Source organism: Rousettus aegyptiacus, unplaced genomic scaffold (assembly GCF_014176215.1).
Source record: "Rousettus aegyptiacus isolate mRouAeg1 unplaced genomic scaffold, mRouAeg1.p scaffold_m13_p_2, whole genome shotgun sequence".
In the NCBI taxonomy this organism is placed as follows: domain Eukaryota; kingdom Metazoa; phylum Chordata; class Mammalia; order Chiroptera; family Pteropodidae; genus Rousettus; species Rousettus aegyptiacus.
In genome coordinates this window covers 120,857,637-121,145,994 of record NW_023416295.1, presented here as the reverse complement: position 1 = coordinate 121,145,994, position 288,358 = coordinate 120,857,637, and the positions used below count along the sequence as shown (strand labels likewise).

General features: G+C 37.0%; 2 protein-coding genes and 1 pseudogene across 3 annotated transcripts; 2 read left to right on the top strand and 1 right to left on the bottom strand.

Annotated features, from left to right (window-relative positions):
* The first annotated feature begins 17,144 nt into the window (after positions 1-17,144).
* RXYLT1 (ribitol xylosyltransferase 1) lies at positions 17,145-37,697 on the top strand. The gene is made up of 6 exons (XM_016139892.2): positions 17,145-17,474; positions 18,341-18,496; positions 23,208-23,310; positions 30,151-30,465; positions 32,363-32,533; positions 35,425-37,697. The coding sequence occupies exons 1-6, from the start codon at positions 17,306-17,308 to the stop codon at positions 35,834-35,836; spliced, it is 1,326 nt and encodes a 441-aa protein (XP_015995378.2). The 5' UTR covers positions 17,145-17,305; the 3' UTR covers positions 35,837-37,697.
* LOC107508216 lies at positions 29,514-29,718 on the bottom strand (annotated as a pseudogene).
* Positions 37,698-51,444: 13,747 nt separating the features above from the next.
* On the top strand, positions 51,445-279,932 carry SRGAP1 (SLIT-ROBO Rho GTPase activating protein 1). Of its 2 annotated transcripts, none has more exons than XM_016139894.2 (22): positions 51,445-51,993; positions 156,091-156,286; positions 161,128-161,290; positions 180,884-180,946; positions 198,203-198,385; positions 198,882-199,010; positions 213,458-213,679; positions 215,666-215,767; positions 226,694-226,891; positions 227,618-227,702; positions 234,031-234,058; positions 238,395-238,428; positions 241,470-241,530; positions 241,678-241,755; positions 243,726-243,860; positions 254,286-254,391; positions 257,191-257,415; positions 259,647-259,726; positions 266,772-266,952; positions 268,063-268,197; positions 268,343-268,682; positions 274,818-279,932. In XM_016139894.2, exons 1-22 carry the CDS (start codon positions 51,927-51,929, stop codon positions 275,193-275,195), a joined length of 3,189 nt encoding a protein of 1,062 aa, XP_015995380.2. In that variant the 5' UTR covers positions 51,445-51,926; the 3' UTR covers positions 275,196-279,932. The 2 variants fall into 2 exon arrangements, with proteins under 2 accessions (XP_015995380.2, XP_015995379.2); XM_016139893.2 differs by lacking the exon at positions 238,395-238,428 and adding an exon at positions 237,790-237,892.
* The last annotated feature ends 8,426 nt before the right edge of the window (positions 279,933-288,358 follow it).

Sequence of the window (288,358 nt, the reverse complement as noted above, 5' to 3'; positions counted from 1 at the left end):
GGAAAACTACCATTCATGCTCAAAACTTCATTGAGGCAGAACCAACTCCAGGTCTCCTACCTTGATTCTGCCCTCAAGAAGCAAGATACCATGACATTTAAGAATACGATTCATGAGTTCAAACTACTAGCTTTGTGACCTACATCAAGTAATTTAATCAATCTGTGCCTCAGTTTCCTCATGTGTAAATTGAGGATAATAGGGTTATTATTAGCCCTATTGAGAATTCATAGAGCTATTGAAAAAATTATATAAGATACTATATATAAAAGTGGTTTGAACTGTTTCTGAAATATAAGCACTCAATATATGTGAGCTATTTTTCTTTCTAAGATTAAGTTAAATTTCTTAATTTTGTGGTTCCAGCCTTCCCTGACCTACCCAAATGTGTGGAAGTTGTGCATTGGCTCACAACAAGTCTTATCCACTTGTCTTGTAGCTGGAGAAACTGGAATGCTTAAAGTATTACTCTGACTCCCTTGGACTTAAGGCTTTGCATGCAAGTTATGTCTATAAATAAGATATGAAGGGCAGAAATTAGTGGGGGATCACCATCCAGTTAATTCTAGGTAGTCTCAGCTAACAAACCTTGGAAAATTACCTTGGAAATGATGAAGTTTCAGATTCCATAGTATTAAAAAGCAATTTGGTGGATGCAACATCTTGAGCTGGATTCCTAAAGGTAGAAGCTATGAGCAGCTGTGAATAGTCATCCTTTGGTTTCCTGGGTGTCCAGAGGGAAAAGCAGAGTGGCAGTAAGGTGTTGGTGGCAGTCTTAACTTTGGCACATGCTTTATGTGCCCTCAAGAGTGGGACCTCCCTTGTAGGTAAGTTCTTTATTGTTCTGAAGAAATTCCTGGAGGCCCAGCCTGCTTCTCCCCACTTCTCAAAGTTTTATAGGCACCTAATTCTCTATTTTAAATTCCTTACTGCTTCAACTACCCAGAGTGGTTTCTGTTTCCTGCACTGAACTCTAACAATCTAACCTACCTCAGTATTAGTTTTTATTTCTCCCAACATAAACTCCGTAATCCAGTCAGGGTGCTCCCTGCTTCTGAGATGCCCATGCTTTCTTCACCTCCCCACTTTCCTTAGCCATTTCTACCCATTCCCTCCTGCTTGAAATCTCTCCTTTAACCCCCAAATCTCCTATCTGAAATTGCATTTTTAGGAAGCTCCTTAGTTCGTAAACAGTTATAGCTCTAATATAAACAATTTTTATTTAGCCATTTTTGGCAAAAGCAGCCTTCGACAGTAAAATAAAGATTAGGAAAGTTTGCATGCATATGTTCACAATCTAACCAAAAAGATTTCATGAATCATTTCTAGGTTTCCACAGAAGTCATAATACAACTTAGAGATTTTTTTTTTCAGGACTCTAGGGTTTTTCAATATCTATTTAATGCCTCTTACTTCTGGTAAAAGAAATTTCTACAGCTCCAAGTTCAACATATAAATAGCATTAAGCTAAGTTATATTACCCTTGGGATATAAAAGATATTAAATCAAAAGAAGCCAGTTTAAACCAAAATGTGTAAGTACTTCACGATTTAAAATTTTTAAGTAATGGTGAATTTTAACACTTTCTAATGCAAACTAGAGTATGAACTCCAATCTACTTTCATGGCATATATTTTAAGGTCTGGAGATATAGATTTTGATATTGTCTTGTTCCGTAATCTTAGATGAGTAGTGTATTGGAGAAAATTATACAATTAAAGTAAACAGCAACATAAAATATTGTAATTCTAAAATGACTGAGATTGTCATGGATTCAGTAGGAAGTCTAGAAACATGTTCCCCAAACGTGTATTCTATGAAGTGGTTTTTTTATTGCCCAAGCCACTCTGAACATGTGGGCATCAACATGCTTCAGTAGAAATCTTCCTGTGAGGAAAATAATCTTAACTCAATTTTTCTATACTCTGATACATGTGCTATAAAAGAAAAAAAAGTAGCATCTGCTAGATCCAGGGTCTTATGTAAATTTTTGTGAAATAGCTTGTTTTTTTTTTAATCCCTCTTTATTGAAAACTAGAGCTTAAGCATGAGTCCAAGGGGCTGACCTAACAAGCAATTTAAGTAGATACCCAAAGCTTTATGCTCAAAGTAGTCTCAATCTTCTGACACTGACCAACTGACAAAGGAAAATCCCAAGTACCCCCAACTCTCTCTTCTCTTAAGCCAAATTTATTCCCAGGAGGCATCTTAGTAGTAACACCCTCGGTATGTCATCCTTCCTACCCCCACACAAGGCCAGTATATTCATTTTCTATTGCTGCTATAACCAATTCTCACAAATTTGGTGGTTTAAAACAACACCCATTTATTATATCGCAGGTAAGGAGGTCAGAATTCCAGAGGGGTTCAGATGAGTCTTTTGATCAGTCTCATCAAAATACTGGCTGGCCTGGGCCTTCCGAAGACTCTGACGGAGAATCCACAACCAGGCTTGTTCAGGTTGCTGACACAATTGTCCTCATTTCCTTGCTGACTTTCAACTTCTAGAGGGTACCTGCTGTCATTGGCTCATGACCTCTCCTTCAAAGCCAGTGTTTCCCATACTCCTAGTGTTTCAAATCAATCTGACTTCTGTTGCTTCTAACTTCTTCGTCTGCTTTCTTTCTTTCTTTTTTCTTTCTTTTTTCTTTTTTCTTTTTTTTGGTTTATGGGCTCACATTATTACACTATATCTACCTAGAAAATGCAGGAATTTGCCTATTGCAATGTCAAATGATTAGTAACCTTAATTATATCTTTTACTATGTAAGCTAATATATTCATAGTCCCAGGGATCAGGGACTACAGAATCTTCTTAGGCACCATAATTTTGCCCACCACAATCAGACATGTATAAAACTAAGGTTTTCCAGCTGAAGTACCTACTTCTTATAGCATTCAGAAAACCAAGGGGAAAAAATTTTCTTTATTCACAATGTCTACTTCAAATCCCTGAGGATAAAACTTATTTATTAAATCTTATAATCATTGCACAGCAATAAATGCATTTATACTCTCTCATCTAGTGTCTTTTATCAAAAAATGTGGAAACTAGTGTGGTCATATGCAAATTATAATTATAAGGTCAATATTCTGAATAATGCATTATATGTGTTTGATGTATGTGACAATGGGTGATGATTTGACTTATGTGAATATTTATGGCTCTGTGTGTGTATGAAGAATCAATGTAATATACTGTGGAGGGGGGGGAAGGCCAAGAGAATAGCCAAACTACTCAGTTTTTGTACCAGTTTAACTATAAACTATCCATGTGACTTTGAACAAATCATTTAAAAAACTCTAGTCCCAGTTTTTTCTCTTATAAAATTGGGTGTTTTGTTAGGTTAACATCTAGCTGATGATTACTTGATGTATCTCAAGTAATTTATATTTATATAAAGTAAAATGGCACATAAACTATAAATCAACTTATTTAAAATATTTCTTCATAGAATTGTAATTTTATTAAAATTTCTCTTATTATCAAAAAGAATAATAATTATCATTATTATTATCAAAAATAATAAGTGTTAGAGAGAATATGGAGAAAAGGGAACCCTTGTGCATTTGCGGGTATGTAAACTAGTACAGCTCCTATGAAAAACATGAAGTATGAAGTTTCCTCAAAATGTTAAAAATAGAACTATCAGGTGATTCAGCAATTCCACATCTGGATACTCATCCAAAGAAAATGAAATTACTATCTCAAAAATATATATACATCCCCATGTTCTTTGCAGCATTATTTACAAGAGTGAAGACTTGAAAACCTCTGAGTTTCCATCAACAAATGAATTGATAAAGAAAATGTGGTGTACACACACACACACACACACACACACACACACGCAATGGAATATTATTTACCCTTAAAAAAGAAGGCATTTCTGCCACTTGCAACAATACAGATGGGCCTCGAGAGTATTATATGTGGAATGAAAAAACAAATAAACTTAAAGATACAGAGAACAGATTGGTGGTTACCAGAGGCAGAAGCAGGGTGGGCAAAATGGGTGAAGGTGGTCAAAAGGTACAGACTTCCAATTATAAAATAAATAAGTCCTGGAGGTGTAATGCACAGCATGGTGGCTATAGTAAACAATACTGCGTTGTATATTTGAAAGTTGCTAAGAGAGCAGACCTTAAAAGTTCTCATCATAAGAAAAAAATAGATAAGTACATGTGGTGATGGGTGTTACTATTCTTATTCTGGTAATCATTTTGCAATATATACATATATCAAATTATTATGTTGTATACCTAAAACTAATACAATGTTATACGGCCATTATGTTTCTATTTTTTTAATTTTTATGGAATATTTTCATTTCTTCTCAGAAAAATCACCAAACTTTATTCCTTGTTCATCTCACTGCCAACAAAAGGGAAGTTAAGTTTACAAATCTGCTCCTTAAGAAACAAAATTTAGCTGTAAAAATATTCAACATGTCAAGATACATATGTAGCCTAATGTGAAACAGATGGTAATCAAAATTTCTTCCTAAGAAGGCAACATAAGCAGAATAAATCCTGCAAAAGATTTTACCCATCACTTTTTTCTAATGATGAATTCTGATGCTAACCACTCTTCCTCTTACATTCACAGCAAGCTCCCTTTGCTCTAATTCTCAGCATCTATTTTCCAGTGCATAAGCAATTGCATAAACACATTTTCAGTAAAACATATGTAATGTGTATTTTGGGTACAAGAGGTGATATCAACTATTACTTGTGGAACCAAAACCCACATAATGTGAATAATGTTTGTTAAATGTACTTAAAAGTGTCTGTATGAACAGAATTTCAGATAGTGTTGCCCTGACACTGATTCATGATTCAAAAGTTCTTAAAAACAAGATAATCTCGCAGTCACACTTTCTGTCGTTTGCTTTAATTTCAAACTACCTATGCAATTATTTTTCTTTAGTTGAACTATGATAATCAATCTCTTAAAAAATAGTTTGTATTTCCCAGTAACTGCTGCTGATATTCAGAGAGTTTATAATTTCATAGGTGAGACAAAAATACAGTGCCTGGAATTCATATTGCCTGTTCTATTTCTATATGACATATTCATACTATTTCTATTATGGTTATCGAAGGGTATTTCACAAGGAAGAAACCATCTCTACTTTTTATATCACTCTTGACATTATGCTTTCCCAATAAATATTTTTGCATACTTTATTAATAAAACTTATAGAACTCAGTAGAGCATATAACAAAGTAGAGAACCATCTAGATCTACCTAATACTAATCAGTCATTATCTGAAAAATGATATTTGGTTCTTTTCTATTCTGTTCTGGGCCACATTTTTTAAATGAATTTTATTCAGGTATAATTTACGTATAATTATTTACACTCATTTTAAGTGTTAATGAGTTTTGACAAATGCATATACCCAAGCATAACCCATCAGCATAAGCAAAATATATTTGTGTGTGTATACATATGTAGGTATACATATATATTATATGCATGTGTGTGTGTAGATTTATGAGAGTATTTTTGATGTAAAATTCTTTGAGTTTTAAAACCAGTATAAAAAATCAAATAAGTAAAATAAAACCACTATAGACTCATGTTACTATCTCCACAATCAAGATACTGAATAATTCCACTACCCTAAAAAATTCTCTCTTGCTACCCTTTTGTAGTCAAGCTTTTTCCAGATTCTCAGACCCTGGCGACCACTGATCTGTTCTCTGTTCGTATAGTTTTGCCTTTTCCAGAATGTCATTTAAATACAATCATATAGTACGTAACTTTCTGACACTAACTTCTTTCACTCAGCACAATGCCTTTGAAATTCATTTATGTTGCGTGCATCAATAGTTCATTCCTTTTTATTCTCTAGTACTACTCTATTTTATGGATAAACTGCAGTTTATGTATTCACCCATTGAAAGGCACTTGGGTTGTGTTCAGTTCTTGGTGATCATGAAGAAAACTGCTATAAACCTTTGTACACTTTTTTTTTTTTGCACAAACATAAGTTTTTATTTCTCCAAGGTGAATACACAGGAATGGAATTGCTAGGTCACAAAGTGAATGTATGTTTATACTTATAAGAAACTGCCAAACTATTTTCTGCAATGTATAAGAGTCCGAGTTGCTCCACATTCTCACTAGCACTTGGTAGTGTTCAGTGGTTTTTTGTTTTAGTCTTAGTTTTTTGTTTGGTTTGGTTTTATTAATCTTTCTAATCAGTGTATAGTGGCTTTAATATACATTTCTGTAATGGCTAATAATGTCGAGCATCTTTTCGCATGCTTATTTGACATCTGTATGTCCTATTTGGTGAAATATCCGTTCAAACCTTTTGCCTATTTTTTTCACAGGGAGTTTGTTTTCTTATCAAGTTTTGAGAGTTCTTTATATATTCTGGATATATTGTTTTTGCAGATACATGATTTGCAAATTTTTTCTCCGAGTCTGTAGTTTATTTCATCATTCTCTTAATGCTGTCTTTTGCAGAGCAAATATTTTTAACTTTGACAAAACCAATTTATACATATTTTTTTAAATCATGCTTTCAGTGTTATATCTGAAAACTCTGTCAAACCCAAAGTTATGCAGATTTTCTCTACATATTATTCTAAAATCTTTATAATTTTATATCTCTGAACCATTTTAAGTTAACTTTTCTACAATGTATGACAATTTGGATGTTTTTGCATATGGATGTTCAATTATTTCAGTACCATTTGTTGAAAAAATACCCTTTCTTCATTGAATTGCCTTTGCACCTTTGTCAAAAATCAATTCACTACATATTTGTTCATCTACTTTCAGACTCTTTATTCTGTCCCACTTATCTATAATCTATCATTTCATCCTATCATGATTGCTGTGGCTTTATCATAAGTCAAAATCAAGAACCGTGCTTCCTCTAACTTCATTTTTTTTTTTTCAAAATTGTTCTAGCTGTTATAGTTACTTTTTCCTCCATGTAACTTTAGAGTCAGCTTGCCTGTATCTACAAAATACCCTTATTGGATTTGTATTTGAATTTATTTAAATTTATATATCAGTGTTGGGATAATTGATATCTTAATTAGATTTAAATTAAGTCTTTTAATTCATGAGCACAGTTATCTCTCTTCGCTTATTTAGGTCTTTCCTTTTTTTTTCATTCTTGAAAATTTTTTAGTTTTTAGAATATAGATCCTGTACCTGCTTTCAGTTAGAGTTATACCTATTTTTTATGGAGCTATTGTAAATTATATAGGTCTTTTTCAGTTTACAATTGAATTTTGTAATATATAGTCACTGAGTGCCACTTTCTTAATAGAACTTTCCAGAGGAATGTATAAGGTGGTGATTAGACTGAAAACCATTTTATATGAGGAATATTTAAAGGAACTGGAGAAATTTTAGCTCAAATAGAAAGCTGACTTCAAACACTTGAAATAATTATTATATATTTATATACTTAGTAGTTATATATTTATTTTCCATGAAGTCTGAAAGCTGCTTAATATTAATAGGTAATTGATGCAAAAATCAGAATTTTAATTACCTAATATATTTAAAAATTAATGGGGTGTAAACTGGAACTCTCTAAGGAAACACATCTCTGAATATTTTATCACAGTTTTTTTTCTATTAGAAATTAGCCAAACTAAATAGCCTACATGTTTCTAAGCTTTTAGAAACACGTTCTCTGAGCTTCTTGGATCTGTAATTTGGTGTCTGACATTAATTTAAGGAAATTCTCAGTCACTATCATTTCAAATATTTCTTCTGCTTCTTTCTCTCTCTCTTCTCCTGGTATTCTCATTATGCATATGTTACATCTTTTGTAGTAATCCTACAGTTCTCGAATATTCTGTTCTTTCTTTTTTCAGTCTTTATTGTCTTTGCCTTTTGGTTTTTGAAGATTCTATTGATAGGCCTCTACTTCGGAGATTATTTACTTAGCCCTTGGTTTTTCTTTTTTAATCTAAATGATGAGAAGGTTACATCTTTTTTCTTTAAGAGTCAGTAACTGTGACAAGTTTGAGATTTTACCTTACTTGGAAGCTAATAAATTAGCTTGGCACAGTTTCATGGATGCTGGAAGAAGGCACAAGACTCCTGAGTCAGAGACAAAAACACATCAAGTAGCCTGAGGATCACATTTGCTCCAGTTCCCATTGAATCCATGTCACGGAGGCATGGAAGACGGGTCCAAGTGGGTGTTGCACATGCAGAGTGTTTTCGTCAAGCACAGAAGGGAACTCAAATCTTTAATAATGGGCAGTAAGCCTGTTTGAACTCTTAGCCCCAAATTAAATCATCATCTTTATGATTCTTGACAGTAAACAATCCTGCTTTTTGCTCCAGGGAAAGAGACTAGCTCCATATTTCAAGGCTATTTGTTTTACAAACATCCCTGAAAAATTCAGAACAAAGAGAGCCAAAGCATTTGCTCACAGACATGCAGAGATGTTAGAGACCCATGGAGAAAAGAGAGAGGAAGGGAGGGAGGAAAGAAGGAAGGAAGGAAGGAAGGAAGGAAGGAAGGAAGGAAGGAAGGAAGGAAGGAAGGAAGGAAGGAAGGAAAAGGAAAGGAGGGAGGGATAAGAGTTCAACATTGAAAACTTTTTATGTATGTTCCAAAGGAAACAAATTACCTCTAGAGGGAAATGTCATCTAAATTAGACTTGTTCGTGTACATAAATTAGAATTGGTGTGAGCCTAGAGAGCAGTGTAGCACAATTCTATGTATTTACATGAAAAGAAAATTTATAGATGATGGTATATTTGAGGAATAACTGCTGGAAATATTTTTATCCTCACCTTCATGAGCAAGTTCAGACTAGATATTATTATATCAGATATACTCAGCAATAGGGATCTCCCTCCGACTTTTGCAAAGAACAGCAATAAAATTGTCCTAAAATTTTTTTAGATCCATATTTGATTCTAAATTGCCTTTATTCTAGAAATATAAGCAAAACTGAGCATATTGTTCTAGAATATAAGCAAGACTGCGCATATTTTACAGCCCAGTGGAAATAAGACTAAAGAGATCTGGGGTAAAAAAAAAAAAAGAGTATAAAGGAGCTATATATAATTGGCACTGGTGACAGTATTTCATATAGTCAATGGATGCCATACCTTCAGTATTGGCAGTGATAAAAGATCTTTGGCACAGATATTAGTACCACCCATATCAATATGGCAGGGCAGTAGCAGTGTAGATGTGTCCCTACACCAGTAATGATGACACATGCACTGGGCCTTACCTAGGTGCTACACATAGAAGATCTCATCAGCAAACCACAGTGAAAGAGGCAAATAACAAATTTCATAGAATGCCACATGTAAGACGCCTTTAGCAAGAATATCAAGGAGATAAGTGTCCATGCATAGTGTATGGTGACAGAGCCAGAAAATCTTTCTTCTTTTTAATTGTTATTGTTCTATTTTGCCCTCTAGATTGGAGTAACCTGGGAAATAAGATATACTTATAGAAGAGTGACCTCATTTCTGGACACAGATATCTTTAATGACAAATTTAGAATTAACCTAGTGACAGTCTTTTTCACACCCCCCAAGCAAATACGGCCAATTTGCAGATACAGAAGCGTATAATTTTATGTATAATAGGATTTTAATGTGATCATTTATATTAGCATATATCAGAAATCTCTTATATAAAAAGTTGTATTCATAGTTAAAATTCTATCTGCAGCTCCCTCCTCTGTTCACTTTCTTTAAATGCAGTTTTCCTTCTGCCTCTTAGAATAATTCATCTTGATAGTATTGTTTTATTTGAAAAATTTCAGATTTTCTTTGGACAATTCCATTTCTATTAACTGAAATTTTTCTTTTGCTAACTTAAGCAGCTATGATGTCAGAGAAAAGAGCACAAACTGTATTACAAAAATTACAAAACCCTCAACATTTATTTTAATCACAAGATAGATTTCAAGCCTATATTTTTAGTTTAAACTGGAAAATTGGCCTGTATCATTCAAATATTGTTTTTCTTGGCTGCCTATATTACACGTCTTGCACGTAGCTCCATATGTACTTGTGGAATGAATTAAACCACAAACTATTGATAGAAATTTTCTCAGAGTATCTTTTAAGGCATTAAGCAAGGATTGTTCTGTCAGAGACTTCTGGGTTGGCTGTGCTGGTACTACCTCAGTGTCAGGGTAATAGCCTGTCATTTGCCACAAGGAAGGTTCATTTGAGCAGGAATTCTATTTTTCTCACAGCTAGTGTTCTCACTAAAACTAATGATGAGCACAGAGTCATTGACCAATACTTATGTGTTAAAAGAAGAAATGAGTGCTTAAGACCATTCATCAGATTCCTGCTGCCTTCAGGATAAAGACAAAACTCTTTGTTATTGAATACTTGGCTCTGAATGGCCTGTCTCTTAAGGAAACCACTAATTTATGTCCTGTGAAGCAGAACTGCTTTGCCCCAGGAGAGTTCTTGAACATTCCAGAACACATTTACCAACAATTTCTTGCTTGACTACCAATATAGACAAACATTGTAGATAGACTTTACTAGATTAATTTTCTGAGGTAAATTCATCCCCGAGCTCTCGTTGGACACCTCTCCAATCATTGTTATCAGTCAGGGAAAGCTCAGTAATGCTGAGGTAACAAATAATTCTAAAATCTTAGTGGCCTATAAAACCTGAGATCAGTTTTTCTCATTCATAGCATGTGTCCACAGCTGATCAATAGTGAGGCTCTATACATAATAGTCACCCTAAGTCCAGCAGCACTCAAGCTAAAGGAACAGGAAACCATCCAGAACATGCCAGTCACAGTGACAGAGGGAAAAGAGAGAATGGCAGAGAATATGCCAGCCCTAAGCTTCTGCCTCAAAGTACCACTCGACACTTCTGCTCAAAATTTTATTAGCCAAAGTAAGTCATAAGGTCACACCTGAAATCGATCAACAGACCAAGAATGTATAATTCACTTCTGAGGAGAGGATGCAAATATTGGTAAACACCACCACCACATGTACTGAAAAATAGAATATAGAATGACAAATAAGTCATTTAATGGCCTCTGGGTCTATACCGAGGTTATCCTCACAGAGACTAGGGATAAAAAAGATCAAAATATGCCATTTTATTTTACACTTTACTAACTGGAGAAAAAGAAGCTAAAAGTTCTTTTTACTAAAAACAAAACATAAAAACCATTATAAAATTAAAAGTTACAAAATTCCTTCCAAATTCTTAGAGAAGATAAAAGCAAATTAAATTCATATAACAAATAATTTTTAAAAAGAAAGAGCAAAGATACACAAAAGTATAATGCTTAACAAAATATAGGAAAATACTACATATAGCAATTATTACATAGGAGGTTTAAAGTTCCTTAATGAAAGAATAATACTACTTAACAAGTAAACACTACTTAACAACTATGTGCTACCTGAGAGACAAGCCTAAAGTAAAATAAAACAAAAAAGTGAAAAATGAATGGACAATTTAAATTGTAAATGCAAACAAAAAGAAAGCTGATAGTGAAATATCTCTTTGAGTAGAGTTTGAACAAAAAAAAATTAAAGGTAATAAAGAGGATAGTTTAATAGTGATAAAAATAACAATTCACAACAGAGAGTAATTATTAACTAATATATGTCAGATATGCCCCAATAGAACAGAAGATATGTCAGTTCCATGTGAAACAAGGGGACACAACTAAATTCCTTGCATAAAGTCTAGAATTTCAGTCTGTCCCATCTATAAAAAATGTGAAATTCTGCTGCCCATAGTGCTAGGCAGCTGTGAATAAGCTCATTGGCTGTTCATAAACTTCACAGAAAAGCAAAGTCACCCAGAAAAATTAAAATCTAAAGCCTGTTACAGTCACATAGGTGGGATATGAATGTGCAAGACCTGCTTAGAACCAGAACTAAAAGCTAAGATAATATTAAAATCAGTCCAGGTAAATAAATTACAATATCTGCTCATATTTAAATACTATACAGCAATGAGAATGATCAACAACGCCACACACAAATATGGATGAACTTCACAAATATAATATCAAATAAAAGAAGTCATCCAGAAAACTATCCTAATCCTAACCCTACATATAACGCTAATTCCAAACCTAAACCTTAACCACAAACCCTAACATTAATTTTAACCCTAACCCTACTGCCATTCTAACCCTAAAAAAAGGCGGGGTATGGAGGGTGATTACTCTTATGTAGGATGTGGGTGGTATTGAATGGAAGGGGGCCCAAGGCTGGGTTCTGAGATACTGGTAATGTTTCTTGATCTCAGTGTGAGTTATAGAAAGGGGTTCACTTTGTGAAAACATATCAAACTGTATGATATTGCCCTCTTCTATAGAAATATTACATTTTATTCTTTAATAAATATCTCCATTATATGTTATACTTCAATAAAATAGAAGTAAAATGGGTCCCGATCTATTGCAACCCAAGTGAAAACAAAACCCACTCTCTAGAGACACTTTCACAACCCAGAGCAATTTTCATTTGCCCTTTACCCAGGACAAAAGAAACTTCCTCAGAAAAAAAATTAACACCTTTACCTGATGAAGTCACAAGGAAAAAATGACAAACATTCAAATATGACAAATACCAGCAGTGATATTAACAGTATTTTATTATAAACATGCGTTTTGAGTTTCCAAAAAGAATACCAGAAGAACCTGTTGATCAATGGACAGTATTGATCAGCAAAAATTATTAGAGTTACTGCAGTAAGAAAAGACACGACCTTGGTAGAGTCTGAAGAATGTCTTAGAAAAGGAAAATCAGGAAAAGATATGTATAGGGTTTTAGGGCCTAGGCTAAGTGATTTTAAAGTAAGTCTTGGAGAGCAGGAAACTGGTTGGGATTGGGTAAAATTTATGATTTATTAGTGAAACTAGGACCTTGAAGCAAGTTCTTGAGAAGTAAGGTATTTTAGTTGATTTACAATTTTAACCTCCAAAAGCAATTATTGCCTGGATCGAAAGTCAAGCTAAATTGGCCTTGTCCCAGTACCAGGTAGTCAAAATTGAGAAAGTATGATTTGTTTAGAAATGATTAGCACAGGGACAAGAAAGTATGTTGTTTTCAGTGATGTATATTTATATTTTCAACTACAAAACATTTATAATCACAATAAGTAAAAATGTAGATTAATAATACATGTTTAAAATATATTGCTATTCAAATATAAATTACTAAGAAATAATATTAATAAAAATAAAGTTTTCAAAAATAATAACAAACATTAAATAAAAATAAAACAAAACAAAAATAAAATTTAAAAAGTTTCAAGGACTGTACCTTTTACTAGATAATGAGCTGTATGCCTTTTGGTTTAACTTTGTCTTCCTTAGTTATATTATAAAGAGATTAAGTTTCCAATTCAGTTACTAGGATCATTTTCAATTCTATCATGTTAATATTCTTGTTCAGAAAGTCTTTGATTAAAGTACAGATTATTTTTGCAATAGAAAGTTTGGTTAATTGTCACTTTTTCCCTCCTCTTCAAGATTATGGAGACAAGAGAAGATTTGCTTCATTCGAATCTTATTTCACTGTAAAATAAATTTCTCTGTCACTTTGACTCTCTGCTACACGTAGCCAAATCTAACTATTAGAGAAATTCTAATAAAATATATGCAAAATTAATTGATAAAATTATAAAGCTATATAGAAAAACATTAATTTAAACCAAAATGGTATCTTACTATCCATTTCTTGTGCTTCATTTTTGTCACTTGATATTATATTTTTTTGTATTTTCACTGACGTGTATATCGGGAGCTATGCCCTGGAGGATATCACACATGGTCACATAGAGACAAACACAAGGGTATTCCTGCAGTATTGCTTGTATAGAATTAAACTGGGCACAATTTGAATGCTCATAAATAGACAAAACATCAATATTATATAAAAAGTCAGTTATCCCAAAATTATTCTATAAGTGAAAGAAAATTTCAGTTATAATTCAAGAGGGTGTTTTAGTGAAATTTGACAAGCTAATTCTAAAATGAATAGGGAAAAGCAAAGGGCCAAGTATAGACAAGACAGCTTTTAAAGAAAAGAACACATTAAGGAGACAGGGCCTTCTAAATATAAAGACTTATTATAAAGCTACGGTAACTGAGACTGTCAGCAAATAGTAACTGAGATAGTTACAGTTATAGTAAGTGATATCAAAAGGCAGAGAAATCAGAACTCGATCCTCACATACAAGGAAGCCTCATGTCAGCAGAGAGGGCACTGTAGACCGGTCATTAAAGGACCATCTATTGATAATTGTTTCTGAGATAAATTGCAATACACATAGAGGGGCAGTCTCAATATTGGGACACGTCAATCCTATCCAAATTATTCTATAAATTCAATGCAATTTTAATTAAGATTTTAGCAGGATTATCAAGGCGAGTTTTTCTTAATGTACAGATATATATATGCGCGCGCGCGCACACACACACACACACACACACACACACACACCAAAGTATAAGGGAAAAGGTGGATGAATGTAGCTATATTAAAACTTAGACCGTCTTTACAATAAAAGATAATAAAATCAAACGTAAAATATAACAAATAGAAAACTATGAAATGTGAACATTTTACAGAAGAGGAAAACAAAAGAAAAAAAACAATACATATAATAAAAGGTATTTATTTAACCTGTTAACCATGAAAATGATAATTAAAATATAAGATAGCATCTCAATTATCACATTGGTAAAATTAAAAAGCCAAATCAAATCTTTACCACTTGGTAGTTAAAATATCATACACACTCACTACAATCACTATATATTAAATATAAAGCCCAAATAGCAAAGAGTAAAAACACTGCACTTACAGAATATAACAGTGCTATAGAGGTAAATTAATAGGTTTCCCTGCTTTCAATATTTGAAATAAATGATAAAAAAATTTTAACTAATCTTCTAATTGAAGAAGTTAGGAAAAAGGTCAAACAGGAAAATAGAAGGAAGAAAATAATTAAAATAATGCACAATCTAGTAACTGCAAAATAGAAAAACAGAACTGATAAGTAAGTTCAAAGATGGTTGGAAGGGGAGGGGAAAACAAATAATAAAATAATCAAATTAAATATAAAATCTGAAAAATAATATAAAAGAAAAACAAAAAATTAAATTAGAAATGAAAGAAGAGATAGATCTGAATATTCTTGAATCCCCACTGTTTGGGCAAACCCAAAAGAAATAAATTGTTCTCTTGGAAAATTAAAATTGCCAAAACAGATTTAAGAACTATTACGAACATGAATAAACCAGCGAAAGGTTACTAAAGATTGCCTCCAAAAATAGTTGTAGGGCCAGAGAATATTACTGGGAAATGCAGTTGAACTGTCAAGGACTAAGTGTTTTCTAGGCTATATAAACTCCTCTAGGCCTAAGAAAAGTCGGAATGCTACCTCAAATCTAGTCCATTTGAGGTAGCTAGCAATAACCCTGGTATAAAACAAACATAGCAGAGTTTACAGAAATAAAAGCAAACCTCAGACTACCAAATGTGCAATATTAATTATAGATTGTTACACGGACAACCCTTTCTAGAAATATCTCAACAAAGGGTTTGAAATAAAGACTTCTGGCCGAGCTGTGAAAAATCCCTCAAAATAGTTAATACATTTCTTGAGTATTACTGAAAACCCAAAAAATTTAGGGGAAAATTTTGGCCAGTTATCACAAGAAATTTGTACTTGTAGACTTCTAAGAATAAACGTGTACTATTTTCAGGCAGCTAACTGCTGGCATTAAGGCATTAAGGGCTTATCAATATCAAATCTTAATGATTAATAGATTTTCCTTTTGCAGACAAAGAAGAAAATTTCACCAAATATGATCTGAGTTCATTATTAGTATCTGATATGGTTAAGCAAAAACAAACAAACAAAAAAAAACAGGATGAGATGAGGTGCAAGGACACAGCTACTATACCGTAAAGAACACTGAACTGAGAGCAGACACAAGGATTCTAGTCCCAGCTCAGCTACTAACAGTACTGATAATTGCAGTAAAATCACCTCAACTATCTAGACCTAAATTTCCTTCAGGTCAAAAAATTCTATTTTTCAAATTATCTATGATGTCACTTTGGAAGACAGAGACCTGACCCCACGAGCATAAAATTCAGAAAAGATAAGTTTTTGCTAATGCAGGGATGGAAACTTAATCCAGAGACATTGAGGACACTGCATTGGCATAGAGTTGAATCAGGGCACATCAACTGAAGGCTCCGAAGGCCTACTCCACCCTCGCGTGCTACAAGCACTCTGGCTGCCAAGACTACCAGACAAGTTGAAGAGCAATACTGGTCACAAATGACAAAAAAAATTGTAGCCCAGTTTCTCAAGGCTTGACAACATTCAATTTTATAGCCTCTATCTGACAAAAGACTGCATGCCTGTGTGCATTCAAGCCACAATTATAGTAACAAAACAATATTACCGTAAAGTATATATATCATAAAGTTCACCATTCTAACTATTTCTAAATACACCATAGAGTGGCCTTTATCACATTCACAATGCTTGCCACTATCACCGCTTAATTTTTTTTCATGGACATTCACAATTCATTCATCTGTCAATGTAGCAGGCCCAAGTTTTGTTAAACAAAACTTGATATGATCAGTGCCTTCGTGCGTCCTTCATGGACCACGGAGGGTGTTTTGTTTCGTGTTTACGGTCAGTAACGCGAAGTCTTTATGTACACAGGAAGGAGGGCAGGGTTGAAATGGGTAGTGGCTACACTGCAGAAGTCAGGAAGCAGCGGGAGGAACCGGCGGATTTCCAACGCCCACTTCCATTATCAGAGGAAAGCAGGATTTCAGCACCCGGGAAGGCGCGGGGCCTGTAGCTAGGCGGGTCGTGGGGGCGGTGAGAGAGGCGTGGGAAACCCTGAGGGCGGGGAATGGGCGGGGCCTGAGCAGGGCTCCGGCGGGGGCGCTCGGGGGCTGAGGGCGGGGCCTGATCAGGGCTCGGGCGGGGTGATTTGGGGCTGAGGGCGGGGCCTGATCAGGGCTCGGGCGGGGTGATTCGGGGCTGAGGGCGGGGCCTGATCAGGGCTCGGGCGGGGTGATTCGGGGCTGAGGGCGGGGCCTGATCAGGGCTCGGGCGGGGCGCTCGGGGGCTGGGGGCGGGGCCTGGGCGAGGCAGAAGACCCGCGTGCGAGGCGGCATCTGGTGACTCCTTTCGCCATGGCCCGGGCCTGCACCGGAGGCCACCGGGGCTGCGGTGCTGAGTGGCGGTGTCTGCTCCAGCCCCGCTCCTAGGCGGCGGTAGCCGGACGGCAAGCCTAAGTGGGATGCGGCTGACGCGGAAACGGCTCTGCTCGTTTCTCATCGCCCTGTACTGTCTTTTCTCCCTCTACGCCGCCTACCACGTCTTTTTCGGGCGCCGCCGCCAGACGTCGGCCGCGTCCTTGCGGGGCCTCAGGAAGGGGGCGGCCCCGGCGCGGGACAGGCGCGGCCGAGGTAGGACACGGCGTGGCGGCCTCAGAGCCCGGCCTCGCGCCCCGACGCGGAGTTGCGGGGATCTGGGGAAGCCGAGCTCGCGGCTGGGGAGCTGGCTCTGGGGTCTGGGGTTGGGCGTGGACCCCGCGGTGCGCTTGTGCCCCGCCTGCTCGCTTTAACCTGCTCTGGCCTGGGGGTCGGATGGCGTACCAATGCCTTTATCCTCTTCCGAATCCACACACTTGCCACCCCCAAAACTGACAGGCTTGCACACTTTTAAAACTTGTCTTAAATATCCAGGACGTCACAAGATGCCACAGATTCTCGGGAATGCCGCTGAGTCTATTTCCATATAGAAACAAAGCCTTCTTTAATCATTCAGTGAATTCCGAAGTTCAGGGCCCTTTACCTCCAAGTCGTGGTCCCTGGTCCTCTTTTTTGACCTATGTCAGGATCGGACTCAGGCTCCCCTTTCTGCAGAATTTTGCAGAATGGTTTCTAAAATTGTTAGACATTACATTATGAAATCAAGTTGTTTTTATATATAGGTTACATGCATACACAGTCTATTAAAAAATTGTGAAAGTTAAACTTGTAAAAGTGATACGTATTATCCAGGTATTTTAGGTTTTTAGTTTGGGAGAGAATTTTGTTTTGTGTTAAGATCTTCAAGATCTTTCAGAGTAAAGGTTTAATAAAAATTAGATTCTAATTTCCCCTTTTTTTAAATGTGTGTTTAACCCATTCAAATTCAACTGCTTTACCTCTTTGAAAAATTGAAGTTAGGATGAAACTAGAACTCCCTGACATCTAATTTAAATGTCTTGAATTTATGTACAACTCCAGCACTACCTTACTGATAAACACTGTTACTCTTTTTAAAACAGTACAGTCTTCTTTGGGAAGTGAAGAATGGAATCCTTGGGAAGGAGATGAAAAATATGAACAACAACACAGATTTAAAACAAGCCTTCAAATGGTAAATAAATCCACAAAAGGGAAAACAGACTTCCAAGTACAAATCTGGGGCAAAGCCGCCATTGGTAAGTTAATGTGTAGAACTAAGACATGTAAAAAGCATCACCAAATGTACTTTATTAATATTAAACTCAATTCATTTTTATACAATTATAGTTTATTTCATCATTTACGGTATCGTGATGCATTTTTTAAATTTTTTAAAATATTTTTTCTCCTTTCTGTTAGTCAACATCTGTGCAAATACACATGCACACACATATTCTATTGTTGGTCTTTACAGGTTTATTTGTAGATAAAAAGAGTAGGTTGTGTAGGCATTATAGTTCAATGCCTATGTCAACTAAAGTTTCATGAATTTATGTTTATTGGATACTAGATAAGATGTGACCACTGCACTTGATGGACAAACTGTCTTTTCTCCCTCTAAGTTTGAGAAACTTTGAACTAAATAAAGTTAAATAAGGTTTTTTACTGATTTCTCAGAGCCTTTAATAGGCCAGTATTCATTGTCAGTGTCCAAGAAGGGGATATAGTATGTAGTTGATTAAATTTGATAGCTCACAAAAGCGTTTTTGCTCGGTATCAAGAAAGCTTAGCATTCCAAGTTATATGTCATACCCAATTAGAGAATGGAACCCTCAATTTTTAAAAGAATCGGAAAGAATTTAGTGAATTAAAAGGGGCTTTATTTAGCCTTTAAACATGAGTTGGATTTATATGTACTATAAGGGATATATATAGGAAGTACAAGATGAGAGGAAAGTAAAGAGAGTATTAAGCCTGCCCAAGTTGTTTAATAAATTCATTTACACTTGGATGTAAATATACATCCTTGAAGGTTACTACTGACCTTACATTCCAAGTACCCAGATCCAGGCCTCCAACTGTCAAGTTCTAACAATTTTTTTCCTTAATTTCTTCTAATATTAATTTCTTTAAAATTACCATTTTCCATTCTAGTTTTTAATCTATATTTTAACAGGTTTTTATAGTTCCAGACTTTTTTTTTTTTAATTCAATAAGCACAGAGTGGCCAGATGAGTTTTATCGAACACTGCTTTCATCAACCTGTTCCCCAGGCACAGTTGTAGGACACCAGTTATAGACATTCCTGTTTAAAAAGGGAGAAAATGGAAGTAAAATTGAGTCACTGGTCCAAGTAAATTTGAAATCCAGCCAGGCCAACTTCATTAGATTTTAAGGCCTGGGAATCTGGCTTGAAGCTTTGCTTCTGGCCTTTCAGCTCTGCCCTGGGGAGTCATTCTTTTTTTTTCATGAAAGGTTTCATGTGTTTTCAGATCATAGTTTTATCAGCCTGTTTCCTGCAGATAGGATTTTGGGAATACAACAACCTCCTTTCATTTCAACCTCTCTCAGTCCCTTTTAGTCCAAACTAGCAATGTTTTGCTGATAACACATTCTCAAGAACCTTGTGGGTCTCCTGTGTATGTCACGAGTATTCTTTCACAGGTCTTTCCTGAATAATCCCATCTCTGTTTCTGGCTTCTGCTCAGATTACTAAAGGAGATCCGTAAATCACACATCTAATATCTTCAAAGAGCCCTCTATATGACAATATTAATATTTTAATCAACAATTGTTATTATCCTTCATATATTTCATAGAAAAGAGAATGTGGCACATGTGGGTCAGGGTAGAATGAAAAAAAAATGCAGGTTTGAACACGTTGCTCGATTTACGATGAGCAGGATCGCTCTGACATCAAGCACAGGAGTTGCACTTCTCCAATGCTCTTTTGCAGACAGCCCTAGAGCACAGCCCACTAGGCAGCAGGAGCAGCAGTTCCTCTTCCAAGAAGTACAGTTACAGTCTTTGCATTTATAGGAGCCAGTCAGTGCAGGTGCATGTTTTACCAGTGGGGCAGGAGCAATTAGTGTCCATTTCGAGCAGAGGTGAGGCAGGAGGTCGAAAGCAAGAGGCAAAGAGGCACTTGTCCTGGTGTAGCATGTGGTCAACATTGTGATCTTTTTATCCTTCTAAGGCCAAAGGCTATCCAGTCACATCCTTAGCCTTCTCTCCACAGCATGCTTTCCTGACAGTGAATCTCCTAAATTTTCACCTTTTTTATATTCGGAATACGCCGAGAATTACCCAAATCATCAAGTTCTGATTCCTTTTTATTTAATAGCTACTTCCTTTATCTCTATCCTTCCTCTCATGTTTTACTGTAATCAGCAAGAAGAAACCAGACCAGAGCCTCAGCACTTTTCTTGGAAATCTCTTGAGCTAAATATCCAAGCTTGTTGTTTGCTAGCTCTGTTTTCCACATAACTGCAGAACACAATTCAGCTAAGCTTTCTGCTGCTATACAGTAGTGCACCACTTAACAGGGATAACGTTCTGCAAAGTGTGTCATTAGGCACTTTCATCCTTCTGCAAACATCATAGAGTGTACTTATGCAAACCCGGATGGCATAACCTACTACTGTAGATGTATGTGCTATGCTTTACATGACTAGCAGCATGGTAGGTTTGTTTATACCAGCATCACCAAAAACATGAGTAATACGTTACGCTCTGACTTTACAACATTGCTAGGCATAGGAATTTTTCAGCCCCATTACAAATATCTTACAGAACCAGTGTTACATATGTGGTCCATTGTTGTGTGATGCATGACTGTATAACAAGGATCCCCTTTTCTTCAGTTTCTAATAATGTTACTCATTTCTTGAGCCCTCACCAGCAATACTTTTAACATTCATATTTCTACCAACAGTCTGCTTATGATTTAGATATTCTCTAAGATGATATAGGTTTTTTACCTATTGTGCTCCCAACTTTCTTCTGAGTTCTCACTAAATGAGTCATTAATATTTATATTTCAACCTACAATTTGTTCAGGGAAACCTAATCTAGGCCTTTTTTTTATCATACTCCTCAGAATTCTTCCATCTTCTTTCCATTAACTAATTCCAAAGCCACTTCCAGAATTTTAAATACTTGTTACATTAGTATCCTATTTTCACATAAAATAATTTATAACTATATAATCTAGTAGTTTCCTATAGCCACCACAACCTATTACCAAAAATTTAGTGGCTTAAAACAACACAAATTTATTACCTTACATTTCTGAAGACATAAGTCTAAAATATGTCCAGAAGGCTGTATTCTTTTTGGAGGCTCTAGAGGAGAATCTGTTTCCTTGCCTTTTACAATTTTTAAAGGCCACCACATTTCTTAACTCATGGCCCCACATTTCTCTGACCTCTGCTTCCACCCTCAGGTCTCCTCCCTCCTCTGACCCTCCTGCCTCCCTCTCCTGAGGACCCTTGTGATTACATAGGGCCCATCCAGATAAGCCAAGATAATCTTCCCACCTAAGCAGCCTTAATTTAATCATGTCAGAAAGTCTCTTTTGCCATGTAATGTAACATATTCACAGGTTCTTGAGATTACATCCTTGGACATTTTGTTGGAGTGGGGGAGCTGGATTACTCAGCCTATCACAATTAGAAAGCTCTGTCTGATTGGCCAAGTCTTTAAACGTGTTTGTTGTTGTTGTTGTTGTCGTTAATGTACATCCTTTAGTTTTAATAAAAACGAAACAAAAATCATTTTTCACTGTAACTAAAATAGGGCTCCCAGGTTACCTCATTGTCTCCAGATTTCCTCATTGTATCACACTGCTCTCCTCTACTCTCAGAGCTTTCATTCAGATGAAATCATGATAAAATATCAGAGGCTGCCCTAAGGAGAAAAGAATCAGTGTTATTTGTCTGCAAAGGGCATCATGCAGTGAAGGATGTATATTCAAGTGAGGAGGACGTAATATCTCCTTGACATGTTGAGAATGTGTGTGTGTGTATACACACATGAGCTTTCCTGGTTGTGTTTGGCACAAAATGGTGAATCCCCCCGGTTATAATATAGAAACAGTTCTATTCATGTACAAAAGGTCCTCCTAATGTGTTCAATGTTGCTTCATTATAATGTTGATGAGATGCCATAGGAACTTAACTCTTTTTTTTCCCTCCTCTTTAATTACCCCCTACACTTCCACCCCTGACCTATGGATGTTGCCATTTCCCCTTATGAACTGGAGCTCTGAAGGAGGAGGCATCTCCTCCCACAGACTCCCAGTGTGCACCTGGTGTGCACACACCCAGGGCCTGGGGTCAGATGACTCCTGGGGCATTGGCACTAACACTTAGGGGTCCTGGCACGCACTTGGGGTATGGTCCATGGCTCCACACCTAGGGTGCAATCCTAGGACCTTCTGCATGTAAAGCAGACGTGCTAACCACTACACTGTGGAGCCACACCCACTTAATTCTTGTTGATATCAATTAGCCCATGGCAAAGTTGGTTTTGTTATACATTGGTTCATTTAAAGTTGCAGAACCTATTAAGGACATTAAGTGAGAACTTTCTATAGTAATTTACATAGTGCTATAACACATTTCTGGATAAAATCGGTAGTAAAGGTCCAGTGGTAATTACACTTATCTCAAATTTAGAGTAAGAGAGGTTATTGTCTTTTGTCACATTTTACACTGACAACCTCTGCCATCAGTATGGCAGCTACTGTAAGAGAAACAGAACTCAGAGGTTCTGTTTCTCTTACAGTAGCTGCCATACTGATGACCTTAAGCTATTACTTGTTAGCACTGCCTGCCAAGGAGTCAACAAGGGGGTAAAAAATCTGATTTCCTAGTCAAATGGTATAAAAGCAGAACTTAAACTCATCCCACATACCAGATTAGACAAAACAGTAAGTGGTTTTGTTTTTCTTTTTTTAATTACCAGGTTTGTATCTCTGGGAGCATATTTTTGAAGGTTTACTTGATCCCACTGATGTGACTGCTCAATGGAGAGAAGGAAATTCAGTTGTGGGAAGAACACATTACAGGTATTAATTGTATAACACTAAGCTTTGATGCGTTGCCACTCAGTGTTTTATGTAAATACTGGGAGAAAAATATGAGAAAAATATATTCATAGAAAATATTTCCACTTTAGTGAAAAATAGAAAAATAAATAAAATGAATATATATTTGTAGTTAAAGCTTACCTTGAACATTTTCTTAAAAAATATGAGTACAATATATTATTTTTTTTAACCATGTGTCTTTCATTTTTATCAAAACATTTCTGATTCTGTGGAAAAATTCATGTTCCACATTTTGTAACATTTAATTATTGATGAGTATTGAACATTTTATACCTTGGAGGAATAATATGTAAATTTAAAAGCATTTTTATTTTTTTTAATATAATAGTTTTGTTCACATAGTTTTATAATAGGTGGTATCGAAGCTTGCTATGAATTTTGGAATATTTATTTATTAGAACATTTTATATATGAGTTCTATCATAATTTAATAGTATAGGTTACCATTTTACTACAGTACTCAGAAATATTTTTTTAGATTTAATAAAACCAATATGTTACTAAGACTTTTTTGAGCCTTTATTTTTATAAAACTTTTATCTATGGCTGCACATTTTCTAAGATTTTTAATAAATAGAATTAAGATGTTATTTAGAAAAATCATGATCATTTTATCATACGAAAGAATACTGTTTTCTATTAGATTTTGCTTTTTGTTGAAATAATTATTTTCAAATGCTTATTTCATGTAACAAATATATTATTAGGGGAAGAATTGTGAACCAAAGATTCTGGTTTGTATTAGGATTCCATTTCTTTCTTATAGAAATCAAGAGGAAAAGTTATAGTTATCTCAATTCTATTTGAATTTTCAATGCTTCTTTAATTCTTTATATGCACTTAGTAAGCAATTTTATTGCATGAATCTTTTCAAAGTAACCTTTCTTGAAAAATAAACAGGTATTTCAAATTATCATTGGTAATGATTATTTTTCTTTTCATCCCTAAACTTCTGTAGATCTAATCCCGTTCAAGAGCTTATATATAGTCCCAAACTTAACAACAGTTGGATTTAGGTATTTGAAAGTAAATGTGTATTATGTATATAAATCTAATAGTTTCATATTTAAAAAGTAAATGTGTTATGGTTATTGGTCTATTACTTCCACCCATGGTATATAGAATTTTCAGAAAAATTCTTAAAAATTCATGGAGAAGTTAGTGTATAGTGTTACTATAATGATCTCAAAGGATTTGAGCAAACAGTGTTAATTCTCAAACAAAAATCTTTCCTTCTGAAATTTTTTACCTGAGATTTTATAAATTATGATCAAATAGCAATGCTTGTTTAGGATTTAAGAAAACTATGTATTCATAGAAGTTCACAATTGTGGCAGGTGTTTTTAAACATTAAGATTTATGCTCTAGAGAAGTAGTATACCTAATTTATTTATCCAAAATCAATAACCTCTTGGGAATTGCAAGTTTTTAGTTAAATTGAGCTACATGAGTACTAACTTCAATGTCTTAACGCTTTCATCCTTATTTAACCAAAAGTGAATCAGAAGTAATAAGGGAAAGAATTTCTAAGTACTATCAGGGTACTTGTAAATAAGTATAAATAAATTTTGTTTAAATAAATCTTTTAGTTTACCAAGAACTTATATCATTTACTTTAGCCTCACAATTCTGAAGCAGAAGTAGAAAGGATATAATTAGTGTTCCAGGGTTGTTCAGGCTCATGAATGCTGATTCTTATCAACGCCTAGACCCAAAGAATGCAATCCAGAACACCAAGTAAATAACTCAGAATGGAACGAGGTCTGTCAATGAGTCCACAGGCTTGTATTGACTTGACTAGGATGTTCTTTGCATATAGGCGGGCTACAGTTGATAGCCAGTTATTTGAGGGTTGTTTGATTAAATATGGAATCAAAGTATAGGATTTAACTATGTGTAGTATTCCCAAACTCTGTGTGTTTTAGAAGGAAATAAATGGTTCATCATTCACCACTGAACCAGTAACGTATACGATCTATATGCTCAGGATATGAATACATGAATACCTGTGGGACACATTGAACTTCTGAGTCAGCCTGGTTAAGCCCTGCCACCTCTGGGGAGTGTAGCAGTGTGACTAAGTTGTTAAGATCACAGACTGCAGCCAAAATATCTCAGTTCGAAGTTCAGCTTTACCTCTTATTAGCTGTCTAGCCTTGGGCAAGTTTCTTATCCTTTCTGTGCTTGGATTTCCTTAAGTTTAAAATAAGACAAACAGTAGTTTCTATTTCACAGGATTGTTTTGAAGATTAAATGCATTAATAGCTGTATAGTGCTTAGTCTCTGGCACATAATAATCACTTTAGAAGTTGTCATTATTAGTTTTATTATTTTTACTATTGCTTAAATAGGTACTGCAACATCTCCCTACCTTTCAGTTTTCTTTTTTCTGTGTTTCCATTGTTGTCTAAAACTCCATCATGTATCTCCCCACACATACCTTGTTGATATATTATTTTATGTTAATAAGTTGAAGTAGGTTACAAGATAGCCTGGGATCCATTCTGTGTTTTGAAGGAACTTAGCCAATCTATACTCACATTCATCATATGTTGATTTATGGTTTGATTTCATAGGGCAACTTTATTTTAAATTTCTTAGGAGGAATCTTACTTCGGGTCATTGTGGCCTTTGCTCATCCCCAAAGACTGACTTCAGAATCCTGTAATTTCCATGTGCAGTCATTATCATAAGATAAACATCTGCTCATTTGATAAGACAAAAACAAGATGCTAACTCATTGTTATCAAAGTTCAATTATGATTTTTCAATGAGTATCTGCCACATATGAAAAAGTTAAACTTCTACAGATATGACTACTATAAAAAGTTAGCTCACTACATATCACAGTGAATGTAAGCTTTCATAGATAATAGTTACTAACACTACATTTAAGTCGAATACTGGATCATAGATCAGTGCAGGTCTCAAAATTTTTGTTACACAATAAAAGCAATATAGTTAATTTTTCGCAATGCCCATTCCCCCACTCCAAGCTAGTGTGAGAATGAGAGTGTTCTATCATCAACACTGAATTAGAAAGGGGTGGAGCCCTAGCAGTATTTCTGGCCACAAAAGCAGGGTGAACTGGAGTAGCTATCTAAATGGAAGGACCACTAGTGAGTTTGGTATACCTATTTTATAAAACCGAATTTTTTGAAACTCTTAACCAAAAATGATACAGAACTCAATGTCTAAGAGCCATATGGACTGTTTAGCCTGGGCACTTATTCTTTATCAAGGCATTTGCCGTACTCTTAACTGGCAAATTAGTAATCAGTAGCTCATTGAATATAATAATGGTACATATAGAGTATTGGTTCAGTAGTACTTGTTGAATTTAGAAAAAAATGAAAGAGTAATTATATTGGAGTCTAAAAATATATTATTTTCACACTCAGCTTAGAACTCAGTATTTGAATAATTTCTCTGGGCTTTCTAAGTATGAAAGTACTTATGGGGAAAAAAACTTTTAACTTAGGCAAAAAGAAAAAGAAGAAGTACTGTAAATTAGAAGTTCTGACTATTAAATATATGCTAAGAAAGCTAGAAGAGTAAATTGCCATTTTAAAATTCAGTATATGCGCTCCTTCAATATGTTTATTCTTCAGTTAATGGAATTTTTTATTGATACTTGACTAATAACCTTAAGAAACTAAAACGTACCTTTCATCATGCATAAATATGCTATAATATCTCATGCATAAGCCCAACTTTAGTAAATGTATAGCTGAAAAGTTATTAAATTTAACTTTTATAACTTGATTTATATTTTATATGCAATAGAACTTACATTGGTAGAGCAGATATCTCCCTTAAAGAGAATTACTGTTTATTCATTCAAGATTTACTAAGTGCCTACTAGTTAGTTTATACTAAGCTCTGAGGATTTCAAAGTGAATAAAATACTTTTCCCTAACCTCAGGGAGTTCACAGACTAGTGGTTGAGAAAAACACTAGTAATAATTTTCATACCCTATATAAAGCATAATGATAAGGATGTGCATACTCTACTATGTTAGTTAGGGAAATACTGATAAAAGGCAACTAGTCCAATCTGAGTAGAGTTGGGAATATGGAGCCTGTGAAGAAAGGCTTCCTAGAGGAGGTGATAGCTGAACTGAACCTTAAAAGATTAGTGGGATTTAACAAAGCAATGAGAAGAGAGATTATATTCCCAGCAGAGGTGACATCAGGGACTGAGAACTGAGAAGCAGTTTGGTTTGTGCAAACCATTCAGAATCCCTAGAGCATGAAGATGGGGGAGGATAAGTGAGATTGAGAGTGCAAGGCAAGGGCCAGATCATGGTGAACCTCATGTGTGGCACATTAAGGCTCTTGGCCTTGACTCTTGGGCAGTGAAAAGCGTTAAATATGATCAAGCAAGATAGTGATATTGTGTAGATTTCTCTAGTAGCCATGTAGAAAAATGGTTTGAAGGAGACTAGTGGATATGGGAAATAAGTATCAAGCAGAGAGATGTGTAACTAAGGGATGAAATAGAGAAGTGGTGAAGAGGTCAGAGCCAGGAACAAATTTAAGAAATGTTTTCAGGCAAAATTATCAGAATTTAGGGATTATTAGATGTGAGCATGAGAGTAAGAAATGAATCTGACAGGTCCTTGGTTTCTAACTTGCATGGCAGGGTAGCTGGTGTACGATCGAGAGAAAATACAGAAATAGGAGCATGTTTGTCCACTTTTTTCTAGCCCACTGCACAACAGCTGCCTGGCCCCTTCTTTCTCAGCAGACAACCCTGCCTATTCCCTCAAGAAAATTATAGCTCCATAATTATCTCCCTTAACTAGCTCCTCTAACATTTACCTACACAATCTCTCTCTCTGTGATTCCTTACCTGACCTCTCATTCTTTAGCTCTCCAACAGTGAATCAATGTCCATGGTTCAAGGTTCACTCCCTCCACCTGTGCATCCCTTCTGCCTCTTCCAAGACCTTGCTCCATTACTTCCTTGCTCTCTTTTATTTTCAATTTCACTCATTGCTTTCTCACCTTCTCATCCGAACTTTCAAAAGAGTTATCTGCACTCACTATCACCACTTTCTTATTTACTCTTCAACCCACTGCAGTTCGACTAACACACCTCCCAACACACACAACTATGTGAATCTTCCAGGACTATTTTTTTATCCCTAAAGTTTCTTTATGTAGATCTGTGCTTTCCAGACTGTGTACTGAGGCACCCTGGGACCTGATAAACTCTCCTGTTAAAAACATTTTTAGGCACATTCACATCTTATCTAGTTAAAAATCAAAATGAAATATTATTAGATAATTGTCAGTGTTATCCATAATAAAATGTTTGTCTTTTAAAAAATAACACAAAGTTTGTATGGTACTCTTTAAAATAGTGTGGGCATATGATCTATATGGGCTTAATGTCAAATAACTAAGTTTGAGTCCCAACTCTGTCATTGTTTATCTAGTGTCTACTAGCTTTATGCAAGTTATATAACCTTTCTCAAGGTTTTCGTTTCTTCATAAAATTGACCTAGAGTAGGGAAAGAGGACTGGAGGAGTTCTCGTGCTCTAGGGATGATAGTTGCTTATAATTCTAAAAGAGAGTATTCATAAGCTACCACTAATAAATATTTTAAATCTGTCATAATGATCATCACCATTTCTAAAGAGTTTTCTAGCCCCTCTGATTCTGTAGGTTCTCTTAAATTACTAAATGAACACTGAATCATTGGCCATCTCCAGTGCTAGGTCCTTTGAGGTTTGAAAACACAATTCGTTCTGATCCCTGTAGGTTATTATCATTATAGAATAATGTCATAGAATTTATATAGTGTATATACACACAAAGTATATATTTCAGTTTGTTTGTTTGTTTTGCAGTATTTCACCATGCCCTTTAATTTCTTGTATAAACCAAAATCAAGGATGAAAGGAAGAAAAGAAGGGAGAGAGGGTGGGGGGAAGGAGCCCAGTATCTCCTATCATTAAAATTTTATAGATGTCTCTGATGGAAAAAAATATATAAGTTTATTTTGAAATTAGTTTAATTTAGAAATAGAAAACATCTAAGAAGAAAATAAATGAGAGAAAAACAAAATAGGCAAACTTTTACTTTATGAGCTTCTCAAATCCTCATTTATTCACCAATTCCCAAGACAAAAAGCCCTCCTCTAACATGGTATTCAGCCACCAACAATGATGTTATTAATAGGGATATGGATTAATTTCACAAAAAGCCAATAAATCCCATTATAGCAAATCCTACTGCTGCTGCCATGGCAATCTTATGGATTCTTTTCTATCAGATTTGGTGCATCTTTTAACCAGCCAAATTGATTCCGTCACAAACTGCCAACTTGACTCAACAAACTGCATTACCTGATCCATGATGCTGCCTGCCGACACCTCAGGTGCCAGGGACACATGCCTTTCTAGGTTTTTTTTTAACTAATACCTATTAACTCTGTTATTTGTTAACCACCTTTCCAGTATGAACTGCACTATTCAGCTGTGTTTGTTTGCTTAACAGCTCAAATTTTAGCCACCAATTATTTTGAATGTGGTTAAAAAAAAAAGCTACCATATGTCTGATTATCATTCAGGTTGATCTATCACCAAAGCTTCCCATTAATCTAGAGCGATGCCCCATCATCCAAACTTCTTCAAAAGAACTTGTATTATAGAAATTGTTTCTAAAAAGAACATGGATTAAACCTTCTTGGAGATTTTATATGAAATGATTAAAAACTCCTAGTACCAAATACCTTTATACTTTTTTTGTCTGTCTCTTGTTTTATTTTGTCATTTTGTTTTTAACAGCTTCATCACTGGTCCGGCTGTAGTCCCAGGGTACTTCTCCGTTGATGTGAATAATGTGGTACTCATTTTAAATGGAAGAGAAAAAGCAAAGGTCTTTTATGCCACCCAGTGGTTACTTTATGCACAAAATTTAGTACAAACTCGAAAGCTCCAGCATCTTGCTGTTGTTTTGCTTGGAAATGAACATTGTAATAATGATTGGATAAACCAATTCCTCAAAAGAAATGGAGGATTTGTGGAGCTGCTTTTCATAATATACGATAGCCCCTGGATTAACAACATGGACGTTTTTCAATGGCCTCTAGGAGTAGCAACGTAAGTACAAAATATTATACACATTTTTAGACTCTAAGACCTAAATTTCAGAATCAGGAAGATTGTGTTTTAAATCTGCAATAAACGTAGTTCTTTTGAGATCATTGAGACTACATATAGTCTTTCCCACGGACAAAAATATGGTTTGGTCTCATGCTTCAGTAATAGTAGTGATGTTTTTAGAGTTTTTAACCTTGTATTAGGAGAGCAGATGAATTACTTTTTTGTCTTTTAAAACCCCAAGGCAGAGGATGAATTTTTAAGTTTATCAGGAGTGCCTTAAAGATACGTTTAGCATAAATGGCAGACAAACAGATCTTCTTAAAACAATTATTATAGAATCTCTATAATTAATAATGTTTTAAAAAAGAAGAAAACCTTTCTTTAAAGGCAGTATTAAATCAGGAACACACATGCTTAGATATGCCACTAGGACTGGTTGAATTTGTACAAATTTCTATTAAAAAAAGGAATTAATAACATTTTCTTGATATGATATATATATATAAAGTCTTTACATAAAATGGAAACCTTATGTTTTATCTTTCTGTTAATAGAGAGTTTTTAATTAAGAGTAAGTTGACTTTAAGATGAGTTGCCACTAATACATAAACTTTCTAATGGCAGGGATTTTTGCCTCTTTTTGTTTACTATTCTATCTGTAGAGCCTAAAACAGCGCCTGCACAGATTAGGCACTCTAAATAATTATTGAATGGATGAATTATGAAAAAGCTCACTAACATGATGTTTGAATCAGATAGTTACTATTCATTATTTTATAACTGGTTATGATGTGTGACCTTAGGCTGCTGCCCAATTGACTACACAGATATCACCAGAGAAGCACATTCATAAGACATATTCCCTGGCCACTATAATATTCTGATTCAGCAGGTTTGGGGTAGGGCCAGACAAAAAGGTTTATATTAGGTATAGCAAGGTTTAAGACCTCTGAAAAATCTATCCCTATGTTTGTAAAATGTTTTGAAACCAAAAAAATTACTTTTTCACAGCAATAATTCATAACCTATTAATACATTATAGGATGGAACCACTGTGTAATTCTGGTATTGTTGGACTAGGCCAATATCTCTGTTATAGATCAGTAGTTTTCAACCAAGGGAAGTTTTGACCCTCAGAAGACATTTTTGGGGGGTTGTTACAAGTGGAGGGAGGAGAGGCGATACATCTTGTAGATAGAGACCAAGGATGCTGCTAAGTATCCTACAATTTAGAGAACAACCTCCCTGAAAAAGAACTATCTGGTCCAAAATAGCAGTAACACCAAGGTTGAGAAAATCTATTATGAAATAACTTTTTTATATAAAGATTTGTTCTTATGTGAAGGTTATATTTCAGACACACAGTTTGATTTGTTATTAACAAATGCCCATAAGAATGGGCTGGTAGCAACAAGCCTCTTCTGTATGGCACACAAGGTTGGTTGATTGATTGGTTCTAATCCACTTGAAAAGCCTTTGGAATTGGAGCTCTTTACTATAGCAGTATGTATTCTGTAACCTTTCCATCACCTGGCTAAAACGTTGATTAAATCACGATCATTATGAATATCGAGGGTTATTTAAACTTTGAAGGTCTTGAATTCAGCCTGCCTTCAACTACAGGTATCTAATAAAAGTTGAAGAATATAAAAAACAAAGCATTTAGGAACATAATCTCTATAGCAATTTTGTAAAAAAAAGAAAAAAGAATTTTTTTTTTTAGCTCAGTAGATTCAGTGACTTTTCCAAAGAAATCATGGGAAATTACAATTTAGGGTTTACAAAGTCACATTTTAAATCTCTTCTTTCTATATCATTATGCTAAGATGGGTTATGGAAAATTTCCCAGTCCCATTGTCATATATTGTTAACTCATATGTACTTGTTTTTATAGATATAGGAATTTTCCTGTGGTGGAGGCAAGTTGGTCAATACTGCATGATGAAAGACCCTACTTATGTAATTTCTTAGGAACCGTTTATGAAAATTCATCTAGACAAGAACTAATGAACATTTTGAAACAAGACGGGATTGATAAGCTTTGTTTGGTTTCAGTGAGAGAACAGTAAGTTCTATATTTACTTGATTCATCCATTTTGTTCTCCAATCAGAGAGCTGATTTATGTAGCAGCACAGGTCTCCAAAGAGACATTGTTAACTCCAGTAATCCCAGTCTTTCCCCAGAAGATAGATTGGTGATTAAAGCTGTGGACAACTTGGGTTGTATACATTTAAAACAGGGAGATGCTCCAAAAGCTATAATCCATCTTGAAGGAAAACTCTTATTAACTGTCATATGCAAATGTCTATTCCCACAGTAATATTTGTTAGTCAGACTTGAAACAGGAGGTTGTGAATATGTCCGTATTGCCTTAGATTCACCTCTGAGATGTTCTACAGATCAGTTCAGTATTTCAAGGCTGGCATGGCGTACCACTCACACCTTTAGGAGCCGGACGTCACCATGAGGGCTCATGTGTTGTTCTTCTTTGAATTCCCAGATCTAACATAGGACCTTACATACAGTAGGCAAGGATAAATGGATAGTGGATAGATGGACAGATGGACGGACGGATGGATGTATGGATTTAAGAAGGTTGACTTTCTTTCATTTTTTTACATGGTAATCATGAAACAAGTGTTCGTGGAATGAGGGAAAATTTTAGAACCACTCATTTTGTTTTTAAATAGTGTTTTGTGTGATTAAGCAGAATCACAGAGAACGAATGCCAAAAAAATGTCCTTCTAGATTTAGAGGTATATTCATTGTAGCAGATACTCTCTTCTAGAAAGCCTAACTCCCAACTCTTATTTCTATAACTATATTATATCTATTTGGTCAACAAATATTTATCAAGTAACTATGCCAAAAAATGTTTTAGCCACGAGGGATATAGCAGTGAACAAAACAGTCATAGTCTGTGCTCTCTTAGAACTGAATTGGCTTATTGGAGTAAACAAATCAATAAAATATATTGTGTCAGAAGATAATAAATGCCATGTGAAAAAAATGAGCAGAGGAGCGAGTTCAGGAGTGGGGCATTTTGCTGTTTTAGAATGGCCAAGAAAAGCACTAGTAAGAAGCTTACATCCCAGTGCAGGCCTGAAGAAGATCCAGGCGTGAGCTCGTGTCTGCCTGGGACAAGAGTAGCCCAGGTGCAGGGAAGGGCAAATGCAAAGCGCCTAAAGCAGAAGCGTGCTTACCATGGCTGAGGAACAACAAGGGGCCGTGTGCTTGGGCAGAATGGGTGAGAGCAGTGTAAAATGACAGTTTATTGTGGGAATAGAATTATTCTTGTAATTCTAACCATACCTTTGTGCCAGGAGGTCGAGTGTTATCCTTGCTTCTCATTGCTGCTTCCAGACCATTCTCCCTCTTCGCTCCATTAGACCTCCAATTTTGAATCTTATACTAGCATACAAAACCATCCATTACTCTTCTTTGAAGTCATATTTCAACCCTTGGGTTTATCTCCTAAACTCTTGAAGAGTTTAATTCCTGGCACACTCTCACACTCTGACATTACTCCAGTCTCATTTTTCATGTTTCCAACTCTACATAGATAGTCCGTCCATCACCTTGGTCTAACAGTTCCTTTACTTCCTCTCCTCCAGTGATCTGATCTTCACTTGACCGTAACTATTCACTATCATGGTTATTTCCTAAACCTTATTAGTACACATACTACTTCTTCTCCATGATCTCAAGTTCCAGCACCTCTCTCTGTAACCACTACTTGCCGTCATTCCCGCTCATTCCCTGTAATCTCACACAATTTAGCTGGGACTTACAACCCATTGTTCCTACTGCTTCTTCATTGTCCTTTGCTTACCTCATATCTTTACTTTCTTCTTTAACCTACTTAAATTTTATAGTCATGACTGGACATACATTCAGCTCCCTATTTTCCTAATCTAGGAAATCCTGACCCTGGTTAAATTCAGCTCTCTTACCTGCATGCAGCCAAACACACTTGGAGAAAGGTGCCACTCAATCTCATTTTAAATATATGACCTTGACTCTCAAGTGCCCAACATTTCCCTTGTCCATGTGTTCTTCTGCTTTCCTAGAAGTCTGTATTATACCTTCTCTCTTTTGAGCTGCTCTTACCTTATGGCTGGATATTGCTTATCTCACTGAGAACATGATAGGAGAGACTATCTAGCTTGCTTCTACCCTTGCCCCTGTAGAATCTGGCCCTTAATACAACAGCCAGATTGATTCTGATAAAACGAAGGTCAGGGCAGTCACCCCTCTGATCCAAACCCTGCATGGCAGGATGCTCTGACCTCATCTTCTACACCTCTCCCTCCCACTCCCCCCGCCCCAGTCATTCTGCTTCAGCCATCCGGGCTCCTTTGCTACTCTTTGTGGTAGGCACATGCTGTCTCATGGCCTTTATGCATTCTCTGCACTCTGTTCTCCGAAAGTGCAGAGAAATTGGCATGGTTCGCTCCCTCACCTCCAGGTCCATGCTCAGATGCCCCTGCAATGAGACATTCCCTGATCACCTATTTAAAATTGCAAGGCAACCCCTCAGAAACTCCCTCCTCACTTGTCTGCTTTATTTTTTCTCACAGCACCTTCTAAATAATTTAATGACTTGATTATTACCTGCCTCTACCACTAGAACTAGAGTATAAGCTCCAGGAGGGCAGGAATTTGAAGGGTGAGGTAGAGAGAGAAGACCTGGCACTCAGAAAATATTGGCTGAATTAACATTCATTCAGAAATTTTATGGTGACGGCTGGGTTTTAAAAAATATATAGCTGTGAAGGTTTCAAATTCTTAAATAGTTTCAATAAATCTATTGGGGCAAGATTTTAGTTATCTTTTCTGCCTGTCATCTCTATAATGGATTTACCATTGCCTGTAACCGACATTAAAAAGTAAAATCTTATCTTTCACAAACGATATGAAAAGTGAAAACTACAGCTGTTTTTCTGATTTTCTAGATGGCAGCCTCAGGAAACAAATGAAAGCCTTAAGAATTATCAGGAAGCTTTGCTTCACAGTGACCTCACATTGTGCCCAGTAGGAGTAAACACGGAATGTTACAGAATATATGAGGCTTGCTCCTATGGCTCCATTCCTGTGGTCGAAGATGTAATGACAGCTGGCAGCTGTGGAAATACATCCATTCACCATAGCGCTCCTCTGCAGTTGCTCAAGTCCATGGACGCTCCCTTTATTTTTATTAAGAACTGGAAGGAACTTCCTGCTGTTTTAGAAAAAGAGAAAACTATAGTTTTACAAGAAAAGATTCAAAGAAGAAAAATGTTACTGTACTGGTATCAACACTTCAAAACAGAGCTGAAAATGAGATTTACTAATATTTTAAAAAGTTCATTTTTTAATGAACAGTAAAGGTTAACTATTATTTTTTGAGCTAAGATTTGGTTTTTTAAATCATTTTTAACACTGGTGTGTGTGTGTGCGTGTGTGTGTGTGTGTGTGTGTGTGTGTGTGTATTTGTGTTATTCTGCATTTATAAATGTTCTTTAAGGTACCCTTGTAGACTCTAACTTATGTATGCCATGTCGACCAAGTGCTCCCTTGCTGGGCCGCTCCTGAATATGACACTAAAATGTTACTCAACTCACTTTTACCAAGTTGAATGATTCAACTTTTATCAACTCTTCTCACCCATTAAACCCACTTTAGGGAGGCAGCATTATATAGTGGAAAGACTGAGCTTTGGAGTCAGACAAAACCTAAACCTTGCCTCTGTACCAACTATCGGGGACCTTGAGGAAGCAAGCCACCTAATTGCTCTGATTATTGGTTTCTTTCTATGTAAAATAGAGATAATGGTACCTCATAGGGTAAGTTATAAATATGAAATGAAATATAAAGTAGACTATATATAGTAAACTCTAAATAAATAATAATTTCTAACTCGTTTTTCATTTTTTACTAGTTAATAGGGTCAAATTTAAATATTTTAACATGCTCTTTTACATAATTTGGGAGTAATTATATGCCACGTTGGGAATATATGTGAACAAATCTTATAGAGTTAGACTTTTAGATGACTCAGGTTTTGTTGGATCATGTCGAGGTGGGTGCTTGATGCAGAATTTGGTTGTAATCTGCACAAAACATGGACTGGGTTCAGTCAGAGACAGAAAATCAGTGCCTAAACTCAATAGAAGTGGTCACTGAAGGACGAAGTAAGGCTAGCCAACTCAAAAGAGCACTTCATGCAAAGGCTGCCTGGTGCCCCTAAAGAGCAGTGTCTTTGATTAGGACCAAGTGGTCTGTCTTCAAGTCCTTGGAGTCCTGAGAGGACGCAGGGGACTTGGGCTCAACCTATGACTTGACTTCTGTGATGCCAGGGGATTAATATTGCTGTTAATGATGCTCGTTTGTCTCCAGGAGCTTTTTGTCTCCTCATTAAATGACTGGCCGTAGATGGTCAACAGGTGTAAATTCCCCCATACTTTCTTGGACCTGAAGCTCGCACAGGGCATCACAACATCAGAAGATCTGGCAGCCTGGATGTAAAGGACCTTACCTTTGCATCGTCTTGAAGAATCATGGTGCCTGCCACAACCCTGTTCAATTCTAAGGAAACTGCTCCTGCTAAAGACCATACTGAGAAAGCCATTTTATCCCACGTGTCTCTCTTTTGTCTCCCACTTCAGTGACAACTATGGACAGTTTATTCAAGAGCACTCTGTTGAAAGGCTTCCTAACAACTTTGAACATTGGTACCAAAAAACAACTGAGGCAAACAGTTAGTTCAAGGCTTTTGTGAACGAGAAAGTACTGAGACCCTGGGAGTTGACTGCATGAGAGGAAACTGAAAGGATGTAATGGAATGGGTTCCATGAGCTAGAGTTGGGGCCATGGGAGAAGTAAAGATGCTAAGGAAAAACATGAGCTGTTGCCATGCTTCCTGATGGGTTTCCAGCACTAATTCCCACGAATGTGGAGATCGCTTTTTTATTTTCCCATTGTGTATCTACAGAATTGTCTTCGTTCTTCAACCTTCATTGCCCCTGGATACTTGAACTAACTTCCAAACCAAAAGAGCCTCCCCAAAACAATGACTATATGCTTCATCCTTCAGAGTGCCCATTTTGTCTTTTCCTTGAATGGGAGTGCTGCCAGGACCAAGGTAGTATCACAGTGATCCTTCGACTGGGTTAAAGAAGTCTGTACTATATTTTACTAATGAGACTGGGCTGCCATAAAAATAAATAAATAAATAACATTGAATGGATGGCTCAAACCTCAGAAATTTATTTCTCTCAGTTCTGAAGGCTGGAGGTCCAAGACCAGGTTGCCAGTACAGTCGGAGTCCAGTGAGAGCCCTCTTCTTGCCTGCTTGTGGCCACCATCTCACATGGCAGAGAGAAAGGTCTCAGTGTCTTTCTCTTTTTATAAGGACACTAATCCCATCATAGGGACAGCACCCTCATGACTTCACCTAAACCTAATTACCTCCCATAGGCCTCACCTCCAGATATCATCGTATTGAAAGTTAGGCCTTCAACATATGAACTTGCATGGACACAAACATTTAGTCTATAGCCAAGGGGCAATTACTGACATACACTGCGATAAGTTGTGACCTAGATTTTAAAGCTTCTGGCAAGAACTGGCATCCTGTCACTTCCCATGTTCCATTGGTCAGAGGAGTCAAAGGGCCAAGCCTGACGTCAAAGAGGGTGAGATGTATATTCTGTCTTCTGAAAGAGAAAAATATTTGAAAGAAGAGCACAGTTTGCCACACTATTTGGCTAAAACCCAAACTCTGGGATATGTGATTTGGACTCCCAGTTCTCTCTTGGGCACGTTAGAGGATTGAACTCACTGCCCGCATTTGAAGGTAGGTAAAGCTATGCGGTTTACTTTGTTCAATAGAGTATAGTAGAAGTGATGTTCACTTCCAGGCAGAAGCTTAGGAGACTATGCACAATTGACCTCATTCCTTCTTCTACCTCATTGGCTCTGAAAGGCTGTGTCAAGATGAATCTGTTAGCTTGTGTCCCTGAGTGAGCAGAAACCCTCTGATGACCACATTGAACATGGAGAACAAAATAGACAAACTTTTATGTTAAGTCACTGATATTTGAGAATTGTTTCTTGTGGCACCATAATTTAGCCCATCCTGACTAGTACATTTGACTTGTAAGGATAGTTCCCCTTCTTGTAGTCTGGCATTTGCATTTCTAGGAAACAAAAAAGATAATCATTCTTCCCTCTTAGGTTAGACTAGTGGTTCTAAAACTAGTGGGTGGAAGTCTAACAAGAAACAGTAGATTTAGGTGGGTGGAGGGGCAGATGAAAAAGGTGAAGGGCATTAAGAGTATAAACCGGGGATGTAATGTACAGCATGTGGAATATAGTCAATAATTGTAATAACTGGTGACAAATGGTTACTAATGGTGATCATAAGGTATATAAATGTCTAATCATAAGTAATTATTTTAAAACAAGTTCTACATAGTCTCAATGTATCTCTTCACAAAATACTTATCAATTACATGCATTTGCAAATAACCAAAAATAATTAAAACCAACATGGCTTGACTTCATGAGTAACGAAAGTAACAGAGAAACCTGAGTATTATGTGTGACTATCATCTCCATATTTGTTTCCCCAATATTCCTTTCATTTGAAGGGGAGCAGAGTTTGCCACACCAAAATATGCCTCTTTGGAGACATTATTTCAGGCTGGTTAATTTTCAGAAAGACATGAAAGAAGCTCTGAAAAGCAAGTAGAAGTTACTTTTTGTTAAGGACTTTGACATCTGTAAGGGAACTCTCCACGGCGAGGTATTTCCCTCTGCACCAGGCCTGCCGTCCTGTCAGTGGAGGAGGCACGGACTTAAATCTTTATAAAAATCTTACCCTTGTTTACTATGCTTTTCCTGGTAACCTCCTATAACTGCCTCCCCACCTCCAACATCTTTCATCTTCAGCTGAAGGTAGTGTTTAAGGTGAGTTTGGGCAAGTTACTTAGATTCCTGGGTCTTTCGCATGTATATAAGAGGTATACATGTTACTAAACTTCAGTTTGTTCTTCTGCTAATCTGTCACATGTTGATTATTTTATTAGTCCAGCCAGAAGACCTTGAAGAGTAGGAGATAATTTTTCCTCCCCAACACATTGTAGTAAAATTGACTTAAGTAGTTACAAAAGATTTTTTTATTTTAAAAAGGGGCGGGGTGGCGGGGGGGAGAAAGGAGGAAAGGTTGGAGGGAGGAATGGAAAGTAAAGGAAAAATATGGGCTGATAATAAAGTTTGTGATTTTTGCTGAGTTCAGTTTTGAGGGGGAGGAAATTCATCGGAGAACAAAATATCAGGATTGTGGACAAAAACAGGGTTCTATGGAAAGTAACCTCACAGAAATATCTGATCGTAAATTCCTAACTGGGCGGGCCGGGTGTGTAGTCATGCCCCAGGCATATAGCTTCTTTCGTAACTGGTTTATCTTTGCCTTAAGCAAGCTCTGTCCATTGTTTCTGTGTGTCTAGGTTAACACACCTTTGAAATGCTTCTTTTCAGGCCCCTGAGAAGCTAAAGCACCTCAAGAGAGCAACATAATCCTGTTACTAGCCTATCATTTAATCTCCACTTTGCTTTCTCCCACCTTCCTGTAATCTTCCATACAGTCCCTCCTTACTTCCAAATACACAAAAGAAGCTGCAAACTGTCATTCTAAGCAGCATTTTTCTCATTCTAGTGAGATCTTTCTTCCAGGTGTATCTTGTTTGGCTCAAATAAATGCTTATAAAAATTTTCTATGAGTTTCTTACATTGATAGGATTAAAAGATAGGGTAGATGGAATATGAGGAAAAGACATCATCAAGGGTAAATTTTCAATTGATAATATTTTAAAATACTTTATCGAGGGCATTTCCATGTTACATAGAAGAGAAGGAAAACAAGCCAAATTGTCATCTACTTACCTATATCGGTCTACTTGTGACAGATAGCATAGTAGATGATAGATAGATGACAGATGATAGATAGATAGATAGATGATAGAATATATCATTTTGAATTTTTACATATTATATATGTTTTATAAATTTAAGTTACAAAGGAGAAATGCAGAAACAAATTTTAATTGTAGTAAGGAAGGCGGATGGCATTCACGGTGCAATTTTAGGCTGTGTCCAGGAGAGGGCGCTGTGAAACTACAAATAGCATCATGGTAGTCTGGGTTTTGGTTTCTGTTATTTCTCAAGTAGGAAGCTGGGAGAGTAGGGAACAGGGGGAAGGAACGCTATTGACATTTAGACAGATTAAGTCTTTGGAGTGAGCAATTGTCTCCCACACTGCAACTTTAAAACTACTGAACTGAACACCCGGCCACCACTGCCCAGGCATGATTCTCTGTCAAGTCCTTTTCAAAGATAAGATCCGTTGTTAGAAGCTTTTCATTCTTAAATGAATTGGTTGGAAGCCAGAATGTGTTCACTTTTAATCAAAGACGGGTCTGTGTTAATGAAGTTTGATTGTACAATCATAAACATGAGAAAGTAGGAAATTTTTCTCAAAGTACTGTTCAAGTTTCTCAGAACTTCAGTAGTTTTTAAATTCTTAATGTGAAAAGACAAATGTGAGTACTTACATCTTATTAAATGTAACACATTCATTAGTTTCTTATGTAAATTTCACTTAAAGTTATTGAAGTTGAATAAGTCCAACTTAAATAACCATCAAGGCCTATGAGGATCCAATTACATGTTCACATGTGCATATCCTGTACATGCGGGGTCTGTCTCCAGCATTGTTTCACATTACCCAGACAATTCAAGGAAGGGGAAAGACAAACAGCTGATAAACACATGTACACACATTCATCCTGGCTAATAATAAGAGAAATGCAAATTAAAATTAGAAGGAGATACCATTTTTGCCATAATTTTGGCAAAAATATTAAAAGTCAAATTTGGGCACCTTCACGTACTGCTGGAGGGGTTGAAATTTGGTACAACCACATTACAGAGCAATTTAGCACATCTAATAAAGTTAATGATGCATGTACCCTGCAATCCGGCAATTTCACTGAAGTTGAAAACCTGGCTGCATGTTACATTCACTTATTCCACTGAGTTATCAACCACTGCCCTACGAGAAACTCTTGCACATGTGCATTAGAAAACAAATTCAAAAATATTCATAGCATCAATGTTTTAGAACAGCAAAAAAAAAAAAAAAAGAAAATGACATAAATGTCTATCAACAGAAATAAAATGTGGTATTCAATAGAAAACTAATAAAACTACAAACTACAGGTACGTGCAGCAACATGACCGAATCTTCCAAATATAATTTTGAGAAGTAACTGGAAAAGAACACATATGATGAATTAAATCTACATATAAATCTTGTATTTATAAATCTATGGCTTCTATTTTAAAAATTACCAAAAACTTATGTATTAAAACAACACGGATTTATTATCGTACATTTCCAGAAATCAGAACTCCAAAATGGAGGGCACGAGGCTAAAATCAAGGTGTCAGGGCTGTATTCCTTTCTGAAGGCTATACAAGAGAAACTGTTTAGTTGTCTTTTCTGGCTTCTAGAGGCCACCAGCCTTCCTTGGCTCATGGCATCCTTCTTCCCTCATCAAAGCCAGCAACGTCATCCTGCGTCTTTTTCATACTTCTCTGTCCCTGTTTCTACCCCTTCTACCTTTCTAATTTATAAGGACCCTTGTGCATTAGGCCCACCCAGATAATCCAGCATAATCATCTCCCTCCTTTAGAGGTCAGTTAATTAGTAACCTCAATTCCATCTGCAACCTTGATTCCCCTTTGCCATGGAAGTAACATATTCAGAGGTTCCAGGGATTAGGATGTGGACATTTGGGGGTGGGGCAACATGGAAGCAGAAGGGATTTTCCTGCCTACCACGAATATCAAAAATATGAATAAAAGCAAATTTAAAGAATGATGTATATTATATGATTCCATCATATAAAATTTTAAAACAATAACTATATATTGCTTTAACACTCTCTGTTGTTTAAAATGCTACCACTACATATTGCTTATGGGTACATATGCATATATTCGAAGTATAAAATCATGCATGCGAATGATAAACACAAATTTCAGGATAAAAAAATGCCTCAGGAGAAGCACAGATTGGCAGAGGAAGGTACAGGGGCTTTAAATACATAGTAATGTTTACTTCTTTTGAAAAAAAAAAAAGAGAAAATGTTATGTAAAGCAAATACGGCAACATTAGATTGATAAAGCTTGATGATGCAAACATGAGTATTTATTTTGTTATTCTCTATGCTTTCTGTGTGCTTGGAATAGTTCGTCTTTTTAAATAGAATGGTTGAATGCAATACTGTCACAGTAGGATGCCAGTGTGAGTTGACCAATCCTGGGGAAATTTTTTATCAGTGAACTTGACTTCCTTACTCCCTAAGGTCTAACAGAAAACACATAGGATTTAGGGTCCCCAGGCCTGTGCTCAAGTTCCAGAGGCTTCTACTAGCTATGTGGCCATATGTAAGTCCCTTCACTTCACTTTTTTGTTGTGTCAACCCTAAGAAAGAAGATACCTATCAAGGACTGGCAGCTAACTTAAAAAAATTTTAAACAGGGCTTAGCAGCCTTTCCAAACAGGGGTATCTTACACAAACCACAAGCCACGATGCTTTACAGAGAAACCTGCACTGAAATGTGGGCACTGTCTTCCTGTCCTCTAAGCCAACCCTTGTAAAGGAGGTCCTGGAATCCTCTTTCAACCAATGTGACTGAGGCTTTCCCTGCCCAATCAAATCTGCGCAGCTATATTCTTCCTTTTAGCATCTTCACCAAACAATCTAAGCAACTCCGTTCTAACCAATAAATACAGTGCTTTTTGAACCAATCAGACTGTGAGGATTTGGAGTGCTCATTTGCATGAGGACGAACAAATCAAGGACAAGGAGTAGGGACTTCTCTCTGTATAAATCAGCTTTCCTCTGGCTCAAGAGTGTATGCTCCCTTCCACTGAAGACTGCATTTCCCCTTCTGGAGCTGAAACACGGAAGTCTCCCCCCAGGCAGAGCAAAGCCGAGCATGTGAATTAAGCCAGAGCAGAGGAGGCACAGGTGGAGCAGACTGGGGCAGGGCAGGGCCCCGTTGCTGCAGGGCTGCCTCACAGTCATGCTGTTCCACAGCCATGTTATATCATAATTGAGCTGTTTACACTGAATGAAGTTTCCTTCTTCACCATACCCCAAATTGGAGATTCCTATTGGTGTTGAATTAGTGCCAGCCACCGTTGGTTGATACAAAGTAGTTTTCATTTTCTGCTTTTTGGCTTTTTGCTTTTCATTGAAGTAACACTGGTTAATAACATTATATAAATTTCAGATGTACAACATTATAATTTGATATCCATATACTATAGCGTACTCGCCACCAAAAGTCTGGTTTCCACTCATCAAGGTATGTTAGATTCATTTCCCTCTCCCCCTCTTGTTACAAGGTAGTTTTAAGAGTCAAAAGAGACAATACATATGTGAAAGCCCTATGAAATTATTAAACTAGCTGCAACATTAGAAAGTGAATTGATAAACGTATCTCCTTGGAGTTGCTAATGCAACCCCTGGCAACAGGGCTTAATGTTTCTTTCACTCTGGGGGACTGTGTCCATTGGCACTTGCTTTATTTCAAACACCAGAAAACCATCTCAAACCTGCTTAAAGAACAACATAGTGCAATCTGGTGGCTCACAAGAACAAAAGTCCCACAACAACAACAAAAAAGTCCAGCAATTTGGGTGAAGTCTGACAAATTAGTCTGGAACCTTAAACCATGGCACCAGGTATGGCTGCATTTCTCATTTCTACACTTGTGTATCTGAGCTTCGTCTTCAGGATGGACCTCCTGGTGATGGCAAACCTTAAAGCCTTGGATCACTAAATCCAGAAGTAAAAGTTCCTCTTCCCCTCTTTTCATTAAAATATAAGCTTCCAGGAACCTCATCTCTCCCCTCTCATCTCTGGATCTCTGGCATTTACAACGATCCTTTGCACATAGAATTTGCTCAATAGATAAATAAAACTCCATAATGCTTAATTTATTCTTCCTTTTTTTAATTTTTAATTTATATTTAAAGAAAAATGTATGTCATATACATGTAAGTATTTATAAGCCATCTATCAATATGCTTCCCTTTCTGATGCCTGTTTCCTCCTTTTGGAAGTAACCGCTACCCTACATTTTATTATTTTGTTGTCTTTTTAAAAATTTGTATGTATGTATGCCTAAACACATAATATTGATCGTACATGTTTTTGAGCTTTCTAAAAGTGATTTCATTTTGTATGTAGTCCTCTATGACTTGTTTCTCTTGCTTTTAATCAACATCGTGATTCTAAGAATCATTTATATTGTTAATTACAGCTACAGTTTTTTTTTTCACTACTGTATTAAATTCCATTCTGTAGATAGATCAAAATTTGTTCATGCTCTCTTATGCTTCCTGCTCCATTTTTTGAACAATTAAAACTATTCAATAAATACATTTAAAAAAAATTTTTTTAAGGTGACATTGGTTCTGATTGATTTGGGAACTACTGCTTTAAAGAAAGACCTAATACATAAAAGTTCAAATTTATACCAAAAAAATTATCACAGATGATAATCATTTTCCGAAGATGTTCTTTGCTTTACAAAAGACTATATCTTGAGATTTTTTAAAATAGCAAACAAATGTCTCCATTAAATTTAAATAGAGTTCTATTTATCAATGTTGGCTTTCCCGGTTCACTCACCAAGAGCATACCTATATGTTAAGTTAAGATGAGGAATAACTGTATACAAACTTGTTTCTCTGAGGGAGAGGTGACAAAATTAGGCAGGCTTAAAATGTCTGCTGCCGACGTATAATGGCAAGAAGAGGAGAGAGTCTATCATTCATTTCCTAAAATATAAGCATTAGAGATACTTCTATTTCTTGGCATAATACAGCTTTTTGTTGGAGTTTGCTCTACATACTAATCCATCTCTGATTCTGACAACTGAACTGCAGCTGCCATTTCTTGCCTAACTTTGGCTGTTTTCCTTTGAGTAATAATGCCATCTTTTTTTCTTTTTAGAAGCGCTAGGATTTAATACTTTCATCAGGATGGGCTCATTGAATATTCATATTCTGCTTATATTGTGCAGCAGGCACATGGGAAGTTGTAGTATGATTTCAAAGCAGAAAATAGTAACTGATGAGAAGACTGTTATGTGTGGGCGTTTGGAAGTTATGAATAAGAAATTAAACACAGCAAATTCTATTTCAATACTGAACTGTGCAAAATAGAACAGGTGATTTTGAGCAATTTGTTAACATTGTAAAGCAGTTTTATTTTTAAAAAATTAAAAATGTTTAAAAGCCTTGATGTATTTTACTTTTAAAGAGTTTTCTTGAAAATCAGGGACAAGTGTTTTTTGGGGGAGGGGAATTATACAATTGAACATTTTAGAAGAATCATTCTTTTTTTATTGTTCTCTTTTGCTTTTTCTCTCCCTGTGACCTTCAGTTTCTCTACCTCCTTTCTGTATTTTCTCTCCTGCTGTCTCTTGTTGCGTTGATGGCTCAGAGAGCCTCATCTAAATTCACCTTTATTGTTTGTTACATCCTACCAGGGAAAATGCATCAGAATAAAATTGGCAAGATCTTTTGACAGCTTGTCTTTACTACTATGATGCCAGAAAAGGGAAAATGGCTATTTATATGGTCTATATCCACAAGCTGCTGTTACATTTTGGGCCAAGTTCCTTTTAAAGCAATGATTAATATTTCTTGATTATCTGGCAAATCGCACTGAACTAATCCAAACCATGAATGAGTGGGATTTCCTTAGATGTGAGCAGGGTTCAACTGAGCCTTTGCTTGGATGTTTGGAAGTGAGTTTTTATTGTTGAATTTTGTTAACACCAGTTGCAGAGTGTGGGGCTCCAGTACGGCTTTGAATTATATGACATTGCAATCTTTTATGTTGCAAATAGTCAAATATCAGCAATGTCATATAGTTCAACTTCAGAGATAACAATTAGCACTGAATAAACTATAGAAATCATTCTATAAAAGATTTAAGGTAAGAAAAACAGATTCAATGTAGTATATAGGAAATGTCGATACACAGTAAACTAATAAATTACAAACAGACCCATTAAAACCAAAGAAATTATCAACTAACATAGGAAGTTAAAACACTGAGGTAAATAAGACACAGATAAACACGCTATAAGGTCCTTCAAGATTGCAAGGGTTTTGCTATAAACTTGGAAGTTAACTTGTTGCCAAGAACAACTAACATTTAGTACTCATTATGTGTGCAACTTAGTGCTAAGTGCTTTATATACACTTTTTATTTAATTTCTACCACAAACCTGTTCAGGTAATTATTATCTGCATTTTACAGATGAAAAAGTTAAAACAAATTTTTTTTTTATCTCAGAAAATAGTCCAGTTTCTTATAGCTACATTACATTGAAAAATATCGTGATAATGTCGACATTACTTAAATAGATAGATGCATCATCAAATCTTTTGTAAAGCTATTCTTTTACTATCCTTTGACCTTGGGCAAGGGTGTTGTAGTGCTTTAAGACCCACAGAGCCAATTGAGATGAATTGTGAGCCTTGATTAGCCGCCCGGAGACTCATTCTCCCCACTAGAGAAACAGCCCCGAGCTCCCAAAAGAGGCAGTTTATAAAGCCTAGAACAAGTAAGCAGATTACAGAAGCAGAAGATGACCGTTAGCAGATCTGGTTAACATCAATGAAGCAGAAGCAGAAGTTGGCCATTAGCATATCTTTGAGCGGATTACCACGCCCTGGTTAACAGAATCAGAAGTAAATCCTTAATGCTGGCTTAATGGAAAATTTTCCACCTTTAACAATGGTTTTCACTCAAAAGAATCACCTGGGGACTTCCTCCTCACCCCAAATTTGGATCCCGTGGATCCTTCCTCCTCAAAGTGTGGTCTTTATGACAGCATTATTGGCTGGCTTAGATTAGTAGACATGCAGAATCTCAGGCCTCACTCCAGAAGTCGTTGGAACTTTATTTTAGCAAGATTCCCAGGCGATCTTTATACACATTAAAGCTGAGAAGCGTGGCTTCAAGTGTCTGAATTCTAAGCACTCTCCCAAGGTGATTCTGATGTAGGTGATTAACGGTAGGCCACACTTGACAAAACACTGCCCCAAGACATACCAAAATGCAATCCTCTGAAAACATTACCGCAAGCAATTTGAGATGCCAAGGGGTCAAGGAATCAAGACCAAGTAAGACATGAACGCATAACAGTTACTGTTCTGATGATCTCTAGCTGGATCCAAGAGTAAAACCTAGGATACTGGCAGGCCTTCATCTACTTTTCCACTCCAAAAGGGTAGAGGAGAATGTATCCTTTATGTGATGGGGAGTAGCAGAATGGCATACCTCATACATGAAATGCACAGATGCTGAAACTATAATTTAAAAAAAAAAAGTGTGAATTTGGCATTGACTCCTTAATGTATTTGTATTTAACTTTTAGAGATGATTTAAATTATTTACCACTGAGCAAAGCAATACTGTAGGAAGGTGCATGGTTTATTTTGTGGCTTCAAGGATCCCTACCTTCGCTAGGGTATGTATATACAGTCAGATGGTATATTAACTTCTACTTCCAGAAATTTGGAGTGGTCCTGAAAGGAAAATACTAGATAACAGGGTAAATTAATCTGTAGAAGGGATCCCACTACTACGTATTCCAAATTTCTCACAACATACACCTAAAGAGTGGGAGTGGATTGGGGTAGGGGTGGAGGGTCAGGACGGCGAAGTATAGGCATTCTAGTTTACAGCTAAGAAAACAGCTACCACAAGGTGGAGCAAAGTCACAGAATTAGAATCACACTTTCCTGTTTCCCCAGCTAGGGGTTATACTGGCTTTCTGGGTTTTAAGTCATAGGCATTCTCCATAGTCAGCTTTGTGAAGCAAAGTGGGCTCTTGAATATGGGAAAGATAGGGAGAACCTAAAAAAGAAAAATATTAAAAAAATAATTGATTTGGACTGGAGGTCTGGATCAGAAGAGCTTCATAAAGGAAAAACCATGAATCAGTCATACATTTCACTCCATGTGCTTCACAAGTTTAAAGAAACCATAAGTTCATAGGAAGTAAAATGGAAAATTAGGAAAACTCACTTTGAGGGAAGCTGAAATGGGCCAAAATTCTGGACCAGCCAGGCCTTTACACATTTACTGAACTTTCCAGATTGTCATCAGTAAAATGAAGACAATGGTGTCCACTTTGTAGGGTTCTTGTGAGAATGCATGTAAAATGCTTTGTTCAGTGGATGGGACCCAATCCTCAATGACAATAAGATGATGGCTTACTAACATTAAGACATTAACATTCAAAATATTGACTATTTCACACCATGATGAAATCAAAGGTAATTAAGATACTGTCTCTGATTTTTAAATAGTTTTCTTAGTCTATAGCGATGCCACTCTAAATGAGCCCAATTGCGTCTGATCCTCGAAGCTAAGCAGGGTTGGGCCTGGTTAGTATTTGGATGGGAGACCACCTAGGAATTCCAGGCTCTATAGGCGTTAAAATTTCGAAGATTAAAACAAATGATAATAACAAAGATAACTAACATTCACTGGATATGTACAATGGCCTGGTGCTACTGTAAGCACTTTTAAAAGATTATCTCAGTAAGTGCTCATTCACCCAGAGGAGCTAGGCATTAACCCATTGCACAGATTAGGAAACTGAGGCCTAGAGAGGTGTAGTAATTATTTTTCAGCTCACTCAGGAAGCACCAAAACTAGTATTCACCCCTGGGCACCCTGTCTTGGACTTATACCTACCACAGTGGTTTGGGTCTAGATTCATTTGTAGGGGCTACATTCTCTGCAGTCAAATTATACTTTCCAAGAGCAAATGTAAAATAAATTCCATTAGTACCATGGATAGGTAATATGAATCACATTTAGATCTAACTACAATAATCACCAAAGCAAGCTGCTTGCCCCTGGTCCATCTTTCTCTCCCATGGCCAACCCACCCTTATACACTACCAACAGTTATCTTTATAAAACATGTATATGATCATGACACTTCTCCACTTAAAGGCTTTCTCTGTCTGCAGAATTGTGTCTAAGAGCTCAGCAAAGGAAGCCTCTCCCAGTTGGCCCAGACCTTCCTTCCCAGCCTCTGCTTTAGATATTCTAGCTCTTCAGTCTACATTCTTACAGTAGTTCCACGTGAAATTATGGCAATTAGGGTTCCATAGTTAACCTCGTGTGTGGCAAAATGGACAAAAACTTAAAAAAAAAAATTTCCCTTGCATTCTATTGTTATTATAAAAAAAAAGCTAAAAAATTAGATTTTAAAAAGCTATACAAATTATACAAATTAAAAACTGTGCACACACGGTTGAAAAATGTATATATATTTAAAATTCTAAAATATTTTTTACTTCCTATCAGGGATTGGTGTTTTAGTGGAAAGCATCTTCTAACTCTATTTGCAACTACCTAAGTATGATACTCCCTTTCCCCCCTGGAATACAACCCTTTACCTCTCTGAGATGGTAAACTACTAAACTATTCATCCTTTAAATCCAGTTCAAATACCACTTCTCCCCAAATCTCTTATTCTGCCCACTTTTCCTTCCTCAGGACTCCCAAAGCCGAGAGTATTTCTCTCTTACAGCATTTTTGTACTGCCTATAATTATTTATTTATACAATAGACCTTGAGATCCTTTAGGGCAAGGTCCTAAACACTAAATACCTCTTAGTTTGGTATTTGGCTCTCATTAAGAATTTGAAAGTTTATCATTGGGTACATGAATGAATGATCATTCTAAGATTTCTGACTCTCTTTAGATTTTGCAGGGAAAACATTTTTATAGTGGACACGCCTTTGGGACACTTTGGTAAGTCAAAGCCCATAATATTTGAGAAGAAATCTGAAAGGAGCCAGGTAAGGTCCTAAGGGGTATAATGTGTCCATCAAAACGTTAGTGATTTCCTGCGTGACTTGTTCCTACGCCCCGCCTTTCCCACCATCCTAGCTCGTCGACCACTTCTAGGATGGAGAGAATACTGTGTTCAAGCCGATTATCTTCTCCGCCTAGATTGATGAGCTTCGCCCTCCTTTGATCGTTAACTGCCAAGTCTTTCACAATCCAGTCTCCAATTTTCCTACTGGAGTCCAACATTTCGGAGTCACATCCCTTTCCGTCACGGAGACATCTAACTCTGGATGTCTCCAATGAAGTCTGAAAAAAGCCCTCTCCAGCACTCCCACTCTCAGTCAAAGTGTCCCTCTGGTCGGGAAGGGGTTTCCCAGCCGCCGGGGCTGCGATCTCCGCTGGCGTCGAGCGGAGCATCGCCGAGGGAGGCGCGGGGGGCGTTGCCCAGGGCTGCGGGGCGGGGCTGCGCTTGGCCACGGGAGGTGTCCATCTTCCGCGACCAGCCCGGCTTTCCCCACCCAGCCGGGACGGAGAAGGGCTCCAGCGACAGCGCGGGCGCCTCCTGCGAGCCCTGCCGCACCTCGCCGCGTCCCGCGCGGCACCCCCGGCCGCCGCGCCCGCACCTCTCCAGCCGGGGCCCGGGATCCGCGGCCGTGGGCGCGCCGGCAACTTTGCGGCCGCTGGGGGCGCGGCTCCTCCCGGCGCGAGTGCAAGTGTGCGCGTCGCCGGCGGCCTCCTGGGGGCAGCAGCGGAAAGGGGGACGAGGGGAAAGGTGTCCTCGGCGCCGGGTGGCCGAGGAGGCGGAGGCTTCTCGCGGCGCCGGCTCCGGAGACCCAAACTCCGGCGGGGCTGCGCCCAGGACGCGTTCGAGCGGCGCGGCGGCGGGACGGGCTTCGGGGCTGCGCGTCCTTCTGCCCGGCCGCGCGGCAGCAGCAGCCTTTGCCCTCGGAAGAGCGGCGGCCGCGGCAGCAGCATCTCCAGCCCGGGCGGGACCCCTGAGCCCAGGAGCGGGCGGCTGCAGCAGGGAGGGAGGGTCGGGGCGTCCGCGGCGGGCGCGTTCCGGGGCGTCCGCCCGCCCTCGCTGGCCCTGCCCCGAGCGCCGGGTGCGGGTTTCTAACAATGGTGCGAAGCGCCGGCGCGAACCCCGCGTCCGCCCAGCGGTGGTAGAGGAAGTAGCCGGGCTCCGGGTGGGGTGGGCAGGGAGACGCCCCCCCGTCCCTCGCTCGTTGGAGTTTGCCTGCGTGCCGGGCCTCTCCGGCCTCGGGCTCCCCTCCGGATCACCGACGGCAGCTCGAGCCGGAGAGTATGGTGCCAGCGCCCGGGTTAATCTAGTCCTCGGCTCGCTCCTCTTTTCCTCCTCTCGCTCCTCCTTTACCTCCTGTCGGTGCCGCCTCTGGGTTCCCGGCGTGTGGGAGTACAACTCGCTGCCTCTCCAAGGAGACTGGTTTGTGACCACCTAACCTAACTTGCCCATTGAAAGCAAACCCAGAACAGCTGGATAATGTCCACTCCGAGCAGATTCAAAAAGGACAAAGAGATCATAGCCGAGTATGAAAGTCAAGTCAAAGGTAAGGATGGGAGCGGCCGCCTTGCTCCTTTTGTGTGCTTGCTTGTCATTGTGCTCGGGGAGTTGCATTTCTAACTTGGGATCCGCGTTGGAGGAAGGTTGCTAGGGACAGTTCGAGCGCCTAGCAGAGCCACCCGGGGCTTCCTACAAGCCAATTCCCGTTCCAGTCCTAGTCCCGTCAACCCCACAGGGAGCTGGAAAGCGGATGGCTTTCCCTGGCTGCCAGCGCGCACCTCCAAAAGGGAGAGAACTGGCTTTAACTTAACCACCTTCAGCTGTGCAACTTACATGGTGGCAACTTACATGGGTGGCAGGCAGCAGTAGTGTTTCCTGCCCAGTTATCATCAGCATCATCAGCATCATCCTTGTTATTCTTTTATAATGATACCATTGTCACAACATAATTTTTAAGGAGTCGTTTTTCTGAAGTCTGGACACGGAGTGGTCTAGAGCTTCGTTGAATGCAGACAGTTTTGACATTTACACTGTTCACTCTTAATTTATTAGGGCCAGGCCCCTTTTTATAAAACAGCTCCCTAGGAGCCTGGTAGTTAAACCAAGCGAAGACTAGTGGAATCTGACTTCTTCTTTATAATGGGCCAGAATTTAGTGCCATCTTTCACACTCACACCGGAATATTGCTTTATCATTTGCTGAAAGCCACTTACCTGTACAAGGAAGATTTGAATGTTTAAGCAGTAATTTCAGTCTATTTACATTGTCAACTAATGAAGGAATCTAAGATTGATTATGCATTTTTACTTAACATACTTTGTGATTTAAAAATATATTTTCTCTTCAGTTCAAATATTTTGTGTTGCTGTTGAGATGTTTCATAAATATGTTTGTTGTTTTTTTCCTCTCGTGAGGGTAGGTTTCTCTGTTGAGACAATGGTTGGAATGTTTAGGTCACTACTGTTATTTGGACCATTCAATGCAAAGTTCATTAAAATTGTTACATAGACACCTGTGCATGTACAGATACACTCTTATGAAAGGCCAGGGAGAAAGGCATTCCTGTACTTGCCTAGGGAAACACAGGAGCAGCCTGGGTGTTCTTTTGTATGGTCAAGTTGTGAAAATGCCTGGAGTCCTGTGAGAGGACCTGATAGGGGAGTTTGAAATCTGGACCAAGATGCTAGGCAAACACATTGCAAGCCCAGAGACTCCTGTTTCCTTTTTGCAGACCCCCCACCCCCTCATGGAGTTAAGCTAAACATGGCTCAGGAAGATGTTTATCTGTGTGTAATTGAGATAATTTATACTTAGAGGAACTGGTTCCATTGACATGAAGTTTTATTAGCAGAGAAGTAATTATTTCCTTAGAGACAGGTAAGCTTTCTAATGAGCATAACCTTTCTTTTCTTAATGAGTACAACACAGTTTAAAACCTTTCATTCTAAGGTAGAACTCCTCTTCATAATCACCAGTTCCCCTGTGCAGTTTTTCCACATGGCTCTTTGTGGCAGGCAGATCTTCACGGGTGGCAGTCTGGTTTTCCTGCTGCCTGGAGCACTGGCTGGCGGAGTGTACTTCCTAATGTTGGTTTAGTTATTTATGCTCTGAGGTCATTTGTCCATGTTCAAGTCCTTACCTGAAAAATATTCTCATGATTAATTTCTCTCAGTATCAATTTTGTAGTTATATGGTTACTTATATGGTTATTTATATGCTTTAGAGTATAGAACTCTCTATGTTGAAAACCAGTCAAATGGGATGTGTTGCAATGTTTAAATGTGTATGTAAAATTCAACCCAAGGAAAAATGGACATGGTGAAGATTATTTTTGGAACAAATTCTGTCCCATAGAAGGGTGATCTATTTCTTTCAATCCTCCTCACTTACGCACACCCTGAAATCCTTAGGCTGCTTTATGACTCTTGACTTCACTTGACCTGCCCTTCTCATCAGAGCCTGTGTCCAGATTTTAATTACCTCTCCTGCAGTACTTCCACATCCTGTGTCTAGCCCAGGTCATTATATCCATACAGAAATATAGGAATAGAGTAATACAGTGGAATTGGATCTTAGACGCATTTAATGGATTCACCTGTACTTGTAGGCAAAATCAAGAAGAGAGTGGGAGAGAAATGACCATCAGGTAGTGCATGAGACCAGCAGTTCCACATTGTGAGAGTAGGTTCCTTAGGTAAGGATAGCCTGAAAGTCAGGACTCCAGTTTTGTTTCTTTTCCTGAGTCCCTCTTTAAGGCTGAGTGTGTTACCCCAGCAGAGTGCTAGTCCAGTGTTTAAAGATGTGTATTTTTGGAACAACCAACTCTTAATTCTAGCCAGCTATTTCATCTGATGGTAAACAAAAGAAATGTGGCCTATTCTATTGCTGAAGGAAACCCTGGCTGTGTTGGCCTCATTAGGAGAAGGTAGTCTGTTCCAATGAATAAAGATACTGGACTCTGATCTTTGCTTTCACTTTTATCATAATGAATTCACAAATACGGTGTATTATTCGAGTTTTCAGGGAATTAAAATGTAATGCAATAGAAGATACATAAAAATAATAAAACCACATTCAGAAAAGTATAGCACAGAATGTAAGACGACTTAGGTGTATGGGTGATTTCAAGAGTCATTTTTGATTATAGTTGTTTGTGTTTTACCTTCTGATTTAGAACTGAATAGAGTATTGTCTTATTCTCTTCCATTTCCCTAAACCAGTTGCATTTATTTCAGAAATTCTGAGGTAATAGATTGATCTAAAGGAATGACTTCAGATGTAGGATTTTGCCCCTGTAGCTGCCTACACATATTTTGGGAACAGACTTCATGGAGTTATTCTCAATTGTGAAAAGAACCATCCTAGGTAGTGATGTATCATTTTATGCATAAGACCATAAATTTATCCAGTTAGATGTGTCATATTGGGCAAGTCACTTAGCGTCTCTCTTGATTTTGGTTTTCTTGCCTATAAGATAAGGAGTTTAGATTCTCCCAGTCCTAAAGATCTTTGAGTCTAATTGAAGATGTCACGTTAGTTCGTATTAATCACCTAGTATAATTTGCAAGTTTTTTTCACATTTTCTCAGCTGTGTTGTTTTGAAAGAATCATCTTCGCTTTCACTTTTATCATAATGAATTCACAAATACGGTGTATTATTTGAGTTTTCAGGGAATTAAAATGTAATGTAATAGAGGATACATAAAAATAATAAAACCACATTCAGAAAAGTATAGCACAGAATGTAGGAGGAGAGAGAACTCAGAGTTATAAAAGCAGTTAAAGATTAGATAGGTTTAAATCAAGGACAAAGGGACCACAAGTAGTAATTTAAAAGGAGTGTCTTTGCTAGGAAGAAAACTACTGACCATTTCATATATGTTGGTCAACTTCCCAAAGATTTAGAATCCGGAGAAATTAATCTCTTGTTTGTGTGGACCCTTAAAAAACAATCTTCTCTGGAAAAACATATGAAATGCAAACCATTTGGCTGTGCAGCTTGCTAGCATCTCTGGCAAAAAGTTTAGCTAGCAGTGGAAAAGACTGTTAACATGTGGCTAACAGAAGATTTGGGGGTTATCTGTGGGTTTTAGTGATCTATGTAATTTTTGAATTCTACAGCAAAAATATTGTAGAGCGCGTGTAAAAAAATACTGGTTCATATATGAGAACCAAAAATATCAAAACACACATTTTGTGAGATGGAATGTGTTGATGGGAGGTTGTGTTTGCTTTTAATAATGTGCGTTCTTCGTTGCTAAGAGTTGACAGCTCTTATTTGCAATATTTTCCTAGGGATAATCTCATACTCATGTATATGCCATATGTACAGGAAGTACCAAGAAAATCTGTTGTTCTTTGACCACTCTGCTGCCTGAACTACAAATAGTGCATTTTGGTGGCAGATAGAACCTGAGGAAATGCTAGCTCAATTAGATATGACCCCGTGTCATACAATAGGTTTTAATAGGGAAATTAAAAGTGCTACTGTCATTAATATGGAACCTGTGCCTGCATCTAATGTTCTGTCATCTAACATGGAATAGAAAACAGCAATTTTAATTATGAATTAAAACTTTATAGCTGGGAGGGACTTTTAAACACTTCCTGTTCAACTCACTCATTTACATGATGCAAGGAGGCATGATAACAGAGTTACACAGTTAACTACCACGAACTAGAACCCAAGTCATCTGTTTTCAGTAGCAGTGGTTTACTTTTAAATTCCTCACAAAGTAGAGTAGAGATAGAACACTTACCTATTTAGACTGTATTCACTGAAGGAATTGTATTTGGACCTAAAAGAGAATAGCAACTCTGGTCTGTTAACAGGAGTTAGGTAAATTGATGAATTGTAACCAAGTTGTTTTTTTCACCAAGATCATTTCAAGAAACCACTGTGCCCAGGCAGCAGCTTCACATGGTGACCCTATGATCAAGAAAAACAAAGGCGAATAGGTGCAGATGCAATTTGCTCGATATTTTGGTCAAGCTAATTGTGGCCATTGCAGTAAGCCTTCTCATGTTGCCCAGAAAGCCTCATCAGTTACATGGAGTTCAAAAAATGTTAAGGAATAGTTTTGGAGAAATTTTTGAGCAAAAGCATGTCCTGACACACACTGAAGTTTGGAGTATGCGAAGGATGGTAAACCTCAGCCCTCACCATCCAGGTGGGTTTGAGTACTCCTGTGCTGGTTCACCCAGTTTTGGAACCACCCATACCCACCTTTGGTTCCGGTTTGAGAGTTTACTTTGTAGGGTGACCAGACCCTTTTTTTCATTCGTGCTATTTTCACTTCAATTCAGACAACTAAGAATTAGAATAAAGGAAAGGGAGTAAGCTGTATGTCTCATCACTCAGTCTATTTTTGTTTTAGTAGTTCGAAGGCGGAATTAGAGACAGTTGCTTGGAGAGATTTCTTAGTTATCTGAAAGTATTTTTATTTGTTGGTCATTTACTGACAATGTCGATATTTCAGGATGAGAAGAAATAGAACATAGTGTTTAAGAGCAGAAACTTTGGTGTTAGCCATCCAGCCCTGCCACTAAATTAGATGTGTGATCTCAAAGAGTCAATTTATTCATTTGTAAAATGTGGGTAATGATAGTACATGCCTCCTTGTCTTTGTGAGGCTTCGTAGAGGTGATTTGTGGAAAGCATTTGCTACAGGCTTGTCACGTAATAAGTAGTCAATAAAAATTAATAATCAATTTGTTTAATTCTGGTTTCCTTTACATCTCTGCTGCTTGTTACCTTCTGACTTAGATAACCTTTTTGAAATTCAAGTACATTATCTCCAATCTGCTACCTGAAACGATCCCAACGTGGGTGAATCTTGAATCATCCTGATAAAATGCCATGTACTTTTGGAATGGAGTGAGTTTCATGGTAGAATTAAAAAGGTAGATGTAATACGCAATCCAGACAGATTCCCAGTTTCTTGTAAGGCAGAATATAGTGTCATTATTTATTTAATTTATTTTAAGACATAGGTTTCTGCTACAATATTGTCATCTTTTATCTAAATGTAATTAACAGAACCTTAAAGTATAGTTCCATGTGTTAGCTTACAACTTTTGTTTTTATATTTTCTATACCTTTGTTCAACGAAGCTATATAGGAAATGAAAACTGAAGGCCAATCGATCTTATTCACCTGTGGTGAAAAGGATTCTTTCAATATCATATAAAGTCACTCACTTGATTTCATAGTCTTGAGAAAAAGATTTTCTTTTAAAATCAGTATATCATTTGCTTTTGTTTCATTAGAAAACACTTTTTTTCCCAGCTCTATTGAGATATAATTGACAAAAAACTGCACTTTGATATTAAAAATTATTATCTGTGTATCTCCCATATCTTCTGGTACAGGACTTCATCGAACAGTACAGAGTAAGTTCTGAATTATTATCCCTTAATAGTGTTAACTAATAAAGATTTGAGGCTATAAAACAAATTAAAAGTTTATTTAGGGTCTTAAAGGATTTGAATTTAAGAGACACAGATTTAAGTAGTGACTCAAATTGCTCTCTGGAGAGAACAAGGAAAGGCAAAAAACACAAAATGTAGTTCTTTCATACAAATGAAGGATTGCTGACTAGGTTAACAGGAATTGGTTAGTTCTAGTATGCAAACTAGGAAGGTGAGAACTGCAAAAAAGGAAGTGAAGTCTATATGTGTGTACATGTAGCAGTTGTCCCAGGATGTTTATGGCTCCAGGATGTTTATGGCTTGGCCTTGAGTTGAGCAACGAGCTTAGCGACTTAATAGCAACTCCAAGAACTGAGTGAGGCACAAGCCGTGCATAGGTCCCACAGCCCTAATAGTCTCCTGACTCTGTTGTAAGTGGCTCTCTTAGCGATGCTTATTCTATTTTATTTTTTTCCATTTTCAGTCATATAAGTTAACATGGTGAGCATTCAAAATTATCTAGGGTGTCCAGTGAAGTATTAGTATAAAATTAAATTGAATTCAAATTGTAACTTCTTTAAAAGAGTCACAAAGCTGGAAACAAATGTCCAGTGGTGGGAAATGATTAACCAACTTGTATACAGAGAATGTTATGAAGTTATTAACAGTGGTTTTCAAAGAACATTTTATGCTATGGAGAAATATTTTATAATAATTGGTGGAGGGGAGAGGGGGAGACCGTAAAAAGCATGGCAATGACAAGCTAAATGGATGGAGAGTGGTGCCATGTACTGTGTGTCTGCTATCCTTAGGGGTGTGATTTCAACATGAGGAAACTTAAATCAGATCTCAGTTTTATATGACACTTGACAAGTAAATGTTTCTTTGACAAGAAAAAGTCAGTCCCCCAAGTTAGATGTTCTATGAATCCAAAAGTTTACAATAATCATAATAGCATCTAACAGTTACTGAGCACTAACGGTGTGCCAGTCACTGTGGAAGCATCTTTGTACGGGTGCACTGAGCTTTATATGTACTTACCAAGCTCCAATGCTTGGCACGAGGAATTTCCGGTTATTTTTCCTGCATAATATAGGTTGTACTTCCTGTATTTTGGACCATGGTATACCCTGCTCCTTGGTAGACTTCCTGGTGTGATGCAGGAATCTCACTTCGAGCTCCACCCTTCTCCAAGATGGGAGTGGGGCAAGGCAAATCTAAGCAAAAATTTGTCTCTGGATTGAACTTCTGATAATCAGATTTGTCCATAGGACAATGTCAGACTTCTCTACGACTGTGGTTTTCCTTGCTTCATGTTCACCAGCAGCAGAGTGTGTGTGTGTGTGTGTGTGTGTGTGTGTTTGCTTTTGACTTTTAATTCATCTGAAATTTGTTTTTCATATTATAGACTAGCGATATATTCTTAGTTCTTTTCATATAAAGGACCAATTTTTTTTAAGTTCCATTTGCTAACTAGTCCCTTCTTTTAAAAAGTGATTTACTAGCTACTTGTGTCTTGATTAAAATTTCATATATGCATGAGTTTAACTCTGGACACTATTGTGTTTTCTTGGTAAGTTTACAGTTTCTTGCACCAGTACTACACTATCTTAATTATTATAGCTTTATATTAAGTCTTTATATATGATAAGCCAAATCCTAATTCCTTATTATTTCTCAGAAGTTTCTTGGTGATCTTGGTTCTTTTTCTTTCAAATATATTTTGAAATCAGTTTTTCCTGTCACAGAAAATCTACTGGCATTTTGATTGAAAATGAATGGAATTATTAATCAGTTAGAAGAGAATTGGCATCTGTCTGATACTAGTTCTTCCTACCCATGAATATAAATATTTTTGCATTTATTTAGTTTTTTAAATATCTTAATGTAAATTTTTATATTTCCTATAGCTTTGGTTATTTTTATTTCGTGATATATACAGTTTTTATTAAGTTCATAAGATCTCTTTTAAAATCGTTTTTTATTTCTGGTACAGAAATGCAGTTTACTTTTGCATATTGATCTTGTATCAATCACTTTGCTTTATTCTTTCTAACTAATTATTTCTAGTAATTTTTCCTTATTTTTGGTAAAACTTGTTTTGCAAATAAATACAACCTTATTTCTTCCTTTCCAAACATTATGGCTTTAATTTATTTTTCTTGTATTTTGCCCTAGGCAGAATTTTGAGTGCAAAGTGGCAGCAGTGTCATTTTTAAAAGGAATGCTTTTAAGCTTCTCCTCCCTTGAAGGATAAGGATTTTCTTTTTTCTTTTTTCTTTCTTTTTTTTTATTATGGATTGCCTTCATCAAGTTAAATAAAATCTTTTCTATATCTTGCATACTTGGAGTCTTCATCATTAATAAGTCGTCGAATGTTATCTTTTTTCTTTTTGCATCAATTAATAGTATTTTTTCTTTCACTCGTTAGTGTGATGAGTAATATTTATATAGCTTTCCTAATATTAAACCATCTTTGCATTCCAGAATTAAACTTATCTTCATCCCTGTAATTTATATATGTAAACAATCAGATTCAGTTTGCCAATATTTAGCTTAAGGTTTGTTTTGTTTTGCTTTGTTTTTGGTCTCTAAATTCTTGAATGAAATAAGCCTAAGGTTTTTCTTTCTGATAATATGTTTGGGTTCATATCTGAGTTACAGTAGTTTCACAGAACTCATTGGAGAGTATTGCTTCTCTTTCTGTTTTGTGGAAGTGTGTGAAATTCAGGAATATTCCTTTCTTGAAACTTTGGTGGAACTGTTAATCTTAGTCTAGTTATTCTCTTTGTGTGAAGAACTTTTTAACTGCTAATCAGCTGTTAGTCATTTTCTTTATTAGTTAACAGATTATTCTTTCTTCTGGCATCAGTTTTGACAAGTTATATTTTTCTAGAAATTTGTTCATTTTGTATATTTTCAAATATATTGACATGTTGATAGCATTCTCTTCTTTTTTTTAAGAAGTGGCTGATCTATATGAAATTTAAGATATTTTAAAACATTATTTCTGCCTCCTTGCTGAATCTTAAATAGAGTTTACCTATTTTTGTTGGTTTTTCTTTTTCTTTTAATTTTTGCTCTTTACTACTATCTTTCTGATTTTCTTCAGGTTTATTCTGTTTATTTTCTTAAGCTGGATGCATAATGTGTTTATTTTTATCCTCATTTACTACTATAAGCATGATTTCTACTTTGACCCATGAGTATGCTTTTACATTTAAAAAATAAAAGCGGGGAAATTTAATTTATCTTCTTAAAAAACATAATTACATTTTGATCTGAGACTAATAGTGTTTGAAATTAGTTGGGGATTGTTTCTTCTTGTACTATTCTCTGGAGGAGTTCATGTAAGATTGGAATTATCTGACTCTTAAATGTTTAGTAGAACTCATCTGTCAAATCATTTAGGTATAGTACTTTCATCAAGGAAAAAAAATTGTCACTGCTTCCAAATTTACAAATTTTCTGAGTTACCGACATAAAATTAATTTAGTATTATCATATGTTTTTACTCTTTGTCATCTACAGTTATACCTCTTTGTTAATAACAATTGTTTGTGTGTATATCTTCTTTTTTTTCCCCTTGATTGACTTTGCCAGAGGTATGTTTACTTTATGGTCTTTTTAAAGAATCTTTTTTTTTCTTTTTTTTTTTTTTGCTTTATTGATTTACTATATTGCATATTTTTTATTTCTTCGGTTTATCCTCTCTAGTCCCTTCCTTTATCTTTTTTTGTGAGCACTATTTTGCTGATTCTTTTTTAAGTTCTTATTTTACAAGTTCTTATTTTTACTTCTTTTCTATTTTAAATAAGTAAGGTAATAAAATTTCCTCCAAGTACTGCTGTACCTACAGTCTACAAATTTATATATGCAGTGTTTTTATCCTTCAGTTCTGTGTATTTTCCAATTTCCATTGTGATATTTTCCCAGGACTCTTGATCTGTTTAAAGTGTGTTTAAAATTTTCTAGGTATAGTTATTTCAGTAATCTTTTTGTTATTGATTTCTGACTTAATTGCATTGTCATCATAGAATATGGTCTGATTAGAAGTTTTTTTCTTGACAGCATTTTCTTTGACCATACTATTTAAAATAATAAGCCTCAACCCCTCCTGGTCCTTCCCATCTCCCTTCCTCTGCTTTATCTCTGCATAGCACTCACTATCATTTGATCTCTTTTATACTGACTTTATATTGTTTTGAGGCTTTAAAATTCCTTATATATGTGAAAGCTGGTGATATAATTAAAATCATATTTTTAAAAACATTTTATCCAGCATTTTAGTTTCAACCAGAAGGGTCATGCAGTAGTACATTTCTGAATTTACTTACTGTACTGTAGGAAATAGAAGCCTAATGTTCAATGGTGGGCTTTTTTTTTTTAGCCCATCAATACATTATAGCTTTTTAATTGAGATATAATTGACATATAACATGTTAGTTTCAGGTGTATAACATAATGATTCAATATATGTAAATATTGTGAAATGATCACCACAATAAGTCTAGTTAATATCAGTCACCACACATAGTTACAAATTTTTTGTCTTGTGATGAGAACTTTTCAGATCTACTCTCTTAGGACCTTTCGTACAATTATTTTTAATTTATCCAATATTAAGTTCTGTTTTAGAAAGAGAATCTTATAGTATATATAGTTGAAGTTACTATGGGAAGAGTAAAGCTGGTTTTTCTCCTAAAGATAATTGCAGGAACCTGGTCCTTGCCATCCAGAATAGTGTTCACAATCTGAGATCCATACACTGAGGATACCTGTACAAGACAGCAAATAATGTTACACTAACACTTTTAAGTTCTTCATATAGTTGTCTGCACATGGAACATTCCAGGATAAATGGCTTTTAGGATGAAAATGTGTAGTGAGGATCAGTGAAAGGCAGAACATGAAGATATCCACAGTTTTCTCAATAATCTGAGGTGCCATTGGGAAATCTGGGGTCTTGCTAATCACCCAGAGTCTGGTCTTTCATTGTTGCAATTTTCAGGTGACAACTTTCCTTTTGAGGAGTTGCTTCTACCATTTTACCCCTTGGAGCTTTACTCCAAAGCCGCCTGCAGAGACCTGTAATGCTGAAGAGGTAGCACCCTCCAGCTTTCTTGGCATCACAGCACAATAGCCGCCTGGCAAGAGCTTTTACAGAAGTCCCAGCAGTTCTCAAAGTGCCTGATGTTCCAGTTTCTGGGCTGTCAGTTCTAACTCCCAGTTCTAACTCCCTTCTCGGTTGGTCTTTGGAAGACCTCTGGACTTTTGCCCTTTGCTTTTATTATTCTGAAGGTGTGGCTTACAAAAACAGCTCTCTCCCTCAGACCTCCAGCAATTAAGATGGAAAACAATAGGTGCTTATCTCAAGTCAGACAATTTTCACTTCTGAGGAAGTTCAAATTTTAATCTGGCTGTGAAATTAGCATGTTAGAAAAATGGAATTAAGCCTCCAAATATTATTCACCAAGGAGAAGTAGGAAGAGAAGTCAGTCTGCTCATCTTGCTTTCTGTTTGTTAATGGCTCTGTGGCATGTTTTGACACAGACGTTCTCCTGTAAGGATCGGTGATGGCTTTTCTCTGTGTTCATATTGATCATCTAACTGAATACAGTTAGGTCAAATTATAATCCGCAAATACCATGAGAAATTCTAAACTCAGAGCCAACTGTGTGATCATTGCTACAGGACTGAGTGGTACCTGCTCCCTGTCCTTAGAGGATGGGGAGGTGAATCGAGGGGAGGTAGAAGGAGCACCTTTTGAGAAGGTGCTGGTCGAACAGCACTAGAAAGTCCAGGACTGTTTTCTGTGGCTGACGCTCTGGTTTGATTAATTTACCTTCATTTTTTTTCACTGTGCCCATTTTCACCTTTCTTTTCATCATTATGGACAGTGGACCCATTTCTTGCTAATAATGTGGCACAGAAAGCCGATACCTTTTGAGAATTGAGCAAAGAGAATTTGTTAGATTTTGTGTTTCTTAGAAAAGAGTTTCCTGGGTACATTACTCCTTTTTCTGCCATTTCACTTTTTGAGGTTTCAATTACTTGTGGTCAACCGTGGTCTGAAAATATTACATAGAAAATTACAGAATAAACAATTCGTAAGTTTTAAATCCTGCGCCATTCCTGAGTAGTGTAATGAAATCTTGCTTTGTCTGCTTTGTCCCGCCTAAGATGTGATTCATCCCTGTGTCCAGCATCTCAAAGCCATATATGCTCTCCACTCTTTGTATATGCTTACCCATCTGTTTAGTCACTTAAATTATCAGTGTTTCTGTTCAAGTAATTTACTTAATGACCCAAGAACAGGGGTAGTGGTGCTGGCTGTTCGGGTTTGCTGAAGAGAGGCCATAAAGGGCTTCCTTTAAGTGAAAAGGGATGCATGTATATATGGATAGGACCAAACAGTATCTATAGAGTTTGATACTATCCATGGTTTCAGGCATCATTTGGGAACAGATTAGAGGATTATGCTTTTGACAGTGGCTGGAATAACTATGATTGTTTCTTTTGTTTGTCAAATGATTTATTTTTGGCAATCCTTAATGAACACCTCGTGCAGGTTAGTGGTAAGCAATCTACATCTATAGCTGCAATCATACAGAGAAAATGGAATTCATTAGCCCTCAAGGTTCTTTAATAATCATGATGCAAGTAATTGTAACAAAGTGCCTCTTTGAGCCTGAATGTAAGGAAGCCAACCAACACAATTCTTTGAAGTTTGGGCCCAGTATAGTTTCTGGTGATTGGTTAGATATCTCCCACTGCTTTTCTAAAGAACCATTGAAATCCATATTTTTAGTGATTGCTTTGTAAGATTTAAGTTTGTTAAGAAATTTTAATCTCTCTGGAGATGAGTGCTTTCCAATTATTTAAGAAAAAAATTGTCACCAATTAAGACAATAGCTTCAGGTAGTAGTAGTAATAATAATAAGTATTATTATTACCGAAGCTCACTTTCATTAAGACCTACTACTTCCCAACAGCATGCTAAACTCTTTACAGGTATAATCTTATTTAATTTTCATACCAATCTTAAAAAATAGATGTAACCATCATACTCATTCTCAAATTAGAAAACTGAGGTTCCAGAGGAACCATAATTTGAATTGGATTTATCTAAAATATTAACCTCTACACCATGTTGCCTTTCTAAAGCAGGCCAAATCACTGAAACTGAAGATTAAAGTGTATAGAGGCGGCCAATGGTGAATGTCACCACTATTCTGTTTGAAGGACAACCTTGTCTCTAAATCACAAAGAACAAGTAATAGTAATAGTTACTAAAGGGATAAAACAGACAGCTATGTAGTTCTATGGAATGGTGCAGACCAGTACTACCCAAATGGTCAATGAACTGTTTGTTGCAGATCCGCGATGAGATAAAGAGCTTGTGCCAAGACCTAAATCATCATAGCACTGAACTGTTTGGTTTTTTGTAGCAAGGCTCTCTGGATAAAGGAAGCAGTGCCATGATTTACCTACCTCATTTTCTCACGGACTGGAGATAAATAGTTGGCTGACCAGCACTGGTTGGCAGATCCACTCTAAGTAGTACTGGCATAAATAATATATTGTTGAGCAAAAATAAAGGCTATAATAACTATTCTGCAAATGATTACATTTGTTCAGTAAATAGATAAATGTATAAATATAATTAACACAAATAGAAATGCTGACGTCGGAAGGATATACTCCAATCAGATAGAGGATTTCCATTTCTGCCTTACCATCCTGTACTTTAGCCAGCAAGTTTTTAATAACCATAAAAGTTATATAAGTGCAATGTTTTTAAAACAGAAAATGTTTTATTTCCCTACTCTTACTATGTACTTTTTAGAATTGATTAAAGCCCGTACATTATTCGGATTACCTTTGTTTTTACCTAATGTCCTTTTTCTGTCCCAGGATCCCATCCGGGACACCTCAGTACATTTAGTCCTCATGTCTTCTTAGGCTCCTCCTGGCTACTAAGTCTTTTGTAACCTAAACTTTATTATTGCTTCCAGAACCAGAGTTCACAAAAGTGGTAATCCACTAACATTTTCTGAGCACTTACTGCATGCCAGAAAGTTTTTTGGTTCAACACTCTACTTGCCTCCACAATGCTCTGAGGTGAGCATTACTCTTATCTCCATTTTATAGGCAAGGAAAGTAAGGCAGGATGAGTTAGCAATTTGCCCACAGTTAAATAACCGGAGAGTGGCTGGGCCAGGATTCAAACTCCAGCAATCTGATTAATTTATTGCATTAATTTTATTGAATTATTTTACAATTTAATTACAAGACCACTGGAGGAAATGCCTGGTAAAGGAGAGACTGCAGTACTAACCAAACTGTAATAAGTAGAGTTCCCAGCTTCAAACAACAGGTATTTATTTGTAAATGAAGTATTTATTTGAAAAGTATAGAAAAATATATATAATTAGTCTTTTAAACTCTAGAGAGATACAGTCAATCTTAAAAACAGACTTTTGGTGACACATTTAAGACTTTCTGTAAATATTTTTAACACAATCGCAATATAAATTCAATTAAAAATGGAGCAGCCATTTGAAAAAGCATAATTAACTTTTTGTAATACAGTACTGTCCCCTCATCCGAGGGCAATACAGTCCAAGGCCCCCCGTGGATGCCTGAAATCACAGATAGTATCCGTGAGGATCAGTGATGACTTTTCCCTGTGTTCATTTTGATCATCTATAGTTTGAATACAGTTAGGTCAAATTATAATCCGCAAGTACCATGAGAAATTCTAAACTCCAAGCCAACTGTGTGATCATTGCTGCAGGATGAGTGGTACCTGGTCCCTGTCCTTAGAAGATGGGGAGGTGCATCGAGGGGAGGTAAAAGGAGCACCTTTTGAGAAGGCGCTGGTTGAGCAGCGCTAGAAAGTCCAGGACATATATATATATGGTATACATATGTGTACATGTGTGTTTCTTTCCTGCCTTTGAGCATGGTGGCACCCTTCCTAAACACACCTAAGATAGACATTCATTGCTTGTCCTTGGTCAGTAGCTTACTGTCACAAGTGTTCTATAACTTCACTCTCATTCTCCTCTATGTTCGCCTTCAGGTATTCACTGTGCCATTAAAGTGTTTATAAATTGATTTTTATGGAGTAAGATCTAGTCTCCCATAATAATCAGAAAAAAATTTGCATCCAGACTATTACTTGGGACCTGAGGCAAATGCCTGGTTATTATATAAATGTTGGCGGTAGTTATTACTGTTACTGCCTATAGTAGTACCAGCAGCTAACATTTATAGTGTGTTGCTTTTGAGAGAGGTTATTTTCATATTGATAAGGAAAATGAACTCAAACTTAGAAATCTGAAGTAATTTCCCCAAAATCACATAGATATTAAAGGATGGAGTCACTAGGGTTCAAACCTGTGTTCCAACCATCTTGCAGAGCGAGGTAAGAATGCTGCCTCATGAAAAGTTAAATGCTTAGATTTCATGTCAGTCCCTCTCTTTAAATTTCCAAAACGCTAGGAAAAATAATTGCCATCTTTGTCTTAATAAACAGAGTTATATCAATTCAAATAAAAGTGTGATTTTCTTCAAAGCTTGTGTACCAACATTAACTTGTTGCCTTATTATTATCTCAATGGGTTGATTACTTGATGAGGAAACTCGTGGTGGAGTTGCCTCTTTGTATGCAATAGAAAAGGCATTTTGGGGAAGAAATATTTAAAAGTCCTAAACTGGAACACTTGCTAAATTTAGTGCCCTGTTCCTGGGGATAATAAGAATCTGCTGGCTCAGCTTCTTTCTTACTCCCACTGAAAGGCCTTGCTGGTTCCCAAGTGAGGAGGCCTCTCCTTGTCTTGATTTCTCTTGGGAAAGAAGTTACATCTCTTTAGCTAGTTCTCTGAATTTACTTTAAGATTTCGGGTTTCGTTGCTTTTGTTCCTCTTTGAGTGGTGCGAGGACTTCTGATAGACCCACTTAGCCTGTATCAGAATTACCTGGAGGTATTGTTTGAGCGGTATGCTGGCTCTTCCTGCCCCCATCCCCGAATTTGCATTTCTTACGAGTTCCCAGGTGGTGCTGATGCTGCAGGGTCAGAGACAATTCTTTGGGAACCCTTGCTGTAAAACTCAAAGCAGTTTTGTAACGCCCTTAAATTAGCCAATTTAGATGCTAATTTTCCTCTCAATTTCCCTCGGATCTTTACCTTTCTTACAATTGCTCTCAATTCCTGTAAATGGACATCAAATCATGGTAATTTAAACTAAGACTATAGAAAATGCATGTGGCCCCTGCTTCTTTTGCTTTGCTCCCCCCTTCTTCATAATTTGTTCGTTTCTCACATTATAAAGAGCCTTTTAATATCATGTCTGGGTAAATTGAAAACCTTGATGAGACCTTGAGAAATAAAGCTTCGGTTTCCCTGAAAATCTGCATATGTTTTTGAACTAAGGAAAAAGAAGGCAAGGAAAGGTACCCTTTTTATGACTTCCTGTAATATATTTCCATTTCCTGTTGTCACTACCAACTCTTAAGGTAGTCTGCAGACTTGACATCTAACTGTGGAACAACTGATGTGCACTTTGTTTTGTGGGTATGCTTAATTCAAGTTCGTGTAAGGATGGGAGTTTTTCTATCAATAGGAAATTTTATAATGTTTCATGAGAGCTTTTATTTGATTTTCTAATCCTAAATCCATTGACAGTTCATGAAATTCCTATAGAAATGTTTACAAGGAAACTCAACTTATGTGAGGTTTAGGATTTCAAGTCAAATGGTAATGAGAAAAATCAATCGAAAGTACACCCTTAAATCCTCAAGTCGTCATATTACCAGAACTGCATCCATGAACGCTTAGAAGCCAGAAATTAACTTATATTTCTCTTTGCTTATAGAATATGGCCTCACACTTCCATGTGGCCAATGTTGAAAGAACAAAAGGACATTGAGGAAAACAAGATTTTCCCTTCCTCCCTCAGTCTCTTCCAAGTAAACATGGACATGTAGTTAAATTCCAGTAAATTAAGTGTGCTTATAATGTGACTCCATTATACTGTTAAGAAAATTGAAACATTTAATTCTGAGTCACTAGCTTAAATTCTTTTATAATCATACAGGAATTAAATATCACTCATTCATTCATTTATTCATTTATTCAACAAGCATCCCTCCTTTCTTATACTGTAGGTGCCTCAGGGGCAGATTTTTTTTTTTTTTTTTTATCAAGGCACCTACTTCATCTTATAGTACTTGCTCAGGCAGAGTTCATTGAATTAATAACTAATGAAACATAGCCCATATCTTTTTATGGGTCATGTCCTAGCTTTAGAGATGGAGAAGTAAACAAAGATTTTGCTATTTATTATATTAGAGGTGTTTTAATTTATGGAAACATTCCACAGGAAGAAATTAGTTCTCCATGGGAGAGTACAATAGACTCATGGGAAGGACGTTTGTAGCCTTGATCGATGAGTAGGAGTTCTGCTGGAAAGGACAGCTATTCCAGATAAAGGAAAGTCTACTTGAATGATTCTTTGTTTTTCCATTTTAGGAATCATTAGCTTAGTGTTTTAAATACTTTGAGCAGGGTAATGAGATAAGAATAGAAAGGTAATGCTGATAATAACTAATAACTATTGTGTGCCAGATACTATAACTGTACTTTGCACAAGAAACTCTGAGGTAGAAGAAACCCTGCTAATTTTATTTTCCAGATTAGAAAATTGAGGAAAATTTATTTTTGCCAGAGATGACATAGTTAATGAGATGACAACCATAAGGTTAAATCTTCTTATATAGCATTCAGGCAGTTTATAACTGGACAGAGGGAGCCATTGAGTGCGATATGGTCAGATGTAAGAGTGGAAAACCTTGAGTGGAGGGAGGCCAGTTTAAAAGACTTCCTGTATTCTACAGTGGCGTATTGGAGGCCTAAATTCTGTCCTGGACATTGGGGGTGGAAACTGAGAGCCACAAAAGAGATATAATAGGTGGAGTCAAGAGGACTTGATGACTCATGGGAGAAAGAAGTGAATGAACCTGTTTACCAAGGGTAGAACAAGATCATAGTGATGTGCTGGAAGAAAATATCATGTATTTTTTGTCTCCTTTTAAGCCTTATGCTTTTGTGTGTGTGTGTGTGTGTGTGTGTGTGTGTGTGTATAATATCCAATATAAGCACAGTAGTACATGTACATAATTTATAAATGAAGAAGTTTACTCATTTTTTCTTATGGAATGTACCATCAAAAACGTTTAGAAGCTAGTGATCCCAATGTGTCCAAGAGATGTGTCACCATCCAGAGGTAAGTGAACCACTGGGGAAAGATTGAATAGATCAGGTGAAAAGATAACTATCTGTATTTTTACTTCTGCAGATGATCATTTTAAGCTTTTTTTTCTTTTTGAGCCATTTATCTTTTGCTTTTCAGAATAATACAAAACATCTTTAAAGCTAGGATAAAGGTACTGAAGGGGAAAAGGTATTCCTTTCCTATAGGAGAGACTCTTTTCTAAGATATTCTTGGTAGTAGAGAATGTTGAAAAGGAATGGACGTTGAGGTCGTCCAACCCAACTTCTTCCCACCCATCTCGAGTCTCAGACAAGTAGTCGTTGGTCTGTTGCTTAAGAGATGGACAGCCTAGTCCTTTATAGGGGAAGTTTAGATAGATGTGATAGAAAGTTCTTCTTTTTACAAGGTGAAATTTGCTTCCCCATATGCAACTTCTACACATTGGTCCTTTTCCTTACCTTAAAATATTTACAGAGCCAGTGACATCATACATATCGTTTTACAGTATACCAAGCACAGTCACACTTGATGCTCACTCTTCTGTGGAGTGGGCAGGCATGTGTTTGTTCTGATTAAAGAAATGAGGCAGTCGAGATTATAGTCCCATAGAAGAGCATCCTAGTTATTTTCCCCATTACGTTTGACATGCCTGGTTTGCACATTTCTGTATAGGAGGCATTGAAGTGCTAGGAGCTGTCTGACATGAGTTTCAGTTCTGGTTCTACCATTTTCTAGTAACAAGACCTTGGGCAATTTATGTTGCCTTTGTGAGCTCGGTTTCCTTGTCTATAAACTGCTCTCCACCTCTGAGCACTGTTAGGATGATTAAATTAGATAACTCTTGTAAAGCCATTGGCTTAGAGTTAGGCATGCAACAAATATGAATTTACTTGCTTTTTCTATCTTGTTTTAAATAAATTTTTAAAAATCTATATAATACAGCATGATGTTTTGCTTTGTTTAATTTTATATCAGAGGTTCAGTTCCATTATATCAGTCAATGGAGGTTATCCTGTTTCTTTTTTTCCCAGCTTTATTGAGATATATTGACATACAACATTTGACAACATGATGATTCGATATATTATAATGTATGTCGTTATATATCATATGTTATATAATATATGTATTATAAAATAGTGACCACGCTAAAGTTAGTTAACACATCCATCACCTCACATGTTAAATATTTTTTGTGTGTAGTGAGAACATTTAAGATTTGCTGTTTTAGCAACTTTCAAGTATATAATCCAGTATTAATTATAGATACCGTGCTATATATTAGATTCCCTAGGACTCTCTCATCTTATAAATGGAAGTCCATACCCTTTGACCAAAATCTCCCCATTCCTCTCTTCCACCAGCCCCTGGCAACCACCATTCGAATCTCTTGTTTCTAAGAGTTTGACTTTTTTTCAGATTCCACATATAAGTGAGATTATACAGTATTTCTCTTTCTTTATCTGATTTATTTCACTTAGCATAATGCCCTTGAGGTCCATCCATGTCATTGCAAATGGCAAGACTTTATTCTTTGTTGTGGCTGAATAATATTCTTTTGTATATATATACCACATTTTCTTTATCCATTCATTGATGGACACTTAGGTTGTTTCCATGTCTTGGTTGTCATGAATAATGCTGTAGTGAACCTAGCGGTGCAGATGTCCTTGAGATAGTGATTTCATTTCTTTCAGACTTATGCCTAGAAGGAGGGTCATGTGGTAGTTGTATTTTTAATTTTTGAGGAACTAATGGAGGTTACTTTGGAATTTAATTTTGTCATTTGTCTTTTTAGTTATAATAATCATTTATGTTGTCTTGGTTTTTTAGAAATAAGTTTTTTTGATTATTTCAAAAGTCATGAAGATATGTGTTATCAGAAAGAAATTTAAGCTATTTTCATTTTGAAGGAAAAAAGTTGCATTGACTTCTTTATGAACATTTAATTTTATATGGCATCAAATGGATCATCTTACTGCATTGCAGCCAAATTAGTATTAAATGGGAAGGAATGAAGGAGGGTTTTCTTATTAATTTGGATTTTTTTCTTTATGAAGTTATGTGATAAAAGCATATGTATATCTTTGGAATTAAGTATTTGAAGAGGAAAGGTTGGTTCCATTGGGCTCTCTTTATCCTTTCATTCTTCTCATGCTCTTTTTGGAGGCAAAAAAATATTTTTATTTTCATCCTGAGAAACCTGCCATTTTCAGGAGTTTTAAATCTTGATAAGATGTGAAAGCCCTTTGACAACTGCTAGCTAATGATTAAGTGTATATTTAGTCTGCCAAACTATGAGCTTTCTGAGGACTGGGATCCAGGGTGAATTTTTCACTGTTACTGGCACATAACACTGTGCTTATAATGACTTACTAGCTATCCTCTGACTGCACGAAATGTTACTTACTGCTAGATCTGTTGAAATTTAGTGAACGCAAGTTTATTAATACAACTTGGGAGTTTACTGGTCTAGCTTTTAGTTCAGAAACATATTTCAGATAAAATTTATGAGTTCAGAGCAAAAGAATTTTTTTTCCCAAAAATATGCCGAAATGTATCGAGTGCCTTTCTCTGTATTGAGACAGTGGAAATGATGAAAATACTTCATCAGTATTAATAGTGCTTTGGACCTCCCTAGAACTTTTTCTCTTAGGGAATTTATATTTTCACTTCGTCTCCTAACACTTCGGTGATGGGAGTGGTGTCAGGGGCCCTAAGTGTACTTACTCAGTCCAGGGTACATATGAGATGTCTCATGTCTGGAATTCTAGTTCTGCAGTCACTACTTTTAGCCAACAATAAATAGCTCTATTTCTTTTTGAGTACTTTTCATATCTCTCCTTCAAATTTATTCTAATAGTATATTTCTACAAAGATAAAATCTTTCCCCATCTCTCATTTTAAATTTTTCCTCCAGTTTAAGTTCAGCTGTTCAGGGAGTCTGTTATCCATTGTATCCATTTTTTGCAATATTAAATTTTTCCTCAAGTTTAAATTCAGCTGTTCAGGGAGTCTGTTATCCATCGTATCCATTTTTTGCAATATCCCAAGCTCTTGAGGAATAGTAAGCAGAGAGGAATTCAAAGCCAGACACAATGCGAATGAGGGTATCTCTGGTTGTGACTTAGACTTAAAAAAAAAAAACCCAAAACTATAGTGAATCATTTGGGAATGAAGCAATTATACATTTGGTGTATTTCTTCTCTCCAAGGTGGAGTTGCTTGTGTATCTAATTTTTGTTACGGTCAGTTCCTCTCTGTAGTAAATGTTTCACTCTTCATTTTATTTCATCATAGTCGTTATTTCTAAATCCATATATTCTGTGTGCTGAATCACAGGTCTTTCAATTTTTCTGCCATTTTGGCATTTAGATGCCTCAACATGAATTTAATCTAAGAAAAACATCCTAATGTCCTGACTTCTAGCAAAAAATATTTGTATAGGGAACTCTGGATTTACTGACTTTTCCTTAACTTCTAGAAAAAGATGTCTAAGGTTTGCTACTTGAGGTTTTCTAAATATTAATGCTGACTAATGTACTTAAATTGTCTTTAAAAAAAAAATGCTTCATACCACCATACCTGAAGGAGGGTTGCTGCACAGGTTGACCATACGCAGTGAGATGTGATTGTATTTTTCAGTCAGAATTTTTTTTTTCTTTAGAAAAATATTTGATGTAGTTCAGGGTGCTTATATGATAAACATAATTCGTCACTAGGGAGTATAAATTGATAGAATTTTTGTGAAGTCTAGCCAAAGAAAATAGTCATAGTTTTCTTTTAAAAATAAATAAATTATAAGCCACATAAATATCTAAGAGTCAAGAAATAAATCAGTTGTGGCATGCACAAGTGTCGGAATATTATAGAACCACTAAAATTATGACTCCGAAAAATATTTAAAGACAAGAGAGACTATTCAAGATGTACCATTAAGTGTGGGGGGAGAGGAATTCTCCAGTGAATAAAACACCTTATACATCAGAATATTACAATTGTTATTTCTGAGACGGGCAACTTAAAAATCTTCTTCATGTAGTCCTATGTTTTCCAAATTTTCTGTAACAGGTATGTGTCACGTTGATGACGTGCAAAGCACGAGGATGACGCCTGGCCCTGTAGTGAGCTCTGAGATAGGAGATTTTCCTATTGCTGTGATGTTTACTTTTATAATAAGAACATTATTTTTTTAAGCCTTACTTTAATTGTAATTTTTTTGCGTAACCTCTTGTTTAATATCTGTCCTCCATTATCTGCCATATAGATCATACTTCCAGCACATAGCATGGTACCTGGCACATAGTAAGTGCTCAATAAATAATTGTTTGCACCCTCAAATATCAGATTTTAATTTTTTTTTAAATTTTGGTTTCCTAGAAGGAAATTCACCATTGAGAAAATTCTCAATTAAGAACAACTAACATTTTGTTTCACATGTTGAAATGTATGTGAACTAGGAAATTGCACTGTGCTAAATGGTTCGTCGTTAACAAGAAATATATTTATTGCCTTGTTTTATGTACAAACCGGCACTGAGATGTCTTTAAATTTTTTCCAAAGTTATAGTTTTCAAATTTTAGAACATTAAAAACACAAAATTATGACAAAGCTACTTCTGACATCCTTTTAGACTGGCCCTAAGGTCACAACTTTAAACAAGAATAGACATGTTTTTAACAGCCTAGAAGGTATTTTGGTGGGACAATAAGAGTGTATTTGGTTATACAAAGATCCATGATTCTATAAAAGGAAATAATGTGAATCTGTTGTTGGTTACAAGTTCAGAGATCTCTGTAATATACAGTTTCTTAATTGTAAATAACCACTTCTAAAGGTTTGGTGATCATTGTAAGGGAGTAATGAAACTTAGCAAGAATTACCAGCTGTTGTTTATAAAACGAAAGGATAAAATTCACTTAATGAAATTAATGTCCTGACAGCAATGTTTATTGTTTAAAACATAATAATCATGTTTATTTTATCTCCCTGAGACAGAATATATCTTAAATGTACCAGAGGAAATTGAGAGTAACGTGCTTTCTAAAAAATGTGCCCTTATTTGCATGAAACCAACATAAAAAGTTTGAAGAGTACTTTATCAGAGGTCTCTGCTTATAGAGTAAAACTGGAAAAATTGCAGAATTGGAAAGTGATGTTTTGGAAATATAAGCAATTTAGAAATATGAATTTTAATATCATGACCCATAGGCCTTGGGAACTTTAAAAGACCTTAAAATCCACTTGATGATGATTTTTGGAATCTTGGAAATAGTGTTGAAATACCATACTATAGAAAAGAATAATCAGGAAGCTTAATGCAATCAGGACTTCATAGCCTGTTATGGGAAGTAGCATTTGGCAAAGCCTGCTAAGCTACTGTAAATGAATGGTAATCTCATTTTATCAGCTGCTTGTACTATATTTATTACATAATTTGAATATTTATGACCCTGTAAATATGTTTAACGGTGAAATTACAGTGTTTATGGAACTCAAATTCCAAAAAGCATACAACCCTTTGATGGAGAAGAATTATGTTTAAATACTATACAATTCAAGATGTTTCTACCATTTAGCGGTGGTCTGTCTTTTATGGGACAAGTATTTCATGATAAAATACTATGACAAACAGAATGATGTATGTCAAAATTGACTGTGAAGACAAACATGTGATTTAATTAATTTATTGTTTATGCAAAACTAGGTAACCAGCCTAGAGTATTTTAACTTTTTAAGATGAAGTACAATTTACTGTAACTATTTCCTCACTAGAGTTTATATGAATTTGGTTGACTGCATCCCTATCTACTTAGAAATTATTAATGACCCTTTTTTTGGTATGGACCCAGCTTTGGAATTGAAACAACTTCTCCTAAAGGAGCAGTAATATTGAAAATGAAAATAATGGATGAGAATGACTCTTTTAGTTCTGTAATCTGTACTTACTCACTGCATGTGTATATTGGGAAGATCTGATTCTGCCAGTGCTTTCTTACTTCATTGCAGACATAAACCCACTAAGAGATATTTTTCCCTTTGGTAGGGTTTAAATGTTCATCGTTCTGGAAAGTATAATCTAATAGGAAAATATAGTTCATATTAGAACAACAACAGCAAAAAGGCTATAATTAAGATGTGTCTCAGTCACATTTTTGCTGTTTTTTGTTAAAACAGGAACATGGATTGATTTAAGTAAATAAAATTGTAGGTGGTTGAAATGTTTTCAAAGGTTATAGTAATGTAACAAATATCTGGTTACTTCATTTTGATTGTCTAAAATGTTTTTTAAAAATCTTTTATATAATTTGGGTATATCCAGTTACTTACATTTTGAGGATAATTTAGATTACTTTTGGTTAATTTGCATGTTGCTCTCTTTTGTGGACACTAGAGAGGAGTGATTGGGACGGTGAGCTTTGCAGTAGAGCCTTGAGGACAGCTAGATACAGCACTCACTTAACTTAGTCACCATCATTTAAATCAGGTTACAGAATCTCACTGGGCCTTGGTAACCTCACCTTCTTGGGATTGTTGGGAGGATTACCTGAAATCCTCACAAATATGTGGAAAGTGCCAAGAATGTATGCCTGGAGTCAGTGATGGTTTTCATACACTGATACTATGCAGTTGATGATGGAGCCTCTCTATATTGTGAGCTACTTTGAAACCTTTTGCCTTTCTAACAGACCCCTTTGGGAGAATTAGCTATTTGGTATAGTATCCTTGTATCCTTTAAAAAGTTGACAAAGGGAAAAAAAATTCAGAATGCTAGTCATTGCTATCTGATAATAATGTCAGAGATGTTTTAAAAGTCAAATGTTTGATCTGATTGCCTCAAATGAAATTGGGGCTTATTTTATTGATTCATTATCTGTGGTGTTGCCTGCCTTTTTTGTATAGAGTAAGGGTCAACAACGTGTGTGTGTGTGTGTGTAGAGCCAGGAAATGAACATTTTAGGCTTTGTAGGTCTTCTAGCCTTTTTCACAACCACTATACTCTGTTATTGCAGACAATACCAGCCACAGACGTGTAAATTAACAGGCATGGCTGTATTTGGTGAAGCTATATTTATAAAGAGAGGTGGTAAGCTAGATTTGGCCCCCGGACTATAGTTTGCCAACCCTTGGTGCAGATAATTGAGAGTATTGGTGTTTCCTTTTTTAAAATCAGAGGTAAATCTTTGCCTTCAAAGATGTTCATTATTTAGTTTATCTAAATCTAAATCAACATAATTTTCTATTCTTTTTGATTTTATAAGTACATATACATGTAAGAATATAAAGAGATGTATATTATTTATGTAAGAAAGGATAAACTGTCAACTTTTGATTGCTGAAGCTGTATGACAGTTGATTTTTCTAGTTTTCTCACATCTCTAGAAACAGGGTGGGGTGATAAGGAATGCCTTAATGGCCTGAGATATTAGACATTATATCTTTTTATTCATAATTGCATAGATTTTGCTATTAGAGAGTATCACGTTCTGGCTTTGCAGTTGGGTTGGTTCACCTTGCAGCTCTGCAAGTCATTGGCTCGTGATATACTTTCTTAGGGCTCAGTTTTCTCATTGGTAAAATAGTGATAATTCTTCCCTTTTTGGGTTGTTATGAGGATTGAATGGAAATGCACTTAAAGTGTGGGGCTCAGTGCCCAAAAAAGACAAATGTAATCAACTGTAGTACTTAAAGACCTGAGTAAGAATCTTATGCCTTAAAAAACTTTTTGTTGTATTCTTTTTTTTTTTTTAAGAGGGAAATACACTGTGTACTTATACATTCAAAATTATTTCGAGCCATGCCTCTCAAACGATCTCTGGTGAAAAGCTACTATTCTTTTCTAATCTATTATATGCCAGTGTTTTTAAAAAATACAATAGAGTAGACACAGTAGTCCCCACTTATCCACGTGGGGTACATCCCAGGACCCCCCAGTGGGTGCCTGAAACTGCGGAGAGCACTGAAACTTATATACTATGTTCACTCCTATATATACATACCTGTGATAATATTTAACTTACAAATTAGGCATGGTAAGAGATCAACAACAATAACTAATAATAAAATAGAAAAATCATAACAGTACACTATGATAAAATTATGTGAACATGGTCTCTCTTTCCCTCTCTGATAACCCATCTGATAACCAAGATGGCTACAGCAGGAAGGGGAGGAGCATGTGTGGCCAGGACACACCGGACAAAGGGATAATTCACCTCTTGGGTGGGACCTACTGAGACAGTGCAAGATTTCATCATGCTACTCAGAATGGCATGCAGTTTTAAACTTAAGAATTGTTTATTTCTGGAATTTTCCATTTAACATTTTTTGGACCTTCCGTGGATTGCAGGTAACTGAAACTGCAGAAAGTGAAACCTCAGATAAGAGCGGAACTGCTGTAAAATGAATTTATTACAAAAATGAAGGAAAGGCAAACAGAAGCCCCATTTTTCTTTTTATGAAATCCAGCAAACATAGTTTCTATATACTTACTCTTAATTTCCCTGATTATTTCTTTGGGGACTGGCAGTAAATGATTGGCGGACTGGGGCTAGTCCACAGGCCACACTTGAGGAGCACTGGTTTAGAGGGAAGCTCGTTTATGGGAATTCATTTAAAATACCCATATCAATCACTCTTGCATAGACTTAGTCACTAAATAAAGAGTTGTCTCATCTTCTTAAAAGGTAGTCAGTCACCCACCACAAGCGAAAGTTACTTACACAAATTCATGTTCAAACTGTGAATTTAGCTCCACCTCTAAAGCAAGATGATTTGGCTTAAGGTAACTGGAAATGCTCATGAGGGAGTATGCCTAGATTGGTTGCTGCAGACCAAGGTAATCCTCGCAAGGGGTCCCAGTGGCTCCAGGGCTGACCCTGAGAGCCCAGCCTTCATAGAATGTGGGTGTAGGAATCTCAGGTCCTCAGTTTCTCCTCCATCCTCTGTGATCTGACAACACTTCCCATTACCTCTATTAAACCATTTATGATATTGCTGTTATTTTCTCCGATTCCCCCTCCAAATTGTGGGCTTTACAAGGCTGGGTATTATTTTATTCTCTTTTTTGGCTCCCCGGGTCTTGGCACACACTAGGTGCACCTTGAAAATATATTGATGTGTGAATGGGTGAGTGGGTGATGCTGTCCAGATCTCTCACCAGCCTGACATTCTTTATCTGCACACTCTTCACTTTGCTAGGGTCCCTCTCAGAAATATAACTAGATTGGGAGGGGCAAGGGAGGAGAAGGAGGTCACTCCAGAACAACACATTGCTTTCAACACTTTCAAGGCTCATAACGCAAAAAACAAAAACAAAAAAACTTGTACTGTGTATTTTGGGAAGCCGACTTTTTCTCGTCTCTCATTTTCTTGGCGCTGATTGTGTAATAGCGTTGTAGGACAGCAGCCAACAGCAGTGCTACCACCTTCAAAGCTGTCACATAGACTTTCTGGAAACTATCAGGACCACACCTTGCTGTAGTTGAAATTCAATGGCACTGAGCTCTTGAGATTACAGATAGTCATTTTCTGGAGTAGACACAATGGTGTGTGAACATATGACTGGGCTGGAATGTATCAAAGTCTTGCAGGGGATGTTATGGATCATTGATGCATTACAGTAAACCATTTATGGATATTTTATAAAACATATATGGAATAATGTCACTGTGTCATTGGAATAGAAAAGGGCATCAGAATTTCATTTGCATGGTAGCAATCACTTGTGAGGAAAAAGAAGTAACCAGAAATAAGTCGATAGCCTATAGTAATAGATGAGGTTTTTGGCTTTGTTTGGAGTAAAGTTTTAGTATATTGATGACATGCTGGCTTTGGACATGCAGGATGTTTGGGTTCCCACCCCCAACTCTATGATCTAGTTCAAATTCCTTAACCTCATGGAACCTCACTTTCCTTATCCGTAAAATGAGGTAATAATAGTACAGAGACATAGATTATTATGAAGATTAAATGTGATAATTCATGTAAAGCACTTGGCGGTACCAATATTTCTTTAGCAATTATTACTACTTAATGTGTGTAGATTTGTTGGGGTAGAAACACTTTTGAAAAGAAATAGCCTTCACAGTAGCACTTATCTTTGAAAACTATATGTGCAGAGTGCTAATATAACATAGTTTTGCCTTTCGTAACTATTTTATATACATTGATTCTTCTGGAATCCTTCTTGAAATAAAAGTTATTTTTAACTTGAACCTTTAACATTGAAGTGATTTACAGTGTATTAAAATAAATTACTAAAACCTTAGCAAAAATAATAGGCAAACCATATTAAAGTTCTGCTAATTTGGTGGAATATTAGAAAATATTACGAAAACTAGCAATATATAAAATAACTGGATCCTGCAGTTTCGTTTTTGGATATCTGCCCCACCAAAATGAAAACATTTATCTGTAAAGATATTTGCATCTTTATGCTCACAGTGGCATTATTCACAGTGGCCAAGACATGAAACCAACCAAAGTGCCCGTTGATAGATGATTGGATAAAGAAGATGTGGTACATATGTGGTACATATGTATTACTCAGCCATCAGAAAAGATAGAAAGTACTGCCATTTGCCACAACATAGATGGATCTTGAGATTATCATGCTAAGTGAAATAAGTCAGACAGAAAGTTGAGAACCATATGATTTCATTCATGTGGGATATAAAACAAAGCAATGAAACATGACAAACAAAGAGAGACTCATGGACACATCTAGCAGATTAGTGGTTACCAGAGGGAAGGGATGAGGGGAGGTAGATTAGGGTAAAGGGGGTCAAATAAATGGTAACAGAAGGAGATTTGGGGTAGTGAACACACAGTGCATTATACAGATGATATATGGAATTGTACACTTGAAACCGATATAATTTTATTAACTAGTGTCACCCCAATAAACTTAATAATTAAAAAAGGTATTCTTAGAAAAAAGAAATAATTAGAAAATTGAATGTAGAATTGTATATATAGCATGAACATAGTGAAGTAAATTTTGCGTTTTAAGATGAATGGATAAATATTAGCTATAGTATAGTGTTGGGATTAAAGATGGCTCTTCCTCTCCCACTTTCCAATGTTTTAAAGACCAAACATCTGTCATTCACCCTAATTGCTCAAAATGGTAAACATTTAAAAAGTCATGTGAATCTAAGTAAGTCTTTTATTATAGCTAGCAAATTTATTGAATTTATTTACAAAATGTTTGTTAAAATCAAGAAAGTGCTTTGTAAATTAACTTCCTAGTTGGCTAAGCACAAACATGGTCTCTTGATTTTATGTTAGGTACCCACATATTAAGTAGATAGCTACATAGGACCAGGAACAATTCTTACAAAACTCTTAGTGACATTTTGCAGAGACATTTGATAAAGGAGCTTTTCAAGAAGTCAGTAGCAGAAACTTCCTCTGTGGTCTGTGAAGGGGATCCCCAGAGAGCATCTCTGGTTCCTGAAGTCTGTGTGGGGATATCCAGTTACAACTCAGGGAAAGTGCGGATCTGGTTCATCATGTGATTGCCGAGTTATCCTTCACAGTCAGGGTGACAGCCTGCCAAGCCGACATCTGCCTAGCAGGCCGTGTGGACCCACCTTGCCAGCGCCATTATTCTCATTTAGAGAATAATGGGGACCTTCTTCATTTAACCCTGAATGTCTTCATTTTTCTAAAGTTTCAAAGCAGAATGAAGGACTCAGCAAGGCATATGGTGGTGTGACTGAACCCGTCAGTTTCTTAAATTACAGGACTGTTTCTTAGTTATAGATACGTCTGCCCTTCGACCACCTCAGGGTATTCCCAAAGCTCTTGAAACAGAACACATTGTCACAGTGGCAAAGGTCATTTACCAAAGTAAGTCTTCTAACCCGAAATTAGAAGGACACCGTTTTGGGGTTTTTTGGTTGGTGTTCCTGGGTGTGTGTATGTGGTTTTTTTTTGGTGGACCCTAACATATATCTCATTACAAATGTTCTTATGATTGAAACATCTTCCTAAATTGAAAAATTTTTTTTAAAAAATAAATATTCTAACTGAAGGTAGATGACATTTTGCATAACAAAATTGTCGAACATGTAAAACTGCCTCTTGTACCAGAATATGTTTTTGTGCTGACAGCCCTACCCAGTGGGGCTCATCATTCAACAAGACACCTCTATTTTGACATTTCCCGTGAAGGGACATACTTTTGAGTACGTACAGTAAGAATTATGGAGAGCAATAGTCACTGAGATTTTTTTACATGTAGTGAATATCATCGTTCGTTTGGATTCCTACACTATTCGAGTAGATTTTTATAATCGACTGAAGTTTCTGGAGGCCAACAGGGAACCGTCATCTTTCTCCTGCTACTGCTGTGTAGAGCCATTGGCGGGAAGAAAAACATTTTGCTATTTCAGATGTCCCTGGTAGACGAACTGCTTGTGGATGATATGTTGTTGAGGGAATAGTATCTGGCTTTTCAGATTCAGATTTGCTGCTTATATTTTCTAGTATGTATCATATAATGAAAATAATTTAAACTATCTCTTTTCACTAAACTATCTAAAATGTGTATCAAGTTACAACTTGAGCAAAAGTAAAAACATAAAAGAGGTCTTTGGCTAAATATAAATAATTCAAAAGTACTTCAGAATAGAAAGATGCAAAATGATAAAAAGTCCTCTTCATGTGTCAGGATTTTGACTTGTGGAGTCATGTGGAGGTTCAGTGACCCCCAAGAGTGTAGCTCACTTCCAATTTCTGCATTAGGTGTCAGGGAAAAACAGTCCACTGACGAAGGATAAGGACAAGAATTTCTTGATGGGAAACCAATTCATGGGGGGTGGGGGTGATGGAGGTCAGGGGTGGGTTACCTATGCTTTCTGGAGGAGAGAGAGCTAGAGGAAATCTTAGCATAAATGCCCATTCAAACCCATTGGAATTGTCAAATTTTGCAATAGAGGAGGAAGAGAAAAGCTTGGCAGCTGAAGAGAGAATCTGAGGGGAAGGGTGTGAGACCCTCCTGTCTCAAAAGAAGTAGCAGCCAATGCCCAGGGATGTAGGAGCACACATGCCACTTGGATCATCAGGTGCGTTGAGGATCCACTTTTAGAAGCTTCAGGTTAATGGCTGTTGAGTTGTCTCAGGCCTGCGGCCTCCTCCCTTGAAATGAGGTTTTGTTCAGCCTCCCACACACTCAACCAATAATCATAAGCTTTTAGTTGAAGGAACAGTCTGCTTTAAGAAGAATTGATTCTTTCCAGCGTTTCTTCAAGGTCTTTGAATAGCTTTTAAGGTTTCTAGTTCTTTATCCTCACAGCTCATCTTGTCATCTGCTTCAGAACTTTCCCCCTCTTGCTCCAAGTCTTGATCTGTCTCTCAGCCTGAGAAGCTCTGTCTTCTTGACAAAGTTCGGTCATTTTATTTTCCCTCTCCTGAAGATTTCGAAGTGCATTTGCAGTTGAGACTTGCTTAGTCTGAAGGCTTTTTAAAATGATTTGTCAGGTCTGCTTTATGTCCTCTGCTTCAGAAATGTTGATGTGGAATTGATTTTTCTCTATTCTGGCTGTTGAAATGCACACTTAACTTTGTAACATCAGTGAGTTTCCTCCTGGTTCCTCTTGCCTGATGGTTGGCGTGGTCTCGGTCTGGCAATTCCAAGTTATCATCCATCTTCTTTTTCCCAAGGGCAGCCGCCAGGTTTTTAACCTTTCAAACACATTCCTCCAGTCTTGATCTGACTTTCCACAGAGATTCTATAGTTCTATACGGAGATCCTGAAGTTTCTTTTCTATTGTGCTCAATAGTGGTGAGTTTATTGTAGCTTTTTCCACTTGTGCCTTTATGGCTTTCGTTTCCGTTTATAGAGACTGTCTCTTTCTTGCAGTATCAGACATCATTTCATCCTGTTCAGAACATAGAGATTTTTCTTTTCCCGGTTGGTTTGCTACAAAGCATAAGATAGACCAAATCACAGGGTTAACATATCCAACGTATCAGGCACTTCTTATGGGTTTTCATCTTCTTCCACCACAAAGTAAAACTTGTCAGGAGCTTTACAGTTACCAGAACTACCGTTGAGCTCTTAATGGCATGAAGCCTTTTTTCCCCCACCCCTCACTGACTAAAAATTCTGCTTAAGAGAATTGGTAACATGCCAACTATCCAGGCACGTGTCACTATCTTACATTTTTACCCAGGGAGCATGAGACTGGTCCCACATCATTATGTAATGCTGCCATAAAACAGCAGTGCCACATATTTTGGCCAAAAGTATAGCTATGGCAGGACCAAGCTCCCCAGACTGCCACAGAGCCCCCTACAGAGCCCCTTGCAGTCCTCACACCCAGCTGGGCCACAGCAGACCCTGGTGTACAGTGGGCACAGTTCCGCTTGGAACCAAGCTGCAACTGGGAGTCGGGATGGGGCCATGAGTGAAGAGGATCAGTGTAGGTCCAGGACTGGTCCCAAGAAAAACACGCTCAACTCAGCCTGTGGCTCCTTCCTAACTTCACTCTCTGTATTCCCAGAGGCCAATCCTCATCCTCTGCCTATGCTGTTCCTTCTGCCTTGAAAGCCTTTCCCTTCCATGGGCATGGGAACAACATCCATCCTGTAACCTCCTCACCCCTGTGATCCCAGGGCAGGACCAGGTGCCAAGTGGGTGCTCAGTGCTCCACACACGTTTGTGGAAGGAATGAAGGAGTGAGCGAGTGCGGGATAGAGGGATAAAGCCACATTTGCCATCCCTGGAGAGTCATACAGTGTCCTACTGACTCGGCAGAGGGTTCCCTCAGAAGAGCTCTAAACTTTCAGAATTCCAGCCTGGGAGGTGGAGAGAAGAGGTGGTGGCAGTGCTGGCCTGAGTTCTTGATCTCCTCTCCAGCCCTCCACTCAAGTAGACTTTAAAACAGCGCATCTTGTGTAGGTTTCCCAGTCAGGTAACGAGATACAAGCAGCAGCTGCCGCTACTGTTAAAAAACATGCTATACAACTTCTGAGATTTTCGCTTTATGGAAACAGTGGAATGCAATGTAACAGAGCTGGAGCTTATGCTGTAAGGAGAACATCATTGGCCTCAGAGAGCCTTTTTTTTTTTTTTTCTTTTTTAAAAGATCTTTATTATTTGAGAGTAAGTGGGCAGAGTGGGACAGGGCTATCAACCAGGCTGGGGTTTCCCTCTAAAGAACCTAAAACTAGTGTGCATCATATGTGTGTCTTAACAATTAGTTGTGTCTTAGTCCAAACATCTAACTCGAGTCTGGCACACTGGAGGCACATAACACGTATTTGTTGAATAAACAGATATGGTGAATACTAAATACTTACTAAATAATTCTTAGTTACAAGTAGCTGAACCAAAAAGTACAAGAATGTCCGGTGGTTATTGCATGTTTACCATGAGCTAATCATTTATTCGCTTTATCTGTTTTTTCTGTGACATGGTGATGCTTCTTCCTGACTGGCCTGGCCCGTGTCTTCCCTCTTCCATCTCTTTTACAAATGGCTACGGGTTCACATTTATTACTTGTCTCGACTTTGCAGGTACTTCTGGTGTACTCCAGGTCCTGATGCCTGCCCCGGAGAAGGGGAAGAATAACACAGCATTGATCTTAGGTCACTCCTCCCCTACCTGACCCCAAGTTCTTACTAGAATGGTTTATACTTCCTAAAATGGTTTGTTTTTAAGAGCATACTATACTTTAGAAATAACTGTTCACAGAGAGACGCCAAAAGGTAGAGGAGAGAAAATATACAGATACTCACACTGTCCCTTCGCCTACGGGGCTGTGTGTTTTTCCCTCCTTCATGCCACTAGCTGCAAGCAGTAGCTACTAGCAAAAATTTAAGTTTCTTTTTCACAGTTGAAAAAAATAATCCATAGTAATGCAAAAGGTTGCGTTTTCTGATTGTAGGAAGTTAGAAAACTGGCTAACCATTGAAATTGGAAATATTTAGAGGAATGTGGTATATGAGCAATGTAGGGTTAAACTGGGTGCGGCCTCTGCCCCACCACCCCTCGTCTCAGTTCCGCACATCTACAATGGCCAGCTGCATCTAGGGTAATAGGAGGGAGAGCGGACTAGGCCTAAGAGACATCACCTGAGCCCCTCCAGGATGGGCCTGCCTGAGCACCCATCCCTGAAGAACGGAAGCCCTTCACCTGGGTTATAGCAGGTCCATGTGGCTGGGGAGCTTCATCCTCAGAAGGCAGGATGCTGTCCTCCTGCGCAGCTCTCTGCTCTGTCCCTTGGCAGTTCCTCTTTTGCTGGGTCCTGTGGAAAACTGGTTGCATTGTCAGTACCCCAGCCTTCGGACCCTCTTAACAGGCAGTTCCTTCAAAACTTTCTGTTTCCACCTCCTGTTTCATCGCCAAAGATAGCACATCCTCTGTGGCCTTTTTCTAGAGGGAGCTCTCTGCACTCTGCAGACCGGGAAGTGGGGAAGGCCCGGCTTAGCTCCACATTGCCAGTTCCAGACACCTTTTTAAAATTTCTCGTACAGAAGCCCTCCCTCTTCTGAAGGTGGGCTTAGAAAGAGGTTGTGCATCTTCTCTAAGCTGGTGTTATAGGAAATGTTATTGAATAGAGGTATACTTTTGGGGGGGGAAAGGCACATTTCTAGATGCCTCATCTCAGAGTGTGAAATGGCTGCCTGTGGTTGAAAACAAGTTGGTAGGTAGAGACTTTAGCGCATTTAATTAAAAGTACTGTGCTAAAAGAAATTGTAGCAATTATATATTATTAACCTAAGTGGTGCCAAGGCTTTGAAGTTGTGTGCGATGGCCCATTATTTTCCTTGATTGCATGCCATCTGAGATTGAACTGGGCTGTTCAGTTATGCAGGCATTTAGAAGAAGAGCAACATAGTAAACTCAAGTACAAAATTAGAATCTTTGGAACTCTATGCTATGTATCCAAGCTATTGCTAAGCGAATCCAATCTTTTGCTGCTACAGTTATTTTGACGGCATTGTGCTGCTGTTTCTGCCCACTCCCCAATCAGACATTGTTTAGTTTATTGGAAAATACATGTTGTGTATGTCAACTAAAAACAGGGTGTCATTTTTGTGCTTAAATGGAAGAGGCTTTTATTTCAAGCTAAAGTAAATGAATAAGGAAATTGAAGATCTGAGAACAGTGCTGGGTCTATTATCATAAAAAAACCAGGCTTTGCAAATGGAAGGCTTAGAAATTATTAGATGTGTGTGGTACGCTACAGGGAGCATCTCTGGCTGAGAAGAGATCAAAATGTGCTTTTCTGTATTAATAACTCTACGAAGTGGCAAAGGGTTTCAGTGAAGAGAAAAAAATAAGGTTCTAGATCTGATTTTATCATTATAAGCTGTACTCAGCTACACTTTTAAATAAAAGGTTTATTGAATGACCTTGTCATGCTCGAGAGTTAGAATTTGACAGCTGAAAATGACTAGGAATGAATGGGCCAACCCCTTCATTCTACAGAAGAGGAAACAAACTGGAGAGGCCAAGTGACTTGCCTAAGTGACTGCGGACAAACCCCCATAGAAGTAAGTACGCTACGTTTTTACTTTTAAGAGCTTTGAACATTTCAGTGTATTTTACTATTCATTAGAACTTTGTCACTGTAGTTATATCTGGTGTTATAAATTTCTTTTGTGCTTTAGGAAACTCAGAAGTCTTCATTTGTTTACTTAAGAAAACATTTACTGGGCACTTACTGTTGCTTTTTAAAATTTGGCTTGTTAACTTAATAAAAAAGTTCGTGTTCAAACCAAGACCCCAACCTTCCTTGGCTCCTTCTGATCTTTTGCTTATCAACCATACCGAGTTTACCAAGCCTCCATAGAAAATATACTTCACAGCACGCACACACAGTAAGTGTGGTCGAAAAGGTTTATGGAACGTTTAAGCCCTGTGTTGTCCAATACAGTAGTGTGAGGGAAAATCCTATTTTTCTCTTCACTCAAATCTCGATATTTTTGGTCGCCAAATGTGTGGAGATTTTAATGCCCCACGCAATTCTTAGACACCAACTAGGTGTCCTCTTTAATTCGACTCTGATGCTACCTACCTGGAGATCCCACAGGTTAAGTGCTCAGTCCTACAAGATGGCTCCTCACTGCAGGTGCCAGTTGCCAGTCCAGGGGATCACCCAGGCTTCTGACAAACCCTACAAATTGAAGGTACCCACGACCTTCTCCTCAGGTTTAATCATTTGCTAGAATGGCTCACAGAACTCAGGAAAACAGTTTACTCCGTAGATTGCTGGTTTATTATAAAGGATACAACTCAGGAACACCAGATGGAACAGAAACCTGCCCTCTCCGGGTGCACCGCACTCCCGACACCCACACGTGTCTACCAGCCTGGAAGCTCTCTGAATGCTTTCCCTTAGGGTTTCTGTGGAGGCTTCTTTACATAGGCAGGATTGATGAAATCATTGGCCATTGGTGATGGATTTAAGCTGCAGCCCCACTGCTCCCTGGAGGTGTAGGGTGGGGTTGGAAGTTCCATCCCTCTGATCACAGGGTTGGTTCCCCTGATAACCGGTCTCCAGAGTCAACTCATTAACCTAAATCCTGGTGTGGTTGAAAGGGACTCCTTTTGAATAACAAAAGGCCCTCCTTTCACCTTTATTACTCTTCTCCCTTAGGAAATTCTGAGGGTTTTCGGAGCTATATGCTAGGAACTATGGACTAAGGCCAAAATATATATTTCTTATTATAAATCACAATTTCACAAGTAGCAACTAGTCACTAGGTATTTAAATTTAAATGTCAGAGGGTCAGGGGAAACTTTGATTTACAGTCGTTTGGTCAGAAGCCCAGGTGACAACTTGGATTTTTCAACTGACATGACGTGGGGGCTGAACACTTAACCTGTGGGATCTGATGCTATCTCTAGATAGTTGATTTATTTAAATATAAATAAAAGTTATTTTAAAATAAATGTACTTAAAAATTCAGTTCCTCAGTCATACAGCCACATTTATATTTATGTATTGGACAGCACTGTTCTGTCCCTTTCCACGCCAGAGTCACTTGCTATGAATCTAGATGTGAAATCCAAAAACCTGAATTTGAGCCCCACATTCACCATTCACCCTGATACATAAGCTGTTAGGTCTCAGACAGGTCCTTTAACCTAGACAGAGCTCTGTTTTTCTTTTTTATAAAATGAGGTTATAGGTCCTATAATGTCTGTTAAATGCTTCATGTTACACCTAAAGTGCTTATTACATAAAAGGAGAAGTTGGGGTTGTCGTCTTGGTTACCACTGAAAACTATTTGCACTTGAAGATCTTTGCCTCTCTGCGTGCTTCATGGGGAATTCAGGGTTTGTTTGGTGTCTCAGATTCATCTGCTCTGTGGGTGAATTCTGACCCTGCAACAGTAGGTGGCTGAATGCCTTTATTCTTTGGTATATCATCAGATAAGGCATTGCCTTCTGCCAGACTTCTTCCTTGGGTTCGTTTTTCAATAGGTCCAGGTTTTTTATTGTTTGTTTGTTTTTTTTTGTTTTGTTTTGTTTTGTTTTGTTTTGTTTTAAAGCTGAGTGTAGTGTAATGTTTAAGACCGTGAGCTCTGGAAATAGCTTGTTCTGCCACATACTCACTGTATGACCTTGTCAATTCTAACCTCGTTTTTAATAAAAGATCTTATCACCATCAATAAATGGGATAATAAGAGGACATTTGCCACAGAGTGACTGCAGGGATTAAATAATATAGGACCCATGCAGTTAGTCTAGTCCCTGGAACTTAGTAAGTGCTCAGTAAATTATTGTAAATAATAGGACGATGACATAGTGATAATTTAGTATAGAAAATACATTATAGAACATTCTAGTTGAATTATCTGATAAGAGTATAAAGTCTAGGTAAAGATATTTAGCACTCAGAAAATGTGGCATTGAAAATTTTGAGGTTTGGAGGAGTTGGGCTTTCTCACTACACCTAGAATGGATCAGCTCAGGGGAACAGGCTTTGGGTTCTTTTCTCCATGTTCTTCTTTCCTCTGCACAGAGTCTCAAAGGCAAATAAATGCCTAAGAGGAGCAGGCAGGTAATTCCCATGCATAAAGCCTACTGTAGATGAGAGACCGTAGAGAGGAAAGGACTGCATGAAACCGGAGAACGTGCATGTACCCTGTCAGGCGGTCTAGATCCCCTGCTAGGCCGCAGCTAGTTAGTACCGTGAAGGAACGGAATGTAATAAATCTGAGTGTTTATGTGAATTCTCCAAGTTTCCAAATTGACTCAGGTTTTATTTCAGACTATACATACTAGATAGAATACATACGTCTATGAGTAGGAACTGGCCCACGGGCCACTATTTTATGATCTTTTTTCCAAAAGCAACATTTTCCAATATATTCCCAAGGATGCTAATTCTTCTGAGTTGTTCATTTTGAATTACTTGAAAATAAGATTCTGTAGTTGAATGATTCAGAGAAACTTTGATCTGTGACCAAAGACATTTGGAAAAAAGCTTCACGTTGGATTTGATTTCCCAGATTTATTTGATCAGAGAATCCTGTTTGCAAATAATATGTGTGAACCTCTCCACATTGCCACACAATGTAGGCAGCAGTGTTCTGAAGAATGGTGCTGAGAGTATATTAATCTGGGGAAACTCTATACAGCAGATGTAAATTGAATCTTAGTTAATACTGAGGAAGAAATCGTGACCTTAAGTTACTCTTTTGTAATATAATTGGAACCCATGAGTTGTCCACTTTGACAGGGTCAGATTTTGTGTTTTTTAATAAAAGATCTGCTCACCCACCATAAAGCCTATTAACTAGAACACATACTATTGTGATGTGGTTTCTATAGGAATAAATATTTGAGAAGCTCCCTTTTGTTTGGGAGTGTTGAAGTAAGAAGTATCTATACCTGGAGAAAATTTTTATAAGAGTTTATTTGAGCCAAACTGACCACATGCTGGGAAGCAAGATCTCAGATGCTCCCCAGAATGATAGTTTCTTTTATACATTTGGAATTAAGTAGGGAAGAAAGGAAGGTTACATGGGGGAAAGAAAGGCAGAGAAATCTGATTGGATTGCAGGGTAGTTAAAAAGAGTCGCTCTCTTGAGGGTGGTTACACTTCTGAGGGTTCTGAAAAAGAGGCATCGTTAACCTAGAAGCACAAAACCAAGCTTGGGCTTACTTAAGGCAAAAGTAAACCTTTTATGTGCCTGGAGCATGATGACCCACGATGCCCAGTTAGAAATTTATGATCAAATCACCCTGTGAAGTACTTTCTGTTAGGTTTATAACAGAGCCACATTTTCATCGAAAGGAATTAGGGTAATGAGCTCCATAACAATATAAGCAGCCAAATTTAAGGGGAGATAATAGTAAGAGAACCAAGGCTACTAGAGGAGTATTTAGGAGAATGATGTTCGGACATGCAAACTGTGGTCTCAAGTTTGCTACTGCTGCATTATTTTATGGCTCGGTTATTTGGAACAAAGACGTACTTTCACTCTCATCAATGAAATCTGTGCACTGTCTGTGGGGGGAGGTAAAAAAAGAAGGAATTTAGCAAGCCTTCTATTTAAGCAGTAACTCTTGAACATGCTCTCAAGAATTCCTTTGGTGATAACCTCAATTTACCTTGCTTGCTCTTTCAGATACATCTTAAAATAGCATGATTTCTCACAGTCCTACTGAAATTTTGGTGCTTCTCCACTTAGTAAAATGTTTCTGCATTAGATTTCATTTAATTGCATTTTCATGTGTCCTTATTCTGAGCCTCAAATTCAATTTATGAACACACTTAACTCATATAAATCTATCTTTCTGGGCATTTCATTTTGGTTAGCATTTGGATTTGGGGGATGGAAATAGACTTTTTTCCTCTTGATGTTTTTCAGAGGTGTTCATAGATATTAATATAGAAATCAGAGAACAATAGGGCACAGAAGAACCACTTACCTGAAGCTGAATATATTTCAAACACTGAGAAAAAGAAAGGTTTGGATACTTGGAGTGGTGGTGTCTCATCTTCAGTGCAGCTGCTTCACTGCGATAAGAAAGCAGAGCTCAGTATATGCTGATGCAACGAAAGTTTATCCTATAAACTATTGAGGGAATAAAGGAAGAACTTCCTGTGAAATACAGCTAGTGTTGGCCTTTAAAGGGTTGCAGCCTACAAAGCTATGAGCATGACATAGACTTGCAGGGGAGACTCCGGCAGGATTTCCTGGAGCGCTCAAAAGGAAGTTTATTGGAAGTCTTTTAATTCATTCAGAAATGTGGAGACCAATAAAGCTGTGAAGAGCTTGGTTTCAAAGTTACGGAATCTAATCCAATAATATCAGCTTAGTACATCCCATTTCTAATTATAAGAAAATTATGGATTCTTTATTCATTCTAAGTAGTCATAGTGTTATCTTGAATGGGAACACTTTCCTTGAACATTTCATGTATTTTTTCCTCAAGTTTTAAATGTAATTATGTCATATAAAATGGACACTTCGTTGGGCACTGAGTTTTAAACTTGATGTGTTGCCAAGACTTTTTAAAAGATTTATTTTATTTAAATATTATAGAACTGAAGAAGACACCAAAATTCATTCAGTAAGAATCATTTGAAATAATAGTAAGTAGAAATAGTAAACAAATAGAAATCAAGACTCAAAGCAACAGTTAAAAGCTAATAAATATATATTAATATTATTTTAGTTACTTTTTTGGTTCATATTTACCATTGTTAGATATTATATTTTTTTTGAAAAAATGAAAAGTATAGTTTTTGACAAAAGGAATGCTAAGGAAGTCTCACCATTTTGTTGCTTCAGATCAGTTGGAATTGTCTTGATATATGTAATAAAATATGCATCGTAATTGTATGTGTAAATTGCCTAGAGATCTAAATGTAAGCCAGCTGAGTGCAGATGCCCATAATCATGCTTTACTGCCTCTTTAGAGGGACCGAATACACTTGCTCAAGTCTAGAATGACTGACTACATCTGGTTATAAAATAACAAAGTAGATTTTAACATGTGAAAGTAGAACAGCAATTTATTTTCTGTTCCTTTAAATCGTATTTAACTTGTTTTTAAACTTTGAAACAAAATGGCAGCCACATGAAGAGGCCTGCACAAATCTAATTCGCTTAAAATTAGTTTGCATGTTTATTATTATTTTTGTTAACCGCTTTTACTATTTTTGTCACATTGGCTTAGTCCTAAGGGTGATGGCAACCTGATTCTTCCTAAACCAAACTTACCACCCCTTTCTCTGGATTCTTTGTATATCTCATTTGGTCACCCCATTATATACAGTATTATTCTAGTCTTGACCTCACAATTAGATTATAACATTTTAAGGATAGCATAGTCTTTTACTTCCCTTATACATATAGTATATTTATGTATATCACCAAGCATTTAAGACAGTACTTTTATGGAATAGGTTTTTAATAAATATTGTGATAGAATACTAGCTATTAAAAAGATGAAATATTGTTATTTGTGACAACATGGATGGACCTTGAAGGTATTATACTAAGTGAAGTAATCAGACGGAAAAGGACAAAAACCAGATGATTTCACTCAGGTGGAATATAAAACAAAAAAAAGAAATGAAAAAAAAAAAAAAACAGAACAAAAACAAACTTACAGATGCACACAACAGATTGGTGCTTGCCAGAGGGGAAAGGAAATGGGGAGAGGGCAAAATGAGTAAAGGGGATCAATTGTATGCTGGTGAATGGAGACCAGACTTCTGGTGGTAGTGTATACAGATACTCAGTTATAATGTACACCCGAAGCTTATGTTATTAACCACCGTTACTTCATTGAAAAAAAAATAAGTGTTGTGTGTCTGAGAGGGCCTTCAGATGAAGGTATATAAATGTATATAAAGTGTGTGTGTAAACATTTTATTCTAGAATGTATCAAGTGTACTGAAAAGTAGAGTGAATAGTATAATAAATCCCCATGCACTCCTGCCTAGCTTCAACTATTTTCTAAAAATTATCAAATATACATAATGAACATTACACACACACACACACACACACACACACACACACCTATTTAAAGAAATCACAATGAAAAATTAAACCCAATGTTGTAGTCATCTGGCTTAAGAAATAAGTGTTACTAAAATTTCGAAAGCCCCTGAAATGCATTCTTATCCTTCCCACCAGAGGTAAACCCTACCCTGAATTTTGTGTTAATCATTCATGGCTAAATTTGCCACAATTATTTGCGCACCAACACATATACTCCTTTTTCATTTTGTAATACAACTCCCGAAGTTTTAGCTGGACACATGTCTTCTAAAAGAGACTATTTCACCTGTTCTCTTGCAGTTACATATGTCATGTAACTAAGTTCTGACCACCATGAGGTGAACAGAAATCATATGTGCAGCTTCTGAAGTATTGCGCTCCTTTCTCTTTCCCCTTTCTAATAGTTGTGTTGTGGACTTGATGGCAGAAACTGAAGTGGCATCTTAGAGACCATGAAACAAGCCAGGTTTTGAGGACAGAAAGCAAAAAGATTGAAGAAGTAGGTTTCATTTGCCCCAGCCCAGAGTAGGCCTATATTTGGTACTTAGGTGATTATTTGGCTAATATGCTCTGGTAAGTTTTTTAAAATATTTATTTTTTACAAAGCAGTATGGTCACATGTGCAGTCACACACCTCTTAGAGATCCCTGCTTTTGTGTATGGTTCTGTGTTTTACCTTAAGTTACAATTCTGATATTGTTAGTGTTTTACTAAAGGGTTGTAAACAAGAATTCTGATACTGTATTATATATTTGAAAGTTGCTGAGTAGATCTGAAAAGTTCTCAACACCAGGAAAAAAAATGTAACCGTGTAGTGATGGGTTTAACTAGACTTATTGTTGTGATCATTTTGCAATATATACACAGATTGAATCACGTACATCTGAAACTGATATTATATGTCATTTTATCTCAATAGAAAATAATTGCGAACCATGCAATGTTCAATTACAAAACAAAGCATATGATTATTTATCAAAATTTAGGCACAAGATAAGGTAGTAGCCACATGTGTCCAGGTTATTTGATGACTGAGCTGTCATTCTCGTTGAGTTGATGAGAGCCAAGCTAAGAGTCTCAGCTCGGTAATAGTACATGGTCCAACTATGTTGGCAAAGGACCAGCATTGTTTGAAAAAGCCAACCGTATGCACCAGGGCTCATGCAATTTTCATACTGGGGAGTCTAAAAGCTTTACTGAAAACTTCAAGTCCCAGCTTTGATTTATACATAGCTCTAAACTAGCAAGTATAGTAAGTCTGTTTTCTAATTCATAGAACAGTAGTGAGTACATGGGAAAGGGGGGAGGGGTGCTAGCTATAAGCAGGCCCGCAGACGGAAGTGAAAAATAACAACAGACAGGATGACAGCACCGGAAGGACTTAAGTCACAGCAGCCTGGGGCTATTTAATGGAGGCACAGACACTCCCACATACCTCAGTAAGCCCTTCTGGTTTGTTGGAGCTATAGCACAGCAGAATGTATTCCTTAATGTTTATGGAGGTGAGCCTGAGTCATCAATACGGTGTGCTTAGGGCATTGTGTTTTAAAAGATTAGAACCAGTCAGATTCCTGGAGGATAACTTGTAGCCTTGAAAGTATAGGGAGAAAAAAAAAAAAAACTGGGAAGACTGACAGAGTCAACTGTGACAAAATTAATAACTTTTACACACAGAAAAAAGAAACCAAAATAAAATTAGGCAAACAACAAACTGGAAAAACTAGTTTGATTCTTTATAACAGGCAGAGGGTTACTATAACCTAGAGAGGGGTCCAGAGTTTTACTAGAAAAGGGAGAGTCCATGCAGCTCATAGGTTAAAATGAAAGTTCGAACAGAGGTAGTAGAACTATAGGTTTCTTTTAAAAACATGTATTCTTACTTTAAAAAAAAAGCTCACGTGAGAATAAGCGAAAATATAACAAAAGTGTAGGACTTTGTATTAAGCATTCTAGAAAGATTGTCAGATAAATGAGAATGAGACATTTTTGATTTTTTGTTTGTTTTGTCTTCACGTGTACGTGCAAAATGGATAAAAACATGTAGGTCCCCAGAGAACTTTGCAAAGACTATCTTGTACCTTTGGGGAAAGTTTTCTCAGTAGGCATATAGGGATCTGTGAGGGCATTCTCCGAGGTCCCTAAATTAATAGACATAAAAAAGGTTCAAACCTGTAGATAATTTTTATAACGGTTTATTTGAGTCAAACAGAGGATACACCTGGAAGCAAGATCTTAACAGACTTAGAAAAATACTACCTAGGATGACAGTTTGCACCTTCTTTATAAATTTTTAAAAAGTTTTCTGTGTGATCTTAAAGTGGCATATTTTGGATTATATGATGATGGCCTCCTGACAGATTGTTGCCCCACATTTACTTTTTAAAAAATTAACTTTATTCAAGTGAATTTAAACAAATTTCACCCATTGTACGTATACGTTTCTATCACTTTTATTATAAATTTACAGAGTTGTACAGTCATCATTTCAGTGTAGGTTTAAAACATTTTTATTACTCCTAAAAGTTGTTCCCTCATATTTTTATGTAATTAATCCCTGGATCCCACCCATAGCCCTAGGCAACCACTGATCTCCTGTATCTATAAGTTTACCTTTACTAGACATTGTATAAAAAAGGAATCAAACAATATATGGTATTTTGCATCTGGCTTTCACTGAATGTAATGTTTTTGAGGTTCATCATATTACAGCAGAGTCAGTAGTTTATTTCTTTTTGTTGCTGAGTAGTATTCATTGTATGGATTCTACATTTTATTATTTATTTATTTATTTATCCATCCTTTGATGGGCATTGGGTTATTTCCAGTCACATTTACTTTTGTGTTTACAATCAAATTGGTACCAATAACCATCATGAAGCTAAAATTATGTAGACGAAAAAAGGGGTTCTATGGAAAGAACTTGGCAGTGTGATTTGATTAGACATTCCCAACTGGGCCAGGGTCATGGTGGGGAGTCATACCCCAGGCCTATCACTGGCCATTGTTGTTGTGCATCCAGGTTAACACACCTTTGAAATGCGAGAAGTAATACCCCTCCAAGGGGATATTCACCCTCAAGAGAGCACGGAGTCTTGTAAACTATTCTGTAGTCCAGTCCCCGCTTTGCTTTCTCCCGCCTCCACATATTTCCCTCCTTAATTTCAAAAGCAAGAAAGAAGCTACAGAACTGTTATTCTGGGGAGCATTTGAGATCTTGCTTCCTGGCATATATTGTCATTTTTGCTCAAATAAATTCCTATAAAAATTCTCTACTCCTATAAAAAAAATTGGACATTTCTTATGCTGCCAATTATGACACCAGATTTCTCAATTTGAGGTTTCTAGAGTTATTTTTCAGGATTCTTTATTATCAGAAGGGTCCATCCATTATTAAAATTTAAGAAACACTGTCTAGGCTAGTAAGATTTATGAGCAGTATCCTAATAATTGGATTTATCCATCTCTCCTGTTCTTAAAGTATTTATATTTTTATTTTTATGTCTGTGTGGCTTGCTTAAATGTATAGTGAGCACTATGTCATTGAAAAAAGCTTCTTTGATCTGCGCTTGGCAAAGTAAGAACAACAATTTATTATACTAATCTATCAGCATCATTACTCTGTATCATAAGTTCTTCAAGCAAAATTAGTTTATATGTTGCACTTTGTTTTTAATAAATTTCATGGTACTTGTATCTGTCTGTCAACCTTCCCTGAATATCGAAAAAAAAATCCATCTCTTCCAGTGGAAACCGATATGGGATACTTTAGTAAGCAAGAAAGGAGGAATTTATTGGAATTCTCATAATGGAAGACAGAATTGAGGGAGAGTTGAATAACCAGGATATAGGGTGGCTCTGGGCACAAAATAATAGGAATCCAAGAACAATGTCTCTGGAGTGCCGACATTCAAATAATTCATCTCCAGATGCCTTCAGTCCTTGCATGACTCTGCTCAAATCGAATTCCTGGGAGGCTGGGCTATTTGTTTATCCCTGAGGGGTTGAGTATGGGGAGTACCACAAGAGATCCACCTTGAGGAAACATCAAGCTCCCACACCTGTCCTTTTTTTTTTCTTTCTCCTCTCCTTTTCCAGTAGCACCTAACCTTTAACACATCTTTATTTTGAAAATATGATTATTCCGGTTTGATCATCTAACTACTTCCTCTCCCTGCTCTTTACAGCTTTATTGGAATATATTTTACATACCATAAAATTCACACCTTTAAAGGGGTGCAGTGGTTTTTAGTATATTCACAGAGTTGTGCAATTGTCTCTACAATCTGCATTTAGAACATATTCTCCCCCAAAAGAAACTCCTTACCCATTATCAATCATCCCAATACCTCTCCTCTCTGCTGCACTTTACCCCCACCCTAAGCAATCACTACTCTGCTTTCTGTCTCTCTGGATTAGTCTATTCTGGACATTTCACACCTATAGAATCCTACAATGTGTGATCTCTTATGGCTGACTTCATTAAGCATATCTTTTCAGGGTTCATCTGATATATGTGGTAGCATGTATCAGTACTTCATTACTTTATAGAGTGAGTAATAGTCCATTGTATGGGCATAGTGATTTTGTTTATTCATCCGTCGATGGACATTGAGTTTGTTTGATTTAACTATTATGAATGATGTTGCCATGAATACTTGTATACAGGTTTTTGTAGGGATGTGTATTTTCAGTTCTCTTGGGTACTTACTTAGGAATGGAATTGCTGAGTCATGTGCTTAATTCTGTATTTAGCATTTTTAGAAATTGCCTAATTGTTTTCTAAAGTGATTACCATTTTATGTTCCCAACAGCAATATGTGAGGGTCTAATTTTCTTCACATTCTCACCAACAGTTGTTATTATCTCACTTTTTGGTTTTGATTTGAATCTCTCTGATGGCTAATTATGTTGTGCATCTTTCATGTGCTTTCATGGCTATTTGTATATCTTTGATTCAGATTCTTTGCCCATTTTTAAATCGAGCTATTTGTCTTTATCATTGAGTTTTAAGGATTTTTTTTTTTCTATGTACAAATCCCTTTTAAGATATATGACTTGCAAATATTTTCTCTCATTCTTTGGGTTGCCTTTTCATTTTCTTGATAGTATTCTATGAGACAAAAATGTTTTTAGTTTTCATGAAGTCCAACTTACCTTTTCTTTCTTTTGTCACTGTGGTTTTGAGGCAGAAACCATTGTATCATGTAAGGTCATAAATATTTATTTGTTCTCTTTTAGGAGTCCAGCCTCATTTGTTGAAGACTGTTCTTTCACCATTGAATTTTCTTGTCACCCCTGTTGAAAATTGATTAGCCATAAGTGTGAAAGTTTATATCTAGATTCTCAGTTCTGTTGCATTAATGTATATGTAATTCTCATGTCAGTACCACACTGTCTTGATTACTGTAGCTTTGTAGTAGTTTTGAAGCATGAGTCCTCCAACTTTGTTCTTTTTAAGGTTGTTTTTTTTTTCTTTTTCCTTTTTTTTTTTCTCTTGGCCATCCTGCGTTTCTTTCCATTTTCATATGAATTTCAGGATTGTCAGTTTTTGCAAAAACTCAAAATAGTTGAGACTTTGATAGAGATTGGATTGAATCTCTAGGTCAATTTAGAGACTATTGCCTTCATAACAATATAAAGTCTTTGGCTCTATGAACATGAGATGTCTCCACTTTTTTGGATTTCTTTAATAACGTTCAACAATGTTTTATAGTTTTCAATGTAGAAGTATACTTGTTTAAGTTTTTCCTAAATATTTTATTTTTGTTACATAATATTGTGAATGTGATTGTTTTCCTAATTTTCTTTTCAGATTGTTCCTTGTTAATATATAGAAAAAATCGATTCTTGTATATTGATCTTGTATCCCGCCTTATTGCTAAACTTGTTCTACTTTTCTTTTTAACTACACAGCTTTACAATAACAATCTAACGTAACCCATTAGCATTCATTTATGCATTTATAAAATCAACAAAAATTGAACTGCTGTGTAATTTATGAGGGCATAAGCTGATTTGAGCCTGGTCTTCCTGGATCTTGCTCACATGCAGACACAGTCCTCCGTTTGCAGCCCACTTTATTTTCCACCCCATCATTTGTTCTGTCTCCTCACCTTCATTCTGTCTTTTTACTTCATACTCCAACGGGTACACTCTTCATTCTAACCTCTCTTTACAATTTCGTGTGTTTTTCCTTTACCTACAGTCAATTCCCTATATAGCCTTATTTCAAATCTCAGATATTTTTAATTCTCTCTGACTACCCCAAGCAAATATAGGCACCCCTGTGTTCCTCTTATGGACTTGGCGCCATTGTAGAAATTATACTGTTACACCAGAATCGTTTGGGTGTGTACTCTTGGCAGTGACATTTCTAAGGTATCTTTGAACCAATTTGTTCTTCTTATTTACCACTTGCTTATAATTATTTATAAGAGTGTTTATCAGTCAGGGTTTTCTAGAGAAATAGAACCAACAGGGTATATTTCAGTAAGTCCAGAATCTATAGAGTAGGCCAATAGGCTGGCAGTGCAGGCAGGAATTGATGCCACAGTCTTGAGGCAGAATTCCTTCTCTCCGAGAAACCTTAATTTTTGCACCTACAGTCTTTCAGGTGATTGAGGCCCATTCACATTATTGAAGGTAATCTCTTTTACTTAAAGTCAACTGGCGGTACATATCTACAGAAGACCTTCACAGTGACACCTAAATTTGTGCGTTGATTACATTACTGGGGTACTATAGCTTATCCAAGTTGATGTGTAAAATTAATCATCAGTGTATAAATTTCTGTCAGAAAGAGTTTGTGTCTTCTGTTTATCTTTTATTTACTCTAGAGAGTCAGATGCAATGCTGATAATCAGTACATGTTTTATAAATGCTTGATTGGATGATTGAATGACGCCAACAAGGTTAAGTTCAAAATCCAACTTGGAGACTTGAGACTTGTAATTTTGGTAAGATTAGTGCTACTTAACAGTTGTTTTGCATTGTCAGATATTATTAGCAGGAAATTGTTTCCTCAATCTCTGGCAGCCCAGTTATTTTAACTAAATATGTCTATGCCTTCTGTTCTGTGTTCATTCCTACCTCAAGGTCACTGATATAAAAACTACTATTTTATCTTCTTTAGTTGACTATCCTTCTTACTGTACTTGACTGTTAAATATAGCATTCCAGAGTAACGTAGCACAGCACAATTACTTTCCCAGCCTCTTCTGCCCCATTTTGAACTTGCAAGCTTTGGCAGGCCACTGCCTATATTTCTCTCTCTACAGGACAGGTACGGTAATACTGGGTATTTTGAAACACATTCAAGTCATGGTCTGTTGTTAAGGAAAAAAAAAATACATGGAACCTGACGTTTTAGTAATATCTATAAGACATAGTAGCAAAGTGGAATTAAGAGGTTAAAAATGATGAAAGCAAATGCAGGGTGCAGACATTGTTGACCATGGTTATAGATACCATAATAGTATTTTCTCGTGCTTTTATGTATTCTCTGCAAGTGATGGTAAAACCAATATAATTTTTTTGTGTTTAAGGGACAATGTCAATTTCTCATAGGTCAGCCTTTTGATGGGTGGGAACAATGGAGAATTTAAAGGGTCTCTTCTCCAGGGTTGAAGAGGTTTATTAACATTTGTCCTTACAACTTTGGGGTGAAGATGTGGAAGTGTTAGGAGAACAGAGAAGGAAATGGGTCTCAGAAACAATACACTTGACAATAAGTTTGAAGTACAAGGGGGAAAAAACTTAATAACTTTACCCAAGATACTAAAAGTCTACTGAATGTCTGCAAAGTGCCCTTAGCATCCTTAAGTTGGATCCCAGAACACTTTGTCCTCTAGATTTCTTGTTTCTGCCGATGTACCAGCAACATCTAAGGCAGCCTTGATTCTGTCTCTGGAATTTGTGCAAAGAGTGGGGAGTCTCTGTGCCCATTCATGTTGTGATGGTGTTTTGTCTAGACGGCTGTGCCCTAAACAGATCTCCCTGAAAAGACTTCACTAGATTTGGCTGCTGCCAGTTCTGCAGCTGCTAAATTAAGATAAACTCTTACATTCCTGACCCCAGCTTACTACACCCACTTGCTTAAGCCTCTGTGTGAAGCGGCACCACGTTGCTTATTCTGTAGTCCCCATTTGTTGCCCAGCTCTCAGTGAACTCTGGGCAGCCATCTCAGACTTTAAAATATTTAAGCATCACCCTGATTACTTTACATTTCTAAGAAGTGCTAAATGTTTTTAAATAAAGCCTGCCTAAACGGTCTTGTCTCATTCCGGTTTCCTTTCACAGAGGAAGTGTCTTTCAATAACCCAAAACTACTGGCTTCTAATTTTAGGGATAACTAAGGTAGGATCAAGACGGAAAATAAGCGCTTCTCTATTGATTTTCCTTAGTCATTTTACTTCAGAGACCTATAATTAGCTCTATTTTCTCCACCTGTAATACATGTTTAGGTTTGTAGTGATGTTGGAGAAATACTGGATGATGTTCAAGGTTAGAATTAGGGAGCCTACTTGGCCCTACTTTTAGATACTTATATGAATGACACAAGGAAGGGAGTGGGGAAGAGGGATATTATTTATCCATCCATTTCTTTTTATTTTTAATGATATTAATAACGCAGTGACACTGATCACCTACAGTTTGTCGGACACTGTTATGAGTGCTTTACTTGTAGTAACTCACTTAATCCTCACAGTACGATAACCCTGTGAGGTAGGACTGCCACTGTCCCTCTTTTAGAGTTGAGGAAACAGAAAGGGTAGGTAAATTGTCCAAGGTCATGAAGCAAGTGCAAGTCAGTTCTAGACACAATTTACACTCCTTACTGCAGTACCCATCTACAAGGAGAGATGGAAAAACAAAACAAAAATAAAAACTAAAAGGACCGTAAACCCTACCCTTCATATCTGACAGGCAGCCCAGCCCTGTAACACTGGCTCTGAAGAAAGAGGAACTCATGTAAATTAAGGTGGTATTTAATGAGCCCTGCCCAGAAGGATTAAATTTACTTGTGGCTGTCCCTGGAGTTGCTGTTTTTGTAATAATATTTTAAATACTCAGCAAGGGAATCAGCTAGCTGCTTTCATTTTTCAGTCTTCTTTATGAAATTTCACCAAAAGAGGCACATATCCCACTTGCCAGACCCTCCTTGGACTGGCCTCCTCCTTCCATCATTACTTAATTATATAGAAATTCTTGCTTTTCCTACCTCAGTGTGTTACTCTTTCTACCTGGAATACTAGTTTGTCTATGCCTTACTGTATTTTTTTTTCTGGTTAATTTTACTTTTTAAAGACATAGTTCAAGGGTTACGTCTTCTAGAAAGCTTTTCCTTAGGTTATCTCCCTCTCCCCCATAAACGGATCATTTTTCTCCTATGCGACAGCAGCTTATATACTTTTATTTTAGCACTTATAATACTTTATTGAGGTGGGTGCTTGTCTGTGGACCGAGATGTATGATATTGGTCCTGCATAAGATGAGTTCAAAAATTGAAGGTAAGTATTTAGAATTTTTATTTTTTATTTTCCAGTTTTTAAAAATTTATTTTTTGGAAGTCTGAAGGATTCGGATTTTTATCACTGATAGTTTGAGAAGCACTTGTTATTTTTCCTTCCTGTCCCCTGTGCTTGGTTATAAGCATCAGCAGTATTGAATTTGGCATTCAGGACAATGAAACTACAATTCTCATAAAACTTTTTCATATCAGCACTTGTTCTTTTTAAAGACTGAATTGTGTATCCTGTTTTATGCCTCTGCGATTGTACTTTATCACATGGCAGGTATCTATTTATGGTTCTATCTTTTCCACGTAATCCTTAAGGGGTGGTTGAGACAGGTCTTAAATCACCTTTACATCCCAAATGCCAACCATAGTACAAAATGAGTGTTCATTAAGTGTTGATTTAATGAACAAATGAACGAATTCTAGCCGTTTATCTATTCCTTTTTGTTTTTTTGTGACCTAACTTGATTCATCAACTCACGGGCTCCATGGATTCTTGATGATTTAATCCTATATGTTAAGGAAATGCTTAAAACAGGTCCAAAAGTATTCATTTCTAATGTATAAGTACTTAAAAAATCTGTTACGGTTTAATGTTGTTAAAAATAAAAATAACTAGCCTAAATTTAGGTAGCACTTTTTTTTACACGAACAAAATGAAATTTGCATTCTTTTATACGTGTAACTTGCACTAATAAAAGGCCTTTGTATCACGTTGCCCCTGATTCACATGATTACAATCCTGCCACACAGGCATTTCCTTCTTTGAAGATTTGAATTTTAGTCTTTATCCCTGAGTTGCTCCTCTTTTAAAAAATACGGCAGCTACAGGAGACCCTACACATTTATGTCTAAAAACCATTCCCTATGATCCATTTACTATATATTTTTTCCTTGCCTTCTTTCATCTAGATGTGTTCCCTATTCTGCAGATTTACATAATTAGGACTGTGAAAACCCCCTGAAGGATCTATTTTGTAATTTACATTTGAATTCTAGACTTCAACAAAACATCTAACCTTGTTTGGAGAGTGCTAAGGTGGTTTTCGGATGTTGCATTTTTGGCTTTCCCTGGTTATTCGCTGTCGATACTTAGATTTTGTTTTCGTTTACAGCACTTCTGTGTTCTTTTTCCTCTTACACATTTGTAAGAAATAGCCATCATGAAATTGAGGTATTTGAAATGTGGATAGTGCATGTAGAGTCAAAAAAAAGTATATTTTTATTAACTTTAGTTAAAAGGGGAAATAGAAAAGTTACATACATTTAAAAATTAATCTTGAGATATTCCAAGCCAGGAGCTTATTTTATAAGCAACATAAGAAGAATCAACCAGATGGGGTGCTTTTATGGTCAATGCTCAGTTTCCTTCCAGTGCAGATTAGTATTTTTGAAAAGAAGAGGTAGGCAGGGTGGACAGCCATATGAATAATTTACTTTCAAGGAACCGGGAAACATAAAAATATAAATGGTATCTCTAATGCGCTGCCAGTGCTATAATCCAAATAAAAGCGTTTTCAGAGGAACCAAAAGAATGGAGGTATTCTATTTGTATGGAATATTAGTGATAAAAAAAATGAGCTGATTGCATTCATAAAGAAACTGTGTGTGAGGGGGAAAAAAACAGCTCACGAAGAGGAGATGAAAAAGAATAAAAGCAGCGATCCACGTTTTGAAGATTTTAGCCGGGAACACTGAGTGATCATAGCAACCATCTCCAAGGAGACCTGTGGAAATGTGAAAAATGCTGAGGTCACTCAGAGAAATTCCATATTGATTAACAACTTCTAGATGTATCCTTCTCTCTTCACCTTCAATGCCTCCAGCCTTTTAAACAGCATTTATTTGAAGACTAAAAGAAAACCAAATGTGACTTGCCCTGTAGAGAAAAAGTAACTCTCAGAACAGAAACTGCTCAAAACAATTTGAGCAGCCTTTCACTAAACTTAAAAAAAGCTATTCAGAAACTTGTATATTAATGAAGTGAGAAGTCCCGAGGATTAAATGCAAGCCTTGGTCATAGGTGGTAGTGATGGTTTTTGCTTTATTGAAAAAGATGCAAGTTTAAATTCTAGGGCTGGAAGCAAAGCTCCCAGAAAGGGTTCTCCTCTAAATCCTTCATTACTAATCAAACAGCTAGCTCCCTGCTAGTGCAGGGGCTCCTTCCTGCCTCTCCTAATTCTTTCATCCCACTGCTTCTGCAAGGGAATTGTTTGGGGGGTGGTGAGAAATGATGTGCCTTCCACCAGGAGCAATGCTTTCCTTAGTTCCTCAGTCAGTAAACATTTATTGCTTGTCTGCAGCAGCCCAGCCAGCTTTTTATCAGACACCAGGAAAGCAGATGTCAGCCGTGGTCTAAAGATGCTAAAAGTTTAAAAGGGGAGATTGACAAAAAATAAAAAACAAAACCGGGAATTCCATGGTATAGGGAACATGCATAGCGAGTTCTGAGCATAGAGGTGAGTAGAGGGAGATGACAGGGAGACATTTGACTCAGGAAGAAATTCCAAGAGGAAGTTGTGGCTCTGTTGAACGCTGAGAAAGGGGATAAGGGGCCCTGGGTGATGTAAAAGTCATGGGACATAAGATAGGTGTGGGAATTACAAGTAGGTCAGTAGACTTGATGAGAAGTAGTCAGGGTGTAGGATGTGACAAAAAATTAAGTTTCCTTTTTTTTTCTTCCTCACCTCCCTCCCTTCCTCATTTATTTCCACTTAGTTAATTCTGGAGAAATAGCAGTTTGAACTAGAGAAGGGAGGCGCTTGATCAAAACCAAGGAGGCCGGGCCATTGGGAGCCGCTGGCTTTCTCACTAGGGATTTCTGTTCAGCTCTTGCCTTGCTTGTTTTGGGTCAGTTCGCATGTAGAAATTGTGCGTTCACTTTTAGGGCTCTCACTGATAGGATTTGGTCAAATGGCAAGCTTTATACCTATCCCATGGAATGGTTATGTAGATTAAATGAGGAATTATATGTAAAACATTTAGAATAACTACTGCTTGATGCGTAGTATACACCTTTAAAAGTTTGCTACTGTTGTTATAAGTCATTATGTTACTGTTAATCTCAGATTCTCCTGAATCATTGGAACCCCTGGAGAGTCATCTAGGTTCCCAGGCTGAACAGAGTTGGAGCTGATCTCCCAGAAGCACCTAGAGCTCACTAAGAGGGTATGGTCCATCTGGAGGTAGGGATGTCCTGTGTCCTTGGCTATAGTCCAGATGGAAAACATGGGTGAGTTAACTGAAAGGTTCATCTCTATTGAGTGTGCTGGGAGCATTGCGAGTCAGCAGCACTGCAGAGTTTGGTCCTTTTGAGGTAGAGGTGTTCCTCTACTCATGTTTAAAAGGGACCTCATGGGTTTCATAGCAATAAAGGCCCTGGGTTTTACTATGATAAAATAATGCATCGTTTATGATGTGAAATACAGATTTTGCTTTTTGTGTGTGTTGGTTTTGTTTCGAAAGGATGTGTTACAGCTGATAATGCAAATCTGTTCTCAAGAACTGCTAATTACTATTTGAATATTATCTCCATTCCAGAACCTCCTCAGTCCCAAAGTTGAAAACAATTTACAGTAAGCCTACTTTCTGTACATACTGGCTTCCTAAGTAGTTGTGAAGAATTAACATGATGATCTGTCTATGTTGTTTAGCATAGAAAAAACCCTCGGTAAATGGCAGGTACTATTTTTACTCTTCTCATCTGGATGATCTCCTGAGCTGGTGGCCAGGGCAGATGCAAGATTATATTGTGCCATCCTCACTGGAAGTTTGGTGGTTACAAGATTTCCCTAACACATCTCTTTAGTCTGACCAAACTGCAGAAATAACTATAGGATTCCACACCAGTCCATGTTTTAAAATTGGGTGTGGAGGAAATCGGTCATAGAAAAACTGTCTAAAGAGTTCAAATTTCTCAGAGCCGCTGAGGAAAAAAAAATCCTTTACGGGAGAAATTATGTCGTTATTGCATAATAATAATAATAATAATAATAATAATAATAATAATAATAAGGATGAAGTGCTAAATTCTTTCTTTAGTCATCCTAACCACACCATTATTCTGTTCTATAGATAAGGAAACTGAGACCCAATGAAATACTCAAGGTCACCCAACTAAGAGGGCTTGCTAAAGCCTGCATTTGAACCCAAAGGTGTCTGATGCCAGAGACCATGCACTAAACCTTTTAGGCTATACTGCTCTGCCTAGCTATGTAGGCATTTCATTCATCCATTTATTCATTTATTTCATCAATATTTATTGTGTGTGCCAGGTACTCTTCTAGGTCCTGAGGATACTGTGGTGTTCAAGAATGTTAGAGACTCCGTAGTTATGGAGTTTACATGCTAGTGGGAGAGACTTAGACTAAACAAGGAAATGAATGTGTGTGTTATGTATGTATATGCACATATATACCTTTGGGAATGATGTGTGCTATGAAAAACAATCAAGTCCTGAGAAGAGGTGCAGTAGTTATTTTATATATTTCAGGGGAAAAGTAACCAAAATGTTACCCAAAATAGTAACTTTTACCCTCATCTTGGTTTATTGTTACTTTTTATTTTCATTTATTTTGTCTAACATTTAATATATACATGTTAACATGTTTGTAAATTATGAAGTTCAATAACATAATTAATGCCTGTGACTGTACTATCTAATCTAAGAACTAAGAATTACCAAGAATTACCAATTTTATTTCATCTTCCTGTGCTTCCTATCTCATCATCTACTTGCCTATCTTATATTTTTTGTTAATTTTTCTCATTTAAATAAAAACAGCATGTATCACTTATGGATATATCCATTAGTACTATCTTATTTAGTTTTGCTTGCTCGTTTTGCCCTATAAAAATAATAGCATTACAAAAAAAAAAATACTATTGAATGTAGCTGTAGTTCATTCATTTTAATAGCTGAATTATAGTCCGTTGAGTAAATGTGCAAAACCATTCAATTCATTGCCACGTTGATGGATATTTGGATTTTTTCCCCAGCCTTTTGTTTTTTGAACATGCTGCTAAACATTCTTGTGTGTGCCTCTTGATGCCCATGTACGGAAGTTTCTCCAAGACATTCTGGGAGTAGACTTGCCGGGTCAGTGTTCAGCTTTACATGATAAACCGATTTATTTTCTAAATAGGTGGTACCAGTTTCTATTCCCACCCAGAAGTGATTAGGAGTTCCAGCTGATCCACTTGGTATTATGAGACATCTTAATTTTTGCCAGTCTAGTGGATATAAGATTACATTTCACTGTGGTCTTCCATGGCCTTTCTCCAGTAACTTTTGAGATGGAGTCTCTGAGGAGGTGATTTGTGAGCCTAAACTTGAATGAAGCAAGGGAGCAAGCCATGCAGAACTGTGATGGTAGAACACTGCATGGCAGAGTTTCAGAGACAGACTATTTTGTGATATCCAAGGAGCAGCAGGAGCGTGGTTGTGATGAGAACGAAGTGAGCCAGGGGAGATGAGGTTGAGAAAGAAGGCAGGGGCTAGGTCTCTTGGGGCCTGGAGCTCATGGTAAACGTATTTTAGACTTTAAGAATTATGGGAAGACATGACAGGGCTTTTTAGAAGGGGAGAAACATGATTTAGTTGATGCATTAAAAAAACTCCCTTGGCTTCTTCATCAAAACACTCTAGGGACAGTGAGAACAGGAATACAGAGATGAGTCAGGGGCATGCAGAAGTTAAAGCAAGAGAGGGTTCTGGCTTCAGTGTTGGTGGAGAAGGTGTGAAAAATTGGACTCAGGACCATATTTTGAAGATAAGGCTGATAAGACCTCTTGATGGTTTGGAAGGAGGTGTGAGAAAGAGGAATTAAGGATAACGTCTAAGTTTGAGAATGAATAATGGAATGTAAGTTTGGTGACTGAAATGGGAAAGACATTGTGGAGAAAGCAACACTAGGGGAAAAATAAAAAGACTTTTAATATGGAGAATATGTATTTGTTATCCACGTAGCTACCAACTTGGTGTTTCATCGATTGCTGTCTCAGAAGTATCTCCAGTTAAACGCAGCCAGAACTGAACAGGTGTTCTTTCATCTCACACTTAGACTTTTTCTCTCTCTCAGTGAGTTGTGGCCCCTCTATCTGTTTGGACAAACCAGAAGTTTGGGAGTCATCTTTGACACCTCTCTTTGGCCCACCACCATCACCACTCCATCCCCACGGCCTGCCAGTTTTATCTCTGAAAAATCTCTGGAATCTGTTCGGTTCTCTCCATCTCTACCACACCACTGTAGTCCCAGTTACCATCAGTTTCTCCTTGAGGGATGGCATAGGCTTCTAACTGCAGTTGTTCTGCTTTTCCTCAAATCCGTTGTCCACTATGCAGTTAGCTCACTTTGAACCCTCAAGTTCGAAACCCTTCAAAGCCTTTTTTAAACATTGCTTTTAGGATAAATCTATAATAACCAAAGGCCACTAATGAGAGGCCTCTGTTCACATCTCTCATCTCACCTCTACCTGTTTGTCTCTCTCTGGGCATCTCTTAGTTCCTTGAAGGCACCTGTCCCTTTTCCTTCTTGGACTTGGCAGGGAGTTTTCCTGGAATACTCCCTCTTCTCACCTACATATTGTCATCCTTCAGATTTTAGCTCAAATGATGCTTCCTTAGAGAAGCCAAATGCATCCCTCCCAACTCTCCCAGCTGCTACAACTAGGTTAGGTTTCCATGTTAAATGTTCTTAAATAATATTATTTCGTGCTTTTCCTTCATCGTCACAGTATATATTTATACACCTGCATAGCTATTAATATCTCTTTCTCTAGAATGTAGACTCTGGGTGGCCCATAAGACATTAGAATATAGACTCTGGGAGGCCCATTTTATCTTTAGAGTCTAGCACAGTACCCCTGGTACATAGAAAAGGTTTACTTAACATTCGTTGGGTGAATCAGTGAATGAGATTGGGGGGAAGCTTTGAATTGATTTTATAGGCCTTCTTAAGGCATTTTTTGGTTATAATAGACTGTTCCAAACTTGCTTGAAAGTATTCTAGTTCCGTTTTAGACTTCTTTAGCAGTCCACACCACTTTTCCAGCATCGGCTGTCACCATGTCTCAAGTTATCTTTTACATTCCAGCAACACCTAACTGTTTGCAGTGCCCCAGGCTAAGTCAGTACCCCTGCTCTGTACTCCTGTAATACTGGGCATACATTGCATGGTGAGCATCTTTCTTCTTTCCCAATGAACCATGAGCTCTTTGAGGGAAGAAACAATTTCATTTCACATTTTATACTTGGCCCCAGTAGTATAGAGCCTGGTATTAAGTAGGGACTCGGTCCAATGCTTGATGAATGAATAAACTTGGAGTCACCATAGGAGTAGGTCTGTTTGGTGACTGAAAGGGGACATACGCCCAAGACTTGCCACTTGATGCACACATTCCTAAAGACTTATGTGATAATCAAGACCTTCCTCTGCAGTCTATCCTGCCTGTATCTACTCCTCTCCTTTAAGTCATTGAGGTTACCTTTGCTCTGGGCTGTAGGTCTAGACTTCAGTTGACTTCTTGTTTAGAAAGCAGATTTTTCAGGGTAACTCCTAGGGTAACTGGAGAACAGCAGAACATTTGATGACATCCACTTGAGGACATATGCACTACATTTGCTGCTACCCTTCCTGAGGACTCATAAATGGCACAAAGGAAAATGACACTATTGCTTTTCCTTTGTAAGACTCACCTACCTAAATCTGAAATTGTATATTAACCAACCCATAAACTAAAATGCTAGTTCTGTCACTTAGAGGTAAACACTGTTAATATTTTGTAATACCTCACCATCTTTTACCTATTCCTATATGTATTATTTTCCTAAAATGGGATCAAACTGTGCTACTTTTTTTGGTAACATTCTTCTCTTATCCATGTTACTATATATTTTTCTATACTTACATTATTTTATAAAGGCTTCTAAATATTTTGTTCTCATTTTTGTAACTAATTTAGTACTTTTTAATTTAAGGGATAATTAGGATAAGGAAATAGTTCTCTCGATATTTTTAACCAGTCTTCTCAAATAAATTTCGTATGATTTTATGTAAAGGAAAGAAAAATTTGAGATTATAGCTACTTGGGTACATAATTAAGATGGTATTTAATAGTTAGCCTCATTCTGTCTCTCTAATCAAAATTATCTACCTCCAAATGCCCATTTTAAAATTCCTTCATTGCATAATATAATCAAGATAATTTCCTCCTTCATTAGACTAAGTAAGGCACTTTGATAACATTCTCCTTTGAGTTTCTTACTTTTATACAAGAAGTATGCAAAATGACTGTCAAAATGTGTTAATTTCAGTAGGAAGTCACTTGAGAAGAGGCTACAGTCTGTACCACTGGCTCCTAAGAAATTTAATTAATTGGTAACTTGAACAACTTTAACCACAACCTCATAAGACATTTATACAATTTGATATGTGACAAAAAAAGTGAGCTACCAAACTGTTCATTGCCATGTCAATTTTACTTATGAGGTTCTTAATTTTATTACATTCCTCTGATTTAAGTCTCAGAGAAAGTGGGTGTCATTCTTATTTTGGTCTGAATTATAGATGAACTGGGTTTCTGCATGGCACCCTCCACCTGAACCTAATGATACATTTGATCCAGAGTCAAGCATATCAAAATTCTCTATTAACTTTGTGTTTATGCTATTTTACCTGATTCCATATTTTGATAGATCCTCTAATTTAGGCATTACATGAAAAATTTTTTTCAAGAGCCACCAGGATTTTAAAAATTGCCAATAGTAGTAAATTTATTATATGATTTTACAAAAGAATTTTTGCAGTAACTCTGATAACAAGAGTATAGGACTGAGTTCATACCTTAATGAACTCATCGCTTAAATAAGTGGGGACATCTTGACTTTATTCTCTTGGCTGGTACTACCTCTTACTGAGGATGGAAGAGGAAGCAGTTTGGGGAACTCTCAGAGGGATCATCGTCTTGGGGGTTATTTGGTTGCTTTGTGGCTTGGTCCTTGAGAACCAGCTTGTTTAAGGATGTGAAACATAAAATATGTGAACGTCTCTGAGAGACTTCTCAACTTTAGGTAGTATGTTTAGTGCAATGCACATAGTATTGAGATGATAAATATTTGCCAAAGGGTTGAAATAAGAATGTATTATTTTAAAACTTTTGTTTAAAAATGAGATCATAACTTGAGTCAAGCTGTGCCATCTGGTTGAAGGCTATTTATAGCTCTTAAGTGGTATCATTTTGGCATGGTACAGGAGGGGTGACTGTCACTGCACTTGATGTTATCTGTAATTATGTGTCCATAATGCTTAAAAGAACAGATGATTTAAAGTAGGTGTGATTTGTTGTCTGGATCTTGATTTAGCAGCAGAAGCTCTTTCAGAGTAAGTGGCTTGCCTTCTCTAGCCCAGCATCAAAGATAGGCTGCTTTAGATGCATATCATACCAGCAGTTATACTGAAGGTGAATCTATTGCTGACATCACTCTTTCTTTATTATGAACTATTTGCTTCTAACATCAGTGACTTAGGATTAGGCTCTCATCGAGACAGGTGAATGCTGGGCCTTTGTATTTTTAGGTCATGGTCATTTGGAAAAAAGTAATGAGATGTGAAGCATCTTAATTTTGATGAGTTTTAAGTTAAATTAGAAGAAGAAAAATTGTTAATATTTGCATATTTGAAAAATCTTCATTATTAAAATTATGCCAATTAGGAAGATATACCTGCAGTGCAAAAATGAATATTTATAAGCGACACCATCGAATCACTCTCAGTGTCCTAGAATTCAAATTTTCTGGGAAGATGTTACAGCAAACAAAAATTGAGGAAAGTACTAAGATTTACTGATAATTCGTTTTAACTAATTTTTACAACTTAGCATATTAGCATCAAAAGTAGAAAAATCTCAGCAAGGAAGAAAAGAGAATGAAGGAAAGTTAAGGGGGGAAGGAAGGGAATAAAAATAATTTTTGTATGGAATACTGAACCTGCTAATAAGATGGTCCCTTGTGGCAAGTAAAAAATCAGTTTGGACCAAGGAGAACCAACCAAAGCTTGGCTACAGTTTCAGGAGGATTTCCTTTGCATTGTTTCCTCCAAATTTAATTTTATTTCTTGTTCTAAAATGTATTGGATAATGTATATTTACAGTACTTTAATATTATACCAGTGGTTTAAGGACTATGATTCTCTCATCCTCACATCATCAGTTATGTAGACTTTTTTGACGTTTCAAAATCCTTTTAATTTAATCCAGCAAATGTGGACTTTTTTGATATAAATAATAGTAGCTAAGAGTTCCTGAGCTGGTACTATGTGTTGGGCACTGTGCTTTTCGATATCATTCAGCCTTCATAATATGGTTCTGGGAGATGTGAATACAGTTATCCCAGTTTTTCACATGACGAAGGTGAGGCTCAGAGAGATTAAGTTCCTTGACTAAGGTCTCCCAAGTCATAAGTGTGCAGCTGGGATTCTGACCAGCTTTGTCCATCTCCTGAGTCCGAGTTCTTTTTTTTGTTTATAGAGCCTTAATATCATCATGGTTTTCATGTGATTTAAGTATAAGAGTTGTCAATAATGTTGAAATTATTCCATTTATATATTATATATTAATGAATCCAAACCTCTCATCCAGAACTTTATTCTATTTCCCAAGCATCTCTACCTGGATATTTTCCCAATACCTTGAACTCCTCATCTCATCACACCCCACCATCTCTCTCCAAATATAGAGAGATCAATGACTATATACATATTTCATTTTTATATCTGTTAGTATTTTCTTCTGAAATTCTTGAATAGATTCTGCTCCTGTGACTCAGGGACTTTGGATGGTCACCCATTCCTAGTCTAGAGTTCTAGAACTTGCTGCGCGTCAAGATCCATGAGAGCATACTCTGTGTCTGTCAATTATCACTTTACCCCAATGCCTAATGTGGCCCCTTGCCTGCCCAGATTAGGTACTTGGTAAAATATTTGTTGTCTGATTGCCATTCTTGTACTGTTGCCAACTAGCATATAGCAGTAGTGATAGCATTCTCATGTTTACAAGGGAAACTGCAAATTTCCATGTATGACCCCATTCTTTTTTAACTGGGCACAATGACCCAGTCCTTTCAGCAGAATTCTCATTTATGCTCTTCACACTTTCCACTTTGTTCTTTAGTTCACAACCTATCCTAATTCCAGAATGAGAGCCTTTTTCTGCTCTCCTCAGCTATTTCTACAAGTCTAAAATCTTACTGTCCAGCAAGACCCATATAAAGTAACATGTCCTTCATGAAATCATGCCCAGTCTGCTCAGACCAGCGATTGTTCTCATCCGTGTCCCCCAAACACTGTAACATTGGGAACACCATAATCTGCTTTGTATTTCTTATCTTCAAGAATTGGTGGGAGCCGGGAACCTTTGAGAACAACTAGGTTAAACAAGACTGATCGGTTTACTGATTTCCTTACTGTTTCTTTATTCCAGAGTTTCTCAGAGCCAGTGGTCGTTTAATATGCTAGAATGCATTGTAAATCTTCAAGTGAGGTGCATGCTCTATATGTAGTGGGGTTTTTTCCCTTTGTTTTATTTACCTTGGTGTCCAGCAGAAACAGTGTTTTCAAGTACCCACCCAGGACATACTGCTGTAGGATAGAAAAATGTGGGGGTGGTTAGGTTGTCTTTTCCCTTTTTTGGGGAGGAGGGGGTATCAAATAGTGAACCATTATTAAATTCCAAACTTCATCCTCTTCTGTATGAATACACTGTGAAAATTGTAGCATACTCCTAAAAGATACTCTGGGGTGCACATTGCTGATGGGAGTGTAAAATGGTACCAGTACTTGGAAAATTGTTTGACTGTTTCCTATTAAATCAAGTCTATATCTAGCAAATGATCTAGCAGTTCTCCTTACACATTTAACCACAAGAAAACATATCCCCAAAGACTTCACCTTGGAAGATTTCTAAAAATAACATCTGGGCTGTGTTCTGGGAGATTCTGATATAATAGGTCTTGACATTGTAGGTTCTTTTTAAGCTCCCCAGGTGATTCTAATATGTAGGTAAGGTTGAAAAGCACAGTAGTATATTAGTTTTTTTTAAGCTATAGTTTGATGAGTAATGTTATGTGGTATCATAGTGATATTCTCAATTTTCAGTAATTATGGCACTGTGTAACAGGTGAAATACATTTGCTTTATTTCCAATAGCACTGAACGCTTTCCCAGAAAATCAAGAAGATCTATTTAATAATGATTTTCCATAAGAATTATTAATGTTTACTATATTTCCAAGGAGCAGTAACAGAAATTTCTAACATTCAAGAGGGAGCACTGAGACCACCTCTTTTTATTCAAATTATTTTTTCTTTCTCAGTGGAATTTTATGTATCTAAAGTACTTGAGAGGAAAAAGCACCGCTCAAAATTGAGATGATAAAGCATAGAAACTTTAAAACACCCAAGATGCAAATTATGAGCCTCTTAGCCCTTCTATTCAGAGGTCTATAAATGTTAGTCATTTTGCTCTCTTTTTAGTTGTGAATGCAGGCAGTGCTGGAAGAACAAGAGTCTCTGTTTACTCTGAGGAAATAGGTTATATCAACTTTTTAGTGTCTCTGAAGAAAGAAATCAAAGAACCTCACTTTTGTTGAGAGCGACTGAATTGTTTGGGATTGTATTAATGGAAGAGATAATCATAGTCATTAGGTAAGAAGGGAAAAATTCAAGTGTCACGAGTATCTCTAAAAGCCGCATATGGCACTAGACTAATAGACTAGCAATTTTAGGTATTATTGTAATGTTATTTTTACATTAGAAAATGAATATAGCCAGATGAGTTTTTGCATGAATATCTAATTTATTTCTCTTTGTAAAACTACTTTTGTTTATACTCACATGCCTCTTATTGATAATCAGTTGTTAATGGACTAGTTTATGATTCTAACAACTTAATCCCAATGCATTTGTGTAACCAGTCTATGTATCTCCATCCACCCCATCTTTTGTTTTTAAGTGAGAAAGGACCCAGTTAAGTAAAGGAAATCTCTTATAATTATTGCAGTGTGTTTCTGCATCAATAATGAGGTAATGTTAGTATTTTATTTTTATAGTTTTTGGCAGATGATTCACATTTGCACTGTGTCTGGGTTGACTCAAAAAATCCATCATTAAAGGGAAAGAAGTGATATAGTACAGTAGAATAAGATACTTGACATGTGACCAGTAGTCCTTCCCTGATTTTCTAGTGTCGTAACCACTCAGGGCCTTGATTTCTACATTTTAAAATGGATTAAAGTGGCTTTAATTTTGAGCAAAAGAAGCAATAGCCAAAGTATCATTGATCAATTGGTGAAACCAGTTTGCTTAAATTTTTTCCTCCCACAATTTATTGTTGATACTTATACTGTTTGATTACATTTCCATTTTGCAGTTTAAAAATCAATTAGTTTAAATTTTTTTTTTGTCTTCCCATCTTCCATTAAATATTTATTGAATGTCCACTCCTATGTAATGGACAAAGCACTGTGTTAATGCCATGAACAAGACATATCAGTCAAGAGGTTCGCTACTTGGATCACCTCAATTATTCATTTTTTTATTCAGCAGATATTATTGTGCCTACCGTAGACAAGGCATGATGCCAGTCACTACTGGTCTTATGAAAATGATTAAGGCCAAAATATTATGAGTGTTCAGAGAAATGGAGAATAACATACTTTACTGGAGAGTGTTCAAGGTCATGGAATATTTTACAGAGTAAGCCAATGACTGTAAATATAAGTAATGTTGGCATATGTGGGAAGGCACTCAAGGAAAAAGCCATTATTGCTACTTGAATTAATCTTTCTACAAAAGTAAAGCTTAAGGTAGAGAAGTTTTTCCAAAGCTCTTAGAAATACTTTTTTTTTTTGCTCTAAGGTATAACCCTCATTAGGGTAGAAATTTTTACCTGGAAACATAGGGAAGAGATTCTTTCTACTTAATGTCAGTTACTTATTCTTTCTGTTTAATGTCAGTTAATTATTATAAGCATATATAAGAATCTCTGTGCTTGGCAAGGCATGTAAACTCTCAGAGAGCCCATCTTTTGTACTGCTTCAGCTGTCATCTCTCTGCTTGTGAGTCTTGAGTCAGTCAGTAAACGCAGGCCTGACCTCCTGAGCCCTGCTCCCGTACTGCCAGCTGCTTTTGAGTCAGTTCCATTGGGTTGGCCTCCCACGGCCATTCCACCTGCTAGGAGTGGCTTCCCCCATCTCTTTTCCCATCTCCATTCCACCCATCCTAAAAGGCCCAGCTGGCCCACCAGAGTCCTTACTTTCTCTGAGCTCATGGAATTCTTTACTGTTCCACTTTTTTCTCTGTTCATAACCGAGTCTGCAACAATTCTTATATTTTTGTCTATTTCCATGCATTATTGTTTCAAGTTTGTGTTGCCTTTTAGTGCTTTATAATCTGTGACTCTTCTAAGGTCTGAGCACAGACTTCTCTATTTGCTCAATCAATATCTGTAGGCAGACAGATTCCTGGATACCTTGAAGATACTAAATGCAATAAGTTAACTACTGGACTTTCTGATTGTTCTACTCACTTTCATGTCTTTCCTAAGGAAGCCCTACCTCATCCTCTAGCATGTTCAACTTACCACCTCATCCCCATTTTGTCCCAGTAACTGTTTTAATTTAAATTCTTCATGTTTCATTTCAGACTTGTTTGCTGTTGTTTAATTAGTGAAGATGGAGAATAGAAAGACAAAAAGAGAGGGAGACCAGATGCTTTGTCATCAGGGAGTGTTAGTGGGACAAAAGTAAATTTCCTGTAAACTTTCTCAGCAGTGTCCTTGAGTCTTCATCATCCTCTGAACACCGTGAGAGCTGGGTATGCCTTTGTTTTAACACACCACTCAATCACCATTGGCTGGCAAACAGTCTGGTAGAGAGCAGATGTTCAGTAAATAATTATTTATTAAACAAAAACAAGCTCAATTCCTGTGGAAGGTTTGTCATATGGTTCTTAGGTCACATAGTATTATGCCTTAATTTAAGAAAACCCTGTTGACAAAATAGAAGCCGAGAAGCAGGTAAATTAGATTTTTAAAATAATATTAATGCTGCATTTCCTTTAAATAACCACTTATTCCAGTGCTTTGAAAATGTGAGTTAAGTATATATATAGAAACATCGCTTTACACATAAGTGTTAGTGAACTTATTTCTTACGAAGTGAATTATCTGAGAATCATGCTTCCTAAAATTATATTTATCCTACTTAATTTGGTGTCATATCTTTAAATGGAGGAATGGTTAATTGTTAGTGTAAAGGAAATCGCTAAACATCAGGGAAATCACACAATACTTTGTGGTCTAAAAACAACATTTACTCATAAGAAGACCAGTGTATTTTATTGCCAGATATCTTATTTCCAGAATAAACTTAATAAGCTTTCTCATAAGTCTTGGTTAAAAAAAAAAAAAAGTTAGTGGACATGTTTTGGAATATTGTTTTGTTAAATCTTCCTTCTTAATCTCCCAAAGAAAAAGAATAGCTTATTTAAACTTTTTTTGCATGATCTATAGGAGTATGAAATAGCAAGTGTCTTTTGAGATCCTATAACTATATGAGGGATGGAAAGAAGCCTGAGAATCCCAGTCCTCAGTGACTTTGAATTTTAGTTGGGAAAGCCAGGAAAATTTATACGACAACAAGAGACATTTCTCTCATATGTAGACATAAATAGAAAAAATAGTGGAAGTTTATATTCTGAAATATTAATGGTCATGCTGAGACTTGGAGTGATTTTTGTTTTTCTGAATTTTCTTTCATGAACACATACAATTGGCATAATGTAAAAAAAATATTTTAAAAAGAAACTGACCAACAGTGTGTAGTGAGTAACAAATGAGATATGGACAGATGGGCTTTGATAATCCAGAGGGGAGTGAATCACTTGGGCTTGGCCAATGGGAATACGCAGAAGAACCAGGACCCAAGCCAGGTCTTAAAGGGTAGGTAATACCATGTTAATGATGCTTCCTTGAACTTATATGTTACTTTTACAGCAGACTGATCATCTCCTCAGTATATACTTTCCCTTTCCTGGAAGAATCTCAGTTGTATTTAGTTATGATGCTTCCTTTCCAGTTGTCAGGAATTGGTTTAAGGTTTAGACATGTGACCCAGTTTTAGCCAATGAGAGTGAAAGGAAGTATGCTCAGGTGCTTCTGAGAAAGTTTCTTCAGGCACTGAAAGAGAAGATTCTTTATTTCCTATGTGCTTTGTCTTGCCTGATATGGGACCTGGATCTGCTGCATAAGAGGGACCTCTAATAACCATGAGAAGAACCAGATTCAGGACACTAGAATGTAGAGGTAGAGGGAACCAGGGTCATCAGTACTATCATTCAGCCACTGTGCTTTGGGTGAACTAATTTATTCTTTTCTATTTATAATTTCCTTATTGTTTAAAGCCAGTTTTAAATGTACCGAAAGCATCCTCACTGATATGACAGTTCTGCAGTTTGCTAACCTGTTGTTCTTATCCAGTATTGATTTTAATCTGAACGATTCTGTAGAGTAGGTAAGACAGTGCATTAGCCAGGGTTCTCCAGAGAAACAGAGCCAAAATGTGTGTGTGTGTGTGTAGAGAGAGAGAGAGAGAGATCGATTTCAAAAATTGGCTCACATGATTGTGGAGGCTTGTTGAGTTCACAACTAGATGGGGTGGGCTGGCAGGCTCAGGAAATAATTGCAGTTCATGTCCAAAGGCAGTCTGATTGTAGAATTTATTCTTGCTTGGAGATCACTCTTTGTTTTATTAAGGCCTTCAACTGATTGGGTGAGACCCACACACACTATGGAGGGCAGTCTGCTTTACTCAGTCCACAAATTTAAATGTATTATCATCCAAAAAACACTGCACAAAAACATCCAGAATAACATTCGACCAAGTATTTGGGTACCATGGCCCAGCCAAGTAGACTCATAAAATTAATCGTAATTCTTCCCATATACTGATGATGAAACTAGACTTAAGCAGATGCACCTTCCCTAAGTGTTCCAATCCAAGTTTACCAGTTTTAAATCTATCTACCTTTTCTGTGCTTTTCCAAAGGGAAATGCATCTTTATGCAAATGAAGAGATGTTGTGCTTATAATCAGTCTGCCAGTTCTGGACTAAGTGTCTGCTCTTGCCAAGCAAATGTTCTAGGAGCTGATAATCCAAAGTGGAGGAAGGGGAGGAGAAGACAACCAGTAAGGAGTGAAAATGTGCTCGGTATTTGGCTCATGAAGTCATATATTGGCTTTAGTCAGTGTTACACATTGATGGTTAGTGATTACCTGGTCAGAAAGTTAGGTTGGGGCTAGATTGTGGAGACCTAAGAATTCCAGCCTAAAGTGTTAATTCTTATATAAGTGGGAAAAACTGGGACATTGATAATGATGTCCTAAAAGTCCAGAATCATATAGAACAAAAACAAAGAAGAGGATCTTTAAAAGTCCTTTAATTTTGGTGACAGTTTCTAAGTTGTTACATATAATTTTATATATAATCTGCCATAGAACTTAAAATAAAGGAAGTTCAGAAACTGTTAAGAATGTTTTTTTTTTTTTAGATGTGGGTAATTTAGCATTATCCACACTTCAAAAAAATTTATTATTTTATGAATTAGCTCACATCAAACTTGTCTGTGACATCTGGGCCCCATATGGTAGACTACTTAAAGCAGAGATGCTGAATTTGGATAGTTTGAGATCCTCTTCATAGACTGATCTCCCTTAGGACTAAGACAGGAAAGTCCTGACATTTTTATTTCTCTGTCTACAAGCACCTTTAGCATGAGAACAATAAACAGCCTTTTGTAGCTTCTTAATGAGTCTTGTAGTGTGTTACATTAACACCTGGGAACTTGCCTAAAACTGTTCTCCCTCAATAATAACTAATAAAATGAGTGCACTCTAAGTGGAAAGCCACAGCGCTTTTTCTGTATTCCTTTTGCCCACATCAGCAGCCTTTGTTTTTCCCGGTACTAAGCACCCCCCTTTACAGTGTGTGGAAACAACACACTGTTTCTGGAAGCACCCCTTGGCACAGTGAGCCTGGAATCTCCAATGACTTCCCCACACAGCAGCAGGCAGCTCTAGATTACCAGGTCAGCCAAAAAGTAAGTTGAGTGTTTTGCACATTAGCACACCACACATGTGGACTAAGCAATGTGTAATAGTCTCCAGAGAGGAACATTGAATGCTTTCTATTGAGATGGGTGTACCAGGAGGACCAAAAGCTGTGGCCTGAGACGACCGCTTCTTAAAGGAACCAGAACAGTGGAGATGCTCAGAAAATTAGAGGTGGGAGATGGAGGGCCTCGCGGAGGCTGGTTTTTTAACAAGTGTCTGCATGCTTAAGCCTGGCTTGGTGCCTTCTCTGCTTCTAAATTTAAACGCTTACATTTAGCCAGTTCACGTTTCACTTGTCCTCGAGCCACATAAATTATGTAGGGACCTTTAAGAGCCCTTGCAGGTGGGGACCAGCAGGTGCCACCCTGGTTTGGAGTGGAATCTTCCAGGCTTAAAAGGGAATCTGGTTATGCTCACCTGTCACCTGCTGCAGTTGAGCCATAGGGTGTTTTTACTTTCTGGCTGCTCGCCTCTTGAGGCTTGAAAACTCTTAAACCCCACCCTATCCTCACGAGAAATTGTGTACAAGAAAATACTTGATTCCTTTCTCTGTTTCTCTCTCTTTTTTTTCTTCCTAGGTAATAGTGCCCAGATAAAAATGATGCCTTGGGCAGTTAACAGCTGGAAGGCGGTGTAGATTATTATGCTGTTTGTGAATGTATGGACATAGCAAAACAATTTTTTCCACATTGGCACATTCTGCTACTGTTTGTGAAATTCCTTTAGAAATGTATTTAATTTTTTTTCAGCTTGAAATGTCTTTAATTTGAATGAAAATATTCCTTAAAGGCATAATGTTTGCTAATGTACTTCTCAATCCAGTCTGAGCAAAATATGATTTTTTAAAATATACAAATCTGAACTGAGTTCAATTAATATACCAACAATTCTTACTTAGGCGGAAGTATATTCTAAAGGAACAGTTATGAGAGTGCCAATCCCAAAACTTGATCTTAGACTCTCGACATGACCATGTAAAGTAGAGAAGAAGTAGTGCCTGACCTCCCTTCTTTAGGAGTTCTGGTGCCTGTTAAACAGAGCATGTTCCTTGGAAGGGCAAATGTTAGTATTAGATATTTTTAATATACTCTTTTCATTCCAAAAATAATTTAAGGGAGTTTGTGAGGATCCATATGTACAAGAGAACAAAGATATTAAATGGAAGATCCAAAAGAAAGAAGGAAAAAAGAAGGCATAAAGGAGAGCTAGAAGTGAGTTAAGAAAAATGCACCCCATGCCGCCTGGAATGCTTGCGTACTGAGTGGGCCCCAAGCTTCCCATGAAGATTTGTCTCCTGTGAAAAGGGAAACCTGGTCTGTTAATCACTTCACAGCAACCAAGAAGTGAAAAACATGTTGCTTCTTAGGAGAAGAATAAATTACTCATAGTGTTAAGATAGCATTTTCTCCCAAGGGTGCTCATAGTTGGAGAGGCTTTAATTAGTTAACTGCCTGACTTCATGACCCAGGGAAGGTAGCTTAATGGCTCTGTGTAAAACGGTGAGATTGAACTAAAAGATCTGTAAAGTTTCTGCACTTCTCAAGTCCAGTGAGTGTTCTGTCTTCACTACTAATTAGTTTTTCTTCTAAAAAGTGAACTTTTTTCCTCTCCTCCCATTTCTTTCTACTAAACTTGATACTCTCCTTCCATCTTCCTCTCCAGCCCTCTTTTTCGCTGATATCCAGTCAAACTTGTCTTTCTCAGACAGCTTCTTTATCTATTTTCCCTACTAAAAACAAAAAAAAAACAAAAACGCTGAGCAGAAAAGCAGAAAAGGACCGAGAAGTGTTGTGCCCTGGGAGGAAGGGGCTGGGCCATGTCAGTGGGGTGGGGGAGCGCTGTCTGGAATTGAGGTCGGTCAGGAAACAGGAAGCAGTGTTTATACTTCCTTCACTTGCAGGATGGTTGAGTATTCTGCTTGGAAGCTTGGCTTTTTGTTTAAAATATAGGCCACAAGGAGAACTGTCTCTGGTAGTGCAACTGAATGGCTAATTGTTCTTAATTGTATTCTTCTGTGTTCAACAGACCACTAACTACAGTATCAGCTTAAAAACAGTGTTTAGGGAAATTGTGCCTCCATTTGTTTCTTACACTCCAGTGTTTTCATCGTTGGAGGTGACGTGCCTCAGAGTGTCTCCATGGAGGCTCACAAGGGCACCTGCTTTAGATGGCATGTGGCAGCTCCCATGAATTATGCACAGTTGACATATGGAGAGTGGAGGCTGCCTAAGGAAGCAGCTAGAGCCATTATCATTGCAATAGTTGTCCCCTACCTTCCACTGACCTGATAAGAGACACTTTTCCTCTAGATGGGGGCTGTGATTTTTTCCTCCAGGTGTTCTGTAGAAACTATCAGAAGCTTAATGGCTTCTGACTGGCAGTGATGCTTTGGTGTCATTTAGAGTGCGGCTGCTCTATGAAAAGAAGTTTATTGTGGTAAATAAGATATTTGAGGCAAAGTTAATGCCTGATAAATACACATTAAATTATTCAGCTTTCTTTCCCTCAAACACTCTTTCTCCAACCATTTGCGCTTTTGCAGTTTGATACATCTGCTGAGATTAACTGTAATCTCTTGTCCTTCTGTTTGAATAACAAAAAGGAATGGCTGTTAGCTCTTGTCACCAGGCCAAAAAATGAAGCAATTATTCTTTTTTAAACTGGAGACCTGGATGATAGGGCTTTGTTGGTTAAAAAAATAATAATAATTAGTCAGGTCTATTGGATTTGACTGTCAGCTCAACTAGTAACTTACCTTGAAAATGTCTGTGCTGATCCGTAGCTAATACAATAAGCTAAATACAGAAAGGGTGAAGCTTATGGTTTTCCCTAAAATTATAAATGGGATTTTACCTAGATTTCATCAAATCTGTCCCTTTGCAGTGAAATGTGTGCAGCTTCTTTGCAAAATCCTCAATGCGGCCCAGTTTTTTCATAGAGAAGGATTTACAGCTCCTCCTCCCAACATATCAGTTTAACCAAAAAAAAAAAAGGCAAAAGAATTGACCCTCTCAAGTAGAAAACTCTTTGTAGCTTATTATTTTTCTGCCTACTCTCTTAAATTTTGCTGAAAATTTAATGCAATTACCTAGCACATTGTTGCCAGTGAACCAGGATTCCATTGAAGGGAATGACTCCACCTGGTGTGATTTCTGAGCTTTTCTGCCTACTTTTCTTAAGAAATGTATTATTATGTTATTCTTCCTTGTTGGCACTTCTCGACTCTTTCAGTGTTTAACTTATTGCCTCCATTACAGATTTGTAAGTCAGATCTGAGTGTATTAAAAGTCTATGTAAGATAAGAGTAAGTGTATGTTAATAATGACCTTGGGGGAACTTCTTTGAATAAAGAACATGAAATTCTGTGCATTTATTATCACTCCATCAATTCTGCAAATCTCTCCCCTTTTCAACTCACTTTACTTGCACTCAAGTAAGAAAAGATGGAAGGTAGCCTTGTTGAAAAGATTCTCTATCCCCATCAATAAATGACCAGATAATTCTAGCAGTCATCAAGACTCATTTACACTATAAGAAAAATACCTATTGTAGTTCTTTAATTAAACAGAAAGAACATATTTGCGAATAATTATACACAATGTGACTTATATGTAGACTTTCTAAGCAATTAATGACATAGATTTCGAAATAAAGTATAAGTGTGAATTAAAATTTTATTACCTTTTATTCCAAGCCATCCCAAATTATTTGGAAGAGTCAGTAATATTTTGTTAGGTAACATGACATGGTTTGTTAGGTAACATTCTTTTTTCTTGTTTGTTGCTTCAGATTTCTGGTCAGATGCTATTTCAGTCCTAGGGGAATATGGTAATTTTACTAGTCAGCTCAACTGGGCTGGATCTTCAGAAGAGTTTTTTCACTTTGCAATGCGTGTCATAGTTTCTTACTAGCTGCCTCAGCAAATATCTTAGTGAAACTTATTAACCTCCCTGAAACTTGCCACTGAGCATCAGTGGTCCACTTTGCTCTTGCTGTTTTCCTTCTTCTCTGAGCCTATATTCTTTTCTTGTCTTCTGAGCTGCTCCCCACTGCCTTCCATCTATTTTTCCTCTTGGTGTCATCTCCCAGCGTGCACTCTTTCCATGGTTCATCCATTCGATATTGTCTTAGCACAATGCCTGATAATAAAAGTACTCATTAGATAGTTAGATAGCTAAGAAGATAGATTTTTTTAATGAATGGATGCATCCTAAAATTATTTTAGCTGGCTTCCAATAAAAACATTAAAATAAGAAGAAAGAAAGAAGCCCCTCAAAGAAATTGGGAGAATTTTAGTTACCAGAAAATCTAGGGTAAGTCTAGTTACTACACATGAGACCCAAATTTAACTCTGTGTTTCTTGAAGTTTTCAGAAAGGGAAGCACAATGAGTTATGCATCATTCATTGTCTGGTGGAAGGAAGCATGCCGATGCCTCAGGAGAAATAATTTTTTTCTTAGAATTTATTTCTGTATATATAGTTGTTCATGTAACACAATACTTGACAGTCTCATAGTTATTTTACAATAAGCTGCAGAATTTTTTTCTCAATTAAAAAATGTATTGAGCATCTAATATGTGCAAGGCACTATGCTAGGAACTGATCATGCAAAGGTGAATAAGTCTTTTGTTACATCCCATGAAGTGAATTAATAGTAATAATAATTAGCATTCATTGAGCTATTAGCTATGTGTCAGGCTCCTAAGTATATACCTGTGTTAGCATGTTAATTTGTATAACATTCTACTTATATTATTATTTCTCCATTTTACAGTTGGAGAAACTGGAGTAAAAAGGTTAAATAATTTGTCCAACATTCAAGAGCCTGTAAGTGATAAGAGCCAGGATTTGAACCCAAGTAAAATGGCTCCCAAATCCACATTTTTAACAACTATTATGTATCACTTCTCTAAAGGTATGTGACGAAGAAGAGAAACAGATTTGTAGGGGCTGGAAGTTGGTAGAGATGATTGGTTTGGAATATGCTGAATTTGAGATTTGAGTCGCCTGAAAATATCAAAAATGTAGATGCCCAGGGGGCCATGGGTATGCACATATACAGTTGGGCAGAGAGATCTGGTGATTTTTTAGGGACCAACAGGACCTGGTTGATACATGAAGCCATAAGGAGAAAGTCTATGAAATCTATGAGATGACTGATTACATTTTTAAAAATCTACTCCCAGAAAAAAAGGTCCATGAACATACAGTTCAATAAAGATATCACCCCTGGGAGCTCATGTAATATAAATATATGTAACCCTCTGCAATTGGGGGGACACACACACACACACACACACACACACACGGATAAGGTCAGCTAATAAACAGGAATGAGTGGTAGGCATTTTTCTCATTCTGTAATATCCAGCCATGTGTTGGAGAAGCATATTACCTCAGGTCTTGAAACTCTTTTCAAGAAGATGCTGTTATCCTATTTTACTGTTGAGGAAACTGAGGCCCAGAAAATTAAGTAATATGCCAAGGTTGCACAGTGGTAAGTGGCAGAGATAGGGTTTAAAACCAGAGCTTTGTGACTGCCTTATGCTTTCTGCCTCTGCTGTGCAGAGTTGGGCCACAGGGACAGCCACGGATGTGAAAGCTTTGCTAGGAAAACAGATTTCACAAATATGGAACCAGACATACAGTTAACAGTTAACAGTTCATAGTTGCCTCTGATAGTACATGGAAGAAACAGCTCAATCCGAAAAGATTTTGAGGACTAGAGTTACTAGTATTCCGTCACTTATCATATAAAAGAACCCTAGAACAGACGTAGTAATGGAAGATTTGCTTTAGAGCAGGGCAGGAACCCAGGTGCATGCTGGGTAAGTGAGCAACACAATACCTCCAGCTCCTCCTGCCCTCCAGCTGTTGCCCTTCTACCCAGTAAGCAGTGTTTCCTTCTACCCAGACAGCCTCTAGTCCTGCCTTCCCATGCAGTGACGTGGACTGCACTGATCCACTTCTCAGTTACTCAGGCAGAAATGATGACTTCCTGGCAGAGCCCTCAGGAAGCGCTCCCTGCCCCCCGCCCCTCCCCCGCCCCAGGAAACAAAACAAACAGAGCTCTTCCTATTCCCCTATTTTGACATCCTCTTTTTGCCCCTCTCCCCACTAGAAAGAGCAGAAATTTGGATTCAGCACTTTTACTTTTAACTCTTTATTGCCATTAATATTAATGGGTGATTCTTCTTGGGGGACAAAATGCCTCTCCTTTCCCCTTTTTGTTGTTTCTGGTGTTCATTTAAGTTTCTAATAGCCATCTTCTCTCCAGAACTTTTACTGCTCTACATCTCAGCTAACTCAGCTTATGGACTCAACAGCTTCAAAATGTCATTATCCTCATTATTGCTCTAAGGGTGTCTAAATGTTATAGGACACTGTCACTGTGTAGTATGCACATTCTTAGTTTCGAGAGCTTTGTCTGTCAATTATAATAATGATTGTTTATTTTCTCTGTTGAAAATGGTGCTTTTTGGAATGCCTTTCCTTTTCTCTGACCAACTTAAAAATTCTTTCCTTAATCTTGAACCCTTCCCTAAGTCCTTGCCCATATTTCAGCTGTCTCTTTTATGCTGCTTTGGGGAGCTGCCTTAGGTCTGGCTCCCTGGGAAACAGGTAGAGATTTGTGTGCAGTAGTGTATTGGGTAGTGCTTTGGGAATAGCACCTCTTAAGAAGCTTGCACTGATCCCATAGGGAGCTCTTGCGCTGGATAGCCCCAGGGAGGGGGCAGAATCTTGGGTGAGGTGGACCCTTCAGCCAAGGACAATGACTGAGGAGGAAATCAGCTGTGAGCCATCCACAGCCTACACTCTTGGCAGCTGGAGAAGTGAGCTCTTTAATCCTGGAGCAGGGAACTGGGCAGAATCACAACATCCTCTGCAACAGCATTTCTGTCTGGCCACTGAACCCTGATCTCTTCAAGGCTCTGACGTCTCTTGCAGAAATCATCTTGGCACTATACGGAGGCTTTCCTATTAAAAATACCGTGTGTGTGTGTGTGTGTGTGTGTGTGTGTGTGTGTGTAGCCTTAAACTGCATGATGAACTGGAGTTCTTTATAATGAACAGTAAAAACAAGCCATCATAGTAATGGAGGACTATCTCATTTCCATTTTCTACTTTATGCTACCATTGTCACCATCCTACTTTTGGCCTTATTTACCTGTATTTCGATTTATGGGGTAGCAATATTTTTATGGTTTTATTGAGATATAATTGACATACAATAAACTGTAAATATTTAAAATGTATATTTTGATGAATTCCAACATATGTCTGTGAAATTAAGATCGTGAACATTTCTATCACCATCACCCCTACATTTTGTCACATTCCTTTATAATTCTTCCGTAGGTCCCTCCCAGCCCTACCCACTCCAGACAACCACTGATCTATTTTCTGTCACTAGATTAGTTTGTGTTTTCTAGAGTTTTATATAATGGAATCATGTAGTCTTTTTTTTTTTTCTTTTTTTTGAGTGGGATTCTGACTTTTCTCACTTGGCATAATCATTTTGAGATTTGTCCATGTAATCGTATATGCCAATAGTTAGTTTCTTTTTATTGTTGAGTAGAACTCCATTGTATAGATATATCAAAAGTTGTTTTTCCATTGACCACTGAACATTTGGATTGTGTCTGCTTTTGACTACTATAAATAAGGATGCCGTGAACACATGAACGTTTACGCACAAGTTATCATGTGGACAACCACTTTCACTGGTCTTGGGTACTTAGGAATGGAATGGCTGGATCACGTGGTAGGTCTGTGTTTATAAGAAACTGCCAAACTGTCTTCCAAAATGGTAGTACCATTGTACAATCTTACCATCAATCTATAAGAAGTGCATTTGCATCACTAGCACTTGGTATTGTGGGTCTTTCAAAGTTTAGCCAGTCTTTTAAGGATGTAGTAATTTCATTGTGTTTTTAATTTGCATTTCCTTAGCCTAAGGTTACTAAAATTTTTCTCTGATGTTTTCTTTTAAAAGTTGTATATTTTTAGCCCATTTGGAGTTCATCTGGTTTATGATGCTAGGTAACGACTTAAGCTTTTTTACATTTACATACTTCCGGTTCCAGCAATATTTGTTGAAAAGATTTTCCATTGCCCACTGAACATTTTTCAAAAACCAATTAATTATATACGTGTGAGTCTATTTCTGGACTCTATTCTGTTCCATTGACTATATGCTGATACCATACTTCAAAATACTGTGTAGCTTTATAATAAGTTATAATCAGGTAGTATAATTCCTTCAACTTTGTTATTTTTTTTTCCAAAATTGTTTTGGCTGTTCTAGATCCTTTATATTTCCCCATCAGTTTTAGCATCAGCTTATCACATAGGTTAGAACCTCCAGTTCAATGTTGAATAGAAGTAGTGAGAGTGGCAAGAAGTCCTAATCTTAGGGAAGAAGCGTGCAGTCTTTTACCAGTAAGTATAGTATTAGCTATAGGCTTTTCATAGGTGCCCATTAGCAGCATGAGAAAATGTCCCCCTGTTACTAGTTTGCTGAGTTTTATAACGAATGGATTTGAATTTTGTCAAATCACTTTTTACACATCTATTAAGATGATCGTATGGTTTTTCTACTTTATTCTGTAGATACACTTTAGCAATATAAAGAGTCATTTTAACTGAAAATACCACTTGGTCCATTTTGCCCTAACCTGCATAATGAAATGGAGATCTTCATAACGTAAAACCAAGAATAGCTAACAACGAAGACCTGGATTCCTTTTTCTCCTTTAGTTACCATTGTCACCATCCTAATTTTGGCCTTATCACCTCTAATTTGGATGAGTAGACTGGCTTCTTCACTATTCTTCCCACTACATCTCTCTCCCTTCCTGTCATGATCTGAGAAAAATTTTCTTAAAGAACACCTCTGGTCATGGCTTTAGTTCTCATAACAAAAACTGTGACTGGCTTCTCAGTACCCTCAGAATAAGGTTCGTCTGTTCAGTAGGTAGGTCAGTGTTTCCCACAATCCATCTCTCTCTAGGAGTAGTCTATTCATGCCCTTCTTGATCCATTCTAAATATGTTCACTTCCCATATGTATCTTCTTATACCTTAGGACACTAATTATACATCGTTTTATTTTTTCTGTATCTTTCTATTTCTTATTTCCCACAAGATTGCAGGCAGCAGAATATCCTAGCCATGTTGTATTTATTTTTGTATACCCGCAATGCTTCCCTGATGTAGAGCCTTGTGTATGGCAGGCAGTTTGCATGTGTTTATTGATGTATAGCATAACTTATACAGTTTTTACAAATACATACTAAATAACAAGAGAATATATCTTTGGTACAAATAGAGAATATTTTCTCCCCTCCACTTTTGTAAGTCCTCTAATTCCGTGATTGTTGCTGGGTCAGTGCTTTTTTGCCATTGGTTTTTAAGAAACCTAGAGTCTTGGATCAGATGTTTCCATTTTAAAGGATATAACATATTTTAGAAATATGATAGAGCAAATACATGGAATTTTTCGACTTTGAAACAGTTTTTCAGTTTGGGAAATACTCATATTTACTGACAGTTTATTTTTCTGATCATTACCAGAGTGATCCAGTTATTCTTTTGAGGGGGAGGGAAAAAGAAGAAAGGATGCCAAACTAACACACAAAAAAATTCCTTTTATTCTGATACTGATTAAACCTAATAGCTCTTGTTTTAAATTTCATAATTCTAGAAGAGTTAAACTTGAAAATGTATCTCTGAACAATTGAGCCTCTGTTTTCCACCAAAGGCAGTGATTGTGTTGAGCATTTTAACTGGTTATCAGACCTCAGGCTGCCCGTTTGAAGAGTGAACTTTGGCAGCAGGAACTTGGCTCTCAACCCTGTTTTGCAGCTGGCTAGAATGTGAATAAACTTCCTATTGAAAGAGAGACATATCTTCTCAAAGAAGGAGAGGAATAAAGCCTACAACTTAACTAACCTTCCTTCTGTCTGCCTGCCCTGAGCCTGTACTTACCTTTTCTTTTCTTTTTTCTTTTCTTTTCTTTTCTTTTTTTTCTTTTCTTTCTTTCTTTTTTCTTTTTCTTTCTTTTTTATCTTTCTTTTCTTTTCTTTTTTCTTTTCTTTCCTTTCTTTCTTTTTTTGACAGCATCTTCAGGTATCAGAGAGAGAGACGTTTTTAAATTCTCAAAAACTCAGATAAGATTTAGACCATTACTGCTATCTTGTAATTCTCATCCTGAGAGATTTATTCATTGTGAAACCCCTGTATCGAGTGTGGTTTTCTTTCTGACTTCTCCCTCTTCAAGGAATTGAGCAGATACTGAAAGCCTTTGTCCTTTGTGGAACTCAGCTATTTCTCTTTGACTTTTATTAGGTCCCATCTCTGTTTCCTTGCATGATAATGGCTTTAATGTATAGCATATGCTTCCTCAGGTGGCCCCCATGTCACCATACCATGGCAGGCATGTGGTTTTTCCCTCACAGTGGTACTTTGAGGCAGCATCCTGTTAGTCTCAAAAAAGGTTTACTCTTTTTTGAACCCCCCCATGCTCTTCCTTTGCCCTAGGGCTCACCTTCTTAACCAAAGTCCTAGAGTTTTCAATTGAAGTGGTTATAAAAAAGTTGCACAAACCTTCGCATTCCATAGAATTGACATTCTATAAATGTAGCAGAAACATTTGAGATACACTTGAAGCCTTGCCTAGGACTTAACATTTCAAATAGTGAACCATTCCTGAATGTTCTTTACATGGTATCATCGCCTCTAGAATGACATACTTACCTATCCTTCATGCCCTTCATACCCCCAGTTTGAGTTAGGTACCCTACACCTGAGAGTTTTTTTTTTACCCTTCCCTGTTTATTACTGTCATGGCCCTTACTCTATTGTATGACAATTATCTGATTGATTTCTTTTTAATTAGGTGAGCTCCTAGAGATCAGGGAGGAACCCATTCCCATTCTTATTTGATCCCCTGTGTCTTGTTCGAATACCTCACGCATGTTTGTGAATGGACCAGTCTATACCATTTAGAACGAGCTTAACCACCACCCTCACCTCGTGTGCTGGGTCAGTAACACATTCCAGCAGCCACAGCAGCGAATCCAATCTGAAAATGAGTTCTGTTTATCAAAATTCTTATAGTATTCTTGCCCCAATTTTGGCAGATATTTTAAAGAGTGTTGTACATCTTATTTACAAAAACAGATTACACTTAAAAAGAAAGCTTCTGCACCATGGCTCTTCCTTTTATCAGAATTTAATTTATTTATTTTTAGCCTGACTTCCAGAACATTTACATTGATAGTATGAAGATGAACTTTCTTACCATTATAGACACTTCATTTCCTCGGGCATGCTCCTAATTTGCCAATTTAAAGGCTTTTGCTCTGTGTGGGGGGTGGGGGGAGGAGTGAAGAGGTCTGTTGGTGGTGGGCTTTTTTTTTTTTTTTTTTTTTTACTTAATAACTAGTAAATTGTTAACTGTACAAATTATAAAAACATTTTCTGTATTCGAGAATATACCTTTATTTGGTGGGTCCAGTTTTTTTCGTAGGTTATGTATGATTTAGCCAATGTTTCTATATGTAACTAGAAGTAGTGTTGGTGGGTGGGGGACAGCTGCTAACCTATACAGCTAATGTGGAAATGATCAGGTTACCTATCCTCTTGGAGCCTTGATTCTTTTTACTTCTAAAATGAATACAGTATCCACCTTCAAGTTTGTTTTAATAAGAGAGGTGATACATGTCAAGTGTCAGCAAATGTTAGTACTTTTTTCCTCCTTCCTTTTTCTTTTTTTTTTCTAAATACCTAATTTAGCCCGACTTAACGCCCATATCCAACTCTTCGTAAGGGGCTTAATAAATACCTACTAAATTGAGTAAGTTTAAATGTAACTTTAAGAGAAACTTCACTGAGATATAAAATCAGGCCACTGGTAGAAGGGGTGACAATCCTGCATGTTCGTTTCTTTTCTTTTGAAGAGATACTGAGTTTTCTTTCAGTTAAAATAACAAGCTGTTCACGACATTTCAGTTTGCGGGAAGAAATAAGAACCTGAAAGTAGAATTACTAGCAAATACATTTCTTTTGGTGACTATTAGTTTACCCAAATCCATTTATTTAAAATCATTCAAAGATGTACAATGCTGATTGTAAATCACCACCCTGAAAGAATCTTTTATTCTCCATCTAAAGAAGACAAAAGACTAGCTAAAATTGTGGGCCTCTTTAAAAAGACTGTCCAAAAGTGAACATGTGTTTTGGAGTTTTTATGACTGAGCCACTGATTGTGTAACATGACTTTGACAAGTTACTGATGTCTTTTAGCCCCATTTGCATGCTATAGGGATGATTCATAATCTTAGGCAACCTAGGTTTGTAAGAAATGGGAACCACTAAAAATGGTATGATATTTCGCAAACATGATATGCTTAGAAATTTTTGATAGTACATGTTTAATCATAGGCTAGGAGATTAATCAGAATTCTCTGTTGAATACCAGAAAACCTCAGTTGTTGAAATTCTTTATAAAATGTCTTATTCAACTAATTCATTCAACAAATATTTATTCAGTGCCTACTATGTGGCTGGCAGTGTTCTAGGCTCTGGAGAGAGAGCAATGAACAAAATAAACACACAGTCCTGTCCTCATCAGGTTATATGCTAGAGGTGGGAAGATCGATGATAAATAGATAAACAAGTATCCATGTGTGTCAGGTGGTGGTGAGTGCTATGGAGAAAAATTAAGCAGGGGGAAGGGGATAGGGAGTTCCTATAGGCAGAAGTGTTGGTGCATTTTTATATGTGATGATCATTGAGAAGGTAAAGTTTGAGCCAAGATGTTTAGGAGGTTAGGAGGCAAGCCTCTGGGACATCTGAGGGAAGAGCATTCCAGGCAAGGGAACAGCTGGCCAGCACGTAGGCCCTCAGGTTCAGCATACATGGCATGCTGCAGTGTAGGGAATGAGGATGGAAAGTTGTAGAGAAAGAGGCCTGAGTGAATAGTGTATTTGGACAATGGATTAGACATCTTGGCTTTTACCCCGAATGGTACAGATTTTGAGTAGAGGGCTGACATGATCTCATTTGATCACTCTGGCTGGCTTCTGTGTTTAAAATGGACTCTACAGAGTAAGGACTGGAGAAGGGACACATTCCTGTTTTACTAAATACAATTGCAGTTAAACAGTCAATTGTGCCTTTAGTCAAGTGCCTTTGTAGACTTTTTAAAAATGCAGTGCCTTGAGATGATCATTCTAGAACCCAGTTTTCAATATGCACTTATTCAAGTTTTTATATTAGCTTCTGGAGATATTCATGGAGATAGCACATGGAGAGGATTTAAGAGTTGTGTTGAATTGACTGGAAGACTTCCTGGAAGGTTTAAAAAAAATTTTTTTTGCCAGTTTTTTTTTTTTTTTTGAAATTCACATTTACTATTTTTAAAAGTGAAGTGCAGAAAAAATATAAAATAAAATCAAAGGACTTTTTGTTTACTGAATTTAGTCAGTCAAGATTCCACAATTTATTTGTGAATTAAAAGCTTATTTTTAATTTTTTAAAAAAATTTTTTAAGCATGATGTACATCATTCATGAACAGCAGTGGCAGGCACAGCCATATCAATTTAATAAGCATCTGCTGAATTATCGTGTCAGGCACTGTGCTTTATATGGAAGATATACAGATGATTGAAATGTAGTTCTTATCTGTGTGCAGCTCAGAATTCAGGAGAGGAGACACACGCACATTAATTTGAACCAACTCTGGCTTCATTATGGGCCCTCGTAGAGATCCAAATGAGGATTAGTGGGAGAATCAGAGAGAGATACTATTCAAATTGGGAAGTTCTTAGATGACAAATAAGGATCTACTTTAGTGTGACATTTGTAGATCTTCATGGACCAAAACATTAAGACATTTTTCACAATATAAAGTGACATTTAAAAATTGATTTGTGCTGTCGATAGAACTTCCATCAGATTTTCAAAGGTTCAGGTGCATAAATTGTTTAAGAAGGTGTCAGAGTTATTCAAAACAAAGGCTATGAAGAAGCCAATTCCACTGGCATGAACTCATTTAAAAAGAAAAGATCATTCAAGATGATCAGGTGCTTGATATTAGGGAAGCATATGCAAGAGAGCTGCTGAAAAAAACAGAATTATTTTTTTAAAATTATTACAACGTGGATATTTATAGCAATTTTATTCATAACTGCCAGAACTTGGAACCAACCAAGATGGCCTTCAGGAGGTGAATGGATAAATAAATGTGGTATACACAGGCCATGGAATATTATTCAGCACTAAAAAGAAATGAGTAATCAAGTCATGAAAAGACATAGAGGAACCTTAAATGTGTATTACAAAGTAAAAGAAGCCAATCTGAAAAGGCTATATGCTATATGATTCCAACTGTATGACATTCTGGGAAAGACAAAACTGGAGACAGTAAAAAGGTCAGTGGTCGTGGGGAGTTGAGTTGGGAAAAGATGATATATAAGTGGAGCACAAAGGACTTTTAAGGCAGTGAAAATACTGTATGGTACTGTAACGGTGGATAAATGCATTTGTCCAAACCCGTAGAAATGTACAAAACTAAGAATGATCCCTGTTGTAAACTCTGCAGTTGGCATGGTTACGTCGCTGTAGGTTCATCCATTTGTAACCAGTGTACCACTCTGGTGAGTCATGTTGATAATAGCCTGTACATGTGTTGGGTCAGAGGGATATAGGAAATCTCTGTTCCTTCTGCTCAATTTTGCTGTGAACTTAAAACTGCTATGAAAACTAAAGTTAAAAAAAAAATGTATTTCCTGATAAACAAAAATAAGTAAGAGCTGCCACCATTTAGCCCCAGGTTATGGGTGGGCTCCCTGAATTGATAGGTTATAAATTTGTCTTTGAGGGTCAGTAAACGGGGCACATGTGTTTTTTTGGTGACAGCTTAGTTGAGATATTTAGATATCATACATTTTATCATTTACACTGTACAATTCATTGGTTTTTAGTATACTCAGGATTATGCAGCCATCACCACAATCAAGGTTAGAAGATTTTCATCATCCTTAAAAGAAACTCTGTACCTATTAGTCATCCATTCCTATCTCATCTCTCCCTGTTCCAAGTAACCACTCATCTACTTTGTCTCTATAGTTTTGCTTATATAGCGCAATTCATATAAATGGAATCGTATATTTGTCTTCATAACCTGGCTTCTTTCACCTAGTGTGATGTTTTCATAGTTCATCCATGTTATAGCGTGTGCCAATACTTGATTCCATTTTCTCTCTAAATAATGTTGCATTATGTAGATCTACAACGTGTTATTTGTCCATTCATCAGCTGGACATTTGGATTTTCACTTTTTGGTTCTCATGAATAATGCTTCTATGAACATCTGAAGGCACCATTTCGCCAGGCCACATTATCATTGAGGATTTTGAACCACAGGCTTCTACCTTGCTAGAAAATAGAAGGCCATGGGCCCCCACCGTTACCCTGACTGGTCTAGGTGAGAAGCTGCATGTCAGGCCAGTTGGCACTGGAGCATTAATTTTTTTGGTTTTTCCCTCCTTGGCAAACTCAACTTTGTCAGTCTGCTGCTTGGGTTCAGGCCTCAGTCAGGAGACCAACAGGAGAAAATGCCCACAGCTGGATCAGAGAGCCCATAATTGTGCCTGTGAGAGAACACCCAGAAGTATATGACCCTTGAGTGAAGATGGAAAGAAGGAACCAGAGTGAGGGCATACCACAGGCTGTCAGGGGCCCACAGTTAACTTGACTTCCCTGTGTACTGTTCTAGGATGCTTTTGTAGAAACAGAGTAGATGTGTGCTCATTCCTGCCTCCACCCCCATCCCCAGTAACACACTGAGAAAGAAAAACCATATGGGAGCTGAGAGTGAGCATATGGGTGTGAGGTAAAACATATGGGCAGATAGAGACAGGGCTGCAGTACCCGTCTGCTTGTCTTTGTTACTTGTCTGCTGGCTTCTTAATGCGTTCTTTTTCTTCTCATCAATTTTCTTCTTCGAAAGGTTTACTTTTTTTTTTTTTTTTTGGCTTATGCATAATATAATCTTGAATGAGACATGTGACATTAAAAATCTCCAGAAGTGTTTTTTTGGCTGGAACTGCATTGCATCTTCATTCTATATGATAGTGAGTGCTGAACCTTGGATAATAGTAAATGCAGTGGCCAGTAAATGCAGCCACCAAGGGGACAAAGAGTGGCGCTGTCAGAGGCTGCTCCACACAGCAATGAGGGTACCCTCTATGGTGAGGGGAGGGGCGTCTCTGAGTCTCTGAGTACCTAGTCGAAGTCTTTTGAGTTTGCCTTCTTTTCTGGCTCCACGTTTCTGCCAGGTCAGTGTGGGGGCTGAGTTTTCCCAAAATGTCACTAAAATGGTTCAGAACACGCTTGGTAGGGGATAAGATGAGTGGCAGCTAAAACACCCTCACACCCAAGACTGTTGCTGCGGCCCTTGGAATATCTTCGCAGGAACTTTGAGGAGCCCCAGAAAATTATGCTTGCCTGGTCCTCAGAGCCGCATTCCCACCATGCAGACACGCTCAGCTGTCCTGAGCGATGCCTTGGCCCATTTCCCATCACTCCCTTCTCACCTCCAAGAAGACAGGAATTAGGGCCTTGCCCCACGCTTCTTCCTAATTGCAAAATTGTCTAGTAAGCGTTGCAGGCTGGTTTTCATAGTACCACTAATTATGATTGACCATCCTTGTTGGATGACTTGACTTTATGAGTGCCTCAACCCAGTGCTTAATAAGGTGAAGTGTAGAGTCCAGAGGATATCATTTTAAAAGATGTTTGTGGACAGCAAAGATGAGCATTTCGTTTGCTGTCCTTTGGTAATTAGGGTTTGCAAAGAGGAGGCTGATTTGCCAAATTGTGTTACTTTGGCAGCCTGTATTATAAGTTGTTTACCTGCTTTCTTTAGGTGTTACCTTTTTAAAAAATCACAGCTGAATTTGAATCCAGCCCTAAGAATCATATACCACATTTTACTATAGGCCTTATCAACACAATGCTGATTTCTAATAATTTCATATATTTAAGCTCATATTTCTCCTCCCCAGTCTCCTCTTTTTCTACATGTCAGATTAATGGTATGTCTACCATGAAGTTACCCCATTATCTAAAACATTTATTGAAGGTGGATAATTGCTGTCTTGATGTAAATGAAATGTATTGTACTTTATGTAGGCCATCTTCCAGTTTGTCGATTATAAGACAGGATGTTTTTTTCATTACCAGAAGATGGGGATTACTTTGCCACTTTAGTCAAAACTTGACCCCTGCAAACCCAAAATTTAATGTGGAGCAATCTGTTTAATTTCATCTGTGCCAGAATACCAAATACCATCTATCCTAATTCTATGACTGGTTCCAGAAAAATTTTACTGCATCTTTCCAGAGAAATAAGTTTTTGAAATTATCCTTGACAAAATAAATTCCGAGTACCAAAATCGAATTCACAACATATATATTCCTTCAGGGACATAGCTAGTCTATAAATTGAGGACATCTGTATATTTAATTTTTTTCTAATTCAGTACTGATGCTAGCATAGCTTATAAAGCTTAGGGCGAGTTTTACTATGTTCCTTAAAACAGTAGTGAAGCCTAATGGATCATTTAAAGCTGAGATAGCAACGAAAGAAATTCAATTCATGGGCTAGTTGGTATAGTTTAGCTATGTAATTGGATAAAACTTTCCAGGGGAGGTGACATCTAAGGATAGACCTCAATGAAGTGAGATGGGACGCAGGAAGAAAGGAAAGCGGAAATTAATTGATAGGGGTTCAGTTTTAATCACTGTCATCAGAGCTTCATGTTCCCCAGTAGTACACTTCCCACATTCTCGCCTACTGCTTCCTGTTGTACCAAGATATTATTATTTTATTGCTCATTATTATTTAGATACTGAAAATTGCATGTCTGTGTGTATACACACATATTTTTAAGCCAAGCTGCTATTTAACTTCTAGTTGGAGAGGACATTAATGCTAAAACACTATGTACCTCTTAAACAGTGCAGAATTACCAGCGTGTTGTAACTCTTCTCCTCTGCCTATGCTTTGCTGATTGATGGTGAGAAACTGGCTGATTTTCTAATCCTCATTATACTCTTAAAACCACTCTTTAGAGCTACACTGTCCAGTTTGGCAGCCACTAGCCAGATGTGGCTATTCAGCACTTGAAAGGTGGCTAGTCCTCATTGCGATGCGCTGCAAGATTAAAATACACACCAGATTGGAAGACTTAATACGAGACATTGCAAAATATCTGATCACTAACCCTTTAAAATTAATTACATGTTGAAATGACAATATTTTGATATGTTAGCTTAAATGTTTTAAAGTCATTTTTATCTGTTTTTTTTTTGTTGTTGTTGTTGTTACTTTAATGTTGTAGCTACTAGAAAATCTTAAATTACATATGTGGCTATGTTTGTGGTTCATATTCTTTTTGTTCCTGCTTACTTTCTGAGGGTATTTATCTACAGTTTGGGCTATTATTTGGGTGTGATGCCTTGGAGAGAAAATAAAAAACTGTTGGAGGAATGTATTCCCCAATAGCCACAGAGGTTAGTACCCATCTCGTATAATATTTAACTTCGTGAGAGCCACTACCTAAGAGGGTTTAGACAGTGCACTGTTTAGTAGATTAATGAGTTTCTTTGAAATATGACTGTTATCTACCCTAGAATTTTATCTCCATTGCATACTTTTCTTCTTTTTAGGTTTTCCCCAAAACTAAACATTTCAGGTAATGAATGTCATCCCTTTTAGAGCAAGGTATAATTTTTCAGGACCATTGGGGAAAGTTTTAATGAGAACTATGTTTTAAATAGTAGTATTAAAAACTTGAAAAAATTGTAAACCTTTGAAATTTTTTCTTATGAAATTACTTAGTATGCCTAAATATAACATGCTAAAAAAGACAAAAATTGTTTTAAGTTAACAAGTTTGTCAGAATAGTTTCAAGATTGCTTTGTTTTATTTGTTTTATAAAGAAAATCACATAATTCAAAACAGCAGCAGTTGGCGGACAAAATAAAATATATTTTGATATTATTTTTCTTTCTGAAGGGCTGGCACAAGGGCTGTTGGAAGTGGGATAAGAGGAAGTAAAGGATCCTAGGAACCACCTTTGCATTTGGTTAAACGCATGGACCGGAGCCAGACTGCCTAGGTTCAAAACTCAGCTTCACTTACTGGCCAATGACCATGGGCTAACTCTTAACCTGTTTTTACCTCAGGTTATTCATCTATAAAATTGAGGTAATAATAATACTTACGTAACAGAACTGGCATGAGACTTAAATGAGTTAATTCCTATAAAACAGAGCAGTACCTGGCATATTACGCACTCAGTCAAACTTAACTATAGAAAACATTATTGTTATTGTTGTTGTCATTTTTATTAGAAATATAAAAGGAAATTTAAAATTTTCTAAGCCTTTTGTCATTCATACTTTCATCCTTCTGATGAGAGTGAGATCACAACAGTGAGTATTTATTTTAATAATGAAGCTTCTTGAGCCCAGAAGAGGGTCAGTAACTTTTCTAAAGTCACTTAGGTATTTATTCCCACCAACAGAGCTGAGAATCTCATCCAGGTGTACAGATTCCCCATTTATCCTTCCCAGTAGCCTGATAACCAGGATTTTTAACCTCCAGGGAAAGTTACACTGTGGTATTCTTTGAGACTCTGTAACTACCTTAGTTACACTGTGTTTTTTCCTAGTTGAATTATATCCCAAGAGTAGCTCTTGAGTGATTATTTGTAGATGGCTTGATCACTTGTTTATTTTACCTAAAATCTCAGCAAACTCTAAATTTAAACATTTCATAGCAGAGGTTATCTCTGCATTAAAATGCTGGTGTCCTTCTCTAACATAACTGGATTTAAGGCCCAGCTCTATCCCTCTTGACTATGTAACTTTGAGTCACTTTTGTCCTTTTGCAAAATGAGAATCATACTACTTTGCTCCCCCCCCCCAAAAAAAATAAAATAATCTGAATCCATTGAGCTCATTTAACTGTTTTCAGAAATAGAATCTGTGATCTTGCTTAACTTTTGGCTAGTACAAGGGGACAAAATGTAGGTCTTGGAAGAGCCAAAAAGACAAAAGACAAAGATAAATTGAGACCTAGCTCTGTCACTTAGTGCTTTGTGGCCTTGGACGCGTTACCTAATTTTTTTTTTGAGTCTTAGTTTTTTCATTTGCAAAATAGGGATGCCGGAATGTAAGTTTGGGGACCTTTGTAAGGATAAGAGATATTCTAATAAAGAGCCTGGCTCTTAGTACCAGTGATGGCAGTTATTAGTGCTCTGGAATTTCTACCTGTGGACAGGTGGACTCGTATCTTTTACACCAAACACGGTGTGTGAATAAATCATTAGAGGTTGGAAAATCAAAATGGATATAACCTACAGAGCTTTGCATATTAATAAAATGTTTTGAAGTATTGTTTAGTGATAGAAAATCAAGTGGATTTTTTAAAAAATCACAAAAAGGAATCATACCATATTAACAGGTATGTTCCCAAAATGGGTGAGTTTTTTCCCCTTCTTTCTACTTTTTTAATCTTCTGAAATGAGTATGTTTGTACAAATGATGGAGCGGGGGGAAAGTGCTTAATCACCACCCTCAAATGGAAACTACAGTGCATTAGAAATCACAGACATACGGATTTGGGGGAAATGTTTGAAGATGATTTAGGACCAAGAGCTGTAATAATAATATGTATAACAGTCCTTACCATTTGTTGAGCATTTTCTATGTGAGGTTCTACTTGAATTCCTAATGCATTATCTAATTTAATCGTCATAACAACTCAGTGAGATTGGTTCCAGTTGAGGATTAGATTATATAAATTACAGTCAGTCAGGATTCAGAATTTAAACTTGTGTTTTCAAAGTAGGGGGTAGGGGTGGGTGGGGAGGGGGAATCTCAGTCATAGCAACAGAGGATATTTTCCCTTATGCTCAGCTGGGGAAACAAAGCTTTCCACAAAATTTATGACCAAGTCTTCTCAGCTGTTAGCTGTCACGCAAACCTTCAACTACTATGCACTGATTTTTTTTTTCACTCAAATTTTTCTTAAGTGGGTAAATTTGGGGGTGGAGGAAAATGGGGTGGTTTCGATTGAATATATTTTTCTTGCCTTACACTTAAGGGACAGCATAGCAGAAGAAGGGTACAGGTAGCAACAGGGGGAGAGGTTTGTTAAGGGAAAACAGGTGTTGATACTGAAACCTGACTTTGTACCACTCCAGGTATGGAGATTATGGGTGACTAAATCTGTTCCTTTTATAGTTTGTAATGAACTTGGTAACTCTCTTCCTTTTAGCCTTTGGTTCCCAGAGTGATTAGGAAAAGAGGTTAGTTTTGAAAGAAGGTTCATATTTGAGTGTTCATAACTATTCTTCCCATAACTATCAAACCCTTCCTCTCTAAGTATATCTGTATTTACTTTCTAAGTCATCTCATCCCGGGCTTTTTCATTGGTTGGTTTTGTCCTGTCTCTCGAGTGCACTTACTCATATGAAATACCCTTTGGAAGTTTGCTATTTAATTTTAAAAGTATTTCTGTGACTTTTTCGCATAGGGGGAGGGATGTCCCAGTTTATTCATTTTTATACAAAAGCAACTAGCATGAGTCATATTGTTGGCATTTGAAACATTTTTGTTGAGCCAATGGATATGTTCTTGCTTCAGTTTAAGGAGACTGTTCTAAGAGTTGGAGTTGCCTAGTGATGCACAGCCTGCTCTTGGGAGAGAGAGAGTAAATTCCAGGAAGGCATGAACTTGGCATATTTGATCACTAGGCAGTAGATAGGACTAAATGATTTCTAAGACTTGTTGTAAATTTGAGATTCTGTGATTCTTCCCTTTCTCTAGCATATGTCCAATAAGGAGAGATAAGAAAAGTAAATTGGGCCACAGACTGTCCAGTGAAGCCTTTGGTAGCATTTATGGTGAATGGGATTTGGACCAGCACTGGCAGCAGAAGTGCGTTTCCTCTGATTTCTCCAGTCAGCATGAACAATTCTCATCTTGAGGAATAGTTCCAATGAAATTGGACTTCATATCGTCTTCCAGATTTAGTGAAAGCCCCAGGAGAGAATGACAAAGAGAAAATGTGCTAGTGTTTTTGATTCCGAGAAAGATAGCATGAGAAATTTAGAATAAGTCAAGCTGTTGGCCTCTAGGTAACTAACAAATTCATTTAAAAACCAGGAAATAATATCGTTCACTAAATATGTCACTTTAGATAATTTTGATTGGTTTTCCACATACCATTTACATTGCTGCCGCTTTCATGAGATCCCCGAAAGTATCATTGATCTGAGTTTTGTTTCTCTCATGTTATATTTATGACAGTTGAAGGAGGTATTATTTTGTCCAATAAGCTTAGAATTTTTGTATGTCAGAGATCTCAAAATGGCAATCCAGAGGCAAAATCTGGCATGGGGATGGGTTTTTGTGTGACCTGTACAGTGTTTTCTCTCCATTAATCTCTAATATTTAAATTTTTGGAGATTCTACACCAAAATTCAAATTCCTGGCATCTCAAAAAAAATTGAGGGTGGGGGTGCATAATTACATCAGGCATCCTACATAATGACTATGATCTGGAGCTTGGTGGCTAGGAGGTAATCACTTAAGCACAGTTATTACCTACCTTCCTTTGTTAATTTATCCCCTGCTTACTTCATTCGTTTATGAAACTTGTCTAGCTTCTGAGGGCATTTGAGTTTGTGATCCTTGCTCTCTATATAATGATTACATGTAGGTCTTAAGACTAAAAATAGCTATTATGACAACCCTCAGAAGGGGACTGTTGAATACTGTGAAGTGTTTCATTGGATCTGGGTAGTGTTCTGCCTTTGGGATGATCCAGCCAACCAGCCCTATAACCAGAGTGAAGAAGAAAAAGTGTCTTCATCCTGTGCTGCACCGTTGGCATTCAGGAGAGCCTTAGTCTAGGAGATGGAGCCTAAATAGTGCCCTGCAGACTGTTGCTTGTCTAAGCTCAGGGTTACTTGGCACCTGTGCTGGAGAAAGATCCAGTGGAGAGGCACAAGGCTCAATGGCGTCCATTCAGCAGCTTTCTGAATGCCAGCAGCCAAGAGAACATCAGCTGTGCCTGTGAGTAGTGTGGGTGCTCGCCAAAAACATCTGAACTTCAAAAGGAAAAAAAAAAATGTACCTTGGGTTGATGTGGAAAGCTTTTGGTCTTATTGAATTGGGCTTATTTATACAGAGAAAGAAGATGGTGCAAAGAATTCTGAGGATCTCTAACTGTTTTTAATGGCCTTTCTACTCTACCTACCCCTGAGGTGCCAATATAATTAAAACAGTCGAGGTGCTGTACAACCTAACTGAAAATAGACTGAGTACAAAGAATCCCTACTGTTTGGTCACAGAGCTGCATAGAATTAGGGTACTGTGGAAGAAGAGCATGGATACCTCTTTTGGCAGATTCCATTAAAATTAAAGTTACACATTAATGATCAGTTTTGACTTCACCTAGGTTATTAAAGGTTTAAAAGGGGGAAAATTCTTATAACTCTTAACAACCTACACTTTGGTTCTGAGAACAAGAAAGTGTGCTTTATGTTGTCCTAGAAATTTTATTTTTATGCTGGCCCAAGACTGCCATTTGGAATTTGTTACAAGCAAAATGTACTCTTCAAAAATCTAAGAGCCTGAAGGCAAGCATGAGTAGACCAAAGCACTCTCTTCAGTCCCTCCGTTGCCCAAGTCTGAATCAGCCACTTCCTGAAGACCGATATCACTTCCTTTACATTTGTTTTTCTTCACTTGTCCCTTTTCTTACATTTTCTTCCTTTTTTTCCTCCTAATCTTCTTGCTTTCATAGAATATCTTCTCCTTTGTTTTCTCAGTAAGCTCTATTTCCCATTATCCTTTTCCTGCTCCCATTCCCCTCTTTCCCTCAGTATGTCATGTCCATTGTCTTCTGTTTTCCCCCTTTTCATACTTCTGCCTCTTACCCAACACACAGAAATTTAAGAGGGGCCACACAGTGTGGGCAGAGAGGTGGGAAGAAAGATTCAGTAAAAAGGCAATATTTAGATTGTGGATGCATAATTAGGAGGGAGATAGGAAGAAGCTAACTGATACTCAGGATTTGTAGGGAGGTGGAACATATTTCTCAGTGTACTAAAGCTGTTTGTGCATCTGATTACATTTAAAAATGAATCTCTTCCAGGTAAGAGCAGCTGTGTAACAGCATAGGCGTGGCAGAGGCAATAAAGCTAGTATGGTATTTGAGCTCCTATAACGAGCTTTATAAAGAGGTATAAGGTTAGAAAATGCTAACATTTTTACCTTCCTGTTTATGAAGTTCTATGTTGTAAAGATTAAAAAATACATCTTTTAAAAAGTGTACCTTTTCAAAGTAAATTGCAAGATGAATGGACCACAAAGTAAGGTGTTTTAAATAATTTGTAATTTTAAACAACTTTAATTTAAAACTTTAATATGGAAAATAAAGGGCAGTTCTGATCACATTATGGTATTTCCATTCATACCACTATTCTATTGAATATAGCTGACTCTGCCCTCTCTTATCTAAATTAGCATAAAACAGGTTTTAAAAATCTATTGTCAAAGATTTGGTAGGAAATACCATTTCCTGATAATTTCATCAGTTAGAACATAGTTCTACAGCTATCTGTCACTTCTGTAGACCAGGAGCTAGCCTAGGAGGCCCTGGGGGCAAAAAGCAATGGGTTTACCTTTGTCTCTCAAGAGTCCAGCACCTGGAAGATGGATGCTCAGTAAATGTCTGTCAGATGAGTAGAGTAGCGTAAGCATTTCTGTCCTTACTTGTTCGCTTGATGAGTGGACACTGTTGAAAAAATGTTTTGAAATTCAACCTTTTCAGATTTTGTAGGGTAAAGTTGGATGTTTGTATAGAACTAGAAATACACTTTTATAGAGTTTGGTTTTTATTTGAGGACAAAATAGAAGAATATTATTTTTAATATATAGGTGATCTATCAAATTGAACATATTCTTTGCTACTTTGAAGAGATAAAATAATAAAAAGAATTAATATTTCTGCCACTTAAACAAAGCTAGTTGATGTTCAGTATTTGCTTAGGCCTGAAAAATATTAAAAGATATATAGTATGTGTTCATTGTATACACAAATTGATTGTATATAGCACATATGTAGCTGATTTTTAAAATGCCATCTCTTTAAAGATTTTGTAGCCTAAAGCTTGGAAGGTATATGTTCCGTGATCCAGATTGTGGCTCTCAGTTGTAAAATGAATGTTGAGGAAGCATGACTAACCAGACCACTTCCTAATTTTCTCCTGTCAGCTCCTGAGCCAGAGTTCTAGTTCACTTGGAGCCAGAGGTTATTGGGGCTGTCTTATTGAACTGTGTTTAAAATAAGATGTAAAGTTGCCAATCAAAGCCTGTAATAGAAGTCTAAAGAAAATTAAGTGAAATGATCAGTGTTTCTTTTGTCATTTTCCTAGGTAAAGGTCTTCTCTTAACAGTAGAAGTAAACGTAGAAAATATACCTTTAATTGAGAAATGTTTCAAACATTATGATATTCAATGAATTTAACTGTAGTTCTTTTCCACTGTTGATCAAATAGGTAATTGTTTGTGGGAGAAACCTTGTAGGGCTGGATGCCAGAAGGACCACAGAGAGCAAAGAACAAAGAGAGTGAGTGGGTCAGTAGGTGGCAGGGAGAGGGGAAAGAAACACCATTTTATGAATTAGCAAGATTTTGGTCCTCAGCACATATGTGCATAATGAAGTATTTTAATAACTTATTACCTTTCCTGAAGCAAAGATTTATCAGAGATAGTTATTAAATATCTATTTGCGATATAGAAATTTAAAGACATAATTTTTATATTCAAGGGATTTACAGTTTGTATAGTCCAAAGCATCACAGTAATTATAACATAATAGTAATAGTACAATAATGATTTTAAAACAAAAGTAATTGACCTAAATATAGTTTGCCTTAAGGCCATGACATTCAGGAAATGCTAGGTAATTAGTGTTAGCCACTTAGCTAATTTTAAAAACATATTTGAATCTTTTTTTTCCAGTCTTTTAGCTTTCTTACTTAAAATGATAGAAATGCAATCATTAATTTTCTAAATGATGCTAGACACTTGGCACTTAAACTTTTACTTATTACATTAATAGTTAGACAGTATGCAATATCTATATACATTCTAACAAATTATCTAGAAAGCCAGGCCTGGATCACTTCGGCTTACTCTTTGTAATTGTTGAACATTATAATTTTGTATCATGGACTTTGGAGTGAGATAAACTTGAGTGGGAATTCAAACTCTAATTCTTATTACTTCCCTAACTTTGGACAAAACACTTAACCTCTCTGTGCTTCAGTTTCCTCCTCTGTTTGATGGTGGCCCTGCAATATAGGATTGCTGTAAGAATTAAATGATCTAAGCTCTATCAAGTACTCATCACAGGATCTGGAACCTAGTAGGAACTCAATAAATATACTCCTGTTTGATATAAATGGTAAACTGCTTGGGAGCTTAAACTGTATTCCAGTGACACTTGAAAATTGTAATTACTGCATTAAAGGAAATAGCCTTATTGAAAAAGCCTCAATTTGCACTTAATTCAGTACACAAGAGTTTAACTACTTTAAAATTTTTTGTTCTTAAAACTTATTCAGAGAAAAGCATGTGCAAGATTTTGTTTACTTCACGAGACTTCACGTTGAATTAGATCAGGAAAGAAAGTCCGTGTTCAGAGAATGCTTTGAACCTCTATCAGTAACACAGCCCTTCCAAAATATAAATCTTTATACTCTGTAAAGATCAATGATTTCCACACACTACTTTTCTTCTAGTAAAAATCAATCTAATAATTTGGCCTTAAATGTCTTTGCTTAATTATGAGGAAGTTAATGAAATCCTACCTCTTCTGCTTTCTAAATAAAAGCACTATCGTGAATCATTCAGATCTGTATATTTCCTCAAATTGGCCTTTCTTGCAATGCTGTTAAACTGCAATAATTGATCGTCTTAATTTTTTGTCTTTTATCATGGCTAGCTTTCATCTGAAAAAAAAAAGTGCAAATTTGTTTTCCATGCTTTACCTGAAAATGTTAGCTAGGCAAAAATATAATACTCAGCTTTCAAAAGCTATGAAAACCGAGGCTTTTGTAGGAAGCTGCTATTCTAAAATAATACTGAGGTTAACATCGTTTCAAATGAAGGTATTATTATGAAAAGTTAGATAGAAAAATGGATACTGCCCCTCTTTAAGTGTCAGAAGTGTTGTGAAATTGACGTTATTTTCACTTCCTAAACAGTGAGGAGTAACTGTGCTGAGAAGACAGTCTTACCTTATTTTATGCCAAAAGGTTTTGTAGTAACTCTGCTCCCCCAGATATGCTCATCATCTCTGTAGTTCTAAGACAAGGCCATGATTGTGAGCTTTGACTGGGAACAACTTGATTTCATATATGCCTGTGCTATTTAGTTTTCCTAAATTATCGATACCATAATTTAAAAGTAGAAGAAGACTTCAGGGAGTTACATGTTCCATGAGGTGCAGTACCTGGAAGGTTACATTTAGTTCAGCTACCCTAAACTTCCTCCCCTAGAACCTAACTTTTCTGGGCCAGGGCATCAAAAATAATCATTTTTAGTTTATTTAAAATGGTACTGCATTTTCACTCCCTAAATTAGCATAGCCTTTCAAATCCTACGTAGCTTATAAAGGCAGTGCAGGGCCAACCCCTCTAAAGTTGTCACTGATGATGACTCAAGTTGGCCTGTGAGCTCGCCTTTTCTGAAAGTCCTTTAGCCAGTAAAGTTGACACCATAAAATCTAGAATTTTTTTTTCTTTTTTCATTACACATTTTATGATAATTGACAAGTACGTGCTTTACGTGATGGAAAAGTCTTTTCATATCTCGTTAAAGCTTCCCATTGCTTTTGGAAGGGGAGTGTGGTGGTTGTGACTAGTCACCATTGTGCAGGTGAAGAAACATGAGTTCCACAACAATAGTACCTACTCCAAGGTCACACTTCTTCTGACTGGAACCTGTGTCCTCATTCCCTGTATGCTGTGCCCTATTTGCCTTGTGCATAAGTCTTTGTCTTGTGATCAAGCGTGCTAACTCTTCAGAGACATTTTCTGATGGGAATTCCACATTCCAGAGTCCACTAATGAGAAATTTAGTTGCTAATTCACTCATATCCTAAAGAAGCATTGTCCTATAGACAAGCCACCCTTCTAATTTTCGACTTGTAGTAGTCATTTAAAAACATTAAAAGAAACAGATGAATGGGTGAAATTAATATCTTTTATATAACCCAAGATGTCTAAGATTTTTAATTCTAACATTAATTAACCATGGATACTTCTTCCCCACACCTCCCACTGCTCCTGGACATTCATGCATTTAACACCTCGGGAGTTGCTAGCTCTCACTGTCCATTTCCGTTGCCTTTTCTCCTCACTGAGGATGGGACTCAGGCCTTTCAGTCTGTTATTTAAAGCCACTGGTAAGGAATCTGGCACAAGGAAATAAATACAGTTTTCAAACAAAAGCCTGCTGATACTAGTAATAACATCTCCATCTGTTTCATAGTGGTTTACAGATTACAGCATGCTTTTCATTTGTATATCTTACTTAATTCTTACTAGACCTCGTGAGGTAGAACTATTTTTTATATCCTTTGGGTAAAGGTACCGATACATCCAAACAAAATGGAGATTTTTTTTGATATCTTAAGGAAAATCTGACCAACCAAGCCTATGAGATAATTGAGATGGTTTAGTAATGCTTTAGTAATGTGTTTTTATTTGCTAGATGATCATGAGTAGCATGTCCAGTCTATCAATTTTATGTCCTAGTCATAGGCATTCAGTAAAATGTTAGAGAAACAACCCTTTCTGGACTCAGTCTTTCCATGAAATATGCATCATTCTGTGGTCTCATACAAATTTATTTTAAGAGTTAGGACTACCCTTTACCAGAGCAGTAACCAGAAATGTCTTTGTTTCTTCCTTTCCTGGGCAATTCCATTTTGTTGGGTATTAGCAGAATTTTTTTTTAGCTTGGAGGAGCTATTTCAGTTTTTTTTTTTTTTAAACAAATTAATCAAGTATTTTGAAAGCACACATTTTTAATGTATTATTTGTGTTGGATTATTGGCATTGATTCATTCTGTGGTGATGCTCTGGTAGAACAGAAATGAAATAATAGTCATTTTTAAAAAAACAGTAAATTTTAACTCTGTTAAAAAGGCCATTATTATTATTTAGTAGGTCCTGCCCTAGATTTAAATAATGACTGCTTAGAGCCTCCTCAGAGATGGCATGTTTATGCATAAAAGAGATTGTGCTGTTTTATGCAGTCGTGTGGGAGTCATGGTGATAAGCCCCACCTAATGTCCGTTTAGGTGGATCTTTTCTGTACCATTCGAAATTGTAACAATTAACACAAATGATGCTAGTCAGTAAGTAAATTTATTACTCTGGCTTATAGATAAATTCAAGATGAAGTAAAAATAATGACCCAAGAGCCATTTTATGAAGACATCATTTTTAAGGGCTTTTACTCCATATGTTCTCTAATTTGATAAGCTGCTAAAAAGTACTAGGCATGGAAATATGAGGTGTTATTTTGTTGTTATTGATACTATTTTATCATCATTCTCAGAAATGTCTCAACAACCAAAATTTTCATGGAATTGTGATACCACAGTATATCTTTTTTATATTAGCTCTATATTGAGATATAATTCACACATCTTACAGCTAGCCCATGTAATGTGTACAATTCACTGGTTTTTAGTATATTCAGTTTAGAAACCATCGCCACAGTCACTTTGAGAACATTTTCATCACCCTGAAAAGAAACCCTGTACCCCTTTAACAATCACCTCTCATTTTCCCCAACTCCTCCAGTCCTAGCCCTATTCAACAACTGATCTGCTTTCTGTTTCTGTGGATTAATCTGTTCTGGACAGCTTACATTAATGGAATCACTATGGTCTTTTGTGAATAGTTTAATTCACTGTGCTTATATTTTCAAAGTTTATCATGTTTTAGCATGAATCAGTACTTCATTCCTTTATGTCCACATTTTTTTGTTGTTGTTAATCTCTTCATTAGTTGATGGACATTTGGGGTTTTCCCACTTTTCAGCCACTATGAATAATGCTGCTACAAACATTCAAGCACAGATTTTTCTGTGAAAATACAGTTTTGTTTCTCTTGGATATAAGCCTAGGATTGGATTTGCTGAGTCTGTTAACCCTACATTTAACCTTTTAAGGTACTGCCAGATTGTTTCCCAAAGTGGTTGTACCATTTTACATTCCCATCAGCAGTATATGAGGATTCTGGTTTCTTCACATCCTCACCAACACTTGTCATTATCTGTCTCTTTGATGATAGCTATCCTAGTAGGAGTAATGCGGTATCTCATTGTGCTTTTGATTTGCACCATTCCTCATAGTAATGATGTTGAGCTACTTTTCATGTGCTGTTGGCCATTTGTGTATCTTCTTTCGAGAAATATTTGTTTAGATCCTTTTCCCATTTTTGTAAAGCTGAGTTATTTATGTTTGTATTGCGTAAGTGTCCTTTATATATTCTAGATACGTGTTACATGCCATCGAGTCAGCTCTGACTTCTGGTGACCCAAGGAAATCATCTGGTCGCTTCCGATTTTAATTATGTGTTCTTTGTAGCTAGACACGAAGTGCTTGTGTGTGTATCTTTGTGTGTGCCATCAGATTCCTGGCAACTCCATGAATGAGTTATGTCCACAATGCCCTGTCTTCAACAGCCCTGCTTAGCTCTTGTAGACTCCTGCCTATGGCTTCTTTTATGGAGTCAATATACCTCATACGTGGTCTTCCTCTTTTCCTGCTGCCTTCTATTTTCCCCAGCCAAAGAACCCTGACTTCTCATGATGCGCCTGAAGTAGGAGAGTTTCAGTTTTGTCATTGTTGCCTGTAGCGATGTTTCAGGTTTAATTTGCCTCAGGACCTACTTGTTTGTCTTTCTGGAGGTTCAGGGTCTCTATAACTCTTCTCCAACACTGTATTTCAAATGAATCAATTTTTTTTCCTATTCTGGCTACAAGTTGCATATTAGATACATGATTTGCAAATATCTTCTCCCATTCTGTAGATTGTCTTTCACTTTCTTGGTGGTTACAGATGTATATCATGTAACCTACTTATCTCTCAGGGCACTACATCTTCCAAGCACGTCCACAGTTTGGGTCGGTTCCTTTTTCAATCACTTCTTGGTGCATTCCTTGATGTGCACAGCAAACTGGTATTATCAGTTTAAGATTTGCCTTCCCTACCAAAAGCAGCTGTGTCTTACAAATTTTATAACTCCCGTGCCTAGGATTCTGCCTAACATAAAATAGGAGCTCAACAGTGGCTTGGTCAACTAAATTAATATGAAGCTTTAATTAAGTCTGGAAAAAATGATGCGGGTCAGTACTTATCCAAGAAAGCTAATAGAAAGAACCTTGAAAGAGTGTCCTTAAAGAATCTGTAGGACAGAAGGAAGCTGCTATTCCTTCTATAGAAATAGGCTCACAATTTTTCAAGAAATCATTCCTTAATGTGATGCTTATACCATTTCCAGCCCTAATGAGTCTGTGGTACTTTGGATGATGGTGGTTCTCTGCCCTTCAGCCATGGTGCCATTACAAATATTGATAGTGTGGGGCGCAGCTTTGATCTTTTCTGAGAAATGGACCAAAATTTATACGAACAAGCATTTTTTTTTTTCATCTAGTCATTTAGGTTAGCTCCAATCTAGTGAGATCATATAAAGGAAGCTGCATCATATCTTCAGGGAGGTGACCTACTACACTGTGTTGCCTTGTGGCTGTGTTGCGATGTAAGAAATCCAAAGGGTTTCCCTTCCTAACAGACGGTTTGTTATGGTAGTACTTAAATGGATATTTTTTCCTTGGGATCGTTTCTTCATTTGTCCTAAACTTTTCTAAATGAAAGAGGTAATCAAATGGATTGTCCTTCTCCAGTTTTTGGAACATATTTTATTTTCTCCCAGTGATACTGTAGGTTTTGTCCCACCACATTTTTACTATTGAAAATGCCACCAGGGTCCTATTTTGATTGGAAAATTACAGATAGCATGAAGTAACAGTTACTTCCTGCAAAATGAGGATGAGGTTTTAATTGTTTAAATATAGTCCTCCTCCTCAAAACTCTCTAGTTCTTTATTTTAAAACCTGAGGGAAGCAATCAAGAGAATATCTAAGAATAAGACTGAAGAAGGAAGCCCATTTAGTTTTTGTGTACTTCTGATTAGATTTGTACTCTCAGCTACTTTTATTTCTTATTTGGCACTAAGGCAGCTTAAAAAAAAACAAAACTAGTTGACAGCTTAAGCCGATTGATTTATTTTCTTTTTAGCATAGCAAGATGTGTTAAAATTACTAAATCTTGAAAGACTTACTGGGATTTCTGAATGAGAAATACGCCCACCCTTGATTTTTTTTTTCTTTATGAAACAAAAATAGTTCTGTATTTGTGGATGAAAGAGTTTGGCAGACATGCTGATTATAATACTGTATTGGAAAACACTTACTTTGATTGACTAAAAACCAGATGCTGTTCATGGTGGTTAGAAGTCTATAATAATGTCTTCACTCTTGTGTTCACCACATTTCTGTGAGATTAATAATAGGATCCCCCAATCCAGAAGTGGAGAAACCGAGAGAGGGCACTTGAGAAATATTTCTCTATCTTCTGCCAAGGTTCCTCTAAAATACTTTTGCCTGGAACATAAACTTATTGGGGGCAGAGACCTTGTTTCATAGTTACTGTATCTTCTTTGCGAAGATATAGACCTGGCACACTGCAGGTGCTAGAAATATGTTTAATGGATGGAAGTCGGGGAGAAGTGTTCTATTAATCTGACTGACGTACCTGGGTTAAGAGATTCTGGGGGGTGTCAATTACTAACCGAAGTCCCTAGGTAAAGTATTTAATCTCCTTAAACCTCAGTTTCTTATTTGTAAAATGGGGATATACTAGTGCTTACCTTAATAGAATATAAAATAGATTTGGTTATTTTTAGGTATTATTAAATTGAGCAAATTTTCTCACTCCCCATTCAGAACTTGACTACCCTGCTATTAATGAGCTTGATTAAACATATAATCAGCTCAGTCTTTCTCCATTGAAAAATAATAGGAATTGAGGTGGTGTTATTTGGACACGGATTTCTATTAACTCCACTGAATTAGATTCAGCCTTCACTTTTAGGGAATATACACTGACCCTGGGAAAGATGAAATAAATAATTTTTCCAATACAAATATTTTTGTCTTTGGAGGTTAGCTCTGGATCTGAGAACAGAAACAAATCAGTGATTACTAGTTACGGTATCTCATTTTCCAAAACACATGTTTCATTGTTATAGTTACTTACAGATAGTTTAACATCACACACTTGTGCTTTTGTGTTTTTGCTAAATCTCTAAATGACTAACCTTCATGTTCCTAATACATTAAAATTGTCAAAGGATTCTTTTCAGGATTATGTATGTCCATAAGGCTGTCAATTTGAACACTGTGTCAAAGAGAAGGCCAAGTGAAGAGCTCTTGATGAATTGAGCGATAAATTGGAATCCAAGGATTTCTCCCATTATGAATGGATTATTTGGATAAAGAAATTCTCTTTAGCCATAGCATCCTTAGACACCCTGAAGCTATGTGTTTTACAAACTAGAACTATACCCATTAAATAAAAGTTACCAGATGTCAGTGTCTCTCTGTGCCAACTGGCAAATATATGTGGTTCAGAGGTCTGGAAAAAATGATGTTCACTTCTTCGCCATTCAAACTCAAAAGGGATAGTTGAGGTAAAATGCTTTTGAAAAAAATTACAGTGTACTCAGCTACCCAAAGATGTCACATGTTATGAATTGTTATCTGAAAGGCTTTAATTTTTTTCCCTCATGACTCTATGCATGTTTGTGGCATTACAAATGTAACCCATGTTTCTACTCTAATTTATTACATTCTTTCCTGAAGCATGTCTCATTCTTTTAAAGGGTCAGCATAGACTTTATTTAAAGAGCTGACCTGGACACAGTTGTCTCATAAAACTCTGATATAGAGCTAAATGTATAATAGAACTCATTACTTTTATCTTGTACAAACCAGCACACCTCAGTAGCTTTCATGAAATCATCAGATGGATTCTCTTCTCTCCTTAGAAATTCGAGCTCAACTGGTAGAACAACAAAAATGCCTTGAGCAGCAAACAGAGATGCGAGTTCAGCTTCTCCAGGACCTGCAAGATTTCTTCCGGAAAAAGGCTGAAATTGAGACGGAATATTCTCGGAACCTAGAGAAGTTGGCAGAAAGGTTCATGGCAAAAACAAGAAGCACTAAGGATCATCAGCAGTACAAGTAAGAGAGACTGTACTCGGATGCACCTTTCCAAGTTGATATCCTACCTTTTTACCACACTTGTTGGTTTTAGAATTTTTCATTTTCGTCTGATGGGCTGTTGATTGGCACATCCCCATAGAGAAAAGTAACCGTCTGTGTTGCTTTTCTCATTCTCAACACTTTTATCTTTCCAATAAATATATATTCATGGATTACTTTATATTCAAGAAGAAAACTTATGTATTTATAAAATTCTTGATTGCATTAAACTAGGAGTTGACATCTGCCACAGGTAGACATTTGGGTGAGCAAATTTAAAACAGCTAATTCTTCTAGCAAAGACCTTAGAATTTCTGTAGTGATTTTATATGAAAACAAGTAATAAGGATTGCTCAAGTTTAGTGTCGCCCTGCCCCCATCATATTTATGGTCATCGTAATTGAGAGTGACTTAAAACAAGAGTCTTTGGTAAATGCTAATGATCGAATGTAATTAAACCTTATATTAGTCGTACTTTATTTGTTTCAAAATACACGCAGGTTTTTCTAATAATGAAATTTACTTTGTAATTTAAATTCTAGAGACAGAGAAAGACAAGCAGGCAACTCCAGCAGAGTATACAAGTACTACGACAGGCATAAGCACAGAACAGATGTACAGACTGACAGAAATCTGTCCCATAGTGGAAGTGGGGGAGGGAAGGTGACGGAAAGGCCCTGGAAGAGGATACATAAGGAAAGACCTGAAGGACTGCTTGGCCATTTAAGAGGACAAGAGCAGGATGTTCCATGCAAGGGGAACATCATGCATGAGGGACCAGAAGGGAAGGAGTGTAGAGCAGCTTTGCAGAACAGAAAGTAATCCTGTGGCAGTGAGTAATGAGGTAGTGAGCTGTGTGACTACAGGCATAAGTTGTGCAAGATCGTGAAGGCCTATAGATCCTACTCAACAGTTTGGATTTTATCCTGAAAGCAGGGGTCCCCAGTCCCCAGGCCATGGACCGATACCAGTCTGTGGCCTGTTGGGAACCGGGCCACACAGCAGGAAGTGAGCAGTAGGCGAGTGAGCAAAGCTTCCTCTGTATTTGCAGCCGCTCCCCGGCTCTAGCATCACCACTTCAGCTTCGCCTCACATCATCAGGCATTAGATTCTCGTGGGAGCACCGGTTGGTGCCAAAAAGGTTGGGAGCTGCTGCTGAAAGCATGAGAAGCCTTTGGAGAGTTTTAAGTAGAAGGATGACCAGCTCAGACCTGCATTTTAAAATGACAAAGACCATAGATACGATTGTTAACTGGAAGACACTGTAGTCAAGAGAGGGAGACCACATAGAGGCTCTCGCAGTGATGGCATGAACTACCATCACTACAGGTAGAAAATAGACTTGTTTAGGGGATATTAAAAAGGCAGCACAGTCTTTCATTTCTGGAAATGTGGTGGACTAGATGACCTAAAAAATACTTGTACCACAAAACCCCCAGAAATTTGATTAAAATATAATAGACAGTCTTTTAAATGTATAACTCAGAGGAAAGTAAGGGAAATTTCCAGGGACCAAAAAAAGGAAGAGAGAACTGAAATTCAAATGGGCTTTTGTACCCACTGTTTAGTCTCATGCGGGAACAGGCGATGAGGCCTGGGCAAGGTAAAGAGCTGGAATGGAGGCCTTCCCCGCCACCAGCCTTACTGCATTGCATCCCAGCCTAAAAGCAGGACTAGAAGTACTACTATTCCAGTGCGATGATAAAACAAAAAACCTTCCATCCACCTGCACAGGGCGACAACAAGGAGGCCTAGCCTGTTCGCTTAGCTCATGGGCTGCAAGAGACTCCTGTCTTTGCCTTCACCGTTGGTTTTGCAGTTTCACTTTACACCCCTTATTGCTTTGGAGCCTACCTAAAAAATAGGACAGGAACTATCTCTGGAGTACTTTTGCGGAAGCAAGTGCAAAACTATTCTGGATAGGGAATGCCTTTTTTTTTCTTTTAGATGACATTAACCTCTGGTGTTGGTCTGGTATAGAAATCAATCTTAGTGATGATTTCCAGGATGTACAAATGTCAAATGTACTTGACAGAGACAGGAGCTAGAAAAAGGAGACTGGAGCCAGTACTGTAGTCACATTTATAGTAACTGTCTCTTTATAAAGTCATTGCAAATAAGAAGACAGCCCATTCATCTATTCAGTAAATATTTTAAATGTCATTTTCTGGGTTGGTAATTGGTTGTGAACTGAGAGTATTCACAGGCCTATGCGCCGTAGTCTGGTCTCATAGTGGATCAGTTACCACTTTTCATTTCTGGTTTGTTAACTAGTTTTCTTCAAAAGGTAAGCAGCTTGGAATTTTCTTTGACTTGAATAAGTTTATTATTGAACATGAGACTGAAAATAAGATGTATAATAAATTTTCAGAAAGGACAAACTAGGATTAGGAAAAACTCAAAGACAGGCTTTATTGAAGAGTCAGACAGGTAATTACTTCACAAATATATGTAAGTTAAACCATTATGCTGTATATCTTAAACATATACAATGCATATGTCAATTACATCTTAATAAAACTTGGAGGAGATAAGAAAAGTCAGACAGACCTGTTTTGAACACTGTGTGTCTTTGGTCAAGTTACTTAGCCTCTCTGAGCCCTTTGTTTCCTAACTTGTAGAATGAGACTTTATGACCATTAAATGAGAAACTTGACAAAGTTCCTGATGTAATTGATAGCTGGCATGGGGTCTACACGCAACATTCCTTTCCTTCTTCACCAGACAAATGTTAACATTCTAACTTTACCAGTCATTTAAGCTGGACTTTGGGGATTAGTTCTTATTCAGTTTTGGGGTGCTCATAGCGTCAAACAGTCCTTGGCCTAATGTTGCCACTACGTGGTGGAAAGACTGAGGCTTAGATCAGCCTCCCTGGACTCAAAGACTCTCTGACACTTTGGTCTTCAGCAAATCATTACACCTTGCTAAGCCTCAGTTCTTTCCTCAATAGAGGGGATACAAAGAATTTCTGCCTTAAATGGTAGTATAAGGATTAAGTAGAGTTGATGTGTATGGTCTTTAGTCCATCCCCTGGATAAAAAGAGCTAACTTTATATAGCACTCTATGGACCTAAAGTATTTTAGTTAGCATTTAAAAGTATATATTAACTCAATCCCCATAATAATCTTATGAATACTGTTATTTATTCGTTCTGCAAATAAAGCAACAGGCACAGAGAGGTTAAAATAATTTGTCCAAGATCACATAGCTAGTTAAGTGATAGTTCTGGGATTTGAACCTGAGTGTTGTGGGTCCATATTCCATGCTCTTGACCCGTGAACTATTTCGGTGCTCAGTAAATGATAGCTGCTGTCAGTATTATTATTACTACTACTATTTACATTAAGGCAGTAACAAGTATTCAGTGAATGAAATAACATTTATTTAATGCTTACTGTGGGCAGGGTACCAAGGATACAAAAAAATTATGAAATGTTCTCAAAGAATTTGTGGGCTATTTCAACATAAAGGATATTCATAGAAATCAGTATAAGGTAACATTTACCTTGGGCCGAGTGAATAAAGAATGTGAGTAGAAAGGCTCTATTTGTTTGCCGTAAAACCACTGCCCCTTTGCCTGAGCGCTTTGAGAAAAAAATGGGGTCCTCCAGTGAGGGGTGTAATTCTTAGCGTGCCAGCTGGGGGAATGGGCAGCTTCTCTTCTGGGTACAAGTGCTAAGACCCTCCATCAGGGGTTTATTCCCCTACACCTATTCCTACCTCTAGCCTCTACTTCCTCTTTTTCCTAGAGAGGGTTTTGACTTAATGCAGTGTTAAATCCTGAATCTCAGGGACTTATTCCTCAGAAAGACCTGACTTAATAATTTCTTTTCTTATTTAATTAATATTCAGAGTTATAATTGGTCATGAATAATAGGATAACACGACTGATAAAATGGCACCTGTGTTCCTGAGTTAAGATAAACATTCCGTGCCATTTTACACTTAGATTTTAAAGTAAAAATAAAACAAAACAAAAAAACACATAAAACATTTAATTTTTTTTAAAGCAGTAACATTCCAGTTGGTCGCTGCTTTTGTTTGAAGTTTTTAAGATTTTTTACAAATCTCCTTTTTTGGTTTATATTCACTTTTAGCTTTATTATCTAGAATAAGCAAGGAATAGTTACAAATCTGAAACAGTTTAATGGGCTTAAGCATGACATGTGACAAGTTATAAGCTAGCAAACATCTTGGTTCTAATCATAAGCCTTCTTTTTCCACTCTTTTTTTTTCTTTTTTTGTTTGTTTTTCATATCCTAGTTTCTAGTCATGAACCTTGAGACAATGTTATAAAGTTCTGATTCTTTTTGGGTGGGAGTTAATAAATAACCCTCAAATTTATGTTCTATGGAAAGCTTACCTAGCCAAATAATCTCTTTTGTAACAACAGACTGAACGGTCAAAGCAGACTTTGTGTGCAATGGCAGACCACGGTTTTTCTGTGAGACAGTAGTCTATAGATTTTTATGTAAACATGAACTGCTTTTTTCAATAATGTGTTTAAACCTGAAGGCCTGCCTGAGTACAGTATGTGTTAGGGTCCCAGTGGCCCTTGTCAGGAGTGTGGGTTTTGACTTGTGTTCTTAGTCCAAATTTTCTCTTCCAAGCCTAGGGAATCGCTGGGCTCTGTGCCATCACAGCCTGGAAGCCTGTTCTGCTGGCTGTCGAGTGTCCTGGTGTGAGCAATACCCAGATTAGAAAGAACCGCGACAGTACCTGTCTGTTGTGGCTCCTAGTTTGCCATGGTGTCTTCCCATAGCTGATTGGGGCAGGTTCGTAATTCATGGTAATTCTGTTTTTCTTTGCTTCCTAGGAAAGACCAGAATTTGTTGTCTCCAGTGAACTGCTGGTATTTGCTCCTGAACCAAGTGAGAAGAGAAAGCAAAGACCATGCAACCTTGAGTGACATCTACCTGAACAATGTGATTATGCGGTTCATGCAAATAAGTGAGGATTCCACCAGGATGTTTAAAAAGGTACATGCTATCAATCCTGCTACACTGTGCTTTCCTGAAACTGCTCTGCCTATAACCACAACTGAGAAGGGGCTGGTGCCTTCATTAATTGAACTCAATAAATTTTAGGTAAAAAAAATAAATAAATGAATAAATATTTTAAAGACACAGGATGAAAAGTTAAGCCTGAGCAAGCGTACGTGTAAAGTTAAATCACTGAGTCTGTGACCTGAACAATGTGAGCAAAATTTTGAAATCAGACGTATCTGCCAATTGCACTTCTGTCCTTAGGAACAGACTGCCTGCAGTTGTGAAAAACCAGACCGGTGAGGAAAAGCCTTAAATTCTGTGTTTTGGGCTCACACATAATCAGAGACTTGCGAAGAACAAGATAACCAGATGTACTGCTCTCTTAGGAAAATGTTATCACAGTTTCTTCTTACTCCCACCAGACCAGCAGCGGAGACTGTGATGGAGTGACATGAAAAACATTCCTCAGGGCACAGCAAATTCTGTCCTTACGTGCTGGAGAGTTTCCTCTTTCCCAGATGTATTCAAAAAAAAAAAAAAGGAAAGAAGGAAAGAAACTGGGCTTTTAACGCTCCTTGTCATTGTTACTAGTCTCTGCCAGCTCTCAGCAATTTTTTTGTTGTTTGGACATTTTAGTTGAGAACAATAACAAAATTGGACCATTTCCTGTGAAGAGAATGCGGCTACTTGCCCAATTAGACTGGCTTTCAGTTTTTGTTTGTAGGACAAGGGTTTCCCCAACCCCCACCTCAGCTTTGTACTAATAACATTGGTGTCTATACTGATGTCTGTACCTCTATTCAATAAGTAATTATTAGTTTCAGAAAGTGGAGCAGGAAAAAAACCACCTTATAGATTAATGACATATTTATGTTTCAAAGAGGCCCCTTAAAACAAAGATGTAGTGTTAAGCAGGCCAGCTGGAAAACTTCTTAGTCGTGTGTGATAGATCCACATTAGATTTGATTTCTAACCTAGAAATGGAATTTAGCAAACTACAAGTCATCTTTTGCTTCAGTAAATAGAGGGTAAAATGTTTCAAAAAAGGAGAAATTTTAAAAATCTAGATCTAAGAATATATTAACAAGAAAACAGAAATATCCTATGTATCTTAAAAAGTAAAGATTAAAAAAAAAAACAGACCGAGTCATGAAAATGAAGTAATATTCTCATACATCAGCCTTTTCAGCCAAGATCTCATTTGGTTCAAAGTTTTGTTTGTTCAGGGATTTGGTTTTTTTTGTTGTTTTTTGTTTTGTTTTGTTTTTTGGCATGGGGGGAGCATCTTCTAAGAGCAGGAGACAGTGTTAGGTCTTGGAAGGGCTTTATAAATGAAGAAAAATTAGTCCTTTGGTCAAGGAGGTCACAGTTTATCCAGATTTAGGTGGTGCTGTACGATGCTTCCCAGTCATGGGTGTGCTGGCACCATTCAGCCAGGGGCTCTGGGATCAGTACCTCAGTTGAGTTTGTTTATGTAACCCAAAAAAGCATCTTTAAAATGGCTGGCTGGGGAAGCAGAGTTAAAAGACATGTCTCTGCCTGCAAGGAGCTCATTACAATAATTAATAGTTACTGTGCTAAAGGGACGCACATCCCACTGTGGGAGCTTAAAGGCTGGAGATCTTAACCCTACTGAAGGGTCAGGAAATTCTTCACAGAAAAGGGTACATTTGAAGTGAGATCTGTAGGAGAAGGGGGTGATCATCAAGCAGACTAGGACAATGACCTATTCTAGGGAAAGCAACAGTGTGACATGTTCAGGGAAAAGAAAGAGATGTGACTGGACCAAGGGTTGTATGGGCGAGAGTGATGATGGACGCGAGGCTAGGAAGGACAGTCTTCGTATGCCCTGCTAAGATGTTAGAATTTATATTTTGTAAATCAAAGACTTGACTAAGTTGATGGAAACCAAGAGTCGATAGATGGATTTAGATTTGACCTTCTGCTTACTTGCTTTGTGACCTTCGGAGGTGATTCAGGACAGTGCGTCACTCTCTAAAGGAGTGAGGAAGGCAGGACTGGGCAGAAGGCAAAGCAGAACCTATAGAAGCTCTGCAGCTGGGCTGGCCTTTTGGGGTTATCTCATTTATTTTTTTGTCTGATATCTAGGCAAAGGGCCTTGCCTTTGTTTTGCTGTCATAGGATTTGAGCTGCCCTCGGGGAGAAACTGAGCAATATTGGAGCAAAGCAGCGCCCTTTGGTGGAGGGTAATTCCCATGGGTAAGAGAGGGATCATCTGTGGGTTTCAGCAGTCAGCAGCCAGTATTCCCCATAGCTGGGGGAATGAGTTCTGGTTCTTGAAGAGAAAGTCTGGAGAACATGCAGTAAACACACACACACACACACACACACACACACACACACACACACGCTGATTGTTTTTTACCTAGAAGTTTCTTCTTATCCAGATTTTCTGGGACTCAGAATTACAGTCCTTGGAAACTGTCGAGGTATAGTGGACTCCTGTTTACTGTGGCATTTAATGGGCAAACAGTCTTCTAACCATTGCTCACCACTGGAAAGTTAACAGCCATTACTATTACAGGTATCAAATTCTACCTTCCTTAAGCAAACCTAGCAGACTACACACCCCACCTTTCCATGTATATTACTGCTGGAAAAAGAACAAGAGAGGCAGAGGGCAAAAGGGAGAGCCGAGCTTATTGAGGAGACAGGTCAGCCCATTTGGACACAGTTGTCATCTGAAAGAACAGGAAGCCAGAACCTATATCTACCAAGTCTTTAGATTAAAAAGCAAGACTAGTCTTTTTCTACTTTGCTTTTTTTAATCACCAACCTTCCTCTTTTCTAGTTCTTTCATTGTTATGGTTCTCTTTGCTGTCAGGATGGAAAGAAATCATCAGAGCCAGTCTGAAATAACCTTTGGAGTGTTTAGTGCACATAATGCTGCTGTTCTTGGGAGAGGTTTTTCAGACTTCCTCATTTTTTCAAAAATACCCCAGTCTTTTTGGAGATCCAGATAGATGCTGGGAGCTTGAAAGATTCAGCCTGTAAACAGCTGTATCTTATTCAGTTTAGTCAGCGATAGAGAATACTTTTACCCAAACTGTTGTGTCAAATAGAGAGTTTGGAGCAGATAGTTCTAGGAATGGTTTTTTTTTTTTGGTTTTTTTTTTTTAATCCAAATGGATAGCATAATCAAGAACATATATAGGAATACATAATTCCATGCATAGGTATCGGGAACAGCTTCAAGACTTGATTAAATATTTATCACACAAAACCAGTTATAGAAATAGTTGTCTACACTTAACAAAGTTTTCAACAGGTAGAAAAAGCGAAGCTTTTTTAAAAACAACACTCAATTATTTATGTACTGATTATTTCATATTTAGGCATTTCAAGCTATAGATGAAACCTGCTGGTCAGAATAACGTAGTGACTCATCTTTGAGGCTCTGAAATCAGACATCATGGGTATGAATTTGGCTTTGCCATTATTAGTAGCAATGTGGACTCGGAAGTATTTGTAAACTTCTTAAGCCTTAGTTTCCACATGTATAAAGTAGATAAAGTAACCTATTTCAGGTAATTGTATGGAGGATTTATGAGTCATACATGGAAAGCCACTTAGGTCAGTGTCTGGACTTAATTACTCCTAACTTTTAGCTGTTATCTTTATTATTATCTATGTTGTATGTACTTACTCCACGCAGTCATTATAATTATGTAATGTGAGATTAAACTAGACACTAGACTAAATGTGTCCTCATTCTAAGAATATATGGTACAACTGTGGTGAACACATCTAAATCGTCACAAGTTATTTGTATATCACTTATTATGAAGTTCCAAATCATATTTGTAAGTGGACTCTGAGAAATGCTCTCACAGCATTCTTGCTTGTAGCTGAATTAAAATTTTAGTTGTCACATTTCAACAATTAATGGGAAATTAGAGAATAACCCAGCAAATACCTGTGTTTGTCAACCCCTTGTGCCTGTCAGGTCCCCAAAGCTATTTCTTAAGGAGAGTCTTAACATTGAGGTATCACTGGTTTATTCATTGATTCAACAATAAGAGTTATTTCGTTCCAGGCCCTCTGTTTTGTATGGAAAACGTGAGCATGGAGAGAGTAGGACTCTTCTTTTAACTGTGTTAAGTTCTGCTTTGCCATTTTAGGAGAAAGTCAGACACTGGAGGCTCCTTTTACATATGGGTTTGTTTCATTATCAGCCCTCACTTCTTTCCCAAAGAACAAGGGTCGAGGCAGTGCCTCCTGCCTTGTTTTCCAGCCCTGCCTCCTGGAGTGATGAGATTTTGCTGCCTTCTTTCCATGACTCATGCTGAGAGAGTGTGTTCTGCATCTGGTTTGGTGTTGCAGCCAGAAAATGTGCAGTTCACGTGCTACAACAAAAAATGTAATTCATGTCAGCAGTCACAGGAAAGACTATAGCTCAGTAATCGCTTTATTTAAGCACCTTATCCTATGATCTTATTTACCAATTTTGAGAATGTCAGTAGAAGTAGTTAATAGAAGAAGTTTAGAGGGAGTACCATAAAATGGTAGCATTTGAATATGCTAAATTATCTCTGTGTTTTAAATGATCTTGAAGTCCATCATATCCCTATAGATTGTTTTCATATTATTAATGTTTTAATCCTTCCTTGGTTTGCATAAACATCTGTACAAGTATAATTTATTTTTTTTCTTCACTGATAATTATGGCACCTGTACACTACCGCTTACTGAATTTTAACTACGCCAAGAACTGTGCTCTGTATTTTTTACTCACTACTTCGCACATCCTCACAGCTGCCTAATGAACAGGTGTTATAATCCACATTTGAGAGATGGGGAAACAAAAGGGTCGGAGATATAAATTCTAGAGCCGGGTTGGCTGGTATATATTCTTGTCTTTGTCCATATATTTTAGAGAGTTCATAGTTTACTATGACTCTATTGGTGTTTTTTGATGGTTCTTGGAGATATTACTCAAATGCATAGATCAGAATTTCTGAGAACTAGGACACTGTGGTTCTTGGCTCTATGTATTTCTTATGAAAATCCTGAAGGATGATAGTTCAGATGAGGCAGCAAAATCTGTCAGTCATTCAAGTTATAGGCAGGGATTCAGAGCACCAGAGACTGGCCCCAAGACACTGAGAATTACCCCACTTTATTATAAATTCCATAGGTTGTCAGGTTCAGACTCAGGAATTAAATTAACCCACTTTGGTCTTGTTGGTTATGTGGCCTAATTTGAAAGGAAGGGATGACAAATTACTGCTAAGATTTGGAAATTTGTAGTCATTTTTTATTTTGATCAAAGCCAATTATATTCTATTTAAATACCTCACTATGAAAGAAAATGAAGACCTTTCACGGGGAAAAAAAACACTGTGTTTCCAATTAGATCGTTTTAAATAAGTCAATATTCCAACAGATGCTTTAATATAAGTTAATAAAAGATACCAGTCTACTGTAGATCTCTGAGCTCTACCCTTGTTTTGAAGAAAAAGCCCATAGATTTTTAAAAATCTGAAAACTACTGATCTATATATGAAAGAAAAGTCTATTTTTTAAAAATAATAACATATATTCATTGTACAATTTAGAAAACTAAAAAATATAAAAATGGAAATAACAATTACCCATATTAAAACAGTCTACTGTTAATATTTTGGGTTCTATCTTTTCAGTATTTATATGATTGACATATGTGTCATATACAAACTTACATATGTATTTTACAAAATTGGAATTCATTGCATGTAGCTTGGGAACATGCCCTTTTCTTGTGAAATAGTGTTCCCATGTCTGGAAATAATCTTTTAAAACAAGATAGTTCATGCTTGTATAGTATTTTACTCTGTATGGCCATGTTATTTGGATGTTTAAATATTTCACACATCTGTGATTTTTTTTATGCTATAGTCCTCGAAGTAGAATTATTAGGTAAAGGATAGAGTTAGAATTTTATGCTTTTGATAAATTCTTACCTTTTGCCTTCCTGGAATAAAGATAGTCATGGCTGTGATTTACCAATGAGTATCTGTCCCGTGAAAAATAAAGTGACTCTTTCATTAGCAGAGAGCTACCACATGTGATTTAGTATGCTGATGCAACAGTAGTAAATAATATAACAGGAAGAACTTTTTCAAAGTGTTTCAGTGTGGTGAAGCAGAAGAATTAAATGGTATTCTGGTATCCTCAAGGGACAGCTTAATTATTGATGGGCCCTAGAAAAATAAGTGAGGATAGTTCAAGTAACACTACTATCTGGTTCTCCTGAGTTTTATTGACCCTATGGCTAGCTCATTTTTCTAGAAATAAATTAAAACTAAACTACCATTTCTTAAAATATATTTTCTGAAATATTTTAGAAAATATTTTAAATTTGTGCCTATGAATTGCTTATTAGGATGGCTGGCACATAGTAAGTGCTTAATGAATAGTGGTTGATAATGCTGCAGTTCTTGCATTTACATTGTTGCCTTTATTAGTGACAACAGGACATGTGTGATTTACCTAGCTGTAAATTTAGCAGGCACGTTACTAAATAAGATCATTCACCAATAGTTCAGAGCTTTATTAAAGACTTTTACAGAGGACATTAAGCAGATGATCTGAGTGTCACTTTGGAAAGTGATAAAATTTTTAAAAACCTGGTGCCACATGGTATGGTGGTACAGACATTCACGTTAGTAGTTAAACCCATGATTACTCATAAAGAACAGTTGTAAAGCACTTGAAACTTACAGTAAAAAAGAGATCTGGAAGTGTGTGAACCAAAATTAAATGAGGGTCTGTTAGTTGCTTTAATTTTCTTTTGTTTACTTATCAGTGGTTTCTGATTTGGGAGCAATGAACTATTATATAAGACCCAAGAAAACAGTTATTTATTGTAAACTAGAAACTAAATCTTGGCCCAGAATACACCAGTCAGTGCTTACTATAAAGAAGTGGGGAAACTATATCCAGTAACTAATTCAGTCTCAAATGCTATATACTGATGTAGAATTAGCTTATTCTCCAGGTGCACTCAAAAACTGTGCTTTGAATGTACAATATTAGGATGATTAAAATTTAAAAACATGAGCAAGATGGAAGCTTACACATCGACTCCAAGTGCCTTACCTCCCAAGCTGCCTTTGAAATGACTAATCAAATATATAAATAGAAAAACTGGGACAATCTTTTTAACTTCAAGCAGATCCCATTACTCCTTTGTTCACTCTGTTGGCTCCCACCTCATTCTAAGTATAAGTCCATACTCACACCTCCTTTCCTAGCTTTATTTTCCTCTATAGCACTTATGCCTTTCTGACATATTACATATTTACTTTAACGATTTTTTACTTTTTGTCGCTCCTCAATTTGGATGTAAGTTCCTGAGGGAAGAGACCTTGTGCCATTTACTGAAATCGTAACTGACACATAATAGGTACTCAATAACAATTTATTGAATGAATAAATGATGAATACTTACACTATATTAGAAACTAGTAATGAGTGCTATCCACATAACAGAAATTTCAAGGCATTTCATTGCAGCAGGATCCAGTATTGACAAGGCTGGATTTAAAAAACACTATCAAGTGCAGTCTACTTCCCAAGAAAGAGAAATCGGAGGAAAAATCAGTCATGGGAAGTTTGTGTCAGAGTGGGCAACCAAAAAGTACTAGGGAGATTATGGAGCGGATGAAAATTTAAAAAGCAGTTCAATACAGTTCTTTATAAACTCCTGCGCGTACCCTTGAGCTACACAGGCTAGGGTCTGATCTTAAGTGGTCTACCTAACAAAGACTTTGAGAACTGAACTGAGGGGTAGACCACTGCCTGGGTGACTGGCCAGTGGCTGGTACATATGCAAGACAGATTCAAATAGTGCTACAAAGGTGTTGGGAACAAAACTGACATTGAAACCACAAACAACCCATAGAAGGCTGGTCAGGATGTGCTTTCTGAATTCAACCAGGTCGATTCCCTGACAAAACAAAAATATCAACATTCTACATATGGTTTAAACAAGACTCAAATTCTCATAACAATATTCAAAATATTCAGAATACAATCCAAAATACTCAGCATACAAAGAACCAGGAAAACCTCAACTCACATGGGAAAAGACAATCAGCAGACACCAATTCTAAATGACACAAACGTTGGAATTATCTAACAAAGACTTTTATAGCAACTGTGATAAAAATGTTCCAAGAAGGGCAAATGCTCTTGAAATGAATGGGAAGATAGGAAATCTCAGCAAAGAAATAGAAGATATAAATAAACAAATGGAAGTGTTAGAACTAAAAAATATAGTAATCGGAATTCTTAAAACTTACTAGATGGGTTCAGTAGCAGAATGGAGATAACAGAGGGAAGTCATTAATTTATGTTAATTGTGAAGATAGAGTAATAGTAATGATCCAATCTGAACAACAGAGAAAGAAGATTGAAAAAAAATTAGTGCCTCAGGGACCTTTGCGACAATACCAAAAGGTCTGACGTTTGTGTCAACAGAGTCCCTGAAGAAGCAGAAAAAGAGGAGTGTGTGCAGAAAAAATACTTAAAAAAAATAATTGCAAGAAAACTTCTCAAATTTGACAAATGAGATAGATCTACATATTCAAGAAGCTCAGCAAAACCCAAACTAGATGAATCTAAAGATGTCCGTACCCAGGCACATTATAATCACACTGAAAACTAAAGACAAAGAAAACAAAATATTGAAAGCAGCCAGAGGGAAAATGATACATCGCTTACGGAAAAACAACAGCTGGATGACTGGATTTCTCTGCCCACTAAATGCCAATAGCACTGTATTGATTGTGACAACCAAAAATGTCTTTAGGTATTGCCAAATGTCCCCTGGCTGTGGGGATTAGCCCTAGTTGAAAACAATAGATTCAAAATGAGTCCTTTCTCCCAAGGAGATTTTTTTAAAAAGAAATATTCCAATATGGTTTGTTTTTAATCACATGGTTTACAACTCTAGAGTGAAATAACAAACATGGAATAGGTCAAAAGGCACCCAGTCCCTTACCTCCCATAAAGAGGAGTAAAAAAATATTGTTCAGCAACAGGTTTATTTAGGTTTAGTTATTTATAAAACATCAGCACTCAATAAAGTTCATTTTCAAAGAGCCGTAGACATTGAATCCTTACCCATTTTCCTCACTAAAGAAGGAAATTGTCTTAAGAAAAGAACCGATGAGAAAACATTCCTACCATATGTCGAGGTGTCTGCAATTGAAATCAACAAAGTCTAAAGCAACCTGAGAACAGTATTTGGGTTGCTGGCCAAGGTTTTTTACCAGTCGAAGACTATGTTTAATTCCACATGATAGGATTCTAAATGATTTCCAGCAGCTGCAATACATGTCATATTGGGGGATACTGCACATATAGCAAATATTTGAATTAAGAAACACTTGTGATACCTTGAATTATAGCAACCCTAAAATAGACAATTGTAAACGGATACTAAATGTGGCTGTCGGATCGATTTCAGTATCTTTTAAATCTCAAAGAAAAAATATTTTCTCATTATTAGATAAGCAGTTAAATAGATACACTTTTTACCAACTAACTACTTTGTCAAATCAACATAGAAACTTAAAAAATAAAAACAGTGTTGACACTGGATATATGAACTATTTGTATTGAGAAAAACCAGTAATGTTCAGTAATTGATAGCAAATAAATACATGTACCAGTTTACTTTTTAAAATTTGATAGTTTCAAGTGAATAGAGAATCATAATAGACTGATGCACTGGCTTGAATAAACATGCCCATAAAAATCTCATCTTTCTAGCTGTAAAGATAGAGATCATGAGGGTGTACTAAAATAATTATCTTTTATGATTTGGCAGGGTCTTATAATTTCACTGAACAGTCATGACAGATCCACCGTAGCTTCTTTTTCCTTCCCTTTTCATTTCTTCCTGAACCTTACTGAGATCAGCTTTTTTCCCCCCTGAAACAGAATAAGTATTCTATTTCATTATTCACTTATGAAACCATTATTGATTATTATTATGTGACAGGCACAGTGGTGGATACTGAGGTCACAAAAATGAGTAAGATATATTCTCAATTGGTACCCTAAAGGAGCTTATAATCAAGTAAGTGATTAAAAGAAGAGAAGTGCATAAATGAAAATTACATTATAAATTGGTAACTGCTCTTACAGAGATAGGACCTAAGATCAGAAGAGCACAGAGGACCGAGTAAGGCCTACTGCCTGAGAAAATGGAGAAAGACTTCAGAGAGAGAGAGAGTAGCATTTGATCACAGTCTTAAACTTGGGGAGATTTGCAGAGGAATTAGGGGAAGTGCATTCATTCTTCTGTACAGAGACAGTAGCAAAGAACAAGGGTTTGGGGTTCAGAGAAGATGATGGCTGGTGGGGCTCTTGGTGGCCCCACATACTCAACTCAACAGTAGTGAGCTGTAAGGATATATTAGGCCACCTCTTTTGCCTGGGCTAAAAGCTCACCTCGGTTACACAACTGGCTGTGGTTAGGAGTGGAGCCTGAAGCATGGTGAAGCATATATAGTGGGATAACAACTATCTGAGATCCAGAAAGGCAGGTTTGAGGAAATGGTTCAAGAATTTCGATTCTCAGTTTGAGGAATTAGTATCTTATCATCTAAGCAACCAAGGAAGCCAGAAGAGAGTTTTAAGCAGGGATATGATATAATTGGCTTTGTTTTTCAAAGGCATTGTGAAGAGTAGTTGGAATGGGAAGACTGGTCTTGGGGAACCCAGTGAGAAAGCTGTTACATTAACAATCCAGGCAGTTATTGTCACGCTCTTGTGAATTATGGCCAGAGAGAAGGTCCAAACTTGTAATGATACTGTCTTTGTAAAGTTTACATCCACGTAGATTAAGAATAAATCAGGTCTATGGCCATGCCACCCTGAACAAGCCCGATTTCATCTGATCTCGGAAGCTAAGGGTCAGACCTGGTTAGTACTTGGATGGGAGACCACTTTGGAAGACGAGGTGCTATCGGTTTAAAAATAAATAAGTAAGTAAATAAATAATAAATAATAAAGGATTGTAAGATGACAAGGTTCTTGCAATCTATGAGGCCAACCAAGGGTTGCCTCACTTAAAAAAAAAAAAAGAAAAAAGTATATCAGATATTTGTTTCATAAAAGGTCTGTTGACAATTTAAAACCAGAACATTGCTAATCAGATTTTTTTTTTTTTTAAGGTTTCTGCTCTTTTAGCTGATGGCTCTTTATTTAGCCTGTTGGGAAAAGAGGAATATAACAGTGATTCCAAGATTCTTGGGTTTACAGTAACTACACAGACATGGGTTTGAACTACCTCTGCAAAACAGGGCAAATACAAGTGACTGCAGGTTACTAGGAAATGTGTCTTGCCTCCTGATCCTCCCCAGATCTTAGCCTCCACCCCTTGAAGTATAAAGAAAGTGCCCTTTTAATACCATTAGCTGCAAGACAATGAACAATTATCAGGGAGACAAGAATTCTCTCTCATTTCTTTAAACTGTCATATAATGAAGGAACAGTCAGAGAAACCAGAAATATTTAGGACAGAGAAAGTAAGTCTTAGCTAGGATACAATAGCTGTTTTCAAATATTTGAAGACCTGTCATATAGAAGATGGCTTAGATTAAGTAGCTCTGTAAGTCTACAGGCATCAAGACTAATTAGTAGAACTTAAGTAGAGACAAGTTCCACTTTATCCTAAGGAATACCTTCTAACAGTTACTGCAGCCTGAAGTCAGTAAGGGCTAGCTAAGAATGAGAATTCTGCTTTGTTGTAGCTTTGCAGAGTTCTCTGGAGCAGGCTTTATTTATCCTCCTTGGTATAGTATCTCAAACATGCTTATGTATTCCAGAAATTAAGTCTTGAATTATGTTGAATTGACATCTGAGACATACTGATTTGAAAGTCGATACGAATATTGTTGCATCAACATTTAGGAGAACCAATGGTGACTTCATGCAATGAAACAAGGCTATGATGCTGAGCTGATAATAGCATCATAATGACAGAACTTACTTTTATGGAGTGCTTATCTCAAGAATCTTAGGGAGTGTGTATTATAGTCTTCACCATTTTACAGATGAAGAAAGAACTCAGAGATAAGTAAAAGATATTTAAATAGTCTGACCTTAGACCCATATTGAAGATTTGGGAATTTTTCCCTCCCATTTCAAGTAGGCTGTCATCCCATGTGCATTTGCCCCTAGCCACCAGTGTTTTCTAAATTTCTCTGGTTGTATTCTAGAATCCAAATGCTCGGTGAGAAAGGACACTTACCCTCACAGGAGTTTGCTTCTTTTTCTATTCTTTAGGCTACCTTTACTTAAATTCATTGTTAATTATTCTAGACCAATTAACCAGTTCTGAGGTGGTGCTATTAATATCAGGCTAAATATAGATCTTTAAAAGAAATTTCTCATTTAGGTTAAATTGTTGAAAGTTGATTAGTTTATTAAATTTGGGATTTAATTCACCAGGTATATAGAGAGATTTTACTTGGTTTAAATTGAATAAGCATAAAACAGACTTACTGAAATTGTTTTGTTTACCTCTCTCACTAACTATAAGGCTACTTTTTTTTGTCACATAGAAGGTGTTCATAAAAAGTGGTAGAATGAATGAGGGAATGCATGAGTGAGTACATAAATGAATGAACTTTCGGTATCTCAAAGAATCTGTGCCTTTTGCTTACTAATTCAATGGACGACTTATAAATGAACGAATCTCCTGCTTATTGACTTGTTTTTGTAAATAGTCCCTGGATTTTTCTTACCACAATGCTATTAAGACTAAAGTCATGGGTTTTCTAGACAATGTGGTCTAATTTGCTTGACCACAGACTGTACTTATAGACCCAGCCAACTGTGCTGTAGATGTAAGCTTTTGGTCACACTGGGAACTTCAGATCTAGGTCACAAAAAAGAAAGACAGTTGGCTTTAGTGATAAAGTAGTAAACTCAGGTTAATCTGCTAAGAAAAAATATTATGGCAATATTAAGAAATTATCTGTAAGACTGAGTCATTAAATTGAAAAATGGTCTGGAAGTATATCACTGACTTTTTTTAGTTAATTATAAGCTGAACCAAAGTTTCATAACACATTCTAATTTTAATTGGGTAGGTTTGTTTGTGAGTTTATGCCTAAGTGATTATTTAGTGACACTGAAAAGGTATTTATTTCTAATTCATCCCCATTTTGAGTAGAGAAATAACCTTAGCATGAAGGAAATGTAAGTTGAAAATGAACATAGTTATTTTTTCTACTCTGTTCTCTATAGGATTTTAAATTTCAGTTTTGAGTTACTTAGTCTGTCTGTTCAAATGCTGTTTGTCCCTGGGAGGTTATGAGTGACTTTGGTGTACATGCCTTTGCACCTCTCAGATTGTCTGCCCACAGGCTGCACACAACAATGGCAGACCTTTTTCACCTGGATGCCAAATGCCACGTTTACCTATCGCAGCTACTTGAGTAAATATTCTAGAAGATGACCCACATATTTCCTTTAAGGTTAACTTTTGTCTTGTTTTGAAAATGAAGTTCTGGTTCCTCTGCGACTATGATTCCTTCTAATTTTCCCACATTTTCTAGTCGCATGGGGTTTTTTCTAAAAGCATATTGATTATTTTTCTTCTCAGGAATGAAGTAGATCATGACACTAAATCCATGAGCTGATAACGAGTACAATACTATATCCCTTGACAGATAGAAGGGAAATGTGCAGAAATATTATAAATATTATCCAGAAGCTTGGTTCAGGCCATTAGGCCCAACCCAGCTTTCGTCATTAGACCTTTTGGAGGATGCTGTTGACTGCCCTCAGAGTTTATGTGAATTAAGAGAATCTGTTACTATTAAGATATCTGAGCATGAGCTTTGAATTTAAAAGCACACAAGCTGTGGAAGTATGACTTGACCCCTTTAATCAGAATTTACATCCAAAAGTCACTAAGCATGAGGCACTAAAATCATTTAAAACCCACTCATTAAATATTTAATCTGGTTTTCTTCCTCTTTCTCTCTTACTCCCACTCTGACTCAACATAAGATCCAGATTTCTTGACTGGTCATCACAATAGATTTACTTTAAAAATACCTCTATTGGAGGCCACTAGCCCTCTGAACTGGTCATTTAATCCAAGCACATAGATCACTTGATTGATTGCTGAGTGTAGTCACATGTGATTGTATTAATTATGTTCTTTGTTTGCCTTTCTTTCCTTTCTGGGAGGTTCCGGGGGGCAAGCCTGTCGGCCTCCAGGAATAGAAATCCTGGCCGAGGCTCACCCAGTGGAGCACTTATTACAGGGCTCTGTAGAGAAAGCTGTTTTGGGCACCTACTCAGCTCTGGGCACCTACTCAGCTCTGGGCCCCAAACATATATCGAGCACCTAGTGTGTCAGGCACCAAAGGAGGCTCTGGGAATACAGAGATAATTAGGATATAGTTCCTGCTCTCAAAGAAACTCTGCTTATGAAGAAAGAAATGTGAATAGCATAATAATAATGGGTAGCATCTGTTTAACACTCATCGTGTGCCCGGTTTCATGTTAAGTGTTTAATAAGGACCATCCCAGTAAAACTGTGACAGAAACTGTTGGCATCTTCATTTTGCCATTTCAATAACTGAATTGTTTAGCTTATATAAAGATTGTAACAAGACAGCTTGAAAACAGACATTTTGATTTTAGAGTTTGAACTCTTTAACCACTAAATTATACAGCCCAGAAGTGGTGATAAATGAATGTATTATAAAATCACAGAGAAAGGAGGGTCTAATTTTTTAATTCGGGGCTCAAGGCACAGTTACAAGAAAGTTTTCACAGAGCAGCATGTAGGATTTTTTTCAGGCAAGAGAAGGAAGGAGAGTCCAGACAGAGGAAATGGCCTAGGAAAAGCAGAGGGGTGAAAGCAAGACCTGCAAGTTAGCAGTTCATGACCAGGCTGCAGGATGTGTTTTAAGATTTATGGAAGGTAAAGCAAAGTAGGGGAAATTATGAGTGATTTAAGAAATTTGAACTCTATTCTGAAAGAGATATAGCAAGTATTTCATAAGTTTTAATCAGAGGAAGGACATAATTAGATCTTTATTTTTTTTAATTCTAATGACACACAAAAATAGATCAGCCACAATAGATAGTATTGGTGACTTCTTCAAGGAGAAGCCTTGGACAAACCCCACACTGTGACTTGAGTGACACTGTTGTCCTAGAAGCAATATAAATTCATTACAACCTTTTAAGAAAATAATCTTCCATTATATATCAAGGGTAAAAAAAAATCTCAATACTTTTGTCCTAGTAATTTCCTGTCTGGGAATTTATATTAGGGGGACAACACAAAATGCAAGATAAGCCTTTAGACCAGCATTCATGGTAATCGTCCACAGTGTTAAACACATATTGGTGAAATTGAATGAATCAGTAAATAAATGAATGATTGCTGGAAAATGCCGGAAACATTGGAAACCATAATAGAAGAATGGTTAATATACATTCACTGGGTAATTAAATCCAGTTATAATAATGGTTCTGAAAATTACATAAATACATGGAAATTTTTATGGTAACTGCAAAAAAAGAGTAGAAGGAGATACTTTATTATAGATTGATTACAACTCAGACCTATGTTTGGATACATAAACTTGAAGGAGAAATACATCAAATCATAACAGTGGTGATTTTGTCCTGTTCTCTATTTTTCCAATATTCTTCGATATACTTAATTTGTTTTTTTAATGGAAAAAAAGTAAAAACTTTGGGACTGTTAATTTTGCATTTATGTTCGAAATATCTGAAACATCAAAGTGACAGCAAATAAACCATTTGAAATAGGGTAGGTATTCAACTCTGGATTTACACATTGGAGACATTCAATATATGTCAACTGAATGGAAATTATAACCATTTTTCTTCTTTTCAGGTCAGAAACTCAGAATCCTATTGCAATACATTAGAAGTTTCACCATCCTTTGAATTTATATAGGCTTACATTAATAGCGGGTGGTGGAGGTACTTTTTCTTTTCCATAACCTAAAGCAGTTGAGGGGACTTTCTGTGCAAAAGTAAATTTAATCAGCCAATCTCAAGTAACATAGAAAATACTTTATTTCAAACATATATCATTTTATAAAGTTATTTTCTCTTATACAAAGGGAACATTGATTGCTTAATGCCAGTATCATTTTTCTTACTTAGCAGTTCTTGTTCAAGGGTCTGCTCTCACTGTTTTCAAATTTTAATGAACTAGAATCCAGAGGCATATTTAACCTATCGGATTTTGATGGACTTTTGATAATCCAGATATATTCTAATTAGTGGATTTCAGTTCATTAGGCTAGCATGCCAGCATACTAACTGTGCCTCAGCAGGCATGTCTTAGTTTAAGATTGCTTATTTTGGGGTCCAGAGTAGCATTTAGAAGAAAAGATTGTTTTTCACTGTTACTGTAATAGTAATATGAACTGATCCTTTCATCGTTTCCGTGAGGACAAATAAGGACCATGCTCATCAGCACCCAAACTAGAACAATGTTGTGTCCAACCCCACAACATACGAGGGCATGTCAATTCATGTATCACACTTTCGTCACATGAACAAGTGCTTCAGAGCACGGTACAGTTCTTTAACAACCTTTGCAGACAAAAGGAGTGGTGGTGAGAAGAAAAAGGTCAATTTAATTTCGAAGTCATTTACTAGTCCATGGAGGGTTTGGACCTTGATTCAAAGTAAACAGATAGGCAGAAACTTTGGTGATAGGTCATGAGACAGCTGGGAGACCTACCTGAAAGGAACGCCTCACCAACTGTTTAGAAAATGTAAAATTCCCATGAGAGCCTGGCTCCTTAAGGGCCACTTTCATGAGTTTATATATATCTTATCATATTGGCTTGAAGAATCTGAACTGTCAAAGTGACAGTTAATAGTAAACCATTAGAACAAGGCTTGGTGTTCAACTTTAGGTTTATCCCTTTCCTAGTGGACGTTTGATTAATTCATCCTGTACCACTAGTTGTAGGACCCACATGAAAGGAGAATGTAGAAAGATCAGTTTAGTGTCCAATGAGACGAGAGTAGGATGTAAGAAATGCTTGAGGGCTGGAACACAATATTTAGGGTCCTTCCAAACCAGGGGTCATTTGGACAAGGATCTAAAGCCCAGAGCATAGGAAGGGACATCAAAATCAAATCAAGCAATATCTGCCAAGCACTTCCCATGCAGAAGTCAATGAATAAGTGCCATAGAGACCAAAAGAAAGAAAAATGTGGCCTTTTTTTCACTCAAGAGAGTTACCATTAAAAAAAGTGTCGGAGAAAAAATAAATACTTATATAATAACATTTATGGGATGTTACTGTGTGTTGAGTACCATTTTGAATGCTGTGGACGGTCATCTGATAATGCCCTCATCAACCCTACAAGATGGGTACAATGACTATGTTCATTTTATAGATCTGGAAACTGAGGTACAAGGGAGTCCAAAGTCCATGAGACTTTAGACTCAGGCCTTCTGACTCCAGAGTCCTTGACTTTAATCATTGATACTCTAATGCCCCTCAGCTAATTCTTTATATTTCAGGACCTCAAGGGAAAGGTGAAAGAAAAATAGAAGAGTACGCTTGCTTGGCAGAACAAGCAGTTTGTCTATGATACCAGATTTTTTCTACCTCTTACCCAAACTCTTATAAAATGTGGAATATACAGAGGATCTTTTTGTTGGTTCTAAGATATTTGACCTAGGATAGCTTGCAGGGCTCTTATCACCCAAATCTACGATTTTAATCTGATCCTAAATATTCTTGGCTTGGGGATAATTGGACCTAAGGGATTTTTGTTTTTCTTTTTGTCCTAAAGTCTTAACCAAGATTTTTTTTTTTTTTTCCGGACTTACTACCTGAAACATGGGCAGCTGAGCAGAATTACTTGCTGGCCTTTGATCCCATTAGAGAGGTCTGAATTGGGGGCCCATATCCTTGGACGAAATCCGATATTAAAATAACACCAAGCTGAAGTCATAGGAGATTGTAGTGTAATATAAATAGTCAGAACCAAGATTTAGGGAAAATAAAATAAGTTTCAGTTGGCTTCATTTGCTCACTTGTAACTTTCCTTTTACTCTTGAGTGATTCTAACCCCACCTCGTCACATATCAGGGACACAGCAAACATAAAATCTCTAATTTAGGGATTTTAGAAACTATCAGAGCTTGAGAAACAGCAGTACTCTCACTAACAATTTTGAATTTCTCGAAGTTCAGGTACTGCTCTGATGTCATTTTCCCACACTTGTTTTATCTTCAACGAATTTTCACTTCATCACATTTGGACTTTTTTGAGAGAGGCCTGACCCAATGGCCTTGGGTTTATAGCTGGACTGTATTTCATTGCAGTCCTAATATTTTCTTAAAAATGGTCTGTGGGCCTTTCCTTTATCCTCTCTCACTAGTGCCCAGCTTTCAGCAGATATAGTAACTACTTCTACCATTACACAAACACAGCATTTCAACTTGTTTACAGATTCACTTAGCAAGTATTTATTGGAAGCTTCCTTTGTGCTTAAGCAGGACCTGGACCACAGTGAGTGTGAGTGCCTCCGTAAATTCCATACCCTAAGGGCCTCACTTGCCTCACCCTAGTCCTGGCCTTGTGCCCAAGCACAGTGTTGAACACTGAAGTCACAGAGCTGATATAGAGATGGCCTTTACCCCTGATACTGACAGTCCATTGGGAAACTCATAAATGAACCATTGGACATCATTGTTCTTGTCTCAAACTGAAGATCAAGCCTTGCTACACATTTTTTCCATTCCTTGTAGCTGACTTACGTAATGAACCCAAAAGAAACAAAAAAAGGAAAGTATTTTAGATATATGATCTCCTTCAAAGTAGCTTACAGATTTGGCTAAAAAATTTTCAAATACTCCTCTATCAAACTCTCAGAATTAGCCTAGGGAAGCCTAGGGAAGACTATTTTAAATACTGTTATTTACCAATTGAGTGAAAGAGTCAAACTTTCTTTTCTGGCTTAATGAAAATAATAATAAACACAGAGGCAAAAGCATGTGGATGGTAAATGGCCTTACCATCTTGATTGTTTTGAAAGTGCTTTCTTAAAATTGTAGTCAGTCAAATAGTTCTGAAAAGGGAAAATTAATTTCCCTTGTAGTTTCTAACTTAGCTTTTTGGGAATCACACTGCAAAGTTCCTTTGGAACCGTACCAAGATGGGAGATGGGATGCAGGGATTCATCTTTTAATAACTTTGGTTCTGCAGCTCAACTTCTGAGCAAGCACAACGCTTTGCCCTGCTTACTCATTCTGTCTCTAGTTGATAAAGTCTGATTTGGATGGTCAGAGAGCCATTCAGACTATTTAATCCCTTGTTTGCCTCTTTCCAGCCTCTGGTGACCACTGGTGCATATATCTACTATTTGGAAACGGCCATTTGGTCAGAGGTGTCTATTTTATCAGGGCATGCTGGCCTTCGTTCTGTTACATTTATTCTCCTATTTTTAGTCAATGGACTTTTGAAGATGTAAATAGTTTTTTTTAAAGTTCCGTTCCATTTTTAAATATTCTTGATTTCTTCTTAATTACAGAGCAAAGAGATTGCATTTCAACTTCATGAGGATTTAATGAAAGTTCTTAACGAATTGTATACGGTAAGCACACAACCTTTCTTCTTTTGTAAGGATCTTTGGTTTAGAATTCTGTTTTGAAGAAATAATGCTTTTATTAGAACTCATCCTAAGCTAGGATGTTGATGGATGCTTGTCCAGACGAACTGTGGAACCGAGTGGACAGATACATACTGCTGTATTCTTTTGTCACTTTTTCACAATTCGTATTCAAGTAAATATGTATATACAGTTAGCACACTTTAAGAAACTAGATTGTAGCTGTTCCTATAAGGCATATTTTTAATTGGTTGATTGTACATATATTCAATTCTATATATTTTGTTTTAAATTGTTAACCATTTTTAAATTATCCATTCTTGGATTTGAGCAATTTAGAGTTGCTTTATTCTGGTACTTTAATTTTTTTTTTTTTTCTTATTTCAGTTAAGTTGTTTGGGTAATGACTTAATATATTAAAATTACTTTGGGGGGTATCTTTTTATGACAATAATTTGCTTTTCTGAATTAAAATTTTATTCAAGTTACTGCATTAAATCATAAGAAATTAATTTAAAACTATCTTATTAAAAAGATAAAACTAATGAGGTTGCAAGTTGGAAATAGTTATAGGCTTATGTAAATTTTTTTATAGTTAATGATTGTATTAAATATAAATTCCTTTTGGAGGAATTTGATGAATTTTTATTAAGAGAATAACAATGAGAAATGAATAATATTAATTTGTTCTGACTATAGGTATTTATTTATTTTTATTGCACAAGATTATTTGAATTTTTCTTTATAAATTAAACCTGAAACTAACTATTAAAATTTTCTTGATTTACAAGTTCCATTTGTTCCTAAAAAGCTGTGTGTGCAAAGTGCTGTTTTGTGAATCAAATTGTTTCTAATGCTCCATTGATACTTGCTAATGAAAAGAATCCATAGTTTTAAACTTTTCTAAAATGAGTGATATTCTTATAAACTTCACTTTCCAATTTTTTGTACATGTGAGAAATTTGTATTTTTATGTAGCAAATTTGCTACACCTGTACTTGTGAATTAAATTGACAATTTCTATATGTTTTGCCTTCAGAAACCTTGAACTCTACATGCAAAAGCCTCATAAGGTCATATCTATATAAGAAATACCTGATGAATTTGAGTTTTTGATGATATGTGCCATTTAGTAGTCCATGTTTGGTGTGATTGGTTAATTTCTGATAACCTGAGGTAGCAACCATTTCTATAATTTCTAGAATTTTTTTTTCATTCACTTAGTCTTCATTAATGGAGGACATACTATGCAATATTCATTATGCTGGTAGAAATCCTGGATTTAAAATTCAAAAGTTAAATGAGCATGTGTCTCTGAGACTTCCACAGAAGAAATTCTATGTCATTTTCCACTGAACAATTTTAAGATGAAGACTTCATGGCATTTTCCTTATGGTTCCCTTTATTTGAGCATTGTTTAAAAAATAAATCTGATGATTTTCATGGCATCAGAGATAAGAGCCTGTTGATTATGGTATGAAACTAATAGTACTAGTCAAGCAGTAGTGGCAAAGATATCCTTGGTCATTGAATATGAGAAGTCAGAATGTCACAAAAATTTTATCTGAATGAGGGATATTTACCTGACTGCATGTATAGTGAAATTTTTTCTGGATTCAGCCTATCAAGTGGACTCAGACATGTAGCAGACTTTTTATAGTTGAATCAAGTAAGCTGACACCTCCTCAACTCTCATCAGTATTAGTCTGAAAGTTTGCAGGAGCTAAGTTCTAGAAAAGGCCACCAGAGTTTGAATGACCCTGTCAGAGTCATTTAACCTCTCAGAATCAGTTGAAGAATTAAGTGATAAAAGAGACAAGCAATGAGGTTTTAATTAGGTAGCTTGTAGATCACTTTGAACTCTTGGAAAAATATTTTATTTTAACCAGAGAGCATGCTTAGCTGACGTCAGAGGTCATGTTCCATGGGGAAAGTCCTTTATATCACATACACACACACACTCGCTTTTACTCTAAAAGAAGATATTTGGTTTCTCTTGCACTTTAAGTTCAGATATACAAATTCTGTCTTGTTTAAATGAAATCTATCCATTATACATATTCGGTTTACATTCAGAAAGTAAGAAAAGGTGAGTACTATTTAAACAGTGGACCAGGAATAAGGAGACAGTAGTTTAGGTTCTTTATTCAACCATTGACCGATCATGAACAAATAACCTTCTAGGTTGCATCATGCATAGAATTTTGTACAACCGATGGTGTAATAATAATTGCTGAAATAACAGGTATAAAATATGTAGCCTCCGGAAATTGAGGATGCCTTTTAATTGCCTTTTCAAACAGATATTCACTCCTTCTTTTCTCTCAGCCCTTGATACTCCTTGGGAGTTGGAGATGTACATTTCAAGACATACATTAACTTCCTTATACCAGTGAAGTGCTTTATGTTAAATTATAGTGAACATTGGTGGTGAGTGGCAGCCTCATGCGTAGCCTTCCTTACCCAGAAACATTTCTCCCACAGGCCTGTCAATTATTCCAAACATTCTATTGGAAAGCTTTGTCTCAAGTAAAATATAAATGCCCAGGAAGAATGGAAAGAGATGCCTTATGATCTTTATACCTTAGAGTGAACCAGGTTTTATCAGATCCTTTGAATACAGGCTGTATGCATCTGACGTAAAGGCCTGGACTTCGAATAGGGAAGAGAGGATGGTGGCATCAGAGTGCCATTTGGAAGTGAAGGAAAGGATTTCAAGACATGCATCTCCTTTTCTATATTTTTGCCTCAACCTTGTGTTTACTTGCAGAAACGGGGCCTCAAAATGGTTTGGAGCCTCCATTTGAATTCTTAGACCACAACAAGGGCCAGTCACAGCAGTAAGGATTAGTTTGGCATTGAGCGACAGGAATTCAAAGTAATGGCATAACGAAAGAGAGGTTTATAGCATCACAAACATAAAAGAAGTTCAGAGTTTGGCAGTCCAGGGTTGGTATGGAGGTTACATAAAGTCATCCAAGATCAAGCTCCTAATCCACAATTCAGAGAAATCGGATTGTAACATTTGTCCTTATAATCCAAGATAGTTCCTAGAGCTCCAGCCATTACGTCTGCATTCCTGAAATGGAGAAAGGAAAAAGGAAAGAAGGGTAGGCCTTCTGACTCTTAAGGAGACTCAATGAAAGTCTCATATAATGCTTTCACCTACATCTTATTGGCCAGACTCATAACATGGTTCTACCATGCTGCAAGGAAATCTGGGAATTACAAACTTTCAGCTGGCCATCTCATTTATAATTAGTTACAAATTAGGGATTCTATTAATTTGAGAGAGTAGGGGGCGATATTTGTAGCTAACTAGCCACGCCTATCAGAGGAGCCAACATTTATTAGATGATTATTCTATATGTGCTAGTTATTGTGCTAAGCACATTACTTACATTATCTCATATATCCTCATAGCATCATTGAGGTAGTTACTACTATCCTCATTTTACAGATAAGGAAACTAAGGCTCAGTCAGAGAGTCTTGCCCCAGGTTGCTCAGTAAGTGGTCAAGTGGGATCACAAGTCTGTGTCAGAGCTCATGCCCTTTACTGTCATTTTATCTCTAGTGCCATAGTTTTGGGAAACCATTTTCTAACAAAGATCTCCAAATGTAATGCCTCCCTAACAACACAAAGCACTTAAGCAGTTTTTTAATCTGCTCACTTGTATTTTTTAGAATCAACATCATTAATGTTGCTGTAACAGAAACATAGGTGAAAATTGAACATGTGCCTCCATGGCAACCTGTACTTCTTAGAAATGTTCATTTAAATGATCCAGCAGATGGAACTCATTGGGCTAAAAAGTAAAAGGGTGAACCAAGATCCTCAGACTCTCTTTCTGAGTCTGATCCACTAATTAACTTCCCTTTGAGTTTAACATTTAACAGAGAACTAAAGTATGATTAAGAAAGCAGGAATGTACTTTGTGGTAAGAAACAAAAATGACTGGACTGGCATTCAGCAAACTTGTATTTGAATCCCAGCTCACTTAACTAATCTGTGCACCTGTATTCGTGTGAGTTCTCCAGAACAGAACCAATGGGAGATGTGGGTGGGTGGATGGATGGATGGATGGATGGGTGGGTATTAGGAGGAACTGATTCATGCAATATAGAGACTGAGGAATACTAAGCTCTGCAGTTAACAAGCTGGGGATGTAGTTCCAGTTCTAGTCCAAAGTCCTAAGAACCAACTGTAACTTCTTGCCTGAGTTCACATCCAAAACGGAAGACCATGTCTCACCTCCAACACAGTCTGACACAGGACGCAAATTCTCTCTTATTCAGTCCTTTTGTTCTATTCAGGCCCTTGTTGGATTGGATGAGGCCCACCCACGTTGTTAAAAAGACATTTTTTGAATGGCTGCTCCTGTGCCAGGCACTTCTGGATGTACTGGGGATATAGCTGCAAATAAAAACAGATCATATACTTCCTCTCAAGGCATTTATATTCTAGTGAGGAGAAACAAACAGTAAACAAATAAATGAATAATATGGCGTAAGTGCTAAGAAGAATAACAAAACCGAAAAATACAGGTAAAGCATGCAGAACAGTGCCTGGCACGTTGTAAATTCTTAATAAATGTTAGTAGTTAGTGTCATTCTTGTCATCATCAGTGGAGTGGGAATGGTAATAGCTTCTTGTCTGCCTCGCAGAGTAAATGTGGAGATCAAGGTGACATTAAGAGTAATTACAGGTGCTTTTTAACTATACATAATTTTTTCTTATAATGGGTATATATATTACTTTTATACAATAAGAAAAAGGAAAGTAACTTCTAAGAAAACCACATCAGTGGTAAATGTGAACAGGGCTGTGATTGGGTTAGTGGGGGAGTGGAAAGGCAAAAACAGAAAAATGGTGGCACCAAAGGTTAGAGGGAACATTTAAATCAAAATTAGCCTCATCAGCCTGGTAAAGGGCTTATCATAAAACAGTGGTATAAAATGTGAAGGCTGTCCCATAGTACCAAAAACTCAAAAGATTATGGTGGATTTCAGGAGAAAAACAATTATATCTTATATTCATATTTCTTTATTTTGCCTAGGCTTTGCAGCATTAAACTCTGCATTTTAAAAAAAGCAAGAAGCTTACTTACCATCCTTAGCAAATTCTAATAGAGATTAACACAGACGTCATGATAAATCCACATGAAATTGATTGCTAATTATGTGTAATTAATAATCACACTCTCAATACATCAGTGACACCTATGGCTAGCCAGAGTCAAGAGGTAATCTCTCCTCAAGTTCCATTAAATTAAGAGGAAAGAACTGAGAAAATGAAGATTTATCCAATCTTTACTGTGAGGCAAGCATATTATTCTCATTCATTTCTCACAGCAGCCCTATGAGGCAGGTATTCCTAATCCCAGTGTTACAAATGGGAGCTGGGACTCAGAATAATTAGCTCAGGATCACACAGACAGGAACGCTCCAACATCTAAACCCATTCCCTGAGGCCTATCTTTTCCCCCCTGGTTAGCCGCTTTAGGGAAGGATGTACGGAGCAGATGGAGGGCGGAAGGGTAGAACCAGATCCAGTTGATCAAACTCATAGGTGGAACTCTCACACTGCATGCTCTGATACTTGTAAAAACTTGATTGAGCTTTTCAGACTGTTGCTATGAGTCACAAAACGGGCAAACCCAAATGGTTTTGCGCATTCAGCTTTCATAATAGAATATGTTCCTTTGGGGTGCCTTTTTAAAACATAACCCTTCATTTAGCTTTATCGTTATATGTGTCAACACCACCTGCTTAGCTGTGTGTTTATACACAATGATCACTGCTAAGATTCCTTTACTGGATACTCCGTTCTCCTTTGTTTTGTTTTGATTTTTTCTTTCTGAGTTCTAGCTCCATAAATTTCAATACACAGAGAATGGAAGCTGTCCTAAAGTAAAGCCAGAGGCTGCTGAGCATCTTGTATAGGAGTTATTTGAATGCACAGAGATTTTCTCTCTGGCCTTTATATAGCTTCGAACCTCATATCTCTTTAAAATGTTAAAATAAAAAGCTAATTATTTTTTAGAGGGGATGGAAGACACTGTTTATTATTTCAGGCCCTTCCTTGAGAACTCCGCCTCACAGGACTGCTTTGTGAGCCTCCCAAGAGCCAGGAGCTAATGCATTCTTCTATAACGCAGAAACATGCCCAAGGCAAGGTCGAAAAGTCATTGTGAAAGAGCCCAAGATATTTGCCACCTCATATCGGAAGATTTTTCTCTGAGCCTCAAAGAGGTTTTTTATTTTCATTTTTTGGTTAAGTATTTATTTTAGCTCAAGGGCATTTTAAGATTTGAAATATATATTCTGTAGTGAAAATGAAAATTCGTTCCTTTGAGATGGACTACAAAGAGGTCTGGGTCTTAGAACAAAACACTGAACAAAGAGAAATAAGGAGTAAAGGATATGTAAAAAGCTCCCAAATTGAAAACCTCTTTGGAATATCACATTCTCTGTGATGCCACCTGGAAAACTTCTTTAAAAAGCAGTCTATTTAGAGATCTTGGGCTGATGAAGTGTTTCCATATATCCTTCCTCTAGCTTTATTGCTAGACACTTAGATGGAAAGAAAGAGAGGTGTTGGGATCATATGACTCCTGGCCAACTTCTGAATTCTCATCTTGGTGTTGACACAGGCTGACTGGAGACTGGGTTAGCTAATTTAACTGCCTTTATTTTCCTGCCAAAATGATTGGGATTAATAAAATTTACATTGCAAGGATCTGTGAGGACAACTGTTTGATAAGAACATTATATGTTCCTTTAGGACACCCTGCTAATTAATGAAGCCAAGTGCTCCCTAGGTCCTGCTTCGAATTTTCATTTTCTCAGTGAGATTTGAGATTTGATTGGTGCTTATGAACTACAGATAAGACTTATCTTTTAAAAGAAGTAAGCAATATGAATTGAAAAAAAATTATTTGGTCTAGAAATTAAAAAAAGGTATTAGAAAGTACAGCTTAGTAAAAACAAAATGTTTCTAAGGAATGTTTCATATCAAGAATCTATCTCAAAGAATATATCATCCAAACCATTACATTCTGAAATACAGTATTAGGACTTTTAAATTATTGGAATGCATTAATAACAGACATCTTAAACAGAATTTGTTAAATCAAGTAATTAAAGTACTTAGCTTTGTTTACCACCATTCATCAATCCCAAATATATAGAGAATGAATATGTATGTATGTATGTATATATGTATGTATGGATGTATGTATGTATGTATGTATGTATGTGTAACAGCTGACCTTTGTCAGGTACTATTCTGAGCACTTTACGTAATTAGCTCTTTAAATTCTCCCAGCACTCCTATGGGGTAGGTGAAGCACAGAAAAGTTGAACACCTTGCCGAAGGCCACACAGCTAGGAAGTCTCAGACCAGGCATTATCAATGAGCTTAGCTCACAATCTGTACTTCCTTTTTATTGATGATTATAACATAAGGCAGACCATTATGTACCAAAAGAGAAGTTCAGGCAGAAGAGGGCTTTGGAGATCCAAAGAGAGGTCCACATTGAAGATTGAGAAGAGTTAAAAGAGGAAATGTACAGGATATCAGTAATAGATCGAGAGGCAATGGAGAAGGAGGTCGAGGGAAAAGGAGTAATGTGAACCAAGGCATGCAATTAGGAGGAACACAGGCATATTCATAGAGATTTTCTCTGGAGCCATCTCTAGAGAGAAAGAGAAAATCAGGACTTGAAAGATTTCAGGAGTGTATCAAAAAAAATATTCTACTCCAAAGCAGTTTGAAAACTCAAAGTTTTCTTGCACAACTTAGCAAAGGCCTCTCTTCTCACTTTTTCTCTTCTTGTTCTTCTTCCTCTTCTTCCTTTTCCTCCTCCTCCAGTATCGGATATAAGGCATAGGATATATGTTTCAAATTCCAAACTATTTTTCATTGAAAGAAAAGGATTCCACATCTGTCTTTCCATTTTAGTTGATGCTGCAATTTTAAGGGTTATAGAGCTTTTCACATATTAAGATTTCAAGTGTCTTGTGTCCTAAGATTAAATATTTCATATACTAAACCTTATAACTCAAATGTCTAATACACATGTAATGTTGAAGACATGAGAAACATTTTCCTAAAAATAATTAAATATTGAAAATTGCAGGTGACTTTGAAATTCTAGTAAATTTGTTGGCCTTTCATTATACATGTGCTTTTCCCTCAGCATTGCCAGCTACTTAAAAGTCTGCCAGTTCTCCTGCCACTGTATTCAGTGTGGCCTGGTTAATATATATTCCATGTGCCAACTCTGTTCTTTTTTTTTTTTTTTTTTTTCCAGTAGATTAAACTTGTATTTCAGTGCCTCTGGAGACTTCTATGAACACCCTTTTTGAAATAAGGACTTTCTGCATGACCTTCTTTCTCACTTTCTCTGTTGACTTGTTGGGTAAAGATTAAGTCTCTCTGCAGCTTCGTTTCTTTGATCCGTAAAACAAAGACCGTCCCTCTGCTCTCAGCCTCTCAGGTGTATGAGAATAAGCAAGTGAGCGCTGGCAGGGCTACGGCTTATTGTGGGCTTAAAAGTTATGATAGAAGGGTAAGATGTTTTATTACATTGTAATAGCTTTCAGGTAGCATTCACTGGATGCCAGTTAGCATTGACATGTATTAATTCATTTTATCCCCACAACAGTTTTATGGCTATTGTCATTCCCAGTTAAAGGTGAGAAAACTGTGCAACATACTAAAAAGGAAAACAAAGATTTGACTATGACCCAGGCAGTCAGATTCCTGATTTCAACCAGTAGAGCTGCTCAGAAATGGAATGGGCTACCTTTTAAGACAGTTCTCTCCTTTGGAGTGTGGCCGCCAGCAAGTATGTGGAGAGATGTGTTGATATGTAAGGTTCTAGCATTCATGTCATACAGTTATTTAGCATTTGTCTCAAATCTCAGAATTTGTTTTCTGTTACTTTGTCCAATAAATGGAAAGCACTGAAAGCATTGTTGCTTCCACTCTAAACTTGTTATAGGGTCATCCCTCTTGCATCCGACTAATACATACTGAATAGCTGGGAGGAGCCTTTCAACAAAGTATATAGGTCCTGGAAATGCACTGATAACAGACACAGCCCTGTCATCAATGAGCTACACTAGGGAGATATTTCTATGTATGGTGTGGGGTGCTGGACCAGAGGTCACCACAGAGCCACTCGGGACAGGGGGTTCCCTGAAGGAGCTGACAGCTGAAGTTAATGACAGAGGAAGAGTGGGAAGGGCGTTCCAAAAAGAGAGTGTGTGAGGAAAAGCACAGATGCGTGGAAAGCTCATCGCCTGCGCAGGGAAGTCCATGCACTGTGGTGTTGCCAGAGTATTAGCAAATCGATGGGAAAATGGAATATTAAGCTGGACTTTGTGAAAAGCCTCTGCCCTGACCACTCTCTCTTGACACCACTACAAATGAAGTACTTGAGAAACAAGAGAGGAAACTATCTTTTGCAAAATTAGAATTTCCTGGATAAAATGACATTTATTCCATGTTAGAAATCTCTGATAATTGTAAAGTGGGCAGATATTATACCAGATTGTTAATTACTCTCATGAAAAATTACCCTTATAAACTAATGAACTAGTATAAATCAGTAAGGAATAAAATGTAATTGGATTTCTAGTAATAGAATGTGAAAGAATAAAATAGGACAAGATTTACTTGCGATACATAGTAGGGAGCTCAAGAAATTTTTTTGAATATGAATATTTGTCAGGTGTTCATTAGCGAGGTAAAACCATTAACCCCGGTCTATGTCTCAGCGATTCAATCAGAAACTGTCTCTAGTAACCACTGGAAATTGAGCTAGCAAAGATCAAGGTTAATAAATACAGGTTACTCTGGTTACAAATAGAAACCTTTTCTATTTAATAAGGCAAAATAGTTTGTCCTCTTTAGGATAAATTAGTCATTTTTCATTAAGTAATTTTATTAAACTAACATCTTGTGAAACTAATTGCAATTTATATTGCTCTTTACAAATTTTTGTTCAGCTTGTCATTTTGAAAATGATGACTAATGTCTGGTTTTAAATAAATATAGCAGTCAAAAATAAAAGCTTGTAGCAAATCCTTCAGTGTGTCAACCCTGTATTTCCTGGGTTTTTCTACTTAATGAGCACTTAACAATTGATCAGTGATCAGTTTGGGGGCTAATTAAAATCACTAGAGTGATAGATAGGCTGGTTTAAGGTTCATCAGTATAATAGCGTGTTAGGCATACTATCCAGGCACTGTTTCTAGATGTTTTCTGTGCCGCAAAACAGATGAGTTATGGCCTCAGAGCCCATGGAGAATTCTTGGATGAACTTTATATCCCCAGCATAGCATGGTGTACTACTTGCTGCCTTGAGTGAACAGAAGAGGGAGTTAATTAGTATAATTTGTTGTTACACTGGTTTTTCCTTTTGGTTAAAATTTATCTGCCATTTACTCTGACACTGGAAAAAAAAATCAACCCTGTTAGCCCCTAAGAAGTATATTATATGTATACTTTTTCCCCAAATAATAAATTCTTAGAGTATTTAGTTATTGCTGGATTAATATCTGAAATCATAGACGCAGAAGTTCAGAGGTAGGAAAGGCCTGAGAAATCACATGGTCCATTCACCTCCTTTTCAGGGCCAGCGGAGTTGAATGAAGCCTTGTTGAAAGGTCATACAGTTGGGTCAATGGCAGCAGATTGAGGGCTCACACTCTTATATATCTAGGGCAGGAATGCTCCTTCCACTAACACTGGCTCTTGAGGATGGAGAAGAAAACAGTGAATCTCTCTCACACACACAGAGAACAAAAACAGGAATGATACTCTGTATTCTATTTTCACATAGTAAGCTAAATGCCATCTTACCTTATTTCCTCGTAGCTTCATCATCTTTAGGAGGAATATCTTAAAATAATCTTGGAAAGAAGTCTTCTGCTTACATGATCACTTTCTCCTATGATCAGGCCTCTAGTTTGTACTTGTCCCTTCATTCCACACTGTTTAAGGTGTTTGAGGTATATGGTTGGATTTTATTGTCACCTTCATTTTTGTCCGTAGGGAGGGAGACCTCATGATTTTATGTTACCACTAATAGGTGAGGTTCATGCTGAAAGTCAGAAAGACTGAGGTTACAAAGCTATTTTGCAGCAAAGCTGGGACCAAAATTCAGTTTTACTGGATTTCATAGACCTGAGTTCTTTTCATTCCATTAAAATGCTGCTTTGTACAATTAATCCTGAAACAAAATTTTTAACACTACACTAAACAGAATATAACTGTTTTTTTTTTTTTATTTTTATTAGCCATATTTCCTCCTTTTACATATGTATTCTCTGTTTTTCCCTTTGTTTTCTTTATTCTCTGCATCTCTGTTGCCCTGTCATTTGGTTGGTTGGCAGTCCCTAGCCAGCAGGGTCCAGAATCCCAGACAATGCCTTTTGTTTAAGGCAATTGTTTGGATTATAAATATAATTTGATGATAAATTCAAACTGTTATACTGATTTCATTTCAGTGAAGTCACAATATTCCTCAAGTGTCCCTTGATAAACTAGTTGTAAAGACAGTATAGTATATCATGCTATTTGTTTGTTCATCCTGATCTATGTGCTCATTCTGAAGAGCTTCGCTAAAATTCTTAACATACACATACATGGAAATATTGCTAATTTCCTTTTACCACTGTTACGTGATGATCTTTCCAGTCATGGAGACATCATTTCCCATTATTAAAATGAATCATTTTATGGCACTTTTTCCAAGTATTAGTAGCCAACATTTACTATGCACTTATTATATATCAAGCTCTTTTTTCTATGTTCTTTACATATATTGGCACATTTACTCTTTCCACTATGCAGTAAGTAATAATGTTTGCTGATGTTACAGTGAGGAAATTGAGGCAAAGGAAGGTCAAGTTACTGCAGAAGGTCACACAGCGAGTAAGTGCAGAGGTGAGATTTGAATCCAAGCAATCTGCTCTGTGAGTCTCACAGTGAATTTTCCTCTGAATGTTAATTTGCAAATAATTGTTTTGTAAATTCTGTTCTCATTGACTTATGGAGAGCCATGTGCACCTAAGGAAAGGAGGTGGGTTATGAAAGTTCATCATCGTGACCGTCCTGCTGATGACTGCTCAATCTCAGGCAGGGATCGGCAACTTCTCCAGTTCTGATGTTGCAAATGAGAATAAAAAAGATATGTGTTACTAACAGGTCTGCAGTGGGAGGAAGGGGATGGGGGTGGGGACTGAGAGATCCATTGTGGGTTTTGGCAGAGTAACATTAATGTTGAGGGTTAGCTCCTCTTGTCTTTACATTATTTATATAAACACAGCCGCCCCCCCCCCCCCCGCCACACACACACACACTTCTCTCCTCACAGGGGCTCTCAGACTTCAGTATAAGCTGATTAAAAAGAAGCTGAGGAATCCTCCTCCACCTGTCTTCTGTTCAGCCTACTCTGAAGTGAATGACTGCCCCTTCCCACCTCCTGTTTGTCTTCCAGTAAGAGTAGGCTTGCCTCTGTGTCTTTCCATGGGGTAGGGATCTCATCTCTAACACAGTGTCTGGCTTATGGATACTCAGTAGCTGTTGGGTGTATGAATAAATGCATATTCATCAATATACATTGCTCCCTGAAACCTGGGCTAATGTCCATTTAATTTTACAGTAACTGCCAGCATACATCGAAAGGGTGCTAATTATGCGATGTACATTCCAAATAAGTTAGATGAGTCTTTTCAAAATGGGAATTCAGGTTTTATGTTTTATGAACATATAGGTATCTATGCAGTCAACTCCTAAGCATTCCTCAAGGGTATATATTAGTTTTTAAGAGGTTTTTGCTAGCCCAGGTTGCAATGTGAAATAGTGGGAAAGGCCTCCATTTGGTCTGCCTTTGTTGTACCTTAGTTCTCCCAGCTGCTTTGCCTTTGGGAGACAGTGGCCTCTGCCTCTTTGCTTAGAGCCTGAATATGAAGCCAGCTAGCCTAGCCCCAGAGCCCGAATGCTTACTTCTATATTATACCTTAGACACTGTCAAGAATGCCAGCTGCCCACCCTGTGATGTGCTTCCATGCATTCTGTCATCTAACCTTAGTTTTACCTAAGAGGAACTGGGGCTCAGGGAAATTAATAAAGTTGCCCAGCTGTTAAGTAGTAGTGCCAGAACTCAAATTCAGGCTGGCTATCGTCCTCACCAAGGCTAGCTCAGTATAGTAAAGAACAAGAAGGCTTGAGATTGCAGGTGTAAAGATCCCAGCATGTAGTGTTATGACTGGTCCCTTAAAGGTTGTTGCTGCCCCTGTCTCAAATAAGCCTCCAGAGACACGACTTGGCAGAGCAGCAGCCATAACCTAGAAGGGAGGCACTGAAGCTATGTGGGCCCCTGGACGAGCCAGAATCCTGTTATATTCCCACTATGTATTAGGCAACAGTAAGGACCTGAAGGCACCTAAGATACTGTTGGTGCCCTAGCTGTATTTACAAGACAACCCATGGTACAGGCACTTAGTAAGCATTATATAATTCTCGCTTAGCTCTCTATATATACACACACATACATGCATATATAGTAAGTACTTGGTACAGTTTTGAGTTATACACACATACACAGGGACACACATTGGGTGCCCACAACAACCTTGTAAGGTAAGCAGAAGTGTTAAATAACTTCCCCACATCTCGTAGATCCATTCCTGGAACCATGTCTTCTTAAGTTATGAACCAGAAGTCAAAAAGTAGAATTTATAGCTTTAATCCACTGATCTTCTCCAACATTTGGACAGTTTTCGGATATGTAATGACACTGAATATTGAAACTTACCATAGATATTTTAATTATTTTGATTGAAAGTACAAGAGCAGTGTCATACACATTATATGGGTCTGTCAGTAAGAAAACATTAACAGTATCTGTGCAAAAGTTTTTATGGTATTTTGCAGTATCACAAAACAGTGTATGGTGTGGTCACCACCTTGACTATATTCTTCCTATAATTAAGGAATATGGAGCAGAAAGATAAATTGAGTATGTTCAGTGGAGAATTATGCGTGAGGTTTCATTAGAGAAGAATTCAAATAGGAAAATATGCTATTGAAGTACATTTAAATGGATGTGTGCTATCTTGTCATTTGGTATGCAAAGGATGGTGTTTGCATTAAGCTGATGGGGAAGGTGTTGTTTTCTTTGCAGTATGTATTCAAAATGCACCTTTAAAAAATAAAAGCTTTCTTTTTCTCTGAAAAAAAAAAACAGAGAACTGTCTGTTATTTTATTTTAAATACAAAACACATTTAACTTCTGTCAACAGCTTACCTTTTAAATAATGCAGTTTGTTCTTGCATTCGTTATCTGCAATTAGAGTTCTCAAAAAAGCTTTTAGTGTTTCTCTACCCAACTTTTAAAACTAATTCATTGTAACTGTTAACATTTTAGAAAACAGTGGAAACCCTAAGTCATATTGGAAAACTGAACAAAGAAATTTTCTTTCTGGATATTGCCATTGAATTGGTGAAAGAATCCTCAGCTATTGTGCTGAATTGCATAAAGATGAGATATTTACACCGTTTTCTTGCTAGCATTAAGTCAGACTCAGATGCTTTCTTTTTAACCCAGGCTAGTTAATAAGAAATGCCATGCTGGCAGCCAGCTTGATATCTTTAGTTCGTAAGCCTTAGTTTGTGCAAATTACCTGCTTACACCAGTCTTCAGCATCTAAGTAAAACAAGAGTCAAGAGATCAGTTCTTTTCTTTGTGATGTATTTTTTAAAAAGATTTCTCAGGTACCCATGGCTGTCTGGGATGCCTTTTCATCCAGCTGTGATGGGGGGCGGGGGGAGAGGGGGGGGAAGAGGGGGAGAGAGAGAGAGAGAGTGTGTGTGTGTGTGTGTGTGTGTGATGAGAGAGAGGGGTTGGTTTTTTTTCACCCTCTTATTTAAAAATGTAACCAGAACCAGGAACCAAATGGTATGTGGGTTTGCGTGGGGCAGGGAATATAAACAGCCGAGCCTAGAAATGCAAGGTGTGTAGTAGATTCATTGACCTCGTTGTTTGCCCAGCTGCAGAGTGACTCCCTTTTCATTCCCCAGCTGCCCAGCTGCTTCCTAATGCTATTTTATTTTTCTTTTAAACTGGAGTAGCCACCCAAGCTTCCCCTCCTCCACAGGTTTGATAATTACTAAAAACAGAGAACATTGCAGTTACATGCAGCTCAGAAAAAGCTGCCACAAATTTGTAGTTTAGTCCTTACTTTGTTCTTGTTCATCAGTGCCTTTCACATAATTTGCTAGCTTACATTTTTAAGGAAAGACATCATCAGATTTTATGAAAATAAGTAAAGGCTCTTCATTAAACCCATATTTTACTCTTTAAAATAGTCAAATTGAGACAGTGTATTCAGTTGAACCATGAGAAAGTGCTGATTTTCTCTCTTTATATAACCTACAAAAACAGCAATTTCGTATGGTTCAACCTAAGTAAATATATTTATTCCAGTGGTGCTTCGAGTACCCGAACTATTTTATAACTCATATTTTGAAGTGAGAAAAATAAAGTTCCTTACTTCAAAACATTAAATTAGTCTCAACTTCTTAACAACTATACCTTAGTTATAAAATTGGCTCAATAACTTATAGTTATTTACAAATGAAATAAAACTCATCTTCTGTGGGTAAGAATTTGACATAATCTATGAGAAAGCGCTATGAGTGATTACTTGGGTGCTAAATTCTGATGTGTTTCTCGATCCATTGGCATTGGAATCATTATACCTTACACATGTTGCTTTTTTTATGAAGTATAATTGTGTCCAAAATGAACGGGTTTCAAAATTGGCCCAGATGTCCGACTCTGCATATGAAAACACTGAAATTATACTGGAAAACTTTGATTTTTAGGTAAAATCTCTGAAAATCTGTGACTGTTATTCTTCTGTATCTAAGAATACAGAGATTATATACAGATATAACAGATTTTATTATAAGAACAAATAATCCATTTTTTACTTCGAGAAAATATTAAGCATCTACATTATCTAAAGTGCTTTGAGAGATAACTATATAGATGAGGTTTTTTTCGGGTTAGCCTAGTGTTAAATTGGCAGTATGTTTCAAATGCCTCAAAAGTGTGCATATTCTCTGACTGCAATTCTACTTCTGGAAATGTATCCTAGGAAATATGACACAATTTTGTGAACAAACATTTCTGTAACAATAATATAACCAAAAATTTTTAATAATTAAGAATTTATTACATAAGCTTACAATAAACATGGAAAGGATACATTGCAACCAAAACTTTATGTTCTACATATTCCTAAATTTATTAAAATGTTTATGTTTATCATTTCTAAAAGAAATAAAATAGGATGTACATCAAAGATTTTTAGCACAGCTTTATTTTATAAAGCAAAACATAGAAATACTCTAAAATGTTCAACAATAGGAAAATTAGATAAGTATGGCACAGCCATATAAGGAAACACTATATAGTTCTTAAGATTATGGTTTAAAGAATAGTGATATAAGAAAATATTCTGATACATTAAATGAGAAAATGACATAGTACCTTAAAAAAGGTAAATACAGGACTATCCCAGATTTTTAAAAAAGAAATGATATATGTCATTTTAAAATGAAGTATGTGTACATTTTCATAGGGAAAATGTACATCTTAACAGTGGCTATCTCTGCTTTTTATTTTTTTTTGTTATATGTTTTCTACATTGAACATAAAGTATTACTTTGTGATCAGAAAAACTTTTATTAAAATTGTATTTGAACCTCATTATATATGTTTTGTATTTTGACAAGCAGGTTTTAAGCAATAAAATTTAGTAAGGGCTGTACTTTATTTAGAGTTTTTTATAAATCCAAGGTTAGGCTAAAATTTATCCATGAATAATGGTTTATTCTGCCAATTAATAATGCAGAGGAGATTTTAGAGAAACACTTTTAAGCTTAAGGGAACTGTTCAAGTACAGTGAAAGCATACATAAGACTCTGTAAATCATTTTTTCATCAAGGCCTATCCCCTGAGTGCCTCTTCCTGGCAGGTGCATTTGCATTTTTCTGTTTGCTTTAGGTAGAAGCAATAATCCATAATTCATCTATTTTACTAACAATCTGAAAGTTGGAAGGTGATATTTTTAACATACATGTCATTTAATGGTTTCCATTCGCTCTCTAAGTTACAGACAGACATCTTTTAACAATTTGGGTCACATTTTCACAGGTGATGAAAACGTACCATATGTATCATGCAGAGAGCATCAGTGCAGAAAGTAAGCTGAAAGAGGCTGAAAAACAAGAAGAAAAGCAAATTGGAAGATCTGGTGATCCAGTCTTTCATATTAGACTAGAAGAGAGACATCAGCGGCGAAGCTCTGTAAAGAAAATTGAAAAAATGAAAGAAAAGGTAAGTAAAAATAGATTGCAGAGCCTTTCTATCCTCACTTGAGATACTGTATAATCCTCATTTGAGGTGACAAGCCTAAGAACAATGATGCAATAGCTGATAGACACAGATTGTAAATTATTGTGAAACGACATGAATTTCCTCCCATGGGATTGTGAAATGTTTAAGAAACATAAAAATCATGTAATAACAGCTGGACATCATTTAGTGGTGAATGCCAAGTATTCAATACACAATGTAGAGAACTTGAATATTAACAAAGAGATTTCATTGCAAATGGGCCTGAAGCCCAAATACATTGTTATTCCCCATAGCAGGGTAATTTTAGTTTGTTATTTAAATCAGATTTGAAATATACTTTCCTCAAAGGATTTCAGAGGTCATTTATAGATGTAGAATAAATTGTTTAGATTAATAAAAATGCATGTATGTTTCTCTGTCTTGTTAAAAATGACTTTATTGTTTTTCCCGATGCCTGGATCTTCTCCTTCACCAGAGACAAGCAAAGTATTCGGAAAATAAACTAAAATCGATAAAGGCACGAAATGAATATCTCCTAACCCTTGAAGCAACTAATGCCTCAGTTTTCAAGTATTATATTCATGATCTTTCAGACTTAATTGATGTAAGTACTTGAAGTTTTTGTATTTTCCATATTAAAATGGAATTAGCAATAACTATATGCCACTATTTCTAAAACACCATCATTTATTAAAACAACATTATTTTATGTAATATTCAGGAAGAAAATTGCAAATTAAACTAAACATGACACTAAGACACTATCAATTGTGAGATGCATGTGAAAAAAGTGAGTTCTAAAACCAATGAAAAAAAGAAACTATTACGTTCTGTGGAGCTATGAGTGCCTGGTAAACTCTGCTAGGAAGGGAACCCAGTCTTTCTCAGGTTATCCAGTGGCACAGTCCTAACTGCATTCATTAATTCAAAACACATTTATTGGGCTCCTACTATTATGAGATGGCTGAGGATATAGACAGTTCTCTCTTTTTACTATTATTATTATTAAGTTTATTGAGGTAACATAACATTGGTTAATACAATTATATAATTTTCAGGTATACATTATAATTTGACATCTATATATTCTGTTCTGTGATTACCACCCAAAGTCCAGTTTCCTTTAGCTACCATATATTTGATCCCCTTTACCCACCTCACCCTCTCTCTACCCCCCTATGTCTGACTCTCTTTACTTCATCTACGTCTCCCTTCCTCCCCCATTCCCTTCCCTCTGGTAACCACTAGTCCATTGTCCATGTCCCTGAGTCTCTGTTTGTTTGTCCTGTTCATTTGTTGCTTTTAGGTTTATAGCCTACATATAAGTGATATGTGATTTTCAACTTTTCCTGTCTGGCTTTTTTCGCTTAGATTGATTATCTCGAGGTCCATCCATGTTGTCACAAATGGCAGTATTTCATCTCTTCTTATGGCTGAGTAATATTCCATTGTATATATGTACCACAGCTTCTTTAGCTAATCATCTATCATAAGACACTGCTATTGCTTTCATGTCCTGGCTGTTGTGAATAATGCTGCTATGAACATCATTGTGCAAATATCTTTTCGGATATGGGGTTTCAAGTCTTTTGGGGTAAATACCCAGTAGAGGGATTGCTGGGTCATATGGTAGATAAATTCTTAGTTTTTTGAGGAACTTCCATACTGTTTTCCATAATGGTTGTACCTATTTGCAGTCCCACCAGCACTGTATGAGGCTTCCTATTTCTCCACATCCTCTCCAACATCTGTTATTCCTAGTCCTATTAATTATAGCTCTTCTAACAGGTGTGAGATGGTATCTCATTGTGATCTTGATTTGCATTTCCCTAATAGCGATGTTGAGCATCTTTTCATATATTTGTTGGCCATTGTATGTCCTGTAGGGAGAAGTGTCTGCTCAGGTCCTCTGTCTATTTTTTGATTGGATTATTTGTTTTTTGTCGTTATTGAATCGTGTGAGTTCTTCGTATGTTTTGGATATTAGGCCCTTATCGGAGGCTTTGCTTGCAAATATATTTTCCCATTCTGATGGTTGTCTCTTCATCTTGTTGGCAGTTTCTTCTGCTGAGCAGAAGCTTTTTAGTTTGATGTAGTCCCATTCATTTCTTTTTGCTTTTACTTCACTTGCCTCTGAGGTCAAATTCATAAAATCCTCTTCTTTTAAGTCCAAGGTCCTTGAGTCTACTTCCTTTGTTTTCTTCTATGCATTTTATTGATTCCGGTCTTATATTCAGGCCCTTAATCCATTTTGAGTTAATTTTTGATAGACAAGAGTCTAGTTTCATTCTTTTGCAGGTGGCCTTCCAATTTTTCCAGCACCATTTATTGAAGAGGCTTTCCTTTCTCCACTGTATGTTTTTAGCTTTTTTGTCAAAAATTATTCGTCCATATAAATATGAGTTTACTACTGGACTCTGGATTCTGTTCCACCGGTCTATGTTAGACAGTTTTTATACAGTTCTTACCCTATAGAATTTAAAGTGGAAAAGGCAGATGTTGAGCAAATGATGATTCAACTGATTATTACAGTTGTGATAAATACTAGGAAGCAAAATAGAGTGCACATGAACCACTTCTATAGTTTTATCTAACTCTCCATACTTTCCTCTCATAAGGTATGGTATAGATAAGCTGTAATGGGGCTCATTTAGAACTCTACAAGTATATATCCACTGTTACATTTATGAAGCGATTACTGCTGTTATTTCCCACCTTTAACGCTCTACATCATTTATTTTTTCATTCAGAAAATGTGTACTGAGTATCCCAGTCATTGTGCTAACACTGTAGGAAACTGCAAAGATAAAACAGACAAAATTTTGTCTCCCAAAATGCCAATATTTATAAATAAAAGAAAAAAGTTATGTGTCATAAGAAAAGCACAGGTAAAGTAAAAGAGGTTCAGAGAGGTATCTGCTGGAACTTTACTCATATATTGCTTTGTATTGATTGAATTCAACAATTTTATATTAGAAAATTATTTGCAATGGCTCATAGTATCTGTCATACTTTAGATATACAGTAGGTTAAAACAAGATTATTTTTATGGTAAACTTAAGTTTCATGTATTTAACCGTTGTTTTAGAGCCATGGTTTGGAACTTTTACAAAGGAATTGCTAAGGGAGAGAATTAATTTTTAGTTCATTAATACTCTGATTTGACTTTTTCCTTGAGTCTAAAATCAGTTTTATCCCATAATATCATAATTTCTTTATACAGAACCATTTAATAAACCAGGGAAAACTTTTCTCTTTTCCTTTGTTACAAGTATTTCAGTCAAATAACTGATTTCTTAATTGTTTTAAATACAGAAACTCTTAAAAAATATTTGTTTTCTTCTAACGCTGATGAAATAAAAGATTCTTTTTTTCTGCTAGACTGATGATAGATTTCCCAAATAAAAACAAAGGATTTTTATGGACTTTGTTTGCAGGCTTAGATTAGTAAGGATTCTGCAAAGTATGAAATATAAAACTAATTCTCTTTGACCACTTTGCTTGCTTTTTTCTTTCTTTCTTTTTTTTTTTTTTTTTTAAGGCTTATTTAAGTAGTGGTTGGAGTACTCGGCTAAACCCAACTATATTTAACATGAGTAGAAATCTCCATGTATTGAAAAATATCTCTTTAATACCTACAGGGTACTCAGTACTATTCTCGATGATGGGGATCCAGCAATGAGCAAAACAAAGTCCCATTTTTATGGAGTTTATGTGCTAGTCGAGCAGTCTGATCAGAAACAAATTTACACACACATACACAGTAATGACAGTGTTATGAATCAAAATAAAACTGAGCTATAGGAGTGCTGCTTTTGACGGCATGGTCAAAAAAAAAAGCCTGATATTTGAGCAGAGAATTGAGCTGGAGAGCTTATGGCTATCTAGGGAAGGAATCTCTCATACGGAAGGACTGGCAAGGCTAAAGGTGTAGGCGCAGAGGTGTGTTTGGTAAGCTCGGAATGCTTAAGGAATAGCAAAGGAGGCCAGTATGGCTGCAGCTGAAGGACTAAGGAGGAAAGTGCCAGGAGAGAAGGTAAGCAGAAGCTCAGGCACTTAACATCTTTTAAGCAGGGAAAGGGGTTTAAATTTTATTCTAAGTGTGGTGGGAAGCCACTGACGGGTTCTCAGCAGGAAGTAACATCACCTGGTTTATATTTTACTCACTCTAGCACCTGGGTGGAAAATAGACTGAGATGGGGGAAAAGGAAGAGAGTGAAGACTGAACCATACATAGAACCTTTGCAGTTGTCCAGAGTGGAGATGATGCTGGCGTCAACTGGCGTGGTAGTGATAAACCTAAGAGAAGTGGTTAGATTCAAAATACGTTGAAGATAGAGCTAATAGGAATTTGATATACTGGATGAAAAGGAGGATAAAAATGACTTCTAGGTTCAGGTCCCAAGTAACCTGGTTAACGATGGTGTCATTTACTGAAATTAGAGGACAGGGAGCAGTAGTTCTATCTAGTAAAATTGAGATGCCTATTTGGGCATCTGCGTGGAGATATGGAGTAGTATCGTCAATATTATTATTGGGATATATAGCATTGTCAGGAAATATGAGAGTCACCATCATTGTCATGGATACTGAGCTCCCATTATGTAACAGGCATAATCTCATCTAATCATCAAAACTTTGTGAAGTAAATACTGTTTTTTCCAATTTATAGATGAAAAGAACTGATGCTTAACTAGGCTAGATAGCTTGCCTAAGGTTGCACAGCTAATAAATTGTATGTTTCAAACTCAGACATTTTAACCTCCTGATCTAATTACTGATACACATAAGTAACAAGTATACCAAGTAATTTTCATGTTTTTTAAAAAGTTGAACTTTTAAAAGATCAGCTTTAAATTTAAAATCTGAATAACTCTCAGATAATACAACTTAAATATGAATTTTAAAAGAAGTGATATGAAATTGGTTCATTGTCATATTCAACAAAAATTGAATACTCTTAGTGAAAATTATACATTTGTTGACTTTTAAGACAAGCATATGTGAATATGTACATTCTAAAATGGCTACTTATTTTGTAGGAATCCAATTTGCATATATAATGGTGATCCTAAAAACCATTAAGCTTGACCCTCTCTGGTGAAAAAGAAAAAGACTGATTATTATGCAAACATATCTAAAATCCTTTATGCTTTGTGAGCTTATTTAGCAAAATACCTTTTAATACTGAGCTATCTAATTATTATAAAACTTGTTATACCTCTAATAAGAAAAAGTCAGGACAAATTTTTAATGCATAGCATTTCATATGTGAAATGACATGGAAGATACTAAATGGATCTTGATTGAATCAAAGCATTATTAATAATCTAATAGGGTAAGTTGATACTTTTTTTTATGTATACCACAGTTTCCCTTGATTTCTATTCATGTCAATATCTCAAATTTTCTGTGATAGACCATGTTGAATGGATCTATTGATATAAAAAATAGTCATATCGTTTTCCATAGAATATATATTTAAAACTAACTTTAGTATTACAGAAGTTTGTGTACATTGTAGAAAATACTATAAGCAAAAATAAAATTATCACATTCTTCCCCCAAGATCATCACTGTTAAAAATATAGATTTTTTTCTCTGTGTTTGTACATTCATTTTTATACCTGGGGAGTATGGAATCATATTTTACAGTTTTTTAACCCACTTCTTTTAATCATTGATCTTCATCTTTCCATTTCTGAAAAACAGTGTTTAGTAATCAGACCATATTTGCATTTATGACCTCAGAAAATGTTTCACAGCTGGTATATCTAGACTAGACCCAGTTTAGAATCACACATTTCATCTGATGATGTCCCTTCAGTCTTTTTTTATCTAGCAAAGTTGTTGAAAAGACATGGACAGTTGTTTCTCAGAACATCTCAGCTTCTGGATTTATCTCTTTAGTTGTGGTGTCATTTAGCCTGTTTCTCAATCCCCCATATTTCCTACAAAGCAAAATTATAGAAAGCCTTGATGAATTCAAGTTAAGCACTTTGGACCAGAATACATCATAGGTAATGTTGCCACATCTTATGTACATATGTAACAACATCTGTTTAACCCACCCATAGTGATGCTAAAATTGACCACTGGCGTAGGGTGATGTGACTCATTACTCCATTATATAGTCAAGTTTTTCCCCCTTGTAACAAATTATGGATATTCTAAAACCCCTTGTAAATTTGGAACCCCTTGTAAATTTGGAACCCAGCAATGTCTGAGCTGTAAAGAAAGCAAAATGTTTTCACAAAGTACAAATTAATCATATAGTAGATTAAAGAGCTATAATAATTTAAAATATTTTCAGGCACTTTAGACTAATTAGCTTATATATATATATATACTATTGACATCCTATTTAATGGAATCCCTTTTTGTTAATTACTACAAGTATAGAACTTTAATAATTCAACACTTTGATAGACTAGTTCAAGTTTTTCTATACATTTGGAGGTGATCTAATGGTTTTGAAAACCATATTTAATAATTTCAGTTTTTACCCATTTAAGATAAACTTCATCTTTACTTATCAATGTTAGTTTGAATTAGTAAGGTTTTCTCTCTCAGAAATGGCTATAAATGTAGAAACATTATTACTAAAGGATAGTTACTGTATCTCTACTAGAATTTATTTTTAATCTTAATTTTTCACTGTGCCTTACTGTGATCAATAAATTAGTTTTATGATGAACTCTACCACTGAAAACACTCTTATAAACTAAGTAAACAAACTACTTGTAAATTCCAAATTAAAAATATTAGATATCAGACCTCTAAAATTTATTAATATTAAGGATAATGTAACAGAGAAAATGATGGTTCAATTGCTAAACAATATTTACTTTTTTATTTCTGCTAGAAATACTTGAATATAGAGGTTTATACAATTTGGGATACTCCGGATACTGAGAGAGAAGAGAAGGGATTGTGATTGGGGAGGGGGAATTTAGGGGACTTCTGAAATATCAGCGATATTTTATTTATTTAAAATGAGCATGACTGTTTCACACTTGTCTGTGAGTATGGCACATGATACATTTAAAAAAAGAAAAAGTGGAGAACTATATAAAATGATAAAAGCATGCTTTAAATATGTTAATCTAAAGCATACCAATGTACTTGCACTTGCCAGTCTTTTAATATGATTTATCTTTTCGTACTGAGTTCTGATTCGTCTTCATTTGCACAAACCACATCCATTGATTTCTACTTTTGAGTTCTTTAATGTAGAAGAAAAATACTCTGGATATTTATAATGTTTTTCACACACTTACACAATTGGCATACCTTAGCCTAATTTATGATAATTTTGTTTCCTCTAAGCCTTTCCAACAACTCCTTTCTCACTTATCCATTTATTTAATATATTGTGCTATAATTAAATTGTAAGTGGCACAAATACTCTGCAGTTGACTCTTAGTAGCATACAGAGCAGAAAAGTATAGGAGTATTAGAGAGGGCCTGTTAGCTGTGTGTGTTCATAGTGTGTTGACTGGTCAGTATGTTTTAGAGCAGGGGTTGACAGACTTTCTCTTTAAGGGGCCAGATAGTAAATATTTTAAGCTTTGTAAGCTGTATGGTCTCTGTCCCTACTCGACTCTAGTGCAAAAGCAGCCTTAGATAATAAGTAAGCAAATGGATATGGTTATGTTGCAATCAGACTTCATTTACCATATCAGGCAATGGGCTGGATTTGGCTAACAAGTCTGATGACCTCTGTTTTACAGAATGAACTGAATATTAATTAATCCAGAGTGTCACTTAAGCAGAATGCTATTAAGACTTCATTTATTCTGTCTCTGAAGAAAAGTCCTAAGTAAATTTTAGTTTGTAGAGTAACAGTTTCTTAATTTGGAATCAGGTGGGAAGTGGAACAGAGCTAATTTCACCCTGAGGATTTTTATTATGTCATTCTAAAGAATATGTATGAATTATAAGAAATATACTGCAGATATTGGCCCAAGGAAATTTAATTGGTTTGAGAGAATAAAGATATAATTATAGGGGAAAATAGATTATAGTTTTATAAATAATAGATTTCACATCTGTGATCATTAATATCCCCTACATTAAGTGCAAAAAAGACAGTACCTAATTATTCTGTAAGAATTAGGATGTATTACAGCCAGAGGAAAATTCATACAGGCAACAAATATTTATAATTGAATGCTGAAATTTTTAAGTGATTATGATTTGCAAAGAGAAGAGAGGGGAGAGTATGAGTCTTATTGCTAGGAATCTCTGATCTGTAATCAAATTCACTACTCTGTATATCTGGAATTCTTAAAACAACTGGTTTTAAGATTGCAGGACTGGTAATATAACCTCTTTCAGTCTAGTTCCACACCGACACACCCTTGAAAAGTCATTCAGAGAAACAAAGTCTTCAACAGTAAAATTCACATTTTTTTGTCTTAGAGCTTCTGCCTAGTAGTAATAATAAAATATTTGTCATTCTTACAGGACAGCATCACAATCTCCAATCACTTCCTTTGAAAGTTTGCAGGTCACTTTGGTTCTTGAAGGGTACATCCGTGTTACTATTTTAATCGGATATTGCCACAGGATAATCCCTTATTCCAGCTAATTTCCTTGATAGAGATATCTGTCGCATGTTCTGCTAGCCATTTATACAGAATGAGATTGAAATTAGATTACATCATGTACCACATGCCATGTTTGTTTTATCATTTCTAAATAATCGGTTGTCCTAAAGCTTTTAGCCTTATCCTTTTCTCTCTAGAGACATGTGTTTAATCAAAAACAAACTTATTCAGAGTTCAGATTTTCTTAATTAGTTTGACTTTCCCCTATACATAATAGTATTAAGATTTATCCATGAAAGCCTGCCAAATTGGAATACTGTATTCCCCATTAGGCCTGAACTCTTATTAGGAAGATTATAGAGGGATGTCGTTAAATGGATTAGGATGGAGTAGTTATAAAGTAAACTGATTTATGCATGTTTTTATCCCTTTGTGATAGAGTATTTAAAAACTGAAATGAGTTGGGCGACTGAAGTGGATGGCTTTTAGAGTTCCTTTCAATGGAGATGCCGTGGGCCTTTGTTAAGGGAAACTGTACCCACCTGGTTTCTACCTGCAGCACAGGATGCTCTTTGTTAATTAGTCTTCAGTGTTTGCTTTTCCTTCTTGGCAGGACCTCTGAATGTTGAAGGTCACCTAAGGTTTGATGTTTGGCTTCCTCTTAGTCCCTTACCTTAAGTATTATCTGATGGCTTCTAGATTTTTATCACCAGCCTTGATCGTCTTCCTGGGCTTCAGATTTGTATATCCACATGCCTACTGGACATCTCTAACCAGATACCTTGAACATGTCAAACACTCGAAACAACTTTTATATATACATTTACCCCTATCATCATTGTCATTATCCTCCACACACATAACTTTTTCTTGTCCATTTTTTACACCTCAGAAAATGGCACCACTTTCCACCAAACAGGCCAAAAACCCAAGGCTCTCATTCCCCACATAAAAATGCATCAGCAAATCCTATCATCTCTAGCTTCCAAATATCCCAAACCTTGCTGTTTTTCACTACCTGCATTCTCAGTCTCCTAGGCAACACTTCCTCATCTCTTGCCAGCATTTAGGAAGCAATAGCAATAACTTCCTAAGATGTCTCCCAGCTTCCACTAAAACCTTCCAATCAATAATCCATTCTCTTCCGAAACAGCCAGTCTTACAATAGATAAATCTGTCTTGTCAATCCCTATTTAAAAGTCTCTAAAGGCCTCCCATTATCCCTAGAATAAAATCCAAAAGCTTCACCAAGACCCTATGTGAACTGACAACTGCCTGCCACTCAGTCTCATGTCCTGCAGCTTTCCCTCAGGCACCATGCTTCAAGTACATGGGTTTTTCTGTTCCTCAGGCCCACTGAGCTTTTCCTTGCCTGGAGCCTTACTAATTTTTGTCTAGAACACTTTTTTCCAGAGCTTTACAAGACTGGTTTCTTCTTCTCATTCACCTCGCTGCCCTATCTAAAAGAACAGCACCCCTGCTCCCTAGCGTTCCCTATTCAGTTTTCTCACAGCATGTACCACCTGGCCTGTATCTATTTATTAGACCTATCTTTTTTTATTCTCTCTCCTCTCCTGTGATTTGATTCAAGTTAGTTACAGAGATTTGGCCTGCGAAAAACTGAGCCCCTGGTAGCAGCTCCTCTGAAGGAAATGATTGCCCACGTGAGTGGCAGCTGTATTTAGGCACCAAATGGTTATTCAGACTACTCATTGGCTCAGGCTTATGCAGCCTCCATTCTCCTGTTTCCTGCTTTGTGTTCATTTCTACCATATACATAAGAGGTACCAGTTTGACCTTCTTGTTGCTCAAGAGAAACTCAAGACAAGTTTTGATAATAGTTGTTAAAGCAGCAACAAGAATTAGATTGTCAGCTCTTTACGGACCATCAGGAACCCAGACAGGAAAGCAGGTATGTAAAAGTTGCCTATAGAAATTTAGACATTCAGTTCAGTCCTAAGAGATGCTTGTCTCTTACAAAATGCATTTGTGATCTAGGGTGAAGTACTGAATAGCTAGAGAGGAAAATAGTGAAGGACAAGGATATTTATTCAGAAGAAATTCACTTTCTTCACTTGACATCTAACGTAAATGCTCTGAACATATCTATTTCCGGTTCTTTGAAAGCTACCTATAGTCATGTAAAAGCCGTTTTTGCAATTCAGTTTGCTTGAGTTGCACTTTTTTTTTCCCCAGAAAGACTCAAAATACGGGGTAGACCAAATCTTTACCCAATACCCACAACTACGGAATGGTCAAAGTCAAACTTACTAAAAGTCAGAGATTGGACTGAGCATAAAGGATCACAGAAGCCTCTCAGGCAGAGGCAGGAGTGGTGAAGTTAAGGTGGAATACTTCTGTGGAAGAGTTCCTTTCCTCTCCACTCCCATGGCAGCTGCTTAATGCCATAGTTTCATAGGAGCTTAAGGCTGCTCTCAAGGCACTTCCAGGGCTGCCAGCGAATGACAGTGGCTCTTACTGTTCTGGAAACATGGATGAAGAACTTGTTTTCCATGGAGTTCCATTATGGGAACTGCCATATAGGATGATGCTTTTACCCCACTAAGGCTTCTCATGTCATGCAAAACATGTTATCTCCTTGAACATCCATGATCTGTTTAAACCTGGCATTATACCACCAGGTATTGAGCCAACCTGTCAACCTTTGGGAGAAGATGAAGTATTTATCATAGTCATCAATACTTGGATTTCATCTTCGTTTTTGATATTATTTGCAGCCCTTTTGCCTGAGGATATTAGCCTACTGTGGTGATTTAAATTAATACCTAGCGGACTCTATCTTGGCAGCTCTTAGGATATAAAAAAACACTCTTGTGCTTCCAGCAGTCTTTCCTTCTCCAGTTTTAATCTATAATTTTATGTAGCCATTCAGAGTTTTTTTTAATACATCAGAATAATACTTTTGTTTTCATAAACTATTTTATTGGTTTCTTATGTATTTTCATCATTAAATGTGCTTGGGTTATAACTCTGCAGAAGCTGGCTTTTCATGTTGTTATTAATAATTCATAAGCTCCACAGAATTACTTTAGGCCTTTTTTAATCAAGTATCTTGAATCTTAACCTATCCAGTATCATTTTAGCTTCCAGTTCAGAAAATAAGATGATTCTGTGACAGGCCTTGCTGTCTCAGGAGACTTTGAATAAGAGTTTTATTCCTGTTTCTTGTTTCTTTTAATGTTCAGGATGCTTGAAAAACCTAGAGCAGAGAAAATGTTGCATATGGGAAATAACAGAATCATGCCCATTAAGTGACCTTACAGATTGATAAGTAGGGGTGAGAAAAGAAAACTTTCCATCAGAGCTAATCACAGAAACCCCCTAAGTGTAGCAAAGCCCAGAAGACATCTGAAGAGGCCCCTGGATCAGTTGTTAACCACATGCATGCTTCTCTCCAGCCTGCTAGGAAATCAGGGGTCTCTTACTGGATCCAGAACTACCAAATCTGCCTGGCTGATCTGGGTATGGAAACATGCACCTGTACATTTGTCATCTTGACATTTACTCCCCAAAGAAGCCACACTTAGAAATTTGAGGAGTGAACTATTTAAGTCTGTGAATAAGGAAAACTTAGTATGTATTTCTCACAGCTCTAATGCAATTCGATAGTTGGGGTTAGATTTCTTTCTTTTTTTTGCTCTTTTTCCTTCATTCTTCCTCTCTTCCTTTCTCTTTTAAGTTGAAAAGAGACTTGGTTTTTGTAGGAGGGTGGGGGCTTTTCTCTGGGTCGTTTCTTTCCTCTCATGTCAGTTTTCTCTTAAGTCCTATTGGGATCAGTACTCGTGAAATAAAGCAGCTTATGTGATCTGCTTCATTATAATTAAGTTGAATCTGTCTTCTTGCAGAATAGTAGGGTGTTTTGAAGCATTGAATATGCCTCAAATGAGGCCATTTCTTTACAAATTCATGTTTTCATAAGATGAGGTATTATTGAAAGAGAATAATTTTTCAGTCCCTCTGATGTGTATAAATCTGCTACAAAGAATATTTATAGATTTTGAGAAGTAAGAGGACTTTGCTCATCTGAGACTAGAATTTTATAATTAACTAAAAATTATTCTCTATATTCCAGTGCAGCTGATTCTACTGGAAATGTGTTAATGGTGAGACTGATTGCTGCATTTCACAATTGTATTTTGTTTGTATTTGTAATTGTGATGTGGCAGCTACTTGCTGCTTTTTTTTAACTGAAAATCTTTAATCTAGTTGATTCTTTTGCCTTTAGATTTTTTAACTTCAGATTCTAATTCAGTAGCTCAGGGGTGGGGCCCAAGATTCTATGTTTCCAGCAAACTCTAGGTAATGCTGATACTGGTGGTCCACAGGCCACACTCTGAATAGCAAGATTTTAGAATATCTTTATGTAAGAATTCCAAATTTAACAATTCTAGAGTTGAAGAGTGAGGGTAGAATGAACTACGCTGGCATTTTTGAGGACAGGTCAGAGATTAAATTTGTATCTTCATAAAGTCAGATCTGATGGTTCATGTCCAGGTAGATACATTCTTTGTACAAAGGTTTCTTCCTTTGTGTCACTCTGTTAGACTCAGACTAATGAACATCTTATATTTGAATTCTCTGAGAACGGAGATTATGTTTTACTGTGTTCCAATCTTTATTCCTGGAGCCTACCAATTTCCAGGCACCTAATAGATGGCCAATTATTGACCTGAATTGAATCAAATTGAATTGATTGAACTTCATTAGAACAATATAGGGATAACCTGGTTTTGTACCTTTAAAACCACTTGTTACCTCTTTAAAAGGTTTATATTGCTTTTATGTACAAATGTAAAATTCTTTCAGTTATTTATAACTGACCTATATCCAGGGCTGTAACTTTGTAAAATTGTATTTTCTGAAAATGCCACATGATAAAATAAGTATAAATACAAATTAAAGGTACTGACTTAAATAAAGATAGTAAATATAGATTTTAAAAATTAAATAAAGATAGTAAATTTAAAAAGATAGTAAATTCAAGAATCCCAAAGCCCTTTTATTCCTAGGAATACAAAACAAAATTCTTTTGCTAATAAAAGGACTAGGGCAATCATTTCTTATTTAAGAGTTTTATTCTAGGGGTAAGAAGGAGACATTCTCAGATTATTTTGGCAGATTCAAACCTGTTCTCATTTCTGAAAGAGTACAGATTATATTGAGTTTTCAGTAAATTAATGCAAATCCAAAATATTAGTGTGTTTGCATCCTAGAAGGATTTCAATAAATCATTATATTCATCTCAGTATACATAAACAAACTTGAATGCTATCTTTTCATTATTTCAGTGTTTGGTTTTGCTTTTATTTTTTAACTGCTTTATTAAGATATTATTCACATACCATGCAGTTTACTACAGTTGGCATGTAGTATATTCACAGAGTTGTATATCCATCACCACAATCAATTTTAGAACATTTTCATTACTCCAGAAAGAAATTCTGCACCCCTTAGCCATCACTCCCCAGTTCCTCCATCTGCTAGCCTTAGGCAACTACTAATCTACCTTCTGTCTCTATAGATTTACCTATTCTGGACATTTCATATAGATGGAATCATATAATGTGTGATCTCTTGTGACTGGCTTCTTTCACTTAGCATGACATTTCAAGGTTGATCCGTGTTGTAGCATGTATCAGTACTCCTTTCTTGTCTATGGCTGAATAATATACCATTTGGTTTATTTATTAGTTGATTGACATTTAGGTTGTTTCTACTCTTCTGCTATTATTAATAGTGCTGCTGTAAATATTCACATATAAATTTTTGTGTGAAAATTTTTCATTTCTCTTATGTACATACCTAGGAATGAAATTACCAAATCATATGTTAACTCTGCTTAATCTTTTAATGAACTGCAAACTCTTTTCCAAAGTGGCTACAACATTTTACACCCCCATCATCAGTGTATAAGAGATCCGATTTTTCCACATCCTCCCCAATACTTGTTATTATCTTTTTTTATTATGGCCATCCTAATGAGTGTGAAGTGGTATCTCACTGTGGTTTTGATTGGCTTTTCCCTGAAGATTAAGGCTGTTGAGCATCTTTTCATATGCTTGTGACCATATATGGTTTTTTGTTGTTGTTTTGAGAAATGTCTATTCAGATCCACTGCCCATTTTTAATTGGGCTATTTGTCTTACAATTAAGTCATAAGAGTTCTTTATTCTAAATACAAGTTCTTTAAAAGATATATGATTTTCAAAAAAAATTTTTATTCTGCAGATTATCTTTTTACTTGATAGTGTCCTTTGAAGTACAAAAGTCTTCAAATTTGATGAACTCCTATTTATTTATTTTTTTCTTTAGTTACTCATGCTTTTTGATGCCACATTCAGGAAACCAGTGCCTCGTGCAAGGTCATGAAGGTTTACTCCTGTTTTCTTCTAAGAATTTTACAGTTGTAACTATTACATTTAGGTCTTTGATCTTTTTAAAATTAATTTCTGTATGTGGTATGCTTTTAATTTTTAAGTGCTGTGATCTTGGCTACCATGCAAGTCTGAACAGAGCCCTAAGAACATATCTCTCTGCTGAGTATAACCTTGAAACCTCCAGACATGAAGGCTTAGACATTATTGAAAATGCAGTTGACAATTTGGAGCCCAGGAGTGATAAGCAGAGGTTCATGGAGATGTACCCTGCTGCCTTCTGTCCACCGATGAAGTTTGAGTTTCAGTCTCACATGGGTGATGAGGTCAGTAATTATTTTAAAACTAATGAATTGTCTCTTCACTTACATTACTGTTCACCTGTTGCAACAGTTGTAAGAATTCCCAGTTGTTTTCTCTCTCCTGCCTTTGCATGGGATCATAGCGTAGTGTTTTCCTAAGACCAGCCATTACCACCACCTTTTAAAGCAAGGATCAAACACTCATATGTGTCTGCAGGGGCCAAACAAATTTAGGTGCAAACTCGGTTGGGTGTAAGCATGATAGATACTTCTTCCTCCACCTCAAGACATTCAAATTTGAATTCAAAACAAAACATTTTGCTGGCCCAATGGAATCTATCTGAAGACTTCTTATAATCCTGATTTAAAGATTCCCATAAAGAAAAATAATTGTAAATGGTAGGAAAATAGGAGAGAGGGGGGAAAATGCAAAACATTTTTTTAAGATTCCAGTTGACTCCAAACTGGTAAAATGAAATGCTATATCTTTATATGAATTTACATTTCTGTCCTATTTTACCAAGAGGAAAAAAAAGCCATTTAAGTTACATTGGTACTATGTGAGCAACATTGGTACATTTTATTATCTGCAGACAGGAGAAAACAAGAAAATCCAGTTAATGGCAGCACGCTATATAGCACTTGGTGCTCCAGCTGTGCAAAACAATACTCATAGGTTAAAAATTCAATTTTAGCTTATCGCGGTGACAGTATGTTTTTAAAAATAGGTGTAATTATAATATCCATGGCAGATTTCTTTAATGCATTAATTTTTTCTGAAACACCTAATGTTAAGACTTATAAGATATGATATGGGTGTACCTGCTGTATTTCTAACCTAATTTTATTTTTGCTTGATTCGATAGAATAAATTACTTGATTAGCAATGGTAAGCATTTTTTATGATAATAGCATGTGAATTTGACAGGTTAATGGCTTATGCAACCCAGAGTTAAATGTTTCTCCAGAACCAAGTGGTTGCTATTTTAATTTTTCAGCTATGGTTATGTTAAACATAGAATGATAAAATATCATGGACAAATGACTTCAATTGGGTTAATAGTTTTAACCTTTTTTTTTTTTTTTTTTACTATTATTATTTTAATAAAATGCATCTGTTGCCCTTTTTTTATGGCCAGTTCTGCCAGGAAGCAATAATCTCTATGATGTTTTGGAGACTCCATAAAAGAAAATCCCTGTCTGCTGAGAGCATTTCTATGACAGGGAAGAGGAAAAAAAATTGTTAGTTTCTGGTTCAATTTTAATATAATTAAAAGATTCCAGTTTTTGACTTTATCCATAATTGGGATCATGGCCAAACTATCTTTCTGCCGAAGCCTAAAATATGTGGCCTCTTCAAGTTCATGGCCTCTTCAGTCACATGATTAGGCTGATATTGGCAAGACAAGCCATGTTTGAAAGATGGTAAAAATAATTATTTACATTTTTTGAGGTTCTACTATGTGTCAGGCAGTGTTCTAAGTGCTTTATGTAAATTATCTCATGTCATCTCTACAACAACCCGATGGCATTAATAACTCATATCATCCCCATTTTACAGATAAGGAAACTGATGTTCAGTAACTTTCCACAGTCACCCATCTGACTGTAACCAGTAGGCTCTACTGCCTGCCTTAGATTTGCCTTGTGGTCCATTTGGATAATCCTTCTCACTCTTTCCTCTGCCCAGTAGTCAATAAGAATTCCATGAGTGAGACGTCAGTATCAGAGCTCCGTCTCCAGCAAGTGCCCCTTTCTTAGAGCGATGCTTCCTACAGCTGCTCTCTTCCCAGTCACATCCAGGCCAAGCAGCTGCATTCGGCTCTTGCCACTTACATAACCCGTCCATATTTAAAACTGAAGTTTTGAGGCGGCTGTTAAAAGTAAATATGTAATTGGAATCTTGAGGGGATCAGCGTGATTCATGCAGCATCTAAATAGGAGAACTATGCCTCTGGAGGCTGGCTTGATGGTGTCTTGTTGTAACTGAGACTTCTGATTCCCCATCAGGTTTGTCAGGTCAGTGCTCAGCAGCCAGTCCAGGCGGAGCTCATGCTCAGGTACCAGCAGCTGCAGTCCCGACTGGCTACGCTTAAAATCGAGAATGAAGAGGTAAGCATGCTTTCTGCCCCATGACTAATCTGAATTCTGATGTCAACTGGGAGACATTTTCACATGACCAAGGCATATTTAACCTTCTAAATAGTCTCTTCATCAAGCATTTTCAGCTAAACTAGGGTTCTAAAATACTTTGTGGAGAGTAAATAGGCACATTCTGTATTCTACCACAGATGAATACCAGAGATTCACTGCATACACATGGAAACATATCTTTTATTCTTAAATTTTTAATTCACACTAAAAATAATTCCCATACATTACCAAATTCAACGTGTGTCCAAGACCATACAGTAATGTGTGGAATAAAACTTAGACTGACATGTTAATTTAGTCATAATTTTGAAATTAGCACTTTTTTATGCTTTTTTTTGTATTCTGTAGAATTTGAGGACTGAGCATGACATTACTGATATAATTAATACAAAATTAATTTTAAAATAAACTTGAATGTGAGTAGGAAAATGTTTATTTGCTGACATTAGTGGATTTAAATGGATAGAACACAAAATGTGAATTGTGGTTGTACAGTTCAGCTCCCTGTTTCTGAAATTAATTTAATTGGATCCACATTCTCCTTGAATAAAAATATGAACTACAAATTCTTCTTATATTAGTCATGGCTCTCAGTAGTAATTTACAGGAACCCAAATCAAACTTACTCAAGTTAGTAAGTTTACTTATTGATCAAGTTTGCAGTAGCCTTAGTCATGATTAAATCTATGTTCAGATGATATTATCGGGAATCGCTTTTCATCACTTTGAAATGATATCTTCATGTGTGCTGGTATGAGCCGCCGCCACCACCCTTACTGGAAGAGCCCAGACTACATGGTCCCTACCACTTGCCATCTCACCCCATTCCAGAATCGTTATCTCTGAAATAGGATCTTTCATTGGCCTGACTTAAGTCATGCAATACTTCCGGACTAATCATTACATCCAGGAATTGGGATTCATTCATTGGTCAGCCTAGATATTGCCCACTCATAGAGCGCTGTGATTGATAGCTCCAACAGAAATATGTAATCTAAAGACAAACAATTCCCAAAAGTAAAAAATGTGGGACAGGAAAAAAATAAAAATTCAGCTTGGTAACATTAATTATCAAAATTCACTTTAGTATTCTCTTTTCTTTCAATCCCGCTGGGAAATTTCAAACTATGTGAATGTGTTTGTTTCTATTAAGGAAGAGTGATATGTTTCTAGACCAATATAGTTTGGTCAAAACCCATTGCAGCTTTCTGGCTTCTATTCTTTCTAGAAAAACCAAACCATCCTTTATTCAAACATATGCATTTAAGGTGCAACCACTGTGATTAAAGCTTCAATCTCTGTGTGACATCCCACAAATGAGCCTTTCCTAAAGAAAGCCGTTGCTCTCCTTGAGGTGTTCTGGTGCTTAGACATTAGGGTTTTGGCAAGAAATCACAAAATACTCGTCTAATGCAGTTTACCAGATCCTGTTAGGTCTACAGTTTGTGTATCTAGTGACTTCCAGGTTTTTTTTTCATGCATGCCCTCCTTCTGTTTTTATTTGGAAACAGTCTCTAAACTCTAGGAGAATGGTATGTTATACACAAGGTCAAAACTGGCAGCCCACTCACCTGTTTCATTTGGCTGCCATGGTTTGGCCCATTAAGAACAGGGAAGACTGGCGACTCTGGCCATGCATTGCCTCATGAAGGGAAAAGCTGGGTTATTTGAATTTCTCATAGCCGTAGGCATTCAGCTCCCGATTTTGTTATATTGTTCAGACCATTTATGTTACCTGTCTGGCCTGTGCAGGCCTCTGAGTTTGTGATGTTTCATGGATGCCCCTTTGAGCATGATTTGGAGAAGCACAAGGTCCTTATAAACTGATTGAGGCTGGCAACACTTTCTGAGGCTTAATCTTTTTTAATTTACTGTAGAAACAAATGAATTGGATTGTCCTAATGTTTCTTGTGAGCATGACTAATGGTTTATAATTTTTTGGCTATCAAACAAATTCACCATAGTAGAATGGGGTTTCCCAATAAAAGTAAGATTTAAATTGGATTTTTGACAATCAGTAGATTTTCATAGATACAGGAAGAACAGATGTTTCGATGTATTTCAAGGTACCCTGGTAAAACCTTGGTTTCCCAGAGCAGTTTGGTTATCACCCAGGTTCTTCTTGGGGATGAGCCGAAGTGAAGCTGAAGTCATGTGTCGAAAGGCCTTGAGAACCTACCTTAAGGAGTGTTGATACTGTAGGTCAGTTCAATTCTGTACAGTAAATATCTGTTAAGCAACTTCTGCATTCCACATATTTTGCCAGGTGTGAAGAGTACAGAGATGAATTAAGTCACAGTTAGCATCTGTCTAGCATGAAAGCCAGACTGTCACAAGTCATTTATATAATGCGAAAAACAAGATGTAACTTGGAAACAACATAGCAATCGTTGCTGATTTGGAGCCTTATGTAGCACTTTTCTCTACCATAAATAGAAAATTTGCCTCAGATCTTTCACTGATAGGACAGAAAATTGACATGGCATCAAACCAAACCATACTAGTAAAGAAACGTGTATAATTCTGTATAATTCTCTACTCTGAGCGAGCATACTTACTCATGAAGTCCAAATTTTACTGGACAGAATTCAATTAACTAAAAATAGTTATGACTGCCCAGTGAAAAGTTCAAAGTTGGGAATTTCATCAGGTTTACAAAAGCATGGAGAGTGCAGCTAAATAGAACACGAATCTTTTTACCAAATCTTAAACAACTGCAAATAATGAACAGCATTCAAAACTATAGGAAGCCTTCTTAGAAGGGAGTTTCCATGCTAAGAGCCCACATACCATATCTGGCCATGAATAAATTTTGTTTGCTCTGTAGTGCTTGATTTTTAAAAATTAGTTTCTGTCATTTAAAAATTGGAGGTTTTGAATTAAAATACTAATTTTTGGCTTCTAAAAAATTAGAAAGTCTTATTACACTAGACTTACATTTCTGCAGGATGACAACTGAACTGACTTGAGCTCAGCAATAGGTGCCTCCCTTAGACGCAGAATATGCGCTTCCTGTTTACTGTGTTCCCTACTCAGTCCACTTGCCTCCTTTTCATTACTTGCTTGGACCTTTAAGATATTGGAGTTTGCAGCACCTGCCTTCAAGAAGAGAGAGAAGTAAGCATTTGTGAAATGACCACAGTATACTTCATAAGTAGCAAAAGTTGAAAGAAGAGGTTTGAGAAGGACTTGGTTAAATTTGTGTTTGTTGCAGATTGATAATGGATCGTGACATTTATTGTCACTTCACAACTTTACTTTCACCTGTTGAAGCTTTTAAAATGAGCTTTTGGTTTTATTTTGCTGCAAACTTGCACCATTGGCACCTCACTCTTACAATTCCAGCTTCCCGTCATGAGTCAACAAAGGTTTATCAGTGTCCACTGTGTGTTGCACACATTGAGTTAGAGCAGAGCCTGCTGCCCACTTTGATTCCCAATTTGGGTGTTTTTTTTTTTTTTTTTTTTTTTACCTAGACGTATAACTTTTTATTTGAAACATTAATATACATTACTTTAAAGACACTTTAAAAGCACCTAAATCTAAATGGTCATTTATTTATACCTTTCTCACTGTAAACACTTTCCAAACTCTTTCCATCTAATGTTATACAGTCATGTCCGCCTTCTGAAAGTTTACTTTTAACCTTTGTCATAGGGATTTCAGTTTAGGCGTCATTCCTGTTGCTCCTTTCTTTCAAAGCCAGCCCGTGGACTAATTCCCCATGGATTGCATTTCCCTTTTCTTAGAGTTCCTCTTTCCTCTCTTTATACACAGCTGAAAAAAAAGACAATGGATTGTATAACTAGAGCAATTATGCCTTTCATATTTTTAGCACAGTCTTAGTTTTAAGTCGTTTGCCCCATTTTAAGACCATTTGTTCCAGTATTTGGTCCAGAAAATCGTTTTCATAAGCATGTCACTTCTGTGCTGTAATGAAAATCTCACATATAAAACAAGTCTCTCTTAAGTTATAGTAAATTTATCTCCCTGAAAGTAATGGAAAAGAGTGAAGCCTATGATTCCTTGATGAGTTTACAACAATGTTTAATGAACTGATAGCCCCAGAGAAATTTTTCTAGGACCACTTAAAATCTTCCATCAATAGTTTACTAGAGAGTATTTGAGACTATTCCAAAAATATGTTTCTTACACAGGATATTTTCAACAACATCGAACAAGATTTTAGGCAAACATTTAAGACAGTTTTTATGGCACAGGTAATTGATGGAAATAAGAGATATTTTGATTATCCTTCTACCTAGGGTAAACAATATTATACCCCCACCTCCTCCAAATTTCCCACAGTATCAATGGCCACAGAAGAACCCTGGGTTATGTAAATCAGTGACCAGGCCCTTATGGGCCATTGTCAGATTCTTTTAAGACTTGGTATAAGATGTAGAGCTTGATAATTTGGTGAATCAAAAATATGTTTCTGATTGTCTCTGTGGCTTTAACTTCATTTTTACTTATTCAGGTATTTCTTACTTACCTGCAACCTTCTGATGAGGTTAATAGTAAAAGCCTAAGTAAAAGATAACTGCCATTTATCCCTTGAATGACAGCATTATCGTGGCTAGAATTGAAAACAGGATCAACCCTTTCACTAAAAACACATATATTTTAGAAGCAGTGTATGTAAGTATGTATACACATACATATATATTTATATATATATTTACATATACGTATACATATACACATACACATATATAGTTTCAAATATGCTATAACTCACTGAAGGGAGGCTCTTGATCCAGAGGAATACCAAGCAGAATGAGGAAAGTGTCTAGAAATGGTCTAAAAGTGAGTCATGAGACAGGGCATCCCAAAGGAGATGGCAAGGCTCAGGATGACTGTCAGCAGTGAAACCACACATTGCTGGTGTGTGCTGAATATTCTTTTGGCATCTGTGGATTTGCAAGAAGGATGATTTCAACTTCCACCAGTCATTCAGTGAACTTTTTGGATAACCTGCTGTGTTCAAGCACCTTGCGAGTGACTAGAGAGCTATAAAGATAAACAAGCTGTCCCTGACCTTAAGTTGCTGCCCTTGTCAATTGGAAACATAGCCCTCTAAACAGTACAGTAGGTGTTTATGAGAACCATTTCTCATAACTGTTGGTGTCATGCTCCTCAGACCACGCTTAGTTTTAGGTCTACCCAGGAGGGTCATAAAATCAGAACCATGGTGGAATGTAGGAAAGCAAGCTTTCTCAGACATGGCTGAAGGCAGAGATGTTGTTCAGAGAGCCATGGGCAATGATGATGTTTTCTTCTTTGGCTTTAGTCGTATCATTGCTGAGAATGTATCTTGTTCGGAAGTCAGGAGTGCCTGGTATTTGTAAAAGTTCCCTTAAATGCAAATACATAAATTATTAGTATGAATTCCTCTGAAATGGTGGCAGGTCCCTCCCCAGAAGGTGGGGGGTGGTGCAAAACTTGAATTATTTTTTTTCAGTTCAGGCAACACCTTACCCAACACAGACAGGGTCACTCGCATCAGTACCTCCTGTTAGGGTATCAGGAGCAAGGGAAGGCCATAGCAAGATGCTCTGCTTCTTGCATTCTGTAGCCTGTGCTGGCAGTAAGTTTCTGTATCCTTGGTTAATTAGCTTTGGCAGTAATCCAATCTCTGTGTGTGCATGTGCGTATGGTCTCTTTCTGCTAATTTTTAATACATCTGAAATGATACAGTACAATAATTGACATACATCCAAGGTTGGTGATGTTGAGGAGTGAGCAGATAAGTGAAGGGAAGGCAATGCTGGGGGTCACCTTCACAAAAGCATTGATGAGCCTTAAAGGATGAACAGGCCTGCAGCAGGTGCAGGGTGCAAAGTACAGTGCCATAAAATAAAGTAGTGTGTATTAGGAGCTGAATTGTGTTCCCCCAAAATTCATATGTTGAAGTCCTAACCCTTAGTACTTCAAAATATATTCTTATGTGAAGACTGGGTCTACACAAGGAAATCAAGTTAAAGTGAGGTCATTGGGATAAGTCTTAATTCAACACAACTGTGTCCTTATAGAAAGGGGGAATTTGGACACAGAAACTTGGAAGACAGTCTGAAGAGCCACAGAAGATGGCCATCTGCAAGCCAAGGAGACGGGCCTAGAACAGGTCCTTCCCTCACAGCCCTCAGAAGGAACCAACCCTGCTGATACCTTGATCTCAGACTTTTGGCCTCCATACCTGTGAGGCAATAAACTGTTCTCTAAGCCACCCAGCCTGTGGTGCTTTGACAGCACCCCTAGAAAACTGATACATTGTGTTTGGAGAATGAAACCACCAAAACAACTTTCTTATTTTCTCCCATGATTGTAATGTCCTGAGAGAAAGAAAGGCAAAAGAGCCAGTCTGCAGAAGGCCACAGAAGTCTTCTCTCCCTGATCATTTGTTCTGATCCAGACCTCAGAGTCCAGGCTATGTGAACACTCCTCTACTGTAGTACATTCTTTGGGTTTTTTTATAATCTCTTTCCATGTTTTTAGCCTCTTCTACTAAACCCAACTGCATTTTCCTGCTGCTAATTAGGGAGTCATTACAAGCTTCATATTAACTTTCATATTTGCCTCGTTATCTTCCCCTTGTGACTTATTAACATGGCTTGTGTGTGTCAGAATCTAGTGTTATTGTCAAGAACATCACGTGGGATAACATGTAGTCTAGCCATCGTGTCTGATGTTTTCTGCCACATTCTTTATTCTTCCTGACAATTCCAAATTTAACCGTGTCACTCTTGCTTTTGAGAAGGAATTGAGAAGAGAAAAAGTGTTATTGACGTTGACAGGGGGTCACGTGTCTGCTGCTGGTACACAGTAGGGTCCACAGTGAACAGGCAAGGATTTTCTCTGGTCCCTCGGCAGATGGCACTGCTTCAAAGACCTTAGTTAGTCTGGTGCTGGAACAGAGTACACTTAAGGGTCCACGGGTAATGGGTTTATTACCAGATTCCTGAATAAATATGGAACCTTCCGGGTCATTGGACAGGTTCCTGGCAGCAGGACTGGCCCCAGACCACAGCCAAACACAGCTGGAACTGAGTCATGGGTCCGTTTCAGGGTCTATAGCCAGGACCAAGGTCTGCAGGCCTGCACAGATGGGCCTGTCCCTCTCCAAGTGCCTGGGTGACAGGACTGAGCCTGGAATGGACTGCTGAGAGGGACTGGAGCCAGGTTACAGGGCTGCTTCATAATCCACAGTTGGACCAAGGTTGGCGGGCCTGCCTCCAGGGGCACAGATGGACATGTCTCCTGCTGGTCCCTTGTGAAGCAGAACTGCTTTTGGACTTGCAGCTGAGCTTATCTGAAGCCAGGCTATAAGACCTCTTCAAAATCTGCAGTCAGGCCAAGGTTGACAGACCTTCCTCTGGAAGCATGGACAGCCCCATCTCCCATTGGGCTATTGGGTGGGCAGGACTGCTCCTGGGGCCACTTCAAGATCTACTGTTGGGCCAAGGTCAGCAGGTCTGCTTCCATGAGCACAGACAAATGTGCCTGCTGGCAAGTCCCTGCTCCTGGACCAGGGCTGAAAGGGGCTGGAACTGTATCAAGGTCAGCAGGCCTATTACCTCTGGGGCACAAGGAGGCGTGACTCCTCCTGGGTCCCTTGGTGGACAAAACTGGTGGCAGGATCAAAGCCAAACAGAACTGCAGCTGAGTCCACAGGGGCCAGGGATGTTTCTGAGTCTATAGCCAGGACCACCATTAGCAAGCCTGACACCCGAGCATAGACCTTTCTCAAACTGGTCCTTCTCAGCCTTGAGCTCCACCAAGATTTTAAAGCTCCTACTGGGATCCCAGAGCTCCGACAAATATACTTTTGTCCATGGATGGCTGCCAAGTTACTGATGCTATGATGAGTTATGAGCAAGAGACCTCTATTTTGCCATATTGTTGATATCGCCTCCAGGGTGGTATGTCTTTTCGTACAGCCAATAGATATGTAATTATGTTTTTCTTGAAGTAACTATGTACACTATTGTTTCATTTAGATGATCTTTAATATGTTTTTTCTCAATAGTATCTATCCCCAGGAATATTTACTAAGTCTGTGAAATTTCTTTGCCTTCTTTTTGTATTCCATCATATGACTTCTTTAAGCATCTGGCTTAGCACTGATCGCTATTGTTTCTTTCTTAACAGTACTTTTTTTGCTTAAAAAAATGCAATTGAAAATATATTTACTTCCTATAATGATGGACTGAGTCACTCAGCTGACTCTTTCACATTTCACTGTCCAGGACAAGGCGCATGGCCAAACCTAAAGCCCGTGGCACAGGGAACCATATGTTCACAAAAGGAAGAGCATCAAGTATTTTGAACAGAAATTTAAAAAAAAAAACAGTGATTCTGAACTATTAGTACCCCTAATGGTTTGGAAAAATAAACAAACATTCTCTCTGGAGGATGATAACCTTACCATAGACGTCAAATAACTACAGAAATGTCCAGCAAAAATAGCTAGGTTATATGAGGAGACAAGAAACCACAAGTGATAGCCAGAAGAAATAACTGAGAATAGAGACATAACTATAGAAACTCCAAGTATTGGGATTATCAGAAACAAATTGTAAAAGAGCTGCTTACTGTATTCAAGGAGATAAAAACCAAGCTTAGATTTCAGTAGAGAACTATAACCTGTAAACAGTGAAATAACAGATTTGAAAGTGAACCACATAGAAATTCTGCAACTGATAAAATGCAGTCACCCAAATTAATAAATCGGTGGATAATTTTAACAGTAGATTAGACATAGCCAAAGAGTGAATTATCAAAGTAGAAGACAAATCAGAAGAAAATAATCAAAATACAGCATGGAAAAACAAAAGGTAAAAAATGTGAAGAGAACAGTAAGAGATATAGAGAACACATTGATGTTTAGCATACTAATTAAACTCTCAGAGGAAAAAAAATGATAGAAAAAAAGTGGAGATAATATTTGCAAAGTTAAAGGCTAAAAATATATCAGAGATTGTGAAAAAATCACACCATTCAAGAATATTCTACCAAAAATATTCCAGGTAGAATATATTTTGAAATCCTTACCTAGAAACATCATGGTGAACTTTAAAAGCAGCTAGAGAAAGAAACCAGAGTTTATTCAAAGTAATGATAGATTGACAGCAAACTTCTCATTCAACATGAACATAGAAGCCACGAGAAAGAGCAGTGATATCTTCAATGTATTGAAAGTAAATACCAACTAGGAAAAATGTCTTTCATAAATGAAGGCTAAATGAAAGATATTTTCAAGTCAACAAAAACAGTTCACCACCAAAAAACTCACACTAAAAAGAATTTCTAAAGAGAGGGTGTTCTTAAAAAAACAAGGAGTAGAGATCAAAGAGTATAAAATATATGGATAAAGTTAAATGAGTATTGACTATATGTAACAACTAAGATCTTATATTTAAATATATGTAAATATTTACCTATAAGTCCTATTGTAATTCATTACAAAACAGCATAAATCAGGAGAAGTAAATGGAGATAAGATGTTCTAAACTCTGTACAGAGTGGGAAAAGGATAAAGCTATCAATTTATGTTAGACTTTGATAAACAGAAGTGGAGTATAACCTAACTGTGGAAGATAAATGTGAAAGATAAGTTAAAAAGCTCCTAGAAGATAACAGAATAGTATCTCTATAGCCATGAGATAGGAAAAAAAAAAAATTCTCAAGGATAGAAAAGGCACTAATCGTAAAGGGAAGGATTGTTAAGTTGATTACATTAAAACAAAAGACCAGTCATCTGGACACTATAGGAAGAGCGAAAAGCCAGGGCACAGAGTGGTAAAAGATTTTTGTAACATGATAACAAAAGACTCATATCTATATTTGTAAGTTAATAATAAAAAACATTCATAACCCAATAAAAAATTGAGTGAGTGATTTGAACAAAGTGTTTCCAAGAGAGGAAATCCAAATTGCTTTAAACATATGGCAATGTGCTCAGTCTCAATCCTCAGAGAAATGTGTTTTAAAACCACAATGAGGTGCCATTATACAACCAACACAATAATTTAAATTTTATAAGCTGACAACACCAACTTTTGAGATAAGGGAGCAACAGGTATTCAACTGTGCTTGTGCGAATACAAATTAGGACAATGATTTTGGAAAACAGTTTGGCACACCCTATAAGCAGCAATTCTACTCATGTTCATACAGCCTAACAAAAATGTGTTCATAGCGGTGTTATTCATAATGGTCCAAAACTAGAAGTAAGTCATCTATCATCAACAGTAAAATGAGTGAATCATGATGTATCCTTACAGTGAGTATCCAGCAATGAAATAGGAGCAACAAATGAATAAATCTTACCCCATAAAGTTGAGCAAAAGAAGCAAGGCAAAAATTATACCTGCTGTAGGATTCCATTTATACAACGCACATGAAGGGAAAAACTGATCAATGATGTTAGAAACCAGAATGGTGGTTACCGTTAGGAAGGAGAAAAGAAGGTGTGGTAGGTGAGAGAAGCACAAGGACACTCACAATGCGCTGTTTCTTGATCTGAGCAGTGGCCATGTAAGTGTCCGTTTTGTGATGTTCATCAAGCTATACACTTACTTTCTATATATTTCTCTGTATAATTTAATTTTCAATTTAAAAAATGTAGTCGAGAGAGCACCCAGTGATTCTTGAGATTTATGACTCAAATATAAAGCGCTGTCACCCTTAGGATAGCGTCGAAGAAAGCATTTCCTTATATTGGTGGGGTATTTTTTATCTGACTCTCTCCCCTGACAGACCTTGACCTTCTTAGGGCAGGGCCTGTGTCCTCATCTCTGCCTGACACAACGGATTCTCACTGCTTGATTGTGGGATTCACGAAATAATGTACTAATGTGAAAAGTATGTTTCCATTCCCAGGTTAAGAAAACAACCGAAGCCACCTTGCAGACAATACAAGATATGGTCACCATCGAGGACTATGATGTATCTGAATGCTTCCAGCATAGTCGTTCCACAGAGTCTGTGAAGTCTACTGTCTCTGAAACCTACCTGAGTAAGCCCAGCATTGCCAAGAGAAGAGCGAACCAGCAAGAGACTGAGCAGTTCTACTTCATGGTGCGTCAGTTGCTTCCCCAGCCACTTACGGGGCTCAGATCTGGGGTCCCCAGATGCTACTTATGGAGTTCCATCAGCATCACCTCGGGTTCATTATTAAAATATGGAGTCCTGTCTACCTTCGGAATTCTGATTCAATCGGTCTGGGATAGGATTTAGGAGTTAGTAGTTTTTAAAAGAGATGAAGACAAATTTAAAGAGATCTGCATTAATACAGAATTTTTAAACTTTAATGAGCATACATGTCACCAAAAGAGCTTGTTAAAATGTGGGTTCCTATTTCAACAGGTCCGGGGAGGGAGGGACCTAAGAATGTACCTCTAATAGGTTCCCAAGTGATGGCTGATACTGCTGGTCTGCCTCAGACCACACTTTGAATAGCAAGGTTCTAGGATCTACAGCAGTGGTCGCACCCTTTCTGGCACCAGAGACTGGTGCTCCCATGAGAATCTAATGCCTGACCTTCTGAGGTGGAGCTGAGGCGGTGATGCTAACGCTGGGGAGCGGCTGCAAATACAGATGAAGTTTCGCTCACTCCCCTGCCACTCACTTCTTGCTCTGCGGCCCAGTTCCTAATAGTCCATGGACCGGTACCAGTCTGCAGCCTGGTGGTTGGGGACCCCTGATCTAAAAGATAAAAGTGTCTGAGTTTTAGATATCCTATGGGAAGTTCCTTGACATTATTTTTTTTTTTTTTAAGTTAAAAGCAAATCTTTTCTTCTGCAGAAACTCAGAGAATATTTGGAAGGTAGTAATCTCATCACAAAACTTCAAGCCAAACATGACTTGTTGCAGAGGACCCTTGGAGAAGGTCAGTCATTTGAAATAAATGGGAAGATGACATGGATTATATGTGGTGTCATATGTATATTCCATGAAGTGTATTGATTGTGGATTTGTGCTTTAAGAAGCAGAGAACACTGTTTGGATTTGGCCTTATCTGTCTCTATAATAACCTGCTTCTCTCTGGAACTATTTTCTTGATGAGCCTGGTGCTAACCTTGGGGTTGAACAGTGAAGTCTAGGGAGGGCTAGATAGCCAACACAAAGCTCCTGAGGAAGGATTTTCAGAGCATGGTGCCTCTGACGGTAGAGAAGTCAGAAGGAGCTGCTCTTGCCCCTACCTGCTAACCTCGTAGTCACTGCTTCCTTCCCTTATTAGCCTTTTCCACCCCTCCAGCCCCACTCTGTTTTTTTAATAGGCCAATATTTTTTGTCCCATCTAATGCCTTTTTGGACCTTAGAAAGTAGTTAAATCAGTTTGGGTGACTTTTTTCTTTCCATAGGCATTGGTTTTAGTTGAGAAATAATCTCATTAGGTATATTTCTATATCTGATAATAGCAAAAATAACACTTACATAAGGCTTTCTCTGTACTAGGCATTGTTCTGAGGTATATACTTAACTATACACTATTGATTTCTCCATTTTTACAGGTGAGAAAACAGAGAGGAAAAAGGGATTATAGGCAAAGAGGACTACCAAAATGTTAACTGTTTCTCTTTCATCTTCAAGAAATTTAAAAGGAAAAAATAAATACAAGCAAAGTCCTTGTCTTAAGTGCCTCGTAGTCTGTAACTTTTACTCATTTTTTACTCACACTAGATCCCACTGGAAGTTTTAAAAAGTGAAAGAGAATATGAATGGGAGTGGGAAATGAGGGACTGAGTGTGTGAGTAACTTAGGCCAAAAGACATCACTACTCTTTGATATAAACTCTTGCCTCCTGTCATTCTAGAACCTTCCTTACCTGTAAAGACTTTTTTCACCTTATTTCCTTGTTTTCTCCAAAGGCCCTTTTATCCTCCAGGAATGACCTCATGGAGAAAGCTCATCATGACCTAAAACTCCACATATTACAGTTAGGATGCCAGATTGTAAGATAAAGGGCCAGTTTCACTTAGAAAAAAACATTAACATTTATACTACTAAAAAAATCTTAAAAAATAAAATAACCACACACAACATGTGAACTTTCATTAGATTCTGAATTAAAAAGTAAAAGTTACAAAAGGTATTTTAAGGACAATTGGGGAGATGTAAATATAGGCTATATATTAAATGATATTATTAAGTTAATGTTCATTTTCTTAGATGTGGTAGTATGGTTAATGAAGGAAAATATTCGTAAGAAAGGCTTGCTGAATGTCATAATGTTTGCAGCTTACTTTCAAAATGGTTCAGAAAGAAAGATCTAGGGGTTGGGAAAGAGAAAAATAAGGCCAATGTGACAAAATGTTAACGATTGGGAAATCTAAGTGAAGGGCACATGAATGTTCCTTGTGCTTTCAACTCTTCTGTAACAGAGGTTTCAACTTTTTTTAAAAGGATCTTTTTGTACTTTCAATAGATCTTACTCAGGACTTGTGCCCCGTGGTTTTTTTCTTTTTTCTTTTATAGTCATTAAAGGTCTCTTTTTTTCTGTCTTTTTTTTTTCTTCCATTTTGCACAAATGCCTGGGATTTCAGTTATACCTCTAAGATCAGGTGCAAGTCCCAAAGCATAGGTTGTCATAAGGGTGGACGAGTGCTTACAGGCAGAGTCCTTCCCTACAGGACTGGATACCACTTTAGAAATTGTGAGTTGGAAGGAATTAAGTAGTGGGAGAATTCATTCTTGGCACCACACGCGGATGTGTTAATACGCTTGGGATCTCATTCTGAGAATTTTATGTTACTCATTCTACATAGATTCTCCTATGTCTTCTGGGGAAAAAACCCCAGTGGTTAATATTATTTTGCATGCCATTATTGGATAGGACTATATTTCAGCCAGTTTGCTGAATCCATATGCCAGATTCCGTCTGTAGGTACTCAACTGTGTGAAGGTATATTGCACCTTATAAACTCTAAGCCATGATTTCCTCATCTTGGAATTTCTTTCAATAATTTCTGGTGTCCTAGTGACACAAGCTGTGTTCGATGTACCAGGCCTTCACCGAACTAGATTTATTCTGCATGTAAAACTGGTTGGTTCTCATCCGTTGGCAGTAGACATTCTAGCCTCTGCCCACTGGTTACAGACCTCTCTGCTCCTTAGGCGTGCCCAGAGTGTAGACTTGAAAGCACACCAGTTGTTGGTCACTGCCTGGGGTTGACACTGGCAGCTTTACCCAGAGAAAAGCCGAGCATGGAGAGCATGCTCTACCTTTTAGCTTGACCATTGTCAGGCTGCCGCCTTTCCATGTGAGCCCTGTTTGCGTTAATTGGCTTGCGTTGCGCCAGAGGAGACAAGGAAAGTTAATGGCGCCTGTCCCACAGTGAGACAATCCAGTGACGAGCCCTTAAGAAGGAATCCAAGTCTAGATTTGGCTAAATAAGATTAGTAGCACAGGACTAACTCAGAGGTTTAGCATTTGATTGTACACAAGTAAAACTCTTAACTGCAGACATGGGCCCGTATAACTGCTCACTGTGGGCAGGCTACCAGTGGCCCAGTACATACTTTGATTTACAACATTTCAAAGCACCTAGATTGAGCTCTAAAGTTGCACTGTCAAAGTTAAGAATTCCATATCTTTGAAATGTATTGAAATAGAAATAAAAACATGATTCGTTAAGATCAAAGTCGTCATCATCTTCATCCTTCAGCAACAGCTTACATCTTTTTGTGATGTCATTTATTTTTAAATTGATGAAGTTAAATTGAGCACCATAAATGAGTGCTGAAATTTTTTCTTTTTCTTTTTTAATAATGAGCCTTAATGTCCACATTGGCTTCTTTGTGTGCAACATGTGGAATTAAGGGGATGCAAATATCAGTGCAGTTTTTGCTAAACACAGAAAATTTGACACTCGAAGCTCGCTTCCGTGTTATATTATTTTTAGCCCAGGGCATGAGGTTCTGATGGAGGCATTAAATAAGTTAATCTCGCACAATCTATTGTCTGTCTTTGAGTAGGAGTATAAATATACTTTCAAAAGAAAAGATGGTTGTGAATAATTATGTTTTTTCTGAAAATCCCTGAAGTAGTTGTTATTAAGGAAGAAAAAGACTGGAAAGTAATGCCAGGAGTTCTTATCAATCATTCATCAGGGACCTTCATTCAGTTCGAGATGCGTGCATTTTAAATATTTTATTTAGTTTTATTTATGTTTTAAATCTCATTGCCACCAAATTATGTTTTGGTTTTCCCTTTTTCTCTGTGGAGATAAAATACATTTGGGCGTGAAAAATAATTCACTTCCTAATTCTCAAGTGAAATTGTAAGAGTAGTCAAATTAGGTGTTTGTATCAAGAACAAGATAATCCTGGGGCTTTGGTCATTTTTTTCCTCCAAATGGCATGTATTGGGGGGAAAGGGGGAATGAGTTGTCTGTTGTTTTTAATAATTAAGTAGCCTTCCAAAGAAAATGATTGAAATCTAATCCTCAGACCAGTGGAAGCTTTCACATTTCTCCGGGAAGCAGATTCTTCTAAGCTTGTGTGTTATTGATCTATTAATGATGATACTGATTAAAAAAATAAAACCTCATTTATCAGTTGAGACACACTTAGTACTATTAGCTGGAAAAAAACGGATGTGGTGGTAGTTATACTATGAATGATAGTTCTTGAAAGCTTGCTCTTAGTTCATTAATCAAAATGCATCTTTTATAGGTTTTTAATTTTTTATCTCATACTGTTAACTATGGATGGATGGAGCAAAACGATTTTAAGCCATTTTATACATGACCTTTTTCTAAATCTAGATTGGGCTATTTTAACAAAAATAGCAAATTTCAAAGTTAGAAAGCATTTCATGTTTAAGGAATTATTATTGGTATCTTTATCATTGAATTACTTGAAAGTGATTAACTTCTATTTTTTAATTTAATTGTATAGATATTTTAAAATTTGTTTAGTAATTTATTAAATTTCTTAGGTCTTCCAGAAAAAGTTGAAAATCACTTGATATCACCTGTATGTGGGATATAAACCTAAAAACAACAAATGAACAGGACAAACAAACAGACTCATTGACATGGACTGTAGACTAGTGGTTACCAAAGGGGAGAGGGGAAGGGGGAGGTCAATGGGGGGGATAAATAAATAAAATAACTTCATTACTGTAAAAAAAAATGAGATAGCACATTTATGCTATATGATATGTATGCTCAATAGGAGGTATAAATTATACTAAAAAATAAATGTGCAAGAAATATCACAGCACATTTTATAAATAAAACAATGGTCAATTTATTAGATCTTCAGTATTTTATATTTGGCCTTAGCCATATGGAACAGGTAGAACTATAAGTTATAATCCTCACCTTACTTCCAAGATCTTTCAAAGGGAATCTTGCTAGGGGAAGAAAGACATATTTTTTACAATATATTACTTGGGAGCTTAGGTCTAGAATTAAAACAAACCTGGACCCTAGTGCCAGATGCACCACATACTAATAATGTGACCTTAGGCAAGTCACTTGCTTTCTCTATGCTCAGGCTCTTCTGTAAAATAAGAATAATAATAGTATTTACTTCATAAGGTTGTGAAAATTGTAAATTAATATTTAGAAAGTGCTTAGAAGTATCTAATAAATGCTAAACACCATTGCTGTTTTTATCGTCACTACTAATATATTTTATATCATACTACTAGTTTCTTAACCCTCAACCCTTTAGTCATTCTCCTGACTCAGCCTGGGTGATCTCAGCTAGGTCCCGTGGCCCTAACACAACCTAAATGGCAGTGACTTTCAAATCCTAATCTCCAACCCTGTCGTCCTTCTGCACTTTAACTCTGTATATATAGCCAGATTCCTGCTGAAGGATATCGCATAGGCACCATGTGCCACACTTAACTCACCATTCGCCCTCTACTTTCTGCTAAGCCTTCTGTCCTACTTATGAATATCTGTAAATTATTCTGGAGTTCTGTGTTCACCTTCTCTTTTTCTCTTCTCCCCCAAAGTAGCAGAAAGCCAGCAAAAGGAAGGGACTTAGAGTTAAATGACAGGTAGAACCAGAAAGCAAGGGGAAAATCAGATTCTTTTTCTTTCCCCTCACCCCCACTCCAAGTCATGGCCAAGACCTGATTCTGCCAACAATCATCACAGAGACCTGGATCTGTGTTGAGAGAGGTATTTTCTAATATTAACTGTTACCCCCAGATGAGTAAATAGATACCAATCAAAAACTTTATGTTACTTGTTATTCAAAAGGAAACAATAGAGTAAAGACTCTTGGAGCCTGAGACTGTTCATTCCCCATTCTTAACAAGCCAGCTTTCTCTACGATTATTATATTGGCCTTGCCCTACAAGTCTGAATCACTGCATTATATAATGAGCTGGACTCAGTTGTTTGCGCTACAGCATTACCCTTCTTTGCCAGCTATATTTTCAGGCTGTTTGAGCACTATATCATCATTCTGCAAACAAACCAGTTGAATGGTTCACTTTCCCACACCCCTTCCCATGGTTCTACCTTAAATGTAAGAAAGAGCAGACAGCAACCATAGACACATTCAAACTTGAAATGACTGTAACTTATAGGAACACTACAAAAATACAGAGTTGTTACTTAAAACAAGTCAAGAATTCCGAATGTATAAGAAGAACCTCATGTTTTAAATAACAATTCTATGAAAGGCTTTTAGCCTACAAGTTGATAGAATGTAGCATAATTTACTGTCCTTGCACTTTAATATCTGCAAATGTCATTTCTGATTTCAAAATGCAACTTCTCTCTTCGATTTCATATTATAGGAAGAACACCATTTTATTCTAAAGGAAATTGAGTTCTCCCAATGTTATTTAATCCCCTGCTTCTCCCCCACAAGTGTCAATCAAGACAGAGAGAATAACTAACATTTGAATCTTCTATGTGCTTTATTTGCATTTCATCCTTAAACTTACAGTTAAGATCAAGCAGCTATTTCTTGCTAGGAAAAAAAAAAAGAAAAATTCTGCCTCTATTGCCAAGTGAAACATGTTTTCCAGTCTATAGGATCTATTAAGTTTTGTGTATAGATTCTATGAAATATTTACTTTGAATTTTTTGTTTGTCATTATATGCTATCCTCATGCTTTCCTCCATAAAATATGTAAGTTATTATAAACTCAGAATCTCAAAACAAGGGACAGATGATACAAAAGATTACTGAATGCACTCGCTAATTCCATTCAATTTACTTATTTTAATTTTTTTCCACAGGTCATAGAGCTGAGTACATGACTACAAGGTAGGAAAGTATTTTATTGTAATTCGTATCTCACTCTCTTTTTAACAAGAAACAATCATTTAAATGCTGCAAGAATGAACATATTTTCTTAATAAACATGGAAGATAGTTTTGGCTTGACAAAACACAGTAACATGAAACATTTGGGGTTCTCGCAAAACCAGATTTGCTCTGGCAGATCTGAGGATTTCCCAGTGGAATTATAAAGCTCTTTAATGAGCAGATTCAGTTGGGGGGGGTGGGTGGGGAGAAAACCTAAAATGAATGGTTTGGGTTTATCTAATTTTCTAGAAAAAGTCCAAGACTTTTGATTTGATAAGTTAGTTAACAAGCAATGTTCTGTGTACGTCTACTGTATTAGCAAATAGAAAGTATGGTTAGTTACATTCTGCTCCTACTCTCAATTATGTCATATAAAAATTAGAGCTATGTTGAATACTCTTAGGATTTTAGCACTCTACCCTTTTTTGGTTCATTTTGAAGATTTAACTTTTAATGCCCACATACTGCACTTTTTTTTTTCTTTCTTTCTTTTTAATCCGTGGAAGGATTTTGAAACTACTGCTGAGGGGGGAAAAATGCCTTTTTGGAAGCAGATTCTGATTTGGGTTGCGGAAAGCTTATGGCAACTTTTATTTTTTTATGTTCACATTTGTGTAACAGCCAGAAATTATTCTAATTAACATAACAAGACTTTGCACTTCTAACATTGAGTTCTCTTTGAGGTAAGAGGCATTTAGAACACTGGTGTGTCTGTTGCAGTAATTGGCAAGTTGATTTTCAAGGTTATAATGTTCCTGCTGGGCCATTTATTCAAAAGCAAGCCCCTCTTCTAGGTGAACTAATGAGAAAGATGCAGCTATTGACTTGCTAAACTTTACAAAAATACTGAGATTTTTTTCCCCTCTATTAGTGATGAAGAGGAATATTATTTCTGTACAGTAATGTGTAGTTTATGGAGCTTTTTTCACATATAGTCTCTCTTTGCACTATCAACTATTTTACCTATTATTTCTAAGTTATAGTTAATGTAAGGCACATCGAAAAAAATTTTAAAGGAAGGAATGCAAATATATTAATTTGCAATGACAGTCGTAATTGCCAAATAGACTGAATATTCATATCACTCTAACTGTACTTTCTCTCATCTACATTGACATCCTAATAGGTAGCCAGATTATCAGGAAGTTATGTGGTAAGCACACACCCAGAATGAGTCATATAATTCGGAAGAGTCATACAAGGTTGAATGGCCCTGGCTTTGCTCACCCGATGTGTACATAGGAGAGCCAGAGTCATCAGCACGCCATTGTGCCTGAAAAGCCACCTCTGCCCTGAAAATTACTCTGATAAGCACTCAGGCAGTTTGTTTTACTCTCAAGTCTCTCTTGCAATTTTAGTATCTTCACATTTGCCTCGTATTTTAGAACTAAAAGGAGAGGCAATTTTCAGGCCTTTGGTAGAAAACTCAAAAGACATCCATCCCTCCATTAGCCCCAGCCAGGGGTTACTCTGTATCTCTCAGTCATGCAGGAACTATTACCCAGTGCCTGCTACAGTTTTGCTTGTCCCACAAATCAGTGACTAAACAGAATGAACCTGTGTTCTGTTCTTAGCTTTGTCAACCATTCCAGATACTACCGCATGTGAATCTCTGTTGGACCTTGTTGTAGTAACCACATTTCCTAGTTTCTACATTTGATGCTTTGCTATCTGGGGTCCTTGCTGACTCTGAAGGGACTGCCCTCTGAGGGTTAGCCCATTCCTAGAGATAGTAAAGGACTTGCTTGCAAGTGTGCCTTTTATAAACAAACCAACCAATCCAGAGCCCATCCCCTCAGCCACCTCCTTTATCGAGCTTTCACAAACAGGGCCACTGTTCCCCTTCCCGAATTACCCAAAGGCCAGGTACCAGTCAAACAGGGACAGCTCCTCTGTCCCAGATCCCACCAAAATTATTCAGACTAGTCAATCCTAAACCTGTGTACCCTGCCTTGCCCATTCCTTCCCCCGGGAACCATAGCAAAGGCTCTTGCCCACATTTTCCCTCATTCCGCTGACCCCTGACCCACCCTGCTGCTTTTCCATGTGCCCATCTCCCCCTCACCCCCATGTAGTGGCATGTCCCTTCTCTTGAGAACTGTAACAGACTCTTTTCAATGACAGTTGTTTCTGATATGATGGCCTCACCACCCCTGAACAAAAATAAAGTCTACATTTTAAAGTGCTTCTCAAATAATGAAAAAAGTAGATGAAATCAAGCACATATGGTTAAATTCCTTGGTGGGCAATCGTTTCCTTTTCTGTTGTTGTTGTTGTTGTTGTTGTTATTGTTGTTGTCGTTGTTGTTATTATTGTTGCTGTTGTTGTTGTTGAATCTACCGGATAGTTTCCTCTGCAAATAACACAGAATTCATTGTATAAAGAGTAGAAATTTCAGCAGTGGCACATTATGACATGCTGCCTGGTAGACATTTCCATATTTGCTTCTAGACACTTGCAAAGGTCTCTCTAACCTCTCAACAAAAAAACAAAACAAAACAACAAGCACCATAGGACTTCAGGTGCTGCTTGCTGCATGCCCCTTTAGTCATATGAGCCCGCCTACTGGGGGAGTCTTAGAATTTGTCTGTGGAAGGCTATATCAGTAAGTTTGCTCCCCTACCTCTCTTGATTGCAGTGGTAATATTTTATAAAGCTGGGCAGACTTCCACAGAGATTCTTGGGATTTTGTTTCTAAACTGGTATTTCTGAACTTTGATAAACTAAAAAGGTAATTCTTCCTACAGAGTTTGCAGCTTAATGTAGGTCTTTACCTAATTTCCAGGTGTGATGTACATCCTCATATAAGCCTTCCAATTAAGTTTACATTGAAATGTCCAGAGAGAGGTCTTCCGTGCATTTCTTCAGCACAGTTATAGAAGTTGAGTCAGGTAATCCTAGACCTCTTTGCTGTAAAGGGAGAGGACAGAAGAGGACCCCTCTCTATAATTTCAGAGCAAGATGATGCAGGATTTCTAAATATAGTACATGATACACTGGATGTGCATATATCAAACAGACTAGAGGAGGAGACAGTCCAGAACAGAATAAATGGGTACATCCTAATGCTCTACAGACATTTAGGTGATGAGATAGTTCATTTTAAAGAAATAACAATTCACGTGAGTCTGTACACCTCTCCCCTAGAAATAGCATTAAAATCCAACGTTGTCTTTTCACTTGTGATCCATTAACAGTTAGTTTTGCATAAAATCAAATCTCGTTAATACCTGAGGGATACTGAACAGATGTGATGTTTCATCGAAGGATTATGTTGTAACTGAAAATATGATATTTAATTTCTCATATTAGGATCAATCAGAGCCCTAATTTTTATGACTTTTTTTGTCTTCTCTGTGACTTGTAAGCCAGATAACACAAACCTGGGTTTGTAATACTTAGCCAAATAGCTCAGAGTTCCATTTGGTGATGCTTATCATTTTTAAACAAACTAGCAAACAAATGTCAGCTACAACATGCGAGAAAATAGTATTCTGAATGAATAGTTTATATATGGTTTTTGAGCTATAAGAAAAAGTAAATACATGGGGGAAGGGAAAGAGCTATTTTCTCGTGGGGGTGGGGAAGGAACACAGAATTCCTGTGTTTTATAATTTTGATGTGACCTATGAGTATTTCACTTATTGTTTGATTTCTGCCATGCTCAGTAATTATATTCCCTTCCCTTAGGCCTCCAAATGTTCCCCCTAAGCCCCAGAAACACAGGAAGTCCAGACCCCGCTCACAGTATAATGCTAAGTTGTTTAATGGGGATTTGGAAACGTTCGTCAAGGTACTGGCACCAGCCATCTGGGTGGCTGATCTCCATGCTTCTTACTATAATGGTCTCAGCCTCTTATAAAATGAGGCAGGTCATTATGTCCAAGTCTGTCCTGGGGCTCTTTGCTTTCCCAGAAAATCAATATAATATTTCCTGAAGTCAGAAAAGTATATTTGGTTTGAGTGCCTTCAGAAGAGGATGTAAATGTGGGTATTATGTGGGCAAAAGAGAAAGCCCTCTTTATTTTTTAAAAAAAGACCCTAATCTGTACAAATAGGAAAAGAGCTACCTGACAAAATGTTTTGTTTTTACTCATGCAAATGAGATGGCACAAAATATATTTTTTAAGTTCATTAATAAGGTAGCTCTGAAGCTCAGCAGGAGCTTTGATTTCCCATGACTTGAGGAATTCATTATATTGGATAAATTGTAAGACCCTGTGGTCTGTATCTTGTATCTCTGCTGCGTTTACTCTGTCTTCTTTTTCATTCTGTATTTCTGATAATGCTTCTAGCCGAGGACGAAGGAACTCGCACGCAAGACATCAGGTATAGTGCTAGAGGGAAGTGAGGACATAGCGTCTTTCACTCTTGGAATCATTTTCAAATCATAGTCATGCTTCGCTTTAATGGGGTTTTTAAGGCCTTTAAAAGAAAAATGTTTGCAGTTGGAAATTAGATAGGTTTATAGATAGGCTTTACTGAGAAAGAAATTACGGAAATCAAACACTGACCGAAGAAGAATAAATTCTTAGTTCTTATATTATGTATTTGCCAAACGTACCAAATTTGAGTCAGTGGCTTTTATTAAGGAAAGTCAGTGTTAAATACCAAATGCACATTTAATACTGGATTTTGGACCCTTATGTAAATTTTACCAAAAAAGGGAAGAAATTAGTATTTCCTGGCTAACATTTTATGACATGGGCTACAGTGTTTCTGAAGACTAAATTTATATAGCAAACCATATCATTGATAATCCTCCCTTAATAATGTTACAGATATCTTACATTCTTAATCATGTATTACAGACATACTACTTTCTTTAAAGGCAGATCTTTTATTGAATGTGTACTCCAATGGTTGAAAAACGCATGTGTGCACACTTGTGGCATGTGTATGGACAGATACATACATATATACATACACACACAGATTGATACCTCTAGCAGCCTTAAAAATTAGCCCTAACCCTGGAATTAAGTGAAAGGCCGGTGGGCAACCTAAATAGCAATCGTAAATGCAGTGCCTTAAGCCTTAAACCCAGAAGAACCTTATTGGCTCTAACTTAATATAAAATTATTGTCTAATTTGATTATCTAGTTTCCCAGCCTAGAGCTTATAAGCAGGGGCAAATTAGATGGAGAGAAAGGGACAATAAAATGAAAGCACTGAGACGTGCAGCTGATGGCCCAGCAGAGGAAGAGAATATAGGAAAGCTCAAAGAAGCAGATGAATTAGTCCATTATGTCTGATAACATGGTACAGGAATGACTGCTTCAGTAGACAGGAGAGCGCACATATTTTTATAAAAGATTTTTCAGTAAGAACAGTTAAAGGAAACCAAATTTAGGCACTAAAGGAGTAAACCAGTTATCATGAGAAATTCACTTATATATGAGAGCCTTTCACCATTTCAGATGGCACATTAAAGAATCTTTGGTAGTAGCAGTAATACAGAGGATACAGATTTCTACACTTCTGAAAAGTGTCCCATAATATCAGTGTGAGACAGCAAGAGCAAAACCATTTTTCCTCTTTTTCCTTTGGGGACACTGAGACTCCAAGGGATTTGTTTGATTGGTAAGGGGAACACAGCTTATTGTAACTTCTTGTAAAATATTCTACCAAGGCATCTGGCATCCACAAAATTAAGTTAAACATACACACTCATTACTTTTTGACTCCGAATTCCATTATACCTGAAAGAAATACTGATAATAGCTAAAAATTAGCAATTAGAGTAAATGTAAAGGCAAAAATATTTTTAAGTAATGTGTAAACCTAAGACATTTTTATTTACAACTATTTTAATGCAAACATTTTTCTTTTAATAACCTTTTATTCTTTTTCTTTTTGTTTTAACACTAATTTCAGAGGTACAAGCTAATATTCTCCTTATCACTTACATTTAAATATTTGTTGCTGTTTTAGATAACAATGTTACAAGAATTATTCATACAAGGTTACTTCTTCTAAAAAGTACTTGTATCTTAAAGAAAAAACCCCTCAGTATTCAGTTGGTTTTGTTGTAATTACACTGTTGTTCTTGAGCCAACTAGTCCACGCTAAAAAGAGTATTCTTAAGGACCTTCTTTAAGAAATTAATAAAGTTTACTTTCCTAAAACAAATTAACGATTAGAGAAACTTAATACAGGCTCCAGAAGTAATTGAACCATTAACTGGATTATACACTGATTAGATTGCCTTAAAACCTAAAATAAAACTATTCCTCAAGTAGTGTATTATCCATTCTAGGAAGAGTAAAGAATTGAAATTGCTGAACCACTTTATTTCCAATTCTTCCCCTGTGGCTTAATTGGAAAGGTTAGTGGATTCTGAATTGTTCTAATATATTAAGACAACCAAATTTTTCGTGCATTTCAGAATAAAATTCCTCATGAATTAGTACCTGATGTCAGCTATTCATTTTGAACCTCCATGTTTCCTTTAAAGATCTAATTTCTGAAAGAGCAGAGTCTTAAAAGTACATGAAAAATAACTCCATAGTCAGTAACCTTCTTTAACTACACGGAGTGCATGGCATTGATACATATTTAACTGTGACCTCTGCAGCTCCTTCATCTCATTTGTCATCCTATACATGTTTTAAAGCATTTTCAGAATTCATATTTGTTCAGTAGAGTGCTCTGCCTATATTACAAGATGTGGAGAAAGATGGCCAAAAAATGTTCCTTTCTAAAAAAACAAGATCTACTGGGACGTGCATTTGTGCGTTTTTCTCTTAATCCTTAAAACATGAGAAAAGAAAAGAAAAAATCTATAAGGATGAGTAAGTTCTGGTGCAAACTAAATAAATACAGGACACATTATAAGCATCTGTAAAGAAATTCTCATATCATGCATCCGGAAACATATAAGCCTCTCAGGGATGTCACAGAGAGGATCCTAATATGGCTGCAAGGTTGTGTTTGGAAACTAGTACAGCCAGTCAGTCCCAAGATGCTATTGCCAATACACTGAGTTCTCTTTTAGGTCCATTAAATTTATTACTTGCATAAATAACCTTTTTAAAAAATTAGAGATTCATGTATTTGTTTTGGTATGTGAGCCTCAATATAAGTAAAAGATGAATTATCTTTAACATCTTTAGGCACAACAGAGTTAAATCGAAGCAGTGTTGCCTTAGATGTATTTAATTTGGTTTGTTCCAGAACTGAAAGATACCTTTGGTTAAATGTAATTTTATTTTTGGCCCTTGTGGAATATTTTAGAAGGGGTGTATTTGGAAACAATCATCTGAAAGAATAAAAATTACTCTTTAATTAGAGTTAAACCGTGAGCTTTATTATTACATGTGATTTAAGCCTCTCCTTTGCAGTTAACTGGTTTCCATTTCTTTACCTAGGACTCGGGACAGATTATCCCCCTTATTGTGGAAAGCTGTATTCGGTTCATCAACCTCTATGGTAAGCCATAAACTACGGAATTCTATTTTAAAAAATAATCACTGGGAGTATTTCAGTAAATGTGTCTTTCCATATAACATTTAATTATTCATTTAATTATTGAGAAAGGAGGGACCTTTCACCGTCTTTCCTTTTTGTTCATTTCAGGTCTTCAGCATCAAGGGATTTTCAGAGTGTCTGGTTCCCAGGTGGAAGTCAATGACATTAAAAATTCATTTGAGAGAGGTAATTGCATGTCTTTACCCATAAGCAAGCCATGTTAAAAAGTCATCATTTTCTGTAAGTGAAGTGGTATACTCATTCTGCTTATCTTCAGAAACCTTTCTCTTTGCATTTACTTCATTTTGGATATTGAGGTCAGCATCTATTTAGCATAGTTGAGAAACGAAGCCCAAATCATAATGCTTTGCAATCGAGTATAGAAAAGCATATGAACTTTATATCCTGGTTTAGGCCTGGTGGTGATAATCCTCAGCACATATGTCAAAGGTGGCTCATGGAAGTGTTCTAGAAGAATGGCAAAGACAGCCCTGGGCCTAGGCAGTGGGTTATGAGGCAGCTCACCCCAGCTTCATGTCTACTTTCTTTGTCAGGAACTCTCATTCCTCTTCTTACCATCCCCAGACTCCTTCCCTGTGACCTTAATAGATGCCTTACTCTTGTTCACAGTTGGCTGTCAAATAAGTCCTACTAAACAGTTAATTAGCACATGGTGATTAGAAAAACCGTACACTTCTGTCAGGCAAACGTAGATTTAAATGATTCTTTGATTTACTAACGTGTGATTTGGGCCAAGTCATCCTCGGTTTCCTCATCTGCAAAATTCCAGGATTGGTGTGAGGATTAGGTCTAATCCATGAAAATACCTAACTCTTTGGCATTAGCTCTGAGTTATTAATGCTCTGTAGTTATCGTGATCTGGATAAATCTGCACCTTCCTTCCTCTGCTCGGATGTCAGGCCGAGAATGCACAGGGAGGGACATCATGGCATGGAGACAGGACTACTTTCTCTCTCTCTCAGCCACGTTCTCCTGGCCCAGGCTTGGCAGGGAGCCCTTGAAAGTTTGGAACCTTGGTAAACTTGGAGGCAGATTGTTTTCCTGTTCCAAGTTCTCCGATATGATGTGTAGAGCGGAGCGGCCTCCCCTGTCAGCAGCTAAGTGTTTTGCGTCTCTAACACTGAGCATGTTCAGGATAAGTTGAAATTAGTAAAGCATTCGATTCCTGTGCCAGCCACAACAGGCGTTATTATTTTTCCTTGGAAATTCCCTTGATATTTGTTATTTGTTTGTGATCTCTTTGGTGAGGCTTTCTCACATTGAGCAAAAATGTATATTTTGGTAAATTTGTGTTCATTGATTTCCTATCTTGGGAGCAGAGAAAAGGGAATAATGGGTCCCTAAAAACAAACTGCCCTTACAATTTTTATGAACTTTAGAAGAGCAGTCTCGTGAATAAAAAATGGAGTTTGATTTAAGGCTGCATGGTATTGTGTTGAACTTCCTAAGACTTTTATCTCAATTTAATTCTGCTTACCACAGAGGATGATGGAGTATCATATTTGTGATATATTTTTTAAATTTCCACTTTCTATACAAATGTACTGGTAAGGGTGCATTTTCAAATTCCCCTGTCTGATTGCAAAATCTTCCACTCCTAAAGGCAGCTTTCGAATATTCTGTGAACAACACCTTGCCACTTTGTGAAACACATTTCATTGTAGGCATTTACAATTAGTTGAAGTCTGTAATATTTCAGATGCATTTTTCTGATTCATATAGCATAGCCAGTCAGACCTATATTATGCCTTTTTCCCAGTAGGTTAAAAGACACAGAACGTAGTATTTGAATTCATGTTAAACTAAGATTACAGATTTTAGTTTCAAAAAAAAAGTTGGGTAAAATTTTAAATCCCACAGTATTTTATTTTAAGAACTTGGTAACTTGTAAGGGATTATTTGTTAGCATAAAATAAAAAAAGCTTTACTTTAGTCAACTATTTTTAAGTTAATCATGGGGTGGGATATCTAAACCAATTATTTTAATTTTAGTACCATATAATCTTTTATAAAGTATAATTAAAAGATACATGTATATATAGAGATGTGTGTGTGTGTATAGAAACATATTTTTGTTCAGAGGGAAAAAGAGAAACACTGTGTGCTTAACTAATCTTTTTTTTTTTTTTTTTTAGGCGAAAACCCTTTGGCTGATGACCAGAGCAACCATGATATTAACTCAGTTGCTGGCGTTCTGAAGCTCTATTTCCGTGGGCTGGAAAACCCCCTCTTTCCTAAGGAAAGATTTAATGATCTGATTTCTTGTATCAGTAAGTGGATTTTTTTTTTTTTTTTAGTCTTTTCCCACCAGAATTGTTTTACTAACCAATTTCCTGGAAAAGGCATTGGCCCCTCTCCACATAGCCTCCCCATCTCCCTCCACCATTACTCCATTACCACCAAATTTCTGAGACCGTTTGTGTTTTCTCTGGATCCAGCATGAGTCATCCTCCCAGCTGTGGCCTCACCCTCAGTTGAGTGGGCTTTGCTCCTGAACTTGCTCAGGCTCCATACAGCCCAAGAGCTTCCCACTTAGTGGCTGGAATAAGGCAGAAAGGCAGGTGCCAATGAGCTAAGGGGGAGGAGGAAGTTGGAAGCATGGAAATATAACTTCTTTTTGGCTTTTGGTTCTTGGTTTTCTCCACTAATCTTAGGAGTAGGGTAATATATCTATCTTGAATGTTACTTCAAGAAATTAAGTAAAATGAGATAAATGATCATTATTACAGTGCAGGAACACCAGGTGGTAATTATGTCAGTGACATCCATCCCCAAGAAAGAGGTGAGTTGCTCTGGGACTGTGGATGATATATTATGAAACCGATAATCATCCACAGAGTAAAGCACTGCTGTTTTCTTCAGTGGGAGCTTTTGACACTATGGGTGGGAAGGTGAAAATAATATCAGGAATTAAGTATTAACCATAATCAAGTTCCATACATCTTCAAATACAGTGCCCCTTCAATTCCTTTTTTCCCAGGCAAGGGTCTAGAGCTGACTTAATCACATCGTGAGGGCTTTTGTAAGAATCAGGCTTTACTCTAATGAGGAAACCTCCTACCCACAGCTTCCCAACCTCCCACCTGAATCAACAAGTCCTGTTGACTTGACCTCAAAAAATCTCCCTACTCAGGCTTCCTTCCCCATTCCCATCGCCAGTTTCTCCCTGGAGGTGTTGTGACAATCTCTTAAGTGGATTCCCTACTTCTAAGTTTTACCCTCTCTCCACACCCTCCGCATGATTCCACTTTTCACACTGTAGCTAGCTTTGAAAAGACAAATTGGGTTATGTTACTCCCACCTGCCTCCCCCCTAGTTCAGTCGTTCCCATCTTAAACAAACTCCTTGGTAAAGCCAATTCAGAGAACTGAATTCTTCTTTATCGGATCTCTTTCTACTTCTATGCACTCATCTCCTGCCACCCCTGCCCTGTTTACTTTCTATTTCAACAATAGCAAACTGCAAGCGTGCCGGGCCATTTCCCACCTCCCTTCACTCGCCTGTGCTGATTCATCTGCTGTCCCCAATAGCCATTGACATCTGTTGTGAAGGCTTTGCTGAACTGGTACTTCTCCCAGAACACCATCCTCCCCACCACCCAAAGCACAATTAGTCACTTTTTCCTCTACTAATGTTCCACTGTGTACCTATGTCTATAATTTTTCTTATCACCCCACGCTGCAATTTTTTTAACCCCACTATCCCCTTCTCTAAAGAGAGTTCAAGGAAGAGGTTAAGAATGTGGGCTCTGGACTCAAACAGCCTACATCCTAATCACAGCTCCAAATTGCTCACCAGCTGTGTGACCTTAGGCAAGGTTCTTAATCTCTCAGCACCTCAGTTTCATCAGCTATAATATAGGAACATTACTGGTGTCATACATCATAGGGTTGTAAGAATTAAATGAGTTAATATATGTAAATTACCAAGAAGAGTACCTGGCAAAGTTTGTTCAGTGAAATGCCAGTAGTTAAGTTCCACGGACCTGTGAGGTCTTGATGGATTATTCAGTTTTCTATTCCCAGCATTTGTCATGTTAATTCCAGGCACATGGTAAGTGCATAATTCATAGTTGTTAAATCGAATTTAAGTGAAACAAAGAGTCAAAATGCCACCAAAATTCTTTTGTTGGCATTCATGCCTAAAGTCTTGGCTCTTGCTGGGTATGAATTCCCCAGTAATAGTTACCTTCACCCCCACCCCTTGCATGGTCTGAGTCATCTCAGTAGGCCTCTGACCCAGCTGGAAAGAACTGAAAAGGAGGTGTCACACTTCTGGAATTCTCCTTTGGCCATGTCCAAAGATTTCCCTCACATCCTAGCCAGAAAGCTTTAGTCTGGAAAAATAATCAGCACTTTACACTGCTTAGAGGTTTTCTAGGTACATATATCAACGTTTACACATGTACCAATTGGATAAAGAGCATTGGGCTACATTGTCAGTTACTATTGTAAAATTATTTCATACTTTCATTGGATAAGAAATATATTTTTTGAGGTTATTAAAAGCTGAAGCCATAGAATCAGAAATATCTAGATTCAGATCCTAGCTTTACCACTTAACAGCTTTGTAATCTTGGGCAAAGATCAATCTTATTAAATATCTGTTTCTTTATCTACTTCATAAAGTCTGTGTGAAGAATAAATGAGCTTATGTAAAGTTTTAGCATCAAGCACATAGAAAGCCTCAATAGTGTTGCTAGCTGTCATCATGCAATTATTACAACTGCTACTGTAAACCCAGGTCACATATGCCAATACCCAGGTTAGCCACTTACCAGTGTCTGTCGTACAAAACCTGTGTTTCTTTGACATAATTACCTCATGTATTTAGTAATGGTGTTAGTATAACCCCAAAGTTGTGTTGGTTTCAGCATGATTTTGCCCAGCTCATTAAACATTTTGTAACAATCAAAGACAAATTTTCCCTAATTAAAGATTTGGGCTTAACAAAATATGAAGACCGTAAAAAAAAAAAAAAAAAAAAAAATCTTTTGTTTATGCAAGCAGCACCTTACATGAAATGCTGCAAGTGCAGATGAAGAAGCCGCAAAGACATTTACCCCTGTATTCAAACAATGGATTAATGAAAAACATGGGTTAACAATCCTTGGGTTACATTTTATGAAAATAGTCTCCATTGGAAACTACCCTCCAGGATTTACATCTCAAAAAAGCAGGGGCCTGGGCTTTAAGGTTGGTAAGGACGCTTGGTTCACACACCAGTAGAGATTGATCTGTGCTAGTAATTTATGAAGTATTGTTAATGTTTTTGTTAGGTGCTCTTTACAAACTTTCATAGGTGTTAAGCAGTCCGTCCCCAACCGTGCTTTTCCCCATAAGTCCTGTTATTTTTAGTGAACAGTCCTGCAGAATAGGATGTTTTCAGGAAATGTAATGGCACATATATAATAGTAGTCCCTTTTCTTCTAACCTCTGATCTCTTAAGAGAGGGGATTCCTTGCTACTATTGATTTACTTCTGTGTGAGCACTTTCTCTTACCAATGTGACTGTGATGTATCTGTATTTTTCCTGGATTTTCAGTAAATATTTGGGAATGGTATAATATGTCCCTCATCATTATATCGTATCATTGATATTACAAACTTTGGTGATTTGAACCATTGATTAATTGCCTACAATGTGCAAAACTTTCTAGGGATTCAAAAGCTTAGTTTTTCCATTAAGAAGGCTTTAAGTCTAGTAGGGGACATACGACATTTAGAATAAATTCAGTCTAAGTTAGTATGTGATAGAAGCACAGAGATTTAGAAATTTTAAGGGAGAGAGAAATCTCACGGATATCGATTGCTTTTATTCATGTCATATTCTCCTAGAATTGACATAATTGGATTTGATTTTCCCTAATAAGGCAATTGCATGTGACAGTTATTTTGTATAGAAAAATCTCCCTTTTTTCACCTTTTCTAAGAGTTTACATAAACCTCTGGAGCACTACTACTCTTGGCTTACCTATTTTTGGATTGTTTGGGGAAAGATTGTTTTTTATGGTGAGTTACTATTGTGCCATTTTTATGCCTCTAAATACCACATTCTTTGGAAGCTTGCAGTGTATGTAGTAAAAGGGAATTGGTCTTAGTGTTCTCTCTCTCTCATTTTTAATGTGCACTATTCCCAAATTTGCTGCAAATTTATTTTTAAAAATTGCTTATCCGAAGACCTGGTAAACTCAAATGCAACCTAACTTTGAAGTGACAGACTTGATAGTATCTGTTTCTCACCCAACGGTTGTTTTTGTTGTAGTAGTTGTTTTTAAACCATCTATTTTATGAATGGTTTTGTGAATGTTCCAGGTTGTGCCCACACAGTCTGGGCAGCTTCTAGAATGTCTGTGTCTTATGGCTCTGAGATTCCCTAGGGCACAAGGCCAAGTGACCTGCTCTAGAAGAGCTGCTCAAGCAATTCTCGGTCTCTCCTGGCTGCCTCAGGGCTGAAAGCCAAGATGAAACATTCGCACTTCATTTTCCATTATGTATGATTACTTAACTGACAACTCTGGACATGAGGAAACATTTTTTTCTAGGGGGGAGGATTTTTACCTATCACAAAACCGACATGTAGTCGTTGTAAACTATGTGAAAAATAAAAGCACGTAGACGAAAATACTGTCATGCACAGTGCTGCTACCCGAAGAGAGCCAATGGGGTGTACACATTGTGTTGCGGTTCCTTCTGCTCTTTTTCTGTTCGTGTACACACTCAGCCTTTTTCAAGCCAAACTAGAACTGTGCTGTCCATTCTGTTCAGAACTGACTTTTTTGACTTTTTCCTTATAGAAAATTTCAAACATCTATAAAAGGATACAGAAAAATAAAGTGAACCCTGGTATAGTCACCTAGCTTCAACAATTTTCATTTGGACAGAATTATCCCACCTATTCCCCTTCCATCATCCTTTTGACATCATACACTTCACCTTATGTATATATCTCGAGAGATGAAGACTCTTCTTTTTTTTTGTATGTACAACATAACCACAATGCCATTATCATACCTAAAAAGCAACAATAATTCATTAAAATTATCAAATAGCCAATCAATGCTTTAAAAAAATAATTGTTATGCTAATTGCTCATTATGCTAATATGTGATCACTGTAGGAAAATTAGAAAATAAACTAGAAAAATCTTCTGTAATTCCTCCACAAAAAGATAATGTTAACCTTTTTAGTGTCTGATTTTTTTATATATATACATACACTTATGTATTTTTAAAAGCAACTTATGGAGATTTAATTCTCATACCATAAAATTCATCCAATAAGGTATACGATTCAGTGTTTTTTTAGTATATTCACAAGATTATGCAGTCATCACCACAATCAATTTTAGGACATTTTTATGACTCTGAAAAGAAACCCCAATTAGCAAACACTTCCTTCTTACTCATAACCACCACCACCCTCAGGAGAAGGCAACCACCAATCTGCTTTCTGTATCTATAAATTTACCTATTCTGGCTGATTCACAGAAATGGAGTCATACGATATGTGGTCTTTTGTGACTGGCTTCCTTCACTAGCATAAGGTTTTAAGGTTCATCCATGTTGGAGCATGTATCAGCTCTTTACTTTATTACCAGATAATATCCCATCGTATGGATATACCACAACCACATCCTTTTAATAAAATTGCATCATACCAAGTAGCTGCTAATGGATGTGAGATTACTTTTTGAGGTGATGAAAATGTTTTAACATTGATTGAGGTAGTGGTTTGTCAGGTGTGAATATATGAAAACCCATTGAATTGTACACTTTAAATGTGTGAATTATGTAATATATGAATTATATCAATAAATCTGTCATTAAAAATTGTATCATACTATATTTGCACTTTATAACCATTTTTTAAATTTAACAACATTATTAACATTTTCTAATATCAGTAAATATATTTCAAAATAGAGATTTTAGTGGAAAAATAATGGTTTTGTTTAATTTAACAAATCACTTAGTTTTAGAAATGTTTGTTGTTTCCAGTGATCGAGCAGCTAACTATACAGAATACTATGATGAGTGTCTTACTGCATAAATCTATTTGGCTATTTCTAATTGTTTCATGAAAAAAATGTTCGAATTATTTTTCTGGTGCTCCAGTGCATATTTTTGTTGCTAAAAACTCTTGCAGCTTTATTGCAAACATAGTGGTACTGAACTCTAAATTTGTTTGGTGCCTAATAATAATTTTCTTAGGGATTCCTTTTATCCTTAAAAATATTTAAGACTTAGTATCTGAACTGAATAGATAAACCTTTCTAGGCTAAAACTCAGTTTCTTTACTAACTTTACTATGGTAATTCAGCAGGAGAACCATTATGTATATATTCTTACAGTGTTACTATTCCACTAGGAAAGAACACAATGGTTTAATTCTCAGAAGTCAATCTATTAATGGTTAGAGAGATTTTTAAGCATTTTCTTTCTTACCTAGAAGAGCAGCTGGTAACTCATCTCAAGGCTAGGCGAAGATCCATCCAAATGTACTACAGTATCTCTGTTTTTCTCTTTCCCTTTCATTTGCACACATACACTGTTACACACACTACAGTTGATTAATACGTTGACATTGTTAGAACCTAAAATGAATCTAGCAATGCCCTGAGACTGGTAAATTCACCTCGAATACTGCTTGTTGGGCTATGTAGCTCAGAAGTATTTGTGTGCCTGCTCTTACATAAACCATATCTAAATGTGGCCATTAATTTCCTTCCTTGTTTTCATACTTGAGGATAAATTTGCAATTCGTGATTTATTATTTGTTTTCTGACCAACCAAAGGTGTTTTCAGAGGAATGGCCACTTGAACCTTTTGCCATTTGCTGAAGCAACTTATGTTTTGTGGTGAATCTTTCACACGCATTAACGTGGAGCTGTCAAACCCCATGCTGTGAAGTTAGGATGCTGACATAGGAACCTTGTGGTGCTGGAAAAAGAACATAAATTAGCCTAGGAAGCTTGGAGCATGTGATCAAAATTGGATGAATGTCACTTTTACCTAATTACATAAAATCCGAATTGTGGAAACAAAGCCCAGCATAAAAGAAATCCAAAGGAAATACCGGTTTTCCTCACTAACAGTTTTTCTGAGGGGAAGAAAAAGATCAATCTCTTCATATGGCATAAAATTATGAAAGACCATGAATTGCCACACTCAGAGCCAGCTAGGAATGTCCATTAATCAGAGTGTCCGTAGCAACCATAAATTTTGACCCACTAACTGGACTCAGGAGAGCAAATGAGTCATTTGTACTGGTGCAAGACTGCTGTAGGATGCATGCTACAAGCCTGTTGAGCAACCAGTCAGATTAGATCTGAGTCCTACTCTCAGCCATCATGGGCTGAGGCCTTTGGGACAGATAGATTTGCTTCTACATCAGGAATGCCAGCAATTCTGTTTTGCTTTGATTTATGTTTACTGTAGTTGCAGAGAAGGTACGCCTGCCTCATTTAATTTTGTCTAGGATTTTGGTGTTGCTTTTATTTTTACCATTCCCTTTGCTTTTCTCTCCTGAAATCTTTCATTTGCATACCTTCCCATACTTTTTTTAATTGCATATAAAATATACATAACATGAAATTTATCGTTTTAACCATTTTAAATGTACAGTTCAGTGGCATTAAATATATTCGTGTTGTTATGGAACCATCACACCATTCATTTCCAGATATTTGCATCATCCCGAAATGAAACTATACCCATTAAGCGATAACTACCCATTCTTCCCTCACCCCAACCCCTGACAACCACCGTTCTCCTTTATGTCTCTATGAATTTAACTATTCTAGATAAAACCTTGTACATACAGTGTTTGTCTGTTTGTATTTAGCTAATTTCACTTGGCGTAATATCTTTGAGATTTATCCAATTGTAGCATGTATCAGAATTTTATTCCTTTTTTAAGGCTGAATAATATTTTATTAAGTATATACCATATTTGTTTATTTATCCATCAATGAATTTACGGGTTATTTCCACTTCTTGGCTACTATGATAATGCTGCTATGAAACTGGTATATAAATATCTGTTCCCCCAATTCTTTTTACATAAAATGTGAAACTGCCTTTAATGGGTAGGAGAACTAAGTTTAGAACTGAGAGATAGAAACAAGATGATCTTGAGTTAAGATTAAGTCTCTTAGAAGTAATGCTTATGTCCTCTTCTAGCCTGAAAATGACTTGTCTTCTATGAGATTTGACAAAGATTAAAGATCAATAATACAGTAAAAGTGCTTCCTTTTCCTTTCCTTCCATTTTTTTTCTTTAACTCTAGGACCCCAAAGCTAGCTTTAAGCTGCTAAAATCCTCTTCCTTATAGTTGACCTTAGCCTTACACAGAGGATTAGCTTGGAGAGTCAGTAGACATTTATCTCTTGAAACACTCCCAAATCCTCAGTAAACAATGGGAAGTTTTTGTTGTTGTTTTGCTTTAATCATAACCTTTATATGACTCTGTACTGGCTGAAAAGGAGTAGAGGGTATCACCAGAGAATTATTAATGGGATAATTCATCTTTATAGTTTATCTTTTACATAAAAAACTGTGACTAGTTCGAGGCATGAATGTAAAATCATTTATGCATGTGCAATTTTAATGACCAATGGAATAAATGCTAGTAAATCTCAATGTTTGCTTTTAAGAATGGGTCATTATATATATAATTTCACTTTTGAGAGATTGTGCCTGTTGAGGTAGACTATCTAGATACAGGTGTGCTAAATCTTTTCATCTTTAACTTAAAAGAGCAACAAGTCATTCTTTTAAAAAAATTGATTATTTCAGGTAATAACCTTTTAACCACGTAATTCCAGATTTGAAACAGTAATCTAGCTATGCCTAAACGTACATCATTTATAGATGCAAAATTCTCCCCATTAAAGTCTCAATGACTTGCAAATTATTTCATCTGTAGGTATTTCATCTCCTCTCTGTACAACACAGGTTGGCCAAGTGGCCCATGAAGTTGTCATGGAAGACAAACAGATGACTCTGGGACATGTTTTGATCCCACTGGGACACTGGGACTGAATTAGGTGGAAATGTTGATAACTTAATTATTGAGTTCTTGTGGCCTGAGTAAATTTATGCACCTGTTTAATTACTTTTTTTTAAGCTCCTTATTCCCTCTTTTCAGAAAAAAAAAATCAAGATCATTGTCTGGAAAGTATGTTAAAGTACTTAAACTCAATAGATGTGCCCCTAACCTTGTTCATAGTGTTGTGAGTTTTTTTCCATTTTGAAATACTTAACAAATGAAAAGGCAGAATAAATGTGTTTATTTCAGTATTACTTAAATCACACTCTTATTAATTACTGATTTATGTTGAAAATTTTAAAGTGCCTTTCACTGTTCATTGGATGATCATGTTTTACTTACATTCTCGTTAGAGTTTCTGAAATCCCATTTTCTAAAAGTTCCAGCTGTGGCACACTCAAAGGTGGAAATGGAAGTGACTTTTCCTGAGAATTCTGATAAGTTATTTGTTTTGCAAGCTAATCGGTAGTTAAATGAGAATATTCCTAATACATTTTCCACCTTTTCAGCCATTCAGAGAGGAGAATTAAAATGCCTAGGTAACCTGGTGGATTGATAATAAATGCTCAAAGTTCCAGGGGCCCGAGCTTGGCATGATTAATTAAGGCAGTGGTTCTCAACCTTGGCTGCATACAAGAATCTTGGGCGTCAGCATTTAAAAAAAAAATCTCCCCAGGTGATTCCAATTCAGAGTTGAGACCCACTGGTTTAAGAGGAATTGGATGGGAAACTGAGTTAGGAGAGTATTATGATGATGAGTCGAGTTAGAAATAATAACTTATTTCCACTGGCAAATTACAGTGAAGATATTCAGTGAAGATATTTGTCCCATGCAAGGGAGAAAAATGAGAAAAAGATACCATCTTCATAGAAGTATCATGATCATAACCTTGAGATTGAATGAGGTTCACCTGAAGAGAACCAAGTAGAGATCCTTGAGGGATAACCTCATTTATGGGAGAGAGAAAGTCAGAAAACCTGAGAAGTGGGAAGAGAAACAAAAGTGTCAAAAGCTAAGGCCTACGATTTTCAAGTAGGATATGTGAAGATCTCAAGAGCAATTAAGAACAAATGTAGTAATATGAAATTATAGTAAGCTTTAGAGATGTTTTTGAAATATTTTCTTTGAAATATTCTCTCAAATATATGCTTATTGGATGTCTTCAAAGTTGTGCTTTACGAAGGTGCTTTGAAATCCAAGAAAGACTTAAGAAATATCAAAATAGGTTCTAGTCCCAGCTCTGCCTCTCTAGCTGACTGACCTTGGGTAAGCCCAGTTTTCCTAATCCATTAGACATGGTTGATAGTGCATGCCTACTCCACAGTACTGTTATCCTTATTAAATTAGATAACAAATGTGAAAATGTGTTGTACAATATAGACCATTATGCAGATAATGGCTGATTATCAGTAACCTTTTTGCTGTTAGTATTGAGAGGTTTTGGACAATTTGTATTCCTAGTAAAAAGGTAAAATAATATTAGGAAGTCCCAGGTAACTCTCTCTTCTGTGAACTCATTGTATTGGTTACTGTTGCCTCTCACCCAAAGGCAAGGTATTGCTTATCTTCAGGTAGGAAATCTGGTGTTCTGCTTTAAACATGGCAAATGAAAGGATCCTGACCATGTCCTCTTCTCCCTGCAGGAATAGATAATCTCTATGAGAGGGCGCTTCACATCCGCAAACTCCTCCTGACCTTGCCCAGGTCGGTCCTAATAGTGATGAGGTACCTCTTTGCCTTCCTCAATCAGTAAGTACTCTAATACTCTGCCAAAATACCCATCTGAATTCTGTTGGCATTGCCCTAAAGTCTTGTCTTTTGTTCTTGGATTCTGTAAAATGTGCGTTGGGTTCCATTTATTAGCAGAGTCAAAGAGAAGACAATGGAATATAAACTGACAGTTCATTTTTCCTCAGCAGATCAAGGTCATTGTGATAGATGAAAGATGAAGAAATTGACCATAAATGCAAAAAATATATACAAATTTCACTATACAAAACACTTTTCAGTGAAGTATGTGTTTTTCCAAATTCCATCCAAAACTAATGTCATGAATGTTTTTGTCAGGATGATGTAAACTGCCTTCTCACTGAAGAAAATTTCTGCGATTTTAATATTGTAGCCAGGGAAGAAGAGAAGTTGTAGATGAGACTTAAACAGATCCAGAAAAAAAATTTCTGCAGGTTCAATATAATTAGACATTGTCAAGAAAAAAGATATTTCTAAAAAAAATGTAACAAGTCTTACAAATCACTGCGTTATTTTCAAGAAACCTTTACTCTTTCAATTTAGGTAGCTTGGTCTCAGTTGCATTACTTCCTGATACAGGGGCTTCCTTATAAGAACATCTTCCCCAACTCCTAAGAGTCCCCTTACTATTAAGTGTTTCAGTCAAGCAATTGGAAATAAGTCCAGGGAGAATAAGCTAGGGGGAAATGCCTTTGCATTTTGACATGGATTCTCCCTTCCTAAAATTAGGGTATTTTCTCTGTTTCATTGGCAGATTTAAGTTCTCAAAAGCCATGAGATTTATTCCAAACTTGCTGACTTCCTGAGGTCATACCCACTCACGTTGACCCTAGAAACCAAGTATCACACAAGAGGGAAATGCTGACAGGGAACCATACAAAACGGAACTAAAACATCCACAAATGACAGTAGGAACCCATCTGTACATAAGTCACCACTGGAAATAAGCAGTATCTAGAAAGATGATATAAACTATGTTTAGGTTAAATATAAGCCATAATTTTTTACCTTCAAATAAGCCTAGTCATCCAGGTTGTTGCACAATCTGAAGGCTTGCCATTTTCGCCTTTAATTACATGTGCCTCCTCTTCCCCTTGCATTCCTGCTGGCCCCCTCCATGCTTTCCTCACCAAATTCTCCTGATACACCTGAGCAAAACCAAGTGAGAACCAATAAGCCACAATGGACTAGGAAAGCAAATTGTGAATCAAAAAAGTTCTCAAAACCTGAATCTAACTAACTCACCACGTATCTCAACAGAATGGCAAACGTGCCATGAATTAGCTGGCATTGCTTCCAGCATTTCTGCCCAAAGATGTCCCCTGGCTCCCTGCACCTGCCTTCATGCAGAGAGAAGACTCATCCTCTAGGGTAGGATGCTTGGGGCAGGAATTTTAAAAAGAGAGTCTATTCTTTTTTAATTGTAAAATCAAAATGTGGGTAAATAACATTTTCATGTCAAATTTTTGCTCTTCAAGCCAGCACTAAATTAAAGACCCAGAAAAATTAGCTATGACTTTCCCCATCGAGCTTGTGGGGTTTTTTTCCCTTTGAAAATTAGACCATTCTTATTCTGAATATCACTTCTCCTTCCTGCATTCATTTACAGGATGATCTGTAATATGATCGTGGCTGTTATTGTGAACTTTTTTTGAGTCGTATGTTTGAGAAATGGCAGGAGGGAAAGACATATGTTAGCTGTGGAAATTATGCTTTTGTGTTTTCTACTTTCTAGGCTATCTCATTTCCAAAAAAGGGTAAAGTATCATGTCATATGGTTTCTGTTTCTTTGTGTCTGTCACCATCTCACAAAGGTAGTCGAGTCTCTTTTTTTCTCCTTCCATTTGTCATCTGTTCTCCTGGATTTTACATTTCCTTTCAAGATGGACATTTTATACACTGAAAGATAACATCTCTTGGTTCTCCCTGGAACAGCACCTTGCTCGTGTGTTAGAGGCAAAGCAATAAAGAGCTGGCTTATTTTGAGTCACCTGTGGAAGATATCTCCCAAATATATCCATTGGATTGAATTTAGAAATGCTGGAGAACCAGAAATCTCCCCAAAGTTTGTGGTTCGCCAGCTTTAAGTGGAATGAGGGAATTGAGGATTCTTTTCCTCTTCTTTCCTCCTGGCGTTGGTAGTCTTACCTTAAGCAAATTATAGAGTCTAGAGTTTGCTTTCTCTCAGTGATTACAAAGAAAAGGTACTTTGTTTTCCTTTAGGCTTTCCTCAAGATTTGTAGGAGAATACTGAAATCTGAGATGTTTTTGAGTAGTGGGAGGACAATTTTAAAGATATCCATAAAGCTTTATGGAGATTGCTACTCCCCTTCCCAGATTAACTTGAGCAGCATTTAAAGTCTAACTGTAGAAACTCATTTATTTGATTCCAGTTTCCTTTGTAGTAGAGATTATCTTAAACTCCCTTGTGGCTTTCAAAAAAGCCGCTTAATTAAGCAAGTAGGACTTACTCCCCTTTCAGTTTCTATCTAATCGAAAGGTTGTAAATCACTTTCTTTAGCTCATTTGCTGAGCCAACTTAAAGTGAGATGGAATATCGTTTTATTCTGATAATAAAAACCAAATTAAATGTTTTAGATCCCTATTTTCAGAATGTGGAATATCTTATTAAATATCAATTTTTGTTTCTGCCCTTTGTTCTTTTATTTCAATGCAAAATGTTTTAGTAGGTTATCAGATAGTTATTAGAATTATCTAAATATCACTTAATAAAAATTGGTATATCATGTTAGATGACCCCTTGTTCTTTTATAAATCCTTTCTTGCTTCCTTTCCAAGTCTTTCACAATACAGTGATGAGAACATGATGGACCCTTATAACCTGGCCATTTGCTTTGGCCCAACATTGATGCCTGTCCCGGAAATACAGGATCAAGTATCTTGCCAGGCTCATGTGAATGAAATTGTCAAAACCATCATCATCCACCATGAGACTATTTTCCCAGATGCTAAAGAGCTGGATGGCCCTGTTTATGAGAAATGTATGGCTGGAGATGACTACTGGTAAGTCCAAAAATTTTAGTCCTTCTCCCCTGGGCAAATTATGGAAGTATAGATATCAACTTATTTAAGAAAAAGAATTGACCTTAGCCTCCAATGCTACCAACTAAAAAATAAAAATAAAAAAGCAGCAGCAGGAACACAAGAAAAATTAAACAACACTGGCTTCTTATTATGGAAACATATTCATCCCTTTCTTTTCCCCAAGAATGACATCTTTTGAAATGTATTCACCCTGTCATGGCTTTTATAGGAAATAGTGGTTTTAATATTATAGAGAGCTACATTAATTTTTACTATTACATCAAGAAAAGATAACTGAATTGACAGATACTATTTTCATTCCAAAATAGTTTTAATTCTATATAGTCTTTCAAAATTCTCGTTTCAAAGGAGCCCTATCAACCAATTGTGTTTTTGTTCTTACTTACTTTCATTTTTATTTTTACTAATATTATCCTAAGCAGTTATAGTAATACTGGTTATTTTGAGCAAATTTATTACACGAATATGTTGTTGGGATAGCAATTTTTTTTAATATAAAAATATAAATACCTTCCAATGAAGTGTAAAAATGAGGGAGATGTAGTCAGTCAAACAACCTCAAGAGTAAAAAACTCTAAAATGTTTATGTTCACAATTTGATATATAAGTTTTGGCTTCTAAGAATTCATATACAATAAAAGTAGCTTTGATTACTTGAGCCTCTATCACATGCCAGCTACTAAGTCCATATGATCTCTTCTTTTTTACCTCACAACCTCTTTACCAAGTAAGTTAAGAGAAGTCAAGGAGCTTGTCCAATGACTAGTAGTAACTAAGGCAGCCCACATCTGATTCTAAAACCCACATGAATTCTCCCACTCGATAGCTGCACCCCCAGCCTCTCTCAGAAACCGCTTTGCGCAGCTCAGATGTAGGAGCAGCTGGAAATAGATTTGTCTAAGCCCTTCATTCGGGATTCTCCTCGGACTCTGTTGCCCACGGCCTTACAGAGATTAAGTGTAAGGAGAATTAGTAACCGATAGATCTTAAGCAACTAAAAGTACTCTTATTTTTTACTTAGCCCATAATATGATCTTAAACCACAATATGGTCATATGCCTTAAGAAAACTGAGGGTTGACTCTTTCCAGAAGTACTGCTTTCTAAATTAACAGCAAAGCATGATGGATGCCAGTTCTGTAATATATCCAAGCAATTTTCCACATGAAATTCAACCCAAAAATATTTACTTGAACACTTACTATGCGCAGGGTACTGACTGAGCTTGGCTCCGAGAAGGTGAATGAATAAAAAGCCATGATGTGATACGTAATTTTATTTTCATAGTCACTTTTGTTCCAAGGCCAGTGTCATACTCATGTTTCGTATTTCCAGATATTCAGGGCTATATCATTAAGTTCTGCTGTCTTGCTCATTTTATCAAAGAGTAAGTTTATAGATGTCTGATCAGTATTATTTGATGCATTGTCCTCTAGGAATTTTTGTGGTTGCTCCTTTTTTTTTTACAAACAGAGTAGAAGCCCCAAAATAGTCTTATAGCCAGTCATATGTGCTTGATTATGTCCTTCTCCCATACATAGTGTTCTATTGCTCGTTTTAAACAGAAAGTCAGTAATATAGTAGTTAGCCATGTCACCCAACACCAGCAACATAAATGGGGTTTTACAGTAAAGTCAGGTTTGTATTTGTGCCCAATGCATTCCATTTATCAGCACGCATTTGAAGAGAGAAGATGGTAGTGTTAAAGGGTAAGTTTTTTAAAAGGATAAAATCATAACTGTCACACAGATATAAAATGAGAATCTTTCAAGAGAAGATGGAAAAGATACTACAGTCAATTCAAAGCAGAAATCAAAGAGCTATCAATTTATATGCAGCAAGGAATTTTGAAATGAATTTGCGAAAACCGGTGGATCCACAGGGCAATAATCATATTCCACTAGAACGCAACAAATTTTTATTTCTATGGATGAGAATTATTTGTAAATCTATAGTCTTCTACAAATTAACTTTGTCTTTACAGAGTTATAAACTAACCTTTGTGTCAAAGAAGGGACATGCACTGCTATAGGACCAATAATCCTTGGAGGCACCAGCATTCCCTTGAAAGGCTATCCAGTAACTCTTTTGCCATTCCAAAGCTTATATTTTCCTTATAGTAGCAATTGTTCATTTTTGAGATTCTTTACACTTTGGCTTCATACGTGAATTTCTATTTCCACTCCACAGCGACAGCCCATACAGTGAGCACGGTACGTTGGAGGAAGTGGATCAGGACGCTGGTACAGAGCCCCACACCAGTGAAGATGGTATGCTTTGTGTTCATGCTATTATAAAACTAGTCATTATGTACTTTTTTAAAGAATTGCTTATATTAAGAATTCAGTAGATACAAAAGAATATTTATAAAATATGTGTCAAGTGTGAAGAATAACAGGGCAGTGAACACTCATGGAACTATCACCAAGTTTAAGAAAAACATCATCACCTTTTATTTCCATCATTACCTTTGTACTTCCCTTATTTCATTGCCTTCCAAACCCCCTCAAGGGTAACCAGTACATGTTTGTGTTTTTAAATGATTTATTGTTTCATTTTTTATTTTATTAAACTCTCCATAAATGGAATCATACTGTATATGATTTTTTCTACTCAGTATTATGTTTGTGAGATTCATCCACATTGTCGCATGCAGTTATAATTTATTTTCCACCGTATAATATCCCATTGTATTTATTTCATAATCGATGAATATGTGAGATGTTACCTACTTTTTTGCCATTGAAAACAGTGCTGCTGTGACCATTTTGAACATGTATCCTACTGCAAATATCCAGGAGTTTGTCTAGGGTATACATATCTGAAATGAGCATGTCTTCAACTTTACTAAATATTGCCAAACTATTTTTGAAAATGGTTGTAACGATGGACATTCCCACCAGCAGTGTATCAGCCTTTCGGTTGTATGTATTCATCAACAGTTGATTTCATCAGATATTGTAATCTTTGCCAATATTATCAGAGTGTAACAATATCTCATTGTGATTTAATTTACATTTCTCTGATTACTGGTGAAGATGTTTTCAAATATAGTGTATTAAGAGAAACTTTGGGATGTAGTAAGGCCAACAGATCAGGAGATAACTGCCACTGAAAAGATACTTTGTTTCTCACAGTTCCCAAAAGGAAGGGGTACATCAGGCCTTTGGGGGCCACACGAGAAAGCACCAGGGTCTGTTATGAGGGAGAGGGAGCAACTGGGCAAGAGCCTTTGGTGTGGTTTCCACAGGAATAGTGAGGCAGGGTAAGCAGGTTTAGCATTGGCACGCTTTAATAACGTCAGCAGGCTCTGGGGCACAGGGGCTGTCTCTGGTTTTTTGTATAACTGGCCCTGAGGTGATTAGGGCAGGTGGATAGTGTGATCCAGAGTGAGAGCCCCAGAGAGGAGGTTGTTAGGTATGGGCCCTGGATTGGTTGGTCTATATTTGAAAAGCACACTCCAAGTGAGTTATTTACTATCCTTAGAGTTCTGCGAACCCTGGGAGGGATATTTCCTCCAGAGTTAGCAAGGCTCCAGATCTCAGAATAAGGATAATTTTAAAAAGTGTTCATACAAATATACCCATTTTTTTATGTTTAGAATTTGTCTTTTGTGGAATTTTTATCAAGTCTTTTGTCCATTTAGGGCCCATTTGCCCACCGTTCGTTTCTCTGAGCTTTTTATTTTTGCTTGATTTAGTTTGGTTTGGCTTTGGTGTTTTTCTTATTTGTAAGAGTTCTGGATCAGACCTTTTATTGGGTATATATTTTACAACTATCTTCTGCTCTGTAGTTTCTTCTTCTTGTGCTTAGTATATCTTTTGCTAAACAGAGGGTCTTAATTTTAAAGGAGTCGAATTTACCAGTCTTCACCTTCCTGGTTCTTTCACTTTGTGTCTGCTTTAAGAAATCCTCCTGTACCCTGCCCGAAGTAATGAAGATTATTCTCCCATGTTCTCTCTTAAATTTTTTCGGGTTTTGTTTTTCACACGTAGGTCTTTATTGGGAATTTATTTGGAGGTATGGTGTGAGGTATGGGGTCAGTTCCTTTTTTCTCCTTATGGATGCAGTCATCCCACTGCCCCGGCATTAATTGTCCTTTCTCCACTGCACCACACCTGTCACATACCAAGCGCCCTCTCTGTGTGAGTCTGCTTCTGTGCCCTGTTCTTTTCTACTGATCTCCTTGACTGTTCCTATTCCTCTGTTTAATTTTGATATCTTTTAATATATGTTAATATTTGGCAAATCAAGACTTCTGACTCAGCCGTCTTAACAATTTTTTGGACTTTTGAAATTTTATTTAATATTTAGACTCAGTTTTTCAAGTTCTTAAAACAAATAAGAAAAAAAAAAACCTAAAAACCTGCTGGGGTTTTGACTGCAGTTGCACTGATACTATATATATAAATACCTATGATATTTAGTCTTCTAATCCACAAACATATTTCCAGTTACTCATGTCTCCCAATAAACTTTTTTACTTTTCTCTGAAGGGGTCATTTTTTGGTTTTCTAACTTCTTAAGTTTAACACTTAACATTACTTTTCAACCCTTTTTTAATTTGAACGTATAAAGCTGTCTATTTTCTCTTAGTGCTTCTTTAGCTGTATGCATGATCCTTTTATTCTCTCTTCAGCTGTGACTAATCTGCTTTAAACTCATCCGTTGACTTATTTTTAATTTTTTTTCTACAAGTTCTGCTGGGTTCACTTTCTGTCTGCTGCTGAGTCGTTTTTTATAGTCTTTTGCTCTTTACTCACATTAATTCTTTCCATTGTTTCAGATTATGTGTCCAATCATTCTACTATCTGCAGTCTACCTGGATTTGGGTTTGGTTTGGGGGTTTTTTGTTGTCTTAATTTTTGGCTCTTGCTTATTGAGTCTTATTTTCCAGTATGTTTTATAATTTTTTTACATATTTCTTTGAACTAGAGAGAACTTTAGAATCAGTTAAAGGTGAGTTCCTCTAGAAAGAGTTTGCATTTACTTCTGCCTGGGCGCAACCAGCTTGGGACCACATTGAAAGTTTAACTTGAGGTTTTTCCAGGCCACCCAGGCAGTGTGAACTAAAACTGCAAACCTGCCTGAGGACTGGAATGTAGTTGGGATTCTCAGATGTGATTTGTTCCCAAGTTTGAGATAGATTATATCCTTAAATCCAGGGGTAGGAAGGTGGGATGGGGGCTTACCATCTATGAAGGATTATGGAGAGCTAGAGAGGAGGAAGATTTCTTGAACTAGAAGTTCACCGTGACACTGAGAGTGTGATCCTTGGGGCCGAGGTGGAGGCGGCTTAGGTTCTCCATACTGAGACACCCCCTGGACTTAATTTTTTGTGTAAAATGAAAGCTTAAGTTTACCAGGCAAGGAAAATGCCCTCAAGGCAAACTCTGACTCACATTTTCTAGTGTTCTGTTTACCTCACTAGGTTCCCACTTTCATGGACTTTTTGGTCTTTAGTATTCCTTACTGTTATGATAGCTCATTAATGTCATTACGCAGATTTTTTTTTTTTTAATTCAGCATTTTTAGTTGATTTCAGTAGGAGGCTAATCTGGGTGTCTAGTGTGTCTGCCCTCTGCTGCAAAAAGAAAGTTTGTTTTTTAAAAGTAAGTTGAGTTGACGTTTTCAGAACTTGTTGGAAGATATTTTTTAAAGTGAGAGCTGTGATGTTGCTTTTGAAAGACTCTGAGCCCCGTCTGTCACCATTCATTCTTTTGTCTTGAGTTTCTTTGTTTCTCTATATATGATTGATTCCCTCTTCACTGATGACTTCTCTGAGTGTTTCCTTGCTTTTCCCCAGTGGCAGGAAAAGCCAAGAGAGAGCCCCAGCCATCTCTCTTCCCAAACATCAGTCTCACCACTGTGCCATCTGTCAGTCGTTCTTACCTCTTAACTATAAAAGAGAAGCTTTGCTTAGGGCTCTGTGCTTTAGATAACATTTTGATCATGTTTACCTGATTTGATGGAAAGAAAAGCATTGCATACAAAGGACAGGTACCCTTGCTCACAGCCAGCCCCTAAAGTCCTGTAACTAAATTAACTAGGGTATTAATTATCTTTTTGATTGCTCGGGTGTTTATTTTATTTTCTTTGTCATGGCATCACTAGAGAGAATAGCTGTTTCTAAAAGAGAGATTGTCACAGAACAAAACCATCATCTGCAAGGGCAGTGAGTAACAGACCTAGAAGAGACAGCAAGGTCCCAAAGGACAAGTACGATGTACTAGCATTTTGCATAAAATTACAAGAAATGGAAATAAAAGATTCCATTACACCAGGCAGTCAGAAAATTAGCTCTACTGAATTTTCTTTCCCTTTGCACAAAATTTTAGTAGCCATGCAAAAATAAAGAAACTATTATATTATACTCTTATTATTATTGTTATTGATAGCAGCATTCTACAAAGCCTCTGCCTAACTTTAAAGGACAGTGTGACTTTCTATGAAAAAAAGGGGTATGATGCCTCGCCATGCCCTAAGATTGATTCGCTCTGCAGTGACTAGGCTAAGATGTGTATAAATAGCATATTGATAGACACTTGACTGTGAAATGACTCTCATGGGAGCAGAAAGAGTCAAAATAATGAAATTGCTCAGAATTACTAGTTGATGTAGTAGGGTTGCCAATGAAATGTATTTCTGATTCATCTGGTCAGTCTTTCAAAATCACTCCACATTTGAATTAAATAGCAGAGACTGTTAATCCTGTTGCTGGTTGTTTCAAAAAATAAGAAAGATAATGAGCATAGAGGTCATGATCATAAAATCATGATGAAATGTGTATATTAAATAGTCTTAAATTGCCCTTGGCCAGCACTGACAGTATGTGACTAAATGGCATTGAAGAACGTTAAAGTTTCTCTCTTCCCTTTGACAAGTGCATGGATTGTACACTATGTTATGGACTGGCATCTTTCCTTTGTTTTTCAACAAAACATTTTAACCCATTGGCATGTCTACATAGGGGTTTGTTAATTACATATCATGAAGTTCTTTTTAATACATTGGTGTGTTTTTATTCTTCCTTGGATATTGTGTCCCCTATATTATTGACATGTTTATTTCTGTCCCCCAGGGATACCTGGGGTAAAAAATTTGGTATCATCTCAGGTCAACCAGGATTTATTACCTATCTGCAAGTTCAGAACAAACTAAAAAGTCAGTGTCTCTGAACATAAAGTTAGATTCCTCCTCTATGAAGTGGACTTATAGATATTTAATAAAGCTGCTATTTATATTACTTTAATAAAGAAAATGTAATTTTAGGAGGGAATACTAGAGTGTTAACATATTATCTAAAAATTAGTCAATTGTTAAAGGATTAAACTGCCGTTTTAAAATTATTTTTACACCTAATTTGCTACATATATTTTAACATGCAGATTATAGTGTTGTAGTTTTGCAATATGAAACATTATTCACCTTTGACAGTATCCACTAGCAAAAAGATGGGGCATGTTTTTGTCTTTATTTTAAATGTATAGTTGACATTCACCCAGGTTTTCAGAATGCAGACCCTAAGTTCTTTCAACGTTTGTTGATTATTATGCTTTTGCCTTATATGTCCCAGAGAATACCTGAATTTATCAAGTAAGAAAGAAGCTTAGCTGGCTATCCCAGAATTTCTTATGCAGTTATTCCTTATAAGTACAACAAAAGATATGGCAATAAATTTTGGGGAAAAGTTAACTCTTTTAAATGAGAAGGTTTGCGACCAAGGGAAACAGAAGACAATTTCCTGAGAAAATATTTGACAGATAGGTGGGTTTTAATCTATTATGCATACATATATATTCCAGAGCATTTGGAAACTAATACATGCTCAGTTTTTAGCAAATGAGGTATTGCTTATTGCACAGATATGTTTTTCTAAGCGTATAGCACTTGTATTGGCTCTTTTAGTTCTGTTTATTATTGATTACAAATTTATTCACCTATGGTCGAGAGCAGGGATGAAGATGAGGCGATGGCAGGAGAGGAGAAGAAAGATCATAAGGCCCCAAATTAAAGGGCATTTTGCAATAAGCTGAATCACAGAAAGCACCTCTCAGAGTGGTTTTGTCCTCTTATTTGCCATCAATATTACATTAGAGCTGAAATTCCAGTTCTAGGCTCGGTTCAGTCTCTTTTTCACTCTATTTTGAAATTATTGTAGATTCGCATGCCATTATGAGAAATAATACAGGAAGATCCTATATCCCCTTCTCCCAGTTTCCCCCAATGGTAATATCTTATATGTACTAGAGTGTAATATCACAGCCCGGAAATCAGTATTGAATCGAATGCATCCACCACATTCACATTTCACCAGTTTTACATATACTCATTTGTGTGTGTTTACTTAGTTCTATACAGTTTTATCACATGCGTAGATCTGCGTGTCTACGACCGAAGTCAAGATAACAGTTTAATCACAAGAATGCCTTTTGCTGCCCTATTAGAGCCATAGCCATTTCCTTCTGTCACCCACACCAGCCTCTGGCAATCATTAAATCTGTTCTCTATCTCGATTATTACATCATTTCAAGCATACCATATAAGTGGAACCATACAGTATGTGCCCTTTTGAGATTGGGTTTTTTCGCTCACCATAATTCCCTTTGGTATCTTTTGATCCATAGAAAATATAATTTCTGAATCTGGTCCTTTAATTTGGGTACAGGGCAGCTTTAAGTTATGCTTGTTTCACAAGTAATATCTAGAATTTTTACTGATACTAGAGAAAACAAAGTTGTCTTTACTGTTGATGGTAGCTTGAAAATTTGATAATGCTTAAAAAGGAGATGAGGAAATTAAATATATTTAAATAGTATTTAATGTGACAATCTTTGTAAACTTGAATTTTTAAAAAAATACGCAAGTAAAACAAATTTCCTAGTGTTCTAGGATAGTGATTTTTCTGTGTTATAAATGTATTAACACATTGCAAGGGAACTCCATCAATGTCAAAATAATATTGGAACTATGTGGAGGATATTACAAAACAAGGAGATATCTTATGCATCATCTTGCAAAGTTTAAAATATTTTTTATTAGACTGTCATTATATCTCTAAGAGGCTGTGGAAATTAAGCTCTACTGTTCAATTTTTCTTTGCCTGAAAAACCGATGACAGCCAAAGAATGTTTTTCTGTATCCCTTTTAACAGCCTCTTTTTCTCCTGCCTTGATGATTTGTTTATTCCCTTGTTCTGTCTGGATGTTAAAATGACCTCTTTTATTTCTAAGGCCTCATGTAGACCTTTCAGATAGTGTATTATGCCTCCCTAACAACCCTGTCTCTCACCGCTTTCTCATGTGTTCTTTGTAGAATGTGAGCCAATAGAAGCCATAGCCAAGTTTGACTATGTCGGGCGATCTGCCAGAGAACTGTCCTTCAAGAAGGGAGCCTCCTTGCTGCTTTATCACCGCGCATCCGAGGACTGGTGGGAAGGGAGACACAATGGGATTGACGGGCTTGTGCCTCACCAGTACATAGTGGTGCAAGATATGTGAGTAGTCCCAGCGTCAATCACCAGGGTGCTCCCGCAAGAGGAGGCTCCAGCCATTGTTCTTATACTGATCTTGGTCTTGTGAGAAAAGAACAAGCGGGATTACAGAGCTAAAACTTGTGAGCTGGCCACAGTTCTTCACCTTGCTAGTGGGTCTTGCTTGCTGTCAGAACTTCAGCACCAGCAGGTTTTCATTTCCCAGACTCTTCCAGGAGGTTGGGAGCAAGGACTAATGAGAGACACCTTTCGAAGCTTTTGGATACTTGGAACCTGTGCAGAGAATAGCTTTAATAGCTGAAGTGACACTGCCAATTCCAAGAACAGCAGTGCTCTTCTTTTATGTCTGTCGGCCATTTCAATTCCAGATTCCGAAAACAGAAGATACTGCCCTGAAGTCTAAAAAGGATCATCTCCAGGCTTCTTTTTTTTTTTTTTCTTTTTTAATTTTGCTGATGAGAAAGCTCTAATTTCAAAAATATTTAAAGAGATTGGAAGATATTCAAAATATATTAAGTGGAAGAAACAGGTTATAAAATGATATATACAGTATAATCCCTATTTTGTGAATATAGTATTTCACAATGCAGCACCAATTTAGAGCAGTTTTTCAAGGAAAAGAGAACCATACCATATAAAATATATACAATGATTAAATGATTCATCCTAATTTTTAGAAATGTTAAAATATGTATCTCATAATCCAAGAAATATTATGTGTGTGTGTATAGACATGCAGTCATACGTATCTAAAGTACATAAGCCTAAGTATAGCATAAATCCTATATATATGTATATATGTATATAGTTATATATATATACATATACACTTAAGCCTAGATATGTATCCTAGGCATAGGAAAAAAATAAGTGTATAAGGATATTTTTTTTAATTCTAACAGTAGTTGTTTCTAAATGTTATAGTATAGGTGATTGTTTTTTTCACTCTTTTTTGTATATCTGAATTTTCCAATTTATCTGCAGTGTAGTTGTATTATTTTTATAATGGACGAAGTTATGTTAAGAGATTTTCGTACATAAATGCCATCACTTATTATTTTGTATCCCATTCATCTCGCAAGAGACTCTGACTCTTGGTTCTCATTATTTCAGGGATGATACATTTTCAGACACTCTGAGCCAAAAAGCCGACAGTGAGGCCAGCAGTGGGCCAGTCACTGAAGACAAGTCTTCGTCCAAGGACATGAACTCCCCAACAGACCGCCATCCTGATGGCTATTTGTCCAGGTAGGTGGGGCCTGGTCATCAGACTCCTGAACGTTCACTTCTCCAGGGGGCTGTGAGTAGTCACGGGTACCCACAGCCCTGCATGATTACCCAGTGTAATAAGCTGTCCTGTTCTCTCTCCGACTTTTTCTCTTTGTATGTCTAGACAAAGAAAAAGAGGAGAGCCACCCCCTCCAGTAAGGCGTCCTGGCCGGACCAGTGATGGTCATTGCCCCCTCCATCCCCCACATGCTCTTTCCAACTCTTCAGTTGATCTGGGGTCCCCAAACCTGGCCAGTCACCCCCGGGGCCTGCTGCAGAACCGTGGCCTCAACAATGACAGTCCGGAGAGGAGGCGCCGGCCCGGCCACGGCAGTCTGACCAACATCAGCCGGCACGACTCCCTCAAGAAAATTGACAGCCCTCCTATTAGAAGGTCCACATCATCGGGGCAATACACAGGCTTCAATGACCACAAGCCACTGGACCCAGAAACAATCGCTCAGGTAGGATGCTTTTAATGGACTAGTGCGTTCTAAGTACCTATGGTGTGATGAGGGAGGTATGGAGGACTTTTTGTATAGAACAAACTAATGAAAACAGAAAGGAAATTAGCTCATTCTTTAATTTAAGACCTAACTTTGATTCTCTTTTGAAGAACCATCTATTAATGGAAGGGCCCAAGTACATTAGGTTTTATATTGATTTAAACAGAGACATGGCAGAAATGTAGGACTCAGGGCATTCAAGTATATCATTGTTTAATAGTCAGGAAAATTTTGCAAAGATGAATAATGAGGAAGCACTAGCCCTACCAGATTGTAAACGCATGCTAAAGATAGTAAAATAGACAGATGGAACAGAATGCAGAGCCCAGAAACAAAAATATTAGTGTATGATAAAGATGATACTTTCACCTCAAGAAATGATGGATTAGTCAATAAATGATATGAGAAACAATGGTTAGATATTTGAAGAACAGCAAGTCTGGATCCTATGTCTTTCCTGGATGCATGCTCATCTTCTCCACAGTGACTGCATAGAAGGGCTTTGTAGTTTTTCCTAACGATTAGAATTGACAGAGTAAAAGTACCTGTAAAACAGTATTCATGGATCTTCCCATAGTTCTACCATTTTTATCCTCTAGCTCTTTTTGCAGCATAGGCCATTAGAAAATTGTGTGTATAGCCAGTTACAAAGGAGGTGACTAGATTCAAGGTTTGCCATTTGAGTGATCTAAAGCATCTTTCAGCTATCACTTAAGCTTAAAAACTAAATAGGAAGGGAATGAGAAATAAACAAAACAAACATGGGAAAGTGTTAAAGATGCATTTTTAAAAAAAAAAAAAAAGCTCCCAAGGAAACCTGTATTGAAATGACAAATTTCTAAGCCACTTTCAGTGTCCTAACTCAAAAAAAATTTAGATAACAAACTAAGTTATGTGAGGAGTTTAATGTGTTTTTTAAAAATTAAACCAATTTTAAGTACACAACAATTTTTCTGCAAAAAATCAAAATGACTTTTGACCTTTTGGGTTTTCTCTGTTTGAAGTGCTATAAAACAGGGGGGCCCTTTGAGGCCTATTTAAAACCAGTGATATTTAACTATAGCTGAATAATGATTCGAGAAATTCATAATATCACTGCTTATAAGAAGCAGGTGAAATAGGATTTAGGTTAGAGAGATAGGGAATTAGGAGCTTGGGGTGGGAAGACATAATATAAAATCTATTTAACCCTTTTGATTCTAGAACCAGGAAATCTTTCATTGTAAATCATAAAAACAAAAATTCAACAGATAAACACAGCTCCGTACATTTTCTCTGGGGCAAATACTTGTTATAAGAAACAAATCCATATGCTTAGCATCAAATGGAAGTCACATATGAAAGTAATCACTTGAAAAGTGATGTCATCCTCACAAAATGGCTTCCAGCTGTGTTCATTATTTATCTTTCCATATCTCATCTTCAGATTTTCCCATGAGGACAACTAAGCCTGCCATCATGGTGTTCATACAAAAAAAAAAAAAAAAATACAAATTATTTTATTTAACAAATCAATGGAATCCCTGATGGAGGTTTTTTTAAAAAAAACTACAGTATCCATATGTGATCATCATATCTTGGTGTATTCATTTAGCAAATCTTGATTGAGCATTTACTGTATGCCAGGTCCTATGCTAGACTTTATGAATGCAAAGTTAATTCAATAGCCAGCTGCTGCCTGAAGGTGCTAACAATCCAGTGAGGGAAATGGATGTGGAAATCGGTTACCACTGTACAGTTTCATGTGGGTTATGTTCCAGGTGAGTGAAAGAAGAGCCTTTGGAGCAGACCAGCACAGTCATTCTCCATCTACCCTAACTCACACAATACCCCACCTCATGTGTGTATGTGTAACCAATTTTAACATTCCTAACCATTTTTGACTGTAAAGTTTAGTAAAGTATATTCACATTGTGAAACAGATATTCAGAACTTTTTCATCTTGTAAAATCAAAAGTGTATACCCATTGAAGAACAGCTCCCCTTTTGCTCCTCCCCATAGCCTTTGGCTACCACCATTCTACTTTCTGCTTCTATGAGTGCGACTACCTTATATAAAAGGAATTATACAGTAATTGTCTTTTTGTGACTGGCTTATTTCATATAACATAATATTCTCAAAGTTTATCCATGTTCTAGCATGTGGCAGGATCTCCTTACTTTTTTAGAGCCTAATAATATTCCATTGTATGCATATACAAAATTTTGCTTATCCATTCATCCATTGATGAAGCACACTCCACCTTTTTGAGACAAATATTTTGTTATTCTCTCTTTAGTATATGAAATAAATTGATAGGTGGCACACCTAATTTAAAAATATATATAAATCTCTGAACATAATATAAAGGAAAAATAAAAGTAAATAAATATTAAAACAAATGTATTTCAGTTAAGGCTTAAATACACTAAAGACAAATGAAATAGTGAGACGCTTTCACCGACATGTGGAATCACCATAAATACAATTAAAAATGCACATTGATCCCAAAAAACAAAAGTCCTGGACCTGATGGCTTCATAGACGAATTTTACCAAACATTCAAAGAAGAATTTATACCTATTCTTCCCAGACTGTTCCAAAAAAATTCAAAAAAAAAAAAAGGCTCCCTAACTCCTTTTATGATGCCACCATTACCTTGATGCCAAAACCAGACAAAGACATTGCAAAAAAAGAAAACTATAGGCTGATATCTCTTACAAACATTGATACAGAAATACTCAACAAAATATTAGCAAACTGAATTCAGCAATACATTAAAAATATCATACACCATGATCAAGTTGGATTTATTCCTGGTATGCAAGGTTGGTACAATATCCGCAAATCAATTAATGTGATACACCACATTAACAAATTGAAAGATAAAAACCATACGATCGTGTCAATAAATGCAAGAAAAGTGTTCAACAAAATACAGCATCCATTTATGATAAAAACTCTCAGCAAAGTGGGAATAGAGGGAACATACCTCAATATAATAAAGGCCATATATGGCAGACCTATAGCTAACATCATACTCAATGGGGAAAGGCTAAAAGCATTTTCCTTAAGATCAGGAACAAGACAAGGATGCCCACTTTCACCACTCCTCTTCAACATTGTGTTTGGAAGTCTTAACCACAGCAATCAGACAAGAAAGAAATGAACGATATCCGAACTGGAAAGGAAGAAGTAAAACTTTCATTATTTGCCTATGACACGATACTATATAGAGACAACCATGAAGATTCCACCAAAACAACTGCTAGAACTGATTGATGAATTCAGTAAAGTAGCAGGCTACAAAATTAATATGTAGAAGTCGGTGGCATTTTTTTACACCAATGATGAATTTGCAGAAAGAGAAATTAACAAAATAACCTCATTTACAATTGCATCAAAAACAATAAAATACCTGGGAATCAAATTAACCAAGGTAGTAAAAGACTTGTTCTCAGAAAATTATAAGTCATTAAAAAAAGAAATTGAAGAAGATACAAATAAATGGAGGCATATACCATGCTCATGGGTAGGAAGAATCAACATCATTAAAATGGCCATAGTACCCGAAGCAATCTATAGATTCAATGCAATCCCTATTAAAATAGCAATGGCATTTTTCAGAGAGCCTGAACAAGTAATTCTAAAATTTATATGGAACCATAAAAGACCCTGAATAGCCATGGCAATCTTGAGAAAGAAGAACAAAGTTGGAGGTATCACACTACCTGATATCAAACTATACTGCAAGTCTACAGTTTGGAACGGCATGGTATTGTCATAAAAATAGATACAGTGATCAATGGAACAAAATAGCCCAGAAATAAATCCACGCCTATACGCTCACTTAATACATGACAAAAGAATACACAATGAGATAAAGACAGTCTCTTCAATAAATGGTGCTGGGAAAATTGGACAGATACATGCAAAAAAAAAAAAAGAAATTGGACCACCTTCTTATATACAAGAATAGACTCAAAAGTGGATTAAAGACTTAAATGTAAGACTGGAAACCATAAAACTTCTAGAAGAAAACATAGGCAATAAACTCTCTGATATTGCTAACAGTAATTTCTTTTTGGATATATCTTTTCAGGCAAGGGAAAGAAAAGAAAAGATAAACAAATGAACTATATCAGACTAAAAGCTTTTGTACAGCAAAGGAAACCATCAACAAAACAAAGACAACCAACTGAATGGGAGAAGATAGTCGCTTATGATACATCTGATAAGAGGTTAATATCCAAAATATATAAAGAATCACACAACTCAAGATAGGCAGAAGACCTGAACAGATATTCTTCCAAAATACAGATGGCCAATAGACATATAAAAAGATGCTCAAGGTCACTAATCATCAGAGAAATGCAAATTAAAACCACAATGAGATATCTCCTCACATTTGTCAGAATGGCTATCATCAATAAATCAAAAGAACAGCAAGTGTTCCAGAGAAAAGGGAACTCTCATACACTGTCAGGGGGAATACAAATTGGTACAGCCACTATGGAAAACAATCTGGAGATTTCTCAAAAAATTAAAAATGGGTATACCTTTTGACCCAGCAGTTGCACTACTGGGTATTTATCCAAGGAAAACCAAAACACTAATTTGTAAAGATCGATGCATCCCGGTATTCATGGCAACAGAATTTACAATAGCCAAGATATGGAACAACCTAAATGCCTGTCAACAGATGATTGGATAAAGAAGTTATGGTTCATATATATGATGAAATATTACTCAGCCACTAAAAAAAATGAAATCCTACCATTTGCAATGACATGGATGGACCTAGAAGTTATTATGCTGGGTGAAGTAAGTCATACAGAAAAAGATAAATACCATATGATTTCACTTATATGTGGAATCTAAGGAACAAAAAGAATAAATGAATCAAAAACAACTATAGAGGACAATATCAAGAGAGTCAAAGGGGATGGGGATTGGGAGGCTGGGAGAATAGGGTGAAGAGTTAAAGAAATACAAATTTGTAGTTGACAGATGGTCATGGGGATGGGGAGCACAGCATAGGGAATGCAGTTTGCATTAATGTAATGGCTAGGTGGAGAGCCAGAGGAGAGAAAGAACAATTAGTGGGATCATTTTATAAACTATATAAATGTCTAACCAATGTACTGTATACTTGAAACTAATAATAAAATAATTTTTTTTAAATGCACATTGATGTAAGAGTATTGTTAGTCTTAACTCAAATTCTGTGAAATGTGTTCCCATTAATGATGTGATTTTTCTAAAATGGTGGACAATTCTTGGTCAGTCCCAATCATAACACTATAGTTTACATGATAGTTGCATTCCTAGAAAAGTTAACACCACGAAAAAAATATTTTGTGTTTACATATAAGAAAGAATTAGGTTCTTGGATCAGATTATGACAAAGGGATTTTCACTTAATAAATGTCCAGAGGACATTCAAAAGTTGAATAAGATATGGGACAGTTCATTGCATGTAAACTATCTAGGACATTTGCAAGATATCTAGTATGCCTGGCCTCTGCCCATCAAATACTAATACTGCCACCCCCTTAATGGTGTCATTTTAAAACATACACATACATCATATTACAAAAATGCCTTCTAAGGAGCAGTACCTCTTCCATTGAGATCTAGTCAAGATCACCAGGGGAACGCTTGCAGTGGTTTTTGAAGAATTGCTAGGAATTAGCCAAGTACGTACTTTGTTACATGAATGAAAGAAGCCTGATATCTTCAGTTCACTTTTATTTCTTGAGAAGTCGTTGCAGTATCTAAATTTAAGCTACCTTTTACTGTAAAGTAAAGAAGAATACTATATAGTAAGGTAGCGTGTAATATAAAAACTACCAGAAGGCTACGTAGTGCCTTAGAATAACAAATGTTTGATAAATGGCTCCATGAGCCATTGCATCTTGGTCTCTTAGAGACATTCAAAGTCAAAATAATTATGCGAGATGTCATTATGTGTATACACTCTCTATCAACTATGAAATTGAAACATTCATGCTTTTGCTGGACTATTTGCTTTGAAATGAAGAGATATGGGTTTCTACACATTGGTGTTAATTATCAATTTGTTCTCTCTCTTTCTGATGATTTTACAACAGGATATTGAAGAGACGATGAATACCGCTTTAAATGAACTTCGAGAACTGGAGAGACAGAGTACAGCAAAGCATGCCCCCGACGTGGTTCTGGATACCTTAGAACAAGTAAAAAACTCTCCCATGCCAGCCACTTCCACAGAATCTCTCAGCCCTTTACACAACGTTGCCCTCAGGAGCTCAGAGCCTCAGATTCGACGAAGCACTAGCTCCTCCAGTGACACAATGAGTACTTTCAAGCCTATGGTAGCACCGAGAATGGGTGTGCAGCTGAAGCCTCCAGCCCTACGTCCAAAACCTGCTGTTCTTCCAAAAACAAACCCTACCATAGGACCTGCACCTCCTTCCCAGGGTCCTACAGACAAGTCTTGCACAATGTAAAAACCAACTGAGCAAGGTCATTTGGGGAGGTGATTAAAAAAAGAAAATGGACTTGTGACAAAAGTCAGCAGTCCATAACTTTCCTTAGTTTTGTGCTTATAACTGGAGATCTTCTGGCTTTTCTATGTTCTTGAATGTAATGTCTGAGACTAGCTAAATTTAACATGGGCATTTGTATTTTGTAATTTTTTTTTTTAAATAACTGGACGTATGTCATTTTAAAGACAATAGAAACACTTAGACTTACTTGAAAATTCAATGCTGCACCATTTGTAATGAAGGCAACACCACTTTGCTCTCCGTATTATGCAGTGCTTCAGGTTTAGTGTAGCCTGGGTGAGTCAGAAACGTCTGGATCCAAAGGCACAAGAATCTGATTTCCAGGCTTTGGAGTATAACCAGTATTTGTCTGTGGTACTTGGGGTGATGGCTGAAAAGTGACAGTGGCATTGTTTGGTAGCTGACAGCACCTCTGATTCCATGTAGGGGCAGGGTTCAGCTCATGCGAATAAAGACCTGCATTTGTCACAGTGGGACCTTCAGCCCACGGCCTGAATGAGTTGGATGGTTGCCTCTTTCATATCAAGTCATTTCCCTGGGTCCAGGTTGAAGACTCAGCGGAAGGGGGTGGAAATTCTGCAGTTATTGCTTGAACTGAACCTGGGGAAAGGAGGGAGAGCGAGAGATTCCTCCTGAGCTATCCACGTGACTCCTTCCATTAGCCTGATTGGGCCCCAAGTCCATCCTAGAACATTCTCATTTTAAAGACTTTCTGGGTACACTACTCCACAAACTCCTTCCAAGATCTGTTGTTCAGTAACTGCCTAGAAAATATTTCCACCTCCACCAAATCTCTATGTTCTCTGTGGAAATGGAGAAAGCAAGTAGCACACAAGTCCTTGGTTCACTCAACCTTCTCTTCTCCTGACGAAATGACCTTGGTTCCTTTAAACATGTGTAGAGGTGTAATGATCCTAAATGGAATCTCCAGCTTTCCTTTCCTTTTGACTCTTTGAGCCAACCTAGAACTGGTACCAGAGTAAGAGCCATGCTGGCCATGGTGGGAGGATGACTTCCTCCCAATTTTGCACCCTGGAGCCATGACTCTCTTTTCTCATGTGGTCTCTATATAATTCACATGGTCACCTGAGCTCTGTTAGGGGCCCTCTTTCTCTAACATCCTAGCGCATAGACAATTTTTAGTTAGCACATATTTATGCTTTATTTCTCTCTATCTTAAAAGGGTTGTTTTGAATTCATGGGTTTTTTTTCCCTAAGGTACAAATCACCGTTCTCCCACCAGCAGCAACTTATATCAGCTGTAAATCTTTGAGCATTTTATCAACTCTATCATTGAACTTCCTGAGGAAGAGACCTTTTTTTTTCTTCTTCTTCAAAAATAATGGATGGCCACAACTAACCCCTCTGGACCACCGTTGATTTCCTTCTAGGTTTAATTTCAAACTGGTAGCCAACAGCATGCCCATCTAAGAATTACATAGCGTGGATTTTATCAGCCCATTGGTGAATGCATCATGCAGGAAAGAATGAGGATCTGTACTAAAATCAAGGTCATGAGATTATTATGACTTTGATCTCTACCTCAGTTTGTCAGTCTAATCATTCTGATGCAGACAGATCAAATTGAGATATTGTCATGCTACTGGTTGCTTTCCTACAGCCTAATTTCATAAATGTATTGAATAGTGAATTTTTTTCAAATATTTTCAGGTATGGTAAGGTTTTAAAGCTCTTAATTTTCAGAACTATCCTTTTGGCCCATTTTGAAAAGGAGGCCCAGCTCAGCATCTTGTTCAGCCCCTCACCATTTCTCTTGAGCTTTAGTGGTCTTTCAGTACCTTGGACACATGGGGACAGCCAGGACTGAGCACTGAATAGCACTAACCCTTTTAAACAATCTGCAAATTTCCTAGGAAATTTAAACTTTCCTAAATTTTCAGTTCTCTCTGGATTCCACTTTGTTTTTGAATTTTCTGTTGCTGGATGGAGAAACAGAAGCAAAGAATAAAGGTGGAAGTAATTGAGGGGGAAAGAGAAACTTTAAATCTCTTAAAAATTAAAAAGGATTTTTAAACACCAGTTTCCACCTTTGATGGAACAGTAAGATGTTAACAGAGGGCATCGAAAGGGCAGAGGCATTCTGAATTTATTTAGCAAGGGCGGGGGTGTGGGGGTGGTGTCTTTTATAAGCTTTAACTTCAGCTTTTTAGATATTACTCCAAGCTCAATTCTCCAGACTTCTCCCTGGTAATCCGCCTATGTCTCCTCTTTGTTTATACCTGTGATAGAATGAGGATTACCTTTTTGCCACCAAATCAGGACTCTGCTGCCTAGCATGGCAGAGGACATGCTGCTCTAGACCCTCAGAGCCTCAGAGGCTGTGCCTTCTTCCAGGAAACAGCTCCTAGCACTAACCCTTCACTCCCTTTACCTGTCTCTGTCTCTTCTCCCTAAACCCCTGTTGTCACCCTGAGGCTTTTCTTTTTCTTTCTTTTTTTTGTTCAATGCCCAGGGAAAGATGTGACCTCAGGATGAGTAAGGAACTCACCTCCCCTCAATTTGTTTAGTAAAAATCTTCAGCTGCCAGAGATAAGACAAGGCGGCCACTTCACAAAGGATCCAAAATAACACCCAGTAAGCTCATTAAAAGCTTCAGAAGCTGAGCAGCTTCACCTGGCCTGCTTTCCAGCTGTGGACATAGCACGCAAAGGGGAGGTGGGAAGGCACACGGAGTGGGATGAGAATAAATAAAGAGTCCTGAGATGTTCTGCCTCCAGTTTCAGGGCTCTTACAAGTCCGCATGTGCATTTTGGGAAGGAGATCATTTCGATGACGGGGAAATAATGGTTCTACAAAGATTACCTGACTCCACTTACACAAGACTAGCTATTCGCAACTGATACTGTATGTCCATGTCCCCTCCATCGAACTCACTGAAGTAGATTTACCAAGCTGGCCTTTTGGTTTGGGTCAGGATGTTAGGAATGGATTACCATAGAGAAAAAGATAACTTACGACACATTTTCCAATGAGTGCTCTGTAAATGATTTCAACCTGTTTTATGGCCCTTTGTAGAGCTCTTATGTTCATGTTCAGTGTCAACGCTATTGTTCATCAGTTGTGCACATTTCCACATGACATAATTTGACCATTCCCCTTGAGCCACCCATGGAATAGTCTACAGTGGGGTCCCACATAATCTATTGCAGTGAGCATGAACATCAATGGATCTAGAGCACTGAGGGTTAGATTGTATCAGTTAAGAATTTTTTGTCATTGTACTTAAGCCATTTCCAAAATGGGCTTATAATTTAAGGAAAAGAGGAAAGTGGGGGAGGTTAGTGGTCTCCTTAGCATTTGGGAAAGATAGCCTCTGGAGTCTACAAACTGAAGAAACCTTGATAATTATAGCTTCTGCAATACTAAGTTAGAGAGTATGGATCTGTGGAGGGATTTAGAAAACTTTAGAACTGGGATGACACTCATTTATTCCTGACCAAAATAGTGAGAGGCCACAAATGTAGGAATTGCACTTGGTACTGAGTCTTGCTCTGAGTTACCACCGCAGAGGCTCTGAGCCACATAGCAGTTTAGAAGACTCTACCCATGTATAAATAAAGCTTCCTACTCAAGACCATCCTGAGCTGAAAACCCAACCTCCAGCTGGGCTGAGGTGTCAGTCAGGGTTGATGCAGGGTGACTGGTATAGCTTCATTCAGATCAGTAAAACGAACTGGAAATTGAGTTTTCACTTACCATAGTATACTTTAAAAAAAAAAAAAAAAGCGTCTACGTGATATAATAGAGATGGGTACCTGTATCTTTAAATTACGTAGGAAACTTTTGTATGTTTAAATAATTGTACTGGGTTCCATAAAGCTTATCTTAGAAACTGTTTAGTAAAAGAAAATGTATAAACCGTGCATTTGTGAATGCCCCCCTTAGAGCATTCATCCAATTTCAATGTGTCGTGTGATGGTTATTATAGATGTTTAGAGTAAGTGGCTGTGTAACAGGAGAGACTGCTATTTACATAGAGGCTCGAAGGTAACTCCTGCCCACGTAATTAAATCGGTGTTGTCCTTCCCTGTTGGTTTGATCAGTTGCAGTACTGGTAGCTTCCTGCTTGTGACTGTTACCTAATCGTGTCAATGTACATATGTAGTATGTACATGTGAAAGTGCCTTTCTATTTTCAGAGTTGTAGCCTTGCATTTTACTGTTCCCTCTTTCTTGCTCCGTCCACCTCCTTCCTCCTTCCTCCTCCCTCCTCCCTTGCTCCTGTCCCCAATTCCTACTGCCTATTTGAGTGCTTTGAAACTTCCAACACTATTCCCCAGCTTCATCTCCATCCCCACCTTCCTGCTCCTCGGTGCTCAGTATTGTCCTGTCTTGCATCCTTGTCAGTCATCAGACTTGTTTTCCTTGTAGCTGTGACTCTGCCTCCCCTCCCCTCCCCTCCCGACTCACGTGCTGCTGTCACCTCTCGCGGTCACCTAAAGGCTCTGTACTGCCTCTTACCATTATATTCCCTGTCTCCGAGGTGAAAATAAAGGGGGATGCTTTTACAGTTCTGGAAGGAAAATGTTTTGTTAATATCGTCGTGACAATGCACTTTTATGTATAGTACTGTACATTTTGGCATGTATCATTCCAGGCTTCAGTACACAGGTCTGTTCACCGTGTATCTTTATAATAAATAAGATAGCTCTGGCCACCTTTGTCTGCTTCCAGTTTAATTCTCCGTGGTGTTTGCATTCCTCTCTTTCTTTTTCTAATCGTTATTTACCCCCTAGAGAGCTGAGTTGCATTAAGTAATGTGAAACTACCTTTTTTAAAAAAATGTTATCTCATTTGCATTTTTGTGGATTTGAAAATGAAGCCTCAGGCATAGGACGTTGTTCATGAAGCCAGGGTTTTTTAGAGTCATAGTTGGGAGATACCTGTGTAGCAAGTGAGAAGATATTGGGGAAGTCTTAACTGAGAGGCTAAAAGAGTGCGGTTTTTCTGAACACCAGATTGAAATCTTTCTTTTGAGGGGGACTCCTTGGCATAGAAAACCTTGTTCAGTTGATCTTTGCTTTCATTGAATACACTGAAATGCGATCCTTAGGTATAGACTATGCTTAGAATTCCCCTGTGTATTGATATTTTTTCTTTAAGCTTAAAAAAAACTAACTCTGGAGGACTAGCAGTGAGTAATAGTTTTGTAAAACTATCAGTGGTGTGTCAGATTAAATATTGATAAGAGATATGGAGTAAAAATACATCAAGGGAAAAAAAGTTTGTTGACATGTAAAACACATACAGAAAAGTACACAAATCAAGAGTGCAAGAGTTTTCACAAAGTTATGTGTATACCACCCAGCTCAAGAAATAGCAAGCACATCATCAGTATCCCAGAAGCGAGGCTTGTGCCTCTCCAAAGTTCATTAATATCCTGATGAATAACAGGTTTGATTTTGCCTGCCATTTTAACTTCCTATAAAAGGACTCAGCATGCAAGTGTGTGTGTCTGGCTTCTTTTGTGAGAGTCATCCAGGTTTTTACATATAACTAGTCCCCCCCCACACACACACATTCACTGCTGTATAGAATTTTATTACGTGAATATGCTCGGTGTAATTTTTGTTTTAGTTTTTCCTGGTTAAACTTCGGGTATGATGTGCAGAAATCTTTAAACATGGACAAATAAATGGTGGGGGAGGGGGAAACCACCTGTTAATGTTTTTCTAAAACATAATAGAATGACTTGGAACTAAGCCATTGACTGAAAGGCTGACCTGAAAGCAAGTAGGGCCGCTTTAGAACCAAAGAGATGGATTTAGAGGCTGTTGCACAGGAACAAATGCCCAAATCAAATTATAGACTTGTTCCGGGAAAGACCCCACTGTCCTACATCTTCCTCACTACTACCCCCAAATCCAGGAGCCTCGGCCTGCTGTAGTCCTCCGTGTGTGCCTGCATCCTCACTCCTGAATTAGAGTCCCACGTGGGTGTGTCTGGTTATCAGTTCTCACTGCTCATATGCCAGCATCCTGTAAGAATAGTAGGAAGGCAGCAAAAAGGAGTATCTGGCTTCTACCTTGGGCAGTTGGGACTCCTAAGGTGGAAAATTGTCTAACCTTGACCTAAAGTGCCAGAAAGTTCCCGGAAGCTGAAAACTGGCAAATTCCACATAGGCCATATATCCCCATTTGGATTTTAGAAAATATGGTCGATATATTTTGGGAAATAATCACGGCGGGGTTCATCATTATCCAGTAGACTTTTATCTACTTCTACACAGTAGATAGAAAACCTGGCTTCTACAATAAAAAAGTAATTTTACCTAGGTTAATCCTCAGCAAGAGTAGCTGGAGAGCTGAACCGGGCTGGATATCAAAGTGTGTTTGTGTGTATATGTGTGGGGGGGGGCGGCAGGGGGGAGGGGGGTTCCTTCTGTTGTGACCTCTCATTCTCTTTAACCTGTGAGTTTATATCTTTTTTCCAATGCCCTTTGTTATCATTTAGAGAAGTATTGGGAAACAGCAGAAGTAAATGTCTGTCTTCAGATCTACCTGTAAACAGAAGCTCCTCCTTTAGCCTCTTAAAATCCTACTTGGCTAAATCAGCCAGAGTCGCTTTCTGTTGCTTGCAACTGAAAGACCTGACTGATGCAAGTATTCAGAAAGAATACAGATATCCGCCTAATACAGGTATCCTACTACATTCCTATCTGCCTCTTTTCAAAAGTTCACATTATGCCACTTCACTTTTGCAAAATACCTATTTTAGTACCAGTTTTCAAAGCTAACTGAAAGAAATCTCAAGTAGATTTTCACTTTTACCAGAAAAGATGAAAAGCAAAATTATCGTTTTTGCAGCAAACTATTATAAAGGCAACACGCGCCATGAGCTGCAGTGAGGGTGGCCTGCCAAGCTTCTCCCCCGGAACCACTCAGTACTCCAGCATCAAGCTGCCTTAGTTTTGAACCATGTCTATAAGCATCTGTCCTCTTATCTTGATTTTGTGCATCCATTAGCAAGTGAATCCTAAGGTATCAGAAAAGCAAAAGAGAGCTCATAAGGGTGTCCCCTTAGTGTAAAACTGGACATATTTAAGCATTTGGGTTGTGGTGAATGAAGTAAAGTCATACACATATTGAATTTGGGGTCTGGGAACTCTCAAAAAAATTTTCATATAAATTAACAGCAATTACTTCTTCATTTTATGTCATTTCGACTAATGAAAGTTTTTATAGGAACACACTATGTTCAGATAGTAGGGAAAACTCATAAAGGTAAAATAGTTATTCCTGAGGGTAAACAGAACCCTAAATGTCAAAGAGGTAGGCTCTAGTCCAGACCAAGCTCTTATTTAATCAGAGAGAATTTCCCAAATTCTACAGACCATAACGGTTGCAGAATGGTACCTATCTTCATCAAAGGAATGTAAACACCTCATTTGCTACCTCAAGAGAAGCTGGTTTAAAAGAGACACCACAAGAACTTATCCTTGCTTTATTTGGTTTAATCACTTTAGCATTTAGGAGCAAAACAGCAGAGAAAGTAATTTCGTTTTATCTTGAAGGTATTCTAGTTTTCTTTTTTTAAACAAAAATAAATTTTGAGGAACAAATAAAGGTTAGAGCCGAAGAAATCTTGTTTAGCATGGCATGAAGCAAAATATACAACAAATGCTTATTGAATAAATAGAACACCTAACCAAAATGAATAAGTAAAATGACCATAATAGCTCATAAATTTCTACTTGGAGAAAGAAACGCTTTAATATAGCTTGTTTAGAATGAGAGCATCTTAACGAAGAAAAAATAAGCTTCATGGCCAGAGAATCAAGTGTCCCCAGTGATCTATGTGCAGGAAAAGAGGCTCAAATGTATCCGATTATGTGCCAAAAAAAAATCACCTGTGGTCTCTAGGAATAATTTATGTTAGAGGAAATTTCAAAACAGAAATAGGTCAAATGCAGGTCATGAGTTTTAAAAGTCTATTGGAATTGAGAGATATATTTAGAATGAAGATATTATAATTGAGTCTTGACTGTGCAAACTGACGGGGAAAGTATAAAATAATTACTAGAAAGTTCTAGATGTGAAACTATTGGTCACAGTGAAGAGAAAGGTAATTGTAATTTATCGTTATTATGTTCTTGAAGTTAAATTGCCTGAGCCCCAACTCTCCAACTGCCAGTTACAGAATTCCAAAAAAGTCCACCTATTTCCTTCTAGGCTCTCATTCCTCCCCAACACGTTTCTTCTTGCTTCCCAGTACCTCAGGGGATGGAGAGATTGTCTGGCTCCATCTAATATCAACACTCTGAGTAGAGCAGAGAGGCCACTACAGCTGAGTAGTTGCTGGCCTTCAAGAGTTATGCCCAAAGCACAGTGCCGAACAAAGTCCCTGCTGTCAGACACAGGGGCTAAGGTAGCAGTGTCCTCTGAAGTAGCAAATCTAACATGCACAATGCTGACACAGAGGCACATGCTGGCACATGACTGAGATGTCCAAACAATTAAGGAGTAAATTAGTATTCCAGTAAAAATAGATTCTAAAGGCAATGTGTATTAATACATATCCCATAATTGGACCTAGTACCTCTCCCCTCAGCATTTATTTGGTGGTGTTAAATGCTCATGTGTCCATCTATCAGAACAGAAGAAATCATTTTCAGCTATTCCTAGGGAAAGTCCTAGAGAGTTGAGTTGACTTAAAATGTCATGTTATTTTAAACTATGCAAACTATATCGTTAACTTGTTAACATGGAAGCTTTCTATTCGTTCCTTTATCATTATGTCATGACTATGGAAAACAAAAGCATGCTCAAAGCAGTCCCATGGATTGGAGATCTGCCATAGTCCTGCATTAAGGAATTGAGGCCCCAGGAAATGAATGATAAAAACATTAAGTTTCTGCGCGCAGCTTGGGGCAAGAATGAGTTCATAATGGTTCTAGGCCTTCGCTATTTATATGGGCATTCTTTTCCTTTTTTAAAAAGGTACATAGTATGAATTTATAGTGTGACTTAGCTCTTAGCACCTCACCAAAGTCTGCTTGTCTTTAATCCTCTGGGCATTTACAGATTTTTTAGATCTTTGCTGAGAAGAGGCTTTCAGGGTAGATGTTTATGCTGCACTTAAGAATTCAGTCTGCTCTGATGAGCAGGCCAGACAATTACAAAGACATTTTTTAGAAAGCAGTCGATAATCTAAAATGGACAACACATCACCCCATTCCCAACTTAAACGCCCTATGATGACTTCCCATGCCACTGGGAATAAAATTCAAACTCCCAACCTGGATCAACATGATCTGGCTTCTGCTAAACCCTCCAACCCTGTCTCGTTCACTGGTCTTGGCAATCTCCAGTCTCTACTCCACTTCAAACGTTTTGTGCCCCTCCCTTCACATTATTTGCATAATTCACTTTAAAAATTCAGGGATAGAAGAATGGCATTAATGACTTCCAAAAGTCTCCACCAGGTCTGTGATTTTCAGAATGACCTCTATTTCTGCATGGGTCATAACTGTACTCTAATTAAAGCTAATGTTTTTGCTGTATTTTTCCTTGTTAGAGAAAAGCATGGAACATGAGAAAAAAAAATTTTCATTCTAGTAAATACTTTCCTCCCAATTCAGTTACTTAATGTCATTTGGACCACAGACTGCCTAAAAATCACCTGGGATGTCTGGGCATAATACACATACTTAGGCTTCACCCAAAAAATCTGAATCGATAGGTCTGGAATGGGGTCCAGTAACCTGCATTTTATACACTCTTTAGGGAATTTTCCTGCACAATAGAGCTTGAGAATCATTGTCATAAAGAACATGTAAAATCTCTATAGTAGCAAACTGTGAATTTAAAAGTTTATCAACAAACTTTTCCCTCAGGGTTCATGTTCATATACGAAAAGTAATCTCAGAAAAATTGAGAGATCCATGAAGTCAGATTTGTTCCAATATAGCTTCTTTAAATATAATGGGACCCACATGGAGCCAAACTGTTTATATTAAAACTCTTTTCTAGAACCCCTAAAATGAGCAGCTAAATCAGTTCCTTGGAAAGAGTGAAGAATATTTATCACATCTATGTAACATGTGAACAACATACATTTCCCGTTGATAACCCCACATGGTGGACACTAAGCAAAGAGTAATAAAACCTCCATTAACACCAGGAAGGGCAAAGAACAAGGATTTACTGCTTTCAAAAGCATTGGCTTCAAAGGATTCTAATAAAGACATCAGTGAGGAAGAGGGGATTGATTTGAATCAGTAAGAGTGTCCTTTATAGTATGTGGAATCTAAAAAAGTTGAACTCACAGAAGTAGAGTAGAATGGTGGTTGCCAGGGGCTAAGGGGTGGAAGAAATAGGAAGATATTGGTCAAAGGGTACAAATTTTTCAGTTATAAGGTGAATAAGTCCTGGGGATCTAATGTACAGCATGGTGGATATAGTTAATAATTATATATTGCACACTCGAAATTCCCTTAGAAAGTAGATCTTAAATGTTCTCACCACAAAAAAGGGGGAGTAATTATATGGGGTGATGGATGTGTTAATTAGTTTGACTTTGGTAATTATTTCACAACGAATCCACATATAAAATTATCACATTTTATGCCTTAAATACATACAATTTTTATTTGTCAATAACACCACAATAAAGCTGGGAAAAAAGTCTCTTTTATCATTTAAAACCCATTATCTTTATTTTGACTTTATTCTATTTCATACCAGAATAATTTTGGAGGGATTCAGTGGCATTTGGCAGAACCCCTTTTTGGGTGATAAAAAGAAACCTAGCTTCTGCAGTGTCATTCTTTAATATGAGCCATAAAAGACTGTGTGTGTGTGTGTGTGTGGTGGGGGGGGGGGTGCCTATTTTCATCATAGAATTGAAAAGAGTTAAGCCTTGTGATCTAAGAATAAGAGAAGATAATATAAATCCTGAACTGTATGCACAGAGTTTTAAAATGGACCCCTTTTAAAAGTACTATACAATATGTTCAAGTTTTAAGGAAAGAAGGAAAAATAGGTCTTGGTGAATGCACCTCCTTTAAGGAAACTGGTCCCCCAAATTTCCATTTCATCACCATGACAACTAGTACTCCATCATTGCCATAGTAACCAGCTGAACAGCATTCATCTAAGGACAGGCTCCCTGATTGGGGGACCAAGGGAAGCCATTAGGAGCTGCACAACAATACTGAAAAAGCTGTTCTGCAATCACATTGACCATTTCTAGTTTTCCAATGTGTTTCAGCTCTCCAATGTGATTCCCTAAAACCAAATGTGTTTTTTCTGGGGATGAGACAGTTTCAAGAAGTGGATAATAATTGTCACTCCCACATGTCACTACTAAATTTGAAGTCATTCGTTTTGTAATTTTCCAGAAGTGTGATAATATATGACAGCCACACCCTCACCATGCCTTGCAGTATAATTATGACATCCCTTCTGTTATAGCAACTAGGCACGCTAGTCACATCTAAAACCAGATGTTGGTTGCTGGTGACAAGTTGCCTTACTTATTTTTAATATTTTTGTCAGTCTAGAGCTCACACAGCCCACTACCTCCTATATTGGGCTTTCATACTCAGGGCCAATATTCTCCTGTACTAGTTGCCCCAGATCCAGGCTCCAGACAACTAGAGACAGCCCCTCTACACTCCGGAGCCTGCTGCAGCGATTCAAAGCGACCAAGCCTAAGCCCGCATACCCTGCAGTGTCCATTCCTTCCCGTGGAAACCACAATAGAGGCTCTTGCCCAAATTGTCCCCTCGCTTCCTCTGACTTCTGACCAACTCTAGTGCTTCTTCATGTGGCCCTGTGTGGCATGCTGTGCTTCCTGTTTCTTTCTTTTTCTTTCTTTCTTTCTTTCTTTCTTTCTTTCTTTCTTTCTTTCTTTCTTTCTTAGTTCTTGTCTTCTTTCTTTCTTTATTCTTTCTGTTTGCGTTCTTTCTTGCTTGCTGGTATCGCTCACCTACTTCTGCTACGATCGCTCTGATTCTCGAGATCGCTATCTCCCTGTCCCTCCCTCCTTCTCCTTCCTTCTTTCTTTTCTTCTTCTTTCTCTCTTTCTCTCTCTCTCTCTCTCTCTCTCTCTCTCTCTCTCTCTCTCTCTCTCTCTCTCTCTCTCTTTCTTTCTTTCTTTCTTTCTTTCTTTCTTCTTTTGTGATTCTAGAACATAACTATGATTGAGAACCTCTGGCACAATGGGAAGAGACAGTAAACACAACAGGTAAGAGCCTGGCTGTTGCATTCCAGCTGCACAGGTTGGTATCCTAACTCCGCTATATACAGATGTTCTGTTCTCCATTTTCCTCATCTGTGATATAGGGATTAGGATTGTTACAAGAATTGAATGACTTAATAATGGGGGGTTTTGTTTTATGTTTTTTGCTTCTTTCCACTGTGTACTTCTTGTTTCTTTTTATCTTGCCCCTAACTTTTTTTTTTCCCCATCCTCCTACCCTACTCTCCTTTAGCAACCATCAGTTTGTTGTCTACATCTATGGGTCTGCTTCTGTTGTGTTTTGTTTATTTATTTATTTTGTTCTTTTAAATTCCACATATAAGTGAAATCATATGGTATTTCTCTTTGTCTGACTTATTTCACTTAACCTAATACCTTCTAAGTCACAAAAGGAAAGATTTTATTCTTTTTTATTGCCAAATAATAGTCCATTGTATATGTGGACCACATCTTCTTTATCCATTTGTCTATTGATGGACATCTAGGTTGCTTCTGTATCTTGCCTATTACTAGTTAATACTGCAATGAACATAGAGTTTCATATATCTTTTTGAATTAGGGTTTTCATTTTCTTCAGATACTCAGAAGTGAAATTGCTAGATTGTATAGAAGCTCTATTTTTTAGTTTTTGATGAATCTCCATATTGTTTCCCATAGTAGTTCCACCAATTTACAATCCCACTCACAGTGCATGAGGGTTCCCTTTTCTCCACATCCTCACCAGTACTTGCTATTTGTTGAGTTATTGATGATAGCCCTTCTGACAGGTGATATCTCATTATGGTTTTAATTTGCATTTCCCTGATGATTAGCAATGTTGAGCATCTTTTCATATGTATATGGCCATCTATATGTCCTCTTTAGAGAAATGTCTATTCA

Bases quoted from the DNA above. Each gene is read 5' to 3' on its own strand.
- RXYLT1 (XM_016139892.2), top strand. From the start codon at position 17,306: ATGCGGCTGACGCGGAAACGGCTCTGCTCGTTTCTCATCGCCCTGTAC. The intron at 17,475-18,340 runs GTAGGACACGGC...TTTTTAAAACAG, and splicing joins GCGGGACAGGCGCGGCCGAG to TACAGTCTTCTTTGGGAAGT. The intron at 30,466-32,362 runs GTAAGTACAAAA...TTGTTTTTATAG, and splicing joins TGGCCTCTAGGAGTAGCAAC to ATATAGGAATTTTCCTGTGG.
- SRGAP1 (XM_016139893.2), top strand. From the start codon at position 51,927: ATGTCCACTCCGAGCAGATTCAAAAAGGACAAAGAGATCATAGCCGAG. The intron at 227,703-234,030 runs GTCAGTCATTTG...TTTTTTCCACAG, and splicing joins GCAGAGGACCCTTGGAGAAG to GTCATAGAGCTGAGTACATG. The intron at 266,953-268,062 runs GTGAGTAGTCCC...TCATTATTTCAG, and splicing joins TACATAGTGGTGCAAGATAT to GGATGATACATTTTCAGACA.